Genomic DNA, 243793 nt, shown 5'->3' with positions numbered 1-243793 from the left:
TTTAATCCATTTTAGAATAAGGCTGTGACGTAACAAAATGTGGAAAAAGTGAAGGGGTCTGAATACTTTCCCGAATGCGCTGTATATTATGCCCGTGAGCCTCACAAGTAATACAACAAATGATATACTACCAGTGTGATCATATTCCTATTTTTTTGTTGTATATAATTTTAAAATAGTTTGAGTAGAACAACACTGACAGGGCAATTCAAGCATAGTCAACTGGCAGTGATAATGTACTGGGCCTATAGCACAAACCTCATTGATACAGAACTGTTTTTAATTGCATAGTTAAAATCTGAGCAGTAGATCTCAGCTTGCATTTAGACTCAGAAAGTGATCTCTACTCCGAGTTCTAGAAACCAATACAGCAGTGTTTCCCAAACTTGGTCCACGTTTCGGTTTTTGCACTAGAAACTACAAAGCTGAACCAAAATAGGGCCTACACCAAAACGTGCACCCCTTGGGGTCCCAAAGATAAGGTTTGGGAAACTCTGCATAGAGACACACCATGTCTTCAAGGTTTTTCAAATCCCCACATGAAACAATAAAAAGTTAACAGAAAGCAAGTCCACATGTTTATCTCAAATGTATTACTAAAATTGGCTGGGCTTTGGTTAATATTGAATCACAATGAGATTGTGTAATAATAAGGCACATGGTAAGTGAAGAAAATAATATTTTCACTGCCTCGAAACCTCATTTAACATCATATATTTAGAAAATGACTACACATTTTATCAAATCGATTTATATAGCCCTTCTTACGTCAGCTGATATATCAATGTGCTGTACGGCTTTATTATTTGACTAAGTAATGATTTAAGTGCTGTAAAACAAAAAAACATTTGAAACTACATGTTATATTTAGGATAATCAGATTCACATATCCAAAAGGGGTGAAAGTGCCTCTATGTTAGGATCACAACTTTGTAGGGTTACAGTTACCTTTTAGATCCTGCATTCAGAATGGCAAACATGATCCAGTTGTCAAACCACTGTCCTGAGGTACATGATTGATTCTGGTGTGGTCCATGGTGTACTCTGAGAGCAAAAAGTTTAAAGGGCAGTGTATCTAGGCTGCGCAGACAGTAAGAACTAGGTGTTGGGTGATTTTCTTTGCTAGGGCATAATGAGCGGTCAGAGTTCTCAATGAATGGTCAGAGTTGAGGGGCAGGTGTTCAGCATGAACGGTCAGTATTGGGTGGCAGGTGGATGCCCAGACTCTGCAGCAGGTTAGAGGCCGGCCCGGCCAGCCCGGGAGCTCAGAGACTCCAGGAGGTTAGTGACCATGTTAAGGTCTATGTCCAGGGGCTGGATCTCCTCATCCTCACCCAGCAGACCCTCCCCGCTGGGGGAACGAGGGCAGCCATTGGCTGCTGGGCCTGCTTTATTGGTGCCCTGCTGGAATCATAGAATACAATCATTATTTTACATATTTATATGCAATTAATGAAACTTATGTATCCCTGATCCTTCCTCTTTCCAAATAACTCTTTACAGAATTTGCACACTGCAACAAGAAGTGGTAAATATCGATCACATATCTTACCTGCTGGTTGAAGCTCTGTCCCATGCTGGTGCCCATGAGCTCATGGTCCATCTCATCCATGTACTTCCTAAGACCTTCCGAAGCCTCTGCCCCTTCATCCCCCCGCAGTCCGGTAGGACCATCCACTGCCTCATCGACATCATCTAGGTCATCTGAATCCAACTCCTCATCCTTAGCCCCTGACATGTCTACATAGCACATAGCTAAAAAGTACACTGACCACCTGTGACATGGCCTTCATATAGAACTTACTACTAGCAACTACATACCCAGTAGTCTGTCCAGTGCACTGGCCATAGAGTCTGGATCAAACCCGAAAGGCTCATTTGAATGGGACCTGTAACATAAACAAAGGCAAATTACATTGATACCCGTTACAGTCAGCAGCTAGCATACGTTAGCATTCTACACAGTATTATCTCATAGCAGTTAGCATACAGGGCTAAGTAGAACAGTGTGGACAGACAGTCCGTCAGTCTCACCAGGGTAGATGGGCCCCTTCATGTGACGACATGGCGTTGATGAAGTTCTTTATGCCTTGGGTCACAGTCACCAGGCTGTAGCTTCCCCCCTCCTCCTCACCCCTTCCTCCCCGTGCGTCTGTTCGGTGTGGATGGGCTTAAGCCACCCACCCCCACTCCTCCCCCTATGCTCCAACAGACGCTCCAGCTCCTGGGCTGAAATATCCAGCCAACTCTCACCTGGAGATGGGGGGCATTAGAAAAATCAGTGTTTCAACCAACTCATTCTAGCTCATCATTTTGGAAAACGCTTATTTAACCAGTTTACGATATGGGTATGTTTAGTAAAGGCTGAACCCTTCCTCTAAAAATCAGCAGGCCTTATACCTGTGTGGTTTTATCTGACACGAAAGCCAGCAGTCTACTTTGTGGTGTGAACATATCAGCGCGGTAAGTGTCATATAATAACAGGGATTTTACTCATTACACCTGAGCTGATACTAGACTGAGTGACTGCTGTACTGTAGTTATAGGTGTTTACCCACTGTCCTCTGGGGGTAGATGAGCCTCGCATTTCCTCAGTTCTTCCACGTTGCAGGGATCCCAGCTCTGTAGCAGCTGAAGGATCTCCTCATCTGGGGCCCTGCCACCAGAGTTAAACACACACACACACAGGATAGAGTGTATTCACACACATATATGCAGGCACACATGTAGACAAACAGACACCAGTGTTCCTGGTGTTCCTGCAGAGCCCTGCAGCTACCCCTGACACAGACAACAACCACAATAACACATCACCAAAAGGGATAACATTATGAATCACTGACAATTGCAATGCGAACAGCCCGATACCGCTATGCTCATTGAAATGTAAAATAGAGGGCTGTTATGAGTAATCTAGGAAATATTACTGTTCAGGAGAATATGGTCCTTCTGTAGCTCAGTTGGTAGAGCATGGCGCTTGTAACGCCAGGGTAGTGGGTTCAATCCCCGGGACCACCCATACGTAGAATGTATGCACACATGACTGTAAGTCGCTTTGGATAAAAGCGTCTGCTAAATGGCATATATTATTATTATATTAGAATATAAAAACACCTTACTGGTTAGCTAGCATCAGAGATTAGCGGTCTCACACACTGAACAATGATTTACTTTTGTTTGCAAGATTGCGTCATCTTTTGTTTCTGTTTCTAACCAGTAATATAACAATTATACTCCAACATGTGTAATCAGTTCTCTTGGTTAACAATCAATAGAAGCAAATGCCATGCTGTCAAGATTGAAGCGGTCTAATAACCATTAGGCTACAGATAGTGCTCCTGACGTATATTGGTACAAATCCTATGAGCTACAGTGTCTGCTCAATTTTATATCATATACAGTACCAGTCAAAAGTTGACACACCTACTCATTCAAGAGTTCTTTATTTTTTACAATTTTCTACATTGTAGAATAATAGTGAATACATTAAAAACTATTAAATAACACATATGGAATCACATATTAACCAAAAAAAAGTGTTAAACAAATAAAATATATTTTATATTCTTCCAAGTAGCCACCTTGATGACAGCTTTGCACACTCTTGGCATTCTCTCAACCAGCTTCATGAGGAATGCTTTTCCAACAGTCTTGAAGGAGTTCCCACATAGGGCTCCCGAGTGGCGCAGTGGTCTAAGACACTGCGTCGCAGTGCAAGCGGCGTCACTGCAGTACCTGGTTGGAATCCAGGCCACATCACATCCGGCCGCGATTAGCAGTCCCATAGGGCAGCGCACAATTGGCCCAGCATCCTCCGGGTTAGGCCAGGTTTAGGCCGTCATTGTAAATAAGAATTTGATCTTAACTGACTTGCCTAGTTAAATGAAAAAAAAAAAAATGCTTAGCACTTGTTGGCTGCTTTTCCTTCACTCTGCGGTCCAACTCCTCCCAAATCATCTCAATTGGATTGGGGTCGGGTGATTGTGGAGGCCAGGTCATCTGAAGCAGCACTCCATCACTCTCCTTCTTGGTCAAATAGCCCTTACACAGCCTGGAGGTGTGTTGGTTCATAGAGCTGTTGAAAAACAAATGATAAGCACTAAGCGCAAACCAGATGGGATGGCATGTCGCTGCAGAAAGCTGTGGTAGTCAAGCTGGTTAAGGGTGCCTTGAATTCAAAACAAATCACAGACAGTGTCACCAGCAAAGCACCCCCACACCATCACACCTCCTCCATGCTTCACGGTGGGAACCATACATGCGGAGATCATCAGTTCACCCACACCGTGTCATGGCGGCTGGAACCAAACATCTCCAATTTGGACTCCAAACCAAAGGACAGATTTCCACTGGTCTAATGTCCATTGCTCGTGTTTCTTGGACCAAGCAAGTCTCTTCTTCTTATTGGTGTCATTTAGTAGTGGTTTCTTTGCAGCAATTCAACCATGAAGGCCTGATTCATGCAGTCTCCTCTGAACAGTTGATGTTGAAATGTGTCTGTTACTTGAACTCTGTAAAGCATTTATTTGGGCTGCAATCTGAGGTGCAGTTAACTCTAATGAATTTATCCTCTGCATCAGAGGTAACTCTGGGTATTTATTTCCTGTGGCGGTCCTTATGAGAGCCAGTTTCATCAAAGCGCTTGATGGTTTTTACAACAGCACTTGAAGATACTTTCAAAGTTCTTGACATTTTAAGGATTGACTGACCTTCATGTCTTAAAGTAATGATGGACTGTTATTTCTATTTGCTTATTTGAGCTGTTCCTGCAAAATCAAAGCCCCGACCTAAATCCTATAGAAAATGTACAAACCTGACTCAGTTACACGAGCTCTGTCAGGAGGAATGGGCCAAGATTCACCCAACTTCTTGTGGGAAGCTTGTGAAGGCTACCCGAAACATTTGACCCAAGTTAAACAATTTAAAGGCAATGCTACCAGATACTAATTGAGTGTATGTAAACTTCTGACCCACTGGGAATGTGATGAAAGAAATAAAAGCTGAAAGAAAGAAATAATTCTCTACTATTATTCTGACATTTCACATTCTTAAAACAAAGTGGTGATCCTAACTGACCTAAGAAAAGGGAATTTTTACTAGGATTAAATGTCAGGAATTGTGAAAAACTGAGTTTAAATGTTTTTGTCTAAGGTGTACGTAAACATCCAACCGCGTGTGTGTGTGTGTGTATATATATATATATATATATATAATATTTATATGTACACAACTATGTGTGTGTGTACATACACAATATTATTTTTTTTTTTTCACACTATGAGATTAGAACAATACTATGACAATTATGATAATGACCTTTTAGTGTAAAAGCTGCTTGAACAGACAGCCTTAAATTTCAGCATGTTTTGCTGGGATGGGGGTTTGGCAGTTAATTAGTTAATAGACCAATAAGAAAGAGTTCCAAACCTCTCTGCCAATAACAGCTCATTTTCAGTTTTCCCCTCCCCACTCAATTCTTTTTTGCAGGAGAAACTGCTCTTGCTAAGAAGTTACCTGTTTATTTTTTACCATTTTGATTGAAAACTGTAAGGTACTTAATTGTTACCATGAAATTATTTGACGGCTGCATTGGGCCATTAACATATGGGAAAGATAGCCATTTTTACATCTGTTACTGCTATCTGGGTCCTTAAGAGGTCTCTACCCTAAACTTAACCCCTACCCTAACCTTAATATTTTTACATTGTAAATACACTGTAGCAGTCAGAACAACTAAACATCTTCACCCAGCTCTCCTACATGAAAAATATTGGTCTTGTGGAGTCAGTGGATTCGTCCATTATTATAGAGAGGTTTTCTATTTTGGTTGACCAGACTACAACTCCGTTTTTTACTTGTGTTAATGAAATCACACATTTTGGGATATTGGCGCTTGCATATCCTCAACATTTACATGCATTTCTATAGCGAATGAAAATGGCTACTTTGTTCAACGATAGGCTCCATTTTCATAGATAAAATGCAGATTATTCCTATATAATGTTGATAACAAACAATAAGTTAAATATTTATGTTGATTGTGTAATAATTTGGTGCATTAGTCTAAAGTGTAGGCTGCTGATGACAATTTTCAGCAAACAATTGACTTGAAGTCAATCCACATGGTTGGGAATTTATATTGGACTAATTGGATAATTACATTAGATTGTCACGGTATGCACATGTGACAATTAATTCACATGTGGTGTGAGAAGGCGCTATATCGGCCTCTTGAGGTCAGATGATCGAAATGCGGGCTAGAAAGAAAACAGCCAAAGGCCTGGCCCTAATCATAAGACTCAAATCTACCCTCAAACAGAAACCTTACAATCACTTCAACTCTTCATAGTGTTGTTTCTGCTGTGTCACTCACCCCTCCAGTCTTTTCCCTAGAGCAGTGCGGATCTTGGGGCTGGACAGACAGGCCTGAGTGTGGGACGAGAGCAGGACCAGAGTATGGTTCACGCTGGGCACTGCGTTCATGGGCAGGCCAACTCCACTAGAGCGGGAGGTCAGGGCAGGATGCACAGCTCACCCCTGTAGAGGAACACCTAGCAGACCAGAACCAGGGGAAGAGACACAGATGGACAGACTGATATAGGCCTACAGAGGCAACACACGAAGGGATAGTCAGCTATGTGAAGAGATGTATAGACAGTGATAAACAATTTGTAGTCATCACACATAGCCTAATAATGGAGCCTGAAGTTCAAGGACCTTACATGTTCTGTTTAGAGGAGAATTGGCTCTGGCAGCCCAAACATTCCATGTAAACATGAATCAATTGTCAATTGCAGTACGGTTCTGGAAACATAAAGCCATCTACTATCATATCACATAAAATTAATTCACAAATGTAAAATATACACTGTCGTACACTGTTTTAAACACAGTTGCAACCGACAGTATTTTTCAATGAAAACAAGTTTATGGCGTCCGTCTTCCATTTACGCACAGGTGTTCAGAGACGCAGATAGCTAATTAGCACAGGTAGTCGACTGTCTTCCATCTGTTTTACATAAACAACTGCTGTAATATGGAAATATGGCCATGTGGGAACTCTAACCCTATAAAGGTGTACACATTTTCATTTTGTTTCCAAAACATCAACAACAAACTAACATGGTCCAAGCACACCAAGACAGTTGTGAAGAGGGCACGACAAAACCTATTCCCCTCAGGATATTTGTCATGGCTCAGATCTTCAAAATAATTTACAGCTGTACCATCAAGAGCATCCTGATGGGTTGCATCACTGCCTGATATGGCAACTGTTCGGCCTCCGAACGCAAGGCACTACAGAGGGTAGTGCGTACGGCCCAGTACATCAATGGGGCCGAGCTTCCTGCCACCCAGAACCTCTATACCAGGCAGTGTCAGAGGAAGGCCCTAAAAATCATCAAAGACTCCAGCCACCCTAGTCATAGACTGTTCTCTAAGCTACCGCACAGTAAGCAGTACTGGAGAGCCAAGTCTAGGTCCAAGAGGCTTCTAAACAGCTTCTACCCCCAAGCCATAAGACTCCTGCTACTACTCTCTGTTATCATCTATGCATTGCCACCCTACCTGCATGTACATGAAAATAGTACCGCATGTGTGTTAACTTTTAGTGCAAGTGTCAGGGCTCTTAACACAACTCCCTGGTCAGAAAATACTATCATAAATAGGCGCTAAATGGGCTACATCAAACGTAGACAACTTACTCGGTTTCCACTGCTCTCTGGGTTCAACCACTTGGGAAGATAGTCTGCTGCTTCAATCAGAAGGAACTCCCCATCATTGTACTCTAACCTGCAAGTTAAAGTAAATATCACTGGGAAGTTGAAACTAACTGGAAGTAATAGAGCTTTGCAGACCGTGTGCTCCACTCTACCTGGCAGCAAGTTCTGGGAAGGCTTGTGTGATCTGAAGCAGGAGGTATAAGATGAACCACTCATCCCCCACTGTCCACAAACACAGCGCTGCCTCCAAAGTGTGCAGGAACTCCCCTTGCAGGTACAATCAAGACATGATCACCATTCATTCAGTCAAAGCATCAAAAAACATTTGTATCCAGGTCAGAACCAGTACTGTGCCTTTCTCAGTGTGGTACTTGAGGTTGAATGGCTGGTGTTGCCAGATATACTGCACAAGGAGAGGGGCAACCTTGGCCAAAGTCTCAGACGTAGATCATCAGACTGTGTGTCTAAGAGGTTAGGCTGAACCAAGAAGGGATAGTATTGGACCATGTCATCTAGCAAGGCTGTTCTCCTAAGTGGGTCCATAGTGGGGGTGGCTTGATGAACCTATGATATGAGCAATAACAATATAACTTATGTTCCTTTGCTTTGTTATCAGCAGAGACTGTTGTATGTCAGATCATACGACATCTCTATAATGATGTTTGAATCATAACTGAATTATAGGGTACAAGCTCTGCTTCCAAACTGTTCAGACAGGCAGCTTGTCTTTTATCGATAAACTTATTGTGTAACTATATGTAACTGCCATTGATCACATGATATTTTGATCTATAAGTCTTCAATGATAGGCTTACTATTTTACACTGAACATTACATTTGCAAACGAAGTCATGTCAATAAAATGAAGCTAGCATCCTAACTAGTCAGTGTCTTTACTAGCTAATCGCATGATCAATTAACGTTAACTTAGGTCACAGTTCTGAGAGAGGTCTTACCTTGCCTTGTTTATTATGTATATGTTTTAACGTTAATCTTCAAGAAGGAATCCCATAAAAATAAAATCAGTTGTCAAGTTCTGTCATTCTCATGCCGCTAGAGGAACTGTTTTTTCCCCTACCATTAATAGATCTCGGTTATAATACTACCGTTTTTGTAATTGGTTCCTATATGACACGCATTTATCCCAGAAATAATAATATACTTTGATGAAAATTTGCTTCAAAATTACGATACACAAAAAATATAATGAATCAATAGAAAAGTTGTACAATTTACATAAAATGTGGAATTACAATTGTTTTGAATTCTATACGTAGACAACGTTCCCAGGTGAGACGGACATAATTTTGGAGCGCAATAGGAATATCGCACAGAACACAGGGAGTTGTAGTCTTTTATATTTTTGCAAAAGGTCATTTTAGAGGAGATCAAAATACATTTCCCGTGAGGTATAGTGATAAGAAAGTTAGGTATCCATGACAGCCTTGTTATTGTTGTCGTGAGGGATGCTGTAGTTAATGGCTATATTGATTATTTTACTGGCGCTGCCTGAAACATAACCTATAATACCATAATACTTTTAGGCCGCGTTTTATTTGAAGTATTCCACTGCATTGTATATTAATAGGTCACTTCGTGCACAACTGCGCGGTTTGATTCTCCCTCTCAGTTAGCTAACGTTAGCGAATCTAGTAGCTAGATTGCTAGCTGTTTGTTAACGTTAGCAAGTTCGCTGCAATTAAGTTCCACATCAAAGACAACGAAGCTAGCTAGCTAGGTAACTTGCTAGGGTACAGGTGTTATTGAACCGCGGGCGGCTGAAAATGACAAACCTCTGCCAAAAGGGCAAGTGGGGCCATGAATCAGAGGGAAGCACGGTGAGAGAGGACACTCGGGGGGGCATGAGGCGATAAAAACGGAGAAAAGGATGATTTCGCGATACACCAGGCGGCCGGTAACGCACAGTCTTGAGATGTAAGTAATAGTTGCTAGCTAGTGGACAAGTTTGTCATTCTTTGTTAACTGTAATTTCTGTCATTCGAGATTGAAATATGGTAACCTGATTGACTAAAGTTAGATAGTTGGTTAGCTAATTATCGGGTGACAACGTAAAGGATAATGTAGTGATCATGAGAGCCCATTTGTCAAACCAAGCCAAGGTCAGTTGGCTCCATTACACAAATGGATGCAATAGGATGATGTTGTTCAATGCTGTAACTGATGACGTAAGGGTCCCACTTCTACCTCATATTTCACTCCTTGTTTGTTTGGGATCAATGTCTTTTTACAACAATAAATATCAACCCACCAAAGTATTACAATGAAAGATATATATATCAATGCTATTGCTTATTCATTTTTTATTCAGCTATATTTTCCCTTCTCTGCAGTCGTGGCTTATCCCGAAGCCACCTTGACCATCACCCTCTCCCAGAAGAGGTAGACGATGACTTCCTCCCCCAGCACCTCCTCCATGACCTTCAGGAAGCTGTCTCAACTTACAACAGGTATGACCTGTTTTTCATGAACTGGACAGGTGAAACCATGTACACTTGTAGGGAGCAGCCATATTGCTTTCACAGATCCTGTATAGATGTGTGAAGGAGACAAAATAGAGGGAGGTAGCCAGTTACATAATCTGAACAGCACAGTAATATACCTCACTGCTCTAAAATATTCCCTGGTACACTCAACAACACACAACACTGTAACGTACAGCAACATGTAAACAATGTCTGTCCTCTGTTGCAGCTCAGAGACGACGTCTGCAGCCTCTAACCGGTCAGACTCTCCAACGGTCACCACTGGAAACACAACGCGGGCCTGGTCTGGGATCCACAGCTACACAGGGACAGGCATCTCTACAGAGAGGAGCTCTGTCTTCTCCTGGGGCTATGATGTGAGTCTCACCTCACCTTCTCAGCTGGCTGCCAGAATCTTTCAGTTCAAATGCCCTATGTTCTGAGTATTTTGAAGTGCATATATAGCGAGGCATAGCCATGCTGAATGCTACAACAGTCTTGTATGCAGATTACCATTAAATTAGAGTAATGATGTTTGTATTGTAATGACTTAGTAATGAGGACAATCTGCTCTGTCTGCAGAGGTCATTTCCCTCATGGTTTCACTTCGTCGTGATGCTGAGCTTTCTAGAGCTTGTCTTCAGAAACAAAACAAGAAATATCTGATTTATTTACACAGCCATGTCCCCAGAAGGCCTCATAGAACTCATACCCCTACAGTCCTAAGTTACGAACTTAATATTGTACAGTACACACAAACACTCGCCTGTGCACGCACACAGTCTTTGAAATATACATGCAAATGGTACTACTTGCTCCAGCACAATCACTTACACAGTCACCTGGGAGCCATGTAGCGTGCTGTGAAATGAACAGCGCTCAGCGACATGCTGCTAATAATTGATAAGTAGCTTGAAAAGCAACAACCTTCTGTCAGTGTGCCTCTCGGTCGGGGCTCCTCTCACTCTCTTTTTCCCTTCCCTCTCTCCATCCCTCAGGAGTTTGACAAGGCGGCTTCGCGACAGGTGCAGCAAATGTTTGAGGAGATTGATGAGGAGCTTTACGAGGGGCGGGGTGGGGCGCATCTACTGGGGCTGCAAGATGAGTGTCATCAGTGGGCATTCAGGTTCCCTCACTTACGGTGGGTCCTCACCCTACACCCCCTCATCTCACACATTACTGCCACTCTAGCCTGGCTCCTTCCACTCCTCACCTGTAAATGTATTGCTGAAGGTCATTTGGCTGCTGTATAGTGATACTTCTTAAAAAGAGCAGTCTAACTTAAAGATACCTAAGATAAATCTGATTTAGATTTGTTTGCAAACCCGAGAAGGAACTACTTACCACATAATAATCGGCCCAAAACCATTGGGCCCCTATACACAATGAGAGAATGTGTCCTAGACCATTGGCTCAGCATTACAAAATTAAATTGTTAATCAAATAAATTAATTTTCCTGTCGGTTGGATTCATTTAAGTTCTAATCACTGTTTCACCTCCTATCCACCCTACTATGTGAACCCACAGGATTCTGGGTAGTCAGCTGGTGTGTCCCAGTGACGAGGGCTTTCAGTGGTACGCAATCTCAGGGAAGGGGACCGGGACACCCGCCAGCACCACTGCAGCTGGACAGAAGGACAGCAGTAGTAGCAAGCCCCAGGATAAGGACAAGCCCGGCCCCAGCACAGAGTGAGCACTAGCTACTGATGCTGTTAACCCATCAATTATAGATTACCGTTGGCTTTGTGGTTTTGTGACCTACATACTGTGTGGCTTGTCAAACAGCAAGTGAACTAAGTAACACAAGGCATACTGGCACTGGCTAGTCTAAAAAGTTTGGACTGATGCTGTTGAGAAACCGATGTCAGTGTGAACCATGTTGTTTGTGTGTCCAGTCTGTGTGTGCAGGGGAGAAGGGCTGTGCTGTCCAGGCCCTGTGTGGCAGTTGACCACCCCCCTGGTACTCCCAGTGGATCCAGAGGTCATGACAGGCCCAAGGTGATCGAGGCTGAAGGCCTGATGGAGGAGTACCTGGCCTTTGACAGCAGGGACCTGTGAGTCACCACCCAGCTCTCCTATTTAGGACGCTTTAAATGTAGGGGCATTTCAAATACTTTAAAGTATGGTGCACTTGATTGAGCTTGTAGCCTACTTTCAGGATTATCCCAAGGGTTCCATTGTACCAAGTAACCTAAAACAAAGCTTAGTATTTGAAAGACTTTGACATTATTTTGCAAAAGGTTTGTTGTGTTGATGGTTTAATCTGTGGTTTGACTTTTACAGGGATGATGAGTGGGAGCAGGGGTGGGTGGGGGCTGGTCGGCGGAGGTACTGCCTGCCTCCTGTGTCTCCCTATCGCTGTCGCAGACAGGCGGCCCTGGACTTGCTCTTTGACGACGTGTGGCGAGAGCTGGTTGGCTGGATGGAGGAGCTGGTCCGCAGGCATTGGGAGGGCTATGTCTCAGGTAGGACCACAGGGCTATGTCTCAGGTAGGACCATAGAGAAAAGTCTCAGGTAGGACCACAGAGAAAAATCTAATGTAGGACCACAGGGCTATGTCTTATAGGCACTTTTGACTTGTCATTGACTTTTTTAAACCAACAAATCCATCATTGTCAAATTGACAGTATTCTGCCCCCTTCTTATTGACAGATGATGAGAAGACTGCAGTGAACTTCAGCCCATCACAGTCTGATGCTGAGAATCCTTTCCTGCTTCTGTCCACACATCCCACCCTTCTCCCCAGGCTAGGCCAGATCAGGGTGCCCCAGCTAACAGGCAGCCTGCAACCCCAGGTCAGTGCCCTGAGAGGGGGTTGAAGAACCACCTTCTCAGAGAGTGGAACATCCTACTCCTAGGATGTAGGTTTTATGTCAATAAGAAATGTTAATAAGCACTGTGATTGAACTCCATAATAACCTTCAGATGTGTTTGAGAGTTTAGGAAAAATTCGGCAAACTGAAAACAGTCACACTGATGCTGAATTGTTTTCCCCTGCTGTCCGTAGTTCTTCTCACTCTTGTTTTGAAGGCTATCAATTCATTAACTTTAATCCTTTTTTCTTTCCTTCCTTCTTTTTGTCCCCTACTCTGTCTTGTTCCTTGGTCTGTTTCACACCTTTCAAACCAACAACCTTGTATCTGTCCACCTCACTCTCTCCTTTTTTCTCTCTCATTTGGTCATCCGTTTTTCCCCCAAAGACCACAAAATCAAGGGTCTCAAAGCACAAGTCCAGACGGAAATCCAAAAAGCAGAAAAAGCCATCCACTGTATGTAACTCTCACCCAGAGCCAAAATGGCGCCGATCGACGCCATCCACAGCGGCATGTTATTATTCACTCCTAGACTGAATGTGCTTGTGCCTGTTGAATAACACAAACATACCACTTTTAGTCACTTTCATACTTCTTAACCAATTGTTGAGTATTTCTTTACACACGTCTCTTATTTAGTTCAATAATGACCATTTTGGAATGCTTTTATTTACTTCCCGCTTTAATTTGCTATTTTGTCTAATCGTCTGTTTGGTCTCAAGTGGGTGGTGGTATGTTGTCTCCACTTGGTTGCATGTAGAAAATCCAAGTTGGAGCTGACTGTGGTGACGTGCAAGTGTCCGTAGGGATGATGTGGCTGTTTTTTTTTTAGGTGAATGACCACTTTTGCCTAGTCTAACTGTATCTTCTTCTGCCTCCCTCCCTCCTACAGTCCAGTCGGGTACCAGTAGGGGCAGCGGTGACGCATCACAACCTCAACGACCTCATAATGATCCACGGCATCCCCCTGCAGCAGAGGAACCTGGGTGTGATGGAGAGAGCTCAGTATGGAGACTGATCATACTCATGATGATACTATAACAATCTTTATTAGTAGAGTGTAGCATAAGGAGTTAACTGTAGCCGTGAACCACTCACCTTTTATCTCATTAAATAAGAGAGCAAGAGACTGTTATTAGCTATGGATATGTAGGTTTTTGCATATGTTACTTTAAGTTAAGGTTCACTGCTTCCTTCTCAGGGATCCTGAGGAGAGGGTGGTGGTGACCCATCGGCCAGGGTCCAGTGTGATTCCGTCCAGCAAGCCCCGTCCTCGCCGGGTGCTGGAGCAGAGCTCCTCCTCCCTGTCCCGTCCGCCCCAGTCGGCGCTACGCCGTAACCCCCCCCCACGTACCCTTCTGCCCTTGGTTCCCTGCCTGACACAGTTCAGTGCCGCCGGCTCCATGGAGGAGGTCATCCGTGGGACACGCCTGTGAGTTAACTTAAACGGGGTTACCCATTCTCCATCTGGTCCCTGTCCTCTTCCATGTACACCGCCTCCCTCCTCACTCCCGTCTTATTTATTGCTCTGAAGCTGGAGAACCGTCTGTTCAGAGAGATTACTTTGAAAGCTGTTTGCTGTTTAACTCTTGCCTTGTGGCATTCTGTTCAGCAGAAGGGAAGTGGAAGAGATGTGAGAAGTTGTGTGTGATTAAGTACCAACGGGTGAACTTTTAATGAACCCTGAGTTAAAGAAGATCTGTGTGAAGCATACAGTATAATTTACCCTCATGTGGAATGATTTCAGTTTGCTCCATGTTAAAGAGACTTGTGTAACTTTATGGAAAGTGTGGAAAGTGAACAGGGCTGTTACTCTCCAGACCCACAGCCAGTGACCGCCTGGCCTCGCCTCTGATACCTCTGGGCAGGAACACACTCCTTCCCCCCATCGGGACAGAAGAAGCTGAACCCACGCACTCTGGACAGCACTTCAGACCTACTCAGGTATTGGACGAGTAGAACTCTGCATAATAGTTGTACATCTTGCACTGACTTGACAACACTTAAATCTATCACCTGCTAATAACACAACACTATTTTATTTTGTGTGTGTAGCGGCATAGAGGCTTGTCCAGTCGTGCCCATAGTGCTGTTACAGATGAAGCTGGTTGTTTGCTTCCTCGGGATCGGCTTCATCAATTGGATGTATTCTCCCGTCCCAACACCACCCACACCTACAGGGTATGGCTATAGTCACACACGGTAAAAGTTATTATACCACTACAGAACGATTTAGGCATATTTTGTAGGTTTGTATTGTAATGGATAAATATGGAATATGTTTGCCTACGTCCCAGTCCGTGAGATTTAACTCTGGGTTCTGTTGCAGTCAGACACCCCTTACCGCCGCTCCTTCACGGTGCTGGACAACATTGGACAGGGGCGTCCTGGCAGAGAATCTTTGGGTACAGGTGGGCACCTCGTTTTACATTGAATACTGTACACAATTTCTACGCATTAATTTTTGTGGCTGACTCATTGAGTCTCTGTCTGGGACACTGGCAGACTCTTTGGGCATCGGAGTGATGGGCATCAGTCTGGGCATCAGTCTGGGTATCAGCAGTTCCTCCTTCCTGGACTCCTTCATCCACCACCCTCTGGGCCACTCCCCCATCAAGGATGAGGAGGAGCCTGACACACAAGCCCCTACCCCAGGTCAGTAGGAGCCATCTGTGGTCCTCATTTATAAAACATGTCGCTGGGTTGCGGTCTAATTATGTTTGAGAGAATTCGGTTGTAGCCTCTGGTTATCTAATGAGAAAAGTCATTATTTTCAGACAGATGATTTGAATATTAACTATCAATGCTCATTAACACTCATCTTTGTCCTGCCCTCCTCAGCTGTACTGGTGCCTGTGTCAGTCCCAGCACGCTCCTACAGCCGGGGGGGCTTCACATCCCGCAGTAGCAGACCTGGGTTGTAGTCCCTTCAACCGGTTGTCACTAGTTAACACAGCCACAAAGTCTTAATTATCATTAAACCCCACCCATTTCTATAATTTCTCTTCTTACAATATGATTTTAAACCCAACCACACTGCTAACCGTATGCCTAACTTTAAAGTGAAAAATAAAAAGCTATACATTTTTTGCTAATTTTGACTTTGGCTGTGGAATTTGGCTTTGGCACACACCTCAGCACGGCAGGATGCAAGGCCCTGCTGCCACTCCCAACGGGGCCTTCAACAACACTTTATACAACAAGGAACATTTCTACATTGTACTGTTAGGTGATTTTATTTTATGCTTTTTTTGTTTTTCTAGAGCCCTATTTTTGTATGTTGGAACTCTGCTTACCTGGCTGCCAAAGACAGTAACCCGTCTCATTAAACCTATCTGTATGTATGTTGGTATGTATATTGTTTATGTTCTCTGATCTCTATACTCTGAAATTCTTCTATGCAGGGAATGAGTCGTTCTATGAAAATGGTGGCTTTTTGACCAGCCAATAAAAAGTTTTTACAAATTAGTCATAATAGTTAATGCCGTAACAATGTTAATGAAAATAAATTACAGCATATTATTTTTTGTATATTACATTAAAATGCGTGTGTTGCCTTTGTCACCGGTGTTCCCTATATTTGAATGACAATTAAGGCTTTCCAGAATGTAATTTGAGTATTTACTTTACATATATAATCCAAGACGAAAAAGGTTAATGATAATATATAAATTATTTAAACAAAACATATTCTTCTATAACACCAGTGACAAACCTTCAGACTGTTCTAATAAAAACAGCAGGAACATTAACCAGGAAAAAAAATCTGCAGAAAATATAGAATATCTAAGATGGTGGCCACAGTAGCTCAAACCACACTTCTTAAATTGTGAATAAATTACTTAATCATGTGATTTGATCAATTATTTTAAACAAATTTCCTTTTCCCCATACTATAAACTGTAACACCAGTGACTGATCTTAAAGCGTCGCATGAAATTACCAAATTAATCATAATTGCTAACATGAAAAGACTGCAGACTAGTGGTCGACAGATTAATCGGAATGGCCGATTAATTAGAGACGATTTCAAGTTTTCATAACAATCGGAAATCGGTATTTTTGGATGGCGATTAAAAAATTTTAAAAAATAAAACTTTTTTTTTACACCTTTATTTAACTAGGCAAGTCAGTTAAGAACACATTCTTATTTTCAATGACGGCCAAGGAACGGTGGGTTAACTGCCTTGTTCAGGGGCAGAACTACAGATTTTTACCTTATCAGCTCTGGGATTCAATCTTGCAACCTTACGGTTAACTAGTCCAACGCTCTAACCACCTGCCTCTCATTGCACTCCACGAGGAGCCTGCCTGTTACGTGAATGCAGTAGAAGCCAAGGTAAGATGCTAGCTAGCATTAAACTTATCTTATAAAAAAACAATCATAATCACTAGTTATAACTACACATGGTTGATGATATTACTTGTTTATCTAGTGTGTCCTGCATTGCATATAATCGATGCAAAGCTGGGGGATGATTTAACAAAAGAGCATTTGCGAACAAAAGCAATATCTTTGCACGACTACCTGACCATAAACACCAATGCCTTTCTTAAAATCAATAAACAAAAGTATATATTTTTAAACCTGCATATTTAGCTAAAAGAAATCCAGGTTAGGCAATATTAACCAGGTGAAATGGTGTCACTTCTCTTGCGTTCATTGCACAGAGTCGGTATATGCAACAGTTTGGGTTGCCTGGCTCATTGCGAACTAAGTTGCCAGAATTGTACGTAATTATGACATAACATTGAAGGTTGTACAATGTAACAAGAATATTTAGACTTATGGATGCCACCCGTTAGATAAAATACCGAACGGTTCCGTATTTCACTGAAATAATAAACGTTTTGTTTTCGACATGATAGTTTCCGGATTCGACCATATTAATGACCAAAGGCTCGTATTTCTGTGTGTTATGTTATAATGAAGTCTATGATTTGATATTTGATAGAGCAGTCTGACTGAGCGATGGTAGGCAGCAGCAGGCTCGTAAGCATTCATTCAAACAGCATTCATTCAAACAGCACAGCGCTGTTTATGACTTCAAGTCTATCAGCCTAATGGCTGGTGTAACCGATGTGAAATGGCTAGCTAGTTAGTGGAGTGCGCGCTAATAGCGTTTCAAACGTCAATCGCTCTGAGACTTTGAGTAGTTATTCCCCTTGCTCTGCATGGGCCACGGCTTTTGTGGAGCCGAGTGTGGCTGTTGTTGATGTGCTCCTGGTTCGAGCCCAGGTAGGGGCGAGGAGAGGGACGGAAGCTATACTGTTACACTGGCAATACTAAAGTGCCTATAAGAACATCCAATAGTCAAAGGTATATGAAATACAAATGGTATAGAGAGAAATAGTCCTATAAATACCTTATGAACTACAACCTAAAACCTCTTAACCTTGGAATATTGAAGTCTCATGTTAAAAGGAACCACCAACTTTCATATGTTCTCATAGTCTGAGCAAGGAAGTAAAACGTTAGCTTTTTTACATGGCACATATTGTACTTTTACTTCTCCAACACTTTGTTTTTGCATTATTTAAACCAAATTGAACATGTTTCATTATTTATTTGAGACTAAATTGATTTTTATTGATGTATTATATTAAGTTAAAATAAGTGTTCATTCAGTATTGTTGTAATTGTCATTATTACAAATAAATAAATACAAATCGGCCAATTAATCGTTATCAGCTTTTTTTGGTCATCCAATAATCGGCGTCGGCATTGAAAAATCATAATCGGTCGACCTCTACTGCAGACTCACCATGTGCTTTTCAAAACAGCTCCAATGAACATTTGACCCAGGAAGAAGTTCACAAGGATGTTGCTTTTATAAATGTTATTTAATGGCGTAACACCATTGACATGAAATTGAGGGATAGCTATTCCCTGTAAATTAGTTATATTTAGTTGACATTAGTTTAAGTAATCCACTAAATAACTAATACTTTCTAATGTATTATGACATTTAGAGTGGGAGAAAAATATATTTTCTACGAAATATATACAGTTGAAGTCAGAAGTTTACATAGACTTAGGTTGGATTAACTCATTTTTCAACCACTCCACAAATTTCTTGTTAACAAACTTTTGGCAAGTCGGTTAGGACATCTACTTTGCATGACACAAGTCCTTTTTCCAACAATTGTTTACAAACAGATTATTTAATGTAATCACAATTCCAATGGGTCAGAGGTTTACATACACTAAATTGACTGTGCTTTTAAACAGCTTGGGAAATTCAAGAAAATTATGTCATGGCTTGAGACGCTTCCGACGCTAATTGAGACATCATTTGAGTAAATTGGAGGTGTATCTGTGGATGTATTTCAAGGCCAACCTTCAAACTCAGTGCCTCTGCTTGACATCATGGGAATAGGAAAAGAAATCAGCCAAGACCTCCAAAAAAATTTAAAAATTGACCTTCAAGTCTGGTTCATCCTTGGGAGCAATTTCTAAATGCCTGAAGGTACCACGTTCATCTGTACAAACAATAGTGAGCAAGTATAAACACCATGGGACCGCGCAGCCGTCATACTGCTAAGGAGACGCATTTGGTCTCCTAGAGATTAACGTACTTGGTGCGAAAAGTGCAAATCAATCCCAGAACAACAGCAAAGGACCTTGTGAAGATGCTGGAGGAAACAGGTACAAATGTATCTATATCCACAGTAAAACGAGTCCTATATCGACATGACCTGAAAGTCCGCTCAACAAGAAATAAGCCACTGCTCCAAAACTGCCATAAAAAAAGCCAGACTACGGTTTGCAACTGTACATGAGAACAAAGATCGTACCTTTTGGAGAAATGTCCTCTGGTCTGATGAAACAAAAATAGAACTGATTGGCCATAATGACCATCGTTATGTTTGGAGGAAAAGGGGGGAGGCTTGCAAGCCGAAGAACACCATCCCAACCTTGAAGCACGGGGGTGGCAGCATCATGTTGTGGGGGTGCTTTGCTGCAGGAGGGACTGGTGCACTCCACAAAATAGATGGCATCATGAAGGAGGAAAATTACGTGGATATATTGAAGCAACATCTCAAGACATCAGTCAGGAATTTAAAGCTTGGTCGCAAATGGGTCTTCCAAATGGACAATGACCCCAAGCATACTTCCAAAGTTGTGGAAAAATGGCTTAATGACCACAAAGTCAAGGTTTTGGAGTAGCCATCACAAAGCCCCGACCTCAATCCTATGGAAAATTTGTGGGCAGAACTGAAAAAGCATGTGCGAGCAAGGAGGCCTACAAACCTGACTCAGCTACACCAGCTCTGTCAGGAGGAATGGGCCTGAAACGTTTGACCCAAGTTAAACAATTTAAAGGCAATGCTACCAAATACTAATTGAGTGTATGTAAACGTCTGACCCACTGTGAATGTGATAAAAGAAATAAAAGCTGAAACAAATTACTCTCAACTATTATTCTGACATTTCACATTCTTAAAATAAAGTGGTGATCCTAACTGACCTAAGACAGGGAATTCTTACTAGGATTAAATGTCAGGAATTGTGAAATACTGAGTTTAAATGTATGTACGTCTGACTTCAACTGTGTATATATAGTGCATTTGGAAAGTTTTCAGACCCCTTCCCCTTTTCCACATTTTGTTACGTTATAGATGAATCTTGATGAAACCAAGATTTAACTCTTTGGCCAGAATGCCAAGCGTCACGTCTGGAAGAAACGTGGCACCATCCCTATAGTGAAGCATGGTGGTGGCAGCATCATGCTGTGGGGATATTTTCCAGTGTCAGGGACTGGGAGACTAGTCAGGATAAAGGGAAAGATGAACAGAGCAAAGTACAGCGCGATCCTTGATGAAAACCTGCTCCAGAGTGCTCAGGACCTCAGACTGGGGCAAAGTTTCACCTTCCAACAGGACAACGACCCTAAGCGCACAGCCAAGACAATGCAGGAGTGGCTTTGGGACAAGGCTATGAATGTCATTGAGTGGCCCAGCCAGAGCCCGGAATTGAACCCAATCGAACATCTCTGGAGAGACCTGAAAATAGCTGTACAGCGACGATCCCTATCCAACCTGACAGAGCTTGAGAGGATCTGCAGAGAAGAATGGGAGAAACTCCCCAAATACAGGTGTGCCAAGCTTGTAGCGTCATACCCAAGAATACTTGAGGCTGTAATCGCTGCCAAAGGTGCTTCAACAAGGCACTGAGTAAAGCGTCTGAATATTTATGTAAATATGACAGCTCATTTTAAATAAATTTGCAAAAATGTCTAAAACGGTTTTTGCTTTGTCATTATGGGGTATTGTGTCGATTGAGGAAAAACATGTTTTTTAATACATTTTAGAATAAGGCTGTAAAGTAGTACTGTGGGGGGGGGGGGAAATCAAGGGGTCTGAATACTTTCCAAAAGCACTATATACAAATAGTTTGCAATATCTGTTTTACATATGTTTTATTAACAAAACACTTAAATTAAAACAACATGTCATTATCTAACATAAGTGTTTTTCCTGGTGGTTAAGGTAGGGGACAGGAAAGACAATTTTCGTAGGATGACCCGAATGGCAAGTCCAACTATGCAGGGAGAAACAAAAGCCTTTTGAACACTGACATGCTTCGACTGGCTGCTTTGTACTTTTATAAGCACATTACCTTTATTTTCCCATGTAAAAAAGACATGCACAAAACTTTGGGGTTTCACATAGCATACCTTAATGGGAAGAGAAAAGACAAGCCTTAGAGAGACTCCAACTAAAAGGTAGGTGTTAGATGTTTTCCTAACAAACCTTAATGTGATGAGGGCTTAGTGTAAGGCACAGGAGACTTTCGAGGGAATAGAGGGGCTGTTTAAGTACTTGGACAATTCACCTCACTGCAGTAGAAGCCATATTCTACTTTCAGCAGAGGTGCTAGCGGAGCTTAGATCAGTAAGATAATTTGTAAAGAAATACGTGATAGATGTGTGACTAGGGGGCATATGCAGGTGTCAAGTTTTGATAAAAATTTGACCTTAACCTCTACCTTCAAGGGTTTGAAGTCTTCACTTTTTTCCGTTCCCTCCTGCTTTGGCTTTTCCTCCCTTGGAGTATTTGGCTTCCAGGTCAGACAGGAAAGAGTTCAAATTCTGCTCTCTGGACTTCTGCTTTTGCTGTTAACGAGACAAAAATACACACCATTAATGCTGTACCTGAACCCCTAAAACAGTCACCAGTTAAGATCTTGGTTGTGTGATTCAACTTACCTTTAACATCATTACAAGACTGTCATCAGCATCATTGAGTCCCATCTCTCTCTGCCTCTCCTCAGCTTCTTGTCTTTCTTCATCAGCCTGGAAGAACAAAGTATTCTCACAAATATGAACTAAAAAGAATTACCAACAGAGGAAGTGAGTGTGTACAAGTATTTGTATAAAGCACACTGTACCTTATGTTTGCGTGTTTTCTTCTTCCTGGTGCTCTCCTGGGTAAAAGCAGGGTAGGCCGTGAGTTCCCCTGCCTGGATGGCTGTCTGTATAAGGGCTGTGATCCTGGGCTCGTCCTCCTGAGAGCAGCAAAGGGCTGAGGCCATGATGGCGTCCATGTTCCCCTGGTGCTGCAGGTAAATCTGCATCACATCCTGCCTCTCCTCCTCCGTGCCTTTGTACTTCCTCTCAAACTCCTGGATGTCCTCCAATGTGATCTAATGAAGGAGAGATGGCTGTTAGAACAAATTCTAATTGTGACATTATACTGGGTGTTTGTTATTTGCTTCCAGGCGGATAAAGAAAGTCAAGAAGCTGGGGAGATACAGAGGAAGATGCTACTGGGTGATGCTGATGACAGTCTTGTAATGATTAAGGTACATTACTCAAAATTACACACGTCTAGTGACTATTTTATGGCTAAGGTATGAAAAAGAAAAGTTCTCTCAGGAGGGCCTAAAAAGTAAATACGGTGTATGGAGAAGATGTTAATCAGCTTTAGATAGTTATATAGTTAGGCTACCTTAGGGAACAGCAACCTCCAGTACTCCTCCCAGCATTGGTCCTGCTGCAGTGAGTCCGATTCCTCAGCCACAAGTCCCTGCTCATCATACACTGCCCTCTGCTCCTTGTCACTCAACACGGCATATAACTTCCCAAGCACCTGAAAGATAGGGGCTAGGTAAATGCAGCAAAATACAACTCTAGACAGTTAGCAAGGTGAACTAGGCTAACTGCAGATTTGAGTAGGTGTTTTAGATGACACTTTCCCACCTGAAATTTCTCTGTTGCCTGCAGGTCTTCGGGAGCACGATCTGGGTGAACCCTGAGCGACACCTTGTAGTAGCTGTGTCGGATCTCTGCGTCTGTCGCCTCCTTGGAAACGCCCAGCACCCCATAGAGGCTGGAGGTGTTGAACAGTGCTTGACACTGGTCGAGTAGCCACATCCCGATCTGTCAACTTTAGGTTAAAAGGGAAATCTGCAATTGAAACTATGAAATAACACATATCGAATCATGTCGTAACCAAAAAAAGTGTTCAACAAATCTCAATATATTTAATCTTTGAGATTCTTCAAAGTAGCCACCCTTTGCCTTCATGACAGTTTTGCACATTCTTGGCATTCTCTCAACCAACTTCATGAGATAGTCACCTAGAATGCATTTCAATCAACAGGTATGCCTTCTTAAAAGTTAATTTGTGGAATTTCTTTCCTTTGTGTTTGAGACAAATCAGTTGTGTTGTGACAAGGTAGGCAGGTATAGAGAAGACAGCCCTATTTGGTAAAAGACCAAGTCCATATTATGGCGTGAACAGCTCAAATAAGCAAAGAGAAAAGACATTCCATCATTACTTTAAGACATGAAGGTCAGCCAATGAGGAACATTTCAAGAACATTAATAATGTATTCAAGTGCAGTCGCAAAAATAATAATAATAATAATAATAAATGCCATTTAGCAGACGCTTTTATCCAAAGCGACTTACAGTCATGTGTGCATACAAAAACCATCAAGCGCTATGATGAAACTGGCTCTCATGAGGACCGCCACAGGAAAGGAATACCCAGAGTTACCTATGTTGCAGAGGATAAGTTCATTAGAGTTACCAGCTTCAGAAATGGCAGCCCACATAAATGCTTCACAGATTTCAAGTAACAGACACATCTCAACATCAGCTGTTCAGAAGAGACTGCGTGAATCAGGCCTTCATGGTCAAATTTCTGCAGAGAAATCACTACTATAGGTTACCAATAAGAAGAGACTTGCCTGGCCTCCACAGTCACCCGACCTCAAAACAATTGAGATGGTTTGAGATGAGTTGGACCTCAGAGTGAAGGAAAAGCAGCCAACAAGTGCTCAACATATGTGGGAACTCCTTCAAGACTGTTGAAAAAGCATTCCAGGTTAAGCTGGTTGAGAGAATGCCAAAATTGTGCAAAGCTGTCATCAAGGCAAATGGTGGCTACTTTGTTTAACACTTGTTTGGTTACTACCTGATTCCATCTTTAAAAATATTTGTATATATTTCACCTTTCTTTAACCAGGTAGGCCAGTTGAGGCAAGTTCTCATTTACAACTGTGACCTGGCCAAGATAAAGCAGTGTGACAAAAACAACAACACAGAGTTACACATGGGATAAACAAACATACAGTCAATAACACAATACAAAAATATATGTACAGTATGTGCAAATGTAGTAAGATTAGGGAGGTAAGGCAATAGGAGAAATAATTACAATTTAGCATTAACACTAGAGTGATATATGTGCAGATGATAATGTGCAAGTAGAGATACTGGGGTGCAAAATAGCAAAAATAAATAAAGTGTTGAAGGCTTCACTATTATACTACAATGTAGAAAATAGTACAAAATAAAGAAAAACTTGAATGAGTAGGTGTGTCCAAACTTTGAATAGTACTGTATATACAGTTGAAGTCGTAAGTTTACATACACTTGGAGTCATTAAAACTCGTTTTCAACCACTCCACAAATTTCTTGTTAACAAACTATAGTTTTGGCAAGTCGGTTAGGACATCTACTTTGTGCATGACACAAGTAATTTTTCCAATAATTGTTTACAGACAGATTGTTTCACTTATAATTAATTCACTGTATCACAATTCCAGTAGGTCAGAAGTTTACATACACTAAGTTGACTGTGCCTTTAAACAGCTTGGGAAATTCCAGAAAATGATGGCATGGCTTTAGAAGCTTCTGATAGGCTGATTGACATCATTTTAGTCAATTGGAGGTGTACCTGTGGATGTATTTCAAGGCCTACCTTCAAACTCAGTGCCTCTTTGCTTAACATCATGGGAAAATTAAAATAAATCAGCCAAGACCTCAGAAAAACAATTGTAGACTTTCACAAGTCTGGTTCATCCTTCAGAGCAATTTCCACACCCCTGAAAGTACCATGTTCATCTGTACAAACAATAGCAAGCAAGTATAAACACCATGGGACCACGCAGCCGTCATACCGCTAAGGAAGGAGACGCGTTCTGTCTCCTAGAGATGAATGTACTTTGGTGAGAAAAGTGCAAATCAATCCCAGAACAACAGCAAAGGACCTTGTGAAGATGCTGGAGGAAACGGGTACAAAAGTATCGATATCCACAGTAAAACAAGTCCTATATCGACATAACTTGAAAGGCTGCTCAGCAAAGAAGAAGCCACTGCTCCAAAACCACCATAAAAAAAGCCTGACTACGGTTTGCAACTGCACATGGGGACAAAGATTGTACTTTTTGGAGAAATGTCCCCTGGTGTAATGAAACAAAAATATAACTGTTTGGCCTTAATGATCATCATTATGTTTGGAGGAAAAAGGGGGAGGCTTGCAAGCCGAAGAACACCATCCCAACCGTGAAGCACGGGGGTGGCAGCATCATGTTGTGGGGGTGCTTTGCTGCAGGAGGGACTGGTGCACTTCACAAAATAGATGGCATCATGAGGGAGGATGTGGATGTATTGAAGCAACATCTCAAGACAATTGAAGTTAAAGCTTGGTCACAAATGGGTCTTCCAAATGGACAATGACCCCAAGCATACTTCCAAAGTTGTGGCAAAATGGCTTAAGGACAACAAAGTCATGGTGTTGGAGTAGCCATCACAAAGCCCTGACCTCAATCCTATAGAAATGTGTGGGGAAAGTGTGTGCGAGCAAGTAGGCCGTACAAACCTGTCTCAGTTACACCAGCTCTGTCAGGAGGAATTGGCCAAAATTCACCTAACTTATGGTTAAAACATTTGACCCAAGTTAAACAATTTAAAGGCAATGCTACCCAATACTAATTGAGTGTATTTAAACTTCTGACCCACTGGGAATGTGATGAAAGAAATAAAAGCTGAAATAAATCATTTTCTCTACTATTATTCTGACATTTCACATTCTTAAAATAAAGTGGTGATCCTAACTGACCTAAGAAAAGAGAATTTTTACTAGGATTAAATGTCAGGAATTGTGAAAAACTGAGTTTAAATGTTTTTGGCTAAGGTGTATGTAAACTTCCCGACTTCAAGTGTGTGTGTGTGTGTGTGTGTGTGTGTGTGTGTGTGTGTGTGTGTGTGTGTGTGTGTGTATATATATATATATATATATATATATATCACTAAGGGCTGGAGAAATGTAACCACATAACGTTATAGCCAATGATTCTTGAAGAATATAACTTATAAATCACTCATGAGCTTAGTTCAACTGCTATACCCCATCAGAACCCAAAATACAATATTGTTTAACTCCATTGTTTGTAAACAATGACATTTTAGGCTAACACTGTATAGCGTCAAAACATGATTAAAACTGCAATTGTATTCCCGTTGATGTTCAGTCCTTTTTTTCAAATCAAATTAAATTGTATTTGTCACGTACACATGGTTAGCAGATGTTAATGCGAGTGTAGCGAAATGCTTGTGCTTCTAGTTCAGACAATGCAGTAATAACCAACAAGTAATCTAACTAACAATTCCAAAACTACTGTCTTATACACAGTGTAAGGGGATAAAGAATATGTACATAAAGATATATGAATGAGTGATGGTACAGAGCAGCATAGGAAAGATACAGTAGATGTTATCGAGTACAGTATATACATATGAGATGAGTATGTAAACAAAGTGGCATAGTTAAAGTGGCTAGTGATACATGTATTACATAAGGATGCAGTAGATGATATAGAGTACAGTATATACGTATGCATATGAGATGAATAATGAATAATGTAGCTACTGTAGCTACTGTATGTATGCATGCATAGGTAGTTTTGTCCATCAATTTTGAGTGGTTCGCTTACGTACTTCGCTACATTTCTCCAGCCCTCTTGTTTACCAAAACAGTGGCAATGTCGCCATTTTTTTTCTTTTTTAAAAATGCAGTGCAGAAAGCCCCTGTAAATTATTTCAAAACAATTATTGTCTGCACACGTTATTCATAACGTTATTTGTTATAGCGTTTTAAAACCTCTACCTACCTTGAAACCTTCTTCTTTATCAAAATGGTGGATATCTGGTTGAAAGCTTCACTTGCTTTGTTTACAAAATTTGGCGCGCTGTCCTGTCAACGGAGTGTACGTAGGCGTAAACGCACTTTTTTTTGTTGCGTATGTTCCGTTTGTGTGTCTTTCACTAGTTACCACAGCCGCAAAGTCTACCGTAAAAGATAATGAAAAACGTGCTTAATATGTCTTAATTTAAGGTTAGTGTTAGGCATACAGTTAGCAGTTTGGTTTCAAATCTCATTTTTAGAAGATACATGTTTTTTACATGGGCGGGGTTTATGACTTTGTGACTGTGGTAACTATTTGTGTCAATCATTTTAGGCACAGGTTGACGAACACCCATTCTGTCTGTTGAAGCAGGTACAGTGACTTAGCGATTGGCGGGGTGGTCGGGCACAGCATCAGTAGCTGTGCCACTACAGTTTCTGGGTTCGAGTGAGTCCAGGCTCTGTCGTATGAAACGCCGTTTGGGTCTTAAAGCACGTGGTCGAAACGCCATTGGTGCGGCTGGTTTGCGGGTTAAACGGGCATTGTATCAAGAAGCAGTGCGGCTTGGTTGGGTTCTGTTTCGGAGGACGTACGTCTTTCCCGAGTCCGTACGGGGTTGCAGCGATGAGACGAGACTGTAACTGCCTATTGGATACCACGAAATTTGGGAGAAAAAGTAGTACATTTTTTTTATGAAAAAAAAAAAAATGACTTCGCCTACAAAACTTCTCGTTCTGAAAATGGCCTATGTGGAATCGATGAGTCAGAAACATTTATTCTAGTGTCAAAATTGACTACAAAGTGTAAATAGATAAATGTTGGTCATAAAGTCAGTCTTGTCCAAAACTGAGATTGATAGGAAGAAAAACATGTAACTGAATGAAGGATATCCTAACAGTTTGGTTGGTTCGGGTTAATTTAATCCTGCCCACAGCTGGCTGCTCCCAAGTAATCATCAATTCGGAGTAGCTGCAGGCGATGCCATTGTAAAGCCCATGGTCAATTTTTTTCGATATTGGTCAGTGTTATCCGGGATCTTTGGGACATACCTACCCTAAATCTTAACCATTCCTTACCATTTTAAATTTCAACTTCAATGGGACGTCCCCGTTACACCCCCCCAAAGCCCTAAAAACATCAAACCAGAAATTCATATATTATTTTAAATAATTTAATTAGACAACTAAGAGTTGTGCAACATTAAAATGTTGTCCAATTTACATTGTGTCATTTATTGACAGTCCCTAACTATCCCCAGAGATAGGCTATCCAAAGTCCAAACAACTTTGCCACTATTTCACACCGGCCAGTTGAAGCTAATTGCCAATATAATTTGGCTACCTGTTCCCACCTTCAAACACACAAGAGACACCCACATCAAACCACACCCAAAAACCAACTCAAGTTTGAATTCAGTCATGGCCGCTAGCATTTCTTAATGAGGTCAAATCAGGAAGTGCAGTGATCTCTCAATCATTATTGCCTCTATATCAATAATATTGTCATCGAAAGTATTTTAAATCATGTTCTTTAGATTTGAGATTTGTGATCTTTAGTCTTACTCTTTAGTTTTGTAGTAATCATCTAAGCAGCCTAGAGATAAATAAATGCCAGTTAGTATAGGGTAGGGGTGTGTTGATCTCTCAATTTGTTTTCTCAACTAAGTAAGCAAAGAGACAAGTCAACCAAAAGAGGATATTGATGAATGTTGATTCCAGGATACAGATACCTAATGTGTGTTTATTGGTGTATTTGAAGTATAGCACAATAATACATCAACGACAATGAAGCTAGTCGCTAACAAATTTGATCTACTTCATGCGAAAGCAGAACACAAGATACACATTAACTTTGCGCTAAGCATCAATAGATTATCCTATCTGTGTTTTAAGCCTGTAGAACAATGCAGCACTAAATATATACTGTAGGTTCTTGCCAGAAGTTCTCTCTCCCCATTGCAAAGTATAATCAAATCTCTATCTGCTTCTGTTGCATATTTTTTGGCACAGTCTTCACTAAAAATGTGTATTAATCAAAAACGTATATCCTCCTTTGTACTCAGTCACACAATTTGTACCTAGACAACTGGCACATCATCAACAACTATAAACAAAAAGACAAAAAGCACAGGTTACTGAATTGGAATGAATTTTGCTGGTGTGCAGTCGCCCCTCTGCTACTCCTACCCAATCCATGAGTACCAGTGTTCAAATGTGACCACTCTTCACAGGGTGTACCACATTTCTTAACAGTCTCCCTCGTAGTAGAATGACTTTTTCATGGTAAGTCTTTGTAAATCACCTTTTTGTTAAGTCCAATGCTGCTGCAGACTGAGACTAGGAGTGGGCAGCAGCTCAGCACTCCTTCCTGGTTCTTACTGTCTTGCTGCTGTACTTTATGGGGATCCCCCAGCGTCTCATTAGATAGACATCAAATATGTAGGCCACCCCAGGCTCCAGGCCTCCGATCACGGCTGTCGTGACAGCCCGTCGAGGGTTGAGCTCCTGGAAGTATTTACACAGGACCTTCTCAGTGTCCGACCGTGACTCAGGCCCCAGGCAGGGTGCCGTGCCTCCCTTCTTACCTCCCCCCTTACCCAGCCTCTGGCGGTACACGCAGTAAAGGCTCCTCTCCTCTGTGCCCATCCAGGCCAGGGTGACAGATGCACAGCTCCTGAGCCTGTTGAAAGACTTTATCTGCAGAGTGGAGGGGAGCGAAGGTATCCCTTGACGATGGTAAGTGGAGGACACCTGCATCTTAACTGAGGCCTTCAGCACTCCTGGAGCAGCTTGTCTGGGAGCCGCCGTCCCCTCTTTCTCCAAGTGGATGAGGTAGGAAGGGCTGCCCTGGAGCCAGATCTGAGCAAGGTTTTCTCCCACAGCCTGGGAGCTGAGCTCTTTGCCCTTGCTGGAAACAGTGATGTTGATCTTCTCACTGCTTTCGCAGCTCTGTAGAGTGAGCAGGCCACTCTGTTGCCAGCCCCGGGGGCGGAAGCTAAAGAACTCCCCAGAGGTTGAGCCTCCATCCTGGAAGGTCACCCACCGGAGCTCCCCTTCCCTAAGTGGTGTGATAGCTGGTCGGGCCTCCTCGTGTGTTTGAGCGAATGTTCCAGTATATGCGGCACTGGTTCCATTTAGCCTGTCAATCAAAAAAACGTCAAAGTAGTATTGCGTGTCAGGGACGAGCTCAGAGACCGTGCACACGCTCTCTGTTCCCTTACAAACACATTGAAGATGACCATAGTCGTCACGGAGCGCAGCGGGTGACTGGAGCTCAGTGTCAGCATCCCACTGCTGCCACCACCAGTCTTTGAGAATCGGCCACACAGTTACTTTCCTCTGTTTGTCCTTCTCCCTTTTCTTGTCTTTCTCCCGCTCCTTCCTGATGCCCTCCTGGGCGGCACAAAGATTGCGGTAGTTGTGTTTGCGATTGACGAGGACACAGTAGTCATAGCTGCGTTGGGTGTGCAGCCTTTTGAGGGGGGCACTGGGGACCCAGCTGAGGGTGACACTGGTCATTCCTACACCCAGGGTGCGGACACGGGAGTCAGAGGGAAGCTGTGGGAAGGCCCAGGAGGTCCCAGAGCCCTCATGGAGGTACACAGTAGCCCTGGTGTCCTGGTCCTTGGACCGCAGCCTGAGGATGTAGATAGATGCTGGGGCGTACGAAGGACCTGTGTAGGTGTTCATGGCGTTGCCAGTGTAGGTGTGTATCTTAGCTTCAGTTCCAGGTCCTCTCCACCACACCTCTGGCATACTCTTCTTGGTACTCCCTGTGCAGAAAACACTGTTAAGCCACAGGTCATGAATATTCTGCCTCCTACATGCACACAGTGCCACACACAGACTTACACTAACTAGACAGAACGTGCTCTCACAGTCATTGAAGATAGTAATACAGTTCTATATTCATCTTGATTACTTTTAATTCATACAGTACTCAACTATAATCAATTAAGTGCTAAAAAGAGTTTACCTTATTCATATGAACCCCTTTTCACCATAAGCATTTATAGTTTCTCCTGACATAAAGGGGAACTGCACCTGCTGAGTTGGCCTAGTTTTTTGGCTTGCGCCTCAAGAAATGCTGGTGGCATTGAGTCACTGATGTGATCATCCTATCCAGTTTTGCGTCCCCTTTGGCTCGTGCGGTGGGGAAGAACTTTGTGGGCTTTATTCCGCCTTTTCTCAGGGTACTAAGTTAGTGATATCACTTTGGTGTGGGCTGTGCTTTGGCAAAGTGGTCGGGTTGTATCCTGCCTGGTTGGCCCGAGCCGAAGGGGCCACAGTTTCCCCCGACCCCCCCGCAGTCTCCAGTATCAATGCTACAGTAGTCTATGTGCTGGGGGGCAAGGGTCAGTCTGTCCTATCTGGTGTAATTATCCTGTCTTATCTGGTGTCTTGTGTGATCTTAGGTATGCTCCCTCTAATTCTCCCATCTCTCTCACCGGATGCACTGCCTTGTCCCGGACCTGCTGTTTTGACCCCCAATCTACCGCACCTGCTGTCTCGACCTCTGAATGCTCAGCTATGAAAAGCCAACTGATATTTCCTCCCGAGGTGCTGACCTGTTGCACCCTCTATAACCACTGGGATTATTATTTGACCCTGCTGGTCATCTATGAACGTTTGAACATCTTGAAGAACGATCTGGCATTAATAGCCATGTACTCTTATAATCTCTACCCGGCACAGCCAGAAGAGGACTGTCCATCCTTCAGAGTCTGGTTCCTTTATAAATTCCTGCATTTCTTGGGAGGTTTTCTTAACCACTGTGCTTCTACATCTGCATTGCTTGCTTTTTGTGTTTTTAGGCTGGGTTTCTGTATAAGCACGTTGAGACAACTGCTGATGTAAGAAGGGCTTTATAAATAAATGGGATTGACGGCCATGATTGAAGCCAAACATGAGTTGGCTTGGAGGTGTCGTTTGATGTGGGTGTATCCTTTCCACCACCAAGACACCCATCTGACAGAACCTTTCCCCCAAACTCAATTACAAACCTCCTGCAGGTTGAGTTCAATAACTACAGGCAGATGGTCAGATGCCGGAGGAAGTTTTGAATAGGTCAGTATCCTACAGTGACATAGGAAGAATGCAATTGCTGAATTTATGTAGATATTCTAACCTAAGAGTTTTGATCATTTTCAAAAGTAGTAACAGGCCCATTTAGAATAAACAACCCTTCACATAATAAATAAAACATTGAGAGTACAGATTATTGCATGGGACAATATACAAACCTTACCGAGGAAGATCATTTGAAAAATACAATTGAGTAAATGTATACAACAGTTCTCAATTGTATTTGTTGTTGTGAAAATCTAATTTGACAGATTTTTAAGGTTGTCATTAGATATGGGGTCGGCATTGGGTGTCCCCGCTGAAAAAGTTTTAATACCACTGACATAGAAGCAGTGTTCAGCTAACATAATGTACACCTTTCATTGTCATTCCCAGGTGATACAGATACTGTGCCTATTGGTATTTTGTCTGGTGGTAATGGGGCTACCTTGGCAAACATGTCAAGTATGGTCATACCTTTCTGTGTGTTATACTGTATATAACAGGAGTTCCCTAATCACAGTGCAGAATACACAAGGTTTCTCTCTCCCCATTGACTGAAAGCATTCAAAAACAAACAAATAAGACAATACAAATAAGTTGTGTCTAGTTACATTTTAATGCTGAGTGCCAGGTCTCCATTCAAAAACATCAGTATCAAGCCTGTCTGTCAGTCTGGACTTCATCACATAATATTGCAAGTCTACATGTGCTGGCTCCATACATGTTTCTGTGAACACATGGGTAACATCTGGGTTACACAAACAGGTTTTATGTAGAAGTTTGAACAGGTCAGACTAAACCTACGTGAGTCTGGTCTTGCCATCGACGACCGTTGGTGAGCAGGCACGAGGTGAGGCGAGGTCTTTGCCAGAGTCCCATTGATGGGCATAGCAGCATAGATCAGCTCCTGGCCCCTTATCAAAGATACTGGTTGGTCACACACGATTACAATATCAATGGTGGGTATGACTAGCCTGGTGGAACCAACCTGATCACTGCGTTCACCTTTCTATTTCACTTCAGATATCCTAAAATGTGAAGTGAAGTAGAATGATGAACACAGCGATCAGGCTGGATCCACCAGGCTTGGTTATACCCTGGACACTACATGCATCGAAGAATTAGAAAATAAGCAACAAATAATATCAGTTTACATAAATTATGTTTCACAATTGGGTTATCAAATGTATCATGAAATAGGTTACCTTCTGTATTTGTACAGAAGGCGGTCTAAAGCTATACTGTTACACCAGGGCATGTCTGCATGATGCTGATGAGGGCCCCCTTGTTGGTCTTCACTATGCTGCATGTTTGGCTGTAAACTGGACAGCTCTCGAACAACTGTAGCAGGCAATCTTATGAGGTTGTGTTGACAGGGAGGGCCTGTGACAGGGTGATATAATAGACAGCCAAGTAGTAAATTGCATTTTGTTCTAAAGAAAGGACAAAGCTTTTTGCTAATGCACTTAACCAAAATGTATCTACTAATTGTATTTGCTTGGCTGGGGAATTAGCCTACTAGTTTATCCAGCCATGTATTTTTTAATACAACTTTTCACATAACACACATTCCGTTGTTGTTGATGAAGCCGACTGTGTCATCTGTGCAGTAAGGGCCACTATCAGAGGCCTCATGATGGCGTGTCCTTTTCATCGTTGAGGGAGATTGGCAACAGGTGTCACAAGAGTAATTGTGTCGCATGACAACTTTTATTCTGAGGTCTTACCTTAGAAGCTATGAAAATAACAGGTGAACTAAGGTCTCTAAACCATTGCAATCACATTGCTGGACATGTTATGATACCCACCTTTGCTCCTTTTGGTAGGTCCATTCATGACCAGGGGATCAGTCTGGCACCCAACTGTGCACTTTATCTAACAGAAAAACAGGGTCAAGGATTATCATCATCATCCCTCAATTATAAACAGAGCTCGAAAAATAACGTCATTTAATTTGGATCGTAATTCTATTTTACAGAAGTAAAACTGACTGGCTCCAGATTGGATCAGATTCAGGGCAGTGACGCAGTTACACCATGCAACCAACTATATGACATATTTTGCTATGGCCCTGGGTTGGTTTGAGTTTGTTGCTGCTACTCACTACACTGTTGTCAGACATTAGTTAGCTAGTACCACCATAACTAGCTGCATTCAGTATCTATTTGTGCCCTACATGGGTTGCATCTCGTCTCTGGGGCTAATGTGACAGTTTCGTCTAAATTACACTAATTTAGAGCTGCATGGAAATATGACGACATTGTTAAAGTACGCAAATAATTATTATGAAACAACTTTGCCATATGATGATGTCATCAAATTGACTTTAGAGAGATGCCAATGTTGTCATTACTGTTACTAGAAAAGTTCGTCAAAGATAGCTAGCAATGCTAACGTTAGCTAGCTAAAATATGGTGGTTTCCTCAATCTTAGTTGGCTGGCTATCTGGTGACATCAGAATCATGACAAAAGGTGTTGCTACTAATTATTTGCCTTCTTTTGAAATGTTATCATGTTTCCAAGCCAAATCGAGTTGTACTGAGGTAGGCTAACGTTAGCATGGTACCTAACTAGTTAGCTATGCTAGCGATCAAAGTGATAATGATGATCAAAATATACATCACCAGCAGTCTATGGACTAGCTACCGGTATACTCACCACCACTGGAGACCGCAATAAACTCCAACCACCTATTCCGCGTGATAGGGTCCATCCGCAGGGCATGCAAACCATAGTTGTTGGCTGTGCAATCCGTATTGGGCTTTTCACGCCGTGATCCTTTGAACGCGTTGAGGGCGATGAAATAATGAAGCCACATTCAAGGAAGGGAAGCGACGTGGGCGGAGGGGCGATGTGCACGTGGAGTTTGGGAAAAGGGGGCATGATATGTTGACATCCTAATCCAAACCCAACCGTCATTTACTCGTTGTGAAGTACGGAGGTTTCACTCCGTTTTTTTGACGATACTGACTTTATTACCAAATGTATCCAATGTACACTTTTTGGTCAATTTCGATACTAGAATAAATGTTTCTGACATCAATGCAGCACATACTGTTTTCAAAGGGATTCCTTGGTTTTAGGGGCAGTTACTCTTTATTAATGAAATGAAAGGGTACCAAAATGTTACACAATCAAACTGAATAATTTAGGCATAGGTTGGGAAGCCACACTGAATGATTTACACTGAGTGTACAAAACATTAGGAACGGCTTCATAGTATTGAGTTACACCCTCCTTTGCCCTCAGAAAAATACTAATGTTTTGTACACTCAGTGTCGCTGTTAACTTCATAAAGCTGTATGTCCATCTAGAATACCCACTGATTTTAACTAAGCAGGCTGGTGAGGGTCATGGAGGATGTTCATTGCTGGCCTAAATAGGCAACTTTTGTGTTTAATCGATGTACATTTTTTTTTGATGCACAACCATAGATTATTATAACATTTAAATGTAGTTATGTAGCTTAGATTTATCTCTTCTTTATTTTGTCACTCAACTCTTGAAGAGGTTTTCACCAGATATGCTCTTTTTTCGGGTTTCACTTAGCCCATAGCATCACAAATAAAAACTGCAGAGTCTGATCTTGGGCGTGAATATGATACATTTTCAATGGAATGCTAAAGGTCTAATTTAAGCTGAATTTCAGTTTATACTGTACAGGGTAGAACTTGCATGCCGTTCTGTACAACCCTATCTATTTGGCACTCAGTATATGTCTTATTTGAAATGGCAAATGTTTTAACTCTCTTATTCTCAAGTACTGGCAATACTTCAGTCTAATCTCTCTTACATTCAGGAAAAACGTGTGACATTTAGATATATTACTGTCCTTCTTGCTTTGAAATTAAAGAAAGCAAAAGGTAAAATGCTTGGAAAGATTGTCCAGTGATATACTAAACCGGTTTTATTCAGTATCCTGGGCTCAGTACTGTGTGTGTGTGAGTAAGAGAGCGAGAGAGAGGAAAACAAAGATGTGGAAAGAGAGAACAAGACCAATTGATTGATTAAGTCTCTCCTATCTTGTAGACATTTATGACCAGGGTTAGTCTTTTAATGGCCACTATGTCAAAAAGAAATGTCTCCAGTTTGAATTGGATTGTGGTGTAATGAAACCGAATTGATATGAATATAAATTACATGTGAGAGGGTGTTGTGTGTAATTGCTTTTATTGTCTATCAGTGTTTCACACTCACAGTGCAGACTCTTAGGCGGTTTGTCCTTCAGGGTTCGGGCTTCAAGGGTCCACTCGATGGGGAGGTCACAGGGACTGACGGTCACAGACATCATCGCAACCTTCTTCTTGAGTGTGAAGTACAGCCTGCACGAAGTTAGGTACCACACAAAAAAGGGATTCTACTTCAAACGTTTTCATGCCTTTTTTGTCCCACACTTAGAAAGGTACTGTAACATGTAGCCACTAAGGCATTTAAAACATGTACAGAATGTTTATCCGTTTTTTTCTCCATACACTGATAAACCCATAAAGTTAACAAGGAGAGGTCAACTAACAATCCGTGATGAACTTCCATGGACCTGCGCTGTACAGATAGAGATCTCTTTGCTCACATCTCCACATTAGACCCACCACATCTCTGTGCTTAGACATTATAGTCTCCTTCTACAAGCTTATTGTTCATCGTCACAATAGAATTAGATTCAAACTCACCAACTGAACACCAGCTGATTCTGACATCATTATTTGGTCGTCTTTGTACTGTCACCAGCATCACTCATCAAGGTGAGTCATTCAATATCGAGACGTAACGTAATTGACCTCTATGTTATCACAGCCACCAAAATATTTACTCTGCCCTTTGAAAAGCATCGTCCTTCTTTTACATGTATGTTCTGGATCAACTGCTACTGTGCTGCTGTTTCTCAACAGCTGTGCCATGCTAAAGTTGTGAAGGGTAATACTTGGATTAATTGATTCATTCATTAGAATCATCATTAGCAGATTTTTTTTCTCATTTTCTAAAATGTTTGTTTCATCATGCATAAATGCATCAATGGACAGACTGCAGCTCACACGGATGCCCAGATTCCAATTTACAGCTCCCAGTGTTAGAGCTCTACAACTGGCACTGATCAGCAGAGCCTGGGCCAAGTGGGCTGCTCTTCCTGTCCATGGGGCCACAGCACTGAACCACTGCCTTTCCAACAACTAAAGGAATGGCTATTAAGATTAAGGCCATCATTGTTGTTGCTCAAACCCATGAAGAATTACGCAGGAAATCACCATGTAACCTTGTAATTATAGCCCTTTGTAGTGACAGTATAAAGTTGGACAAAGGCAGGATATTAAACAGAGGCCTCTCTTAAGTATTTCAATCTATGTCCAGGACATGGAACATTAACATTTAGTGTGCAATACTATCCACCTCCCCTGATGGGGTCTCTGTGCTGTACCTCCGGGTGCGTCCTTTGGGCAGATGCATGGTGGTGACCTTTCCATCAGGCAGCCAGGCGGTGGGGCGGAGTGGCACCTCGTTCTCAGGAGCCAGAGCTGAGTGTCCTTGGGGCCAGGGGGTGCCACAGAGGAGAGACACGGCCAGGCAGAGATGCCAGGCCATCACTGCCATCATTCACACTATGCCGTCCCCCAGGAACTGAAAGATCAGGGGGAAAGGTAAAAAGCATCCATCAGTTCCATCACATAGTTATGCTCCTACCATTCATCAAGTACTAAAGAGGTCTAGTAGCAGATGATTCATTAATGTGAGGTAACATTTCCACTGTTCACACGGAATAATTCATGCAGGAAAGCAAACTGTCTTGCTATAATACTCTGGATCTGTATGGTGCAGCTTGACACGTGGTGTAAAATCCCTCATTGTATGACTTTCAAAGTGTTAGGTGGATTGCAAATATCACTCAGAAGTGGATTCCTTTGAATTTACTGTATACCTCTATTTATAGTAAGGTAGTTGAAATGGTTTTGTTCTCTAAATATACGGTATTTTTTCCTGGTCTTTTACATCCCTTGTTATCGGAGAAAAGCAGCCAATTTAGTATAATCCAATTGGAATACAGATTATTTTGACAACAGCAGACAAAGCTGCAAGAACTTTGAAACCGTTTTCAGATTGGGATGTTTTTTTTTCTTTCCTGTTCTTGCTGTTGTGATGATTTGTAGATATGATTACAGGTCTTGGTTCTTGTCTCCAGAGAGAAAATGCATTTGTTCAAAGTCACAGTCTTCAAAAACGTCCTCTTGTTGGTGTGTGTTTGTCAGCGTCACGGCTGTGCCCTGCAGATCAGATGACAATCGTACATAGGCAGTATGCAGAAGAATCTGAGTCTTGATCAGGCCCTGGGACCTCCAAGTTCCACACCAACAACAGCTGCATCATTACAAAGTACGGAGGATCTCATTATCTCAGTAGAGGAGTGAGCAACCCATAAAGCTTTACAGGGAGAGAGGGAGATGGGGAGAAAGATAAAGTAGAGAGGGAGGGGGAGAGAGAGAGAGACTAATGAGAGAAATGACAGGAGTGTAAGGACATGGGATCCAGAGCAATAGAGAATGAGAGTAGGGGAAGGACATGGGGTCCAGAGTAATAGAGAATGAGAGGAGGGGAAGGGAAGGACATGGGTCCAGAGGAATAGGGAATGAGAGGAGGGGAAGGACATGGGTCCAGAGTAATAGGGAATGAGAGGAGGGGAAGGACATGGGTCCAGAGTAATAGGGAATGAGAGGAGGGGAAGGGAAGGACATGGGTCCAGAGTAATAGGGAGTGAGAGGAGGGGAAGGGAAGGACATGGGTCCAGAGGAATAGGGAATGAGAGGAGGGGAAGGACATGGGTCCAGAGTAATAGGGAGTGAGAGGAGGGGAAAGACATGGGGTCCAGAGTAATAGGGAATGAGAGGAGGGGAAGGACATGGGTCCAGAGTAATAGGGAGTGAGAGGAGGGGAAGGGAAGGACATGGGTCCAGAGTAATAGGGAGTGAGAGGAGGGGAAAGACATGGGGTCCAGAGTAATAGAGAATGAGAGTAGGGGAAGGACATGGGGTCCAGAGTAATAGAGAATGAGAGGAGGAGAAGGGAAGGACATGGATCCAGAGTAATAGGGAATGAGAGGAGGGGAAGGACATGGGTCCAGAGTAATAGAGAATGAGAGGAGGGGAAGGACATGGGGTCCAGAGTAATAGGGAATGAGAGAATGGGAAGGACATGGGTCCAGAGTAATAGGGAATGAGAGGAGGGGAAGGACATGGGTCCAGAGTAATAGGGAATGAGAGGAGGGGAAGGACATGGGGTCCAGAGTAATAGGGAATGAGAGGAGGGGAAGGACATGGGGTCCAGAGTAATAGGGAATGAGAGGAGGGGAAGGACATGGGTCCAGGGAATGAGAGGAGGGGAAGGACATGGGTCCAGAGTAATAGGGAAGGAGAGGAGGGGAAGGACATGGGTCCAGAGTAATAGGGAATGAGAGGAGGGGAAGGACATGGGTCCAGAGTAATAGGGAATGAGAGGAGGGGAAGGACATGGCGTCCAGAGTAATAGGGAATGAGAGAATGGGAAGGACATGGGTCCAGAGTAATAGGGAATGAGAGGAGGGGAAGGACATGGGTCCAGAGTAATAGGGAATGAGAGAATGGGAAGGACATGGGGTCCAGAGTAATAGAGAATGAGAGGAGGGGAAGGGAAGGACATGGGTCCAGAGTAATAGGGAATGAGAGGAGGGGAAGGACATGGGGTCCAGAGTAATAGGGAATGAGAGAATAGGAAGGACATGGGGTCCAGAGTAATAGGGAATGAGAGAATGGGAAGGACATGGGGTCCAGAGTAATAGAGAATGAGAGGAGGGGAAGGACATGGATCCAGAGTAATAGAGAATGAGAGGAGGGGAAGGGAAGGACATGGGATCCAGAGTAATAGGGAATGAGAGAACGGGAAGGACATGGGGTCCAGAGTAATAGGGAATGAGAGGAGGGGAAGGACATGGATCCAGAGTAATAGAGAATGAGAGGAGGGGAAGGGAAGGACATGGGTCCAGAGTAATAGGGAATGAGAGAATGGGAAGGACATGGGGTCCAGAGTAATAGAGAATGAGAGGAGGGGAAGGGAAGGACATGGGATCCAGAGTAATAGGGAATGAGAGAACGGGAAGGACATGGGTCCAGAGTAATAGAGAATGAGAGGAGGGGAAGGACATGGGGTCCAGAGTAATAGAGAATGAGAAATGGAGAGAGACTGTGACAGGAAAATAAGAGAAAGTGTGATGGAAGAAGACACAAATTAAGCTAAGTGGTGTTGACTACAGCTCCATGTCTCATTGGCTCATAACTGGTGCCACATGCATACTATAAACCAGACCTCTGCCCCCCACCCCCTCTGTCTCTCTGTTCTCTTCTCTCTCACACACTCTCTCTCTCTGTCTCTCTGTGTCTTTCTCTCTCATTCAGACTTGTTTTTTCTCTAAATGTGCCTGCTGATAAAATATGCATACGTCCCCTCAGCAAATTACAGCCAAAAGGACAACCCTTTTTGGTTCCAGATAAATCCCCTTTTGGTCCCAGGTAGAACCCTTTTGGGGTCCAAATAGAATGTTCTGTGGAAAGAGTTAGAACCCAAAACGATTATACTTGGAACCAAAAGGGTATTTCCTGGAACGATAAAGGGTTGTTCAAAGGGTTCTCCTATGAGGATAGCCTAAGAACCCGTTTAGGTTCTATACAGCACCTTTTTCTCTGAGAGAGAGAGAGAGAGAGAGAGAGAGAGAGAGAGAGAGAGAGAGAGAGAGAGAGAGAGAGAGAGAGAGAGAGAGAGAGAGAGAGAGAGAGAGAGAGAGAGAGAGAGAGAGAGAGAGAGAGAGAGAGAGAGAGAGAGAGAGAGAGAGAGAGAGAGAGAGAGAGAGAGAGAGAGAGAGAGAGAGAGAGAGAGAGAGAGAGAGAGAGAGAGAGAGAGAGAGAGAGAGAGAGAGAGAGAGAGAGAGAGAGAGAAAAGAAAAAATAGTGAACTTAACCAAAGCTCTCTATAAATACACACATGGTCCTCACGGACATTCTCCTGCCACAGGATTGGGGCATTGAGTTTATTACCACGTCTTTCTTTCTTCCTCCATCTCTCATTTCTGTCTCTCTTACAGTAAGTCTCTCCTATCTAATTTCTTTATTTTTGCTATCTCTAATCAGCCTTCACTGTGTCTCGGTGCACACAGGCCTGGAGTCAGTTTCAGAGTGCTCAGTCCTACTGTTATCAGTATGGACACGGTGTCAGATGCCTTCTGTCCTAGACTCAGGGGTCCCATCTGCCTCCTATGAGTGGGTTGGAGGGACAGATTAAATGGCATGAGGGGGTGCATGATATGGCGAGGGGGTGGGAGGAGGAGGGTAGGGGGAGCTGGACCTTGATAAGATTTTACGGCTGTTTTTCTACCCCATTGTTAGTGTCTGAGTATGTTAGCCTTCTCTCTCTCCCTCACATCCACCACCCCTTCTTTCTCTCTCTCCTTCTCTCTCTCTCTCTCTCTCTCTCTCTCTCTCTCTCTCTCTCTCTCTCTCTCTCTCTCTCTCTCTCTCTCTCACACACACACACATGTGCACACACACACACACACACACACACACACACACACACACACACACACACACACACACACACACACACACACACACACACACACACACACACACACACACACACACACACACACACACACACACACACACACACACACACACACACATACCCTTGCTGGATCTTCATTGCATAGGTCCTCTTTCCGACTGCTATCACTTCCCACTACACATTCACACTTAGCAACTCTTATGGGGAACTAGAGGAACAGACTGAGATACAGGCTGACAGAGAGACACAGAGAACGAGGCAGTCTGACGGACAGGAAGCCAGACAAATGATTAACAAGCAAGCAGTCATAGTCAAACATACAATGGTTTAGAGGAAAGCTATGTAGAAAAGGATGTAAATAAAAACAAGAAGAACAACATAAAAGCTTCACTATCTGCGTCATCTATTTGTCCCACCGACAACAAATGCAAAGTACTCCAAACCCCCACATAGCTTTCTCCAACCTCCTGAGACTGAGAGAAAAAAAAGACTGATGTAGAAAACAAGTTTGAATAACATCCAGGCTTGTTTATCGATGTGAACATTTCAAGATGATGCACACACAGGCACTTGACAACGACAACATGCGTGTCCTTACCTCACAGTGCACTCCAGAGCAGAATACGAAGGATGAGAGGAGAGATGGACAAGAGGAGGATGAGAGACGGACGGGAGGAGGAGCTCGAGTCAACACTAAGATTTTTGTTGGACGCCCCCTTCCCTTCCTTGGGGTTCGCCTCTCTGCTTTAATAGGTGTCTGGCTACCACGGCACAACTCCCAATGTGTGTGTTCAGGTCCCAAGGCACAGTATTGGGTATCTGCAGGTCCCACTCAGTCACACGTGGAGCCTTGCTCTATACGTGTCCTACAAGATCTGTGATGGCTATGTGAATGTCAGCCAGTCCGTGAGTAAAGCTTCTCTCTCTTCTCTCTCTTCTCCTCTCTTCTCCTCTTTTTCTCTCCTATTCTCCAGTCCTGTTCCGAGCTCACTGGGAAGTGAGCAGCAAGAATCGAACAGAGGTAGACACACGTGTGTAGTGTTAATGTGTGTATGTGTGTGTGTGTGGGTGTCTGTTCAGACTGAGAGTGACTGAGTGAGTGAGTGGGTGAGAGTGAGGGGACGGATGGTGAGGTCGCAGATTGGGGGTGGTGGTGAAGGGAGTGTGCGGGGGGGTTGTCAGGAGCAATGGCAGAGGATGGGGAGAGGGTGATGATACAAAACTTGCCCACATTAACCATTCGCTGGAGGATCTGATAAGATCTGTCTTGATTATGAGCTGGGAGCTTGAGATCACATCTTGTTCTGGCCTTTGATTTGGTGCCAAGAGTTCCTCTAATTGACTATGAACACAAGAATAATGGCTTAACAGACAGAAGACATGTCAATGAAATACCACTGTGTCCACACCAGCCAGTAACAGTAGCACAACACAGTATAGAAGTGGGGCAAGCAATGTCTAAAGCCGGGAACTAGGTTGGAGTGGTGTGGTGTGAGGAGGTACGGAGTCTCGTAGGGGACAAGTACAGCTCTCAGAGCAAGCAAGAAGCACATTGATATCAGTGGCTCTCCAACCCCACCCAGCCTTCCCTCTCATCGCCACACAAAGACACACAATAGAGAGCCTCATGTAGGTACTCTCTGCTCTGGTCTTTAATCAATATCGTTTGCATTGTGTGCTACTCCCCTCTTTTTTCCTTCACCAGGGCTTTTCTGACCCATTCTTTAGCTACTTCAGCAAGGCTATTGAGGAGCTCTGAATGGCGCCAGTTCACCCAGAGGGGGTATTGTCTGTCATTATACTAACCTCAGAACCCTATGCAATTTGGGGGCTTAATGCAATACCCCCTGCAAATGTATTAATGAGAATATGAATGATCGGCGCAGTATCAAAATCTGTCACCTTTTTTAGGAAGGACCCCGCTGCTGGACTCTTTCAAAGCTATCAGCTCTCCCCCTATTTCTCCCTCCCTGGCCCACTTTAGAATCCCTCTGAAGTTTTAAAAGTTGAAAATCTGGCAGAGCACGATATAGCTGATGCTTTGAAGGCTACATTCTGATTGACCTTTGGGGGTTATAGCCCATTTACAGCTGACTGCGTGTATATTACATTTATTTCAGTGCTGCTGTTTAGTGGGGGGAAATGGATCAGCATATCCGAAAGTAATGTCAGGAAAGTATTCCTGTTCCAGAATCCACCTCTGTCGCCGTTGTATCTATAAGGTAATTCAGCTTGCCTGCGAGCCTATGACAGGTATACCAGGTCAGACACCCACAAAACGCAGAGCCTCTTTCCATCTCTCATTTTCTCTTTCTTTCTTTGGTGGGGTCTGCACCATCAGAGCTGGCCTGGATATTTCTTTTGATCTCACAGCTTTCCCTCTTATATTGCCCTTAATAATTTATCAACAAACAGTCACTGGACTAACTCTGTCCGCTGAGAGCGACAAAAACCAAGAGAGAAAATTTCATTTAAATAATTGCATGAAAGAAACTGCACAATTGCCACTTTCATTCATTATTTATGTCTGCTTACAAGTCATGCATAATGCAGGCACCGTCTTTATGACGATCATGTATTAAATGGAATATTTTTAGGGTTGGGGGCTCAGTTGTACGGGACAAACAGCATGGTGACTGTTTGTAGAGTGACTGGATGTAGCAACATAGTGCAGTGACTGTGTTGTGGAGTGTTGCCTGGCCAGTGTTTGAGATAGAGATATTTGGCAATGTTAACATGTGTTTTCCATGCCAATAAAGCCCTTTAATTGAATTGAGAAAGAGAGAGAGGTTGCTAGCTGACAACGGGTTAACAGAAATCTTTATTTTTAACAACGTATCATCACCAGCCACCCATCTGCTCCTGAGCTGGCAGAGGGTCCCTAGAGAGAGAGAGAGAGAGAGAGAGAGAGAGAGAGAGAGAGAGAGAGAGAGAGAGAGAGAGAGAGAGAGAGAGAGAGAGAGAGAGAGAGAGAGAGAGAGAGAGAGAGAGAGAGAGAGAGAGAGAGAGAGAGAGAGAGAGAGAGAGAGAGAGAGAGAGAGAGAGAGAGAGAGAGAGAGAGAGAGAGAGAGAGAGAGAGAGAGAGAGAGAGAGGGAGGGAGGGGGAAGACAGAGACATACACTATCTCACCATCTCAGATCAGATCACCACAGGGAGGGGAGAAGGTTGGGTTGGGGGATGTGAAAGATCTAGCTATACAACATCCAACATGTGACAACAGAAAGAGGAGAAGAAGATTGTAGGTGAGTGTGAGTAAGAACAGAGGGGGGAGGGACAACGGGCAGGACAGGAGGGTGGCCCTGTGGATCAGTTTTACCCTCCCCTGGGTGTGGGGGATGGGGGTGGTGGAGTTGGAGGTGGGGCAGGAGGTCTTGAGGTAATGAGTGGGAATGTATTAATGTAGGGGATGAAGACGCAAAGAGGGAGGGAGGCAGGGACCTCCAGGGGTGGCCCCAACAACACATTTCATTTTCACAGATAAAGGAGCGAGTCCCCTGGGATGGGTGAGCAATTGAAGGGGGGATGGAATTTGTATTCAGAGCTCCTTTCCACTTGCCGTGGTGACTGCGTTAACAGCTTGATGTGCAGGTCACTCATTAGTAAATACAGCCTGCTCTCAATTGGCTGATCTCCGATCACGCTCCTATATCTGATCATTTTACAGCTCCTCTCATCGTCTGTTTTTTCCTCTCTTCTTTTCTAAAACTCTGATACTGCCTCCACTGGTCTCGTCTTAATCAAAAGTGACGAGAGCGAATCTGAGACATCAGGAAAAAAAATCTTGTTTTTATTCTTTGGGGGTTTATCTGGGCACATTGCAAATCTCATTCCTCTGTTGCCCTGTGTCTGAGAAGCATCTGTATCTTATGTTGAATATTGAAATATCTCGCTCTATCTTTCCTCCTCCCGGCAAAGAAAAATGCGAGGGATAATTAATCCAGAGACACCAGTGGAACTGAGGAACCCACCCCGGGCCGCGCACATCCCCTATTGATCTTTTAGAATACACACACGCACAGATGAAACAAAACATAATGAGAGCTGTGGAAAAGCTGAGGCATCAGATCAAACATCTCAAAATGATGTACTGGACTGTGTAAGGGCTGATGATTTGGCTCTTTGACCTTACAAGAGGGCATTATTTCTTCATTTCCTGCTTCCTGTTGACAAATATCATACGCCATGGCTACTATTTCCACAACATCAAACCTCTTCTCAGTTACTCTTCTTCTCCCACTTCTCTCAGACTATTCCATCCCCCTTTTGTTCTTTCTCTAATTTCTGATCCATTTTTCATGCATTACTTTACCCACCGCCATCTCTACTCCCCATTTACAGTGCATTACCCCCCCTTCCATAAACACACTTTCTTACTTCCCTCCTTCGTTTACAGTGCATTACCACACTCCCCTTTCTTCCCTCGTCTCCCCCTATTATCCCTTGTTCCCTTCCCTGGTAACGGCTTCTCACACTAAGCTTCCTTTCCTTACATCATCTCTTTTCTATCTCTTCCCTCCATCCTCCCTCCATCACAGTATCCCATTGTCTCTGTGAAGCTTTCACCATCTATCTCTCCCTCCACAGTAATTGAATGCTTGATCCATGCAACACGTCCTCCTGGTTCTTAATGAGCCCCTCTCTCCTCCGGCCATCCCCATATAGACACTAAGATGGTAGCCAAGACTCATAGACATTTATTACAGGCCATTTCTCCACACAGACGAATCTACAGTGGACTTCTCAAAACAAATGATGTCATTAATCAAAAATAAATGCAGTACCGAGTGTGACCGTTAGAGGGAGTAGTGGAAATATGATACAGGCAGTGGGTGATTAATTGATGCAGATGATTGTAGAATGTAGATAGCATTGATAAACAGATGCACATGTAGACAAATCAAATTAAAATCAAATCAAATGTTATTTGTCACATGCTTCATAAACAACCGGTGTAGACTAACATTGAAATGCTTACTGACGGGCCCTTCCCAACAATGCAGAGAGATAAAAAGAGAAGTAACAGAACATTTAAAAAAAATGATAACACAATAATACACAATGCGAGAAGAGAGGTGTTCACATCCAGGTCAAAGGTGGTTGTCAGTCTTCATGGGACACAGTTTACCGGATCCCATTTTCATAGCTGTCAGAGAGAGAAAGAAACATTTGCTATAATCAATTGTTGCAATCAAAGCATTTGCTGTAATCAAATTTAGTTCAATTAAAGACGAAACAAATTACTCACTAGGTTTTAAGGGTAATGGTACTGGTACTCCGTGTATATAGCCAAGTTATCGTTGCTCATTGTGTATTTATTATTACGTCTTATTGGGAAGGGCCCATAAGTACTCATTCCACTGTTAGTCTACACCTGTTGTTTACAAAGAATATGACAAATACAATTTGATTTGATTTGATAATGTTGCATAGTTTGGATAGTGAAGTTAAGGGATTGCACCCACACATGAAGCTGTGGAACCAGATCTCTGAGCGATCCACCAGACAGGAGATCCATTCATGCAGGGTCACCTTAGTGTTCTTGTTATGGTCACACGACCTGTATGCAGAGAATAAACATACACAATACCACATAAAAGATTACTGTAGCTCTGTTGGAAGAACATTTATAGATAACTTTGACACCTTTTGGAAACAGAAGATGCTCTACAGGAATGACGGAGTCCATCCAAATCATCTTGACTCCTGGCCGGGCATGGGTCATGACTTATCAATGACCCAAGCCCAGCTCAGATAATCCCTACCAATGTGTCGTTGTTGTAATGCTGCAGAAAATGTACATTATCCCAGGGGTGTTGACAATCACAATGTAAGTAACCTAATTTATGTCCCTCTAACTCCCCTAAATGCCTCTGTCGATCCTACAGCTATTGTATACAGTAATTGTGTGCCTATGAACCAGAGTTATACTGTTAGCACTGAGGAGGTTTGCCCCACTGTGCAGCTCACCCTGCACTATCAGTTCAAACATAAATAACATTGTCATGTCTACTGCTGATAGGTTTCCCAGTAAAGCAATAAAAACAATCTAGCATCCCAGAAAAGTGCTAAAAATAGCCCACATTAAACATACTGTATGCAGCCTAAGAAACAATGTTCATGGCACCAATAACTTTGTTGCTAGTAACAGACAACATTCATATTCTAACTATCTCTGATACTCACTTAAATAATACATGTTTAAAATATATATATATATTTCACCTTTATTTAACCAGGTAAGCTAATTGAGAACAAGTTGTCATTTACAACTGCGACCTGGCCAAGATAAAGCAAAGCAGTGCGACACAAACAACAACACAGAGTTACACATGGAATAAACAAGTGTACAGTCAATAACACAATAGAAAAAAAATTAAGTCTATATACAGTGTGTGAAAATGGTGTGAGGATGTAAGGCAATAAATAGGCCATAGTAGCGAAGCAATTACAATTTAGCAAATTAACACTGGAATGATAGATGGTGATGTTCAAGTAGAAATACTGGTGTGCAAAAGAGCAGAAAAGTAAATAAAAACCATATGGGGATGAGGTAGGTAGATTGGGTGGGCTATTTACAGATGGGATATGTACAGCTGCAGCAAATCGGTTAGCTGATGTTTAAAGTTAGTGAAGGAAATACAAGTCTCCAGTTTCAGCTATTTTTGCAATTCATTCCAGTCATTGGCAGCAGAGAAGTGGAAGGAAAGGCGGCCAAAGTAGGTGTAGGCTTTGGGGATGACCAGTGAGATATACCTGCTGGAGCGCTTGCTACGGGTGGGTGTTGTTATGGTGACCAGTGAGCTGAGATAAGGCGGAGCTTTGCCTAGCATAGACTTATAGATGACCTGGAGCCAGGGTGTAGCGAAGGCCAGCAGACTAGAGCATACAGGTCGCAATGGTGGGTGGTATAAGGGGCTTTGGTGACAAAACAGATGGCACTGTGATAGACTGCATCCAGTTTGCTGAATAGAGTATTGGCTATTTTGTAAATGACATCGCCGAAGTCGAGGATCGGTAGGATAGTCAGTTTTACGAGGGTATGTTTGGATAGTAGGATAGTCAGTTTTCACTCACTCCGTGAGTGAAGGAGGCTTTGTTGCAAAATCGGAAGCCGATTCTAGATTTAATTTTGGATTGGAGATGTTTAAAATGAGTCTGGAAGGAGAGTTTACAGTGATGATGATACAGTTGTAGCATTACATGGTTATAAAAAATACAGAAATGCCAATAGGGGCGGTGTTGCAGTCTATATTCAGAACCACATTCCTGTAAAGCTTAGGGAGGATCTACTGTTAAATACGGTTGAAGTAATATGGCTACAGGTTCACCTGCCTCACCTAAAGCCCATTCTTGTGGGAAGATGCTATCGACCACCAAATGCTAACAGTCAGTGTCTGGACAATATTTGTGAAATGCTTGATAATGTATGTGATATCAACAGAGAGATATATTTTCTGAGTGACCTTAACATTGACTGGCTTTCATCAAACTGTCCACTCAAAAAAAAGCTTCAAACTGTAACCAGTGCCTGCAACCTGGTTCAGGTTATCAGTCAACCTACCAGGGTAGTTACAAACAGCACAGGAATGAAATCATCAACATGTATTGATCACATCTTTACTAATGCTGCAGAAATTTGCTTTAAAGGTATCCAAATCCATCATATGTAGTGATCACAATATAGTAGCCATATCTATGAAAACCAAAGTTCAAAAGGCTGGGCCTAATATAGTGTAGTGGCCATACAATATGTTTTGTGGTGATTCCTATGTTGATGAGAATATTTTCTGGTCTGTGGAGAAACCAGACGCTGCACTTGACTCATTTATGAAATTGCTTATTCCTGTCGCTAATAAGCATGCACCTATTAAGAAAATGACTGTAAAAACTGTTAAATCAACGTGGATTAATGAGGAATTGAAAAATGTTATGGTTGAGAGGGATGAGGCAAAAGGAATGGCAAATAAGTCTGGCTGCACAAACAATTGGTAAACGTACTGCAAATTGAGAAAACATGTGACTAAAATGAATAAAAAGAAGAAGAAACTATACTATGAAACAAAGATAAATTATATAAAGAATGATAGTTAAAAAGCTTTGGAGCACCTTAGATAAAATTTAAGGTGACAATGACAAGCCACCTGGGTCTGACAACTTGGATGGAAAATCCTTTTTGTCATATCTTCAATATAAGCCTACAAGAAAGCCTGTACCCTCAGGCCTGGAGGGAAGCAAAAGCCATTCCGCTACCCAAGAATAGTAAAGCCCACTTTACTGGCTTAAGTAACTGACCAATCAGCCTGTTGCCGACTCTTATTAAACTTTTGGAAAAAATTGTGTTTGATCACGTACAATGTTATCTTACAGAAAAACAAATTGACAACAGACTTTTAGCACGCTTATAGGGAAAGACATTCAACATGACCAGCACTTACACAAATTACTGATGATTTGCTGAGAGCAATTGATGATCAAAAGATTGTGGGAGCTGTTTTGTTAGACTTTTGACATTATCGATCATAGTCTGCTGCTGGAAAAATGTATGTATTATGGCTTTACACCCTCTGCTATATTGTAGATAAATAGTTACCTATCTAACAGAACACAGAGGGTGTTCTTTAATGGAAGCCTCGCCAACATAATCCAGGTAGAATCAGGAATTTCCCAGGGCAGCTGTCTAGGCTCTGTACCTTTTTCAATATTTACTAATAACATTGAGTAAAGCCAGTGTTTCTATGTATGCGGGTGACTCTATACTTTACACGTCAGCTACCACAGCGAGTGTCACGCCCTGACCGTAGATTTATTTTTTTGTTTCCATTTTTAGTTTGGTCAGGGTGTGATGTGGGTGGGTATTCTATGTTGTAGGTCTAGGTTTCTGTTTCTATGTGTTTGGCCTGGTATGGTTCTCAATCAGAGGCAGCTGTCTATCGTTGTCTCTGATTGAGAGCCATACTTAGGTAGCCTGTTTTCCCATTTTGAGGTGTGGGTGATTCTTTTCCGTTTCAGTGTTTGCACCATACGGGACTGTTTCGGTTTTCATTTATTCTCTTGTTCCTTTGTATTCTGTATTAATTCCTGATTAAAAGGTATTATGGATACGTACCACGCTGCATTTTGGTCCTCCTCTCCTTCCACCAATGAAAACCGTTACAGCGAGTGAATTTACTGCAACACTTAACAAAGAGGTGCAGTCAGTTTCAGAATGGTTGGCAATTTAAAAAATATATATTTCAAAAACTAAAAGCATTGTATTTGGAAAAACAATTGACCAAACCCTAAACCTCAACTAATACTGTGGAAATTAAGCAAGTTGAGGTGACTAAACTGCTTGGAGTAAACCTGGATTGTAAACAACCATGGTCAAAACATGTTGTGTGGTCCAGTTGTGTGGTCAGGTGCCACAAAGAGGGACTTAGGAAAATTACAATTGGCTCTGCAGTTTAGAAAATGCTGTCATAATGCTGTACTGATAAACATTGACAATACATGTTTAACTTCATTTAAGATGGCCCTTAAATATACACAGTGACCTAACATTATTAACATGCATGTCAATCTCTTTAGGCTCAAAGTAGAGGAGAGATTGACTTCACCACTGCTTGTTTTTGTAAAAAGTATTGACATGCTGAATGCACCAGGGTGTCTGTTTAAACTACTAGCACACAGCTCAGACACCCATGCATACCCCACAAGACATACCACCAGAGGTCTGTTTAATCTACTAGCACACAGCTCAGACACCCATGCATACCCCACAAGACATGCCACCAGAGGTCTGTTTAAACTACTAGCACACAGCTCAGACACCCATACATACCCCACAAGACATACTACCAGAGGTCTGTTTAATCTACGAGCACACAGCTCAGACACCCATGCATACCCCACAAGACATACCACCAGAGGTCTGTTTAAACTACTAGCACACAGCTCAGACACCCATGCATACCCCACAATATATACCACCAGAGGTCTGTTTAAACTACTAGCACACAGCTCAGACACCCATGCATACCCCACAAGTGGTTCTGTAGCTCAGTTGGTAGAGCATGGCGCTTGTAACGCCAGGGTAGTGGGTTCGATTCCCGGGACCACCCATACGTAGAATGTATGCACACATGACTGTAAGTCGCTTTGGATAAAAGCGTCTGCTAAATGGCATATATTATTATTATTACAAGACATACCACCAGAGGTATGTTTAAACTACTAGCACACAGCTCAGACACTCATGCATACCCCACAAGACATACCACCAGAGGTCTGTTTAAACTACTAGCACACAGCTCAGACACCCATACATACCCCACAAGACATACTACCAGAGGTCTGTTTAATCTACTAGCACACAGCTCAGACACCCATGCATACCCCACAAGACATACCACCAGAGGTCTGTTTAAACTACTAGCACACAGCTCAGACACCCATGCATACCCCACAATATATACCACCAGAGGTCTCTTCACAATACCAAAGTCCAGAACAGTCTATGGGAGGCACACAGTACTACATAGAGTCATGGCTGCATGGAACTCTATTCCACATCAGGTAACTGATGCAAGCAATAGAATCAGATTTCAAAAACAGATAAAAATACACAGTGAACAGCGGGGACTGTGAAGAGACGCTCACACAGGCACAGACACACGCATACACATGATAACACACGCACTCTACACACATGGACTTTGTATTGTAGATATGCGATAGTAGAGTAGTGGCCAGAGGGCACACACTTAATATGTTGTGAAAAGTGGTATGAAATGCCTTTATGTTGCTGCACCCCAGGAAGAGTAGCTGCTGCCTTAGATCCTTAATAAATACAAATACACATAAACAAACCTACTATTGCAAATACACACACACACATACATGCATGCACACACACACACAAACGCAAAGGACTTGCAAACCAACACATCTGCATACAATATGAACAGACTGACATTTGTCTTCACCCACACAGAAACATTATTTTTGAAGGGTACCGTTTCCATTTGTGCTAATTCACACACAGCGGGAAGCACAGTGGGTAATAAACATTATCATCGCTGGGAATAGGTTGACATTGAGCCAGCCAGCCACACTCCCACAAAACCTGTCGCTGCAGACTGGCAACACACACCAGCTTTACGACTGAGGGGGGGGAGAGAGAGAGAGAGAGAGAGAGAGAGAGAGAGAGAGAGAGAGAGAGAGAGTGAATAGATTTAGTAGGGAGGAAAGAGAGGGATGAGGACATGGGGTATGGAGGTGGGAGTGTTAGAGGGATGGATGAGATAGAGAGGAGAGTGTGATGAGTGGGGAGGTGGGTTGGCTGAGTAGTAGAGGGAGAGGGGGGACTCACAGGAAGGGGGTTGGCACAGATGATGTCTGCTGAGGATGGGGTGCAGAGAGAACATGAGGATGGGAGGTGCAACATGGAATGGGGGCGATTGACATTTGAATCCTTTACATTAAGGAAATCATTTGACCTTCTCTTTACAAATAGGTCATTGCCCCCAATTTCACATTTTTCCATGACGTTCTCAAATTATCAGTTGAATTTGAATTGATTTCCTGTATTAACTGAGATTAAAGTATATTGACAGTTGGCAACTGATAAAGACAGGGATAAACATAATGGGGATTTGGACATGTCGTAATTTGTATACGGAGCATAGAGGACAAGAAAGATTGTGTATTCAGAGTGGGGCTCACTGGAAGAAGGAGGTAGCACAGTGCTCTAGAGGCATTCTTTTGTAGCGTAGCTTCCTCAGGTCTTTCCGGCTCAGCTTTCCATCCTTGTTCTTGTCCAGCAGGCCAAACCTCCACTATACAATTCGGGAGAGAGAGGAGACATCGAAGCAGAGAAATATTGAATGACAACAATGAGCTATTCACCCCAGCACTCCTAATGCCAATTTACCTAAAAGGAGGATGAACAGTCTAGAGAGAGAGGGAGGAAGACAAAGCTGGGTTAAAGTGGTTAGTTGAATAGATAAAGGGAGGGCTAGAGGTCAGGAAGGCAGGAATGAGGATATAATATTACCACCCAGTTATCTTTCTTATTGAATCATTTAGTGATTATTGACTAAGTCTATTTATACTGGGGTTCCTGAATGCTCCCTCATTCTGAGTAGTGGAAGACCACACAATAAGCTACACAGGAGCTTTTCAACCTTAAATGACATCTGCTTCAGGTAACTAACAATTTCACACCACAACACAAATCAAAGTGCTCTTATGCCAAAGTGCTCTTCATGCTCTTCAAGTTAGTTCATGATAAGTGTAATCAGGTGCGGTAGATCTTGCGAACACTGCAGCCCTCCAGGACCAGAGTAGCCCAGCTCTATTCCTCTGTCTTGTCTGTTACCTGGGCTAGTTCGGAGCGCTGGGTGTGGCTCAGGCAGCTCTGAGGCGGGGCGTAGGGGGCGTAGGACTCTCCCATGCGACTCAATAGGAGGAACCAGTCCATGAGGCGGTATGGGAACTGGCCATACTCCTCCTCTGTACAGTTTGCCTTGGGAACTTGGAAACAAATATGAGCAAGCATGAAGTGGAACCTGATCTTGAAGAAGACTTATTATGTAGGTATAGTACTGCAGTACTGTGTGTGTTTGTGAGTCCTACCCAGACAAGGCCCTTTATGAGCCAGTCCAATGTGACGTCTCTTGCGGCAGGCTTCTCTATGCAGCAGACACTCGTTCCCATAGGTCCTTCCCAGAACACTGCACACGGGTGCCCCCTGCCTGCACACATAGGTCATTACAAGCACAATGATATACTGTAGTGCAAGGCACCTTTCTTTATCACTTGAATACAACTTAATTAAGTTTGTGGTGTGGCCCTACCGTGGGCAGATCTTAGGACACACACACTTTGGGAAGAGGACTCCGTTGTCCTGCACCACCTGGCACCAGGAGCCCATTGGACTGTGACACTTCAGAAGCTCACATAGTAGGACTTGCATATGGATAGATGGAGAAATGGAGAGGGAGGGAGGAAGGGAGGGAGGTGGAAGAGACTTCATGCTTTGAACATAAAATCAGTCGATACAGAACTACAATGGGGTTATTTTGCAGTCCAAACAAACAAGGTCAACGTGTATTAAACATCCCATTTCACTATACATGTGTGCAAATGTTAAAAGATATGTTCATTTGGGGGTATTAAAACCATTTACTTGGGTTACAAAAGGTTAATAACAGAGAAAGTGTTACTGCTTGACAGACAGTGCCTCTTTGCCAACATGACCAATTTGGCGCTTTTAGGGTTAATGACGGCAGACTTACAGTTGAAGTCGGAAGTTTACATACACTTAGGTTGGTGTCATTAAGACTCGATTTTCAACCACTTCATAAACTATAGTTTTGGTAAGTCGATTAGAACATGCATGACACAAGTCCTTTTTCCAACAGTTGTTTACAGACAAATTATTTTACTGTATCACAATTCCAGTGCGTCAGAAGTTTACATACAGTAAGTTGACTGTGCCTTTAGAAAACAGCTTGGAAAATTCAAACCTGACTCAGTTACACCAGTTCTGTCAGGAAGAATGAGCCAAAATTCACCCAACTTATTGTGGGAAGCTTGTGGAAGGCTACCCAAAATGTTTGACTCAAGTTAAAGAATTCAAAGGCAATGCTACCAAATCCTAATTGAGTGTATGTAAACTTCTGACCCACTGGGAATGTGATGAAAGAAATAAAAGCTGAAATAAATAATTCTCTCTACTATTATTCTGACATTTCACATTCTTAAAAGAAAGTGTTGATCCTAACTGACCTTAGACAGGGAATTTTTACTCTGATTAAATGTCAGGAATTGTGAAAAACTGAGTTTAAATGTATTTGGCTAAGGTGTATGTAGACTTCCGACTTCAACTGTATCTCACCTGGGTCCACTCTACCCAGATATGGTCTCAGACTGCTCTCAGCCTGCCATTGTTTGCGCTGGGCTCTGCCTCCCTGGAACACATAGAATTCGGGGGCAAAAAGAGACAGACTAGTCTGTTATCAGTTTGTAACATGGAATAAACCTTGAGCATGTGTTTGTCTCTTAATGCTGTGTTCTTTTGTAAATGCTGTACTAGTACAACATATTGTAGGGCCTAACCACTCAACATGAGTAGATAACCTAACTTCTCTGTTTTGAAAACAGACTTTTGTGTTGAATTATATTTTGGGTGGTTGGGTTCTCAGACAAATAGAGGCCAAGCAACAGTCAGAACCTCTCCCAAATTTTCAGATTTATCTTCAACCATGATAAATCTGTACATGCCTGACAGTCTGCCACTGATAGCAAATCATTTAAAGATAATTCAAGTCCTTTCACTGTTCGTATTGAAGCTATGTAAATCGATGACTTGTCTAGAATAGCCCCCACTGCAAGGGGGGTGCTCCTAACCCCCCAAATCCCCACTATCCTCAATCCACTACTATGGTCTTTGTAGTCTGAGCCAGACCCACATCTGCCCTGAATGCACCTGATGAGAAACAGGTGCAATCCCACTGGGCACACACCGGGCACACACTGGTTGAATCAACATTGTTTCTATGAAATGACGTTTCAATGAAATGACGTTGAAATAATGTGGAATGCACGTTGACGTCTGTGCCCAGTGGGTTGTGACCCAAAATACTGGAGCCTCAGCTCCTTTAGCTCCTTCAGCTCCCAAAACCCAATTGTTTCATTAGTCCATTGATATAGTTGATATAGTCCCCAAAATGTTTTGCATGTCAGCAATCAAGTTTTCAAGATATATCACTTTCAAAATACAGAAATACAGCTGGCATGATGTCACGCCCTGACCTTAGTTATCTATGTTTTATGTATTATTTTGGTCAGGTTAGGGTGTGACAAGGGTGGGTGTGTGTGTTTTTGTCCTGTCTAGGGTTTTTGTAATTCTATGGGGTTTTGGTATGTCTAGGTATTGGTAGGTCTATGGTGGCCTGAATTGGTTCCCAATCAGAGGCAGCTGTTTATCGTTGTCTCTGATTGGGGATCCTATTTAGGTTGCCATTTTCCATGTTGGTTTTGTGGGTTATTGTCTATGTGTAGTTACCTGTCAGCACTTGTGTTATATAGCGTCACGGTTGTTCAGTGGGTTTCTGTCATTAAAAGAGCAATGTATGCTTATCACGCTGCGCCATGGTCACATCAATATGACGACCGTGATGCATTTTGCATCATGTGATTTCTGTATTTTGAAAGTGATCTTAAACTTGATTGCTGACATGCAAAATATATTTTTACTATATTAACATTGGACTAATTACACAAATACCAAAAGCTAGTTTTGGGTGGAGTTTTCCTTTAACATTAATTTATTGCCTAACAACTCCAACTCAAATCCATCTCAATAACAAACAGAGGAATGTTGATTTATCTCCAACTCATTTCAACATGTGGGAAAATGTCTCAATGTGTATGCTACATCAAGTTGTTCTATTTCAGTAAAGACTTACTATTTTTCCTTCAGTTGTTTTGACATACCAAGTGATTTCCTCAGCTATACACTTTTACCAGGTGCCTGGCTGAATATAAAAGTATGTGTTGACGTCTATGAACATTCTTCAAGGTATAAAAGTCCCAACTTTCCGTCCTACTAGAGACGTATTTAACCAGATCAAAAATGTAGAATGTTGCAGATAGATATATAATGAATAGAGCTGACAACATTCACTATTCGACATGACAGACCATAGACTGTGACAGACAAGCAATTATATCTGTTCTACAATCTTCTGTAACATTTCTGTCTGAACCTTCTGTAACATTGCACTCTCCTGAACAGGTCCCAGCCTCCTAATGTAAGGAGGAGAAAGGTTATACTCACCATGGCCAGGTCAGGGTGAAAAGCCAGGACCAGCAGAAAGAGCAGGTTCATAGTAAGGCTGAATGCGAGAGAAGAACGTTTCTAACAGTCCTGCAGGAGAAATAAACCAAACAGAACTATTTCTTTGACATGGCCAATTTATGTATACTACTTGTATATCAAATGAATTAAATAAAACCATTTCCTTTTATATGATCCACTGTAAAATAACCCTTACGGAAGAGTGAAAGTGAAATATAACTTTGAGATATATGCTTGGACAACATACACATATGACCTTATTTGGTGTAATATACCTCCATTATTCACCAGTCATTCGAATCATCCAGAAAAAAACAATGAGGCTCAGTCAAAAGAAAGCAATAATTTCCAATTCCTGTGCTGTAGGAAGGTTAGGTTACATGGACAGGAGGACATTAGCCATCAACAGAGGAAGTCATTATATGGAACAAGTCATTTTCCCAGACAGCTTCAGAAATCTTACCAGAGTTTCACTTGCTTCTATCCTCTGTTGCTATTCCGCTTGCTGTTCTGCGTCTTGCCAGCTGCACATATTTCCCTCTCCTTTACACCTGTTCCTTAAAGGTATCTGTTTTGAAGTTCTGCTGCCTATACTTTCTCCTTCCTTTTATTTGATCTCCTATTCTTACAATCCTGCCGTATCTGCCCCTCCTCTCCCCTCATTTCTACCTCCTCCTCTTAATCTTCAGTTCACAATAGCCCCCTGTGTATAGGCCACATCAGCAGACCAAAATACTCTGAGAAAATATATGCACCTTCAGTCAGTCAATCAATCAATTAGATGAAAACAGAAAATGCAATTCAGACAGACAGTAGGTGTTGTGAGAGTGTTTATTAGGGGGTTTGATTTGACATATGATGTAAAGAGAGAGAGATGTATTGGCTGAATCCATGTGTGCCCTGGCCTGTAAATGTATGTGCCTGTGATGTACTGCCAGCCTCAATGAGAACCAGTTCCCCTTTCCTAATAGCCCCGGGAAGTAGGGGTGCTGAGAGTGCTGCAGCAACAACCTGAAAAATCAGAAGAATAAAACAATTACTAGTATTAGCAGACCGTGATACTGTAGCCATCTGATACAACAGGTATAGAGAAACAGTGAAATGCTTACCCTTCCCAACAATGCAGAGAGAAAGAAAATAGAGCAATAATAAAAAGTAATAACACGTAATAATAATAATAATACAATACACAATGAGTAACGATAACTTTGGTATATACACGGGGTACTAGTACCGAGTCCATGTGTAGGGGTACGAGGTAATTGATGTAGATATGTACAGTTGGAGTTAGAAGTTTACATACACCTTAGCCAAAAACATTTAAACTCAGTTTTTCACAATTCCTGACATTTAATCCTATACAAAAATCCCTGCCTTAGGTCAGTTAGGATCACCACTTTATTTTAAGAATGTGAAATGTCGGAATAATAATATAATAATAAATAATAATAATAATAATATAATGGTCCTTCTGTGGCTCAGTTGGTAGAGCATGGCGCTTGTAACGCCAGGGTAGTGGGTTCGATTCCCGGGACCACCCATACGTAGAATGTATGCACACATGACTGTAAGTCGCTTTGGATAAAAGCGTCAGCTAAATGGCATATATTATTAAATGTCGGAATAATAGTAGAGAGAATTATTTCTTTCAGCTTTTATTTCTTTCATCACATTCCCAGTGGGTCAGAAGTTTACATACACTCAATTAGTATTTGGTAGCATTGCCTTTGAATTGTTTAAATTGCGTCAAACATTTTGGGTGGCCTTCCACAAGCTTCCCACAATAAGTTGGGTGAATTTTGGCCCATTCCTCCTGATAGAGCTGGTGTAACTGAGTCAGGTTTGTAGGGCTCCTTGCTCGCACATGCTTTTTCAGTTTTGCCCACACATTTTGGGATTGAGGTCAGGGCTTTGTGATGGCCACTCCAATACCATGACTTTGTTGTCCTTAAGCCATTTTGCCACAAGTTTGGAAGTATGCTTGGGGTCATTGTCCATTTGGAAGACCCATTTGCGACCAAGCTTTAACTTCCTGACTGATGTCTTGAGATGTTGCTTCAATATATCCACATAATTTTCCTGCCTCATGATGCCATCTATTTTTTGAAGTGCACGTGTCCCTCCTGCAGCAAAGCACCCCCACAACATGATGCTGCAACCCCCGTGTTTCACAGTTGGGATGGTGTTCTTCGGCTTGCAAGCCTCCCCCTTTTTCCTCCAAACATAACGATGGTCATTATGGCCAAACAGTTCTATTTTTGTTTCATCAGACCAGAGGACATTTCTCCAAAAAGTACGATCTTGTCCCCATGTGCAGTTGCAAACCATAGTCTGTCTTTTTTATGGCGGTTTTGGAGCAGTGGCTTCTTCCTTGCTGAGCAGCCTTTCAGGTTATGTAGATATAGGACTCGTTTAACTGTGGATATAGATACTTTTGTACCTGTTTCCTCCAGCATTTTCACAAGGTCCTTTGCTGTTGTTCTGGGATTGATTGGCACTTTTCACATCAAAGTACATTCATCTCTAGGAGACAGAACGAGTCTCCTTCCTGAGCGGTATGATGGCTGTGTGGTCCCCATGGTGTTTAAACTTGCATACTATTGTTTGTACAGATAAACGTGGAACCTTCAGGCATTTGGAAATTGCTCCCAAGGATGAACCAGACTTGCGAGGTCTACAGCTTTTTTTCTGAGGTCTTGGCTGATTTCTTTGGATTTTCCCATGATGTCAAGCAAAGAGGCACTGAGTTCACCAGCAGCATACCAGCCTGCATACCACTGCTGGCTTGCTTCTGAAGCTAAGCAGGGTTTGTCCTGGATGGGAGACCAGATGCTGCTGGAAGTGGTGTTGGAGGGCCAGTAGGAGGCACTCTTTCCTCTGGTCTAAAAAAAATCCCAAATGCCCCAGGGCAGTGATTGGGGACACTGCCCTGTGTTGGGTGCCGTCTTTCAGATGGGATGTTAAACGGGTGTCCTGACTCTCTGAGGTCATTAAAGATACCATGGCACTTATTGTAAGAGTAGTGGGGTTAACCCTGGTGTCCTGGCTAAATTCCTGGCCTCAAACAATCATAGTCACCTAATAATCCCCTGTTTACAATTGGCTCATTCATCCCCCTCCTCTCCCCTGTAACTATTCCGCAGGTCGTTGCTGCAAATGAGAACGTGTTCTCAGTCAATTTAGCTGGTAAAATAATGGATAAATAAAGTTTGAAGGTAGGCCTTGAAATATGTCCACAGGTACATCTCAAATGATGTCAATTAGCCTATCAGAAGCTTCTAAAGCCATGACGTAATTTTCCAAGATGTTTAAAGCACAGTCAGCTGAGTGTAGGTAGACTTCTGACCCACTGGAATTATGATACAGTGAATTATAAGTGAAATAATCTGTCTGTAAACAATTATTGGAAAAATACTTGTGTCATGCACAAAGTAGATGTCCTAACCGACTTTCTAAAACTATAGTTTATTGCAAGAAATTTGTGGAGTGGTTGAAAAACGAGATTTAATGACTCCAACCTAAGTGTATGTAAACTTCTGACTTCAACAGTACATATAACTAGGAATACAGTGACTAGGCAACAGGATAGATAATAAACAGTAGCAGCAGCATATGTGAGGAGTCAAAAATGTTAGTGCAAATAGGGTCAATGCAGATACTCCAAGAAGCTATTTGGTTAACTATTTAACTAACTATTTATCAGTCTTATGGCTTGAGGGTAGAAGCTGTTTAAGGTCCTGTTGGTTCCAGGACTGGTGCATCGGTACAGCTTGCTGTGCGGCAGCAGAGAGTAGTCTATGACTTGGGTGGCTGGAGTCTTCCTCTGACAGGTACTGGTATAGAGGTCCTGGGAGTGTTGTAATCACAACGGACAAACATATGATGCCCCTAGCAACTACTTTTCTCAGTTTTCAGAGAAACTTCTAGGTATGAACATCTAATATTTCCTTCAGTTTGTTGTGGGCTGAAGATAGTGAGATGACTGACTGACTTGGGGGCGATGTCAGGAGAAGCCTAACACTGTCACCTAGTGGTCATTGTGATGCATGACCACTATACAGATTCTATTAGACATATCATTACATGAATAACTTGGTTTATTGTTCTGTACATGATCCCACAACAGAACCTCCATTTTTATGTATGTATTTTCTATTCGAATGTAAGTTATTCCCTTCGTTTATTGGTTTTAAACGTTTAGACCAGAGAGCTCTCAGGTTTCTCACTAGATTAAAATGTCATGAAGAGAAGCTTCCCTTCACATGGATGATCATCAAAGGGGATTTGAGAGGTAACTGCTAAGAGTGGAACGAAAACATGCACTTTTATCCCTCTGAAAATTGTTCAATGTACGTGTATTGATGTGAGAAGAGAAAGAGTCATATACTGTGTCTGTGTGCGCGAGTGAGAGAGAGCGAGCTAGAGAGAAAGAGTGAAGGTGGGGGGTAGGGACCATGGTAGGGATGTAACTATACAGGAACTTTTGAGATTATTTATGTGCAGAAATGATCCAACCCCCTATTTTCATTATGTTTTTTATGCAAATGTTTTACATACCGTACTCTCTGATAACACATGTGCCTGCCTTACTGTATATCCCATACGTGCGCAAAAACTCATACTAGCGAGCGTGCACATTTACACTGAGGGCAGGATGAAAATATGACAGATGACGTCAGTGTCAACACGAACGAGAATGACTGAGGTCGAAGTTTGGGAAGGCAGAAAAACATGGATCGTGACTCCTGTCGATCATGTGGACTAGTTATTCAAATTGGGAAAGATATGGAACATTTCTAACGGCCTTTACTTTTTTTTAATCGAACCGTCCAAACGGGGGTTCTACTAAAACGAAATAATTTTGCATCACTTGTTATCTCACACATTGAGATTAGAGATGTTGCCAAACCATAGAGTACCACATTATGAGTCATAATCTTTCAATCTTTTTATTTATTTAACTAGGCAAGTCAGTTAAGAACAAATTCTTAATTTGTTCTTGTAACACTGCCTTGTTCTGAGGCAAAATGACACATTTTTACCTTGGCGATTTGATCCAGAAACCTTTTGGTTACTGGCCCAACACTCTAACCACTAGGCTACCTGCCACCCAAAATAATGCTCACGAATAATATTACTCTGAGTATTTTGGTAATAATACTCAATAATACTCATAAAATCCTAGTGGTCAAACAGGGAAATGGTTCCAATCATTTTACCGTACTCATTTTTCCCATATAGGATTTTAGAAACACTTAAAATAAGGTCTGTGTTTTGTGTAGACTTACCCTGGCGTGATGTTTTGATAACCATGTGAATCTCTCTAAGACAAGGTGGCTTTTATCAATATATTCACCTGTATTTACCCCCCCAAAATGGAATGCTGATTAGCTGCTAATGAGGCTATCATAAAGAACTACAAATGCTATGATGATCGGGACGAGACCGGTGAATCAAGGCAAAGGTTAGAATCTCTGGATTAATTATCCAATGTTAGCTAAATGTAGTAATGAATAAATTGGCAACATTTCTTCAAATGGACAATTCTGTAAACTGACTTGTTCAAGTTTTATTTTCACACAATACCTGTTAGCAAAGGTGTCAGCTAGAGATGATGTGTTTTGCATGTCTACTTTGATATCAATTAGCATTTTCGAATCTGAGCGTAAATAGAGCTGAATATATTGATAAAAGTAATATTGTCCAAGAGAGAAGTACATGGTTATCAAAACGTCATGCCAAGGTAAGCCTACACGAAACACATACAGTATTTTAAGTGTTTCTGAAATATCTTATGGGAAAAATTAACGATGGAAAAACGATTGGAACCATTTCCCTGTTTGACTGCTAGGTTTTATGGGTATTATGACACCTCCGCCGTGGGACTCTATTGAGGTCCAGGTGACGTCTGAACGCTCCGCCCATCAAGTAGAGGAGGATGCTGGAATGATAAAGCATCATGCATCTAATCTCTTTTGAGAATTCCGCTGAACTGTTTTCTGATGGACGTTTGAATTATTTGACGGCACGGACACGTGGATATGTATGACTGTTGATTCCGAACATCATTCAACGTTATCATTACATTGTATCGGTGTTGACACGATAATGCTGTAGTTTGCGTTTATCATGACTAAAGTGCAACTAACCTCGTCCCCAGGCTATTGCGCATATAAAGCGGAAGTGTCTGGGGACGAGATTATAGCGAAACCTGGGGTTATTTCCAAGGTTCTTTACATTAGTCATATTACAATAATTGAATTGTAACCACATTTCAACGTCAAGACTCAAGATAATGTTTTATTGAACAACAATAATAGTTTAGAAGGCTTTAGTGAGAAAATGCGGTATAATTCTCTTTCTGCCATTTTTGTTGTTGCGTTTTCCACTTATTGTTCACATTCTAAAGAAAACTGTTCTTACATAGAGAAACAAACTTGGCGATGGTGATACCAAGAGGATAACTTCAACTTCAGGACAGCCACTGCCTTCATCTGACACTTGCCTTCGTTGGACCGTGGACCCTAGTAAACCTGACCGAATAACTTCATAATTCTGTTCTTCCAGGTAGGAGTCCATTTTACTTTAAAAAGTTTACCACTATACTAATTCAAAGTGTACCATTAGTTTACTACGCTGTAGTACTTTTCTTTATCCATGGTATTCTGAGCGCATGTCACCTGTGTGATAGGGAAAGAGGAGACACCGTGCATAAATATACAATATTTACATGATAACCACAATAATATGTCAATAACAGAAGTCATTACTCAGGGTAATCCTTTGAGTCCTGTAGAAGAGTAAGGAATAAAAAGTACAATACATGGATCACTTGTAAATTATTTTATATAATATTTTCTAGAATGGGCATATTGCAATGGCTCAAATGGTTGTTCTTTGTTTCTCATCACTGTTGTGTTTAGTCACTGGTATATTTAAGCAATAAGCATGAGGGGGTACAGGCCAATATACCATGGCTAAGGGCTGTTCTTATGCACGCAACACAAAGTGCCTGGATACAGCCCTTAGCCATGCTATATTGGCTGTACTCCGTAAACCCCCTAGGTGCCTTATTGCTCTTATAAACTGGTTGCGAATGTAATTAGAACAGTACAAATATGTTTTGTCATAGTTGTGGTATATACCACGACTTTCACTTATTATTAAGCAATAAGGCAGAGGAGGTGTGGTATATGGCCAGTATACCATTGTATAGGCTATATTAAATATATCTTTTAAAAACTTTTAAAATGTACATGTGGCTTGTAGGCTATGCGTGGAAGCCAGGAGATGCTAAACGTGTTTATGTTCATGAACGATCAATTACATTGAGACGGGTAGTTATTTGCATGACAATCACCGGCTGACAAAATGTCATGAATGCTACAGCCCTAGTGGCGGAAAAACTATTCTGGGTCCAATAGATTTTCCTGATCTGGTAACCTAACCAGGTGAAACTCCGGATCTTATATGGTATGACATGATTCATCTGTTGTTAAAAGGTTTAATATGGGCTATGATGGGATCCACGTTTTTTTAGAATCAGGTCACATGGTTTAGAAAAACTCCTCACCTTGGGGAATATAAAAACCCTGTCAAACTGCAGCAGCCTTGTACTTGTTCAAATGAATTATATTTATACACAGAGAAAGCATCAGAATTGGACAATAAAACTCACAGGGCTGAGCTTGCTTTATCCAGGTTGACATTGTGTAGTCCTGCCCTATGCAACTGTAGGCCTAATGAAACATTTACTCAATCTATGTCAGCTATTGTGTTTATTGATTAATTCCAGTTAATCATCATTTTGGATTGAAAAAGTGTGGGTTGCCTAGTCTGCCCAAGTTTGAATTTAAACCAAATGTGATCCCATTCACATTTTCTCACAATCAAATGGACTATAAATACACAGCGTTACCACTTTGTTTACCTTGGCCAGAGGTACAGGGCACATACTGTATGTAGTAGGCTAGACTATGCAGCTGCTGTTGATAGTAGCCTACAGTTGATCAGACTGAAAAATAGTCTAATTTCCATGCCATACAGCATGTCAGATCTCACATGTTAGATGTATAGAGTTTTTGCTTGTGTCTGTCGGGAGTGATGTGTTATCACGCTTGCTAAATAAATACTGGAGGAAAGTGAAGAGCACGCCTTGAGCTTTGTGCTTTGTGCCCGGTCTGCACAACCTGCGATTTCTGTGAATCTGATTGGCCACGACTTGCAAAGAGCCTGAAGCAACACTCTGATGTGAACGACAGATAAATTGTGTGTGAGTTGACAAATCACAAGGCAAATCAGTCTAAAAAAACAACCATTTTAATGTTTGCTTCAATATATTTTGTTAAACTAAATCAATAGTGGTGTGGCGCTGCCACACATAATTGAAAAATACTGTGGCAAATGCCGCTCCCCCACACGTTTTCCGACGGCTCTGCATCTGTCAACCGATCATCCTAAGGCCAATAGTACAAACGCTCTCTTTCCCTACTGCTCTCCAGCCATGCAGAAGACACACTGTTATAACCCTGGGGATGTTACTGTACCGTGAATGTTTATGCTATGCTTAGACATTTATGTAATAGTGGTAAAAAAAATAACAATGGGAATTATGTAACTGTTCATTGACATATTATTATTCATATTTTTTGTTCACATTTGTACTAGAGGGCACTTAATGTGACGCTCCAGATCTTTTGTATAATTTCAGCCAGTAGTTATGGAAGTTGTACTCACTGTCACGCCTTGGTCATTGTATCTTGTGTTTTTGTTATATATTTGGTCAGGCCAGGGTGTGACATGGGTTTATATATTGTATTTTCGTATTGGGGTTTGTAGTATTTGGGATTGCGGCTGAGTAGGGGTGTTGTATAGGCTTGGCTGCCTGAGGCGGTTCTCAATCAGAGTCAGGTGATTCTCGTTGTCTCTGATTGGGAACCGTATTTAGGTAGCCGGGGTTTCACTGTGTATTTCGTGGGTGATTGTTCCTATCTCTGTGTAGTTTCACCAGATAGGCTGTAATTAGGTTTCACGTTCCGTTTGTTGTTTTGTTTTTGTATAGTTATTTCATGTGTCACTTTTTCCATTAAAGTCATGAGTAACCACCACACTGCATTTCGGTCCGACTCTCTTTCGACAAACGAAGAACGACGTTACACTCACAAGCCAAAACGGGTCCCAGTTTTTGTGTACTATGTCATCCATTTCATATGATCTGTTACGTCCTCAAAAAAAACTATACATACAGTTCCTTTGGGGGGTATTCAGACCCTTTGACTTTTTCCACATTTTGTTTTGTTACAGCCTTATTCTAAAATTGATTAATAAAAACAATTCCTCAGCAATCTACACACAAATACCCCCATCCTCCGAGACAGGATCATTCTTAAATGGAAGAAGTTTGGAACCACCGAGACTCTTCCTAGAGCTGGCCGCCTGGCCAAACTGAGCAATCGGGGGATTGGTCAGGGAGGTGACCAAGAACCCGATGGTCACTCTGACAGAGCTCCAGAGTTCCTCTGTCGAGATGGGAGAACCTTCCAGAAGGACAAACATCTCTGCAACACTCCACCAATCAGGACTTTATGGTAGTGGCCATAAAGGTACCTAAAGACTCTCAGGCCATGAGAAACCAGATTCTCTGGTCTGATGAAACCAAGATTGAACACCTCGGCCTGAATGCCAAGTGTCACGTCTGGAGATCAGTTATTGTCAATGACATGTGATACTGTCTCCCAAGTGAACTAGATAACCCAGACAGCGCTAAGCTCTCTGTACCATCACCCCAAATGTACAGAACAAGTGGAATTCCTCTGACTGTGATTGTATTCATTGCCAGTTTTGACACTCCATAGTGTACATGAGCTGGACATTCCTTGGTTCTCTGATGGAGGCGTTCTCCTCCACTTCCACATATCTCTGTGTGTGTTCCCCTGGCACCTGTCTGTGTAGGTCCCAGCCTGCTGCGTTTTCTACTTTGTGTTTAGTACCACACTACCCCACAACAGCTGAATGTCTCCACAGAGTTTCTGCCCACGGAGGACCTCCATAACTCGTAGTATCAGGGTATACTCGGGTTGTGTGTATGTCTGTGTATATATGTGCGTGTATTTCTAATACACACAATCTGTCATGGCCGGTGTGTGAAAGCAGCACAAACCAGTCATACCCAGCAATGGTGGTGGCCTTGAAAAACTGTCTAGTTGAGCAGATAAGATGTCATTACTAGACCACACCAGCATAAAGGTTGCATGTTTAGTCACAGAACTGTGTCACTGAGAGTCAAGAGTTTACTTGTATCTCAAGGTCTTGAATTTACAACTTACCTGCTATTTTTAAGGTGAGTGAGCATTGAACAACTGAGTATTTAACAGCTTGGTTTAAACTCAACACCTTTATTGCCAGAGTGGCCTGGCAGTGTAATCTCATGTCTGTTGTTTTGAATTGTATTGTGGTTTAGCAATGTGTTATAACATCACTATAACAATTGAATGTCTGACCCCAGAGAGGATTTGGTTAGCAGTGCTCAATAGAAGACTGTGTGTGTAACAGTAGAACATGAATGTCAGAGTGGCTCGCAAACCCCACTCTGAAAAGTTTCAGTAGAGCTGGTTGTAATGTGGGGTTGATGTGACTTTGACAGTAGTCTGATCTGTTTCTCCGTCTCCACAGTCTCACTATGGGGCCTATCATTACAGCTATATTTAGCCCTGCTTATTGCTGCTATCTGACAGAGCTATGTGTTTCACGGTCCCGTGGAAGGTGTGCGTGGCACTGTTTTTCGTCTCTCATTGTCAATAATTGCAACATTTATTCCCATATCTTTTTCACCTAAATTAGTAATAAACAGACTCTCAGAATGTATGATTGGACTTGCCACTAGCCAAAAGCAACACTGTGACATGGATGTGAAGGGATTGTGTGTACACAGGTGTGTTGGGTAAGATTATGAATCTTTGTTTGATTGGGAGTGTTTTGAATCATAGGATATTTATGAGCCTCGTTGCGCTTAAGTAGATTATTAATGTGCAGGGGCTGCTAATACTGGCAGACAGGTGTGTTGTATCAATGTGTATACTAAGGCTAGACAAGGCATCAGTATGATGTGTCCCACCTCAAGAAGTCTGATTTGTGCTGACTGCCATCTTGGCTCTAATGTGTTTGGATGACAAGCAGCATATGTGCTGTTTCCAGTCTCTTAGTAATGCCCTCCAGCTCTCAACAGCAGCTGGCAGCTCCATTGAGACCTTCCTATACGAGCCCCTAGAGGCCCCCTCCATTAGGCCTTCATGTTGTTTCATTCAATAATACCCCCCCCATGTCATGTGATACTAGTTTCAGCATCGGGTCTGCTCTTTGCCCCCAGGGCTAGGGCTGGGACCAATAAGTCCTGCTTATGGACTGCTGCTGCACTCTGAACTGGTGCTTTTATAGAAAGTGCACATGGGTGTGTACATGTCTGTGTGTGTGAACAATGCCCTATATGTAAAAGCTTTAGAATGCTGGCTTTGGATTTCTGCACTCTAAACAGCTGAGTCATTCCAATTCCAAGCATCACCATGTCTAATGTAGTCTGTTGCTCTCTTAAAAAAGCTCTTATACATTTAAAATAGCCATCCAGTATGCAGGCTAATGTGATGCTTAACTGCCATGAGGGTGTTTTCCTGAACATATAACACACAAGAAAGTGAGGATGACATTCTGCGTCCTCTCTTTTGAATTGGTTTCTTCTTGTTTCAAATATTGGAGTAAATCTATTCCACTATTTTTCATGTTGTTATTCAACATTGCCATAAACATTCCACCTACTGCAAGCTCTTATTCTTCCCAAAGAGTTTGCTTAGGATATGCTAAGCACTCACTGTCGGATGGGATCTCTCTTCCCACCTACCACTACATAGCCTCTCTAACAACCTGATTGTGGTCTTGGTAACACTTTGATTTCACTTATTTATGAGATGGTGACATTTGAAACCAGTGCCCTCCTGTTCAATACACAGCCCAATAGCATGCCCCTCCTACTGGCTAAAGACATGGAAATGAGATGGAGCTAATAAAATACTATTTTAAATACATCGTGGACTAAGAAGCTATAGGGTGTGTATTGAATCCAACTGCATTAGCATTGATCTCCATCACTCTCATACCCCCATTATGATTGGCTAGCATCCATCATATGACTCATAAGCAGTCATGGTTGTCTGATCTTGTTACATATGTCAAATGAGATATGAGAGGAGTGTCGTATCACTTTACAGCAAAGGGAGGGTTGTGAGTGATGTCATTGTTGGTATCAGTGGATTGTGGCTGAGGACTGCAATTGAAGTGATTGAACTTGTGGCATGTCTGTTTTGAACATCTGTTTTGAGTCTGCCCGTCTGTCTATGTCATGTGAGGAGAACCCTAAACATGTCAATGAAATTACGCCGAGCTTTCACCTCAGGGACTGTCAGTGCAGGGTTAGTCTGTTAGTCTGACCTCTACTGAGTTAGCAGGTAGGGAAAGTAGTAAAGTAGTTGGTGCGCTTTAGTGGTTACGTATATAGATGTCACATAGGGGACTGTTGCCCATGACAACAACAATCTGACGATGGCGCCGGAGGGGAGGCTGCTGTCTTATCTGCTCTTACCAAACACGTCTTACCAACCACGCTATTAAATTAATCGTAATGGGCGATTAATTAGGGCCGATTTCAAGTTTTCATAACAATCGGAAAGAGGTATTCTTGGGCGCCGATTTTTAATTAAAATTATTTATATTTTTTACACCTTTAATCTTTATTTAACTAGGCAAGTCAGTTAAGAACACATTCTTATTTTCAATGACGGCCTAGGAACGGTGGGTTAACTACCTTGTTCAGGGGCAGAACGACAGATTTTCACATTGTCAGCTTGGGGGTTCCAATCTTGCAACCTTACAGTTAACTAGTCCAACGCAATAACGACCTGCTTCTCTCTTGTTGGACTCCACAAGGACTGCCTGTTACGCGAATGCAGTAAGCCAAGGTAAGTTGCTAGCTATCATTAAACTTATCTTATAAAAAACAATCAATCATAATCACTAGTTAACTACACATGGTTGCTGAAATTACTAGATATTATCTAGCGTGTCCTGCGTTGCATATATTCTGACTGAGCATACAAGTATCTAAGTATCTGACTGAGCGGTGGTAGGCAGAAGCAGGCGCGTAAACATTAATTCAAACAGCACTTTCGGGCATTTTTCCAGCAGCTCTTCGTTGTGCGTCAAGCCTATCAACTCCCGAGATGAGGCTGGTGTAACCGAAGTGAAATGGCTAGCTAGTTCGCACGCTAATATCGTTTCAAACGTCACTCGCTCTGAGCCTTCTAGTAGTTGTTCTCCTTGCTCTGCATGGGTAACGCTGCTTCAATGGTGGCTGTTGTCGTTGTGTTGCTGGTTCGAGCCCAGGGAGGAGTGAGGAGAGGGACGGAAGCTATACAGTTAACCTGGCAATACTAAAGTGCCTATAAGAACATCCAATAGTCAAAGGTTAATGAAATACAAATGGTATAGAGGGAAATAGTCCTATAATTCCTATAATAACTACAACCTAAAACTTCTTACCTGGGAATATTGAAGACTCATGTTAAAAGGAACCACCAGCTTTCATTTGTTCTCATGTTCTGAGCAAGGAACTGAAAGGTTAGCTTTCTTACATGGCACATATTGCACTTTTACTTTCTACTCCAACACTTTGTTTTTGCATTATTTAAACCAAATTGAACATGTTTCATTATTTACTTGAGACAAAATAGATTTGATTGATGTATTATATTAAGTTAAAATAAGTGTTCATTCAGTATTGTTGTAATTGTCATTATTACAAATAAATCAAATGTAAAAAATTGGCCGATTTAATCTGTATCGTTTTTTTGTGGCCCTCCAACAATCGGCATCGGTATCGGCCTTGAAAAATCATAATCGGTCGACCTCTAGTCAGGGTGCTCTCGATGGTGCAGCTGTAAATTCTTTTGAGGATCTGGGGACCCATGCCAAATCTTTTCAGTCTCCTGGGGGGGAATAGGTTTTATTGTGCCCTCTTCACGATTGTCTTTGTGTGCTTGGACCATGTTAGTTTGTTGGTGATGTGGACACCAAGGAACTTAGAAGCTCTCAACCTGCTCCAATGCAGCTCTGTCGATGAGAATGGGGGCGTGCTCTGTCCTATTTTTCCTGTAGTCCACAATCATCTCCTTTGTCTTGATCACATTGAGGGAGAGGTTGTTGCCCTGGCACCACACGGCCAGGTCACTGACCTCCCTATAGGCTGTCTCGTCGTTGTCGGTGATCAGGCCTACCACCTACCTATCATAGACAAACTTAATGATGGTGTTGGAGTCGTGCCTGGCAGTGCAATCGTGAGTGAACAGGGAGTACAGGAGGGGAATGAGCGCGCATCCCTGAGGGGTCCCTGTGTTGAGGATTAGCGTGGCGTATGTGTTGTTACCTACCCTTACAACCTGGGGGCGGCCCGTGAGGAAGTCCAAGATCCAGTTGCAGAGGGAGGTGTTTAGTCCCAGTGTCCTTAGTCCTTTAGTCCCAGTGTCCTAGTGAGCTTATTGATGAGATTTGAAGGCACTATGGTGTTGAACGCTGAGCTGTAGTCAATGAATATCATTCTCACATAGGTGTTCCTTTTGTCCAGGTGGGAAAGGGCAGTATGGAGTGCAATAGAAATTGCATCGTCTGTTGGGGCGGTATGCAAATTGGAGTGGGTCTAGGGTTTCTGGGATAATGGTGTTGATGTGAGCTATGACTAACCTTTCAAATCACATCATGGCTACAGATGTGAGTGCTACAGGTCGGAAGTCATTTAGGCAGGTTACATTAGTGTTCTTGGGCACAGGCACTATGGTGGTCTGCTTAACCTGTTACTCCTACCCCCTACTTTTTCGAACATTCTGTTAAAAATCGCGCAACATTTCAGCGCCCTGCTGCTCATGCCAGGAATATAGTATATGCATATGATTAGTATGTGTGGATAGAAAACACTCAGACGTTTATAAAACTGGTTAAATCACGGCTGTGACTATAACAGAACGTGCGTTTCATCGAAAAGCGCAGGAAAATCTGATCACTGAAAATTGGAAAATATATCAATGCGCCACTTGCATGAATTGTCTATGGGAAAGCAAATTACCTGGAGCCGAAATTGCAATTCCTACAGCTTCCACACGATGTCAACAGTCTTGTCATTTGCCTAGGCTTTGTTTATTGGTCAAACGAAGAAGAGACAGCCGATTTCTTCAGGTCTCGGACCGGATATTTTGGTTGAGATTTACCCGGACATTATTTCCAGACGTACCCCTATAGAATATACATCGCCTCGTGATCAATTTGATCGCTTATTAACGTTTACTAATACCTAAAGTTGCATTACAAAAGTATTTCAAAGTGTTTTGTGAAAGTTCATCGTCAACTTTTTTAATTTAAAAAAATGACGTTACGTTATAAGACGCCATTTTTTTCCGTTTATCACACAGTCTTCATAGATCGATATCTAGGCTATATATGGACCGATTTAATCGAAAAAAAGACCCAATAGTGATTATGGGACATCTAGGAGTGCCAACAAAGAAGATGGTCAAAGGTAATGAATGTTTTATATTTTATTTGTGCGGTTTGTGTAGCGCCGACTATGCTAATTATTTTGTTTACGTCCCCTGCGGGTCTTTTGGGGTGTTACATGCTATCAGATAATAGCTTCTCATGCTTTCGCCAAAAAGCATTTAAAAAATCTGACTTGTTGCCTGGATTCACAACGAGTGTAGCTTTAATTCAATACCCTGCATGTGTATTTTAATGAACGTTTGAGTTTTAACTAGTACTATTAGCATTTAGCGTAGCGCATTTGCATTTCCAGATGTCTAGATGGGACGCCTGCGTGTCAGGTAGGAGCAAGAGGTTAAAACATTTTGGTATTACAGACTCGAACAGGAAGAGGTTGGAAATGTCAGTGAAGACACTTGCCAGTTGGTCAGCGCAGGCTCGCAGTATACGTCCTGGTAAGCTGTCTTGCGCTGCGGCCTTGTGAATGTTGACCTGTTTTAAAGGTCTTACTCACATTGGTTGCGGAGAGCGTGATCATACAGTTGTCTGGAACAGTTGGTGCTCTCATGCATGTTTCAGTGCCATTTGCCTCAAAGCGAGCATAGAAGTAGTTTAGCTTATCTGGTAGGCTCGTGTTGCTGGGCAGCTCTCGGCTGTGCTTCACTTTGTAGTCTGTAATGGTTTGCAAGCCCTGACACATCCGACTAGCGTCAGTGTAGTACGATTTGATCTTAGTCCTGTATTGACGCTTTGCCTGTTTGATGGTTCGTCGGAGGGCATAGCGGGATTTCTTATAAGCTTTCGGGTTAGAGTCCCACTCCTTGAAAGCGGCATCTCTTTCCTTTAGCTCAGTGTGGATGTTGCCTGTAATCCATGGTTTCTGGTTGGGGTATGTACGTACGGTCGCTGTGGGGACGACATTGTCTTCATCTGTAAGTGCATCAATGACTGATGTGTTGTACTCCTCAATGACATCGGAGGAATCTCGGAACATATTCCAGTCTGTGCTAGCAAAACAGTCCTGTAGCTTAGTATCTGCTTCCTCTGACCACTTTTGTTATTGATCTAGTCACTGGTGCTTCCTGTTTTAATTTTGCTTGTAAGCAAGAATCAGGAGGATAGAGTTATGGTCAGATTTGCTAAAATGGAGGGCAAGGGAGAGCTTTAAATGCGTCTCTGTGTGTGAAAAGAAAGCTCTCCCTCGCCCTCCATTTGGCAAATCTGACCATAATTCTATCCTCCTGATTCTTGCTTACAAGCAAAATTAAAGCAGGAAGCACCAGTAAAGGTGGTCCAGAGTTTTTTCTCCCTGTGGTTGCATATTTAACATGCTGAAGGAATTTGGTCAAATGGATTTAAGTTTCCCTGCATCAAAGTCCCTGGCCACTAGGAGTGCCGCCTCTGGGTGAGCGTTTTCTTGTTTGCTTATGGCGTAATAAAGCTCATTCAATGTTGTGTTAGTGCCAGCCTCTGACTGTGGTGGTATGTAAACAGCTACGAAAAATACAGATGAAAACTCTCTTGGTAGATAGTGTGGTCTACATCTTATAGACTCAGGCGAGCAGCAGCTCAAGACTTCCTTAGATATCGTGCACCAGGTGTTATTTACAAGAAGTAAATAGTCCGCCGCCCCTTGTCTTACCAGACGTCTCTGTTCTATCCTGCCGGTACAGTGTGTAACCAGCCAGCTGTATGTTGATAGTGTTGTCGTTCCTCAGATTTGCTTTATTAAAGTCCCCAGCTACAATAAGACCGAGGTGAAACAGATTTGACAACAGAGAGGAGATTAGTTGAGTGTTGGTGGTTCAGCTCTCCTGTCTTGATCTTTATCTGTGATCTACTGAATGGTCTCCAATGTAATGCTGGTGTCATATTGCATGTGGATGCATTTGCTGTGTCTTCTCATGTTGTGATATTGGCAGGTTGTGTGATCATGTCCACTTTGCCATAGAACGGGCGATCAACCAGCTGTCTTCCTTTGTGCTTTTGGCAACACTTAAAATACCTTAAAAAGGTATTTTACTTCAATATATGACAGTATGGTGAACACAGTGACCAGGCTAACTCATAGTAGCTTGATGCACCATTTCTCAAGGTAAATTATTTCCATATTTTCTTTGTGCTGTTCACAACCCTCCAGTGTAATTGTGTGTGTCTAAAGTACATGAAAGCTGGGTCATATGAATGTCACATGACTTCCACACAGTGGTACAGCCACAGAAAGAAAAAGCAAGGCTTATCTTTCTCCAAACAAAATAATCGGTTGGTGGTTCCCTGGGCACATGCCCAGCGTGCCTGTTCAGCTCCTTGTAACATGTCTTTGCTCAGGCATTGCAAGGGACATTCCTCCTCCACCAGCCAGGAATAAAGACGTGATTTCCACATCAGCAAATAAAGAATATGGCTATGTGTTCTAAAACATCAGAAGTACTGAGCACAGATTTGATGCCTACTTTAGAGTTGAAGTCATTGAATTAAGAAGAGCATCTGATGACTGCGACTAAAATGTAATTACCAATGGATTCTTACCTCTACCCTTTTATCAATGGCAAAAGGCATGTGAGCATAAATATTATATTATTTTCTATGGGTGAGAGAGTAGAGTTAAGTATGTCCTCCTGTCGCTCGATAAACTCCTTTAATGACTTCACTGACAGTGATTGACACCACCAAAGCTACTGCAGGGCACTCATCAGCCTCGCTCTCCCCCGCAGCCAATCAGAGGCCAAGAAGTAAACGGGTTGTCAAACGCACTGCAGTCTTCTAACAGTGTTTGATGTTGAAGGTCATGTGAGTACTAACACGCCTGCACACTGCACAGGACACGGCTGAGTGTTAAGAAGATAAAAGATTGCTGTTGTTGGGAAATGTGATTTCAGTGATATAGCTGTTCAAACCTTTTCAAGTCACATTTCCTATATTAAAAATCTAACCTGACTCCCACTGCAGCAGTGCACAGGGCCGTTATCCGGAAGCACACATCATATTAGGGAGTCATTATAATTTTTAATGGAGAAATTAGATTCAATGTTTGTGACGGCGGTTCTGAGTTGCTACTGTATCACTATTTGTCATTTTCTCCCGATATTGATTCAGTAATCAATAGACTATTTATTTAAATTTTATTTATGCTTTATTTAACTAGGCAAGTCAGTTAAGAACAAGTTCTTATTTACAATGACGGCCTACCCCGGCCAAACCCACTGCTAACCCGGACGACACTGGGCCAATTGTGTGCCGCCTTTTGGGACTCCCGATAACAGGCGGTTGTGATATAGCCCGGGATTGAACCCGGGTCTGTAGTGATGCTTCTAGCACTGCGATGTAGTGCCTTAGACCGCAGCAACACTCTGGAGGCCTGGAGGGGAGCAGTGATTGACAAGAGACATATGGTAGATCCATATGAATTCAAGCACTTTTTAACAGCATCCCTTTTAATTCAACAAAACCTTCCATACATGTTTGTCTACTTTTTGGACCTGAATGCCAAAACATTCAAGAGATGGAGTTCCTCAAAGGTGACCCATTTTGCATACCCCACTATACCATGAGACATCCATGTATTTAAGTGCAGCAATGTGCGCATATCAATAGGCCTATGGGCGAATGTTCCAAAATGTGCAGATAAACACCGTTCTGAAATGCGCACTGCTCATGCAAGCAGTTTTATGGAAAGGGATGGAAATGAGAAATATTGAAAGAGGGGAGATTTTAAGATTCAACAACTATCATGGGTTGCTAATATGACTAGGATAATGCCTTTGGCTGCTAGACAATGAAAGAAAGTTTAAAGAAAACCAATAGAACAGGAGAATGAATATGTGCCTTCAGAAAGTATTCATACCCCTTGAATTATTCCACATTTACAGCCTGAATTAAAAATGGATTTCAAAAATAATAATTCTCACCCATCTACACACAATACTATATAAGTGAAAACCTGTTTTTAGAAATGTTAGCAAATATATTGAAAATTAAATACCCCTGAGTCAATACATGTTAGAATCACCTTTGGCAGTGATTACAGCTGTGAGTCTGGGTAAGTCTCTAAGAGCTTTGCACACCTGGATTGTACAATATTTGCACATAAATTGTATTATTCAGTCTTTGTCAACTCTGTTGTTGATCATTACTAGGCAGGTATTTTCAAGTCTTGCCATACATTTTCAAGCAGATTTTAAGTCAAAACTTTAACAAGGCCATTCAGGAAAATTCAATGTCTTCTTGGTAAGCAACTCCAGTGTAGGTTTGATCTTGTATTTTAGGTTATTGTCCTGCTGAAAGGTGAATTTGTCTCCTAGTGTCTGTTGGAAAGCAGACTGAACCGGCTTTTCCTCTAGGATTATGCCTAAACTCCCCTGTCCTTGCCAATGACAAGCATAACCATAACATGATGCAGCCACTCCCATGCTTGAAAATATGAAGAGTGGTACTCGGTGATGTGTTGTGTTGGATTTGCAACAAGCATAATTCTTTGTAGTCAGGACATTTCATTGCCACGTTTTGTTTTTGTTTTACTTTAGTGCCTTATTGCAAACAGGATATATGTTCTGGAATATTTTTATTCTGTACGTGCTTCCTTATTTTCACTCGGCCATTTATGTTAGTATTGTGCAGTAACTACAATATTGTTGATGCATCCTCAATTTTCTTGAATCAAAGCCATTTATATCTGTAATGGTCACCATTGGCCTCATGGTGAAATCCCTGAGCGGTTTCCTTCCTCTCCGGCAACTGTAGTGACCCCCCCCCCCCTTTAAGATTTAAATGCACTATTGCAAAGTGTCTATTCTACTGGATGTCATAAGGTGAATGCACCAATTTGTAAGTCGCTCTGGATAAGAGCGTCTGCTAAATGACTTAAATGTAAATGTTAAATGTGTATTGATACATCATCCAAAGTGTAAGCAATCTACCAATAGGTTCCCTTCTTTGCAAGGCATTGGAAAACCTCCCTGGTCTTTTTTTTGTCCGAATCTGTGTTTGCAATTCAGTGTTCAACTTTGGGACCTTACAGATAATTGTATGTGTGGGGTAAAAATCATGTTGAACACTATTATTGCACATAGAGAGTCTGTGCTACTTACGTGACTTGTTATGCACATTTATACTCCTGAACTTATTTAGGCTCCCCATAAAGAGGTTGAATACTTATGGACTCAAGACATTTCAGCTTTTCATTTGTAAAAATGTGTAAAAACAGAATTCCACTTTGACATTTGTATTGAACCTTTATTTGATCGGGGAGTCATACTGAGACCAAGCTCTCTTTTACAGATGAGCTCTGAATTACATACTGTACATTACAGAAAATACACACATCAAAATGCAAGCAGAAAGAAGAAAACACTGTCATAAAAACCTAACACATTCATCTCATCAGTAATAAGGTCCTCAATCAAACCTTCTGAATTGCCCTAGAGGCACCAGAACATCAAATTTAAGAACATTTTGAAGATTGTTATGCAAATGAGGTGCAAGAAAATCAAACGCTAATTTACCTAACTAGGTAAAGACCAAAGGAATTTCCAGAGTTAGCTGTCCCTGAGACCGGGTGTGGTAAGTTTAGTAATGATGTTAGGTACAGTGGGTCTTCTTGTAGAAAGGCTTTATCAATAAAAACATAGCAATGTATCAACCTACGTGGCATCAAAGAGGGCCAACCAACTTTCTGGTAGATAATGCAGTGATGAGTGCTAAAACTGTCTCCCTTAATAAAGCGCAGTGGGCTATGATAAACTGCATATAACTGCTTTAATGAAGTGGCAGCTGCGTTCATATAGATGAAGTCACCATAGTCTAGGACTGATAGGAACGTCGACTGAATGATCTCCTTTCTACTATTTAGTGATATTTCTATAGAAGAAGCCCATTTTTATGGCCCATTAACTAACTCATCAATATGCTTTTTAAAAGACAGTTTTTCATCTATCCATATGCCCAGATATTTGTAAGCAGGGAGACGATCAATATGGACACCATCGAAAGTACATGTGCTTAAATCATTAGTGTTATTTGTATGCACTCTAGAGAACAACATATACTTTATTTTTATTTTTACCTGCAATCAGCACTAATTTCAGGTCAATAAAGTTGTTCTGTAATCAAGGATGCAAACTAGTCACCTTTTGACGAAGTTTGCCGTTTTGAATCCAAAATAGGTGACCTCAGGTGACAGCTTCATTTCAATAGTAGGCCTACTATTAGCCTACTTGCAGAGTGAAGCTTGGGTTGGCTTGACTGAAAGAACAATATTGGATTTATGATTTTAGGTCATTCAGAATATATGTCACTGTTTCATAAAATGTTCACACAGGGCGCCTATTCGAAAGTAAGCATTCCACTGTAAGGTACCTGAATACCTGTTGTATTCGGCGCATGTGACTAATATGATTTGATTTGACATGTATTGGCGTGCACAATTGTGGATTGATTTAAAAAACAATAAATTCATCTTTAAATTCTTTCTAAAACTCACAGGCTGCCAGTGTAGACCTTGAAACCGGTGTATTGTGTGCTCTCCGCCTGGTCTTGGTCAGTACCCATGCTGCAACATTCTATATGTTTTGCAGGATTATTTTGGTAGACCAGACAGGAGAGCATTACAGTAGTCAAGCCTGCTAGTAAAAAAATAATGGATGAGCCTCTCTGTAGCAACCTGAGAGAGAAACGGACGCACCTTGTCAATGTTCCTCAGTTGGTGAAAAGCAATTTTGGTCACATTACTAATGTGTGATTCGAAATTGAGTTCAGGAATATAAAATAACACCTAGGCTTTTTAACTGGGGTTCTATCTTTATTGGCGTGAAATAAAATGTGTGGCCAGATTCTCTCTCTGTACTTTGGCTCCAACAATAAGTACCCCGGTCTTGTCTCGATTTAGCTGGAGGAAGTTGTGAGCCATCCAAGTATTTAAATCACTAATACAGTCTAATAATTTATCTTTGGAGCTAAAATCCTCTGGTGACACAGAAATGTAAAGTTGTGTATGGTCTGCGTAGCAGTGAAAATCAATGCTGTGATTTCTGATAACGCTGCCAAGGGGTAACATATGTTGGTTATCACTGCATTGTCGGAACTAGAAGCACAAGCATTTCGCTACACTCGCATTAACATCTGCTAACCATGTGTATGTGACAAATAAAATTGGATTTGATTTGAACAGTACCAGACCCAAAATCAAACCTTGTAGAACGCCATGTGATGTATTTTCTCTGAGTTATGTTCACCAAGGGTGACAAAAAACTCTTGACTGGTTAAATGCATCCTAAATCAATTTAGAACTGGACCGGAGAGGACAACCCATCTCTACATTCTGTCCAGAAGGACATCATGGTCAACAGTGTCAAATGCAGCACTTAAATCCAAGAATACAAGGACAGAGAGCTGTTTGGCATCTGTATTGGATCTAAGTTCATTTACCACTTTAACTAAGGGGTTCTCTATGCTGTGGAGGGCCCGGAAACCAGATGGGGATTTTCAAAAATAAAGTTATCATTTAGCCGTTTGAAAACCAATTGCTCCAGAATTTTGCTTGAGAATTTAAGGATGGAGAAAATTGCTAATACCTGAAGAATCCACCATAGCAGGTTTTTAGTGCAGTGGGTTTGAAAGCGCCTGTTAACAGGGAGGGATTAACAATAGTTTGCACTTCTTCAGATATGCAGTTAAAAACTGTTTTGAAGAAGGTGGTGGGGATAGGATCGAGAAGGCAGGTAAACGGCTCAAATTGAGAAATCCCTTTCCTGAGCAGGTTTGTGTCAACCACGGAAATGTAATCCATAGTGTCTTTGCGTGATATGCTAGGGCACATGTCATCAAACTTCAGGTCTTGCTTGACTGATACCCAGCCTAATGGGTGTCATCTTATCTCTGAAATATGCAGCAAACTCATCACATTTAGATGTGGAGGAAAGTTCACATAGGTTTTGCAGGGGGAGGATTTATCAGGCCATCAATGGTCGAGAACCATTCTGCAGCTAGAATAAATGTGATGTGAAAACAAGCCAAGGTTGAATGCGAATCAAAATGGTGTATGACATCAACAGACACTTGTAAAGAGTGGCTATTGATGAACATTCTCAATAGTTCTTATTTTTTACTGGGCATGTCTGGCTGACTGGGTAACAACTTGAAACCAGTGGAAGCTGCTGAGGGGAAGACTGCTCATAATAATGTCTGGAAAGGAGTGAATGGAATTCCATTTACTCAATTACAGCAGCATTATGAGCCGTCCTCCCCTCGGCAGGCTTCACTGATTGACACTGTGCCTTTAATAGAACGATAACAGATCCTGTTTACTGGCAGATATCCCTCTGAAATGTGTCTGTTGAGCCCTCTAAAATGGGTTCTCATAGCTATTGCCAAGTTGATATTTATTTTAGTAGTGACAGTTGTGTGCTTGTGACTAGTTTCACACTGAGAAATGCCACAGCAGCCTTTTTCTGGGTAAAGTGTGTGTGAATGATCTCTTGGTGGCAGGTACCCTTTCTTTCATTTACAGTACTCTAACTTTGCCACTGTCACTTTCATTGCTCCGAACACTGCCTTGTGTGAGAGACTTGTGTGGAGTATGCTACACATCTCTAACCTGGCTCCTAAAAGACGCCCCATCAAATACTAAAGGACCCTTGAAAGCCCCTTTCAGTTCTCCCTTAGCTCCCCACCCAATCTCACACACATGCTGTATACAGTCAGACTGAATACATAGCCAACTGAAACTGAAAAGGTTATTTCTGTGTCCTTGCGTAGCAATATCGCAACTGGGTGACAGTAAGACACGGGAGAAAATGCATGAGCTGTACTGAATGTCTAAACAGTATCTAACTGTGCTTTCAACATTGATGTCTGGGAACTTGAGTAACTAGAATACTTTGTGGTGTCAAGGCAGGTGGACTGCAAAGATAATGTATTATTCCCGCGGAAAGCAAAGTGCTGCTTGTAATGTCTACAGGGATGTCCCCTGCTGTCATTGAGTCACTGTGAGAGATGGGTGGTGGCATAGTGTAGTGTAATGTGTTGCTCTGATAGAGCACCACGTGCAGTGCAGCACGGTAATGGAATCCTATCCTGCATCACGCTTCCTCATCCATTTGATTTGCTTGTTAGAATATAGCACTAGCATAGCTTTCCATGCTCTCTCAATCATTTAGCATCACTTGGCGTAGCATCAGTATAGCTTTGCTAACGCATTCGATTTTCATTAGTTAGCATAGCCTCAGTGTAGCTTTCCTCGCTGTCTTATTCAATTAGCATCAGCTAATGGCTAGTTTGGGATCCCTTTGGGAATGGTGGAGGGCGGTTACACTACACTGAGGCAGTGTTTCTCAACCCTTTTCCAAGGACTGGCACGCAATTGTTCTTTAAGGCCCTCCGATTGTACAACTTGCATTTGAGAACTGATTAAATTAGTTTCAGCGAACCATCTGCTTCATGTATCGGGGTTTGAGAAACACCAATGGATGTCTCTTTTTTACACAGCCTTCTGTTTGCAGAGCCAGTGGAAGGAGTCCATGTCCAGATATGGATGAACTACTGCATCTGGGTTAGACTGACAGGGTTGTGTTGCTTGGGGGGCTGTGAGTTTACCTCCACTGGGAAAGCTCTAGTTCTCTATTTCTAGGCATATGTCTGAGAATGGGACCAGTTGCCCATCAAACTGATGGTGTAGAGTAAATGATCAGAGAAATTGATTCACTCTAAGAGTCCGATAACAGTTAGATTTACTGAGGCTGCAGTGCAGAGAGCAAACTGTGGAGCCTGGCTCAGCTCTGCTCAGTAAGAGGATGAAGAGAGAGGACTTGGGAGAGGCCATGGTCTACTGTAACCTCCTGGAAACTAGGAGGTTACAGTAGATACCAGTATTCTTTTCCATGACAAAAATGATAACAAGAAGCAGACCAAACTTTGGTAATTTAAAAACCTTTTATACATAAAATATTGTCTGCTAGAGCTTGGAAAATAAACACGTGACTCTGGATGACAACATAATGATGTATTTTTACAACATTAGGGCTGTTTTCCTAAAGACGTTATTTCTGCTTTGCGCTTTGTTTCCTTGCTATGATACTAACAAGTATCGTCATACTGGTATCATCCCGGCCCTACTGGAAACCAGTGCCAAGGCCCGTTAATGGAAAGAAGATACAGCATGATAACCCAGTTTCCCCCTCGCTTTTCCTATCTCTTCCCTCCTTCATTGCTTACCGCCCTTATGACCTAGCTCTTAGTATCTAGACAGAGGCTCCCTAGGTTGGCTGGTTGTGTTTGTGTTTGAGATGAAGATAGAAGAGAGATACTTCTACAGAGAGGAAGGCCTAGTAGTTATTGGTCGCTCCTGTACTCAGACCTATCGGCAGATAGTGGAGACTGAAGGGCGTGGGGAGGGTTATAGCAGGGCAGCATGGGGTTTTGGAGATGGGGGCCGGGACGGCTGCTGTATGATGCACTCATGCGTAAACCCACTTCCCAATTGATCACAGCCCAGGAGCTGTCATGTGCTATCTGTGTCCATCCTGTTGCTCTTGAAGAATGCTAGTCTGTATTTCAAGGGGACGTGGACTGATTCGAGGCTGTGTGTGTGTGTGTGTGTGTGTGTGTGTGTGTGTGTGTGTGTGTGTGTGTGTGTGTGTGTGTGTGTGTGTGTGTGTGTGTGTGTGTGTGTGTGTGTGTGTGTGTGTGTGTGTGTGTGAGAGAGAGAGATTTGCTAGAGGAGTAAGTAATAATTATTTGCTTATACAATCTCCATTCCTTGACCCTCTTCCACTGCTTGTCGGGACATCATATCACCCAATAATTTAAACTCTAAACATTACAGAAATGCCAAACAAGAAAACTCAATTATCTAACTCAACGTCTATACTGTCTGTATTTTGTCCTGCACAATTCAAACCATTTTCTAGGCTTGCTGTATCTTTGCCAAGTGCTAACTGTAGCCTCTGGGTCGGAAATGCGTTCCGGAAAGCTGCACTGCCAAATCAAAAGCTCTCCAAACGCATACGGGAGTAAGGAAAGATCCACTCTCTAAACAGATGATGATGCAGCTGCAGTGCACTCTGATTTAATGGAGGACACATTAAGACATGGCCATGTCTGAGCTGTATGTCTAATCTGTTTGATATGGATTATGTAGGTCACATTAGACACTACATTAGAGATTTCACTTACAGGTACACCCACCACGTAGTATTACTTTGGCAATTAAATCATACACATTTTATAGAGAATATATATATTCTACAGTGTAGAAAATAGTAAAAAATTAAGAAAAACCCTGGAATGAGTAGGTGTGTCCAAACTTTTGACTGTGTGTGTGTGTGTGTGTGTGTGTGTGTGTGTGTGTGTGTGTGTGTGTGTGTGTGTGTACACACAGTTGAAGTCGGAAGTTTACATACACCTTAGCCAAGTACATTTAAACTCAGTTTTTCACAATTCCTAACATTTAATCTGAGTAAAAAGTCCCTGTCTTAGGTCCGTTAGGATCACCACTTTATTTTAAGAATGTGAAATGTCAGAATAACAGTAGAGATAATGATTTATTTCAGCATTCCCTTCCACAAGCTTCCCACAATAAGTTGGGTGAATTTTGGCTCATTTCTCCTGACAGAGCTGGTGTAGCTGAGTCAGGTTTGTAGGCCTCCTTGCTCACACACACTTTTTCAGTTCTGCCCACAACTTTTCTATAGGATTGAGGTCAGGGCTTTGTGATGGTCACTCCAATACCATGACTTTGTCCTTAAGGCATTTTGCCAAAACTTTGGAAGTATGCTTGGGGCCATTGTCTATTTGGAAGACCCATTTGCGACCAAGCTTTAACTTCCTGACTGATGTCTTGAGATGTTGCTTCAATATAACCACATAATTGTCTTTCATCATGATGCCATCTATTTTGTGAAGTGCACCAGCCCTTCCTGCAGCAAAGCACCCCCACAACATGATGCTGCCACCCCCGTGCTTCACGGTTGGGATGGTGTTTTTTGGCTTGCAAGCCTCCCCCTTTTCCTCCAAACATAATTATGGTCATTATGGCAAACAGTTACATTTTTTGTTTCTTCAGACCAGAGGACATTTCTTCAAAAAGTACGATCTTTGTCCCCATGTGCAGTTGCAAACCATCGTATGGCTTTTTTATGGCAGTTTTGGAGCAGTGGCTTGTGGTCCTTCTGTGGTCCTTCTGTAGCTCAGTTGGTAGAGCATGGCGCTTGTAATGCCAGGGTAGTGGGTTCGATCCCCGCGACCACCCATACGTAGAATGTATGCACACATGACTGTAAGTCGCTTTGGATAAAAGCGTCTGCTAAATGGCATATATATATTTATATTTATTTTCCTTGCTGAGTGGCCTTTCAGGTTTTGTCGATATAGGACTTGATTTACTGTGGATATAGATACTTTTGTACCTGTTTCCTCCAGCATCTTCACAAGGTCCTTTGCTGTTCTGGGATTGATTTGCACTTTTCGTAGCAAAGTACGTTCATCTCCAGGAGGCAGAACGCGTCTCCTTCCTGAGTGGTATAATAATAATAATAATAATAATATATGCCATTTAGCGGACGCTTTTATCCAAAGCGACTTACAGTCATGTGTGCATACATTCTACGTATGGGTGGTCCCGGGAATCGAACCCACTACCCTGGCGTTACAAGCGCCATGCTCTACCAACTGAGCTACAGGACAGCTGTGTGGTCCCATGGTGTTTATACTTGCATACTATTGTTTGTACAGATGAACGTGGTACATTCAGGCATTTTGAAATTGCTCCCAAGGATGAACCAGACTTGTGGACGTCTACAATATTTTTTCTGAGGTCTTGGCTGATTTCTTTTGATTTTCCCATGATGTCAATCAAAGAGGCAGTGAGTTTGAAGGTAGGCATTGAAATACATCCACAGGTACACCTCCAATTGACTCAAATGATGTCAATTAGCCTATCAGAAGCTTCTAAAGCCATGACATCGTTTTCTGGAATTTCCCAAGCTGTTTAAAGGCACAGTCAACTTAGTGTAGGTACACTTCTGACCGACTGGAATTGTGATACAGTGAATTATAAGTGAAATAATCCGTCTGTAAACAGTTGCTGGAAAAATGACTTGTGTCATGCACAAAGTAGATGTCCTAACCGACTTGCCAAAACTATAGTTTGTTAACCTCTCTAGGGTACGTGGGACGCTAATGTCCCACCTGACCAACATCCAGTGAAAGTGCAGGACGCCAAATTCAAACAACCGAAATCTCATAATTAAAATTCCTCAAACATACATGTATTATACACCATTTTAAAGTAAAACTTGTTGTTAATCGCACCACAGTGTCCAATTTCAAAAAGGCTACGACAAAAGCATGCGATTATGTTAGGTGCAAAAATCACAGCCATTTTTCCAGCCAAAGAGAGGAGTCACAAAAAGCAGAAATAGAGATAAAATTAATCACTAACCGTTAATGATCTTCATCAGATGGCACTTATAGAACTTAATGTTATACAATAGATGTATGTTTTGTTCGATAAAGTTCATATTTATATCTAAAAATCTCTGTTTACATTGACGCGTTGTTATGTTTTGCCTCCAAAACATCCGGTGAAAGTGCAGAGAGCCACGTCAATTTACAGAAATACTCATCATAAATGTTGATGAAAATACAACTGTTATGCATGGAATTAACAATATACTTCTCCTTAATGCAACCGCCGTGTCAGATTTAAAAAAAGCTTTACGGAAAAAGCACACCATGAAATAATCTGAGTACAGCGCTCAGAGACCAAAACAAGCAATACAGATACCCGCCATGTAATGGAGTCAACAAAAAGTCAGAAATAACATTATAAATAGTCACTTACCTTTGATGATCTTCATCAGAATGCGGTCCCAGGAATCCCAGTTCTACACTACATGTTAGTTTTGTTTGATAAAGTCCATAATTTATGTCCAAATACCTCCTTTTTGTTTGCGCATTTAGTACAGTAATCCAAATGCGCAGGCACTAGGTCGAGACAAAGTCAAAAAAGTTATATTACAGTTCGTAGAAACATGTCAAACGATGTATATAATCAATCTTTAGGATGTTTTTATCATAAATCTTCAATAATGTTTCAACCGGAGAATTCCTTTGTCTTTAGAAATGAAACGGAACGGAGCTAACTCTGGTGCGCGCCTGACTGAGCACATGGCCTTCTGGCAGACCCATGACTCAATCAGCTCTCATTCTCTCTCACTTCACAGTAGAAGCCTGAAACAAGGTTCTAAAGACTGTTGAAAGGCTTAGGAAGTGCAATATGACCCCGCAGAAACTGTATATTGGAAAACCTACAAACCTCAGGATTCCCACTTTCTGGTTTGATTTTTCTCAGATTTTTGCCTGCCATATGAGTTCTGTTATACTCACAGACATCATTCAAATAGTTTAGAAACTTCAGAGGTTTTTCTATCCAAAACTACTAATAATATGCATATCCTAGCATCTGGGCCTGAGTAGCAGGTAGTTTACTCTGGGCACGCTTTTCATCCGGACGTGAAAATACTGCCCCCTACCCCAAAGAAGTTAACAAGACATTTGTGGAATGGTTGAACAACGAGTTTTAATGACTCCAACCCACGGTAAGTGTATGTAAACTTCCGACTTCAACTGTATATACATCCCTGGATTACTGGATCTCTGCGAGGTTTCATCAGACTTGATGAGTGTGGATAGAAGGGCAGGTGGTATAGTGTGTTAGTTCAGGGATGTTTATTTACCACAATGCTTTGGGGGAGGGGGTAATGTAGGAGCTTTGAGTGAGTGACAGATGGTGTGTTGGTAACCCTGACTCTATGAACTTCATATACTGGATGTGTGTCAGTTGCCCTGTTTGATTACAGTTGCTATTTGTTTCTGTTTAATGAGGCTGTGCTAACATGTTTGTACTGGTCTTAGTGCAGGCCACAAATTAAGCTGTGAGGACAATGAGTTAATGCCTTCAGTACAGCAGCAGTTGTTAGCAATTTTGTTCAGGTGAATGGGTGTATATCGTACATTACAGAGCAGAAAAATTTTGTATTTTACAGTTACTAGTCTATTGATTCTGTTTTGGTAATTCAATTATTGGTGTGAATATTCTTGAAATAAATACATTTAAGATACAGTATGGTTGTGTGTGTGTGTGTGTGTGTGTGTGTGGGGGGGGGTTATAGGATAAGTACGCACATATCTGGCAGCCTTGCTGGCCAGCTGAAGATGGTTGCCGAAGCTGCGTCAGGGTGTAGTCGTGTGTCACTCTGGATATGAATGGAACCTGGGTGAGGTTATTGAACTATGACAGCAGTGCGTCGCGTATAGGCCCGTCCTCCCCACAACCCCCCCCGTCCGGGCAAAGAGGCTTTGGCTACGTTGTCTCCAGTGACTGACCTGATTTCTAAGAGTGTGTGCGTGTGCAAGGCAGATTAGTGAGGCTGGCAGCAACTCTATTCTCTATTACATTGCAGTGTCAGTTTGGGCTGGTGATGGCACAGTGTGTGCGTGTGGGAATGTGGGTCAATGTGTAGTGTGAGGTCAGTGTTCCCAGACACACACACACACACACACACACACACAAACCAGCTTTGTGGATTAATGGCCCAATGTCATCCTTTAGTTTTACGTACACTTCTGTAGGTTTTTGGTCCAAAACACAATGATTTACTCAAGAATAGGAAGTGGCACATCAATGTAAAAGGGCAGGGATGGGCAATTTTGATAGCGTTGGCCCCCCACCTTGCGACCAACAATTTTAGCGGACCTCTTCTTGACAGCAGAGAGGAAAAAATGTATGTTAATTTCCTGCAATTGTATGTTACCATGGGGTGTAGAGAAAATGTGGCAGTTTTAAAGCAAGTTTGTTGCCATTCTAAATCTTTTGCCATGGGGCGGAGAGCAGATTTTGGAATTTTATAACACATTTCATGCAATTCTACTCATTTTGTCATGGGGTGGAGAGAAAAATGTGCAGTTTTACAGCTAACTTCCTGCAATCGTATACATTTTGCCATGGGGTAGAGACAATTAGATTTCTGAGTGAGAGTAACTAACAAAATCAATGAGGGCCCCTCGGTCAGTGATTTGACCATAATTAATACAAGTGTAGATAGCTAGCCGCTACACTAACTTGCCAAAAGTGGGGCCGCCAGTTGCCCATCACCGGTTTAGGGCGATTCCACGGGAACAGCGTGACACTGAGACTCTGAGTTTTCTAAATGTATGTCAAACAAAAACCAATTATTGCAAAGTTAAAGGTGTCACGCCCTGACCTTAGAGATCCTTTTTATTCTCTATTTTGGTTAGGTCAAGGTGTGACGAGGGTGGGCAATCTATGTGTTATATTTCTTTGTTGGCCGGGTATGGTTCCCAATCAGAGGCAGCTGTCTATCGTTGTCTCTGATTGGGGATCATACTTAGGCAGCCTGTTTTCCACCTTAGTTTGTGGGATCTTGATACTCTCTGTTATTATCTATGCATAGTCACTTTAATAACTCTACCTACCTGTACATATTACCTCAATTACCTCGACTAACCGGTGCCCTCGCACATTGATTGACTCTGTACCGGTACCCCCTTGTATATAGCTTCACTATTGTTCTTTTACTGCTGCTCTTGAATTATTTCTTACTTTTATTTCTTACTTTCTTTAGGTATTTTCTTAAAACTGCATTGTGGGTTAAGGGCTTGTAAGTAACCTGTTGTATTCTGCGCATGTAACAAATAAAATGATATTTGATTAAATCCTTTCTGGGTAACAATGAACTGATTGCTTTCAATTAAAATGGTTAAAAATAAACATAAAATAGTTTCTAATCTAAGAGCAAGACTGTCTGAGAGGGAAAAATAAAAACTAGCTGTTATTGACAGAGAGGTTTGGAACGGTCTTTCTTATTGGCCTATTGACTAATTAACCGCCTGGTGATGTCACAAGGCAGGCCAAACCTCCATCCCTCCAAAGCAGGCAGACATTTCAGGTGGCTCTTTTCAAACAGCTCGTACACTTAAAGGGCATTATCACAATTTCACAGTATTATTCTAACCTAATAGTGTGGAAATATATATAAAACACCGGGAAATCAAGTTTTTGACTGCCTTGGGCCTTTAAACAAGGACTACTTTAATAAATGTCCACTGATAATTTTATAATCACATTTACTTGAAGAACAGTACAGAATGACAGTTTGTGCTGTTACTGTCATCAGTTTTGTTACCAGACTTTGCATCTGCACTGTTCTTAAAGTAAATGTGTTTTTGTAAAAATGTCTTTGGAAATTGTTAAAATGTATTATTGTGCATAGAGTTGCATGGTTTGTTTAACTTTGCAATTATTGTTTTTTGTTTGACATAAGTTTTTATGTGAAAGATTTGAGTCTCAGTGTCCCTGTTACTGTGGAATTTCCCTTTACCAATAGAGCAGTAGATATCCCTTATGTATTAGGTTAACTAGCACCCCGTATTCTGTGGTTGTGTATGAATACTATGGAAACACATATTAGTCCTCTAGAATGATTTATTTTTGAAGTTGACTACTAGTTATTACAGGCAATGGTGTCTCTTTGACAGGCTTCTGACTGGAGTCTGTCAATATACTGCCCACACCACCCAGGCTGCATTCATTATTTGAGTTGAATGTTTATAGCTGAAGGATAATGGAGTTAGGCCTAAACTCACCAACGGCTTACGTCCATCCTCCATTCAGTATTGACTGAGCTGCCTGAGTCCCAGCCTCAGTGTCCTACTTGGGGTCCTGTCCTGTACTTGGCCAAGCCCTCTTGGCATCTTACCCCCAGGTTCTGATATCCACATCTCACATGGCTGCACTGTGGGATTGGGACTCAGGCCAACACATCCCTTTAAATTCTATTTCCTTCTATTAACACATTTCTTCTTTACCCCATTATGCTCTGATAGTCTTAAGTTGACCAACTAAAACTACCCAGGAGTTTCCTCTTAAGCCGCTATAGTTCCCATAACTATCTGGAATTTCCCCTTTGAAGGGACTTATCTGATGATGGACAATTAAAAAAACAAAAACAATGATGCCAGTCAGCATGGCCCTTGGATGATCGACACCGTGTAGCAGTTTATCCATGCTCATAAACTAAATGGACTATACTTGTCCCACTATTCCTGTGTCAGATAAGCCAGACATGCAAATTCCCCTCCTCCACAACCTTCTGACCTGGTTAAGGGGACCGGCACGTATATCAGCATCAGCAAGGTCTTTACAAAAGCCCTTATTATTGTCAATATGAAGTGACCTGCTTTGTGCCTCTGTGTGTGTGTGTGTGTGTGTGTGTGTGTGTGTGTGTGTGTGTGTGTGTGTGTGTGTGTGTGTGTGTGTGTGTGTGTGTGTGTGTGTGTGTGTGTGTGTGTGTGTGTGTGTGTGTGTGTGTGTGTGTGTGTGTGTGTGTGTGTGTGTGTGTGTGTGTGTGTGTGTGTGTGTGTGTGTGCTGCTTTAATGCAGCCTTTGTTCTGGAGCTGATCCAGATGAGTAGTAATGAGTCTGGGAATGGGGAACCGTTGGATAAGGAAGATGAAGGTTCTTTACCAGATGCTGCAAGAAAAGGAAGCTATACTACATGCAGAACCTAAAACTTCCCCTTCCCTTTGAACCAAATATGATTCACTATTATGCCCTATGGTTCTGTGATATCATAAAGCCTATGGCGCTCTGGTGTTTTTATGATAAGGTAGCTGTAACTCTTCAGCTTTGTTAAGTGTGTGGGGGGGGGACCAGAGGTCCCATTGAAGCATATCTAAAGTGGTAATGAATAGAGAAGACAATGTGGAAAGTCCGCCAAATATCTTTCAAAGTTCATTCTTCATTGTCTGTGGTTTAAAAATCAACACTATAGATTTAGAGGAAAAGGCTGATATTGAAATAGTAAAATAACAGACGATTGTTTCTGGTACTGTACAGTCCAACAAAAGATTCTGTCTATCAGGGATTGACTCCAGAATGTTTACTCTTTTCAACTTGCATATAAAAAAATACCAATGAGTTAGTGTAACGGCTAGCTAGTTAGCGGTGGTGCGCGCTAAATAGCGTTTCAATCGGTTACGTCACTTGCTCTGAGCCCTTGAAGTAGTGGTTCCCCTTGCCCTGCAAGGGCCGTGGCTTTTGTGGAGTGATGGGTAACGATGTTTCGAGGGTGACTGTTGTTAATGTGTGCAGAAGGTCCCTGGTTCGCGCCCGGGTATGGGCGAGGGGACGGTCTAAAGTTATACTGTTACATTAGCTTTGATCTTGTGCCAGACTGCCACGCTCGACACAGAACGCAGTAGGGCCGGAATCCTTGTGTCAATGCCGGTTTCCAGTCTAGTCATTGACCCAAATAAATTATTACTAATCTAGGAATCATGACATCATGTCATTGTCTGTCTCACTGCTACAACATACTGTATATATACTGAACAAAAATATAAACGCAACATGTAAAGTGTTGGTCCCATGTTTCATGAGCTGAAATAAAAATTCTCCTACATTTTCCACATGCACAAAAAGCTTATTTCTACAAAATGTTGTGCACAAATTTGTTTACATTCCTATTAGTGAGCATTTCTCATTTACCAATATAATCTACTAGAAAGGTGTGGTATATCAACTAGCTGATTAAATAACATCATCATTACACAGGTGCACCTTGTGCAAGGGACAATAAAAGGCCACTTTAAAATGTGCAGTTTTGTCATACAACACAATGCCACAGATGTCTCAAGTTTTGAGGGAGAATGAAATTGGCATGCTGACCTTAGGAATGGCCACCAGAGCTGTTACCTGGGAAGTGAATGTTAATTTCTCCACCATAATCTTCCTCCAACGTTGTTTTAGAGAATTTGTCAGTACGTCCAACCATCCTCACAACTGCAGACTACGTGTAACCACACCAGCCCAGGACCGCCACATCCACGCATGCATGAAAGTATGAATTTGCAACAGAAATTAAATTTTGATCTCTCTCTCTCAATTCAATTAAATTAAATTCAAGGGCTTTATTGGCATGGGAAACATGTGTTAACATTGCCAAAGCAAGCGAGGTAGATAATATATAAAGTGAATATATAAAGTGAAATAAACAATAAAAATTAACAGTAAACATTACACATACAGAAGTTTCAAAACAATAAAGACATTACAAATGTCATATTATATATATATATATATATATATATATATATATATATATATATATATATATATAGTGTTTTAACAATGTACAAATGGTAAAGGACACAAGATAAAATAAATAAGCATAAATATGGGTTGTATTTACAATGGTGTGTGTTCTTCACTGCTTGCCCTTTTGTCGTGGCAACAGGTCACATATCTTGCTGCTGTGATGGAACACTGGAATTTCACCCAGTAGATATGGGAGTTTTTCAAAATTGGATTTGTTTTTCGAATCCTTTGTGGATCTGTGTAATCTGAGGGAAATATGTCTCTCTAATATGGTCATACATTGGGCAGGAGGTTAGGAAGTGCAGCTGAGTTTCCACCTCATGTTGTGGGCAGTGAGCACATAACCTGTCTTCTCTTGAGAGCCATGTCTGCCTACGGCGGCCTTTCTCAATAGCAAGGCTATGCTCACTGAGTCTGTACATAGTCAAAGCTTTCCTTAATTTTGGGTCAGTCACAGTGGTCAGGTATTCTGCAACTGTGTACTCTCTGTGTAGGGCCAAATAGCATTCTAGTTTGCTCTGTGTTTTTGTTAATTCTCTCTCTCTCTCTCTCTCTCTCTCTCTCTCTCTCTCTCTCTCTCTCTCTCTCTCTCTCTCTCTCTCTCTCTCTCTCTCTCTCTCTCTCTCTCTCTCTCTCTCTCTCTCTCTCTCTCTCTCTCTCTCTCTCTCTCTCTCTCTCTCTCTCTCTCTCTCTCTCTCTCTCTCTCTCTCTCTCTCTGTGTGCTGGCAGCTGATGGAAGAGAAGACACCCATCAAGCTTGCCATGGTGTCCAGACTGCCTAAGTTCGGTGTCCGCCCCACCACGGGGGTCACCAGCCCCCTGCCCAATGGAACCACCCCTTCACCCCAAGACAGCAAGACCACCCCCCCAGCAAGACCCAATGGGGTGGTCCGTGCCTCCTCCTTCTCTCTAAAATGGAGGAAAGACGGTGGCAGTACTCCAACCACCCCCACTAGCCTTGAAGATGATGCATGCCCAAAGGAGGGAGGGGACAAGCCCAAGACTCAGCACTCCACATGGGGGAGGGAGATCAAGAAACCGTCCCCATCCACCCCTAAGAGGGTCAGGAGTTCTGGTTCGTCTGAGTCATCTACTTCAAGCCCCAGGGCCATCCCCCGCCAAGTCACAAAGACCAGCCCCAAGGCAGGGCCCAGACAGGGGCAGAGCGCCTCCTTCAGTGGAGGCCCCAAACTAGGCCAAAATGGAGCTACTGATGGCTCAGGACAGTCAGGTTTAGGGCTGGTGAGGCCACGGGCCAGCTCCAGCTCCCCGCGCAGCAGCTCTAGAGATAGCCTGTCCCAGTCCAGTGACAGCCTCAAGTCCCTCACACTGGACAACATGGTGCGCTCGCAGAGTTTCACCCACTTCAAGCAGATCCCGTCCCCGACCAACTTGCCCATGGCACGCTCCTTCTCCTTTAACCGGGCAGTGGAGCTGGCCAAGCCTCTAGCCAACACCCAGCTACAACCACCCAGGACCAACCACATCAGACCCCACCAGCTGTCGAATGGGAGGCAGGGCCTGGGGATGGGCCTCGGCCTGGGGACAGGGCAGGGGGGGCTTCAGTATCCTAGGAGCCTCTCTTCAGCCGGCTCCCCCTCCACAACCCCTAGTGCCCTGAAAAAACCTCTTCTCCCCAACTGTGTTCTGAACAAGCCTTCTGCTCTGGGCTATAGACTGACACGGCCTGGCCAGGTCAAGCAGCAGAAACCCCTGTTTACAGGGAGGGTGAAGGGGGAGGTCAGGGCTGGAGGAGTGGGGGACGGGAATAGGGCAGAGTCACCCCCCCTCACCCTCACTCCAGACCCCCTTAGTGACAGCGACAGGACCTCAGGGGGGCAGCTCAGGGGGACAGGGGAGGGGCTAGAGGACATGTCTCTCTCCTCAGCCTCATCGCTCTCTCGAGGAGACACCAGCGAGGAGTTCTTGGATGACTTTGATAACCTGGCTGATGGGGATGTCCCAGACAACAGGACGAGAGGTAGTACTGCCACTCAGACCCGCCTGCGGAGCTTCCTGATTGAGACCATGGACTGGAATGAGATGGGCCTCTCAGGTAAGCAAAACAAATTAAAAACACCTGCTGAAATCGTATCTTCTTTTGTTACTACTAGTTGCCACGATTAACCACTCTAGAGCTTTTATAACACTGCTTCAGTCCCATAATTCCTGACAGTCAGTAAAATGTACCGTATGAACTGTTTGTCCTGTTTGTGTCCCCTGTGCAGGGCGGAAGGAGGAAGTTGGGGTAAGGACAGCCCTTGACATCCTGCCCCCAGAGAGGGGAGACTTCCTTCAGGGCTCGTCTCTGGAGCTGTCCCCCTCCAACAGCTCGGGGGGCACCTACATGTGGGACGAGGAGGATCTGGAGCCCCTGGGACCCAGAACACAGCCATGTGAGAGCTATGACGACTCAGACCGCCTCAACAGCATGGTGAGTCAACGCTTGGTTTGCCCCAGGGTACCAAATTCATACACACGAAAACACCCATATCTACCTGGCTGGTCAGATACAGTCAGAACATAGAGAGCGTCAGGAGAATATTTTGTCATTGTTTAGAAAAACACTGTTTTATTGTCAGCAATTGTCTTGTCTTCTGCTTAGCATACACTTCATATAGTATCACTGACTAGTAATAACATACTGTCAATTCTGTATGATGCACAGTACAGTACAAAGTTAATTCATCAGATTGACTAGTGTTGGTATTCAGCAGAGGCCTGATAGTGTGTACCTTTGACCCTATTATGTCAGTCCAGTCCTCCCAGCAAGAGCTACCTGCTTTATTCTATCAATTGATCCCGCTGCTAAAAATTCAGTTAAATTAATCCTTAATTAGGGATTAGGAGAACAAAGACTCAAGTCAGAAAGGGAATGTGAATGCCAAGGCTGCCAGCCACCCACTCCCAACCAAGGTCTCCCTCCCGTGGGGTTCCCAGATTCTGGAATGTCTGCATAGCTCCTTACAAGCCACATATGATCTCCTGGAGATAATCGAACAGTTTCTTTCTGTTTTCCTCCCGGTGTTCCGGTGCCATTGGCTCTGGAATGTTTAACGAGCTTAATGACGGGGATTTAAAACAGTTAATCAGCTTAGTCTTTTCTTCCCTTCCTCTGGGGTTTACCATTACATGAAGACAGAATTGTTGACCGAACAGTGGTGCATAGACAACTGAGACAGTGTGTATTGGGGAGAGAGCTGTCTGGGGATGCCAACTGTTCTGAGTGGGTGTGAGTGACTCTCTCTAATATCTAATAATAATATTTAGCAGACACTTTTATCCAAACGACTTAAAGTCATGCGTGCGGCTTCGGGAATCGAACCCACAATCCAACTGAGCCATAAATCATTGCACTGATACAATGACAATGACATTCATGTATCTGGTAAGCCTTGTAGAATAGGGTCCATCTAACATACTGTGTCCTCATTGTTTGGCCTATTAGGTCAAAGCACCCTTGAGATGTGCTGCATTTGTTTGGAACACGTGATTCAGAGCAAACACAGCAAAGTAAAGCATGTATGTAGGGTGACACCATGTGGCCAAAGCCATTTGTTACACCGATAAAGAAGTATAGATTGGTGTAGAACGGGGGACTCCAATAACATATTGTATGGAACACATTTGTGCTGTAGTGAAGCTGTCTCTAGAACAATGCAAGGTGTCTTTCATGATCATGTGAAACGTCAATTGCTATGGAAATGCTGGGATGTGTTTTTCAATGATGTTAAAGTTAATTATAATGCAACTATGACGGTGACACGATATGGATTACAATTATCATCATGAATATTAAGGCTATACGCACTACATGTTACACACAGACACTCAACCATTCAAATTGGCCGAGTTATTATTTATTTGGACAGCACACATTATAGTCTTACTTTTATACAGACATCGTACACACTCTCACTAAATCACATCCTATATCATACACACCAACCTACTCAGATTTACTTTACACATAATATCTTGTCTCAATTTTCTAACATCTGTGGCATTGGCTCACAGGCAAACAGGCAAGGGAATAAAACCGATATTGCTAGAACCTATTTCTTAAATTCTAAATATCAGACATTTGATGCTCTAATTTTGACCGTCATAATACCTCTGATGGCAGTAATTTTACAAGCACTAATTATGGTCAATTTAGACTGAGAATAGTATCTAGTTATGGTAAGGGTGGAAATAAGTATAGCCAGTTATAATTGTAATGGTTTAGCAGATTACAAAAAAAAGAAGATCAGTCTTTATGCGGCTAAAAGAAAAGGAATATAACATATACTGTTTACAGGAAATTGACAAAGGAACTCCAAATGTTTGATGATATTAATTAACAAAAATGTTGATCTGAATGTGCAAATAGTCAGGAATGATTCGCAAGAAACGTGGATCTTTTTGAATATGAAAGTGGACAAAAAAGATATTTGGCTCATTCATCTATATGGTCCAAATCAGGATGATCCATACTTTTTCGAAAACATTTGTACCAACTTATTGAATGTACAGGCAACAAATGATCTAATCATTATGTTAGGAGACTATAATACAGTGTTAAGTACCTCAATGGACCGTAAAGGTAATCACTCTATGAACTATCATCACCGTGCCCTTAAGGAAATCACAAATATTATGGACACATTAGAAATAGTTAATATTTGGAGACTAAAAACCCCCAACCTAGTGAGATATACATGGAGGAGACTTAATCAAGCTATTCATTTTGACTACTTTCTTGTCTCTTTCATCAAAGGTAAAAAAAAAGTTTTAATAGGAGACAGAATGCGATCGGATCATCATTTAATTGGCATTCACATAACTCTTATAGATTTTCCACGAGGACGGGGATATTGGAAATTGTATCGAAGTGTATTGGAGGACAACATATTTTTAACTAAGAAAAAATAATTTATAACTGCATTTTTCCAGTATAATACAGGTTCAGCAAATCCCCTTATTGTTTGGTTTACCTTCAATTGTACCTTCAGACATCATTCAATTCAATATTCATCAATAATAAAAAAGCAGTTTCTGTCTAAAGAGACAAGACTAACTAATAGTACATGTAGATAGCAATAAAAATGACACTACAGAGATACAAAATATGTTAGAGGAAAAACAAAAATAACTTGAGGAACTTATTCAAGAATGATCTAATGTAATCTATTACAAAAATAAATCAAACTGGATGGAATATGGAGAAAAATGCACAACATTCTTCCTGAATCTCCAGTACAGGAACGCTAACAAAAATAATTTGGAGAAACTCATTACTGAAGACTGAGTCATCCATGATTCTCTGAATGATATTTTAAAAGAGGAAGCTAATTATTTTAGGCAGATGTTCTCTTTTCCGTCCCATTCTATCCCACTGAATGAAGATTACGGCAAGGAATTCATTCCAAATAATATAAAAAAATGGAAAATTAACAAATGTACAGAAAAATCAGTGCGAAGGCCAAATTACAGAGGAAGAACTTTTTGAGGATATTAAATCATTTCAGTCTGGAAAAATCCCAGAACCTGATGGCATACCAGTAGAGGTATGTCAAGCCTTTTTTGATATACTAAAAGCTCCATGGTTAGATTGTTTTAACTACTCCTATAGAAATGGTAGTCTGTCGGGTACTCAGCAGGAAGGTCTGATTTCTCTATTATTAAAACAAGACCCAGATGGCAAATATAAAGACCCAGTCTATCTAACACTTCAATGTTGTGATGCAAAAATACTAGCGAAATGCATAGCACTCAGAATTAAAAAGGTTTTACCAGGTATTGTTCATCCTGATCAGACAGGTTTTTTACATGGACAATCCATTGAAGATAATATACGACAACTACTAGAAATAATAGAATGTCATGAAACATCTAAGAGGCCAGGCCTTGTATTTATAGTGGATTTTGAAAAGGCATTTGATAAAGTAAGACTGGATTTTATTTATAAATGCCTGGATCTTTTCAATTTCAGTAATTCTCCTATAAAATGGCTCAAAATAATGTATAGCAACCCCAGGTGTAAACTAGTAAATAACGGCTACTTCTCAGAGAGTTTTGAATTGTCAAGAGGAGTTAAACAAGGGTGTCCACTGTCACCATATCTATTCGTTATGGCCATCAAAATGCTAGCCATTAAAATCAGATCCAATAAGCACGTTAGAGAAAAGCTCACTCAAAATAAAACATAATAAAAAGTATGTTTGAATGACACCTGAGGATCAGTGTTTTTACAGCTAATGCCAGTTTGCCTGAGGCTGATGCCATGCAGGTGTTTGTGTACATATATATACACACACTCTCATTCAAATAAATGCATACAAGAACACACACATACATGTAATAGTGCCAGACATGCACACAAACATATACAGTTGGCATTGTCCTTGATGTCCTTTGTTTTTTATAGATTTTTTCTTTGCTGTTTTCTTCTATCTTTTTCTTTTTTCTATTTACTTCATTCTCTTGGTTGTTGGTGCATTGGGGGATTCTTGGGGGTGAAGAATGAAATTAATTGTATTTAAATATATATATTTAATTAATATATATTTATATATATATTCTTAGGGGTTTGGGAGGGGTCTTGAATGGTTGAGGGACAGCTAATTGGGAACTGTGGGGGGGGATCTTGGAGTGTTAGGGTTCATGTTTTTTGGCCAGGTGGGAGATCTGTCAATGTGCCCTTGAGCAGGGCATTGACCCTGGATGCTTCTGTGTGTTGCTCTGAATGGGAGTCTATTGGATGACTGGTATGGTGTAGTTGTTGAGAGGCTTCACTGCAAGTATATCGTATGTTTCGGATATTCAATTTAAAAGAATAAATAAAAAAAGTTAAGGACCCTGGGACTAAACACCTCCCTCTGCAACTGGATCCTGGACTTCCTGACGGGTCGCACCCAGGTGGTAAGTGTAGGCAACAACACATCCACCACGCTGATCTTCAACACTGGGGCCCCTCAGGGGTACATGCTTAGTTCCTTCCTGTACTCCCTGTTCACCCATGACTGCGTGGCCAAGCACGACTCCAACACCTTCATTAAGTTTGCTGATGACACAACAGAGGTAGAGGCCTGATCACTGACAACGATGAGACAGCCTATAGGGAGGAGGTCAGAGACTGCCAGGACAACAACCTCTCCCTCAATGTGAGCAAGACAAAGGAGCTGATTGTGGACTATAGGAAAAGGAGGGCTGAACAGGCCCCATTAACATCAAGGTAATTTGCTAGTTAGCATTAAACTTATCTTATAAAATTAATCAATCAATCATAATCACTAGTTAACTACACATGGTTGATGATATTACTAGTTCATCTAGCATGTCCTGCATTGCATTTAATCGATGCAGTGTGTATCGTTGCTCCAATGTGTACCTAACCATAAACATCAATGCCTTTCTTAAAATCAATACACAGAAGTATATATTTTTAAACCTGCATATTTAGCTAAAAGAAATCTAGGTTAGCAGGCAATATTAACCAGGTGAAATTGTGTCACTTCTCTTGCGTTCATTGCACGCAGAGTCAGTGTATATGCAACAGTTTGGGGCCGCCTAATTTGCCAGAATTTTCCGTAATTATGAGATGACATTGAAAGTTGTGCAATGTAACAGGAATATTTAGACTTATGGATGCCACCACGGAACGGTTCTGTATTTCACTGAAAGAATAAACGTCTTGTTTTTCGAGATGATAGTTTCCGGATTCGGTCATATTAATGACCTACGGCTCGTATTTCTGTGTGTTATTATGTTATAACTAAGTCTATGATTTGATAGAGCAGTCTGACTGAGTGATGGTAGGTACCAGCAGACTCGTAAGCATTCATTCAAACAGCACTTTCGTGCATTTGCCAGCAGCTGTTTATGACTTCAAGCCTATCAATTCCTGAGATTAGGCTGGTGTAACTGATGTGAAATGACTAGCTAGTTAGTGGGGTGTGCGCTAATAGCGTTTCAAACTTCACTTGCTCTGAGACTTGTAGTGGTTGTTCCCCATGGGTAATGTAGTGGTTGCTCTGCATGGGTAATCCTGCTTCGAGGGTGGCTGTTGTCGTTGTGTTCCTGGTTCGAGCCCAGGTAGGAGCGAGGAGAGGGACGGAAGCTATACTGTTACACTGGCAATACTAAAGTGCCTATAAGAACATCCAATAGTCAAAGGTTAATGAAATACAAATGGTATAGAGATAAATAGTCCTATAATTCCTATAATAACTACAACCTAAAACTTCATACCTGGGAATATTGAAGACTCATGTTAAAAGCAAACACCAGCTTTCATATGTTCTCATGTTATGAGCAAGGAACTGAAACGTTAGCTTTCTTACATGGCACATATTGCACTTTTACTTTCTTCTCCAACACTTTGTTTTTGCATTATTTAAAACAAATTGAACATGTTTCATTATTTATTTGAGGCCAAATTGATTTTATTGATCTATTATATTAAGTTAAAATACGTGTTCATTCAGCATTGTTGCAATTGTCATTATTACAAATCAATTTTAAAAATCAGATTTAATCTGTATTGGCTTTTTTTGGTCCTCCAATAATCGGAATCGGTAATGGCGTTGAAAAATCATAATCGGTCGACCTCTAGTCCAAACACACCAAGACAGTTCTGAAGAGGGCACGACAACACCTTTTCCCCTTCAGAAGGCTGAAAAGATTTGGCATGTGCCCAAAGATCCTCAAAACGTATTACAGCTGCACCATCAAGAGCATCCTGACTGGTTGCATCACTGCCTGGTATGGCAACTGCTTGGCATCTGACCGTAAGGCACTACAGAGGGTAGTGCGTACGGTCCAGTACATCACTGGGGCCAAACTTCCTGACATCCAGGACCTATATACCAGGCGCTGTCGGAGGAAGGCCCAAAAAATGGTCAAGGACTCCAGTCACCCAAGTCATAGACTGTTATCTCTGATACCGCACGGCAAGCGGTACCAGCGTGCCAAGTCTAAGACCAAAAGGCTCCTTAACAGCTTCTACCCCCATAACCATAAGAATGCTGAACAATTAATCAAATGGACACCTGGACTATTTACCTTGACACCCAAACTCTATTTCATGAACTGCATTGTTGGTTAAGGGCATGTAAGTAAGCATTTCACGGTAAGGTCTACCTGTTGTATTCAATGCATTTGACAAATCAAATTTGATTTGATTTGTATGTGTGCCATTCAGAAGCTGAAAGAGTGTGCAACTCAATAGTAGGAAGGTGTTCCTAATGTTTTGTACACTCAGTGTAGACAGACAAGTCTCTTAAGAGGCAACAGCCAGCCATGATGATCTGTCATCTGGTGTAGGATGAACCTAACAAATGTCTTATGATCCTGTGTTGTAAAAGAGCTTCATAACACAGAACCCAGACAAAACAAATCACAGTCATCCTAGTTAAGCTGTGTTGCAATACCTCTGTGACTCCGCTTGATGGCAGTGTTACGTTAAATATGACATAAGTGTGTGTGTGTGGTAAGAGAAATACATCACTTGGTTTCCATGTTTTTAACTTGATGATTTCCTATAGCCTGCTGTTGAGCAGTAGACAGCCAGCTTCATAATTAGAAGTACTCCTGCCCTCATATTAGAGGTTTTAATGCATTATAATTGCATTTTTATTCATCTCTGTTTTGGATATAAATGGCATGATATTTTGTTTAACCTGAGCGATACGTTCACATTCCCATTCTTCCGCCTGCTTGCGTGTGTACAAGCATCCTGCAGATGACAGTTGACACTTGTCTGTTTTGTGGATATCGGCAAAGATATGTCCTAGATGAGCTATAATGATATGGCAACAGCTAATATTCATTTGGCTTGATTTGGTTGCTATAGAAACCATCACTATCATCACAATGGAAACAAGAATGTAAGTGCATGCATATGCATGAAGTGTAACGCTTGAGTCCAACAAAATGAAATATAACAGTCTGGATAAAGTTCGAAATGACACGGTTTCATATGTACAACATCTAAAGACCTGCCACACTATATTGGGAGCTTTGCTGTTTCTAAAATGCCGTATTTGGGTGTTTCTGTAGCCGTTGTTCATGTTTTGTGCTTGCCCTAATACTGCCCAATGAGCCCGAGGAGGTCTATCGCTGGTGGGGTAAGTTTCTCAAAACCAAGTGAAATCAAAAAGTGTAATGACACTTCTGTAGCCTCCATTTGGTTAAAAATAGCCAGTGGAAGACATATTGTAGAGTGGCTGTCTGTATTCATTCTAATGTACCTGAAATGGCTATTTCCACCGAAATGCTGTAACTGATAGACATTGGAATACACAATGCGAAGCCACTCTCTCTTCTATTCTTTTCACTTACTCTCTCCTTGGCCTGTTCATTCCTTATTCCTGCAGATACCTAGTATTTGCTGTGTTTTTATTTTAACTCGGCTTCTCTCATGTGAGACATATCCTCTCAGTAGCAGAGCAAGCTCCTGACGGCGCTCTGTCTCTAATCCTCGCCTCCTCTCTGACTTCAAAGCTGCAGAGCTGCTGCTTCTTGATTTATTTATTTGGATCTAATGTTAGGCTTTGTAGCGCTGGGTGGTGACAGCCTAATTCATTAGCAGATAAATGAGCTAGGTGCTTAAGCCTTTCTCTCTGCAGTACACTGCTGTTTATAGTACACACACTCAGCAAGCAGACTGTTGTCGTATTAGTTAGCTAATATCTAGGCTGCTTTGTTTGCCATGCAGAAATTGCCAACATGTCCCTACATTGTCTTGTCTGATCATTCATTGATTTCTTATTTCTCTCTCTTGCCTTCTGTCTTCCCTCTTAGTATATGACATACGCCTGCATGCATTTATAGCTGCTATACTGAACCAATGTGTCGTCAGCCAGAACCCGTAGAAACACATTTGATAGTGGTTACTACTGTTTTTTGAAAGTAGCTATTTACAATGATGAAGGTGATCTGTGTCAGCCCTAAGATTAGTGGGCTCAATGTAGTCATCATATTTTCCTGTTGGTTGCTGACCACAGTGGTAACTATTAGTAACTCCCTTAGTCTGTTTTAAATGTGATAGTTGAAGGTCTCCATTTAATCTCCATTTAGACTAATTTTGTTCCTCAACATAACGTTCTAAAACTGGCTAGTTTTGCCTCCTAGCATCTTTCCTTATGGAGTCTGCTTGATGTAAACCAGGCTTACTTTTACTTTGCTGCTTTTGGGTTTGTCGAATTGATTATGAAGTTGATAAAAGCAGTCAAGTGTGGGCAGTCAGGCAAGGCAAAGGCAGGCACCTGGTTGAAGGAGGCATAATGAAGGCATAGGTTTATGAAAAGAGTGGAGGACGAATCTGTCACTCACTTATCCCCATAGCTCTGTTCACATCAAATGGAGATGACAGGAGGATGAAAATGGAGTGAAGAGGGAGAGATGTATGTAGTGTAATTATGAAAGGCCTAATTCCCTCATGCCAAGTACAAAGAGACACCGTATCAGAACACACACACACCAAATACTCCACTTTAGCACTGCCCTTAAATACAAAATCCTGTAAACAGTGTCGTTTCAAGTAATTTATTATAGTCAGCTAGATGGACAACAGCTTCTTGTCTTGTCATTTAGCATAAATCCGACCGCCGCCGCTCTCAAGCCGTATTCACACACTGGCGTCAGAATCCGCTTCTGCTTCCGCAAATGAAAGCGTGCATATAATGTCCCCCGTTCCCATTTTAAATCTGGATGAATTTAAACCAATCTACACCGACCACTGTCCATCCAACACATTCTGGTGGGTTCGGGTTGGCTGAACTAAGAGGCACCTGTCACCAGAAGCAGAGAAAGAGCAGTGATCTATTTCCCCCCACTTCTGCCGCCCATATGACCAAAGCAGAAATAAAACGTTTGTTGACTCTATGGTGGTCAATGCGGATTCTGCTTTTTGGAACGTTTCTGAATGTGAGGTCACTGTAGGCAGTCAGAGGGCACATTATCCTGGCACCTGATTATTTCCTCACTGGAATAGCTGGTTCTAATGGAAAATGTGAAAATTCTGCTTGTGTTCCCAACAGTACAAACTCCAGCCTGTGAGCTCATAATTTTTGTGGACAGACACATTTAACATAAATAGTATCGTAGCGTCTGTCAACAGACTGCGGGATATGACAATGAATGAGAAATGTTGTTATGTTTTGCTGGTTTTTAGTCTCTGATTATCTGGACAAGTCACGATTTTGAAGGTCTTTCAAATGTAGCTGTTATAAAAAAATGTTTTCTTTTTAAGTGTACAGGGAAACCTTTGCCTATCACCTTTAACCATCCCAACCCTGAATGTCCCAACCTAAAGCAGCACAACTGACCTTAGATCAGTGCTATGGGGCCATCTCTCCTTAAACCTCTCTTTTGTGCCCAAGTCAGTATCATTCTAGTGTCCTTGGAAGGGAAGTTCTGCTCTCATCAATCTCTCTAACACTTTCCGTGCTCTTAGTGACCCTCTAATTGTCCCTGTAAAAGTCAATAAGCCCTTTGCAGCAACGGACGCCTAGATTACACCACATTACATCCTTTATAGAACCACAGAGAATGGTCATATGCAGTTGGATAGAGCCTGAGAATTGGGTTTGGGGGAAATGCATTAGTTCAAGAGCAGTAAATGAGTCGAATAATTGGATTACAAAGAAGTGCTATCATTGTAGAGGTAGAAGGCATATTTTATATTTAAAGGACAAGCTTAGTGCTTTCAACTCAGAACTTCAGTGTAGAATAAGGTCAACATAATGTCATTGTGGAGGCATTGCAGAGGCACACTCACACATAGCTTAGTAAAACTTGATTTGGAGATACCGTATGGGTCTTTTATCAAAGAAACAGTTTTGAGATCTTCAGTATCTCACATTGCAGTAAGCCCCACTGTGTTATATCTAGTCTGGGATTGACCTTCAATTAGACTGAAGATCTACAGAAGGAGCAGCAGTTGATCTGCAGGCAGCTCTGAAGCCTTCATTGAGAGTTATGGGAAACAGAATGGACATGTAATGAAAATGCCATGATAATTCTAATCTCAGGCAGAGGGGCTGGTGACTACGTCTGAGAATCTGCGACAGCTATTGATTTGAACAGTTTCAGACTCATTTCTTAAGCCTCTAGGATATATTAGAAGTTTGGATGTTTATATTTGTACCCATAATTCCTTATACAGTAGAACAATAATTTTTTATTTGTTCTAGTTTCATCTTGTATTGATTACGTTTCTGGGTTAGGCAGACTGAAGTTCTGTAGGGCTTGGGTTGTGGGGGCAAAGCTACATCATATATTAATCACACTAGTGGGTCATATGAGGTAATCTGTGTGGGTTTTGAGCCTCAGCTAACCTCAGATTCATATCTGAACAGAGAGTTGTGTTTGTTTGAAGTTTCAATTCAATATGGGGTTGAAATGGCCAAGGCTTTTCCTTTGGTTTATTATTCTTCATTGATCTCCCCACCGGGTGCAGATTGAGAGGGTAGTAGGGAGAAGATGGGGAATGTGAGGTTAACTGACTGAGGGACACAGAATGTTGCTGTCACGTTCTGACCTTTATTTTCTGTGTTTTGTGTTTAGTTAGTATGGTCAGGGCGTGAGTTGGGTGGGCAGTCTATGTTTGTTTGTCTAGGTTTTGGGAATTTCTATGTTTCGGCCTGGTATGGTTCTCAATCAGAGGCAGGTGTCATTAGTTGTCTCTGATTGAGAATCATACTTAGGTGGCCTGGGTTTCACTGTGTGTTTGTGGGTGATTGTTTCCTGTCTCTGTGTGTGCACCAGATAGGACTGTAATTTGAGTTTTCACATTTTTTTGTTTTGTTAGTTTGTTCATGTGTACCTGATAGCATTAAAAAGTACCATGGAAAATTACCACGCCGCGTATTGGTCCTCTGATCCGTTTCGCCTCTCCTCTTCGGAAGAAGAGGAGGAAACTCGTTACAGAATCACCCACCACAATCGGACCAAGCGGCGTGGTAAAGGACAGCGACGACAGCAGCAGCAGCAACAACAACAGCGGCCAGCATCAGAGCTGAATCTGGACTACACAACTTGGGAGGAGATAGATAGGTGGGCGGTCGACCCAGGGAGAGTGCCGGAGCCCGCCTGGGATTCGATGGAGCAATGCAAGGAAGGTTACAGGAGAATGAGGTTGGCTGGGGAAAATCGCAGCCCCAAAGCAGAGCTGGAGGCAGCGAAAGCTGATCGGCGGCAATATGAGGAGCCAGCACGGCAGTGCGACAGGTACGAGAGGCAGCCCCAAATTTTTTTGGGGGGGGGGCACACGAGGTGTGGTACTAAGCCAGGTAGCAGACCTGAGCTCACTCCTCGTGCTTATTATGAGCAGCGCATTACTGGTCAGGCACTGTGTTATGCGGTTGAGCGCACGGTGTCGCCAGTGCGTGTCCATAGCCCGGTGCGCTATAGGGCAGCCCCCGAGAGTGCCATGCGAGTGTGGGCATTGAGCCAGGGCGTATGGTGCCTGCTCAGCGGGTCTGGTCGCCGGTACGCAGTCTTGGTCCAGGTTATCCTGCGCCGGCTCTGCGTGCTGTGTCTCCGGGGCGCTGGGAGGGTGCAGTGCGTCCTCTGCCTGCGCTCCGCTCGTACCGGGCAACTGTGGGAGTGGAGCCTAGGGGAGAGGTGCGTGTAGTAAGCACTAGATCTCCCGTGCTTACCCACAGCCCGGTTCAACCTGTGCCTGTACTCTTGAGGGTCCGGGCTCGAGTAGTTGTCCAGCCTGGGGAAGTGGTGCCAAGGTTGCGCACCAGAGCTCCAGTGCTCCCCCACAGCCCGGTCTTTCAGGCTCCTCCTAACACCAAGCCTCCCGCCTGTCCGGCGCTGCTGCCGGAGCGTCCCGCCTGTCCGGCGCCGCTGCCGGAGCCTCCCGCCTGTCCGGAGCCTCCCGCCTGTCCGGCGCCGCTGCCGGAGCCTCTCGCCTGTCCGGCGCTGCTGCCGGAGCCTCCCGCCTGTCCGGCGCTGCTGCCGGAGCGTCCCGCCTGTCCGGCGCCGCTGCCGGAGCCTCCCGCCTGTCCGGAGCCTCCCGCCTGTCCGGCGCCGCTGCCGGAGCCTCGCCCTGTCCGGCGCTGCTGCCGGAGCCTCCCGCCTGTCCGGCGCTGCTGCCGGAGCGTCCCGCCTGTCCGGCGCCGCTGCCGGGCGTCCCGCCTGTCTGGCGCCGCTGCCGGAGCGTCCCGCCTGTCTGGCGCCGCTGCCGGAGCGTCCCTCCTGTCCGGCGCCGCTGCCGGAGCCTCCCGCCTGTCCGGCGCCGCTGCCGGAGCCTCCCGCCTGTCCGGCGCCGCTGCCGGAGCCTCCCGCCTGTTCGGCGCCACTGCCGGAGCCTCCCGCCTGTCCGGCGCCGCTGCCGGAGCCTCCCGCCTGTCCGGCGCCGCTGCTGGAGCGTCCCGCCTGTCCGGCGCCGCTGCCTCCTGTAGCAGCTCCACGCACCAGGCTGTCTCTCTGTCTCCTCTCTGCAGGTGCTCCCGCCTGTCCGGCGCCGCTGCCGGAGCCTCCCGCCTGTCCGGCGCTGCTGCCGGAGCCTCCCGCCTGTCCGGCGCTGCTGCCGGAGCGTCCCGCCTGTCCGGCGCCGCTGCTGGAGCGTCCCGCCTGTCCGGCGCCGCTGCCGGAGCCTCCCGCCTGTCCGGCGCCGCTGCCGGAGCGTCCCGCCTGTCTGGCGCCGCTGCCGGAGCCCCTCAGCCCAGAGGCGCCAGAGCCCCTCAGCCCAGAGGCGCCAGAGCCCCTCAGCCCAGAGGCGCCAGAGCCCCTGTCCCTCTGTCCAGAGCCCCTGTCCCTCTGTCCAGAGCCCCTGTCCCTCTGTCCAGAGCCCCTGCCCCTCTGTCCAGAGCTTCTGCCCCTCTGTCCCGAGCTGCCCCTCTGTCCAGTGGGGTCATTGAGAGGGGTTGCCATGGTTCCTGTGGGCACAGAACCAGATGGTATGAACATCTTGGGCCTGGTTCTCTTTGCCATGGTGTTCGGTGTGGCACTGAGGAAGCTGGGAGAAGAGGGGGAGGAGCTCATACGCTTCTTCAACGCTTTCAATGAAGCCACCATGGTGCTGGTGTCCTGGATCATGTGGTATGTCCCGTTCGGCATCATGTTCCTGGTGGGAAGTAAGATAGTGGAGATGGAGGATGTGGTTCTGTTAAGAAGGCGGACAAAGACAATCGTGAAGTGGGGTCCGCGTCCCGCGCCAGAACCGCCACCGCGGACAGACGCCCACCCAGACCCTCCCCTATAGGTCAAGGTTTTGCGGCCGGAGTCCGCACCTTTGGGGGGGGGTACTGTCACGTTCTGACCTTTATTTTCTGTGTTTTGTGTTTAGTTAGTATGGTCAGGGCGTGAGTTGGGTGGGCAGTCTATGTTTGTTTGTCTAGGTTTTGGGAATTTCTATGTTTCGGCCTGGTATGGTTCTCAATCAGAGGCAGGTGTCATTAGTTGTCTCTGATTGAGAATCATACTTAGGTGGCCTGGGTTTCACTGTGTGTTTGTGGGTGATTGTTTCCTGTCTCTGTGTGTGCACCAGATAGGACTGTAATTTGAGTTTTCACATTTTTTTGTTTTGTTAGTTTGTTCATGTGTACCTGATAGCATTAAAAAGTACCATGGAAAATTACCACGCCGCGTATTGGTCCTCTGATCCGTTTCGCCTCTCCTCTTCGGAAGAAGAGGAGGAAACTCGTTACAGTTGCAGGAATTTCCATAGCATGTTACAGTCCCTGTGCACAACCACAGCAAAATGCATTCTGAATTGATGTAATCATAATGTGAATAATATGTAACCTCAATCGATTAAATATTTGAACAACGTGTAAGCTCAATGAATTAATTATCTTTATATGAAAGATGTATGACGAGAGAGAGGGATAATCATGCTAATCCTGTAAATCAGTTGCCCATTAGTCTCCATCTACTGAACAGGAGGTGTAGCACCACTGAGGGGACCACCACTGGAGCTAGCTTAATTTCAACATGGGGACCTGCTGTGGTACTGTGGTTCTGTTGGACCCCCCAGTCCTCTCTGTTTGGCTGGCGGTTCCAATGTCAGAGCCCCAGGGCAGTCAGCTGGAGTGGGATTTGTGTGAAATATGACCCCAGATTCCCAGTTCATTCAACCAGCGTTTTTCTCCTCCTCCTTGGGGGAGATTATGTGGCCCGCTCCCGCATCTAAGCCGCAGCCTTACCGGTGTGAAATGCCATTTCCTCTCGAGCAGCGTGCCGTGACTAAGGCCTGCTCTGCATGAGGAACCTCTAGAGGAGAGAGGGATAGAGTGGGGGAGGGGGAGGAGATGAGGAAAATGGAAGAGAGCAAGGAGACGAGAGGAAGAGGACAGAGAAAGGGAAAAAGAGAGAGTGGGAGAAGTAAAGAGGGTGATAATAGAAGTAGTAAAAAAGCAGAGGAGGGAGCAGAGGAGAGCAGGCGTGTGGGAGAAAGACTGAGTACAGTTCAGTTGGGTGCACTGGCAGATATAAGTATGGATCAGAAGATATTTTGGATGTTATTTTTCTGTTTTCTATCAAGGTTCCCTGCTTCAATGCCAGTTTTTGATTTAGATAACCATTCTCTAACCTTTAATAACACAACATCCATTAAATACCACCAACCACCATCATGTGATGGGTACATCTTCAAGTAGAGGCCTCTCTATGTATTTTCATTTTCTGCTGAAGCACAAAATGGCCTGGGAATTGATGCTTTGGAAAGCAAAAAGGTGAGGAGTACAAATCAACACTTCATACTTTGAAGTAGTAATTTGTACTCTTGCCTTTTTTGCTTTTGGGTACGTTATGCTTTAAATTCAACAACAAGCAAAGTGCAAACTATTTTAGCTTTAATAATAAGACATACTTACCGATTTTACATTATTATACTCATTCAAGAGTGATGTTTCTTTCGAGAAATTCATCTCTGCAAATCTTTTGTTGTCTCCGACTCTGCTTCTTGTTGTTTTGAATAACCTTTGTTTGTCCGTGAGAGTCTGATTCAAAAGGAGAACTGTTAGCATAAAAATGTACTCACTACTTTTGCACTGGCAGACAAAAACAGTGAACTAATCATGCCTTTACAGATGGGAGCATTATGAGATGTTTTTGAAATAACCCGACATTCTGTACAATCTTTTTTTGAGGATCTCTTGTGAACTGACAAAACAAAACAGTTGACTTACTAGCTTGAGTATTGTCATAATATAAATTTAATCAAAATAACATAACATCAATTGAACCAACTTTTGTCTCTCCCACCATGCAGGACATTCTGAACAACCTGGACCCCCTGGAGCCAGCTGACCTGGAGGATGACGACCTCATGCTGGACGTGGACCTCCCTGAGGACGGCTCTCTACGAACACAGACAGCAGTGGCTCCAGGTACAGTCATCGCTTCCTTCATCTTTCCCCAGGCTTGGTGCTCATTAACACTAGTGATTGGTTCAGTAGAGCCCTAATCATTACAATGAAAGCCTAATCACTGTGACCAGACCCTCTCACCTTTTGAGTGTAGCTTTTGATTCCATTCTGTAAATGTAATCATGGAACACCTATGGAAATGACAATTTAATCTCTAATCATGACACATTCCTCTGGTCCTATTTCAACTGCTGATTAAGTAACGAGATAGTTTTGGTGACTAGGTCTCTATTCTCAGAGACAGCAGGATTATATGTGTGTGTGAAGGTGTGAGCACCTATGTGTGTGTCTGCGTGAGAGAAAGATTCTGGCATTTTGTGACATTATACAAACCATCACAAACTCCCTACGTCAGTGCTCATCGGTCATTGATCATGAATCTTAGGTTATGAAGTCTCTCCACTGTATTGTGAATGCCATACTGACAGTGTCATTCATGGCGAATGCAGTTCTTTCCACTGCTCTGAAAACACTCGGCCCAGTGTGAGACTGCTGACCAGTCCTGCCAAAGGATTGCTAACAAGGGTCCCTTTATGACCATAAAACTCACAGACAACCCAAAGTGCATCTCGTTCTGTCTCTATACACTCAAACACACACAGAGCCTGGTTTTTCAGTTCACAGACCACTACATTGAGTGTGTTGTGTGTGTGACGGGAAAGTTCACTCTGAAGGATTGTGAATCCAACCGGCATCCTGGAAAGAGACCGTATTTATTTATAGCTCTGTATGTCGTAGCGAGGGGTCGTAGTTAAGGGACAGAGGGTCCAGCCAAGCTCAGCCCTCCGTGGCAGGCCTAAAGAGAGGGGAGGAAAGGAAAGGACGGAGCTTCAATGTAGCATAGCCGTAGGCCCATCCTCCCTCTCCTCCCCTTCCTCCTCCTTCCCATGGGCACAGGCTCTGCCAGCCAAGCAGGAAGGGGAAAGGGAGAAGGGAAAAGGAGGCCCTGCTATTTTCTCCTGCAGGCAGGCTCCAGCTCCAATGACAGGAGAGGTCCTGGTGGCCTCTCCCCACCCTGCCTAAGCCAGTGACTCCCAGCCTGGCCACAGACACAGCCACCCCAGCCTCTCCCTCTCTGGCCACTTGGGGAGTTTCTCCGAAAACAGACAGCAGGGTGGAAGAGTTTCTCCAGCCTTTTAAAAAGCTGACTAGGACTTTAGCTTCTTTTCCCTCTTCATTTTACCACTTTGGATTTGTAATGTTTGGATTTGAGTTTTGTACATGTTGAGAAGAAGTTGACGGATGTAGCAGAGCATGTTGGAATGTAGCAGGTCACGTGTGGAATTACTGGGCTAACTATTTAGACAGGCTCGTCTTCAGTTGCGGTATGTGGAGAGGCTGCGTAAGGTATTTGTTTAGTCCTCAGCTGAAGAACTCTCATGCTACAACAGTAAGATTGAGTTATTTGAAGACTGGCACACAATTTTATTTTGTCTCAGTTCATTAATGGCTTGTTTGATTAGAGTGTCGCCAAATATTTATGATCCTTGGTTGCTCTGTTTGGAAGATAAATTGTGTGTCTGTCTGTGTCTGTAATGTACAGTAAATGTTTTGTGGGTGTGTATAAGTTTTGTTATTTTTCTCTGTTGATGTTAACCCCTGAGACTCCTACTGTCTGACTGTTGGCCTTAGCTTAAAGCCTTCTTCTTGGGTTTGATGACTTATTCAGTACAAATCAGTGAATATATATATATATATGTGTTAGGGTTAGGGTTAGGGTTAACTCTCTAACTCTACTATATATATATATATGTATGTGTGTGTGTGTGTGTGTGTGTGTGTGTGTGTATGTGTGTGTGTGTGTGTGTGTGTGTGTGTGTGTGTGTGTGAGAACAAATAAAAGTCCCCTAAGTTACCATGAGGCAATGTTTGTGTATGCTTGGCACAGTGTATACAGGACTCTGCTTACCAGAATGGAATGGTATTGAACACATCAAACAAATGGAAGCCACGTTTGACACCATTCTAGGGCTGACCACCCTTAGTCGACTGGTCGATTGTTTGGTCGATAGGCTGTTGGTCGACCGAGATTTCTTTAGTTGAGCAGTAGCAAAAAAAAAACACACAAAAAAATCACGACGCACAAGACACCTGTCTATTGTGGAGGCCGTGGGGACGCCATAGTCCATCAGTCTAAGACGTGCTACTGAAATTGTATATTGTTATATTATATAAAAACAATGGTGCAACACAAATAAAAATGTAATTATTTTAAAACAAATGTGCTTTCTCCCACGTTCGATTACAGCCCTTGCCTTAATTGTCTCAGAAAAGTGAGGCGAGAGGATACCCTGACTTAATTAGGTCCATAATCAATAGCCTAACTATTACATGTGCCTGGCTTCATAAATCATCCATATACAGTGCCTTCAGAAAGTATTCAGACCCCTTGACTTTTTCCACATTTTGGTACATTACAGCCTTATTCTAAAATTGATAAAAAATCCTCAGCAATCTACACACAATACCCCATAATGACAGGTTTTTAGAAATGTTTGTACCTTATTTACAAGTATTCAGATCCTTTGCCATGAGACTCAACATTTAGCTCAGGTGCATCCTGTTTCCATTGATCATCCTTGAGATGTTTCTACAACTTGATTGGAATCCAACCATCTCTGCAGCACTCCACCAATCAGGCCTTTATGGTAGAGTGGCCAGACAGAAGCTACTCCTCAGTAAGAGGCACATGACAGCCCACTTGGAGTTTGCCAAAAGACTCTCAGACCATGAGAAAAAATATTCTCTGGTCTGGTGAAACCAAGATTGAACACTTTGGCCTGAATGCCAAGCGTCACGTCTGGAGGAAACCTGGCCCATCCCTAAGGTGTATCACAACCGTTCGTGACTATGAGTCCCATTGGGCGCCGCACAATTGGCGCAGCGTCGTCCGGGTTTGGCCGGTGTAGGCCGTCATTGTAAAGAAGAATTTGTTCTTAACTGACTTGTCTAGTTAAATAAAGGTTAATAAAAAAATTATGTAAAAAAATAAGGTGAAGCATGGTGGTGCCAGCATCATGTTTTTCAGCGGCAGGGACTGGAAGACTAGAGCAAAGTACAAAGATTCTTGATGAAAACCTGCTACGGAGTGCTCAGGAGCACAGACTGTGGCGAAGGTTCACCTTCCAACAGGATAACAACCCTAAGCACACAGCCTAGACAATGCAGGAGTGGCTTCGGGACAAGTCTCTGAATGTCCCTTAGTGGCCCAGCCAGGACCCGGACTTGAACCCGATCGAACATCTCTTGAGACCTGAAAATAGCTGTGCAGCAACGCTCCCCATCCAACCTGACAGAGCTTGAGAAGACCTGCAGAGAAGAATGGGAGTAACTCTCCAAATACAGGTGTGCCAAGCTTGTAGCATCACACCCAGGAGGACTTGAGGCTGTAATCGCTGCCAAAGTGCTTCAATAAAGTACTGGGTGAAGGGTCTGAATACTTATGTAAAAGTGATGTTTCAGTTCCAAAAATGTTATACATTTGCAAACATGAATAAAAAACTGTTTTTGCTTTATCATTATGCAGTTATTGTGTGCAGATTATAAAAACAATTTAATCAATTTCAGAATAATGCTGTAACGTAAACAAAATGTGGAAAAAGTCAAGGGGTCTGAATACTTTCCGATCTACAGAAATAAGATTGATCCTGCTTGTGTTACCTATATGAGTGCTTAATAGCCTACTGATTCCGTGAGCAGCAAGCCTTACGCAACCACATGTCGAATACAATCAGAATTGGCTGTAATTATGTAGCACGATTAATACTGTTGATGTTCTGTGGTGGTAGCTGCAGCAGGGAGGAGATAGAGACAACGGGTGTTAGTCACACAGTCATTCGGTCTTTTTTTAACACAGCGCAGCAAGTCTGAGCCCGGCACAATCAAATCAATTGCAGTAGGACTCCCTCTAGTCATTTGTGTGTCTTAATTATTTAATCAAACAGTTTGCTTAAAGCATCAGACAAGCTCAGTGCATAAATACAGTTGATTAAAAATATTTTGACCGATTGATTCGTCGAAAGAACACTTGGTCGACAAAGATTTGTTTTTGTCGTGGACAGCCCTACTCCATTCCATTTATTCCATTTCAGCCTCCCACCAGCCTCCTCTGCTGTTTACACACACACACACACACACACACACACACACACACACACACACACACACACACACACACACACACACACACACACACACACACACACACACACTTCTAAGCTACCTTGTGGACCCATCTATCTATCCATCCATCCATCTAGACGCTGATGAGATGGCCCATTCTGACCGCTCAGAGAGGGGGGGACGAAAGGGTCACTGGAGGAGGAGGCAGCCTCGCTGGAATGGACTAGACCACTTCCATAATGACAACAGGTGAGACTCAGCAGCTGTTCTACAGCATGAAAATGGCAAAAAAAGACCAAACACAACATAGTCTACTAGGTGTGCTGTATTCATGAATATAAAGCTGCTGTGTGAAATATGATGGGCCATTATTGGATATTTTCTTGATAAAGCCAGAGTGCATTTGTTAAGTGACTTAATTTTCCCATTTAAGCCTAGTCAATGTGGCAAAGGTCCTTCTCTTACTGCCTCTCCTCTTTCTATAATATAATAATAACACATGCTTCTCTTTTTCTCTCTCCTCTCTCTCTGTTCTCTCTCTATCCATCTTCTCCCAGGGGTCCAGTGTTCCAGCAGTATGAGGGTTACACTTGTCGTGGAGGGTTCATGGTTGGCCCCCGTCCTCTTCCTCCTGTAGGGAGACACGATGGCTACTCGGGGGCGCTGGACGAGCTCACACTCAAACACATGGCCCAGGACTGCAGCTCTGTGAAAAACAAGCTGCTCAAACTCAATATTTTATTACAGGTAACACACACACACACACACCCTCAAAGTCTCGAAGGCAGTCTTTAGGAACTCAATACAATTCCAATCTAATCACTTAGTTGATTTGAGCTATTTACTGACTAAGCAAGTGGAAATCACATCTTGTCACTGGCGTCAGCTCCTTTTAGAATCAAATAGATTTAGCGTCCAATAAAATGTCACTTGATTAGGATAACTATGATGTCAGGTTAGAGTTTTTAATTTGCCAGACGGAGGCTGCACATGTTTTGTTAAGCAGTAGCTTTATAGGAGTTTATCACACATCAAAATATCCAGGTGACAGAAGGCTTCTGAAGTTTAAAGGCAGTAGAAATATGCACTGCCACATGCCAGTCACAGTGACCCTTTAGGCCTGTGTAGCAGAGATGCACTGGTTTAATCCATTTTGTGATGTAGAAAATAGCTGCTGGCTTTACTCTGAATGCCATGTATCATGCCCATGTCTTGAGAGTGAGCAACAGTTAAGCTGTGGCACAGGGTTTTATTCTGTGTGTCAGTCATCTCCTCTTACCTGTTATTACTCCTGGAGCCAATCCTCCTCCCTTGTGGTTACCTGTGGTTCCTTAATCACTTAATAGATCTGTCAGATGAAGCATTCCATTCAACAGAGACACACACACAAACACACAGAGTCAGTGATGTGATGTGTGAGACAGTTAATCAGTAGTGTACAGCTTTTGACTGTACAGCGTCTCTGTCTGGCCCTGTAGGACCCCATTATCTATGTTAGTGTCAGGCTGGGTGATATTGGCTTTGCCCTCATAGCCCTCAGCACATTACATTCCTCCAAAACAAGTCAACTGTGCCCAAAGAGGGTCTGTGACATGACAAAGCACCACACAGCCACTCTCTGTGATAGTAATTTGATTTGCTTGTCAGAGCCTAGAATATGTTAATTATCTCCAAAAAAGGAACATCTTTTATTGTGACCAAAGTGAGTATAAATGTGCGTTATTTGTACCCATGTTTGATTCATGTTAATTTGACCTCTGACTGTGCAAAATGTAGAGATCGTAGCAGGGGGGGGGGTCATAACAGGCCTGCCTAGGCAAGGTTCGTTACACAAAGTAATGCTGTTGCTGTTGATTATAGTCATCTAATTGCTAAATGACAAAAATGTCTAATTGAGAAAGTCTGAAAGTATGTCTGTCTGTTTGTTGTCTGTATTTAGCAGGGTAGTTTGGCCTTGGACACCATTAGATGTTCTCTTCTTAATTATCTTTCTTTGGAGCTGTGATGATGTGCTGTGGGCAGCAGCTGTAGAATGACGCTCTACTTTAATCGCAATTGTTCTCTCTGAGCTACGAGCAACTGGCTTTATCAGTGTACCCAGCTGGCTATAGGCTAGCTAGAGCAAGGCCTGTCTACTCCAGCCACTTTAATAATGGGAATTGTTGGGAAATGATGTAAAATATATCACTAGCCACTTTAAACAATGCTACCTAATATAATGTTACATACCCTACATTATTCATCTCATATGCATACGTATATACTGTACTCTATCATCTACTGCATCCTTACGTAATACATGTATCACTAGCCACTTTAACTATGCCACTTTGTTTACATACTCATCTCATATGTACAGTGCCTTGCGAAAGTATTCGGCCCCCTTGAACTTTGCGACCTTTTGCCACATTTCAGGCTTCAAACATAAAGATATAAAACTGTATTTTTTTGTGAAGAATCAACAACAAGTGGGACACAATCATGAAGTGGAACGACATTTATTGGATATTTCAAACTTTTTTAACAAATCAAAAACTGAAAAATTGGGCGTGCAAAATTATTCAGCCCCTTTACTTTCAGTGCAGCAAACACTCTCCAGAAGTTCAGTGAGGATCTCTGAATGATCCAATGTTGACCTAAATGACTAATGATGATAAATACAATCCACCTGTGTTTAATCAAGTCTCCGTATAAATGCACCTGCACTGTGATAGTCTCAGAGGTCCGTTAAAAGCGCAGAGAGCACCGTGAAGAACAAGGAACACACCAGGCAAGTCCGAGATACTGTTGTGAAGAAGTTTAAAGCTGGATTTAGATACAAAAAGATTTCCCAAGCTTTAAACAAGGAGCACTGTGCAAGCGATAATATTGAAATGAAAGGAGTATCAGACCACTGCAAATCTACCAAGACCTGGCCGTCCCTTAAAACTTTCAGCTCATACAAGGAGAAGACTGATCAGAGATGCAGCCAAGAGGCCCATGATCACTCTGGATGAACTGCAGAGATCTACAGCTGAGGTGGGAGACTCTGTCCATAGGACAACAATCAGTCGTATATTGCACAAATCTGGCCTTTATGGAAGAGTGGCAAGAAGAAAGCCATTTCTTAAAGATATCCATAAAAAGTGTAGTTTAAAGTTTGCCACAAGCCACCTGGGAGACACATCAAACATGTGGAAGAAGGTGCTCTGGTCAGATGAAACCAAAATTGAACTTTTTGGCAACAATGCAAAACGTTATGTTTGGCGTAAAAGCAACACAGCTCATCACCCTGAACACACCATCCCCACTGTCAAACATGGTGGTGGCAGCATCATGGTTTGGACCTGCTTTTCTTCAGCAGGGACAGGGAAGATGGTTAAAATTGATGGGAAGATGGATGGAGCCAAATACAGGACCATTCTGGAAGAAAACCTGATGGAGTCTACAAAAGACCTGAGACTGGGACAGAGATTTGTCTTCCAACAAGACAATGATCCAAAACATAAAGCAAAATCTACAATGGAATGGTTCAAAAATAAACATATCCAGGTGTTAGAATGGCCAAGTCAAAGTCCAGACCTGAATCCAATCGAGAATCTGTGGAAAGAACTGAAAACTGCTGTTCACAAATGCTCTCCATCCAACCTCACTGAGCTCGAGCTGTTTTGCAAGGAGGAATGGGAAAAAATGTCAGTCTCTCGATGTGCAAAACTGATAGAGACATACCCCAAGCGACTTACAGCTGTAATCGCAGCAAAAGGTACAAAGTATTAACGTAAGGGGGCTGAATAATTTTGCACGCCCAATTTTTCAGTTTTTGATTTGTTAAAAAAGTTTGAAATATCCAATAAATGTCGTTCCACTTCATGATTGTGTCCCACTTGTTGTTGATTCTTCACAAAAAATACAGTTTTATATCTTTATGTTTGAAGCCTGAAATGTGGCAAAAGGTCGCAATGTTCAAGGGGGCCGAATACTTTCGCAAGGCACTGTATATACTGTACTCGATACCATCTACTGTATCTTGCCTATGCTGCTCTGTACCATCACTCATTCATATATCTTTATGTACATATTCTTTATCCCCTTACACTGTGTATAAGACAGTAGTTTTGGAATTGTTAGTTAGATTACTTGTTGGTTATTACTGCATTGTCGGAACTAGAAGCACAAGCATTTCGCTACACTCGCATTAACATCTGCCAACCATGTGTATGTGACAAATAAAATTTGATTTGATTTGATTTACAGAAGACATTACAGAAGAGGCTCCAAACTTAGTAGCAATTAGTAGTGTCATTATAATCACCTGTCAATATCCATACAGCTAGTCATGCTGTCTGCCCCCATGTAGTATTGTTCAGAATACTGAAATGTGTGTGCTCCGTGTTTGAAGATGGAGGATGGAGGCTCAGAGCTTGTGAAAGAGGGCGAGGAGGTTGAGGAGGATAACAGCACAACTATGCAGGTACAGTCAGCCACATCCAGGAACCAAGACAAGTAGTATTGTTAGCCGTGTTCAGAATGAACCACTGTATATGTGTTCCAGTTGGAGGAGCTAATGAAGGAGGTGCGGGAGCTCAGGGAGGAGCTGAGGGATAAGGACAGGACAATCACGCAGCTCACACAACAGCAACAGGCGGTGAGTCTCCAGGAGGGGTCAGTGAGACAACGGCAGTCATTCTCTGCCAGTGCGTTTGCCTCCATCATAATGCAACACATTGCACGTGGGAGTTGTGTTTCTACGAATTCCATAGTCAAGACACCGACATACTAACCTCAGTTATGTTTGCTTTCACATGGATCCATCAGTGTTGTGACGTTCATTAGTGTCCAGGGCCTAGTGTGCTCGTTAGGTAAACAACCAGACTGTCCACTGACATTATTCAAATTCCCCATGTAGAGCAATAGCAAATGTCAGAGCAACGTAAGGTACAGTAATAGCAAATGTCAGAGCAACATCAGTGTTCCAAACGCTCTAGTTCTCCCAATTACGGGGAGAGGGAGAGGGGGAGAGGGAGAGGGGGAGATATAATAATAATTCATTACTATGGAGAGAAATGGTAAGGGAGTTACTGACTGAATAGTAGATGAGAGAAATAATAATAGAGAGAATGATATAATTAGCCAAATAGGGAGTAAGAAATAGTGAATGCTCTGTGGGTTGAGCTGCCAGGAGTTCATGCAGATGTTCTGTTTTACTCATTAGCAAAGGGTGGTTGGTGCTGTTTTTATTGAACTGTGAGGAGAGAGACAGACGTGGGTATGTTGAATTTGAATTTAGCTCAGCTTAATTGATTATATGAAGTTACCAATTGTATTGAATATTAACCTCCCCTCATCTGACCTTGGTGCTCCTGGAATGAATACATTATTTAACGACAAACTGTGAATTAGCAACTGATCCACTGCTATAGTCTAAAGTTGAAAACCCACTGGGAATGACCTCCATAGTATTAGAGTTAATAGGGTCTAGTAGTTTTTGAATACCAACTCACCTTAGTGGATCAGTTGTTATTGTATTTTCCTGATACATTAGTGGTAACTCTCTCTCCTGCCCCAGTCTGCTCATGCTGACCAGCCTGTGAGCTGTCACTGTCACCAGAGGGCACCGTCGCTGGAAGAGGACAGACAGACGCACCAAGACAAGGCCACACAGACCCCCTGGAGAGGACAAGGAAACAGCCCTGCCGTGAGTACACCTGTATAAAATATACCTGGAGAATGGAGTCCCACAGCCAGTCTCATCTGTCCACTGCTAGTCAGTCATCAAGTCAGTCCATCACCTATAGTCCCCTTCCTCACACCCTATCCTCCCATTCAACATACTCACTGGTACTACACCTCCAGATCCCCCACCCCATCACCATTGTCCTAAATGGTGGAACCACTTAATGGATAGTGAGACTGTCTGTGTGTTTGAGACACGCCGTCAGCCCTCAGCCATCTACACACAAGGCAGGTGTAGTGGCTACCTCTTATCTTTCTACCTCTGTATTTTTCATTCTCGCTTATTCTTTCCCTATTTAATTATTCTTGTGGTCTCCCTCTCACTCACTCACTCACTCACTCACTCACTCACTCACTCACTCACTCACTCACTCACTCACTCACACACTCTTTCTCCACAGACAGTTCAAAGGGACTGTTGGAGCAGGTGGAACATTGGCCCAATATTTGACCTCTGATTAATTATTTCATTAATAAGACGAGGTTTAAGGGCGTTCCATAGTGACATCGTGTGAGATATGTCATGCTTCAATCACTGTACCTGCTGTGTCCCACATCCGAAGATACAGCCATAATCTGTAGACGGTTCTGATTGGAGAATCGCCATTGGCATCACATTCCATGTTGTATCCTCACTTTGCGTGCACACTGGTCTGTGTTTCACACCTGTTTGTCTAGCTAATCAGTCTTGCAGTAGAGGAAATGTGTGCGTGCAAAACCAGAACAAAACATTGGCATCGATATTAGATTTTGATTTGTGGAGGGGTGTGCATCTAAAAACTGGGTTTAATAGTTTCTTGTTCACTGATTGGCGATACAAATGGCGATTCTCTAATCAGAACCGTCTACCAATTATGGATGTGTCTTCGGATGTGGGACACATGTGGCTAGCAGGTACAGTGATTGAAGCATGACTTATCTCACACGATGTCACTATGGAACGCCCTTAAACCTCATCTTATTAATGAAATAATTAATCAGAGGTCGAATATCTTCTCTGATCCTAATTACTACCGATACTGTTGTTGTGTGACATCCAGGTCCTTGCCTACCAGTCTCTTTTTGAGGTTTACCCAATACACTACTCATGATCAGGATGTTGTCAGGGCTTTCTGTTCTCTTATGGAACGAGAGTCTTCTACACACCACACTTTGATAGATTTAACGTAGTCCACGTTAACTACAGAAGATATGAATGGTACTCATGTTATGAGATATAACTCCCTATGGCTTAATTGATACACTGTTAATGCAATGCTGGGATTCGAGAGCGACAGAGAGAGATCGAGAGAGTGCGCATGTGTGCCTGGAGGTTCAGGATTGAAAGAGGACAGGAGAAGAGGTCTCTGAACAAAGGGCTTAGACAACAGGGGAATACCAAACGGCCTCATTAATAATGTAGAAAATCAAACAGGCAGGAAGAATAATAGAATGCAAAACCTTGTTTCGTCACACCAAGACAAAAGGCTAATTACTGTCTTCCTGTCTCTCCTCCTCAAACTTTTCTATTTTCTTTTCCTCCTTCTCTCTCCTTTCCCCTCCCTTTCTTTCTATCATTATCGAAGTGGTAATTAGACACTATGCTCTTGTCATCCTGTCAGCAGGAGGGAGAGAGGGAGAGAGGTAGAGAGAGAGAGAGAGAGACCCCAGAGATTCCACACTCACCGCCCTGCCCCCAGCTACCACCAGAACGCTGCTGCTTTGTAAATCAACTTCATATTATCAGACAGGTGCAAATTTAATTGCCAGAACTACTGAAGTAAACATGTGTGTACAGACCTGGGTTGTATCACTTTTCTTGGTGCTGTCCTCAGTCTAGCAAAATACTTTTCTAGTGGATGATACAAGGTACTTCAGGACACTGCTAGCAGAACTGCTAATGCCTTGATCATTTGTAAGGAGCAATGACACCATGCTCCACAAATAAGGCCTCAGACCAGTTTGTAAGATGAAAGGGGAAGTGAACACTTTACTAGTATAACTGCTTGTGCTTTGCTTCATCATGAACAAATCAACAGCAGTATGCACACCTTATTACTGCTTCACACTGACATGCTAGGCCAAGACACTGTTAGCATGCTAATGACATCATGATGAAAGACAAATCCATCTAATAACGGGTCCATCTACTTGTGTGCCTGAGGCCCAGACAAAATCAGTGGACATGTGGGGCAGAACATGGCTAATGAACTGAATGTTTTCTTCTCACAATTTGAATCAGACGAGGTGCAACTAATGAAAGTGTCATTACAAATGTGTGAGCGGGTTATTGTTAAATAGGTTGATGATTTGAAATAGTTCAGGGAATGTAATACACACGAAAGTCCAGGCCCAGACAAAATAGTGTTAAAGTTCTGTGCTGAACAATTATCTGGTGTTTTTACAATTTCCAATCCTCCCTCATCCAGCAACACCTGCCACTGTTGTGGAACAACTCAAAAAGTATACCCATTCCTAAAGAATCTAATACCTCTGTGCTGAATGACAACTGCCCTGTCGCCTTGACATCCTTAGTAATGAAATGCTTTGCGGAAATTGTGAAAAGCCATGTCCTCGATCCTTTTCATTTAGTCTATCAGCCCAACAGAGGAGTTGATTTTGCCGTTCTTACGCTCCTCAACATGATCTCTAGATATCTAGAGGCCAAATCCCATGTCAGAGTTCTGTTTGTTGACATTTCTTCTGCCTTTAACACAACCCAGACGTACATTCTGGCACAGAGACTCACTCGTAAGGGACTTCTTCTTAGATGGGGGTGGGGGGTTGTGGCTGTTGGACTTCCTGAGCCAGAGGTCAAGGTGGGTCCCTGTGTATCAGACCAACGCACCACCAAGACAGGCTCCCCACAGGGATGTGATTTGTCCCCACTCCTGTACATTTTGTACAGCAAGTATTCACTTTTTAAAAACGTTTTGTATTGTTTGTTGGTTTGGCAATGCCACTGTCAGACAGAAAATATGCTGAGAAGGATTATTACCACAGCAAGCAAGGTACTTGGAGTCAAACAGACAGGCTTGGATGAGATCTTTAAGGTCAGGGCCCTCAGCAAGGCTCACAAAAGACTTTTAGACCCAAACCACCCCCTGTACCTGGACTTTGAACTACTCCCCTCTGGGTGCAGGTATAGGACACCCCCGGCACTAAAAACAGAACTGGACAATCATTTGTGTCAGGTGTGATATACCTTCTAAACAGCTCTGGTTAATGTTCCGATCTTATCCACCCAGTAAGGTCAGCAGGCTGGTCTTCTTTCATCGGTATACACTGTATGTAACTGTTATTCATTTTTTTGTCAATTTGTAATTAAACACCACTTTAAGCGTGTACATGATACTGCAACAATATTTCACTGGGACAACAAAGTCAGTAAAGTAAAAGTGTTCCCCCTGAACTGTCAGACATGGGAAGTAGCTATGTCTTCACCCCAGAATGTTAGATGGGAAAGCTCTCCCTGATCTGCAGACAGCCCAATAAAAATGCCAGTCACTGTCAGCTCTAGGCAAGCCCAGGCCCTCTTTCCCATTTCAAACTTTCCTTTCTGCAAATGAAGCCGTGGCAGGTGGCCATGCAGAAGGGTTCTGCTGTAATTGTGTTGTACAAGAATGACAGGGAGGAGGTTGATCAGAAACCTCATTTCTTATCCACTTCCCTAACCGTGGGGGTCTTTGAAATAGCGCGGGGCCCCCCAGGGAGTCCAATCTCTTTCACCCTAGATGCATATATGTCCCTCTCGGCTTGAGGAGATTTGAGCAATTTAAGAGCCGGCCCCAAACAGTCAGGAGAACCTGTTGACTGTCATCTCTGGTTAACGTAGCGCCTGCGGCCGCCCCTCCACTCCTCTTTTCCCCAGAATGCTTTTATGTTTATGCCCAGTTTGGGACTCTTCAGGGGGGATTGGGGCGGTTATTGAGGACAGGCATTCGCCCTCACACACAGACAAACATTCTGTCTGATTATTCAGTGCTAAACGTAACTGTGAGAAGGAGCGAGTGAGAGAGACACCGATTGAAAATTAAAGGAAGTATTGGAGAGAGGTTCACATAAGTACAACATGTATTTTAACTTGTATGCCTTTCAAAAGTGTTATGTTTTTGCATTGACATCCTAGAGCAGGGAAACAGAGAGTGAGGATGTAAGAGGAGACAAATAACAGACAGAGTGAGCGATGTGGTCTTGGTGGTAGCGGTGGGAGGAACAGTGGGGTACAATTGATTCGGGCTACTTGCTGTCTGCTGACTGACATTGATGTCTGTCCCTGGCTGCAGAGTGAAATGGAGAGATTGGGTTGATAACCCTTCCTTCTTCCTCCCTGCACCCCTTCACCTGGAAATGAGAAGTCAAATTAAGCACTAGTTCTGCGACAGGGTGACTGGCTTTACAATATGTGACTACCTTTCTTACTTTTGTAGATGGTCTTTACAAAGTTGAAACGTCATGCCACTAACGTTAGGATGTTGACAGGGTGTGTGTTTTTTCATGCTCGTCGACGTCATGCTTCCTACTCACACAATCGCTCATAACATGGCTGGATGTCTTGTGGAGAAAACAGTGTGTGTCAGTCAGTGTGTGTGTCAGTTTCAGTCAGTGTGTGTGTGTGTGTGTGTCAGTTTCAGTCTGTGTGTCAGTTTTAGTCAGTGTGTGTGTCAGTTTCAGTCAGTTTGTGTGTCAGTTTCAGTCATGTCCGTGTGTGTCAGTTTCAGTCAGTGTCCGTGTGTGTCAGTTTCAGTCAGTGTCCGTGTGTGTCAGTTTCAGTCAGTGTCCGTGTGTGTCAGTTTCAGTCAGTGTCAGTGTGCGTGTCAGTTTCAGTCAGTGTCAGTGTCCATGTGTGTCAGTTTCAGTCAGTGTCAGTGTGTGTCAGTTTCAGTCAGTGTCCGTGTGTGTCAGTTTCAGTCAGTGTGTGTTTCAGTCAGTTTGTGTGTCAGTTTCAGTCATGTCCGTGTGTGTCAGTTTCAGTCAGTGTCCGTGTGTGTCAGTTTCAGTCAGTGTCCGTGTGTGTCAGTTTCAGTCAGTGTGTGTTTCAGTCAGTTTGTGTGTCAGTTTCAGTCATGTCCGTGTGTGTCAGTTTCAGTCAGTGTCTGTGTGTGTCAGTTTCAGTCAGTGTCCGTGTGTGTCAGTTTCAGTCAGTGTCTGTGTGTGTCAGTTTCAGTCAGTGTCAGTGTGTGTTAGTTTCAGTCAGTGTGTGTGTCAGTTTCAGTGAGTGTCAGTGTGTGTTAGTTTCAGTCAGTGTGTATCAGTCAATGTGTGTCAGTCAATGTGTGTCAGTGTTTGTGTTAGTGTGTGTGACTGTCAGTGTGTGTCAGTGAGTGTCAGGGTGGGTGTCAGTGTGTGTGTCAGTTTCAGTCATGTCCGTGTGTGTCAGTTTCAGTCAGTGTCAGTGTGTGTTAGTTTCAGTCAGTGTGTGTCAGTCAATGTGTTAGTGTGTGTGACTGTCAGTGTGTCTCAGTGTGTGTGTCAGTCAGTGTCCGTGTGTGTCAGTGTGAGTGTTAGTGTGATTGTCATTCAGTGTCAGTGTGAGTGTCATTCAGTGTCAGTGTGTGTGTCATTCAGTGTCAATGTCAGTCAGTGTGAGTGTCAGTGTGTGTGTCAGTTTCAGTCAGTGTCCGTGTTTGTCAGTTTCAGTCTGTGTGCGTGTCAGTTTCAGTCAGTGTCCGTGCGTGTCAGTTTCAGGCATGTCCGTGCGTGTCAGTTTCAGGCATGTCCGTGCGTGTCAGTTTCAGTCAGTGTCCGTGTTTGTCAGTTTCAGTCAGTGTCCGTGCGTATCAGTTTCAGTCAGTGTCAGTGTGCGTGTCAGTTTCAGGCATGTCCGTGTGTGTCAGTTTCAGTCAGTGTCAGTGTGCGTGTCAGTTTCAGGCATGTCCGTGTGTGTCAGTTTCAGTCAGTGTGTGTTAGTTTCAGTCAGTGTGTGTCAGTCAATGTGTGTTAGTGTGTGTGACTGTCAGTGTGTGTCAGTGTGTGTGTCAGTCAGTGTCCGTGTGTGTCAGTCAGTGTGTGTGTCAGTGTGAGTGTCATTCAGTGTCAGTGTGAGTGTCATTCAGTGTCAGTGTGTGTGTCATTCAGTGTCAATGTCAGTCAGTGTCAGTGTGAGTGTCAGTGTGTGTCAGTTTCAGTCATGTACGTGTGTCTCAGTTTCAGTCAGTGTTTGTGTGTGTCAGTTTCAGTCAGTGTCTGTGTGTGTCAGTTTCAGTCAGTGTCAGTGTGTGTCAGTTTCAGTCAGTGTCAGTGTGTGTCAGTTTCAGTCAGTGTGTCAGTTTCAGTCAGTGTCAGTGTGTGTTAGTTTCAGTCAGTGTGTGTCAGTCAATGTGTGTCTCAAATTAAATCAAATCAAATTTTATTTGTCACATACACATGGTTAGCAGATGTTAATGCGAGTGTAGCGAAATGCTTGTGCTTCTAGTTCCGACAATGCAGTAATAACCAACAAGTAATCTAGCTAACAATTCCAAAACTACTACCTTATAGACACAAGTGTAAGGGGATAAAGAATATGTACATAAAGATATATGAATGAGTGATGGTACAGAGCGGCATGGGCAAGATACAGTAGATGGTATTGAGTACAGTATATACATATGAGATGAGTATGTAAACAAAGTGGCATAGTTAAAGTGGCTAGTGATACATGTATTACATAAAGATGCAGTAGATGATATAGAGTACAGTATATACATATACATATGAGATGAATAATGTAGGGTATGTAAACATTATATTAGGTAGCATTGTTTAAAGTGGCTAGTGATATATTTTACATAATTTCCCATCAATTCCCATTATTAAAGTGGCTGGAGTTGAGTCAGTGTGTTGGCAGCAGCCACTCAATGTTAGTGGTGGCTGTTTAACAGTCTGATGGCCTTGAGATAGAAGCTATTTTTCAGTCTCTCGGTCCCAGCTTTGATGCACCTGTACTGACCTTGCCTTCTGGATGATAGCGGGGTGAACAGGCAGTGGCTCGGGTGGTTGTTGTCCTTGATGATCTTTATGGCCTTCCTGTGACATCGGGTGGTGTAGGTGTCCTGGAGGGCAGGTAGTTTGCCCTCCCCTTGTGTGTTAGTGTGTGTGACTGTCAGTGTGTGTCAGTGTGTGTGTCAGTCAGTGTCCGTGTGTGTCAGTCAGTGTGTGTGTCAGTGTGAGTGTCATTCAGTGTCAGTGTGAGTGTCATTCAGTGTGTGTGCGTTTGTGTGTGTGTCTGTCAGTCAGTGTGTGTGTCAGTGTGTGTGTGAGTCAGTGTCTGTGTGTCAGTGTCTGTCTGTCCATGTTAGTGTCTGTCTGTCAGTGTCTGTCTGTGTCAGTGTTTGTGTGTCAGTCAGTGTCTGTGTGTGTCAGTGTATGTCACGCCTCCTTTGTCTTTTCTCTGTGCAGGGTGTGCTGCCCGCCCCCTTCCTCTCCCCCTGGCAGAGCCAGTACCAGGGGCCGCCCCGCACCAGCATGCCCCAGCGCAGACAGAGTGAGTCACTAACCCAACCCCCCTCTGACCCTCTCACTTACCCTTCTGTCTCCTTCTCTGCTCCCCTCAATTATCCCATGTGTCTGCCCCCCTTGACATGTTTCTCTCTATCATTACTTTCTTCCTTTAATATGATCTACCCATTAACACTTGAATTCAGTTAGGAGGGTGAGTGGTGTTCAGTTCAGTCACCTGTGTGTTTGGGGAAATCAGTTGGTAGCAAGGTTGAGTGAGCAAACGCAACGGGTAGTTTTAGTAAATTGACTTGGATCGTTATCAGACACCCTAGTGTAAAGGAACAAGACTAGCTAATGCTTGGATGAGTTCAGTGACAGGGAGTCAAGACTCCGAAGAAGGGTGCGTTTCCACAACCTGGGGCAGTCTATTGGCTGCTCTTGTATTGGGATTGACAAACATAATGTGGCAATCCCACTGGACAATCAAAGGGGTGCATTGACAGAGTTATGAGTCCACACACGATATTATCCTGCGTTTAGATGAGGGACGCAAAAACAGTTATACCAGTCGGCATAGCGGGACAAGAAAGCAAGAAAGACTGTGACGGCAAAAGCAAACGAGCACGATGGAATGCGTTGCTATGGTGATTTCAGTAACCTCAATGGCATTGACCGTCATGCTCTTATTGAAAACAACGACATCCAGTTTGCCGTCTACCTCGTACCGTGTAAACACAGAATGTGAGTGAGAAAGAGGGAGAGAGATGAAAGAGGGAGCTGTTTTAATGTGTTGTAGCCAAATGCACTGGATTGAACTTGTTTGCAATTAACCATTTAACCCTTGAATTCAGGTGTGATGTGAGTATGTCTGTCTTTTTCTGTGCCTGAATGGGACACTGAGTCATCATGATGGAGTGGTTATTGGTCAAGGTATTTGTCTGCGAAAATGTGGATGCCAGTGAAGATGTCATCACTCAAGTGCTCCTTTTCAGCTACCTTACTATCTTAACCCTGTTTTAATCATCCTGTGTGTGTGTCTCTCTCCTCTCAGTCTGCCTTCTGCTCGTCTTTCTCATCTGTCTATCGATCTCTCTCTCATCCCATCTTTCTCTCTCTCCCTCTCTCTCTCTCTCTCTGGGAATACCTTGTCAATGTTCTTTCTCTGCCTCTCTCTCTCTCTCTCTCTCTCTCTCTCTCTCTCTGGGAATACCTTGTCAATGTTCTTTCTCTGCCTCTCTCTCTCTCTCTCTCTCTCTGGGAATACCTTGTCAATGTTCTTTCTCTGCCTCTGCCTCTCTCTCTGGGAATACCTTGTCAATGTTCTTTCTCTCCCTCTGCCTCTCTCTCTCTCTCTGGGAATACCTTGTCAATGTTCTTTCTCTCCCTCTGCCTCTCTCTCTCTCTGGGAATACCTTGTCAATGTTCTTTCTCTCCCTCTGCCTCTCTCTCTCTCTCTGGGAATACATTGTCAATGTTCTTTCTCTCCCTCTGCCTCTCTCTCTCTCTCTGGGAATACCATGTCAATGTTCTTTCTCTCCCTCTGCCTCTCCCATAATGCCTTTGGCAAGGAATGGAGCACGTTGTGCATTACATCACTGACAAAGCGTGGTACAGTAACCATCTAACCATCACCCTGGGCCCTGCACGCTGGCGTAGCATGACGTGGCACAATGAAAGCATGCAGTGTTGATGTGCATTTGCATGCCTTGGGTTGAGTTTGGAGTCTACCTTGTCTTCCTGCTGGGCCTGCATTGCTCTGTTAAATGATAATGCATGCATCAATAAACATCTACTGTATTTTTAAATTGGCTTTCAAAAAAAAAGTACAACTCCTGAACACGGCCACATGTATTTGAAGCCCCATTATCGCTGTTGTCAGCTTTCGCTGTCCCACTATGTAATCACAAACAGTTTAGCTAAGCCAGCAGTCAACAAATGAAAGCAATCAGGCTTCTCTCCCCCTGTAATCATTGAAAATCCAAAATTGAAATTGCCACTATTTTCGCAGCAACCAATATACGATTGTGCACTAAACTAGAGCTGAAATAGATAATGATCATCATTGGCAATATTCAGAGGGTTATAATAGGGGGATTTCCAGGGAGCTAAATTAGTATCATTTTTCAATTCCACAATATCTAGGTCCTTCTGCACTCATTATGCTTAAATCACTGTAGTTTTATTGACACAGTGGGATGGGTTGTTGAGATTGGTTTGATAGCCCGGGCAGATACTTGTAAATGGTGTTATAAAGGGATGTCCTATTGTACTTCATAGACATTCCACTCAAAATCACAGACGTAGAACCTCTTATTTATACACTGGCCACTCCTGTGGGATAGAAAACTGTTCACTCGATTTCTCATTTAATTACACATTTCTGCTTTAGATTTCAATATGGTGTGCTGTTTTTTCATACATACAATACATCAGCAAAAGTATGTGGACACCCCTTCAAATGAGTGGATTTGGCTATTTCAGCCACACCCGTTGCTGACAGGTGTATAAGATTTGAGCACACAGCCATGCAATCTCCATAAACAAACATTGGCAGTAGAATGGCCTTACGAAAGAGCTCAGTGACTTTCAACGTGGCACCATCATAGGATGCCACCATTCCAACAAGTCAGTCGGTTAATTTTTTGCCTCAGGAAGCAACGTCAGCACAGGAACTGTTTCGTCGGGAGCTTCATGAAATGGGTTTCCATGGCCGAGCAGCCACCCACAAGCCTAAGATCACCACACGCAATGCCAAGCGTCAGCTGGAGTGGTGTTGAGCCATTGGACTCTGGAGCAATGGAAACATGCTTTCTAGAGTGATGAATCACACCTCACCATCTGGCAGTCGGACGAATCTGGGTTTGGTGATGCCAGGAGAACGCTACATTCACCAATGCATAGTGCCAACTGTAAAGATTAGTGGAGGAGGAATAATGGTCTGGGGCTTATTTTTTATTGTTCGGGCTTGGCCCCTTAGTTCCAGTGAAGGGAAATCTTAATGCTACAGCATACAATGGCATTCTAGATGATTCTGTTCTTCCAACTTTGTGGAAACAGTTTGGGGAAGGCCCTTTCCTGTTTCAGCATGACAATGCCCCCTTGCACAAAGCGAGGTCCATACATTAATGATTTGTCGACAGTTGGTGTGGAAGAACTTGACTGGTCTGCACAGAGCCCTGACCTCAACCCCATCGAACACATTTGGAACACTGACTGCGAGCCAGGCCTAATTGCCCAACATAAGTGCCCAACCTCACTAATGCTCTTGCAACTCCATATTTTAATGCCCAAGATTTTGGAATGAGATGTTTGACAAGAGTCAGTCAGTTCGACCATACTTTTGGTGATGTAATGTATTTAGTTACATTTGTTCTTTTTGGTGGTTGTGCTTGTCAATGTCTAGAATGTTATCAAAAATTAATTGCAGGCAGGAGGTACTCATGGTAATCTAATAAAAAGCATAATCACCAAAGACAATCATGATGTTTACCATATCTGATTGATGTAGTACGGGAGATGATCACCAGGTGGAGCTGTGGGCCTAGTCATCCCATTGCCTCTGTCAGGTTACTGCTGGAACAGACTCCTCCCTGGTCTCCTGTTGGATGTTTGAGGCGGACTGCCTTGGCCAGACCAGGGCCATCATAAGTATGTTCCCTTTGGCTTAGGAGGGATTCACACAGAGCAGGGTTGGGCTCAATTCAGTTTGTAGGCAGTCAATTCAGGAAGTAAACCAACAATACAATTCAATAATCAAAATAGGATACTTATTTTTAATGACTTCTCAATAAACTGAAAGGTAGAAGCACATTTTTTTCTTCTGATTTTAAATTCAAATCACTTCCTGAATTGACTGCCCAACCCAGCCCCACCCTGACACAGGGCCCTGGAGCACAACTAGAGTACTGACTCATGCTAGATCATAAAGATTGCAGCCTCCTAAGGATTTGTAGGATTTAGGAGGATGGTCATCACAAGATAGTCCCTATTTATTGACTGCAGGTTCACAGACAATAAAGGACTTGAAAGCATGAACTTGTTAAGGACTAGGAGCAGAGGAGGCTGGTGGAAGGAGCTATGGGAGGACTGGCTCAATGTAATGGCTGGAATGGAATACATGGAACGGTATCAAACATATGGAAACCGCTTGTTTGGCTCTGTTCCATGTATTCCATTCCAGTCACTACAATGAGCCAGTCCTCCTATAGCTCCTCCCAACAGCCACCTTTTACTAGGATGTATATAAGCCCACAGACCAGTTAGTATACCAGTCTGTTTTATGTCTACAAACATCTGGTTGATGTATGACCCTCAGGCTGTCTGAGAGACACAACCCCGACCACCACAACATCAAGCCTTCATTCCCCTCTCCCTGGATATCACCACAGGGTAAAGAAGAGTGGAGTATGGTTGCCCTCAAAACCCTGCTCTAACCATGGCCTTTCCTTGCTCCAGCCTGGTTCTCTCCTGACAGGAGAATAATCTCGTACCACATACTAACTGATAGGTCACCCTGAACTCAGGACCCACAGCTAGCAGCCAGCTGTGCTCTTCCCCGACTCTACCCAGTGTTAGATCTGCTGTTTGTCTGATGCACTGGCCTGTGCGAGGTGGGTGGGAGGACCACTGTTTGACTACTGCTACTACTACTCTCACTGATTGTTAGAGAGTACAAACAAGTCCTCAGGGCAAAGAATCTTGGCTCGCTGTCCACAGTCTACAGTTTTCACCCATTTTTAAGGGAAAGTTTTTGTTCCAAGAATGAATTGAAAAAGTGAATGGGGAAACCTCACCTGTAATTGTAGATAGAATACATTTACATTGTAAATGAACATCTTCATCAATTATAGACCTTTAAGAAGGATAACTCACTACTGGTGAATTGTTAATAATGTGTATGTTTTTTGTTTTTCTTCCATAGCTTCAAATACTACAGCCTTCCAGCCCCAGCCACCACGAGCACCTCACCCAGGAAAGACTAGTAAAAACAGCCCTCACCGAGGGCCACAGTGACCCCCAGAGAAGGAGGAGCAGGGGAGATGGGTCCCCTTGCACAGACTCTAACCGCCCTGCTAGAAGCCCGGCCAGGGGTGTCGACACTCCCCCAGTGCCCAACCCAGACGAGTTGAGTGTGCTACTCAGCACCCAGCTCAACATCAATGACAGAGAAGGGCCTGGGACCACCCCCAGCCCTACCCAGGGGCTCCCTGCAGCCAGCAGCCCAGCAACAGGAGCGCTGTCCAGGCCAGACGGGGGGCAGCGAGCCTCTCCAGAGGGCCCTGGCTGCCCTCGCATCCTGCAGCGGCCTCGCCTCCACATGGGTGTGTCTGTCCCAGCTCTGCCTCAAAGGTACACTAATGGCTCTCTTCTCCGATCAAGCTCTGTAGGACTGCTGGCCAACCACAGGACCAAGCAGCTGCCGCCTCCCTCCAGGGGTCTACCCTGCTTCAATTCTGGTCCCCAGGCAGTGGGCCCCTCCCTGGGCCACGGTGTGCTTGCTCAGCCCCGTACGCTGGGGGTCAGGAGGGACCTCGAGAGCACCAGCCCTCCTAGTCTGGAAATGCTAGACCTGGGACTTCTCAGAGCTAGAGTCCTGGTTCCCCCCATCCTGTCACGCCTCCCCAAGCCAAAGATCCATTGAAGAGTTCACATCATCAAACATATTGTACACTATACTGTATAACATCTCTCCTCTTCCACAGCCTCATGGTTATGACTGAGATACGTGGAGGGACTGTTTCTAACTGACAAATCTCCTTCATAAATTGTCCAGTTACTTACTTAGCAGCCTTTCATTGCACATAGTCATTATTTCTATATATATGACAAACATTCATATTTTTTATTTGGTAATCTCACTTGTGTGTTTTCTTTAAGAACGCCAAGACTGTACAGAATGCTCCGGTCAACTCTACTCACGCTCACTTGGGTCCTTTCTCTGTAACAGCAGAACATGGTTTGACCATGGTCTTCCATGACATCAGCAATGTTACATTTCCCCCAGAGGGTAAACATAGAATGACAGAAAAAAAGCGGGGGGGATAAGGAGTGGAGCTTTCTGCTCAAACAGGGAAGTGGATTGAATGAAGAATCATTCAAAGAAAGAGGCTCAAACATAAACATAATTCTCCTGAATAAACCACAGTTCATCTTGACGTCCTATTCCACCTCTATGAGTATGTAAGGTGATGTGTGTCTGTGTGGGTGCTCTCCCTTTCCTCTGAGATCAACATCAGTGTTTATTGTATTTTGAGTTTAGGGCGAAGGTCAGTTTGAGGATTTGAGGGTTATGTTTATCTCCTCTTCAGAATAGTGGTTAACGTTTGGATGCATCCAGACATGGAGAGTGTGTTTAACAGTTTCTGACAGACTATGGCAGCTTCCATGAATGTGGGCTATGGCTGTAAGTTAATGCCTCTGGCACTCTCTGTTTTACAGTACCGATTAATACCATGCACACATGAAACACACACACATAACACACATCACACACACCAAATACTCTCACCACTTTGGCGCTGTCCATAAATTCAAATCACTGTACACAGTAGTGTTGTTTCAAGTAATTTATTACAGTTAGCTAGATGGTCAACAGTGTCTTGTTTTTTCATTTAGTATAAATCTGACTGACTGAGAGACACACACACACTTCTGGAAAGTTCTCATAGGGACATTGATCCATCTGTCCCCTACAGCAAGACAAGATGGGTGCCAGTGTGGTCCTTGGGGACTGAGCTGAGCCCAGGTGATGACAGGACTGTGTGTGAGTGTGTGTGTGTGTGTCTGTCTGTTTTGTGGGAGAGAGAATATTTGTGTTTGCCATGGTGAGATGTCCCATGCCATCCGGACCTGTCAGTCAATACTGCTTGGTAATTCCAAACAGAGAAATCAATAGGACCTTGGTTTTTAGTGAGAAGGGAGGATGTGTGTGAGTCTCTAGATACACCAATCTGGCAGTGTTTTCACTGGGTGTGTGTGTGTGTGTCAGGTGTACAGTATGTGCCCACAGGCCACATAAATAAAGCCAGGGAGAAAGGGTAATGCTGTTCTCTCCATCAGCCAATCAATAGCTTTCATCAATTATTCTAAAGCAGGAGTATAACTATCTCGGGGGTCCAACAGGTCGATCTCGCATCCCGTACTCTGCCATGATGTGCACTAGGCCTAAACAGATAAATCGCTAGCCAAACACATTCGTCTCTTGCTAGGTGTGCACTTGAATTAAAGGGGAATCACACTCAAATGTATACTTTTTTTTTTTCAAGACCTTAACATTTTTATTTTGATGTGATTTATGCATTGACATGGACTCTGAACATCCAATGTAGTTGTTTTTCAATAAGTAATTGTAATTGTCTGAGTGAAACAACAGAAAAAAGTAAGCAAATAAATGAGTAACTCGCAGCATTTTTAAAAGTAGATCTCCTGTTATAAATTGCCGGAGACCCCTGAGCTAGCTAAACCAGAACAAAGAGCCCACACTGCAACAGTGTAACTTTAGTCCATCCCCTAGCCCCGACCCGGGTTCGAACCAGGGACCCTCTGCACACATCAACCACAGTCACTCACGAAGCATCGGTACCCATCGCGCCACAAAAGTCACAGTCCTTGTAGAGCAAGGCGAACCACTACTTCAACATCTCAGAGCAAGTGAAGTCACCCGATTGAAACGCTATTAGCGCGCACCACTGCAAACTAGCTAGCCATTTCACATCGGTTACACAACAAAACAAGAGGAATGAATTAATTAGCCATTTCTAATACGTTCTCTTTAGTGGCAAAACTAGCAAGCCTTGTTCATCGTGTTAGTTAATGGAACATAGCTGCCTGCCTATCATCATTAGGATATTATACTTTACTTGTTTGTAGCTGTTGTTAAAGATGACATATTTGATGCAATTGTGCAGGTTCAGTTTAGGATAGGGTTGTCCACTGCTGTTTGGTTGTCTGTCAAGGCTTTGGGCTTACTCTGATCACATTTCTAACAAAATGGGGGTTAAGTAATGTTTGTAAATCTATCTACACTGTTAATGCAACAGGACTAGAGTTCCCTCCTGTTTCTCCACTACTTACACATAAACCACTAGACGTTTACACACCAGTTAACTCATTTGCTGATTACTTACTTAGTTACTAAAGTGTACATCCGTGTACATCCGTTACAACCGTTGTGAGAGGTATTTGTCTATCTTCAATGCGTAACATTTCTTGTTTCTGTATTTCATGTCAAATCACCTATCCACCCATCCTGCTGTAATACATTATCCCATTGCATAACGTGCAATATTGTAAGAAACAACAGCTATATTAACCAATAGAGATACTGATATTGAAGCAACGCTATATGCCTAACAACTGTTGTTTACCTATATGCAAGTGGATTTTTTTTTTTGTAAGCTAATCAGCGATGCACTTTAAATGACAGTTGAGACTGAAGGAACACTAAACTGGAGATTTATTAAAGATTTGACTGGATTTTTTCATGTTTTCCTTTCTCTGTTTGTCTCCCCTGGAGGTTATGTGAGACAGCAATAAAGACTGTATCAAACTTGCCAAGTCTGTTTTGGAGTCATTTACCTCAGGTCAAGCTGTGAAATATGTCAAGTTGTTGTTGTGCAGGATTGAACTTATTCTTGCTTTAAAGCAGGCAGCTTCAAACCCTGTTATTGTGGGCCATTGTTGTCTGTTGCTTGTTTTCATCCAGGCCTTTTCATCAACTGATTCAGACCTGATATGACAGATATATGGATGTCAAGTGGTATTTATTAATGTAATACTAGGAGGAAGAATGATTCTGGAGCCAACTTCGTCTAGGGTGACGGCAACCATAGAGAAATATAGGCCATATTAGCATGGGTACTGTAGCTCCATTTTAATGTAGTCAATTGGGTGGGACTTACAACTTCATTGGTTGATCCCACCCGGTGACCCTGTTGTAGTCCATGTCTACCTGGGTCATCAGGAGGGATCAGCCAATCGTGAAGAAAATTGACTACAATAAAATGGAGACGGCCTCAATGGTGCTGCTCATGTAACAGATGCTAGTGCTCCCGAGTAGTGCAGAGGTCTAAGGCACTGTGCTAGTGGTATCACTACATACCCTGCTTTGATTCCAGGCATCACAACCAGCCGTGATTGGGAGTTCCATAGGGCGGCACACAGTTGTCCCGGGTTAAAGTTTGGCTGGGGTAGGCTGTCATTGTAAATATGAATTTGTTGTCTAGTTAAATGAAGGTTAAATAAAAATATAAAGATGCTAAAATGGCACGGATGCAAAGATGAGTCCTCTGTCTATATGATGGCAACAGATCTATGGTTTTCCTGATGTGTTGTGCCCCTACTGTATGAGTTTTGTGGATGGAATAAATGGAGATTGTGCTGAAACTACTGTGTCTTGTTTTCTGAATTGTTCAAGTCCTAACTAAGTTGCTCTGGATAAGATTTAGGATTTTTTACAATTATTTTATTCAGATCCCCTTTAGCTGTAGAAGAAGCAGCAGCTATTCTTCCTGGGGTCCACACAAAACAGCGCATGACAAAATTAGCTCTCTAATGGACCGCAACATAAATTTTAACTAAGAACACTATGACTAAAGAACAACACGACCAATGATACATTTTAGGTCTTGTGAGGGAAACTTGACATTTGTGCAACTTCCGGTGCGCGTTTACAGTGAACACTGAGCCTGTACCCTTACAGTTTTCGACAGTAGCCAATAGGCTATTGTGACTGTTTGAGCATAGTGTAGGCCTACCAACCAAACCAGTGTAACAAATCCTATAACATTTTCACATGGAAATAGCTTTGATTTCTATGATAAAGCCTATAGGTGGTGTTCAATGCAGGCCTACATTGCAAGGAGACTTAAAAACATTTTTACATTATGAAGGGCTTGACATTAATTTATGTTTATTTACTTGGTCTATGACACCATGGGTCAAATAGGTTACTGTAAATTGCATTGTATTGTGTTGTATGATGCAAGAAACCACTTAATAATTAATTATTTTTACCATACAGAAAATTTGACAATACCCATCTGCTTATTGGCTTATATTTGCATATTCAAAACTGTCTCAAAATACAACAATGCCCCTTTAATTAAGACTGGCTTTTCAAAGACAGTTTTAAATGTAGCCTCGGATCACACACCCACTCCACTAATGCTTGCAGTAAGCCACTGATTCCTTCAAAACGCATTGTTGAATTTGCGATTTACAACTTGTTGTATAATGTTTATGTCCAATGGCCAATGAGCCCTGATACGTTTTATCTATAATTTCTCTTCATTTCTTTTCATATTGAAAAGGCTTTGCCAGTAGATTGTCAACTTGATTCATGATGATGACTGCTAGCTTGCTAGCTAAGATTTTGAAAGTATGATGTTGACATGATCAGTCCAATCAAAACTACAGTAGATATAATGTGATTTGATTTTATCTGTGGCCAATGACCTTGAGCCTTTTTGGATGGGCACTTCTAATATAACTATGGCAGCACCAAAGGGACTTGAATTTTCGAGCTCTCCCCATAGATTTTGCCGTGACGTAGTGTCACCACGAGTGACAGAACACGGAGCCAATCACAGCTAGAGAACATTACCAACCCCGACACCCTGTATTTTCCACTGGCTGCCCTACAACCCCAGAAAGCACTGAGCTAGGCTGAAACACCTGCATTTTGGAGCTGCTTTACTCAAGAAAGCAAAAAAGAGACCATGTTTGCATGCGCCTTTATTTTTTTTTTATACATTGTTTGCAAACTGATATGTGACATGTATTAATTCCTAAATAAATGCAAAACAGGCACCATTTTTATATAAATAAATTTAAATAAAGTATTTCTTGTGTATATATCTTTTTTTAGCTTAACAGGTGGGGCTCAAATGAATGCCGTGTCGCCACTGAATTTCACTAAAAATACTACGACTAAAGAACACTAGTACTATTTTAAGATGAAAGAGAACATAAAGAAAAATGAATAATAATAATAATAATAATGTATGTGGGTGTGTGTCTCTAAAGTCTGTGTTGTTTCTTGAGGTTTTGTTTTATCTGTTTTTTTAAACAGATTTTATTGCTTGCCTGAGTTACCTGGAAGAGAATTCCATGTAGTCATTGCTCAATATATCAGGGGCATTCAACTCTTACCGTTTGAGGTTTGGAGTCTGCTGGTTTTCTGTCCTACCTGATAATTAATTGCACACACCTGGTGTCCCGTGTCTAAACCAGTCCCTGGTTAGATGGGAAAAATGGAGAAAAATACTGTGAAAGTGGTTTTGATGTCCATAGTTGAGTTTGAGGTCTCTATACAGTGCTGTGCTTCTTCCAGCCTCTCTTCTGGTCTTGGGTACTGTGAAGAGACCCCTGATTGCATGTCTTGTGGGGTATGTATGTTTTTTTTTAGCTGTGTGTTAACTGTTTGAACAGACAATTAGATACTTTCAGCATGTCACTACTTCTTACAAAGACCAGACGCAGTTCATCTCTCCTCAACTCCCAACCAGGAGACCGACATGCAAGTTATTGACATTGGCCCTCCATGTACATTTGAGGACCAGACGTGCTGCTAAGAGCATCTGCTAAATGTCTAAAATGTCAAAATGTTGTAATATTTCACTAACAAACTACAGAATCTTTCCGCAGCTGAAAGCTGAATCCTTATGAGCAGAATGCTGACTTCAACATCCCATGTCAGAAGTTGTAGTGATATTCCCTGTAGGTTTGATAGACGAATGAGAAACCCCACATACTGTAGATAACAGCACAGTTTGTAGAGGTCTTTGGGGTGTCATGGGCCTGTATTGCAGCTAGTTGCCTAGCTTTGAAGCTTTGGGAGAGTTATCAGTCAAAGGGGAGTCTGGAGGATCCAGTCATCTCAGGTGCAATAGGGGGAAGGGAGCGAACCAGAGTCTTTGAAGACACTATCCTTTTGAAGAATCTCAAATATACCATTTATTTTGATTTGTTTAACACTTTTATGTTATTTCATAGTTTGTCTTTACTATTATTCTATAATGTAGAAAATACAAAACATTTAGAAAAACCCTGGAATGAGTAGGTGCCCAATCTTTTGACTGGTACTGTAAATAAAGTTGCACAATGAGCACATGTCCCTCAAATACATCGTTACAGTTGTTGGTTTGCTAACTAGCCAATGTTATCCATATTAGCATAGACGTGACCTCAAACAAGACATGGTATCAAGAACAAGATCAAACAAGCTTTAACAAGCCACTTACAAATCACCAAATGGCCGTTTCTTGTAATTGTTGCTAGCTACAGTATCTGGCCATCCAGAACCATAACAACACACAGCCTTCTTCCCCCTTGAAGCTCAAGCATCGTTTTCGTGACATTGTCATCTAACCCATAAATAAAGCAAGATGTGTGTGTGTGAACTTGTTGATCACATAACTCTCTGAGGAAGTGCGTACTTGAAGTTCAGTGTCAATATAGACAGTGACAAAACAACACTAGTCATGGTTGTCATGAAGTGTCCCTGTGTGATTTTAATGAAGAAATGAGCCACTCTGTCACTCACAACGTCAAACACAAAATCTATGTTACCCGCTGTGTTTGTTTCTAGAGACACCAATATCCCAATGTGTTGTTATTGAATGTGTGTAGTGCGTGTGCCTACAGGGCAGAGGCAAACCATGCCAGATAGAAAGGGAGTTGAAGGGAGTCACTTCAATGTCCTTCCAGTCTAGTATTCTCTACAGTGCCCCATATTCTCGACCATCGATCTCTGCATAGGACGCCCTTTAAGAGTGTGCTCACTTTAACCTCTTTCCATGTGACAGCTTTTAAGAATATGGGAATATCAATCTAATTCTGCTGAAGCATTCAAGAAACTGTGTACTTGAACTTACTTACAGATTAGACTGGTAGGAGGTTGATTAGCTGAGAAGTGAATGAAAACTGGTGGGAAGCACTTTGACTCTTGGTGACTGATTGACAAGAAATCTGACAGGTGGTCAAGGTTCTCCCATCCCCACTTATTCTGGATTTCTGGCTATTCTGTACAATACTATCAGATTTGATTGATTATCTCTACTTTGAGGCCATGGTAAAGAAAAAATATCCATGCACAGATATAGATTCCAATGTTTAATTAGAGCGACCACACAACTTCAGCGGATTAATAAAATGCAAGGAGAGATATGAGTAAAGAGCTGGAACCTTGGTTGTAATCAGTAGGCCAAACGGGAGTTTCTAGTTCCGTTTGTTTCCGTTTAAGAAACATTTTGCAACAGAATAGGCATAATGAATATGCCCATGCCGTGGCACGCAAACCCTAAACTGAAGAGCTAACTCAGCAACCCCTGCTCTTTATGCCCTAGAGCTTCAGCTTCAGCTTCCGCTATCAAAATCAAAGTCACATAATTACGGTCCCACACTAGCTTTACCAGCTAGAGCTAATTAACATCTAGTGAGTTTTGGAGTTGTGGGTAAGGAAAGTGTTGGCCTTGATTCCGACTCTTCAGAAAATCTCACTAGACCCTGGAGAGTAATGATAATTCTATCTATAGTGCTTGTTTGATCAACTACAAATACATTTCTCTGTCTTTATTATGCATTAAGTACATGTCAAGTAAGATCTTACCTTAATGAAACATTTACAGTATGAATAATGTGCATGGCAAGTCTGTGATTTGTCCATTAATGAGTTATCAGTTTTAATCTAAAGGAAATGTATTGAAATATTTTATATTTTTCTGTTTTTATTCCTCTCATATTTGCTCCATGAAGCAACATGTGTTAATTCATAAAAGGGCTTCTAAATACCCAAGCTGTGACACAGCACAAAGGCACAGAGGAACTTTTTACATTTGACTTGCGCTGTTTGAGGGGTTTCCTGCCTCACTTCCACAATGTAGGCTGCTGTGCCTCTCGTAAAGGGAGATGCCAACTCTCCTCTCTTCCTCAAGGCCAAACTTTCAAATATTCACAAACGCTGCAGGCGTGACGGCGTGTTTTGAAAGGGAAAGAAAAAGCGACATGAGAGAGACGATGGCAGCAGAACACGGTCATAATCAGATCCCCAGACGCTAACCTTCATTCTAAAAATCTCTTATTTTGGACTCCATTTTGCTGATTTATTCAAACACCGCTCATGTGGTTTCATACACATTTCAATGAGTCAGTGCAAAGGATAGATGTTACCATTCCTTTGCTGCAGGACATGCTGATTGTACTTGCTGTGGACTGGCTGGGCACTGAGAAACATGTGCTACTCTATAGACAAATCTGTATGATTCATGTTCAAAGTGAATGTATAATGCAAACTGATGAACACTATAATTGCAATGTGACATCTTCAAAGAGATGTAAATGGCCTGCATCGGCGCACAATTATCAATTATCAGATAGCATATTGAGCAATAAGACTGGTAGGCTAAGCAGTGGTGTCAATAATGGGATTTTACAGAGGGGTTGGGTTAAATGAGGAAGACACATTTCAGTTGAATGCATTCAGTTGTCGAACTGACTTGGTATGGTCCTTTCCCTTTATATTCTAAAAGCTGATTCAGTGAATGAATGCAATCCAACATTCATTTGTAACAGTGCTGCATTGTTTATAAAAATGTACATTTACTCGATCATTGCTGTGGGAAAAACACGTTTGACAGTATTACAATGTAAAACACAGAAGGGACATGAACCTACATTTACAATGTAAAATACACAAGGGACATGAACCTGGATTTACAATGTAAAACACGGAAGGGATATGAACCTGGATTTACAATGTAAAACACGGAAGGGATAGGAACCTGGATTTACAATGTAAAACACCGAAGGGACGTGAACCTGGATTTACAATGTAAAACACAGAAGGGACATGAACCTGGTATTACAATGTAAAACACGGAAGGGACATGAACCTGGATTTACAATGTAAAACACCGAAGGGACATGAACCTGGATTTACAATGTAAAACACAGAAGGGACATGAACCTGGATTTACAATGTAAAACACAGAAGGGACATGAACCTGGATTTACAATGTAAAACACAGAAGGGACATGAACCTGGATTTACAATGTAAAACACAGAAGGGACGTGAACCTGGATTTACAATGTAAAACACAGAAGGGACATGAACCTGGTATTACAATGTAAAACACGGAAGGGACATGAACCTGGATTTACAATGTAAAACACCGAAGGGACATGAACCTGGATTTACAATGTAAAACACCGAAGGGACATGAACCTGGATTTACAATGTAAAACACAGAAGGGACATGAACCTGGATTTACAATGTAAAACACAGAAGGGACATGAACCTGGATTTACAATGTAAAACACAGAAGGGACGTGAACCTGGATTTACAATGTAAAACACAGAAGGGACATGAACCTGGATTTACAATGTAAAACACAGAAGGGACGTGAACCTGGATTTACAATGTAAAACACAGAAGGGACATGAACCTGGATTTACAATGTAAAACACAGAAGGGACATGAACCTGGATTTACAATGTAAAACACAGAAGGGACATGAACCTGGATTTACAATGTAAAACACAGAAGGGACGTGAACCTGGATTTACAATGTAAAACACAGAAGGGACGTGAACCTGGATTTACAATGTAAAACACAGAAGGGACATGAACCTGGATTTACAATGTAAAACACAGAAGGGACATGAACCTGGATTTACAATGTAAAACACAGAAGGGACATGAACCTGGATTTACAATATACAACACAGAAGGGACATGAACCTGGATTTACAATGTAAAACACCGAAGGGACGTGAACCTGGATTTACAATGTAAAACACCGAAGGGACATGAACCTGGATTTACAATGTAAAACACAGAAGGGACATGAACCTGGATTTACAATGTAAAACACAGAAGGGACATGAACCTGGATTTACAATGTAAAACACAGAAGGGACGTGAACCTGGATTTACAATGTAAAACACAGAAGGGACATGAACCTGGATTTACAATGTAAAACACAGAAGGGACATGAACCTGGATTTACAATGTAAAACACAGAAGGGACATGAACCTGGATTTACAATGTAAAACACAGAAGGGACATGAACCTGGATTTACAATGTAAAACACAGAAGGGACATGAACCTGGATTTACAATGTAAAACACAGAAGGGACGTGAACCTGGATTTACAATGTAAAACACAGAAGGGACGTGAACCTGGATTTACAATGTAAAACACAGAAGGGACATGAACCTGGATTTACAATGTAAAACACAGAAGGGACATGAACCTGGATTTACAATATACAACACAGAAGGGACATGAACCTGGATTTACAATGTAAAACACAGAAGGGATATGAACCTGGATTTACAATGTAAAAAACAGAAGGGACATGAACCTGGTATTACAATGTAAAACACGGAAGGGACATGAACCTGGATTTACAATGTAAAACACGGAACGGACATGAACCTGGATTTACAATGTAAAACACCGAAGGGACGTGAACCTGGATTTACAATGTAAAACACAGAAGGGACATGAACCTGGTATTACAATGTAAAACACAGAAGTGACATGAACCTGGATTTACAATGTAAAACACGGAAGGGATATGAACCTGGATTTACAATGTAAAACACGGAAGGGATATGAACCTGGATTTACAATGTAAAACACCGAAGGGACATGAACCTGGATTTACAATGTAAAACACAGAAGGGACATGAACCTGGATTTACAATGTAAAACACAGAAGGGACATGAACCTGGATTTACAATGTAAAACACAGAAGGGACATGAACCTGGATTTACAACGTAAAACACAGAAGGGACATGAACCTGGATTTACAATGTAAAACACAGAAGGGACATGAACCTGGATTTACAATGTAAAACACAGAAGGGACATGAACCTGGATTTACAATGTAAAACACAGAAGGGACATGAACCTGGATTTACAATATACAACACAGAAGGGACATGAACCTGGATTTACAATGTAAAACACCGAAGGGACATGAACCTGGATTTACAATGTAAAACACAGAAGGGACATGAACCTGGATTTACAATGTAAAACACAGAAGGGACATGAACCTGGATTTACAATGTAAAACACAGAAGGGACATGAACCTGGATTTACAATGTAAAACACAGAAGGGACATGAACCTGGATTTACAATGTAAAACACAGAAGGGACATGAACCTGGATTTCCAATGTAAAACACAGAAGGGACATGAACCTGGATTTACAATGTAAAACACGGAAGGGACATGAACCTGTTATTACAATGTTACATTATATAACTGCATGCTGTTACTGTACATCAATATGTTGTTACAATAGTTTCTCAGAAAGACTACCAATTTTGATTCAGTGTTGATTTGCAGAGAAAAAAGTGTTTGCTAGGTGAGAAAAGAATATAGAGTCATTATTTCACAGGTGCCTCCAAGGCAACATAATTGAATTTCCTACTCCCAGCAAGCTATTCACTCTAATCAGGAGTTCACACAGGTCTGAGAGAGGTGAGAAAATCTGTGTGTAATCATAACCTTGACCTAGCCTCTGACTGAAGATTGTAAACACACAAGCCTGAGGGATATAATGCTTTTGGAAATATAAAGAGAGCTCCTTAACCTCTTTTTTAAGTTTGAGTTTGTTATTATTAATTAATAAACACAATCCATGTTTGAGATGTTATTGTTTGATATAATTCACCCTTTTCTGGCTAATCTTTTATCTCAAATTTTAATATTCATTATTCGAGAGACTTTGACTTGAGTGGAATAATTCATCCAAGTACAGAATTCAGACATGAAATGAAATCAATTGGAGCTGCTTCACTACTGTGTGTGTGTGTGTGTGTGTGTGTGTGTGTGTGTGTGTGTGTGTGTGTGTGTGTGTGTGTGTGTGTGTGTGTGTGTGTGTGTGTGTGTGTGTGTGTGTGTGTGTCTGTCTGTCTGTCTGTCTGTGTGTGTCTGTCTGCCTGTCTGTGTGTGTGTCTGTGTTTCAGACAGCAATAAAGGGAGAGACAGGTACATACAGAAAATGCCACCATGCTTTGAAGATATTTCGTATGTGTCCTTTCTCTCCTTCCCACCTAGTGACTACTATATCTTCAGACAGAGAGATCACTCGATATTGATGAAATCCTGCTGGCATATAACAAATACATTACAAGAACCAGCCTTTGAGGACAGGCTTATTAGTATGATTTTACTACTTGCATCTTTATGGATGAAAATAGATAAGAGTCTGTCATTAGTTTGTCTTAGCTGGTCTGCTTGATGAATTCTACACATACAGTGGGGCAAAAAAGTATTTAGTCAGCCACCAATTGTGCAAGTTCTCCCACTTAATAAGATGAGAGGCCTGTAATTTTCATCATAGGTACACATCAACTATGACAGACAAAACAAGATTTTCTCCCCCCAGAGAATCACATTGTAGGATTTTTTATGAATTTATTTGCAAATTATGGTGGAAAATAAGTATTTGGTCAACAAGCAAGATTTCTGGCTCTCACAGACCTGTAACTTCTTCTTTAATGGTTAACCAGTTGCGACGAGCAAACCCGTATCCGGGAGCGTAATCATAGCCTCAAGCGCATTAGCATAACGCAACTTTTCCTATTCATGAAAATCGCAAATGAAATGAAATAAATATATTCAAACACAAGCTTAGGCTTTTGTTAACAACACTGTCATCTCCGATTTTCAAAATATGCGTTACAGCCAACATTAGACAAGCATTTGTGTAAGTTTATCATGGCATAATGCTATGCTTAGGCTCTGCTGGCAGCAGGCAAGATTTTCACGAAAATAAGAAAAGCAACCAAATTAAATAATTTAACTTTGAAGAACTTTGGATGTTTTCACTCAGGAGACTCCCAGTTAGATAGCAAATGTTCCTTTTTTCCAAAAATATTATTTTTGTAGGCGAAAAAGTTCCGGTTTCTTCACCATGCTTGGCTGAGAAATCGACCGAAAAATGCTAAAACTATAACGCCAAACCTTTTTCAAAATTAGCTACATAAATATTGACAGAAACACGGCAAACGTTGTTTAGGATCCATCCTCAAGGTGTTTTTAACAAATATATTCGTATTTTACGCAAGGTTTTCTGCGGGAGACACCATGTGACCACATGCCATATATGGTCCCTTACAGCCATTCTTCAAGGGAAATGCCTAAAAAGACGTCACAATGCTGTAGATACCTTGGGGAAAACGTGGAAAACATAAGCTCATTCTTAGCTCATTCACAGCCATATAAGGAGTCATTGGCATGAGGCGGTTTCAAAAAATGCGGCACTTCCTTGTTGGATTTTTATCTGGGTTTCACTCACAGACAATATCTTTGCAGTTTTGGAAACGTCAGAGTGTCTTCTTTCCAAAGTTTTCAATTATATGCATAGTCGAGCATCTTTTCGTGACAAAATATCTTGTTTAAAACGGGAACGTTTTTCATCCAAAAATTAAAATAGCTGGTTAACCTCTTAGAACTCTTGCTCTATACTGCCCCTGTTGGAGAAAGTGCGTGCCCATAGTAAACTGAAAATATTTTTCCCCAAAATTGCTAATATATGCATATAAAAAATATTATCGAATAGAAAACACTCTAAAGCTTCTAAAACCGTTTAAATTTTGTCTCTATGTAAAGCAGAACTCTCAGGGAGTGCATTCTCCCAAATGCTCTCGTCATGGAAAAAGTTGGCCCAACTTTGACGTCATCTCACACGCACTTCCCAAACAGCTACCGCTCTGGGAACAGTCTGTACGTGTTCAGCGCGAAGCCTGCTTTCAATGGGGATTCTCATTGTGAGAATTGCGCGCTCACGGGAGTTTGAGCGAGCCGAAACCTCTCGGCCAAGCGAAAAAAAAGGTGACTGTTACGCGCGCTCTGGCCGGGTGATGCATTTTCTTCAGGATCGATTAAACGACGTGTGTGTTTCTGTTCGTCCTCACGATTTCTGTGCACCTTTATAACATGTTAAAGCTTAATTATGAACATAGTTTGACAAGTTTACTCGACATATAATATGTCATTTCAACGTTTTGGTGCGCATCCACTTGAATTTTGCCTACATTTCGACCGAAATGTGGCTATTTTGAGAACCGAAAGACACAGACTTGAAAACTAAACGCTGGTTTGGTAAGTATAATCCCTTCCAGGTCTTTTGATGGAAGAACAGCAAAGGTAAGGGAATATTTATGTGGTAAATTTGGGTTTCTGTCGACTCCAAGATAGAGGAGCGATAATGCTAATTTTGGAACGCCGACTCCTAGTATAGCCTAGTGAACGCAACCTGTAACGTTAAAAATAAATGTAACACAGCGATTGCATTTAGAAGAAGTGTATCTTCCTATACATATGTAAAACATGCATATTTAGTCAAAGTTTATGATGTGTATTCCTTGTTAGCTGATGTTATCTGCCGGAGCTATCGGCATTTCTCCTGACATTTTAGTAGCATTTTTGAACGATGCATCATTGTAAACAGAGATTTATGGATATATATTGCAGATTATTGGAAAAAAATGAATGTACTGTGTAACATGTTATATTACTGTCATCTGATGAAGATTTCAAAAGGTTAGTGAAATGATTTTTCTTTTAATCCTGCGTTTGTTGATTGCATATTTTTTCCTACTTGGCTATGCAAATGAGCTATGTCTGTGGTGGTGGTTTGACATAAATATGTGCTATGTTTTCGCCGTAAAACATTTTAGAAATCTGACTTGCTGGGTAGATAAACAACTTGTTTATCTTTCATTTGAGCTATTTTACTTGTTAATGTGTGGAGGTTAAATATTTTTAGGAATATTTTTTCGCATTGTGCGTTATGCTAATGAGCTTGAGCCGTAGTCACGAACCCGGATCCGGTATTGGTAGACTATGAGGTTAAATTAAATCCAACTGGTTAAGAGGCTCCTCTGTCCTCCACTCGTTACCTGTATTAATGGCATCTGTTTGAACTTGTTATCAGTATAAAAGACACCTGTCCACAACCTCAAACAGTCACACTCCAAACTCCACTATGGCCAAGACCAAAGAGCTGTCAAAAGACACCAGAAACAAAATTGTAGACCTGCACCAGGCTGAGAAGACTGAATCTGCAATAAGTAAGCAGCTTGGTTTGAAGAAATCAACTGTGGGAGCAATTATTAGGAAATGGATGACATACAAGACCACTGATAATCTCCCTCGATCTGGGGCTCCACGCACGATCTCACCCCGTGGGGTCAAAATGATCACAGGAATGGTGAGCAAAAATCACAGAACCACACGCGGGGGGGACCTAGTGAATGACCTGCAGAGAGCTTGGACCAAAGTAACAAAGCCTACCATCAGTAACACACTACGCCGCCAGGGACTCAAATCCTGCAGTGCCAGACGTGTCCCCCTGCTTATAAGCCAGTACATGTCCAGGCCTGTCTGAAGTTTGCTACAGAGCATTTGGATGATCCAGAAGAAGATTGGGAGAATGTCATATGGTCAGATGAAACCAAAATATAACTTTTTGGTAAAAACTCAACTCGTCGTGTTTGGAGGACAAAGAATGCTGAGTTGCATCCAAAGAACACCATACCTACTGTGAAGCATGGGGGTGGAAACATAATGCTTTGGGGCTGTTTTTCTGCATAGGGACCAGGACGACTGATCCGTGTAAAGGAAAGAATGAATGGGGCCATGTATCGTGAGATTTTGAGTGCAAACCTCCTTCCATCAGCAAGGGCATTGAAGATGAAACGTGGCTGGATCTTTCAGCACGACAATGATCCCAAACACACCGCCCGGGCAACGAAGGAGTGGCTTCTTAAGAAGCATTTCAAGGTCCTGGAGTGGCCTAGCCAGTCTCCAGATCTCAAACCCATAGAACATCTTTGGAGGGAGTTGAAATTCCGTATTGCCCAGCAACAGCCCCAAAACATTACTGCTCTAGAGGAGATCTGCATGGAGAAATGGGCCAAAATACCAGCAACAATGTGTGAAAACCTTGTGAAGACTTACAGAAAACGTTTGAAAACTTTTGTTATTGACCAAATACTTATTTTACACCATAATTTGCAAATAAATTCATTAAAAATCCTACAATGTGATTTTCTGGATTGTTTTTCTCATTTTGTCTGTCATAGTTGAAGTGTACCTATGATGAAAATTACAGGCCTCTCTCATCTTTTTAAGTGGGAGAACTTGCACAATTGGTGGCTGACTAAATACTTTTTTTGCCCGACTGTATACTCTGTATCCAAATAGACCCATTAAAGAGTTGGGAAAGAAAGTCTTTGCAAGCAGTATTTCTGACAATGTATTCTGCGATTAAACTACCTTCATCAGGGTATCCATTGGGCCTTGTCAATGATGATTAAATAGTTTGTATTGGGTAGACTGACACCATCAATGCAATTAGTTGAACTCCTCTCTGCTTTATTACTCAGTATCAATGCATTGATCATTTGTTGCCTTAGCTTTGAAGTTGTCCATATCACTTGTAAGCACAATTTTCTTCCTAAACTGTACGTTTCTCTGTATCTTGCAAATTTCAAGGGATGTTTTGTCGTGTTTTTATTCACCTCAGGCTTATTGGTCTGTTAAAATGCAACTTCCAGAACAAATTCCAGATTAAACACCACCTCACTTGGCCTGTATGTAAGGCTCATGAAGAAGAACTTGCCACAATTACCGGGTGAATCTCAACACTGTCAAACGCCGACCGGTGCCGGCCGGTGCATCAAATGATCTCTTCCGTCAGACTAAAGACAACAAATAGAGAGAGAGACACAAAACACTGAACACAGGATCACGGCCTAAACTATCAGTCATTTCTCAGTTGGCCTCAAATTAGGAGGACTGTGTCAGTACTTGAGAGATCAAACAACCTCACGGATGGTTTGAAGTGTGACTGAGATAGCGAAACATCATTTCAGGAGCAAAACGAAGAACGCAACATAACCGTGATAGGAGCAAGAGAACGTGTTGCTCCCTACACGTTTATGGAGATCAATAGCACTTCACTATAAAGCCGCCTTAGGATGCATCCTGGTTGCTAATGATGGTAGTGGAGGTGATCCTAAGGGGGCCTGTTGCCACTGATTTATCAACACCTACCGCGTCAAAGATTTATCACTCGCTCACCACAGGCCAGACTGTACAGCAGGGAACACCGGCTAATTGCCCAAAGTATACACACGGTGACTAGAGGACCTATGAAAGATTAATGAGAGGTGCTCCAAGAACAAGGGGCTGTTGAGATGACTGGGAATAAAAATCACAAACACTCCTAAACATACAGTACACTCACCCACACATAGGGCATACTATGCTATCAGACCCACGAATACAACACACACACACACACTCATCTTTGAGTAATAGCTCATATCCATGAGAAGCTTCACCCATACACGAGATAATCATGTCAGGAGTATTATGATATTAAAATAACATTACGGCAGTGAGAATCGATGATGTATAAACCCTGGATTGCTGATGCTATGTATTGGCCATCAAGAGGCTTTAAAGTCAACTGTGTGCCATATTGGCACTCCCTAGTAGGAGCAGTCCTCTAAAGGAATTAATGGAATTCTACAGTAATTCAATTCAATTTCAAGGACAAAGTTTCATGTATTTAAGCATGTTTTTGTTATATTGAGGACAGTAACATAAGTTAAAAAAAATATATATACTTTAAAGCCAACTGTGTGCCATATTGGCACTCCCTAGTTGGAGCAGTCCTCCATAGGAATTAATGAAATTCTACAGTAATTAAATTAAATTTCAAGGACAACGTTTCATGTATTTAAGCATGTTTTTGTAATTTTGGGGACAGTAACATAAATAATAAAAAATATATATACTTTAAGGAATAAATACCCGTCAGAAGTTTGGACATACCTACTCATTCAAGGGTTTTTCTTTATTTTGACTATTTTCTACATTTGTAGAATAGTAGTGAAGACTTCAAAACTATGAAATAACACACATGGAATCATGTAGTAATCAAAACAGTGCTAAACAAATCAAAATATATTTGAGATTCTTCAAAGTAGCCATCCTTTCCTCGACGACAGCTTTGCACACTCTTGGCATTCTCTCAACCAGCTTCACATGGAATGCTTTTCCAACAGTCTTGAAGGAGTTCCCACATATGCTGAGCACTTGGCTGTTTTTCCTTCACTCTGCAGTCCAACTCATCCCAAACCATCTCAATTGGGTTGAAGTCGGGTGATTGTGGATGCCAGGCAAGTCTCTTCTTCTTATTGGTGTCCTTTAGTAGTGGTTTCTCTGCAGCAATTCGACCATGAAGGCCTGATTCACGCAGTCTCCTCTGAACAGTTGACGTTGAGATGTGTCTGTTACTTGAACTCTGAAGCATTTATTTGGGCTGCAATTTCTGAGTCTGGTAACTCTAATGAACTTATCCCCTGCAGCAGAGGTAACTCTGGGTCTTCCATTCCTGTGGCGATCCTCATGAGAGCCAGTTTCATCATTGCACTTGATGGTTTTTGCGACTGCACTACATTTTCAAAGTTCTTGAAATTTTCCGCATTGGCTGATCTTCATGTCTTAAAGTAATGATGGTGATGGTCTGTTGTTTGTCTTTGCTTATTTGAGCTGTTCTTACCATACTATGGACTTGGGCTTTTACCAAATAGGGCTATCTTCTGTATACCACCCCTACCTTGTCACAAGACAATTGATTGGCCCAAACGCATTAAGAAGGAAAGAAATTCCACAAATGTACTTTTACAAGGCACACCTGTTAATGGAAATGCATTCCAGGTGAATACCTCATAAAGCTGGATGAGAGAATTCCAAGAGTGTGTAAAGCTGTCATCAAGGCAAAGGGTGTCATGTGTGCTCCCTCTCCAGCCTCAAGGTCAACAGGCTGCTCGTTAAGGCGCACAGCTATCACCATTGTTACGCCCATTAGCGCATAATGAAACTCACCTGGACTCCATCACCTCCTTGATTACCTGCCCTTTATTAATATCACACTCCTTTTGTTTTTTCCCCCAGTAGTCATTGTTTCTGTTTCAGCTTCAGGTCTGTGCGTTGTTCGTGTTTCGTGGTGTCAGGTCCGGGGGTCAGGACCGAAGCAACCGGGGAGGTCTCAGCCGGCTCATCAGGCTCTCACACCTCAGCCGGTTCATCAGAATTCTGCGCCTCAGAGGAGGTGACCGGTCCGCTCCTGTTTCCCGGGATCGTCATTTTGGTCGGCTTCCTGCGGCCGAAGCCGCACGTCGGGTAGGGGGTACTGTCAAGTTTGCTCCTTCTCCGGCCTCTAGGTCACCAGGCTGCTCGTTAAGGCGCACACCTGTCACCATCGTTACTCGCAAAATGAAACTCTCCTGTACTTCATCACCTCCTTGATTACCTTCCCTTTATATGTCACTCCCTTTGGTTTCTTCCCCAGTTGTCATTGTTTCTGTTTCAGGTCTGTGCATTGTTTGTCTCTTGTTTTGGATTATGTTGCATTTTTTCATTAAAACACTCACTTCTTGAACTTACTTGCTGACTCTCAGAGCACATCATTACCAATGTATTTTGATTTGTTTTAATACTTTTTTGGTTACTATATGATTCCATATGTGTTATTTCATAGTTTTGGTGTCAACACTATTATTCTACAATGTAGAAAATAGTAAAATATAAAAACCCTTGAATGAGTAGGTGTCCCAACTCTTGACTGGTATTGTATATATATTGTATATATATTTGTTTATGTTTAGCTCACATAATATACTTTAAAACTATGCATTAAAGTGTCTTAAATTAAAGTAATTTTTAAAACTATGGAAAGGCATTAAAGTAATTGAATACAATGTGGCAAAAATGAATGAAGACATTAATAAATGCCTTTCCATAGTTGTAAAAATATTTTCACAAAGGTGGGGCATTACCAAGATGGATGCAAGGTGGTTTCACCTAGATTGTTTTTGAAATTATAAATCCTCACCTCAGAGATTTCCAACCAATTTAAATCTTAAGTAGGGAACCTGTTTAATGTGTAGCACCTCAAGATTTTAATAATTAGGCTGAGTAGTAGAGGCAAAGCAAGGCAAGGGCCCTCTACTAGAAGGAATGGCTCAGCACATTTGGGGAGTTCATTGCCAGCTATTCTGCCACGACATTGATTTTGCTGACATGGAAATGATTCGCCATGTTAGAGAAATCTTCTAGTCTGTTAAGTGGGTCATACTTTACCTGTGCCTGACAGAGGCTACCGGTATGTCTTCCTGTTTATTCTGACTGCCACACAACATTTTTCAAAAGCCTATCTGTTCTCTGTAGAGAGAGATGAAAGGAATAGGGGAATGGCATACTCAGAGATGATTTGAACTGTTTCATTTCTGCAACTTCCTTTGTGCTTTCTCGTCCTTGACTTGTGATTAGATCACAGACAACATATATTTCCGATATTTGCTCAAACTGTTTTATTTCAAATAGAACACCACTGCCTTGAAGTCATATTACTGTTTGCCTGTTTGGTTCCTATTTGTTACCTCATGATTGAGACTCCAAAGCCCATATTTTCCCAGCTGGCAGTGTTATTGCTGTCATTACAGACTAATGTTTGTTGGTGTAGAGTTGGAGCACTCTCAGTAGGCAGCCCTGCGGGGCAGAGGGGGCCAGGTGGGTGTTGAACAAAAAGTGAGGGATGGGTGCATGAAATATACTTTCAACTTATGTCTGTAGCTCTCTTGAGCGGCCAATCATAAAGACTTATACCTCCACTTCAATAGAGGTATTGTGGCTCCAACAACATAATTGCAACCTTTAGAGAATGAAAAGGATTAAAGTGGTGTGAAATCAATCTTCATAATAGACTTGAATGACTAACAAAGAAAAATACGGCCAAAAACGAAAAGTAAGGCGAAGGGAAAACGGCAACACATGGAACCTCATTCACTTCAATGGGAAGGTCCTTCATCATGGTCAGAGCAACACAGTTCAATGACTGAGAACCTTCCGTTTAAAGTTCTGCCTCTCATCAAAAAATTGTTCCTTTACTTTAGTGAGTTTTTTTAAGTGCCACATATTAATATTGTATTGTCCAATTTATCAATGAGTAACAAAATATTGTGTTGACATCAATGATCTTGAGTGTGTCACACAAGATCCTCCACTTATCTCCTGCCTCACCTAGATGCTTTTCCTCTTCTTTATATGACACGACAGAGGGAGGTCACGGGCACCCTTCTGATCGCTATCCCACCTGTCCCTCAGTTGGTGGGATTAGGCTAGATTGATGTTGCCGGTAGCGTATTTGTCAGAAATTGATAAACGTGGCCAGCCCCACTGACGGCTGCTTTATCATCTCAATGGTGGATTGATTGAATTCCACTTCCTCCCAACAGGAGAACATAGAAGCACAGCTGCAGAAGGTGTGGCATTCTGGGCTCCACTGAGCTCCATACTTAGAGAGCTTTGCCTACACTTAGTGCCCTATAAAAATCCATGATGCAGAGAACGCGGATGGAATCACGGAATCAACAATAACAATATTAAAAAATGTAGGAAATCAAACTGAATCTATTGAATTTATTAGAAAAATAATTCATATGCCCAAGATCATCATAAGACATGAACACAATTCATCAGTGAATCATATTTTCCTTCAACTTTCTGAAGAGGCAAACCCTGACTGAGACATTTGAGATAAAAATGGCCGCATTGGACCTTTAACTACAAAGTAGTAGAATGATATCATGATTATTTGCATCAATTCAGTGACAATTTGTTAAGCAAACTCTGCAATAACATGTGTGCTATAGAAACACCATGACCAAACAGGTCTCTTGCTGGTGTGCATTTGAATTAAAGGGTATCTACAATAAAATGTGGTTCTGTAGCTCAGTTGGTAGAGCATGGCGCTTGTAACGCCAGGGTAGTGGGTTCGATTCCCGGGACCACCCATACGTAGAATGTATGCACACATGACTGTAAGTCGCTTTGGATAAAAGTGTCTGTGAAATGGCATATATATATAATATAAAAAATAAAAATTAGATTTTTCCCAGACATCCAAAGTGGTGTCCTGATAAAAAGTGTGATTTTGAAAGCGGAAAAACAAAAAAGACTGAGACAAATCTGATACCTGGAAAAACAAAACTGAGAAAATGCAAAAAAAAACTACAGAAATAGGCAAAAAAATAAAACATTTTGTATGGCCCTATACTGTACACTCCAGCACAGAAATTATTCCTTTTACTCTTGCGACTTTTCCACACCATTGGTGGTGCCATTCGTTTTTTACTGTTAATGTTACAACTGTGGAAAAGTTTGTAATGACCTGTCAGTCAAACACACGCCGGTTGAGTCTGAAGTGGGCTCAATGGAATACAATGGTTTTTCGTTGCATCTATAAGAATGGCAACTCTTGGTATTGGATTTAATGCATCGTCTCAACACTTGCATCACAAAAAAATGAAGAAAAATAACTTTATTTTGGTGGATGTTCATTGTTCATCTAACTTAAGGTTCATTAGAGGAAGATGATTTTGTGTATTAGCGTTACAAATGCAAAAAATGAGTTGTTAATATTTTTCTTGTTTTTTTAAATACCAACACCAAATTCAGTGTGGTTCATCTTAGGGGTGCCCATGATATGTTAATACACCACTGTGGAATGGATTTATAGTGGTTTAAATGGATTTATAGTGGTTTAAATGGATTTATAGTGGTTTAAATGGATTTATAGTGGTTTAAATGGATTTATATTGGTTTAAATGGACACCCTTTTTTACCATTCCCTTAACTTTTCTCAAACTAAGCTAAGACATGCACTATGGGTCTACATTCCAAATTTGGTGTCATTTGGTATGGAATATGGTTCATGACAAGAAGATTTCTGAAGTATTGTATATTAGCATATCTGATAATATGCAACTTCTGGTATAGTGGGGCCATCTTTGAATGGATCAATGTTACTCCCTAAAAGAGTTTGAGAGTTTTATGTGCTATAATTCAGTCGATATCTAATGGATCTTAACTTCAAGTTTGGAGTATCTTCATCCATTGTCACACTGTTGCATCTATCAGAATTGTATTTTGAACCTTTTAACAATTTTGACAACCATTGCTAGGATGGGATGCTGGCTGCTTCAGTGAATGGCCTAGCAATTGGTAATGCCTCTCAAGCACAGCAGAGACGGACGGCTCAGCTTAGTTTTAAGAGGAACATCTGCCTTAAAAGTGTGTGTATTCTTAAAACTGGGTAGGGAGAAATTAGTGCAGTACACACCAATCACTGTCTACCTGCCCGCAAAATCTTAGATGTCATATAAGGTGCCTTCAGAAAGTATTCATACCACATTATTTATTCCACATTTGTTATGTTACAGCCTCAATAAAAACATGATTAGATCTATTTTGTCTGACCTATATACACACGATACCCCATAATGACAAATGGAAAACATGTGCTTAGAAATTTTACCAAATGTATTAAATTAATTACAGAAATATGTCATTTACATAATTATTCAGTCTCCTTTTCAATGACACTCTAAAATGAGCTCTGTTGCATCCAATTTCCTTTGATCATCATTGAGATTGTTTAGATTTAGAAAGAAACACACCTGTCTATATACTATACACAGTTGACAGTGCATGCAGAAACTATACCATGAAGTCCAAGGAACTGTAAGTAGATCTCAGAGAGAGAGTTGTGATGTTAAACATTTCCAAGAGCACAGTGGTCTCCATCATTGGGAAATGGAAAAAATATGGATCTACCCAGATTGCGCCTAGAGCTGGCCGTCCAATCAAACTGAGCAACCAGACCAGAAGGGCCTTCGTCATGGAGGTGACCAAGAACCCAATGACCATTCTGACATAACTACAGAGTTCCTTGGTTAAGATGGGAGATCCTGCCAGAAGAACAACAAAAATGTAACTCTATGGCCTGAATGCAAAGTATTTTATCTGGAGAAAACCAGGCACAGCTCATTTCCCGTCTAACACCATCCCTAACATAAAACATGGTGGCGGCAGCATCATGCTGTGGGGATGCTTTTCAATGGCAGGGACTGGGAGACGGTAAGGATAGCAGGAACAATGAATGGAACCAAATAGAGGCAAATACTTGATGAGAACGACGGACTGGGGGCGAAGATTTACATTCCAACAGGACAATGACCCCATGCATACAATCAAAGCAACGCTGCAGTGGCTTGATAGAGGAATTCTAAATTCCTTTATGTTTTATTGCCAAAACCAATTCGCACTCATTTCTAATTCATTAATGAATTGTAAGTTCATTAATTATGCATGCAGTAGATTGAGACCAGTCTTAAAAGCCAAAAGTAACAGCGTTTATTACAAGAGAGTACTAAATGCTTACACACATTTCCACAGGTTATAAACTGAAAATGACGTCAGCGTTTTCCAAACGTTCCATTTCACAAACAGAGGGCCCCTCTAGCTCTTGAGCCCTCGCGTTAACAGCACGAAGTCAAGGCCAGTCAGCATAAATCAACATTCCCGACAATCTGGAGATGGCCCGTTCCCACCACCTGGAGATTTGTACAACTGAATGAACTAAGGAACAGACCTTCATTGTTACTAACTCCTGACTACATTATATACAATTGGGAAAGGGAGCAAGAGAGAAAATTCACATGTACAGTACATTATAGCATTTGGACTAGTCAGTTCTGATTGGAATGTATACATAATTAGTCATTTCAACCATAATTTCCTCTATCATGGCTTCAAAACAAAAATGTGGAAGACCTTGAGTGTCCTAGCCAAAGCCCAGACTTGAATCCCATTGAAAATCTGTGGAAAGACTTGAAGATTGCTGTTCACCGCCGCTCACCATCTAACTTAACAGAGCTTGAGAAAATCTGCAAAGAAGAATGGGAGAAAATCCCCAAATCCATATGTGCAAAGCTGATGCAGACATGCCAAAGACAAATCAATGCTCTAATCGCTGCCAAAGGTGGTTCTACAAAGTATTGATTCAGGGGTGTGAATACTTTAAATTAGATATTTCTGTATTTCATTTTCAATAAATTCTAAAACATATGTTTTCACTTTGTCATTATTGGGTGCTGTGTGTAGATGAGTAAGAACAAAATCCATTTAACCCATTTTGAATTCAGGCTATAACACAACAAAATGTGGAATTAGTCAAGGGGTATGAATACTTTCTGAAGGCACTATATCACTACTCTCCTCCTCCAAAACCTAATAGTCCTTTATTCAGAGACACCCTCCTGGTCACCTCTCTTTCAGAGCACTTAAACAGACAGGCACACACAAAGCTCCCCTCTCTCCCATTCTGTGGTGCTCCACTGAAATGGTTTCTGTTGATAGACAGGCACAATCTTAGAACGTGTTCTTCCCTCTCCATATCTGTCATTGACCTTCAAATTGGACACGTGAACCATACAATTCACAGCGATGAATGGGAAGTGATGAAACAGAAATTATGGAGCACTGTTAGGTTGTGTAACACAACAACACCTTTTTTTAAGGTATCTTCATCCATTGTCCAACTGTTGCATTTATCAGATTTTTTATTTATTTTTAACCTTTTAACAATTTCTGATTGTTGCTACAGGAATAGGGATGGGAGGTTAGCTGCTTTAATGAATGACCTAGCTATTGATAATGCCGCTCAGGCACGATGGAGAAGGAAGGCACAGTTTAGCTTCAAGAGGAACAGCTGCCTTAAAAGTGTGTGTACTCCTAAAACTAGGAAGGGAGAGATTAACTTGGTACACACCAATCACTCAATACCTGCCCAGAAAATCATATACTGTAGCACTGCTCTCCTCCTCCAAAACCTAAAAGAGTTGTCCTTTATTCAAAGACATGCTCCTGCTACACTCTTTCAGAGCACTTAAACAGACACGAACGTACAGGGGCGCACACACACACACACACACACACACACACACACACACACACACACACACACACACACACACACACACACACACACACACACACACACACACACACACACACACACACACACACACACACACACACACACACACACACACACACACACAGCTCCACTCTCTCATTTTCTGTGGTGCTCCACTGAAAATGGATTCTGTTGATAGACAGGCACAATCTTAGAATGTGTTCTTTCCCCTTCTTATTGGACATTTCATAGCGATGAATGAGAGGCGTTGAAAGAGATATGATGGTGCACTGTTGGGGAATAACTGTGATATTCTACATACAGAATCATTATGATGTAACATTATTAGTCATGCAGAGACCTCCCTCAACTCTGGGATGATAACTGGATTCTGGACTTCCTGACGGGCTGCTCCCAGGTGGTGAAGGTTGGAATAACATCTCCACTCCGCTGATCCTCAACACTGGGGCCCCACAAGGGTGTGTTCTCAGCCCTCTCCTGTACTGCCTGTTTGCCCTTGACTCTGTGGCCATGCACGCCTCCAACTTAATCATCAAGTTTGGAGACCATTACCAACAACGACGAGACCGCCTACAGGAAGGAGGTGAGGGCACTCGGAGTGTGGTGTCAGAAAAATAACCTCTCACTCAATGTCAGAAAAACAAAAGAGATGATCATGGACTTCAGGAAACAGCAAAGGGAGCACACCTGTATCCATATCGACAGGACAGCAGTGGAGATTTGATTTGATTTGGATCTCTTTTAGTCCCCATTTGGACTAATCTTTCAAGAGTTCTTAAACGTTAAAATACAATTTATAATACAAACACATTTTCACATATAACACTCCATTACAAACATACATAACATACTAACATAATGACCCAATAAATACTCAATCTAAAAAATATTGATTCTTCATCTTCTATAGTCCCACAGCATTTCTATGTATTATATTTAAATCATTAAAAGATAAAGTTTACATTTTTATTTCACCTTTATTTAACCAGGTAGGCTAGTTGAGAACCAGTTCTCATTTACATTTGCGACCTGCCCAAGATAAAGCATAGCAGTGTGAACAGACAACAACGCAGAGTTACACACTGAGTAAGCAATAAACAAGTCAATAACACAGTAGAAAAAAAATGCATACATGCATACATTGTGTGCAAAAGGCATGAGGAGGTAGGCGAATAATTACAATTTTGCAGATTAACACTGGAGTGATAAATGATCAGATGGTCATGTGCAGGTAGAGATACTGGTGTGCAAAAGAGCAGAAAAGTAAATAAATATAAACAGTATGGGGATGAGGTAGGTAAATTGGGTGGGCTATTTACCAATGGACTATGTACAACTGCAGCGATCGGTTCGCTTCTCAGATAGGAGATGTTTAAAGTTGGTGAGGGAGATAAAAGTCTCCAACTTCAGAAATGTTTGCAATTCGTTCCAGTCACAGGCAGCAGAGAACTGGAAGGAAAGGCGGCTAAATGAGGTGTTGGCTTTAGGGATGATCAGTGAGATACACCTGCTGGAGCCATCGTGACCAGTGAACTGAGATAAGGCGGAGCTTTACCTAGCATGGACTTGTAGATGATCTGGAGCCAGTGGGTCTGGCGACGAATACGTAGCGAGGGCCAGCCGACTAGAGCATACAGATCGCAGTGGTGGGTGGTATAAGGTGCTTTAGTAACAAAACGGATGGCACTGTGATAAACTGCATCCAGTTTGCTGAGTAGAGTATTGGAAGCTATTTTGTAGATGACATTGCCGAAGTCGAGGATCGGTAGGATAGTCAGTTTTACTAGGGTAAGTTTGGCGGCGTGAGTGAAGGAGGCTTTGTTGCGGAATAGAAAGCCGACTCTAGATTTGATTTTGGATTGGAGATGTTTGATATGAGTCTGGAAGGAGAGTTTACAGTCTAGCCAGACATATAGGTACTTATAGATGTCCACATATTCTAGGTCGGAACCATCCAGAGTCGTGATGCTAGTCGGGCGTGCGGGTGCAGGCAGCGAACGGTTGACAAGCATGCATTTGGTTTTACTAGCGTTTAAGAGCAGTTGGAGGCCACGGAAGGAGTGTTGTATGGCGTTGATGCTCGTTTGGAGGTGAGATAGCACAGTGTCCAAAGAACGGCCAGAAGTATACAGAATGGTGTCGTCTGCGTAGAGGCGGATCAGGGAATCGCTCGCAGCAAGAGCAACATCATTGATATATACAGAGAAAAGAGTCGGCCCGAGAATTGAACCCTGTGGCACCCCCATAGAGACTGCCAGAGGACCGGACAACATGCCCTCCGATTTGACACACTGAACTCTGTCTGCAAAGTAGTTGGTGAACCAGGCGAGGCAGTCGTTAGAAAAACCGAGGCTACTGAGTCTGCCGATAAGAATATGGTGATTGACAGAGTCGAAAGCCTTGGCCAGGTAGATGAAGACGGCTGCACAGTACTGTCTTTATCGATGGCGGTTATGATATCATTCAGTACCTTGAGCGTGACTGAAGTGCACCCGTGACCGGCTCGGAAACCCGATTGCACAGCGGAGAAGGTACGTTGGGATTCGAGATGGTCAGTGATCTGTTTGTTGACTTGGCTTTCAAAGACCTTAGATAGGCAGGGCAGGATGGATATAGGTCTGTAACAGTTTGGGTCCAGGGTGTCTCCCCCTTCGAAGAGGGGGATGACTGCGGCAGCTTTCCAATCCTTGGGGATCTCAGACGATATGAAAGAGAGGTTGAACAGGCTGGTAATAAGTGTTGCGACAATGGCGGCGGATAGTTTCAGAAATAGAGGGTCCAGATTGTCAAGCCCAGCTGATTTGTACGGGTCCAGGGTTTGCAGGTCTTTCAGAACATCTGCTATCTGGATTTGGGTAAAGGAGAAGCTGGGGAGGCTTGGGCGAGTAGCTGCGGGGGGGATGCTTGTTGAAGTTTTCGATTTATTTATCGGTGGTGATCGTGTTACCTAGCCTCAGTGCAGTGGGCAGCTGGGAGGAGGTGCTCTTGTTCTCCATGGACTTTACAGTGTCCCGGAACTTTTTCGAGTTTGAGCTACAGGATGCAAATTTCTGCTTGAAGAAGCTGGCCTTTGCTTTCCTGACTGACTGCGTGTATTGGTTCCTGACTTCCCTGAACAGTTGCATATCGCTGGGACTATTCGATGCTATTGCAGTCGGCCACAGGATGCTTTTGTGCTGGTCGAGGGCAGTCAGGTCTGGCTGGAGTGAACCAAGGGCTATATCTGTTCTTAGTTGTGCATTTTATGAACGGAGCATGCTTATCTAAGATGGTGAGGAAGTTACTTTTAAAGAATGACTAGGCACTCTCAACTGACGGGATGAGGTCAATATCCTTCCAGGATACCCGGGCCAGGTCGATAAGAAAGGCCTGCTCACAGAAGTGTTTTAGGGAGCGTTTGACAGTGAAGAGGGGTGGTCGTTTGACTGCGGACCCGTAGCGGATACAGGCAATGAGGCAGTGATCGCTGAGATCCTGTTTGAATACAGCGGAGGTGTATTTGGAGGGCCAGTTGTTCAGGATTATGTCTATGAGGGTGCCCTTGTTTACAGATATAGGTTTGTACCTGTTGGGTTCCTTGATGATTTGTGTGAGATTGAGGGCATCTATCTTAGATTGTAGGACTGCCGGGGTGTTAAGCATATCCCAGTTTACGTCACCTAACAGAACAAACTCTGAAGCTAGATGGGGGGCGATCAATTCACAAAATGTTTCCAGGGCACAGCTGGGAGCTGAGGGGGGTCGGTAGCAGGCGGCAACAGTGAGAGACTTATTTCTGGAGAGAGTAATTTTTAAAATTACTAGTTCGAACTGTTTGGGTATGGACCTGGAAAGTATGACATTACTTTGCAGGCTATCACTGCAGTAGACTGCAACTCCTCCCCCTTTGGCAGTTCTATCTTGACGGAAAATGTTATAGTTGGGTATGGAAATCTCAGTATTTTTGGTGGCCTTCCGAAGCCAGGATTCAGACACGGCAAGGACATCAGGGTTGGCAGAGTGTGCTAAAGCAGTGAGTAAAACAAACTTAGGGAGGAGGCTTCTGATGTTGACATGCATGAAACCAAGGCTTTTTCGACCACAGAAGTCAACAAATGAGGGTACCGGGGGACATGCAGGGATTGGGTTTACCTCCACATCACCCGCGGAACAGAGGAGGAGTAGTATGAGGGTGCGCAGGTGTTGATTGGGAGAGCTAGCTAAAACAACAGGTGAGACAACAACAGCTAATCAACTAGCACAACAACAGCAGGTAAAATGGCGATGACTAGGCAGAGATGGTCCGATTAACTACATACAGAGCCTGAGTTCGCGCCGACAGATAAAATATAAACAAACAGAATGGAGTACCGTGATTAATGGACAGTCCAGCAGGCATCAGCTATGTAGCCAAGTGATCACAGTGTCCAGCAGGCATCAGCTATGTAGCCAAGTGATCACAGTGTCCAGGAATCCGGCGTTGTTGTGGAGAGACAGTTCGATACTGGTAGACTGGCAAGTAATATCCAGGCTAAAAATTCAATCAAATTAAAAATCGAAAAGAGATTGAAAATAAATATGGGTCCAGTGAGTGGTTGGGCTGGCTGGGGACACGGCGATTCAGACAGTTAGCAGGCCTGTGCTAACAAGCTAACAGTTAGTAGACCGGGGTGGGTTAGCAGTTAGCAGGTAAGCAGGTAAGTTAGCCTTTGGGGGACGTCGCGATGGGGTTGAGTCTGTATTTTGCCTCTTCATGCGGTGACGTCGATAGACCGGTCGTGGAATTAGTAGCGTTCCAAGTAGCTCTAGGTAGCTAAGCAGGCCTTGCTGGTTAGCACAATGGGCCTTCAGCGGGCATCGCGCCTGAGTCCTCGGGCAGATTATGTCGGTATTCCAGTCGTAGGGGATCTGCGGGGTTCCATGCCCCGTACCGGCTGTAGAAGGGGTCTGGATATTGTCGCCCAGGAGTATGCTTCGGTGGTAGCACAGGAGCTCTGGCCGGGCTAGCTTCAAGCTCAGTGGATGGAAACGCTAGCCAGGAGTAGTCATCCGGGTTGTGGTTAGCTAGTTGTGAAGATCCAGATGAAAATGTTCAGTTTGCGGTGGGAATCCGGGATTAAAAAAATAGTTCCGTTATGCTCTGCTCTGGTTTGAGTCGCGTTGTTCGAACTGGTGAGAGCTTTCCGAGCTAAAGGTTAGCTGATGACCGCTAGCAACTGTTTGCTGGCAATGGTTTTCTGACTGATAGCTGGTAGTTAGCTGGCTAGCTTCGGTTGAGGGATTCCAGATCCGAAGTCAATATAGATACTTTAGAAGAAAAGAAAAGAAAAGAAAAGAAAAGGAGATCCACGCTACATTGGGTGAGGCGGGTTGCAGGAGAGTGGCAGGAGCCACTTCTTCAATTTGTACTCCTCCCATACTTAATTGTATCCCATGCTGTTTTGGCCTTTTCCTAGTTGAACAGACCAAAATAACTTTGGTTTTCTTGGTGTTTAAAACAAGTTTGTTTTGGCAAACCCACTCCCTGATATTCTCCAAATCTCCTTGTAAAGCTTGCTGTACCTGTTGAACTGATTGTGTTGCAGCATAAATTGTAGTATCATCTGCAAATATAGTAGCTTGAGTTTCAGCTAAGGCATAGGGAAGATCGTTGGTATATATTAAATAAAGAAGTGGCCCAAGGCAGCTGCCCTGCGGTATTCCACAGTTTAACACATGAGGGGAGGAAAATGAACCATTGATTTAGGTGGACTTTTTCCTGTCAGTAGCATTGAGCCACTGGTCAGTCATGTCAACCAATGCATTGGTAGTGGAATGTTTTTTTGCGATAAGCATGCTGATTGGCTGTAATCAGATCATTCTTTCCCATGTACTCCCACATTTGTCTACTCACAATACCCTCCAATATCTTACTGAGTGTAGGGAGTAGACTAATTAGTTGACTATTGGCAGGAGTAATGGGTTCTTTGCAGTCTTTCGGAATAGGACAAAGTTTTGCATGCTTCCATACATTTTAAGTTCCTCGGTGTACACATCACGGACAAACTGAAATGGTCCACGCACACAGACAGTGTGGTGACAGCGCCTCTTCAATCTCAGGAACAGCTCCTCTTCAACCCCAAAAACCCTCACCGCCTGGTACGGCAACTGCACCGCCCACATCCGCAAGCTCTCCAGAGGGTGGTGAGGTCTGCACAACGCATCACCGGGGGCAAACTACCGGCCCTCCAGGACACCTACAACACCCGATGTCACAGGAAGGCAAAAAAGATTAACAAGGACAATAACCACCTGAGCCACTGCCTGTTCACCCCGCTTCCATCCAGAAGGCGAGGTCAGTACAGGTGCGGCTGCCTCTCTGTAGTCTTGATATAGTCTTGATATCATTGGCCACTTTAATAAATGGAACACTAGTTACTAGTTATCTCTTATACTGTATACTGTATCCTTCACAATCTATTCTTTACGATCTATAGCCGCTCTGTCACTGCTCATCCATATACGTATATGTTCTCATCCCATTCCTTTACTAGATTATGCGTATCAGGTTTTGTTGTGGAATTTGTTACATATTAGGTTTTGTTATGGAATTGTTAGATATTACCTGTTAGATACTGCTGCACTGTCGTATCTAGAAGCATCAGCAATTCGCTACACTCGCAATAACATCTGCTAACCATGTGTATGTGACCAATACAATTTGATTTGATCTGATAACCAGATATAATAGAAATATAACTTATTTTACAATATAGAGATGTGTGTATTCCACAGTAGAGGACAGAAGGGGGGACAGACAGGGAGCGACGGAAGATAGAGAATTATGAGGGAGAGGGGAGAGAGTGTTTAGCAGAGCTGCAGTAAAGAAGTTCAAGAGGGGAGAGGGGTGGTCGGAGGAGGAGAGATGAAGATGGGTGAGATGAGCCTTGTTAAATCTGCCCTTATTACTGTGCGTGTGCTAACACTTCCCCCTAGGCTCTCCCTAATGAGAGTGCTATGGGATAGGTCTGGAGAGCCAAACAGATCGATGGGAACTGCTCCGTACATGCTAAACTGGGCCATGTCTATAATGAAGGACTGTCTCCCTTGAGGCTGAGAGAGAGCGGGGAGGGAGAGATGGATACAGGGAGCGAGAGCAAAGCTATGGAAATGTGCAGTCCAGAAAATAGTATTTAATATCATATTGTCTTGTATAACTGACGCATTGTTTAGACATGAAATATGTCATTGTTACATTTTCTCAGACGCCAAGAACATCTCCTTTGAAAGACGTCAGGCCTTGCAGGGCTCCATGGCCACAATGCTCCCCAACCACTCAGTGCAGCATAGCAACTAACCCACAAACAACACTGTTCTATTCCCCCCAAAATACCTTGTTCATCATTATGTGGTGGCTAACAATACACAAACAAAACATCTAAACACGGATTATCTGAGAATTCCAAGCTAAGAGTAAAGTATTGTACATTCATGTCTAGGGAGCTTGGCTGCCAAAATGCTTAATGTAATGAGCATATTGAATATCAACAATTTCCCTGACAAAGCAAGAGGGCAGCCCTATCAGCCTACCAAAGCCACGAAAATCTCACAATTGGGGAGGCCAATATTGGGGAGACGATAATTTGATACAGTAAAACACCAACATTTTATTTTCTGTGGGAGAATATACTATTCTAAATTCATTCAACCATGTTGATTAGCTTTAGAAAGAACCCCTATCAGTTTCAGACCTCGGTTATGAAACAGCAGCAAACAGATTTGCTTTCACTCTCATTGCTGCAAATGCCAAGTCTGAAATTATGTTGATTTGCAGCAGCCAGGACAGCTGGGTCTTTCTCTTCTCTGTGCCTTTGCTGGACTCACCCAGGGAATCTCTGGAAATTGATTGGGCTCTAGTTGCAATTCAATTGGATTCTGACAAATGCAAAACAAACATTGCACCTGGCAGTGTAGTTGCAGTAACCTCAATTTACCTATTCCTTACTTAACTATAAGAAGGTAAAATGGTAATTGTGCTGTATAAATTCATTCATTTCCTGTTGGTGGTCTGGTGGGGGGTGAATTAATGCCTATTCTATTTTTCTTTTTGGTTTTCACTTGGGAACATGGTCTTTATCATTTACTACAAAGCAGAATTACTCTGTTACCACAAGCCCAAGACCAAATCTGACACTAATCATACCTCAGTGTGTAGGCACTGATCTAGACTGCCATAAAGTGCCCACAAAGAAAAGGCAAGGAAGGAGAAAAGTGCCAACACCATCAGACAGCAGGGGAAATACCTATCAGTTCTATTTAAGTGGTCTCTAACCTGCATCTTTAGTGACAGAGCGCTCACTCAACCTCACGGCTTCTGTCCTGATCGCTGATAGTCAGGATTAAAATGACTAAGCAACTTTGCTCTCTCTCTCCCTGGTTGAAAACATTGACTGCTGCACTATACATTTCTCAAGGGACACTATACTGCTCTCTTGCCCTCTGGTCTTCCTCTTTCTAATGCCTGTCTGATCCATTTAAAACACTAAACATCCCGGACACACAGCTCAGCAAAGAATTGCTAAGCCATTTGGCCGTGCTGCTGTAACCGGAGTGGACAGTAGTGGAAGGTTACCTGTCGACCGCGGCCCTCTAATGCAGCCTGTCTGGGCGTTCGTGCACTGGAGGAACAAGGACACAGCGGAGAACGGTGACGGTGTGTTCCAGAGGCACAGCAGAGCTGCGTCAGGTGTGAACTGATGTAGAGAGACAAGGCGGAGGGCCGACTGTGAAATATTCATCAACCCAGCCTGAGCAACTATACTCCCCACCCCCACCTCACCCTCCCCTAAAGAAAGGGGCATCAGGATCAGTGACCAAGTGTGTATTAAACAATGTTTCCACACTCAACATCTTACTGCTCTGTCCTCTAAAAGTTTATGATGAGATGGAACTCCTAAGAAAAGTAAGCCAGCCAGAAAAAATACTATTCTTAAATACTACCAAGTAATACTCTACGGTCTACCAACTGTCTTGTCAAGTTATCAATGTTGACATTTAATTTGCATTGGATCACTGTGTTTTAACTGGGAATTACAGCTGTGAACAGACTTTGCCAAAAGTGTTTGACTGGTCAGTTCATATAATGTACTCTCTATGGCAGACCTTCCTTTCAGGTACTGAAAGGAACTCTGGCAGACCAGAGTCACCTCATATGACAGGTACTCTGCCAGACCAGTCACCTCATCAAGTAGTGTGATTGAGTGATTGGCCATCACTATAGCGGCCCTCTACCCTGTCCTTACTCTATCCTGTCCCAGCCAGAGCACTAATCAAATTTTAAACTTCAAATGGCAGACACCACTTTCAATTACCACACCGTGAAAGGCAGCTAATTCACATTTGTATGGCTCACCCCGTTCATTTAACGCTTTGTCAGTTATCACTGCTTGTGTCGTGTTTTTCCCCCTTTGTTCTTATGAGCAGCAGGATGCAGAGCTATTGTGATTATATTCCCTGTGGTTAATGAGCTCTCTCCTTCCTTGGTGATCTGCCTGCTTCACTGAACCCCTTGGAGCCTCTCTGGATAAGGAGCTAGTGGGCCCGGCTCTCACTTCATCCTTAGGGATATCAGGCAGCAGTGTCATGCACATCTGAGGGGGCAGAGTTGCAAAGAAAAAGCCATATCTCAGATTGGCCAACAAAAAGAAAAGATTAAAATGGGCAAAAGAATACAGACATTGGACAGAGGAACTCTGCCGAGAAGGCCAGCATCCCGCAGGCGCCTCTTCACTGTTGACATTGAGACTGGTGTTTTGAGGGTACTATTTAATGAAGCTGCCTGTTGAAGACTTGTGAGGCGTCTGTTTCTCAAACTTGACACTTTAATGTACTTGTCCTCTTGCTCAATTGTGCACCGGGGCCACCCACTCCTCTTTCTATTCTAGTTAGACCCCTTTTGGCTGTTCTTTGAAGGGAGTAGTTCACAGCGTTGTACGAGATCTTTAGTGTCTTGGCAATTTCTTACATGGAATAGCCTTCATTTCTCAGAACAAGAATAGACTGATGAGTTTCAGAAGAAAGTTATTTGTTTCTGGCCATTTTGAGCTTGTAATCGAACCCACAAATGCTGATGCTCCAGATACTCAACGAGTCTAAAGAAGGACAGATTTATTGCTTCTGTAATCAGGGACAACAGTTTTCAGCTGTGCTAACATAATTGCAAAAGGGTTTTCTAATGATCAATTAGTCTTCTAAAATTATAAACTCGGATTAGCTAACACAACGTGCCATTGGAATACAGGAGTGATGATTGCTGATAATGGGCCTCTGTACTGTAGACATTCCATAAAGAATCTGCCATTTCCAGCTACAATAGTCATTTACAACATTAACAATGTCTTCTATGTACACTGTATTTCTGATAAATATTATGATATTTAATGGATCAAATCACCTCCACCTTATCTGTCACCCTAGACCCACTTCAATTTGCTTACCACCCCAATTTGGCCACAGACGATGCAATCGCCATCACACTGCAAACTGCCCTATCCTATGTAAGAATGCACTTCATTGACAAGAGCTCAGGATTCAACACCATAGCACCCTCCAAGCTTATCATTTAGCTTGAGGCCCTGGGTCTCAACCCCACCCTGGTCAATTGTGTGTTGGACTTCCTGACAGGCCGCGCCAGGTGGTGAAGGTAGAAAACAACATCTCCACTTCGCTGATCCTCAACACTGGGGCCCCACAAGGGTGCGTGCTCAGCCCCCTACTGTACTCCCTATTCACCCATGACTGCATGGCCACGCACGCCTCCAACTCAATCATCAAGTTTGCAGACGACACAACAGTAGTAGGCTTGATTACAAACAACAACAAGACAGCCTACAGAGAGGAGTGTGGTGTCAGGCAAACAACCTCTCACTCAACGTCAACAAAAGGAGATGACCGTGGACTTCAGGAAACAGCACAGGGAGCACCCCCCCCCCCTATCCACATTGACGGAACAGCAGTGGAGAAGTTGGAAAGTTTTAAATTCCTCGGCGTACACATCATGGGAAAACTGAAATGGTCCACCCACACAGACAGTGTTGTGAAGAAGGTGCAACAGCGCCTCTTCAACCTCAGGAGGCTGAAGAAATTTGTCTTGTCACCAAAAACCCTCACAAACTTTTACAGATGCACAAATGAGAGCATCCTGCTGGGCTGTATCATCGTCTGTTACGGCAACTGCACCGCCCACAACCGCAAGGCTCTCCAGAGGGTGGTGCGGTCTGCACAATGCATCACCGGGGTCAAACTACCTGCCCTCCAGGACACTTACAGCACCCGATGTCACAGGACGGCCAAAAGCATCATCAAGGACAACAACCACGCGAGCTACTGCCTGTTCACCTTGCTACCATCCAGAAGGCGAGGTCAGTACAGGTGCATCAAAGCTGGGACCGAGAGACTGAAAAACAGATTCTATCTTAAGGCCATCAGAATGTTAAACAGCCATTACTAACACAGAGAGGCTGCTGCCTACATACAGACTTGACATCATTGGCCAATTTAATAAATGGATCACTAGTAACTTTAACAATGCCACTTTAATAATGTTTACATATCCTGCATTACTCATCTCATATGTATATACTGCATTTTATACCATCTATTGCATCTTGCCTATGCCACTCTGTCATTGCTCATCCATATATTTATATGTATATATTCTTATTCCATTCCTTTACTTAGATTTGTGTATATTACGTAGTTGTTGTGGAATTGTTAGATTACATGTTAGATATTGCTGCACTGTCGGAACTAGAAGCACAAGCATTTCGTTACACTCACAATAACTTCTGCTAACCATGTGCATGTGACCAATAAAATTTGATTTGATTTAATATTTGCACTGTATTGTGGGAGTATTGGTTGATAAAAGTGAAAACATTCATTAAGTGAAAACAACCATAATTGAAGCTGCAGACTGTACCGCAATATCAGCAGATGTCAGTAAGTTGTAGCTGAATGCCAGCTGGAGTGCACTCATTGTGACAATGTTACTGACAGCACTGTTCTTTGGAAGTATGCTTGGGGTCATTGTCCATTTGGAAGACCCATTTGTGACCAAGCTTGAACTTCCTGACGGATGTCTTGAGATGTTGGTTCAATACATCGACATAATTATCCTGCCTCATGATGCCATCTGTTTTGTAAAATGCACCAGTCCCTCCTGCAGCAAAGCACCACCACAACATGATGCTGCCAACCCCGTGCTTCACGGTTGGTATGGTGTTCTTCGGCTTGCAAGCCTCCCCCTTTTTCCTCCAAATATAACTATGGTCCTTATGGCCAAACAGTTCTATTTTTGTTTCATCAGACCAGAGAACATTTCTCCAAAAAGTTTGATCTTTGTCCCCATGTGCAGTTGCAAACCGTAGTCTGTTTTTTTATGGCGGTTTTGGAGCAGTGGCTTCTTCTTTGCTGAGCGGCCTTTCAGGTTATGTCGATAACAGCCCTTAAATGCGCTTAACATTTAAAGGTAATTTCCAATTGAGCCGACCGCAGCGTTTATGAAGCGTTTACCGTGAATGTGGTTTCCATGAACGTGGGGAAATTATCTATAAAAGGCCTAAAGTACAGAGGTGTTAGACCATTTATCTTCCAAACCATTTCTCATTGTGAATTCTCTGATTTTAGGAGCTAATAACGTTCTCAAATTGGGGAATACACAAAGTAATTACTCTGACGTCAAATAGGATCTTATTTTTGTGAGCCTGTCAAATCATGCAGTGTTGTAATTACTCTCGCATTTCTGTAAATCAACACTATTTCTAAACCAAAAACAACTTGAGTCCCAATGATGAGTTGATGTCCTCTTTGCTTGTCACCGCATATTCAGCTGTAAAACTAGTAGACTTGTTATATAGTTTTCCTGATTTGATACCTGTGGATATGTGCCTGCCCTCATTTAGCAGGACAAGGGGGTATAATTGAATCAATAAAGCTAGTATTTGTTGTTCTGTTTTACTTCTTACAATGCCAGGCAGGAATTGAAACCAAAGTCATTTGAAACTACAGTATAATTAAACAATATAACTTGTTCTGGTTGCTGTGATATGAGTGCTGGTGTCCAGTTTCTTGAGCCCTAACCCTAGCCATCCTAATCTTGTTCGATATACTTCCTGTAGAAGTATTTTTTTCTATGAAAAAATCATACATTTTATGGCAAAAAATGGACTCTGTGGGGCACTTTGATTCATCAAATTGTGATTGAAAAGCTTTTATCATATCTCAGCTAGATAGGTTCCCCCGAGTTAGCCAAGTTCCCTATTATCACATTTTCTGAGCAACATATTTCTCTAGAAAGTGCTGCCATGGACATGGAACGATGTTTACCAGAATGTTACATTAAGGAGTAACATCCAAGCCAAATATAATCTGTGTGAGTCAAATAATCCAGAATGAAATAATGGTAAACTCTCTGTAGGAAGAACAGACATATTTGCATCAGAGCTTTTACGTCAAAGCAAAAGTCTGCGATTTTGGGAAAGCAACACTGACAAGAGCCAGAACATATACAATCAGGTCGATAATTATTGGCTTCCTTGATAAAGATGAGCAAAAAATACTACAAAAGAAATAGAACAAGCACCAAGCTATGTTGTATGCTAAAAGAAAATGGTGAAATTATATAAAATTGTGAATGTGAATTATATGTTAAAATTGTGAAATGAATAGCCCCATGTTATACTAATACAATTTCTCAGAGAAAGAGATGTTGTTAAGCAAGTAAAAAAGTCATCTAAAATAATGTAAAAGATTAAAGTTAACAGTTTTGGCAGCCCGTTTTCAATACTCTAGCACCCTCCCCTTGCGAGGATAACGACACTGAGCCTTTTTCTTAAATGTTTTATGAATTGTAGAACACATTGGGAGGGATCTTAGACCATTACTCCACACAGAATCTTTCCAGATCCTTGATATCCTTTGTCTTGTTCTCTGGACTGCCCTCTTCAATTCAAACCACAGGCTTTCAACGGGGTTCAAGTACATGTTCTGGTACTTGGTAAGGTTCATGATGCCGTTGACCTTAACACGGGCCGTGGGACTAGAAGAAGCAAAATAGCCCCATAACAAAGATCCACCACCATATGTTACTGTAGGTATGAGGTACCTTTCTGCATATGCTTCTGTTTTTCGATGCGAAACCCAACACTGGTTCTTGGCCAAAGCGCTCTATTTTCAAGTCATCTATCCGTAGCACCGGTTCCAATCCAAGTGCCAATGGCATTGATCAAACTCCAGGCGGTGCTATAGTCAGATTACATGAAAATAGAGCTCTTTGGCCATGCACACCAGTGGTGGGTTTGGCGTTGAAAAACAAAACATTCATAGTGTTGTATGGGTATTACGACACCTCCAGTGCTGGGTTTCGTATTCCCACAGTGGAGGTGTCATAATACCCATACAACCTAGCCGTCAAACAGGGAAATGGTTACAATCGTTTTTCCAACAATCATTTTTCCCATGGGGAATTTTAGAGACATTTAAAATATGGGCTGTGTTTCCTGTAGGCTTACCCTGGCGTTTTGATAAAAATGTAACTTTCTCTCGAATAAGGTGACTATCAATATATTCGGCTCTATTTACTCTCAGATTCTAAAATGCTAAGTAGACATCATGCAAGACTACAAATCCCTGTAACTTATTGTACGTCATATCTAACTGACACCTTTGCTAACAGGTATTGTGTCAAGAGTTCACATAATTGTACATTTTAAAAAATATATAGCCAATTTATTCATTACAAAATGTAATGCTAACTTTACATATTTAATCCAGAGATGCTTACCTTTGTCTAATCAAGGTCATCATGTCATTTGCAGTTATTTATGATAGCCACATCAGCAGCTAATTAGCATTTCATTTTGGGGGGGTACAATGCATTCGGAAAGTATTCAGACCCTTTAACATTCTACATTTTGTTAGGTTACAGCCTTATTCTAAAATTGATTAAACTGTTTTGTTCACTCATCTGTTAAGCGGAGCGACACAGGGGAACCCAAGACCAGACTCAGATGAGGAAACAGGAACGAACCAAAATATTTATTGTTGCACAGAGAGATATGGAGGGCAGATCCGGGGTAGCTCGGATGGGGTTGCAGAAAAACCATATGTGGAGACAGAGGTTGGAGTTGGCTGTGTAGAACAGGGTAAACAGGTCCTGGGGGGAATCCAAGGTAGTGGTGGTGAGTAAAATCCAGAGCAAGGTAGTTGGGTGGTGAGATGTGGAACAGGAGCCAGAGACAGAGCAGTAACTGCAATGAGAGGATAAACGGTGTTAGGCAGGGAAACAGGCACAGCAGAGTAACAGGATCTTGAGTAATAATACATGGCTAGAATCATGAACTGACTGAGCAGAGATTACGATCTGGCAGAGTGGAAGTGGCAGGACTGAGTATTTGTAGAGGTCTTGATTATGGAATGAGTTGCAGCTGGTAGGGATCTGCTCTGACTCAGCATACCTGTCTCCAACCACACAATCACAGAGAGAGTGAGAGAGAGAGAGTGTACAGGGGGAGGAACTGCAGGTCAAGAAGACACCGGATTAACACCAGAGGGCGTAGCAGGAGCAGATGTGACATCTTCAATCTCCACACAATAGCTGCATAATGACAAAGCAAAAACAGTTTTTTTGACATTTTTGCTAATGTATAAAAAATGCAAACTGAAATATCACATTTACATAAGCATTCAGAGCTTTTGTTGAAGCACTTTTGGCAGCAATTACAGCCTCAAGTCTTCTTGGGTATGACGCTACAAGCTTGGCACACCTGTATTTGGGGAGTTTCTCCCATTCTTCTCTGCAGATCCTCTCAACCTCTGTCAGGTTGGATGGGGAGCATCCCTGCACGGCTATTTTAAGTCTCTCCAGAGATGTTCGACTGGGTTCAAGTCCGGGCTCCAGCTGGGCCACTCAAGGAAATTCAGAGACTTGTCCCGAAGCCACTCTTGTGGTGTCTTGGGTGTGTGCTTAGGGTCGTTGTCCTGTTGGAAGGTGAACCTTTGCCCCAGTCTGAAGTCCTGAGCACTCTGGAACAGGATTTCATCAAGGAGCTCTCTGTACTTTGCTCCGTTCATCTTTCCCTCGATCCTGACTAGTTTCCCAGTCCCTGCCGCTGAAAAATATCTCCACAGCATAATGCTTCCACCACCGTGCATCACCGTAGGGATGGGCCAGGTTTCCTCCAGACGTGAAGCTTGGCATCCAGGCCGAAATGTTACATCTTGGTTTCATAAGACCAGAGAATCTTGTTTCTCCATGGTCTTAGAGTCATTTAGTTGCCCTTTGGCAAACTCCAAGTGGGCTGTCATGTACCTCTTACTGAGGAGTGGCTTCCATATGGCCACTCTACCATAAAAGCCTGATTGGTGGAGTGCTGCAGATATGGTTGTCCTTCTGGAAGGTTATCACATCTCCACAGAGGAACTCTGGAGCTCTGACAGAGTGACCATTGGGTTCTTGGTCACCTCCCTGACCAAGGCCCTTCTCCCCAGATTTCTCAGTTTGGCCCAGGCTGCCAGCTCTAGGAAGAGTCTATGTGGTTGCAAACTTCTTCAGTTTAAGAATGAGGCCACTGTGTGTGTTCTTGGGGACCTTCAATGCTGCAGAAATTGTTTGGTACCCTTCCCCAAATCTGTGCCTCGACACAATCCTTTCTCTGAGCTCTATGGACAATTCCTTTGTTTTTGCTTTGTCATTACGGGGTATTGTGTGTAGATTTTTTAATTTAATTTAATTCATTTTAGAATAAGGGTGTAACATAACAAAATGTGGAAAAAGTCAAGGGGTCTGAATACTTTCTGAATGAACTGTAAATACAGGTGACTATATTGATAAAAGCCACCTTGTCATAGGGAGATTTACATGGTTATCAAAACGTCATGCCAGGGTAAACCTACAGGAAACGCAGCCCTTATTCTAAGCGTTTCTAAAAATCTCCTATGGGAAAAACGAATGGTGAAAAAAACGATTGGAACTATTTTCTTGTTTGACCTGTAGAAATGTTCATGTAAAATGTTTCATTAAAATGTGTTTTGTTATAAATTACATGGTAATTTACTCCACGTTGTGCACTGATTAGATCAATACACCTGGTGCTTTAGGAGAAAGTGTCTCACCTGTAATTTGGTGTATCAATAGCAATGAATTATAGATGGTTTACATCAGTGTTTGTTTACATTTAGTTTACAGTGTTTGTTTACATTTACAGTGTACAACCTTATGGGTTCTGATGGGGTACGACAGTTGAACTAAGCTCATGAGGCATTTATAAGTAATATTCTTCAAGAATCATAAGGTTATTTATAAGTCCAATATGTAGCAACTGCAGATTGCCCATTTAAGCATGAGGCTGACTTCCCCTGTGTGTGATAACTGTAGATTATGTCTAAATTTAGATTTTACACTTCTACATCAGCCTTCACAAATGATTTCCAAACATGTTTACTCTTGAACATGTTTTTAAGAACTTCAAAGTTCCTCATCCACATCAATAAGGCCGGCTATAACAAAAATAACCACAGTCAAATGAACACTGTGTTGTGGTTGGACAAAATCTTCTCTTCCTCTTTATGCATATTTAATGAACTCTGTTCTCGCAAATAACATCAACAAAGAGCCAGGGAACCTTTCCTTAAGTCTTCTGTCCACCTTTGTTAACTGGGTAACAGTCTATTGTGAGTGACTGTGTAAGTGCTGCCACTGAGATAAGAGATCAGAGAAGAAGGGTTGAAGAATGGCCCTAAACCACATCATTTCATAACGAAAGTTTCAAATGTTTACTGCATTCAATATTACTTGGGAATCCTGTACCTACAGGACCAAGTCACTGAGGTCAGAGACAAAATAGTTTTGTTTCTCAATAAATTGTATTCACACACAGGTCTGTGTAGATATCCCTTGAATATTTTATTTTTTGAAATGGCACTAACTCAAAGTAAAAACTAAGGGGTTAAGTAGTAGTTCACTCAATTTACTTGATAAACGAGCAGTTTAATATCGAAGTGACTACAGCCGTTTCTTCCCACATTTCTATAATTCAGCTTATTTGGTTTCATCACAGAGCCATACCAAACCATCTATTGCTCTCGTGCCCAAAAGGAAGAACAAATAAAGCAGAAATCAATCCTTTAGAGGTCACCTGCACAACAAGTCTGTGACACTTAACTCATGTGAATTCAAGGATGACAGACTGCACATGCAAAGGTTGTGGCCCTCTTTAAGAATGACAGCTCCTGCTCATCCATGCATCAACCTGTCACTTATGGATATAACAAGGTCATTTACAGTGCCTTCAGTAAGTATTCCTACCCCTTGACGTATTACACATTTTGTTGTGTTACAGTCTGAATTTGATATGGTTACCAAGCATATTTTTCTCACCCAACTACACCCAATACACCATAACATACATAATACACCATAATACACCCCTTTTTGATCTGGGTTCAGCTCTGCAACTCCCCAACATGCTTGGGGGACGAAATTCGAGTCATGCGTCCCCCGAAACATGACCCGCGTGCTCCATCACGTCCAAACACGATCAGGACACGCAGGTTTGAAATATCAAAACAAACTCAGAACAAGGTGAAAATCATTGAACATTTATGTAAGTTTAGCTAGCTAGCTTGCTGTTGCTAGCTCATTTGTTCTGGCATATAAACATTGGGTTGCTATTTTACCTGAAATGTACAAGGTCAGCTACTCCGACAATTCATCCACAGATAAAACGGTAAACCAAATGTGTTTCTAGTCATCTCTCCTTCTTCCTTCAGGCTTCTTATTTTTATTTTGGACTTCATATGGCAGTTGGCAACCAACTTTAGGTGCATTACTGCAACCGAGTATGTTCCTAAAAACCAATGAGGAGATGGGAGAGGCCGGACTTGCAACGTGTTGATCATCACAAATAGAACCAATTTCTATTTAAGCATCTGGACACGCAGACGCTCGCTGACGCACGTGAGAAGTTTGGGTTCAATGATTGAATAACGTGTATTCGTACATTTATTTTACAGCTCGACATGTCCGATCTGGTCAGCATGTAAGAGCTTTCCATACCTGGATTGTGCAACATTTGCCCATTATTCTTTTCTAAATTCTTCAGGATCTGTCAAATTGGTTGTTGGTCATTGCTAGACAACCATTTTCAAGTCATGCCATAGATTTTCAAGTAGATTTAAGTCAAAACTGTAACTCAGCCGCTCAGGAATGTTCACTGACTTCTTGTTAAGCAGTTCCAGTGTAGATTTGGGCTTGTGTTTTCGGTTATTGTCCTGCTGAAAGGTAAATTAATCTCCCAATATGTTGTGGAAAGGAGACTGAATTAGGAGTTTCCTGTGCTTAGCTCCATTATGTTTCTTTTTTATCCTGAAAAACTTCCCAGTCCTTAATGACTACAAGCATAATCATAACATGTTGCAGCCACCACTATTCTTGAAAAAAGTGGTACTCAGTAAATTGTTTTATTGGATTTGGCCCAAACACCTTCTATTCAGGACAAAAAGTGTATTGCTTTGCCACATTTTTTGCACTATTACTTTATTTTCCATGTTTTGGAATATTTTTATTCTGTACAGGCTTCATTCTTTTCACTCTGTCAATTAGGTTAGTATTGAGGAGTAACTACAATGTTTTTCATCCATCCTCCATTTTCTCCAATCACAGTCATTAAACTCTGTAACTGTTTTAAAGTCACCATTGTCCTCATGAAATCCCGGAGTTGTTTCCTTCCTCTCCGGCAACTGTGTTAGGAATGACACCTGTATCTTTGTAGCGACTGGGTGAATTGATACACCATCCACATGTAATTAATAAGCTCAAAGGGATATTGTATTTTATGTCATTTTTAATATATATATTTTTTACATCTACCAATAGGTGCCCTTTTTGCGAGGCATTGGAAAACCTGAGGGACTTTACAGATAACTGAATGTGTGGGGTACAGTGATGTGGTAGTCATTCAAAAATCATTTTTAACATTATTATTGCACACAGAGGGAGTCTATGCAACTTATTATGTGACTTGTTAAGCAATGTTTTAATCTTGGGCTTATTTAGGTTTGCTATAACAAATGGGTTGAATACTTATTTATTCAAGACATTTCAGCTTTTCATAGTTTAATGAATTAGTTTTAAAAAAAACTTTGGGGTGGAACATCTCAAACATCTCAATTTAATATATTTTAAATGAATTCTGTATAACAACATTTTTGGGGAAAAAGTCAAGAGGTGTGAATACATTCTGAAGGCACGGTACCTGGATCCAGTAGTGGTTTAATGTATGCACTATTATGGAACTTTAAAATCCAGCCGTCACTTTCAGTATTACCCCTCCAGAAAGCTAAATCATTATTATTTAATCCTAGGGTTACATAATGGCGAGCCTTTTTACCTCATCATCAGTGCTGAATTCATATTCTACAGCATAGAAATCATGTCCCGCTGCCGCTACAGCCACTTCTATTCCTTCGGACATATGTGTGTACTGTGTACCATGGCCCAGGGGGGTAATAGACATGAATGCATAAAGCGAGGGTGACTTTGACAGTGCTGACAGGATATCCAATCCCCAAGGAGGCTTGATTATCATGTATTCAGACAGTCACTGTAGCCAATCAGTTTTCTTTTTATTATGATGTGTACTGTAGAATTCTTCCCCTTATCCTAGGGAGAATTGGCTTGTCTAATTGAATATGCTGCAAATAGGAGGCATCCCCTCGGGACATTGTCTAACACTTTTGAGTAGGGATTGTGACTGTGTGGGTGTTTCATATAAAATGTTGCTTCAAGGCTGTACTAACGTGGCTCTTGGGGAGAGGAGGCACATCTGGGAGATAATGCAAGCTGTCACCCATGTCAGATGGAGACCATTCTCATATAATCTCCTGCCATTTAGCTGCTGGTGAGAGTCTGCATGACCAATGTTGATGAAGGTTAGCCAAACACCTCACAGATAGGGGGCATGAATGCTTGCCATGTGAAATTACAGCACTGTTTCAGAGGCCGACAGAGAGAGCTCCACTGTTGCTTAAGTAGGTTATTTTTCCTGTGATTCAGTCGTGATTGAAGCTTTCAGACAAATGACTCTATTTTTTGCTTTTGTAATAGATTTTGCATGCCACCCTCTCTATGGAACTCATTTCCCTTTTATATGTCCAATAGTGTGACAGAGCCATTTGTGAGTCAAGCCACAGGAGAAACTAAACTGTATGCAGTAACATGTTGTACTGTACATATTGTACTGTACAACAGACTTTCACTGATAAAACAGGGAATATTGAATTTATCCTGTACATCAAATCACAGTGCTTATTTGTAGATTAGGGGTGCAGTCTTTATACACCTTCAGACAATTAGACTAACAACTAGAACTATGGAACATGAAATTCTGTTCTGTACACGTTTCACTCAAGAGGTTAGAGAGTGAGAAGCATGGCACGATAGCTCACCCATAACTATGCTAGCTACTAATCATTTCTTACCATGCATGCTGTCTAATGGCCAATTTGTTGTCCCCTTTCAGAAGACGGCAGCACAAGAGGTGATGTGATGGTCCAGTTCAAAATTGATTGTAGGTTACTTCATTTCAGAACAAACATCAAACCGCTCTCATATGCCCTATGGCCTACTCAGTGCTGTTATTTATAGTTTTTTTGTGACAGGATTATAAGGTGTAGTACAGTGATGTTAAGTATATGTTGCTGATCTTCAACAGATGTGACGTGCGTTTCATCACACTCGACTACTGATCTGTCAACAGGAAATAGACCTGAGACTAGAGTCTGAGCACTGGGGTTTTCGGTATTGTTCATACCCATATTTACATCCTTGCTTAATATTTGAAATGGTACAACTGTTCTAAAGGCAGGGGGAATTATGTCAACATGGAAACCAATATCAGTTTCTCCCATGTTCAGTATGTACATCCATATCGAACTAAGTTGCATTCATCAAATGCCTCCTGGTTGTAGGCCTACCATTCAGTATTTCCATACAGTATTAAAACAGAGAATGTCATTAACTTAACCTGCATCTTTTCATGTTGTGTTGCAATCCGCAGTGTCTTATGGTTTACATACACAATGTCATTACTCTTATCTTAAAAAATTCTAAATGCACTCGCACATCTGATCAATCTAATTTGCAGGTGCATGGCAACAATTGAACAAGATGAAGGAAAAAGGAAACCGCACACTGCTCTTGATAGTAGCACTGATCTTTAATAAGCTTATGTATCGGCCACACGGCCTTCGTTAGAGCTTTTGGGATTTTTTGAAAGTTTTACCCTTATGTGGACCTGGCCCCACCCACGTCCGTTCTACACATCGAAGGGGGTTGGAGGCAAAGGAAAAATAAATAAGTGCTACCAAATATAACAATATGCGTTTCATAAATATTACAAAAGTGTATAAATAAGGCGTATTAAACACGTCTGTAAAATCTCAATGAGGACATAGCAAGTTTTCATTAGTCATAGGGTACATCATACGAGAAACGTCAGAATAATCTACAAGAGACACATATTTCATGTGCAAATTCACAACATAACATACAAAGGCATTTCATCATTAAGTCCTTTAGGAAATAATGTCTGGAGGGTGAAAATCCAAAAACATTCTCTTTTACTCAGAGTATTAGTAATATCACCTCCCCTGTCTGATATCTTAACTTTCTCTGTGCCACAAAATCTAAAGGTGGAAATGTCATGCTTCAGGTCATTGAAATGTACAGCAACTGGATAATCCCTGTCATTTCTCCCGATTGAACTTTTATGTTCACTAATTCTCTGTTTGAGAGAGCGGGTGGTTTTACCGACATAGCAGAGCCCACATGGACATTTAATAATGTAAATAACATGGGTGGTGGAACACATAATAATGTCATTTATTTGGAACCGTTGTCCTGTGTGTGGGTGGCAGAAATATTCACACTGTATCATATTGTTGCACTGTGCGCATCCTCTGCATTTATAGCTACCATTTGGTAGACGGAATGAAAGATCTTGGCTAATTTTATTCTGTGGCTGGCAGTTGGCATGAACCAATTTTTTCGTGTAAATTGCGACCTCTCCTATACACAATATGTGATGGTTATTTAAATTCAGCCGGCAAAGCTGGGTCCGATGATAAAATATGCCAATGTTTCTTGACCACACCTCCCACTTTTCGCAAATTCAAAGTATATGTAGTTGTGAACATTACAGTGTTCTTTGGCTTTAGCGGGTCCTTTTTGTAGTAGTTCATCTCATGTTTTTTCCAATGCCAAATGATGAGCTTCATCCACACATTGTGAGGGATAGCCTCTTCTTAGAAACCTCATGCGCATCTCCGCTGCTTTGTCTAGATAATCCCCTGTGGACTGGCATATACGGCGCAGTCTGAAAAACGGGCTTCTTGGAAGTCCTCTTTTTAATGGCTCAGGGTGGAAGCTGTCACGTGGTTTAATAGGGCTCCAGATTCGAGCAAATATCCCTTTGGAACACCTGTGTGGGATCAACACTCAGTTTTCAAATAGAAACGTTCATTGCTGAGTTGTCTTTGAATTTCTTCTTTATATTTTTCAGTCTAAAACAACCACAGCACCGCCCTTGTCTGCAGGTTTTATAACCAAAGATTAATCTTTCATTAATTAATTGAGTGCCAGTTCTTCTGTTCTAGTGAGATTCTTCTTAATGTGGTTTGTTTGTCTCGTATACACTGACATGGCTTCTTGTTCGACTAACCTACAATAGGTATTAATCGAGGAGTTGTTAAAACCATGGGACAGAATTTGCTTTTGGGCTTAAAATGGTTTCCAGTTCATTGATCTGCTTCTTGGCCCAAATCAGTGTTTTGCGAAAACACATGCTTAAGTTTAATCTTGCGAAAGAATTTAAACAGATGTACTTTCGTATCAAAGGGTTTATCTGTACATGTAGGTACAAAAGTGAGGCCCTTAGATAAGACTGAGTCTTGTAGTAGGTGAGTTGGAGAACTACGATGGGCAGGCTGTTTTCAGTCTTGTAGTAGGTTATCAAAGGCCAGGAGTTCATCCAGTTCATCCTCTTCAACAAAGTCGTTGAAGAGGTTTAACTGGAAGAACTCCTGGCCTTTGATAACTGTCGTTCTATCCTTTCTAGTTTGTCCTTTTTCCTCTTCTTAATAGGAATTGCTCTTCAGCCAACGTCATCCATCATCTAAGATCTTCCAGTTGAAAGACTTGAATACAAACACTGCATCAACAAAGTTTCTTCTTCTGCTGTGATTCCTCCACTACATTGATATTACAGTAGCCTGGCAGTTTTTTCAGAGCGTTCCGGCAATGAAACATCATATTTTCAGTTATTTACCCATCAATCATTTTCGACAGAAGCTTGTGCAGCTCTGTTTTCAGGGTGGACCTAGTGAGACTCAGAATGAAACTGTTTCCACTCCTATACACAACCGCATGTTAACACTAAGTCACACAACATGCTTGCATTGAAAGGTCAAACTAAGTACACAGGGCTCACATGTTGCTTGCTTTAGTGTCATATACAGTTTGTCACAAACTACTGAGATTTGCACTTTACCAGGATGGAATGGGTTCAATACAAATCCCTGTAACACCAAGACATGTTCTGATAGTGGATCCTTGTTAACTTGAACCTGGCCAACTGTTTCATCACAATAACACATACACAATCAGAATCCATTTAGAGAGACAGGACTGTTGGTTGTGTTTAATTAAACAAGACATGCTTCATTGCAGAGACTAATGTAAAGTTAGCTTATGCTTTCACCCATAATACACTATACAAATTAAAGCATTATCATGTAGTCACAGCCTAACTGTTCAATGGATGTTCCACATTGAATCACAGATAATACCAGACTTGGGGGGAAATGATGACTACGATAAGATATATATTTACCACTGGAAAATATATTTATCGTGATCGCTCAATCACTTACAGTATAATACCAAATAGGTAATGCATGATACTTATATGTTGAACAGAATGTGACTTGCATGACTTATGACCATGTTGGGATTCATGAGTCACTGTTCACTCATCCCTATGCCCATAGGGAAAACTCAACGACATGTGACTTAAATAACCAATAGAAACAATCCAACCTGTTAGCACATGTATTTTCTTACCATCTGACCAATTATTTACCCCATACAAACATTCACATTGTAATTTTAGCAGACACTCTTATCCAGAGCAATTAGGGTTAAGTGCCTTGCTCAAGGATACATCAACAGGTTTTTCACCTAGGCAGCTCTGGGATTTGAACCAGCAACCTTTGGGTTACTGGCCCAATGCTCTTAACTGCTATGCTACTGTACCTGCCACCAAACAAATGTAATACATAATGCATCTGACAGTTTCCGTACATTTTTTTTTTAACCCACACATTCACTGTCCAACATTTCTGGTTTTTAATCTACTCAATTATTAATTCCATTTTCCCATGGATGATTGGGAGTAAATAAACTGTTTGCAATAATATTGTGTTCAAACATGTCATTAGCCTCATCTAACACAATCTGTCTGTCAGTCATTCGAGATGTGGATGAAATTACTCATACATTTTGAGAAAGTAAGACCTGTTGTAGAAAGAATGAAGAACATTGTAATTTAAACACAACTGCAAGGGCTAGCTGAAGCCTTACATTGTGTAATTTAAAGAAAAGGTTTAAATCTGCTGAAAGTCATCTGAGGCTCTCAATGTCTTAAATACAATTCAAAAACGATAGAGAACGTCAGTCCATTTGAACTAATAAGCTTCTTATTTCAAAGCTTCTACTTTAAAACATTTTGTTAATCAAAAAGACAAATCTAACCAAATGAATAGTACTTCTTTAAAATGAGCAAGAATGTCATTATTACTAAAGTGGTAGCATTGGCCAGCTAAAGTGGTAGCATTGGCCAGCTAAATCCTGAAATATTTGCTGCTCGATCTGCCAGACACAATTTCCTGTTGAGGGTGTATCTCCCACTCCCTGTCCAGGAAAAGCTGCTGTGTGGTCCTTAATGTACATAGACAGACCAGCCAACTTCTATTGGAGGTCTCATTCGATTTTGAAAGGACCAGAGAAAAAAATTATGATATTTTACTGTAGATGCTTCCCATAGTTCCAATTGTAAAGGAAAGGCCCATCAGCAATTGGCCTATTGTCTTTGTATGTGCCTGCCTAAAAACGTCTCACAAAATGTTGTCTTGAAGCTTGTTAGAATACATGGAGGGGACAGTTAGATGTTATCATACTGAGATGTCTGCTCCAGTCCTTAACATATTTGAAGGGGTGGGGGTTAAGGCTAGGAGTGAGTCTTCATATTTTGACATAACTCATGAGTTATTAGCTGATAGTTGACTAGTGTTGTCACGATACCAACATTTTACTAACAATACCATACCAGACCAAGTATCACGACACCGAGTATTATCACGACACCACAGGGAAAAACATTCTGAGTTACCTAGCATCCTCTTCATCCATTCTCTCTGACGCTTTTTCTTTTCTAAACATTATGAGAATGTGCTACACAGAAAACATGTCCCTTATATTCACACTTCTACTCAATACAACACATATAGAATTTAACTTCACACTGTATAATACAATGCTGCATAGAATGACTGATTTGCTCAAATTTTCAAAGGCCTATCTGTGATTTGGCTGGAGAAATGGGGGAAAGGAATATACATGCATAATGATCTGCATTACATTGTTTGCAGTAAGCAGAAAACACTGCATGAAACCTCCTTTACTCTTCAGTAAAGAGACCCACACAGAGCTCCCTCCCTCTCCCTCTCTCTCTTACACACACACACACACACACACACACACACACACACACACACACACACACACACACACACACACACACACACACACACACACACACACACACACACACACACACACACACACACACACACACACACACACACACACACACACACACACACACACACACACACACACACACACACAACTCTCTCTCCCACAAACACATACACACACACAACCCTCTCTCCCACAAACACATACACACACACACACACACACACAACTCTCTCTCCAACAAACACATACACACACAGTTCCCAACTTGAAAACGTTAAGCACCAAACAGAATATCAGGACCATCAGAAAGAGATTTTTTATTTTTTATTACCGTTTGAGCTGGAGACAATACATTGTCTTTGATGTAAAGCTGCAAGCCTACTTGTCGTGAAGCTGTGCTCTATTTTTCCTCTCTGGCACCTAGAGACTGCGTGACAGCAAACTTGCAAAGCCTACTCAGACTGGCCTGTGCTTTATGAAATTATACAATGTATCAACTTTGCTCACACTGCACTCTGCAGACTGAGCGAAGCAGATGAGTGATGGCTGGAAGGGAATGTGGCTGCCGGCTGGCTGATTACAGCTCCCACAAGTGATATGTGCATGAAAGTGAAGTGGATAGTATTGGACTGTCGCATACAAGAGACTAGTGTTGCTTAAAACTTTATAGGGATAGGCCCCTTTTTTCTCAATTTCCTGCCTGAATGACGTGCCCAAAGTAAACTGCCTGTATCTCAGGCTCTGAAGCCAGGATATGCATATACAGTGGGGTAAAAAGGGATTTAGTCAGCCACCAATTGTGCAAGTTCTCCCACTTAAAAAGAAGAGAGAGGCCTGTCATTTTCATCATAGGTACACTTCAACTATGACGGACAAAATGAGAAAAGAAAATCCAGAAAATCACATTGTAGGATTTTTAATGAATTTATTTGCAAATTATGGTGGAAAATAAGAATTTGGTCACCTACAAACAAGCAAGATTTCTGGCTCTCACAGACCTGTAACTTCTTCTTTAAGAGGCTCCTTTGTCCTCCACTTGTTACCTGCATTAATGGCACCTGTTGGAACTTGTTATCAGTATAAAAGACACCTGTCCACAACCTCAAACAGTCACACTCCAAACTCCACTATGGCCAAGACCAAAGAGCTGTCAAAGGACACCAGAAACAAAATTGTAGACCTGCACCAGGCTGGGAAGACTTAATCTCCAATAGGTAAACAGCTTGGTTTGAAGAAATCAACTGTGGGAGCAATTATTAGGAAATAGAAGACATACAAGACCACTGATAATCTCCCTCGATCTGGGGCTCTACGCATGATCTCACCCCGTGGGGTCAAAATGATCACAAGAACGGTGAGCAAAAATCCCAGAACTACACAGGGGGACCTAGTGAATGACCTGCAGAGAGCTGGGACCAAAGTAACAAAGCCTACCATCAGTAACACACTACGCCGCCTGGGACTCAAATCCTGCAGTGCCAGACCTGTCCACCTGCTTAAGCCAGTACATGTCCAGGCCCGTCTGAAGTTTGCTAGAAAGCATTTGGATGATCTAGAAGAAGATTGGGAGAATCTCATATGGTCAGATGAATCCAAAATATAACTTTTTGGTAGAAACTCAACTCGTCGTGTTTGGAGGACAAATAATGCTGAGTTGCAGCCAAAGAACACCATACCTACTGTGAAGCATGGGGGTGGAAACATCATGCTTTGGGGCTGTTTTTCTGCAAAGGTACCAGGAAGACTGATCCGTGTAAAGGAAAGAATGAATGGGGCCATGTATCGTGAGATTTTGAGTGAAAACCTCCTTCCATCAGCAAGGGCATTAAAGATGAAACGTGGCTGGGTCTTTCAGCATGACAATGATCCCAAACACACCACCTGGGCAACGAAGGACTGGCTTCGTAAGAAGCATTTCAAGGTCCTGGAGTGGCCTAGCCAGTCTCCAGATCTGAACCCCATAGAAAATCTTTGGAGGGAGTTGAATGTCCGTGTTGCCCAGCAACAGCCCCAAAACATCACTGCTCTAGAGGAGATCTGCATGGAGGAATGGGCCAAAATACCAGCATCAGTGTGTGAAAACCTTGTGAAGACTTACAGAAAATGTTTGACCTCTGTCATTGCCAACAAAGGGTATATAACAAAGTATTGAGATAAACTTTTGTTATTGACCAAATACTTATTTTCCACCATAATTTGCAAATAAATTCATTAAAAATCCTACAATGTGATTGTCTGGATTTTTTTTCTCATTTTGTCTGTCATAGTTGAAGTGTACCTATGATGAAAATTACAGGCCTCTCTCATCTTTTTAAGTGGGAGAACTTGCACAATTGGTGGCTGACTAAATAATGTTTTGCCCCACTGTAATTGATACCATTGGAAAGAAAACACTTTGCTTTTTGTAGAGAGACCATCCTCTTAGAAATGCAAGAGAAAGGTCACATTGTAAATTCCTATGGCTTCCACTGTTAGCAGTCTATTTTCAATGTTTCAGGCGTGTAACTTCAAAATCAAATAAGAAATAACAGTTTTAGTAGAAGGACACAGTCTTGGAAATTCGTGTTTGAGCTCGCAATGAAGGAATTACGCACCTGCTAAAATCAGTTTCCTATTGAACATACTTCTTTCCGAAATAAATATTATAGTTTGATTACATTTTAGCATATCTGAGGAGTAAATAGAAACATATTTTGACTTGTTGAAACAAAGTTTAGGGGTAGATTTTCGGATTCCTTTCTCTGCAAGTTGTTTGAGTAGATTACTCAAATCGATGGCGCCAATTGGGATATAAAGAAGGATTTTATCTAACAAAACAACACTACATGTTATAGCTGGGACCCTTTGGATGACAAATCAGGGGAAGATTTTCAAAAAGTAAGTGAATATTTAATCGTTAAATGTGAATGTATGAAACCTGTGCTGGTGGAAAAATATTTTGATGTGGGGCGCCGTCCTCAAACAATCGCATGGCATGTTTTCGCTGTAATAGTTACTGTAAATCGGACAGTGCAGTTAGATTAACAAGAATGTAAGATTTCAGCAGATATTAGACACTTATATGTACCTAAATGTTTAAAATCCATAATGTTTATGATTATTTATTTGAATTACGCGCCCTCCAGTTTCACCGGAAGTTGTTCCGCCAGCAGGACGCCTAAATTCTGAATTTAGAAACAAAAGTGAAATAGTCATATGAAGTCGTACTATGGTAATTCTAAAATGTTGGTATCATAAGTATTATGATGTTTCGGTACTGTGATATTACTGTGGTACTGATATACCATTCAACACTAGAGCTGACAATAACAACATTAATTATTCAGCAGTTTAGACATCTGTAAGAACCGCCTGATGGACTATGAAGCTATTTAGGATGATAATGTGGCAGGTGACACTTTTCTTCTTAAGGCCAATATTTTGAAAACTTGACTGCTGACATGCAAAACATTTTGTGACTGTATCAAGGAATATTTATATATATATATATATATATATATATATATATATATATATATATATATATATATATATATATATATTACTAAATAAAAACTATATATAGTTTTTGAGTGGAGTTCACCTTTAACATGAAACTTGGGCATGGGGGAATTTCATTTTGAATTAAGGTCTGACACAGTAGGGGTTTAATAATTGATTCATCATACACCACAGGTAATAAAAACCACACATGTTGTGTGATAGCCTACTGGACTACGACACATTTCATACACAGAAAATGAAAATGTCCTCTCATCTACACGTGAACATCTGGCTGGCAAAAACAGGAGTTTCATCTATTGTCGTCTCTCTCTGAGGAATGAAATTGCTGCCCTACCCCCAAATTAGTTAATTAGTTATTAAGGCTTCATTTGAATCACTTAAGGTGAACCAAACCCTATTTGTCTGGCCAAGTCTACAAGCTTAGGTGGACCCCCAGAGCCTACTATACTGTATGTGCTTAAACGCTGTAGTTGCCATGGCAACATAGCCAGGTAGAAGAAAGTGGATGAAAGGAGGTGTAGACGGGGGTGACAGGTGTTGTTGCCCATTCTACGACTTATTGACTGTATTTCCCCAGCTAGTGTATCTTTTTCACACACACCAGCACAAATGCTAATTTAAGCAGTTCTGTGTTGACTCTGTCAAAAAGTGGAGATGTTGTGTTGGAGCAACGTTATTGAATTACTTGGTTTCCGCAATGGTGTGCACGGTTGGTTTTCTGCAGAAATTGGCAGCATTGGGTTTCTTATCCTCTCTATGTCATTGCCTGCCCATTTCACCAGGCTGAGCAAAAGATGATAATCTGCCAGGTAGAGGCACTACTCCACAATGGCCTCAGGTTTTCAAAGAATAAACAAAATATCTATTTACTTATCACATAGCTGACACATGTTGAGTTTGTTTGGCTGTAGAGTATAATGAGGGGCTGTTAGTTTGGAAGAAACTTGTAATATCCACAATACAATTGCATGTTACACTTTCCTAAATGAAATGGTGTTAAATGAATATCCTGAGGCAAAAATAAGCATTGAGACTTTAAGGAACACGCAAATTAACATGAGTTACATTTGTACTTGTATTTGTATTTATTAAGGATCCCTGTTAGCTGCTGCCAAGGCACCAGCTACTCTTCCTGGAAGTCCAGCAACATGAAGGCAGTTATATACAATTTCAAATATTACACGACTTTACATTTCACAACACTTTGTCTAATACATTTAGAACATGTGTTCCCTCAGGCCACTACTCCACTATCACATATTTACAATACAACATCTATGTGTATGTGTGTGTAGAACACGTGTCTTATCATGTGTATGTGTGTCTGTGCCTACGTGTGTGTGTGTCTCTTCACAGTCCCCGCTGTTCCATAAGGTGTATTTTTTACTGTTTTTTAAATCTGATTCTACTGCTTACATCAGTTACCTGATGTGGAATAGAGTTCAATGTAGTCATGGCTCTATGTAGTACTGTGCACCTCCCATAGTCTGTTCTGGACTTGGGGACTGTAAAGAGACCTCTGGTTACATGTCTTGTGGGGTATGCATGGGTGTCTGAGCTGTGTGCTAGTAGTTTAAATAGACACCACGGTGCATTCAGCATGTCAACACCTTTCTTCCACTTTGAGCCATGAGAGATGTACATGCATATGTTTAATGTTAGCTCTCCATGTACTTTTTAAAGGGCCAGCCATGTTGTGCTGAGCCAATTGTATTTTTCAGAGTCTCTCTTTGAGGCACCTGACCACAAGACTAAACAGTAGTCCAGGTGCGACAAAAGAGCCTGTAGGACCTGCCTTGTTCATAGTGTAGTTAAAAAGGCAGAGCAGTGCTTTATTATGGACAGACTTCTCCACATCTCAAATCAAATCAAATTGTATTTGTCACATGCGCCGAATACAATAGCGAAATTCTTACTTACAAGCCCTTAACCAACAAAGCAGTTGTAAGACAAATAAGTGTTAAGTAAAAAATAAAAGTAACAAATAATTAAAAAGCAGCTGTAAAATAACAGAAGTGAGGCTACATACAGGGGGAACCGGTACAGAGTCAATCAATGTGCGGGGGGCAACGGTTAGTCGAGGTAATTGAGGTAATATGTACAGTTGAAGTCGGAAGTTTACATACACCTTTGCCAAATGCATTTAAACTCAGTTTTTCACAATTCCTGGCATAAAAATTCCCTGTTTTACGTCCGTTAGGATCACCACTTTATTTTAAGAATGTGAAATGTCAGAATAATAGTAGAGAGAATGATTTATTTCAGATTTTATTTGTTGAATCACATTCCCAGTGGGTCAGAAGTTTACATACACTCCATTAGTATTTGGTAGCATTGTATTTAAATAGTTTAACTTGGGTCAAACGTTTCGACTAGCCTTCCACAAGCTTCCCACAATAAGAATGTTGGCCCATTCCTCCTGACAGAGCTCGTGTAACTGAGTCAGGTTTGTAGGCCTCCTTGCTCGCACACGCTTTTTCAGTTCTGCCCACAAATGTTCAATGAGATTAAGGTCAGGGCTTTGTGATGGTCACTCCAAAACCTTGACTTTGTTGTCCTTAAGCCAATTTGCCACAACTTTGTAAGTATGCTTGGGGTCATTGTCTATTTGGAAGACCATTTGCGACCAAGCTTTAACCTCTTCAACCTATGGGGGCGCTGTGTCATTATTGGATAAAAAGACGTGCCCGTTTTAAGCGCAATATTTTGTCACGGAAAGATGCTCGACTATGCACGGAATTGACAGCCTTGGTAAGACAAAACTCTGACGTCTCCAAAACTGCAAAGATAATGCAACAGGCGAAACTAAGATGAAGTTTCATACAGGAAATGCCCCAGATTCTGAAGGCGCTGTGTTCCAATGTCTCCTTATATGGCTGTGAATGCGCCAGGAATGAGCCCGCGCTTTCTGTCTATTCCCCGAGGTGTCTGCAGCATTGTGACGTGTTTGTAGGCATATCATTGGAAGATTGACCATAAGAGACTACATTTACCTGGTGTCCCGCCCGGTGTACTGTGTGCGTAATCTGTAGGTCCATGCGCGTTCCATTTCTTCAGAAGAGAAAGTAAAAATCCATCGTGGCAGTTATCGTCGATAGATATGTGAAAATCACCTTAAGGATTGATTCTAAACATCGGTTTGCCATGTTTCTGTCGATATTATGGAGTTAATTTGGAAAAAAGTTCGCATTTTAATGACTTATTTTTTATTTTTTTCCTTACCCAAACGTGATGAACAAAACGGAGCGATTAGTCGACACAAATAATATTTTTTGTAAAAACGGAACATTTGCTATCTAACAGAGTCTCCTCATTGAAAACATCTGAAGTTCTTAAATGATTTTATTTGAATGCTTTTATGTTTTTTTTGTGGAAAATGTTGCATGCTGAAATAGAGGCATAATCCAATGCTAGGCTAATACTAATACTAATACTGTTACACAAATGCTTGTTCAGCTATGGTTCAAAAGCATATTTTGAAAATCTGAGATGACAGTGTTGTTAACAAAAGGCTAAGCTTGAGAGCAAATAGATTAATTTCATTTCATTTGCGATTTTCATGAATAGTTAACGTTGTGTTATGCTAATGAGCTTGAGGATAGATTTACACAATCCTGGATACAGGTTTTTTTCCGTAGCTAAACGTGACGCAGAAAACGGAGCGATTTGTCCAAAACAGATCATCTTTCAGGAAAAACTGAACATTTGCTATCTGAGAGTCTCCTCATTGAAAACATCCAAAGTTCTTCAAAGGTAAATGATTTTATTTGAATGCTTTTTATGGTTTTTGTGAAAATGTTGCCTTCTGAATGCTAACGCTAAATGCTACGCTAAATGCTACGTTAGCTATCAATACTGTTACACAAATGCTTGTTTTGCAATGGTTGAGAAGCATATTTTGAAAATCTGAGATGACAGTGTTGTTAACAAAAGGCTAAGCTTGAGAGCAAATAGATTAATTTCATTTCAGTTGCGATTTTCATGAATAGTTAACGTTGCGTTATGGTAATGAGTTTGAGGCTGTAGTCACGATTCCGGATCCGGGATGGCTCGACGCAAGAAGTTAACTTCCTGACTGAGGTCTTGAGATGTTGCTTCAATATATCCACATAATTTCCCTTCCTCATATATATATATATTCACTTACATTTGATGATCTTCATCAGAATGCACTCCCAGTTCCACAATAAATGTTTGTTTTGTTCGATAAAGTCCATAATTTATGTCCAAATACCTCCTTTTTTTCGCACCTTGAGTTCATAAATCCAAATTTACAACGCGATGAAAAGTTTTAAAAAATCCATTACAGTTTGTAGAAACATGTCAAACGATGTATAGAATCAATCCTTAGGATGTTTTTAACATAAATCTTCAATAATGTTTCAACCGGAGAATTCCTTTGTCTTTAGAATTGCAGGTCGCTCTCACAGCAGCGCGCGTAATTAGCTCATGCCAGACACCTGATTGAAAGTGCTCTCATTCCCCCCTCCTTCATAGTAGAAGCCTGAAACAAGGCTGTTGACATCTAGCGGAAGCCTTAGGAAGTCCAATATGACCCCATAGACACTGTATATTCGATAGTCTGTTTCCTCATTTACATGTTTGCTTGTAAACAATGAATCCATTTACAAGATAATCAACAGCTTTCTATACATACATTAGCCATTGGTGTCAAATTGTGACCGACCGCCTTGATTCAGTCTTACAGTATGTAGCAAAATTTGAAATTGTGTTTTTTTACATTGGATAAAAGCAGAGATACAGAGCTTCAAAATGGTAGGTCATACAATGGTAGGTCATAAAATGGAAAAACTACAAACCTCAGATTTCCCACTTCCTGGTTGGATTTTTTCTCAGGTTTTTGCCTGCCATATGAGTTCTGTTATACTCACAGACATCACTCAAACAGTTTTAGAAACTTCCAAATATACTAATAATATGCATATCTTAGCTTCTGGGCCTCAGTAGCAGGCAGTTTACTCTGGGCATTTTATTCATCCAAGCTACTCAATACTGCCCCCAGCCATAAGACGTTTTAAAGAGATGGGTCGAGCTAAAGCTTAACTCCTTTGGGGTACCCCCCTTTGTCTCAATTTCCGTCTAAAGACATACCCTAATCTAACTGCCAGTAGCTCAGGCCTAGAAGCAATGATATGCATATTCTTGGTATCATTTGAAAGGAAACACTCTACATTTTGTGTAAATGTGAATTGAATGTAGGAGAATATAACACAATAGATCTGGTAGAAAAAATACAAGGAAATAAACATACGTTTTCTGTTTTTTATTGTTGCTGCATCATCTTTCAAATTACCAAGAACAGCCAAACATACAGATAGGATGCTGGGGATGAGTTTAATGAAGAACATAATATGGCAACAATAGCTGAGCAAAGTGTTTGAAAGTTTTTGAAAATGAGCGAGCTACACTACATTGAGCATTTAGTAACCCAGGTGTCCCACACAAATGTAACCAAATGTACCCAAGTGGCCGAATTGGAACAGTGATACATTTTGAAGGAAAGAACTATATACAAAATACATAAATGCTATTCTAACACACACCTAAAAAATATTTATATATATATAAAAAAGGGGGGACTATTTACTTGGTCTCGCTTTCTATATCAATTTCCTATACCTAGACTTTTTTTTAGCTTTTCCTGATTTATTCGCCATATTTAAATATATAAACTTGCTGAAAATGCTATTGACTATATATTGCTATGCGTAACACTTAACGTAACGCTCCGTCAAGTAGGATTTGCAATGGTGAATGAACCTCTGTTATGCCAGAGTTTACGACAAAGGCTGGTCTTCGAACGTATAACCATTACATATTGCCATTTACCTCAGCTCATTGGCTATCTTCCAAGCTAGATTTCAAGATGATCAGTGGTCATTGGGCCAAAATACAGACAATCAACGATAGACCGGTCCTACCACTGGTGCACAATGAGGTCATTGATTGGTGTCTTCAAATCGGTTTGTTTCGGTCAATACGTCCCGGGAAAAGAACCATCACGTGTAGTTGTGTTTGTAACAACCAGAGGATTGCAATGAAACCAATCATGACTGGATAAACGTTTGTTTAGTGTGTGTAATTACCACGAATGCTTTGTCCAAAGTTGAACTGAGGCGGAAATCACGAAATGTTTCGTGTTAGGCTATAAAAATGGATGTTATCAAACAAAACAAACATTCACTGTGTAGTTAGGACACTTGGCATTGCCACCAGAGGAAGCTCTTCAAAGGTAAGCATTTTTTTTTATTGTTATTTCTGACTTTCGTGACGCTAATGCTTGGTTGGAAAATGCTAGTAATACTTGTGTGTGCGGGGAGCTGTCCTCAGAAAATCGCATGGTTTGCTTTCACAGTAAAGTATTTTTGAAATCTGACACAGCGGATGAATTAATAAGATGTTCATCTTTTAAATGATGTAAAATACATGTATTTACAAGAATGTTTATTATAACAAATGGTTAATTTAGAATGTTAGCGCTCTGCAGTTTCACCGGATGTTGGCCTGGTGGGACGTTACCGTCTCACCTACCCTAGAGAGGTTTAAGAGGGTGTGAACGATGCTGAATGAGTGTAGACTAAGAAGAGCTCTCCAGTTGCTACCAAAATATTCAAAGGCCATTTTCTCAAAAGTGAGGTTACACATTTATCAACTTTCAAAGCAGAATTACTTTTCCTCAAATGCAGTGTATGACCTAACATTGTATGACCTACCATTCATTGTATGACCTACCATTTTGAAGCTCTATATCTCTGCTTTTATCCAATGTAAAAAACACCATTTCAAATGTTGCTACATACTGTAAGACTGAATCAAGGCGGTCGGTCACAATTTGACACCAATGGCTAATGTATGTATGGAAAGCTGTTGATTATCTTGTAAACGGATTCATTGTTTACAAGCAAACATGCAAATGAAATCATATTTGGAGGTAATCATCGCTCTGCTGTGTGCACACTGCTGCAGTGTATGTGCTGGGGGGCTTGGGCCAGTCTGTTATATCTGTTGTAATTATCCTGTTTTATCTGGTGTCTTGTGTGAATTTTATTTAGTGTGCTCCCTCTAATTCTCTCTCCCTCTCCTCCTGGAGGACCTGAGCCCAAGGACCATACCTCAGGACCACCTGGCCTGATGACTCCTGGCTGTCCCTAGTCCACGCGGTTGTACTGCTGCTCCAGTCTCCTCCTGTTTTTTCACTCTCTCTCTTTCTCTCCCCTCCCCCTCGCACTTGCTGTCTTGACCTCTGAATGCTCGGCTATGAAAAGCCAACTGACATTTACTTCTGAGGTGCTGAACTGTTGCACCCTCTACAACAGGGGTGTCAAAGTCAAATGGACGGAGGGCCAAATAAAAAATTTAGCTACAAGCCGAGGGCCGGACTGTTCGAATGTTCATTGAAAAATTTTTAAATGACGCATATAGTCTAGTGAACCTAATTGAACCTACTGAAAACCTAACAAATATATTCCAATATGATCAGATAAATAAAGCAATATTTTCTTATGGCTCTGTCAGTAATCTTTAATTTTCAACAGACACAAAAGACAAATTTCCTTTATATAAAAATCCCCATAACATGAACATTAAAATGAAAGAAACCGGTATTCAAGGCACCATCAGTAGCCTATGTTTTCTATTTTAGCAAAAGTGGGCTAAATTTACTTCAAAGAAAAAAAACAATAATAGCAATTTTCTATCATCCACTCAACTGAAATATTTTTAAAATATAATTGGATTGAAATACAATAAAATAAAGTGCAAAAATCTATTAATCAAAAACAACACTTTGTTTAAGGAGAAGTAACATGCAGTGAAAACAAATATTAAACTTTAACTTTTAAACTTGAACTGAGTAAAAACTCTAAATATGTGATTGCACAGTAATGTTCACTTGTTTGAGGTTGAGGGTGATACTTGGTGGTGTCCCATCTTTTCCACAAGTTCATCAATGTTCGGGGTAAGGCTCTGAGCTGAGGAAATCCTCAGAATTGAGTGGAGGTGTTCAGCAGTAAGTCGACTTCTGTGTGATGTTTTGTTCAAGTTCATCAAAGAAAACAGTTGTTCACACAGGTATGTGCTGCCAAACATAGACAACGTTTGAGCAGCCTGGATGCGCAGCTGGGGCATTGTGTCGGGAGGAAACGGGCGAACTCCGCAGCACCCACTGCCGCATATTTTGCCCTCAGTGCATCATTGCATTGGAGGTCAATCAACTCCATTTGGAGGTTTGGTGGTGAGCTTTCCACGTCAACAGCAAATGGGTTACCGAGCAGTTCCAACCTGCTTTTTTGTGCTTCAAAGTCAGCAAATCGGCGTCGAAAGTCAGCGGCAAGCATACCTATTTTATCAGCCAACTGTGCGCTCGGGAACGCACTGGTAGAGAGCTTCTCTTTCATGGTCTGGCAGCTGGGAAAGTGGCTCAAATTTTCTTTCCGCATCTGCGTCTCCCACAGAGTCAGTTTGGTTTTAAATGCCTTCACTGTACTGTACATATCAGAGATGACACGATCCCGACCCTGCAGCTGCAAGTTCATTGCATTCAGATGACTGTAATGTCACACAGAAAAGCCATTTCACACAGAAACATTTCGTCTCGGAGTTGTGTTGTGTCTTTCCCTTTGCTGTCCAAGAACAGACAAATCTCCTCACGAAGCTCGAAACATCTTTGAAGCACCTTTCCCTGGCTTAGCCATCGCACCTCTGTGTGATAAGGCAAATCACCATGCTCCGTTTCTAACTCCGTCAGAAATGCCTTGAACTGGCGGTGATTCAAACCTTTGGCTCTGATAAAGTTAACTGTGCGCGTGATGATGCTCATTACATGCTCCATTTTCAAGGCTTTACCGCACAACGCTTCCTGGTGTATGATACAATGATAAGCTGTCAGCTCACCTGTCGCGTTTTCCTCTTGCATCTTTTCCCGTATCTTCGCCACCAGTCCGCTCCTGTGTCCACACATCGCAGGTGCTCCGTCGGTTGTCAAACCCACAAGTTTTTCCTAAGGCAGCTCCATCTCATTTACACATCTTGACACCTCTTCATACAAATCATGCCCCGTAGTTGTGCCATGCATAGGACGTAAAGCCAAAACTCCTCTGTCACGCTTAGGCTGGAGTCCACTCCGGGATGAAAATTGACAACTGGGCAATGTCAGAAATGTCGGTGCTCTCATCCACAGCCAAGGAATATGCAATGAAATCTTTTCCCTTTTTCACAAGCTGCTCTTTTAGATTGATGGACAACTGGTCTACTCTCTCGGCAATGGTGTTTCTGCTCAGACTCACATTTAAAAAGAGTTGCCTTTTTTCTGGGCAAACTTCGTCACAAACTTTAATCATGCAAGTTTTTGATGAAATCCCCCTCCGTAAATGGCCGGGCTGATTTAGCGATCTCTTCTGCCAAAATAAAACTGGCCTTGACAGCAGCCTGGCCTTGTGATTTGGCTTTTTTGAACAGAGCCTGTCGAGATTTGTCCGCGTGTTTCGTTTCATAATGTCGTCTCAGATTATACTCTTTCAGTACCGCCACACTTTCTCCACACAGAAGACACACAGGTTTTCCAGCTACCTCCGTGAACAAATACTCCGACTCCCACCTTGTTTGAAACCCCCGGTTCTCAGTGTCCACCTTCCGTTTTGCCATTTTTGATGGGTATCTGAAAGTTAATTTTACTGTGATGCTGACAACTGCTGTGCCAATAAATATTGAAATGAAGCAGCCTACTGCTCGGTGCGTCACCGTTGCATTGTGGGAAATGTAGTATTGGTGCGTGTAAAAGATCTGCGGGCTGCCGGCTTGCTGCGGTCTGCGGGCCGGTTCTAATAATAAATCAAGATCATCCCAGGGGCCGTAAAAAACCTTCTCGCGGGCCGGATGTGGCCCGCGGGCCTTGACTCTGACATATGTGCTCTACAACCACTGGGATTATTATTATTTGACCCTGCTGGTAATCTATGAGTGTTTGAACATCTTGAGGAACAATTTGGCCTTAATGGCCGTGTAATCTTAACTCCACCTGGCACAGCCAGAAGAGGTCTGGCCACCCCTCAGAGCATGGTTCTTCTCTAGGTTTTTTCCTAGGTTCCTGGCTTTCTAGGGAGTTTTTCCTATAAATCTATATTGCTTGCTGTTTGGGGTATTAGGCTGGGTTTCTGTACAAGCACTATGTGACATCTGCTGATGTAAAAGGGGATTAATAAGTACATTTGGTTGATTGATTGATTGCAAATTGTCAGAAAAAAACAATGAAATAAAAGTTTATATGTCACGTGCGCCGAATACAACAGGTGTAGACTTACAGTGAAATGCTTACTTACAGGCTCTAACCAATAGTGCAAAAAATATATTGAGGCTATAAAAAGTAGCGAGGCTACATACAGACACTGGTTAGTCGGGTTGATTGAGGTAGTATGTACATGTAGATATGGTTAAAGTGTCTATGCCTATATGATGAACAGAGAGTAGCAGTAGCGTAAAAGAGTGGTTGGCAGGTGGTGGGTGGCGGGACACAATGCAGATAGCCGTTTAGCCAATGTGCGGGAGCACTGGTCGGGACAATTGAGGTAGTATGTACATGAATGTATAGTTAACGTGACTATGCACAGAGAGTAGCAGCAGCATAAAAGAGGAGGGGCGCACAATGAAGATAGTCCGGGTAGCCATTTGATGACCTGTTCAGGAGTCTTATGGCTTGGGGGTAAAAACTGTTGAGAAGCCTTTTTGTCCTAGACTTGGCACTCTGGTACCGCTTGCCATGTGGTAGTAGAGAGAACAGTCTATGACTTGGGTGTCTGGGGTCGTGAACATTTTTATGGCCTTCCTCTGACACTGGCCTTCCTCTGGCCTGGTGTAGAGGTCCTGGATGCCAGGCAGCTTAGCTTCAGTGATGTACTGGGCCATACACATTACCCTCTGTAGTGCCTTGTTGTCGGAGGTCTGAGCAATTGTCGTGCCAGGCAGTGATGCAACCAGTCAGGATGCTCTCGATGTTGCAACTGTAGAACCTTTTGAGGATCTCAGGACAGGTGTCAGATGTGCTGCTACCTACCCTCACCACCTGAGGGCGGCCCGTCAGGAAGTCCAGGATCCAGTTGCAGAGGGAGGTGTTTAGTCCCAATATCCTTAGCTTAGTGATGAGCTTTGAGGATATTATGGGGTTGAACGATGAGCTGTAGTCAATGAATAGCATTCTCACATAGGTGTTTCTTTTGTCCAGGTGGGAAAGGGCAGTGTGGAGTGTAATATAGATTGCATCATCTGTGGATCTGCTTGGGCGGTATGCAAATTGGAGTGGGTCTCGGGTTTCTGGGATAATGGTGTTGATGTGAGCCATTACCAGCCTTTCAAAGCACTTCATGGCTACAGACATGAGTGCTAAGTGTCTGTAGTCATTTAGGCAGATTGCCTTAGTGTTCTTGTGCACAGGGACTATGGTGGTCTGCTTGGAACATGTTGGTATTGCAGACTCAATCAGGGACATGTTGAAAATGTCAGTGAAGACACCTGCCAGATGGTCAGCACATGCCCAGAGCACACGTCCTGGTAATCCGTCTGGCCCCGCAGCCTTGTGAATGTTGACCTGTTTAAAGGTCTTACTCACATCGGCTACGGAGAGCTTGATCACACAGTCGTCCGGAACAGCTGATGCTCTCATGCGTGCCTCAGTGTTGCTTGCCTCGAAGCAAGCATAGAAGTAATTTAGCTTGTCTGGTAGGCTCATGTCACTGGACAGATCTCAGATGTGCTTCCCTTTGTAGTCTGTAATAGTTTGCAAACCCTGCCACATATTAGACGAGTGTCGGAGCCGGTGTAGTATGATTCAATCTTAGCCCTGTATTGACGCTTTGCCTGTTTGATAGTTCGTCGCAGGGCATAGAAGGATTTCTTATAAGCTTCCGGGTTAGAGTCCCGCACCTTGATAGCGGCAGCTCTACCCCTTAGCTCAGTGCGAATGTTGCCTGTAATCCATGGCTTCTGGTTGGGGTATGTATGTACAGTCACTGTGGGGACGACATCCTAGATGCTCTTTATGATAAAGCCAGTGACTGATGTGGTGTTCTCCTCAATGCAATCGGAAGAATCCTGGGACATGTTCCAGTCTGTGATAGCAAAACAGTGCTGTAGATTAGCATCTGCTTCATCTGACCACTTTTTTATAGACCGAGTCACTGGTGCTTCCTGCTTTAATTTTTGCTTGTAAGAAGGAATCAGGAGGATAGAGTTGTGGTTGGATTTACCAAATGGAGGGTGAGGGAGAGCTTTGTTCGCGTCTCTGTGTGTGGAGAAGAGGTGTTCTAGAATATTTTTCCCTCTGGTTGCACATTTAACATGTTGATAGGATTGAAAAACATTTACGTTATCTAAGGATAATTACTGAATGTTCCATCTGATTCTAAACATTTCACCATTACATAACAACAAATCGTACAGTAAGGCTTAAGAAAATTGTGCATCTTAATTTAAATACCACTGTACCCATGCTAATTATTCCAATAAAATTAGCACATAGCAACAACAGATGAAAATCCTAGGATTCATTATTGTATGGAATGAGAAAATACACTTGGACTGACTAAAATATGAAAGGCATGCACTTTAAAGTTACATTTACATTTTTTTTAAATTATTTTTTTATTTTATTTACATTTTTACATTTTATTTTATTTATCTGTTATTTTACCAGGTATGTTGACTGAGAACACGTTCTCATTTGCAGCAACTACCTGGGGAATAGTTACAGGGGAGAGGAGGGGGATGAATGAGCCAATTGTAAACTGTGGATTATTAGGTGACTGTGATGGTTTGAGGGTCAAATTGGGAATTTAGCCAGGACACCAGGGTTAACACCCCTACTCTTACGATAAGTGCCATGGGAACTTTAATGGCCTCAGAGAGTCAGGACACCCGTTTAACGTACCATCCGAAAGACGGTACCTTACACAGGGCAATGTCCCCAATCACTGCCCTGGGGCATTGAGATATATCTTTAGACCAGAGGAAAGAGTGCCTCCTACTGGCCCTCCAACACCACTTCCAGCAGCATTTGGTCTCCCATCCAGGACCAACCCTGCTTAGTTTCAGAAGCAAGCCAGCAGTGGTATGGAGGGTGGTATACTGCTGGCAAATGGTAATGGTAATGGTATAATTCAATAATATTCTGGTTATACAAATAACGTGATGTGCCTGAAATAACTTAAAATGGAAAACTACAGACAGCAATTGACAATTGTATAGGTTGATTGATCACATTAACACAGTGGTTCTTAACCTGGGTTCGATCGAACCCCAGGGGTTCAGTGAGTCAGTCTCAGGGGTTCGACACGCCCCGCTTGGCCATCATTTGCTGTAGGTGATCACGCTACATCGCTTGGCCTATCTGTGCTGCAGGGAATTTGGTGCGCTCAGTAGTCGACTTGTGACTGTCGTGATGGCACGTCTTGTGATTTCTTTCTTAATATTTTAATCCCTTCATACTTACTATTTCGAGGAAAAATAGAAAGTGGTCGGACGAATATGTACAATATGGATTCACATGTATAACGGAACGTGATGGGAGTCAGCATCCTAACTGCATGATTTGCAATGTCAAGTTGAGCAATTCTATTCTTGCACTGGCAAAACTAAGAGAACATTTCCTTAAGCTGCATGGAGATACAACAACACAACGCTCGCTGAATTCAAGGTGAAGAAAGCCAGATTAGATGAAAAGGCTACTCTGCCTGTTCTCCGCTTTGTACCCATCAACAAACCGGTCCTCACAGCACCGTACAAAGTTGCTTACCTGATCGCAAAGCAGGGCAAACCACACACCATTGGTGAAACACTCATAAAACCAGCTGTGTTGAAGATGGCGAATACCATGCTGGGAAAAGAGGCTGAAGTTAAGTTATCCCAAATTCCTCTTTCAAATGACACCATCAGCGACAGAATAGAGGACATGAGCAAAGACATCTTGGCTCAAGTAGTTGCAGATCTGATTTCAAGCCCGGCAAAATTCAGCCTTCAACTCGACGAGACCACAGACGTTTCCAATCTAAGCCAGTTTACTGTATTCGTGCGCTATGTGAAAGACGACGTGATAAAGGAAGATTTTTTTATTTTGTAAGCCTCTTACAACAACAACTAAGGCATCCGATGTGAAGAAACTTGTGGATGACTTCTTCACTGAAGGGTTCAGTGAATGCGCATATGAAACTGGTGGGGTTCAGTACTTCCAACAAGGTTAAGAACCACTAGATTAACATGATTAACCACCTGTCTGCTCAGAAGCAAAACTATGCTTAACATTATAACTCTACTCAATCTTCGAAATCTAAGACATCATGCAAATACATAAAAAACTATTAGTTGAAAAGAACCCTTTACAAACCAATGTAGGGAAGAAGGTTGCAATTACTGTGTCGTGTCTCTCAAGTGAGACCACATGCACATTTGTTTACATATATGTATTCCTCCTTCCTCCTTTTCAGACCAATGTCGTCCTCTCTATGGAGATGCGATGATGGAGCAACACCTCATGTACCCCAACAACACTTATCGTCTCGTCTCAGATATGCACCGTACCAGCTTCAGCCCCTACTTGGGGAAATTTATGTGGAATATGTAGACATTCATATTGCATAGATAATTGTAATTTATCATTCACTAAATAATCTGCTCAGAGGCAAAAATCAGAGATGATTCAAAGATACACTCAGTGAATATTCTCTTCATCTTTGAAATGTACAACAAATTAGGAAGTCCAGCTCTTTTCATGACAGACTGACCAGGTGAATCCAGCTGAAAGCTATGATCCCTTATTGATGTCACCGGTTGACTCCACTCAATCATTGTAGATGAAGGGGAAGAAATGGGTTAAAGAAGAATGTTTAAGCCTTGAGACAATAGAGAGATGGATTGTGCATGTGTGTCATTCAGAGGGTAAATGGACAAGTACAATTATTTAAGTGCCTTTGAAAGGGGTATGGTAGTAGATACCAAGTGCACCAGTTTGAGGGAGTCAAGAACTGCAACACTGCTGGGTATTTCACACACAACACTTTCCCATCGGTATCAAGAAATATCCAACACCCAAAGGGCATCCAGCCAACTGTGGGAAGCATTGGAGTCAGCATGCGCCAGCATCCCTGTGGAAGGCTTTCGACACCAAATTGAGACTGTTCTGAGGGCAAAAGAGGGTGTAACTCAACATTCTGAAGGTGTTCCTAATGTTTTGTACACTCAGTGCACAATAGTTGAGTGCACCAGACATAGCCGCAAGAACTAGGGGTGCTGAGGGTGCTACAGCACCCCCTGAAAAATCATAATAAAAAAATTATATATATATACAGTACCAGTCAAAAGTTTGGACACACCTACTTTTTCATAAGTTTTTCTTATTTGTACTATTTTCTAAGTTTATTAAAGTTACAAGCCTTACACAGAATTTCAAATACAAAATATATTTTGATTTGTTTAACACTTTTTTGTTTACTACATGATAACATATGTGTTATTTCATAGTTTTGATGTCTTCACTACTATTCTACGATGTAGAAAATAGTAAAAATAAGAGAATGCCTTTTGACCGGTAGTGTATTTATATACGGTACTCTATCCTATTCTACTGTATCTTAATTTATGCTGCTCTGACATTGCTTGTCCAAATATTAATATATTCTAAGAAGAACTATGATGAGACTGGCTCTCATGAGGACCGCCATGAGAGCCTCATGAGAGCCAGTTTCATCATAGTCTTTGATGGTTTTTGCGACTGCACTTGAAGAAACGCTCAAAGTTCTTGAAATTTCCATATTGACTGACCTTCATGTCTTAAAGTAATGATGGACCGTTGTTTCTATTTGCTTATTTGAGCTGTTCTTGATATAATAATATATAAGATTTCTAAAGGACCTTCTTGCAGTTCCTACCGCATCCAATGGATGTCACCAGTCTTTAGAAATTGGTTGAGGTTTTTCCTTTGTGTAATGAAGAAGTAGCCCTGTTCAAAACGAGGGTCACTTCAAGTGTACTGTTAGAGGCGCGTGATCAGAAAGGTAGCGTCAGTTTGTTTTCTTCCTGTATTGAACACAGATCATTCCGTCTTCAAATTTATTGATTCTTTACTTTAAAAAATACCTAAAGTTGTATTACAAAAGTAGTTTGAAATGTTTTGGCAAGGTTTACAGGTAACTTGAGATATTTTGTAGTCACGTTGCTCAAGTTGGAACCGGTGTTTTTCTGGATCAAACGCGCCAAATAAATGGACCTTTTGGATATATATCGACGGAATGAATTGAACAAAAGGACCATTTGTGATGTTTATGGGACATATGAGTGCCAAAAAAAGAAGCTTGTCAAAGGTAAGGCATGACTTATATTTTTATTTCTGCGTTGTGTCGCGCCTGCAGGGTTGAAATATGTTCTCTCTTTGTTTACGGAGGTGCTACCCTCAGATAATAGCATCGTTTGCTTTCGCCAAAAAGCCTTTTTGAAATCTGACATGTTGGCTGGATTCACAACGTGTTGCTATAATTTGGTATCTTACATGTGTGATTTCATGAAAGTTGATTTTTATAGTAATTTATTTGAATTTGGCGCTCTGCATTTTCACTGGCTATTGGCCAGGTGGGAAACTATTCATACCACATTACTTATTCCATATTTTGTTGAGTTAGTCAGGTTTCAAATGGATTAAATAGATTGTTCTCTCACCCATCCACACACACACACACACACCACCCCATGAGACAGGGAAAACATGTTTTTAGAAATGTTGGCAAATTTATTGAAAATGAAAGACATCTTATGTAGGTAAGTGTTCACACCCCTTTGATATGACAAATTGAGCTCGGGTGCATCCAATTTCCTTCGATAATAATAATATATGCCATTTAGCAGACGCTTTTATCCAAAGCGACTTACAGTCATGTGTGCATACATTCTACGTATGGGTGGTCCCGGGAATCGAACCCACTACCCTGGCGTTACAAGCGCCATGCTCTACCAACTGAGCTCATCCTACAACTTGATTGGAGTCCACCTGTGGACATTTTCATTGTTGAATGTTAGTTGAATGTGCATGTCAGAGCAGAAACTAAACCATGAAGTCCAAGGAACTGTCCATAGATAGAATTGTGATAAGGGAAGGGTATATGGGGAAGGGTATAAAACAATGTATAGTGTTGAAAGTTTCCAAGAACACAGTAGTCTCCATCATTGGGAAATTGAATATGGAACTACCCATACTCTGCCTAGAGTAGGCCATCCAACTAAACTGAATAACCAGGCAAGACAGACCTTGGTTAGGGAGGTGACCGAGAACCCAATTACCCCTCTGACAGAAGTATAGAGTTTGTTGACTGACATTGGAGAACCTGCCAGAAAGACAAGTCTATAGCACTGGGCTTTATGGGAGAGTGGCCAGATGGAAGCCATTCCTGGGAAAAAAGGCACATGACAGCACACCTGGAATTTGCAACAAAAGGCAGGTGGAAAGAGTGAGTGTAACGGCTCTCGTTGGTGGTAGAAAGAGTAGACCAAGGCGCAGCGTGGAAAGTGTTCATGATTTTAATTTAAAAAACACTCAAAATAGAAAATGAAAACACACAGTTCTGTCATGCCACAGTAACTAAACAGAAAATAAGATCCCAAATCAAATCAAATCAAATCTAATTTTATTTGTCACATACACATGGTTAGCAGATGTTAATGCGAGTGTAGCGAAATGCTTGTGCTTCTAGTTCCGACAATGCAGTGATAACCAACTAGTAATCTAACTAACAATTCCAAAACTACTGTCTTATACACAGTGTAAGGGGATAAAGAATATGTACATAAGGATATATGAATGAGTGATGGTACAGGGCAGCATACAGTAGATGGTATCGAGTACAGTATATACATATGAGATGAGTATGTAGACAAAGTAAACAAAGTGGCATAGTTAAAGTGGCTAGTGATACATGTATTACATAAGGATGCCATCGATGATATAGAGTACAGTATATACGTATGCATATGAGATGAATAATGTAGGGTAAGTAATATTATATAAGGTAGCATTGTTTAAAGTGGCTAGTGATATATTTACATCATTTCCCATCAATTCCCATTATTAAAGTGGCTGGAGTTGGGCCAGTGTCAATGACAGTGTGTTGGCAGCAGCCACTCAATGTTAGTGGTGGCTGTTTAACAGTCTGATGGCCTTGAGATAGAATCTGTTTTTCAGTCTCTCGGTCCCAGCTTTGATGCACCTGTACTGACCTCGCCTTCTGGATGATATCGGGGTGAACAGGCAGTGGCTCGGGTGGTTGATGTCCTTGATGATCTTTATGGCCTTCCTGTAACATCGGGGGGTGTAGGTGTCCTGGAGGCCAGGTAGTTTGCCCCCGGTGATGCGTTGTGCAGACCTCACTACCCTCTGGAGAGCCTTACGGTTGAGGGCGGAGCAGTTGCCGTACCAGGCGGTGATACAGCCCGCCAGGATGCTCTCGATTGTGCATCTGTAGAAGTTTGTGAGTGCTTTTGGTGACAAGCCAAATTTCTTCAGCCTCCTGAGGTTGAAGAGGCGCTGCTGCGCCTTCTTCACGACGCTGTCAGTGTGAGTGGACCAATTCAGTTTGTCTGTGATGTGTATGCCGAGGAACTTAAAACTTGCTACCCTCTCCACTACTGTTCCATCGATGTGGATAGGGGGTGTTCCCTCTGCTGTTTCCTGAAGTCCACAATCATCTCCTTAGTTTTGTTGACGTTGAGTGTGAGGTTATTTTCCTGACACCACACTCCGAGGGCCCTCACCTCCTCTCTGTAGGCCGTCTCGTCGCTGTTGGTAATCAAGCCTACCACTGTTGTGTCGTCCGCAAACTTGATGATTGAGTTGGAGGCGTGCGTGGCCACACAGTCGTGGGTGAACAGGGAGTACAGGAGAGGGCTCAGAACGCACCCTTGTGGGGCCCCCGTGTTGAGGATCAGCGGGGAGGAGAGGTTGTTGCCTACCCTCACCACCTGGGGGCGGCCCATCAAGAAGTCCAGTACCCAGTTGCACAGGGCGGGGTCCCACAACCTAATGGTGGGAAAAGGGACTGCCTAAGTATGATCCCCAATCAGAGACAACGATAGACAGCTGCCTCTGATTGGGAGCCACACTCGGCCAAAAACAAAACAGAAAACATAGATTTTCCCACCCTGACCTAACCAAACATAGAGAATAATAAGGTTCTAAGGTCAGGGCGTGACAGAGCAAAAGGCCAAAGATTGTGGTCTGATGAGAAAAATGTTACTCTTTGGCCTAAATGCAAATCGCTATGTCTGGAGAAAACCAGGCACAGATCATCACCCGTCTAACACCATCTCTACCATGAAGCATGGTGGTGGCAGCATCATGCTATGGGGATGCTTTTCTTCGGCAGGGACTGGGAGGCTGATAAGAGTAAAGGGAACAATGCATGGAGCAAAATACAGACAAATCCTTGATGAGAACCTGCTACAGAGTGCAATCTTAGAATGGGGCGAAGATTTATATTCCAACAGGACAATGACCAAGCATACAGCCAAAGCAACACTGGAATGGCTTCAGAACAAGTCCTTCAGTAACCCAGCCAAAGCCCAGACAATTGAAAATCTGTGGAAAACTTGAAGATTGCTGTTCACCGCCAGTCCCCATCGAACTCAGAGCTTGAAAAATTCTGCAAGGAAGAATGGGGGGTGAAATCCACAAATCCATATGCGTAAAGCTGATACAGACATACCCAAGACAAAGGTTTAATCACCGCCATTGGTACAAAGTATTGATTCTAAAAACATGTTTTCACTTTATCACTAGATGCAAAATATATATTTTTTGTTTGTCTCTCTGTAATACTACTAGCCACCTAGCAATTTTATGATGTTGGCTTTATCAAGCCCAGATTGGTTCCTAATCTCCCATCCTCATAACTAGCTACCAAAAAGCAAGCTATCCATCAAGTTAGAGTAGCTAACTTGCCTAGCTAGCTTAGCTGTCATGCCTACAGGCAAGGTTGGTAGAGTTTAGAAAAGCAATAAATAACTACATGTACAAAATACATCTCAGATTCCTTCAAAGCTTTTACCCAGATTTAAGCAGAGATGCAGAGAAGCATATTTAGTTTCTTTAAAAAAAACTACCTGCCAGGAGGATAGAAACAGCTCAAGAGATGTGCTTAGATATGCATCCTCATGTACTTTGTGCCCCCTCAGATTTGAGATGCATGACTCACCTGGGAATTACTGCTTACAAGCAAAAACTCAAAACAGGAAGTACCACACAACAAAACAGAAGTTGTCCAATGAAACTGATGCTAAACTACATGACTGCTTTGCTAGCACAGACTGGAATATGTTCTGGGATTCATCTGATAACATTGAGGAGTGACCAGTCACCGGCTTCAATAATAAGTGCGTCGACAACGTCCCCCCCACAGTGACCATATGTACATATCCCAACAAAAAGCAATCCCAACAAATAGCCACAGGCAACATCCTCACTGAGCTAAAGGCTAGAACTGTCTCTTTCAAGGAGCAGGACACTGATCAGAACGCTTATAAGAAATCCCGCTAATACCTCCTATGAGCCATCAAACAGGTAAAGTGTCAACATAGGTCTATGATCAAATCCTACTACACCAGCTCTGACTCTCTTTGGATGTGGCATGACTTGCAAACTATTACAGATTATAAAGGGAAGCCAGCCGCAAGTTTCCCAGTGATGCAAGCCTATCTGTCACGGGCATTGTATGGAGGAGACCAAGGTGCGGCGTGGTAAGCGTACATACTTCTTTAATAAAGAAAGAACACTGAACAAACTATACAAAACAAACCGTTTATATGAGAAGGGCAGAACAGGCAACTAAACGTAGAAGAAGAACCAACAAACTATCCAAGGAATATGCCTACCTAAATATGGTCCCCAATCAGAGACAACGATAAACAGCTGCCTCTGAGAACCAATCTAGGCAACCATAGACATATAAACACCTAGACTTACAAAAACACCTAGACTTACAAAAACACCTAGACTTACAAAAACACCTAGACTTACAAAATAAAACAAACCACCCTCGTCACACGCTGACCTAACCAAAATAATAAAGAAAACAAAGATAACTAAGGTCAGGTCAGGGCGTGACACTATCAGACGAGCTAATATGCCTTCTATGCTCGCTTCGAGGCAAGCAACACACAGGCAATACACACTCCGGCATACTTTAATCCTTAAGAGTCGATTGATGCACCCGTATGTAGAGTTGAAGTCGGAAGTTTACATACACTTAGGTTGGAGTCATTAACCAGTTATGCATTAGGGGGCGCTATTACATTTTTTGGATGAAAAACGTTCCCGTTTTAAACAAGATATTTTGTCACGAAAAGATGCTTGTCTATGCATATAATTGACAGCTTTGGAAAGAAAACACTCTGACGTTTCCAAATCTGCAAAGATATTATCTGTGAGTGCCACAAAACTGATGCTACAGGCAAAACCAAGATTACATTTCAAACAGGAAATGCCCCAGATTTTGGAGGCCATAAGAGATTGACCATAAGAGACTACATTTACCAGGTGTCCGCTCGGTGTCCTCCGTCGAAACTATTGCGTAATCTCCAGGCGCGTGCATGTTTCCATTTTGAAGAGAGGAGAAACTAAACTACCACGAGTGACTTATCATCGAATAGATATGTGAAAAACACCTTGAGGATTGATTCTAAACAACGTTTGCCATGTTTCTGTCGATATTATGGAGTTAAAACCTCTTATGGCAAGGTGAGACGTCTGCATCTCACTTAGCCAACAGGAAATGCAAATGCGCAACGCCAAATGCTAATAGTACTCGCTAAAACTCAAACTTTCATTAAAACACACATGCAGGGTACTGAATTAAAGCTACACTCATTGTGAATCTAGCCAACAAGTCAGATTTTTAAAATGCTTTTCGGCGAAAGCATGAGAAGCTATTATCTGATAGCATGCAACACCCCGAAATACCTGAAGGGGACGTAAACAAAATAATTAGCATAGCCGGCGCTACACAAAATGCAGAAATAAAATATAAAACATTCATTACCTTTGATGAGCTTCTTTGTTGGCACTCCTGTATGTCCCATAAACATCACAATTGGGTCCTTTTTTCCGATTAAATCCATCCATGTATACCCAAAATGTCCATTTATGAAGCCCGTCTGATCCAGGAAAAAACTGCTTTACAAAATGCAACGTCATTTTTTTAAATTAACAAAGTTGCCTATAAACTTTGACAAAACACTTCAAACTACTTTTGTAATCCAACTTTAGGTATTAGTAAACGGTAATAATCGATCAAATTGATCACGGGGCGATGTGTATTCAATAGCTCCACGTCTTGAAATGATGGTCGATATTCTCTCTTCCAAAACATCCTGTCGTGTACCGGATGACATGAAGTGCCTCTTCTTCATTTGACCAAGGATCAACCTCAAGCCAATTGCCAAGACTGGCGACATCGTGTGGAAGCTGTAGGACTTGTAAACTGGGAGCCATCTATTTTCCCTTGCCATAGACAATACAGCCAACTGGCGGATTGATATTATTTTTTGGGGGGGTGAACAGTTTTCCTTGGGCTTTTGCCTGCTCCACACGTTCTGTTATAGTCACAGACATGATTTAACTAGTTGTATAAACTTCAGAGTGTTTGCTATCCACACATACTAATCATATGCATGTACTATATTGCTGGCATGAGTAGCAGGACGTTGAAATTTTGCCAGATTTTTAACAAAATGTTGAAAAAAAAGTCCCGAGCCCTAAGGGGTTTTAATTTGGAAAAAAGTTTGCTTTTAATGACTGAATTTTCGTTTTTTTTTCTCAGCCAAACGTGATGAACAAAACGGAGTGATTTCTCCTACACAAATAATATTTTTGGAAAAACTGAACATTTGCTATCTAACTGAGAGTCTGCTCATTGAAAACATCTGAAGTTCTTCAAAGGTAAATTATTTTATTTGAATGCTTTTCTTGTTTTTGTGAAAATGTTGCCTGCTGAATGCTAGGCTTAATGCTATACTAGCTATCAATACTCTTACACAAATGCTTGTTTTGCTATGGTTGAAAAGCATATTTTGAAAATCTGAGATGACAGTGTTGTTAACAAAAGGCTACGCTTGAGAGCCAATATTTATTTCATTTCATTTGCAATTTTCATGAATAGTTAACGTTGCGTTATGCTAATGAGCTTGAGGCTATACTTAAGATCCCGGATACGGGATTGCTCGTCGCAACAGGTTAAAACTCGTTTTCAACCACTCCACAAATTTCATGTTTATAAGCTATAGTTTTGGCAAGTCGGTTAGGACATCTACATTGTGCATTTTTCCAACAATTGTTTACAGACAGATTATTTCACTTATAATGTGTCACAATTCCAGTCGGTCAGAAGTTTACATACACTAAGTTGACTGTGCCTTTAAACAGCTTGGAAAATTCCAGAAAGATTATGTCATGGCTTTCGAAGCCTCTGACATCATTTGAGTCAATTGGAGGTGTACCTGTGGATGTATTTCGAGGCCTACCTTCAAACTCAGTGCCTATTTGCTTGACATCATGGGAAAATCAAAAGAAAAATAGTAGACCTTGATAAGTCTGGTTAATCCTTGGGAGCAATTTCCAAATGCCTGAAGGTACCATGTTCATCTGTACAAACAATAGTATGCAAGTATAAGCACCATGGGACCATGCAGCCGTTATACCTCTCAGGTCTGTCTCTTAGAGATGAACGTACTTTGCTGCGAAAAGTGCAAATCAATCCCAGAACAACAGCAAAGGACTCTGTGAAGATGCTGGAGGAAACAGGTACAAAAGTATCTATATCCACAGTAAAATGAGTCCCATATTGCCATAAAAAAGCCAGACTACGGTTTGCAACTGCACATGGGGACAAAGATCATACTTTTTGGAGAAATGTCCTCTGGTCTGAAGAAACAAAAATAGATCTGTTTGGCCATAATGACCATCGTTATGTTTGGAGGAAAATGGGGGAGGCTTGCAAGCAGAAGAACACCCTCCAATCATGCTTTGCTGCAGGATGGACTGGTGCACTTCACAAAATATATGGCATCATGAGATTGGAAAATTATCTGGATATATTGAAGCAAAAACTCAAGACCTCAGTCAGGAAGTTGAATTTTGGTCGCAAATAGCTCTTCCAAATAGACAATGACCCCAAGCATACTTCCAAAGTTGTGACAAAATGGCTTAAGGACAACAAATCCTATATCCTATAGAAAATTTGTGGACAGAACTGAAAAAGCGTGTGCGAGCAAGGAGGACTACACACCTGACTCAGTTACACGAGCTCTGTCAGGAGGAATGGGCCAAAATTAACTTATTGTGGAAGGCTACCTGAAACGTTTGACCCAAGTTAAACAATTTAAATGCAATGCTACCAAATACTAATTGAGTGTATGTAAACTTCTGACCCACTGGGAATGTGATTCAAGAAATAAAATCTGAAATAAATAATTATCTCTATTATTCTGACATTTCACATTCTTAAAATAAAGTGGTGATCTTAACTGTCCTAAAACAGGGAATTTTTACTAAGATTAAATGTCAGGATTTGTGAAAAACGGAGTTTAAACGTATTTGGCTAAGGTGTATGTAAACTTTCGACTTCAACTGTACATAATAAATAAATCCCCATCAAGATCAGTCTGTTTAAGTGAGAGAGAACTGTTTTTTTTTTTTACATGGGCTGCATCTCAATCCACAGCATCAGATTGTCAGCCTTCCGCATTTGCGGTGTGTCGTGGCAGAGCTACAGCTCTGTTTGTCAGACCAGGAGACATCCCAATAATCACTTTACTCACCGGTACCGTTTAAACAATGAATGGATGTATAGAACTAGTTTTGTTAGGGTTAAATATGTGTAAAGAAATACATATGTTTTCTTATTTTCTCACCCAAAATGTATAACTTTAGGGATTAACAGTAAGTAAGCCTTCAATATAAGAAGATCATGGAATGGCCCTTGCTCATGGAAGGTTTTAAAGTTTCTCTTAGTGATAAGGCATGGTTTAGTTTTAGACAAGTTTGTGTTTCTTACAGACTATGGGACAGTGATCACTGAGGTCCATAGAAAAAACACCACTAATTGAGGATTTATTAGGGTTATTTGTAAGTATGAGACTAATTATAGTGGATTTGGCCGGATTCTTTACATTCAAACGCGTGGGCGTGTGTTCAGATCAATACATGCTGATTAAGGCCTTCAGACAAGGGAGTAAGTCAATTGAGATTCAGATGCACAATATCACTATTTCAGAGGCTATGAATGGGGATAGTGGCTCAGACACAGTATTTATTGCGCCCGCTGTGGCGGAGGGATGGCGATAGATCCCTGCGTCATAGAAATTAACATTCTGGGCCTCCCGAGTGGCGAAGCAGTCTAATGCACTGCATTAAATCGGTCCATAGCGCGGCACACCATTAGCTTAGGGTTATTCAGTTTAGGGGAGGGTTTTGGCCAGGAGAGGGGTGGCTTTATTTGGCTCATCGCGGTCTAGCGACTCTTTGTGGTGGGCCGGGAGCTTGCAGGCTGACCCAGGTCATCAGTTGAACAGTGTTTCCTCCGACACATTGGTGTGTCTGGCTTCCGGGCTGGTGTTAAAGAGGCGCGATTTGGCTGATCATGTTTCGGAGGATGCATGACTCAACCTTCGTTGGGAAGTTGCAGCAATGAAACAAGATCGTAGCTACCAATTGGATATCAAGTAATTGGGGAGAAAAGGGGGGTATAGATTATTATATGTATTATCAATCACTTAAACATATTTTACCGAACAAAAATATAAATGAGGCATGCAACAATTTCAACGATTTTACTGAGTTACAGTTCCTATAAGGGAATCAGTTAATTGAAATTTGATAATTAGGCCCTAAGCTATGGATTTCACATGGCTGAGCAGGGACACAGCCATAGGTGGGCCTGGGAGGGCATAGTTCCACCAACTTGGGAGCCAGGTCAACTCACTGGGGAGTCATTACCAGGCAATCAGAATGAGTTTTTCCTCAGAAAATGGCTTTATTAAGGACAAAACTACTCCTCAGTTTCATCAGCTGTCTGGGTGGCTGGTCTCAGAGAACCCACTGTTAGAGAAGCCAGAATCGGGGGTCCTGGGCTGGCATGCTTACATGTAGTCTGTGGTTGTGAGGCTTGTTGGACATACTGCCAAAATCTCTAAAATTACATTGGAGGCGGCATGGTAGAGAAATGAACATTAAATTCTCTGGCAACAGCTCTAGTGGACATTCCTCCAGTCAGCATGCCAATTGCATGCTCCTTCAAAACTTAAGACATCTGTAGCATTGTGTTGTGTGACAAAACTGCACATTTTAGAATGGTATTTTATTGTCCCCAGGACAAGATGCACCAGTGTAATGATCGTGCTGTTGAATATGCTTCTTGATATGCCACACCTGTCAGGTGGTTGGATTATTTTGGCCAAGGATACATGCTTACTAACAGGGGTGTAAACAAATTTCTGCACAACATTTTAAAGAAAAAAGATTTTTGAGCATTTTTCGGGGATCTTTTATTTCAGCTCATGAAACATGGGACGAACACTTTACATGTTGTGTTTATATTTTTTGTTCAGTGTACATATCAGCCATGATCAGAATTATGCTTAGCATTCAAAGTGTACCTCTGTGTTGTTGTATGTGTCGAACTGCGATGCTTTATCTTGGCCAGGTCGCGGTTGCAAATGAGAAATTGTTCTCAACTAACCTACCTGGTTAAATAAAGGTGAAATAAAAAAATAAAATTTCAGCACGTCTCTGTGTGTGTGAGGTGCATAATCTGCTTGTGCGAGTGGGCTGTTTCCCGAGGGGAGAGAGAGAGACTGTTCAGCAGCAGGTAGCCTATAAAATAATGATAGACTAACTATGTACAGTGGCAAGAAAAAGTACTGTGGCAAGAAAAAGTTTGTGACCCTTTGGAATTACCTGGAATTCTGCATAAATTAGTCATCAAATTTGATCTGATCTTCGTCTAAGTCACAACAATAGACACACATAGTGTGCTTAAACTAATAACACACACATGGTATTTTTCTTGTCTATATTGAATACATACATTAAACATTCACAGTGTATGTTGGAAAATGTATGTGAACCCCAGGCTAATGACTTCTCCATAAGCTAATTGGAGTCAGGAGTCAGCTAACCTGGAATCCAATCAACGTGACAACATTGGAGATGTTGGTTAGAGCTGCCTTGCCCTTTAAAGAACACTCACTAAATTTTTGTTTGCTATTCACAAGAAGCATTGCCTGATGTGAACCATGACTCGAACAAAAGAGATCTCAGACGACTTAAGATTAAGAATTGTTGACTTGCATAAAGCTGGAAAGGGTTACAAAAGTATCTCTAAAAGCCTTGATGTTCATCAGTAAGATAAATTGTCTATCTATTAAATTTCAGCACTGTTGTTACTCTGCCTAGGAGTGGCCGTCCTGCAAAGATGACTGCAAGAGCGCAGCACAGAATGCTCAATGAGGTTAAGAAGAATCCTAGAGTGTCAGCTAAAGAATTACAGAAATCTCTGGAAGATGCTAACATCTCTGTTGGTGAGTCTACAATACGTAAAACACTAAGCATGAATGGTGTTCATGGGAGGACACCACGGAAAAAGCCACTGCTGTCCAAAAAAACCCATTGCTGCACATCTGAAGTTTGCAAAAGTGCACCTGGATGTTCCACAGCACTACTGGCAAATTATTCTGTGGAAAGTTGAGTTGTTTGGAAGGAACACAAAACACTAAGAGAAAAAAAGCCACAGCACACCAACATCAAAATCTCATCCCAACTGTAAAGTATGATGGAGGGAGCATCATGATTTAGAGCTGTTTTGCTATAATCGACAGAAAAATGAATTCCTAAGTTTATCAAAGCATTTTGCAGGAGAATGTTCGGCTATCTGTCTGCCAATTGAAGCTCAACAGAAGTTGGGTGATGGAACAGGACAACAACCCAAAACACAGAAGCAAATCAACAACAGAATGGCTTCAACAGAAGAAAATACACCTTCTGGAGTGGCCCAGTCAGTGTCCTGACCTCAACCCAATTGAGATGCTGTGGCATGACCTCAAGAGATGAGTTCACAAAAGACATCCCAAGAATATTGCTGATCTGAAACAGTTTTGTAAAGAGGAATGGTCCAAAATTCCTCCTGACCATTGTGCAGGTCTGATCCGCAACTACAGAAAACGTTTGGTTGAGGTTATTGCTGCCAAAGGAGGGTCAATCAAATCAAATCAAATCAAATATTTGTCACATACACATGGTTAGCAGATGTTAGCAGATGTTAGTGTGAGTGTAGCGAAATGCTTGTGCTTCTAGTTCTGACAATGCAGTAATAACCAACAAGTAATCTAACTAACAATTCCAAAACTACTACCTTATAGACACAAGTGTAAGGGGATAAAGAATATGTACATAAAGATATATGAATGAGTGATGGTACAGAGATAGGTAAGATACATAGATGGTGTTGGTATAGATACAAAGTAGATGGTGTTGACCCCTCCTGTCTCAGCCTCCAGTATATACATATTTGAGATGAGTATGTAAACAAACCATGTGGCATAGTTAAACTGGCCTGGGCCCTAGGACCATGTCCCAGGACTACCTGACATGGCTAGTGATACATGATTTGATTTGATTTATTACATAAGGATGCAGTAGATGATATAGAGTACAGTATATACGTATACATATGAGATGAATAATGTAGGGTATGTAAACATTATATTAGGTAGCATTGTTTAAAGTGGCTAGTGATATATTTTACATCAATTCCCATTATTAAAGTGGCTGGATTTGAGTCAGTGTGTTGGCAGCAGCCACTCAATGTTAGTGGTGGCTGTTTAACAGTCTGATGGCCTTGAGATAGAAGCTGTTTTTCAGTCTCTCGGTCCCAGCTTTGATGCACCTGTACTGACCTCGCCTTCTGGATGATAGCGGGGTGAACAGGCAGTGGCTCGGGTGGTTGTTGTCCTTGATGATCTTTATGGCCTTCCTGTGACATCGGGTGGTTTGCCCCCGGTGATGCAGACGGAACGGAACGGTGAGTGCAGACCTCACTACCCTCTGGAGAGCCTTACGGTTGTGGGCGGAGCAGGTGCCGTACCAGGCGGTGATACATCCCGACAGGATGCTCTCGATTGTGCATCTGTAGACGTTTGTGAGTGCTTTTGGTGACAAGCCAAATTTCTTCAGCCTCCTGAGGTTGAAGAGGCGCTTCTTCACGATGCTGTCTGTGTGGGTGGACCAATTCAGTTTGTCTGTGATGTGTACGCCGAGGAACTTAAAACTTACTACCCTCTCCACTACTGTTCCATCGATGTGGATAGGGGGGTGTTCCATCTGCTGTTTCCTGAAGTCCACAATCATCTCCTTAGTTTTGTTGACGTTGAGTGTGAGGTTATTTTCCTGACACCACACTCCGAGGGCCCTCACCTCCTCCCTGTAGGCCGTCTCGTCGTTGTTGGTAATCAAGCCTACCACTGTTGTGTCGTCCGCAAACTTGATGATTGAGTTGGAGGCGTGCGTGGCCACGCAGTCGTGGGTGAACAGGGAGTACAGGAGAGGGCTCAGAACGCACCCTTGTGGGGCCCCAGTGTTGAGGATCAGCAGGGGTGGAGATGTTGTTGCCTACCCTCACCACCTGGGGGCGGCCCGTCACGAAGTCCAGTACCCAGTTGCACAGGTCAGGGTTGAGACCCAGGGTCTCGGGCTTAATGACGAGCTTGGAGGGCACTATGGTGTTAAATGCCGAGCTGTAGTCGATGAACAGCATTCTCACATAGGTATTCCTCTTGTCCAGATGGGTTAGGGAAGTGTGCAGTGTGGTTGAGATTGCATCGTCTGTGGACCTATTTGGGCGGTAAGCAAATATGAGTGGGTCTAGGGTGTCAGGTAGTGTGGAGGTGATATGGTCCTTGACTAGTCTCTCAAAGCACTTCATGATGACGGAAGTGAGTGCTACGGGGCGGTAGTCGTTTAGCTCAGTTACCTTAGCTTTCTTGGGAACAGGAACAATGGTGGCCCTCTTGAAGCATGTGGGAACAACAGACTGGGAAAGGGATTGATTGAATATGTCCTTAAACACACCAGCCAGCTGGTCTGCGCATGCTCTGAGGGCGCGGCCGGGGATGCCGTCTGGGCCTGCAGCCTTGCGAGGGTTGACACATTTAAATGTTTTCCTCACGTCGGCTGCAGTGAAGGAGAGTCCGCATGTTTTAGTTGCGGGCAGTGTCAGTGGCACTGTATTGTCCTCAAAGCGGGCAAAAAGGTTATTTAGTCTGCCTGGGAGCAAGACATCCTGGTCTGCTGGTTTTCTTTTTGTAATTGGTGATTGACTGTAGACCCTGCCACATACCTCTTGTGTCTGAGCCGTTGAATTGAGATTCTACTTTGTTTCCATACTGACGCTTAGCATGTTTGATTGCCTTGCGGAGGGAATAGTTACACTGTTTGTATTCGGTCATGTTTCCAGTCACCTTGCCCTGATTAAAAGCAGTGGTTCGTGCTTTCAGTTTCACGTGAATGCTGCCATCAATCCACGGTTTCTGGTTTGGGAATGTTGTAGTCGTTGCTATGGGAACGACATCTTCAACGCACGTTCTAATGAACTCGCACACCGAATCAGCGTATTCGTCAATGTTGTCGTCTGACGCAATACGGAACATATCCCAGTCCACGTGATGGAAGCAGTCTTGGAGTGTGGAATCAGATTGGTCGGACCAGCGTTGGACAGACCTCAGCGTGGGAGCTTCTTGTTTTAGTTTCTGTCTGTAGGCAGGGATCAACAAATTGGAGTTGTGGTCAGCTTTTCCGAAAGGAGGGCGGGGCAGGGCCTTATATGCGTCGCGGACGTTGGAATAGCAATGATCCAAGGTTTTTCCAGCCCTGGTTGCGCAATCGATATGCTGATAAAATTGAGGGAGTCTTGTTTTCAGATTAGCCTTGTTAAAATCCCCAGCTACAATGAATGCAGCCTCCGGATATATGGATTCCAGTTTGCAAAGAGTCAAATAAATTTCATTCAGAGCCATCGATGTGTCTGCTTGGGGGGGAATATATACGGCTGTGATTATAATCGAAGAGAATTCCCTTGGTAGATAATGCGGTCTACATTTGATTGTGAGGAATTCTAAATCAGGTGAACAGAAGGACTTGAGTTCCTGTATGTTGTTTTGGCCACACCACGTCACGTTAACCATAAAGCATACGCCCCCGCCCCTCTTCTTACCAGAAAGATGTTTGTTTCTGTCGGCGCGATGCGTGGAGAAACCAGCTGGCTGTACTGTCTCCGATAGCGTCTCTCCAGTGCGCCATGTTTCCGTGAAGCAAAGAACGTTAGTCTCTGATGTCCCTCTGGAATGCTACCCTTGCTCGGATTTCATCAACCTTGTTGTCAAGAGACTGGACATTGGCGAGGAGAATGCTAGGGAGTGGTGCACGATGTGCCCGTCTCCAGAGTCTGACCAGAAGACCGCTTTGTTTTCCCCTTTTTCGAAGTAGTTTTTTGGGGTCGCCGGCTGGGATCCATTCCGTTGTCCTGGGTGAAAGGCAGAACACAGGATCCGCTTCGCGAAAATCATATTCTTGGTCGTACTGATGGTGAGTTGACGCTGCTCTTATGTTCAGTAGTTCTTCTCGACTGTATGTAATGAAACCTAAGATGACCTGGGGTACCAATGTAAGAAATAACACGTAAAAAAAACAAAAAACTGCATACTTTCCTAGGAACGCGAAGCGAGGCGGCCATCTCTGTCGGCGCCACAGGGGTGAATTTTATTTAATCCAAGGGTTCACATACTTTTCCCACCTTGCATTGTGAATGTTTACACGGTGTGTTCAATAAAGACATGAAAATGTATAATTGTTTGTGTGTTATTAGTTTGCTTCAAATAATATTCATAACTCCCCAACGTGGTTCTGGGAGCACTGGTATTCAGCTAACAATAAGCTAACACCCTCATGTCAATCCATCTAAAGTAATGTTGTAGCCACGATGGATTACAACAGCTCTCCAATGTAATTGCTTGCTCTCACTGTTTCACACTGCGTAGGCGCAATCCCATAACAGCTTGCACACATTATTTACTGATCTCTTAAAGGGACAGTGCCATCTAGTGGATGTAAATAAATACAGCTTTGTGCTTTGACCATCTGGCAACATACGAATGGACAGAGAAAGGCCTATGCATTCATCTTATCATAGAGGATTTCTAAAATGCCAAAACAGGGTGTCTTGTTGGCGTAGTTATCTGAGCCTGGTACTTTCAAGGGGTCAGTCTATGCTTTTTGCCATTTTCTTTAACCTGTTCAGGATACCACGGTTTACTGCCCCTTCTGGAGGATTTGGGTACCCATATAAAACATGATACATTTTTGTCAAAAGTTGCTAATATATGCAAATAAAAAATATTATCGAATAGAAAACACTCTAAAGCTTTTAAAACCGTTTAAATTATGTCTCTATGTATAGCAGAACTCTCAAAATCTGCATTTTCCCAAAATATCTCTTCTCATCTGAAAAGTTGGGTCACCTTTGACCTCATCGCAAACACCCTTCACAAACAGTCACAGCACCCGGAACAGTCTCCACGTGTTCAGCGTGATCTCAGCTTGAGAGTTTGAGCAAGCGGTAAGCTCTCAGTCACTCAAAAAAACCTGTGCGCAATGGTCAAGTCCTCTCTCTTTTCCAAGATCGATTGAACAGTGCTTGTGTTTCTGTTTGTTCTCAAAATTGCTGTACACCTTTATAACATGTTAAAGCTTGATTATGAAGTTAGTTTGACAAGTTTACTGGACATATTATATATACTTTCGAAGTTTTGGTGCGCAACCACTTCAATTTTGACTACATTTTTACCAAAATCAGGCTATTTTGAGAACCGAAAGACGCAGACTTGAAAACTGAACGCTAATTTGGTGAATATAATCCCTTACAGGTCGTTTGATGGAAGAATAACAAAGGTAAGGGAATATTTAATGTATTCATTTTGGGTTTCTGTCGACTCCAAGATAGAGGAGTCATTATGCTACTGTGGGAGCGCCGACTCCATATTATAGTCTAGTGAACGCAAAATGTAACGTTAAAATTAAATGTAACAATGCAATTGCATTTAGAAGAAGTGTATCTTGCTATACATATGTAAAACATGCATATTTAGTCAAAGTTTATGATGTGTATTCCTTGTTAGCTGACGTTATCTGCCGGGGCTATCGTCATTTCTCAGGACATTTGGGTAGCATTTAAAATAGTAGCATGAAAAAAAAATGAATGTACTGTGTAACATGTTATATTACTGTCATCTGATGAAGATTTCAAAAGGTTAGTGAAATGATTTTTCTTTTAATCCTGCGTTTGTTGATTGCATATTTTTTCCTACTTGGCTATGCTAATGAGCTATGTCTGCGGTGGTGGTTTGACATAAATATGTGCTATGTTTTCGCCGTAAAACATTTTAGAAATCTGACTTGCTGGCTAGATAAACAACTTGTTTATCTTTCATTTGAGCTATTTTACTTGTTAATGTGTGGAGGTTAAATATTTTTAGGAATATTTTTGCGCATTGTGCGTTATGGTAATGAGCTTGAGCTGTAGTCACGCTACCAGCAGAGGAATTAAACTCCCGAGCTGGTTAAAGGTCCAATGCTCATTTCTGAGTAACAATTAAGTACCTTACGTACATTTTCTACTAAATGGTGACAAAAACAAACAAAAAAATTCTTACCAAAGAGCAATTTCTCAAGCAAGATTTATACTATGACTGTCTGGGAGTGTCACACACTGATCTGTTTCACCTGTCCTTGTGATTGTCTCCACCCCCCTCCAGGTGTCTCCCATATTCTCTATTACCCTCAGTGTTTATACCTCTGCTCTCTGTTTGTCTATATACAATGTGTCTTGTCTTGCCAAGTCAACCAGTGTTTTTCCAAGCTCCAGTTTTTCCAGTTTTTCCTAGTATCTCTTCTCTAGTCCTCCTGGTTCTGACCTTTTGCCTGCCCTGACACTGACTCCCCCTGCCTGACCATTCTGCCTGCCCGTGACCTTGATCTTGCCTGCTTCCTGAACTCTGACCTAGTTATGAACTGTTGCCTGTCCTCGATCTGCCTCTTGCCTGACCCTCGTTGTTCAATAAATATCAGACTCAAACTATCTGCCTCCTGTGTCTGCATCTGGGTCTCGACTTTTGTCGTTATAGGGAGTGGGGAGGGGAAAAGTGAAAATGAGCTGTTATTGGGTTGGAACTATTAACTAGTAAAAGTCCATCCTACTAAAACAGGCTGAATTTTCAGGTGGACTTTTCAAACAGCTCCTACACTGAAATGGCATTTTCATAGTTTTCACAATTTCACAGTATTATTCCAACCTCATAGTGTGGAAATATATACAGTGCATTCGGAAAGTATTCAGAGCCCTTTACTTTTTCCACATTTTGTTAGGTTACATCCTTATTCTAAAATGGATTAAATTGTTTTTTTTCCCCCTCATCAATCTACACACAATAACCCATAATGACAAATAAAAAAAGGAAAAACCTTATTTACATAAGTATTCAGACCGTTTGCTATGAGACTTGAAATTAAGGTACATCTTGTTTTCATTGATCATCCTGTAGTCCTCCTGTGGTAAATTCAATTGATTGGACATGATTTGGAAAGGCACACACCTGTCCATATATGGTCCCACAGTAGACAGTGCATGTCAGAGCAAAAACCAAGCCATGAAGTAGAGGGAATTGTCCATGGAACTCCGAGACAGGATTGTGTCGAGGCACAGATCTGGGGAAGGGTACAAAAAATGTCCGTAGCATTGAAGGTCCCCAAGAACACAGTGGCCTCCATCATTCTTAAAACTTCTTTGGGATAGGGGGCAGTATTTTCACGTCCGGATGAAAAGCGTGCCCAAAGTAAACTGCCTGTTTCTCAGGCCCAGAAGCTAGGATATGCATACAATTGGTTTAGATAGAAAACACTCTAAAGTTTCTAAAACTGTTAAAATTATGTCTGTGAGTATAACATAACTGAAAAAGCAGGCGAAACCCTGAGGACAAACCATCCCCCAAAAAACAAATTCAGCTTACCACTGTTTTCAAAGGCTTGAACTTTAATTATAAGCCCAAGTCCTCCCATATTGCAGTTCTTAGGGCTTCCACTAGATGTCTACAGTCTTTAGAAAGAGTTTCAGGCTGGTTTTTAGAAAAATTACCCAGAAATTGTAGTTTTTCTAGGTGGCTCCCATTTTAGCTTTAGTGATTCCAAGCGCGTGGAGGAAAGCACGTTCTTTGTTGTTTATCTCCGGTAAAGACAATAACGATTCTCCGTCTTACATTTTATTGTTTATTTGCATATTAGGATACCTACGGATTGATTATAAACGTTGTTTGACTTGTTTGGAAAAGTGTATTAGTAATGTTTGGGATTCATTTGTATGCATTTTGACGGAGGGAAACTGAGTGGATTATTGAATGATGCACGCCAGCTAAACTGAATTTTTATGGATATGAAAATGATATTATCGAACAAAAGGACCATTTGTGATGTTTATGGGTCATTTTGGAGTGCCAACAGAAGAAGATCTTCAAAGGTAAGGCATTAATTATATCGTTATTTCTGAGTTTTTTCTGAGTTCAACCCTGGCGGGTTGAAATATGATTGTCATGTGTTTGTTTGATGGGGTGCTGTCCTCAGATAATTGCATGGTATGCTTTCTCCGTAAAACCTTTTTGAAATCTGGCTAGATTAACAAGAAGTTAAGCTTTATTTTGACATACTGCATGTGTATTTTCAAGAATGTTAAATATTTACAATTCTGTAGTTTGAATTTGGCGCCCTGCACTTTCACTGGATGTTGGTCAGGTGGGACGGTAGTGGCCCATCTAGCCTAGAGAGGTTTTAAATGGAAGAAGTTTGGAAATACCAAGACTCTTCCTAGAGCTGCCCGCCTGGCCAAACTAAGCAATCGGGGGAGAAGGGCCTTGGTCAGAGAGGTGACCAAGAATCCGATGGTCACTGACAGAGCTCCAAAGTTCCTCTGTTGAGATGAGAGAACCTTCCAGAAGGACAACCCATCTCTGCAGCACTCCACCAATCAGGCATATTCGAACATCTCGAACACCTCTGGAGAGACCTGAAAATAGCTGTGCAGCGACACTCCCATCCAACCTGACAGAGCTTGAGTGGATCTGCAGAGAGGAATGGGAGAAAGTCCCCAAATACAGGTGTGCTAAGCTTGTAGCGTCATATCCAAGAAGACTCAAGGCTGTAATCGCTGCCAAAGGTGCATCAACAAAGTACTGAGTAATTTGTCTGAATACTGTAACTGTGATATTTTCAGGATTAAAAATAAATAAATGTGCTAAAAGGGGTATTGTGAGTAGGTTGATGAGGGGAAAAAAACATTAAAATCCATTTAGAATATGGCTGTAATGTAGCAAAATGTGGAAAAAGCCAAGGGGAAATAGGAAGAAATAGGCTCCAACACAAATCCTTCTTGTTAGTAAAGACAAATTAAAATCAAGACGGTTTATATGATTTATGCTTACTCGAATTTGCCTACTTTCAGCACAATGAGCTGTTCAATTCCGATTGATTGTGTCGAGGCTGCCGCTTCAACTTTCAGCACCACAATGTAAGTTACTCGGATCTGGCTTTTTGTGAGGTCAATAACTCTGAAAAATTCGTCATGAGCAAGAAACATTGTTTTCACAAAATCAATTATAGTATTAGAACACTAAAGTTGACCTTCTCATCTTTTCTCTCCTTCACAAACTGAAGAGAACATATAGGCTAGTCCGCATGCTCGATATAGAGTTTTCTGGACTAGGCCTAATCAAAAATAACTTTTGGAAGAAATCAAATCAAATTGTATTGGTCACATACACATATGTAACAGATGTTATTGCGGGTGTAGCGAAGTGCTTGTGTTCCTAGCTCCAACAGTGCACTAATATCTAACACTTCAAAACAATATAAACAAATCTAAAGTTAAAACATTTTTTGTTAAGAAATAAATACAGTTGAAGTCAGAAGTTTACATACACCTTGGTTGGAGTCATTAAAACTTGTTTTCAACCACTCCACAAATTTCTTGTTAACAAACTACAGTTTTGGCAAGTCGGTTATAACATTTACTTTGTGCATGACGCAATACATTTTTCCAAAAATTGTTTACAGACAGATTATTTCACTTATCACAATTCCAGTTCGTCAGAAGTTTACATACACTAAGTTGACTGTGCCTTTAAACAGCTCCAGAAAAATTATGTCATGGCTTAAGAAGCCTCTGACATCATTTGAGTCAATTGGAGGTGTACCTGTGGATATATTTCGAGGCCTACCTTCAAACTCAGTGCCTATTTGCTTGACATCATGGGAAAATCAAAAGAAATCAGCCAAGTACTCAGAAAAAAATGGTAGACCTCCACAAGTTTGGTTTGACTTTGGGAGCAATTTCCAAATGCCTGAAGGTACTACATTCATCTGTACAAACAATACTACACAAGTATAAACACCATGGGCCCATGCAGCCGCTATACCTCTCAGGTCTATCTCCTAGAGATGAACATGCTTTGGTGCGAAAAGTGCAAATCAATCCCAGAACAACAGATAAGGACCCTGTGAAGATGCTGGAGGAAACAGGTACAAAAGTATCTATATCCACAGTAAAACTAATCCTGTATCGACAGAACCTGAAAGGCCGCTCAGCAAGGAAGAGGCCACTGTTGCAAAACCATAAAAAGCCAGACTACGGTTTGCAACTGCACATGGGGACAAAGATCGTACTTTTTGGAGAAATGTCCTCAGGTCTGATGAAACAAACATAGAACTGTTTGGCCATAATGATATTCGTTATGGTTGGAGGAAAAAGGGGGAGGCTGGTGCACTTCACAAAATAGATAGCATCATGAGGTAGGAAAGGTATGTTGATATAATGAAGCAACATCTCAAGACATCAATCGGGAAGTTAAAGCTTGGTCACAAATGGGTCTTCCAAATAGACAATGACCCCAAGCATACTTCCAAAGTTGTGGCAAAATAGCTTAAAGACAACAAAGTCAGGTATTGGAGTGGCCATCACAAAGCCCTGACCTCAATCCCATAGATAATTTGTGGGCAGAACTGAAAAAGCGTGTGCGAGCAAGGAGGCCTACAAAGCTGACTCAGTTACACGAGCTCTGTCAGGAGGAACGGGCTAAAATTCACCCAAATTATTGTGAGAAGCTTGTGGAAGGCTACCTGAAATGTTAGACTGAAGTTAAACAATTTAAAGGCAATGTTACCAAATACCAATTGAGTGTATATAAACTTCTGACCCACTGGGAATGTGATTCAAGAAATAAAATCTGAAATAAATCATTCTCTCTACTATTATTGTGACATTTCACATTCTGACATTTGACATTAAAATATAGTTAACTGACCTAAGACAGGGAATTTTTACTCTGATTAAATGTCAGGAATTGTGAAAAACCGAGTTAAATTTCTTTGGCAAAGGTGTATGTAAACTTTGAACTTCAACTGTACGTATTAGGATGAGCAATGTCAGTGGCATTGACTAAAATACAGTATAATAGAATACAGTATATACATATGAAATGAGTAAAGCAGTATGTATACATTATTAAAGTGACCCATTATTAAAGTGACCATATATATTAGGGCAGGGTGCAGGGTTGTGTCAGGGTTGTGTCAATGTGTTGCCCTGTTAGGTGAGGTTTATGACACCCCCATAAATACCTTTCCCCCTTTTCTCTCCACTCTCCATTGACTCTTGGAAAGCCCTGTTACCACAGAGAAATTATGATAACATCAAAAGGTTTGGGAATGGAACACTATTTCCCTTTCTCAATCAGTTGAACGTGTCCTTTAGTACTTAAAGAATATGATGTCAGATCAGTTGTTGTCTGGGACATTATATCTGATGATATCTTGGAAAGTCTACACATTCTAGTTATCAGATTCACATGGAATTGTTGTGCAATTTAAATGTTTAAATATGAGAAGATTAAATGTGATTTTATCTTCTAAATGAGAGAATTGTTTTCATAAGTACACTTATGCTCACTCAGTAGCCACACCCAAGTGAATAGTCATTGGTTGAGAACTATGAAACACACCCTTCTCTCCCCCAGTACCAAAGCCTGTTGACGGAAGTCAGCCTCAAGTTCAGGATGACTTGAGGACTGAAGTCCGTACTTTTAAAAGGGCTAATTTCAACTACAACCTAACGAAATTAACATTTAGTTCCAGAAATGTGAGGACTACTGTCCTGACGTTTAGAAGGGCGAATTTCAACGTGGAGGTGACGATCACCACGCTGGAAAGGTACATTTCAACTAGACCAGCTAGAATACAGCACGAGCTGATTATGGCAATTTAGTATGAACTTTGAACTATTATTCACTAAAGTTGAAGTGATACATCCTTAATGTCAAGTTATCAGCTGCAGCTGTAAATGTACGTGGCCTAGGGAAGGACAGACAATCTCCTAAGAACAATAGGGTAGTTTAACGTATCTGCTCTACAACACTACGACCAGAAAGATTCTTCAAAGGACAATGACGATCTCTGCTGGGCAAACCAGTCTTCCATCTTCGACCCATCTATCAAAGCGCAGCTCAGATTAAATATATATCTTGCATTTTCCTTTTCCGAATGGACGGTTATTAGAATGCATAAGATTCTGTATTTACGGTAGCATAGCTCCTCAAGGTCCGATAGAGACCCAATCTTTTGTGTAACCCAATCTGGTTACACAAAAGAAAAGGGGCTGGGTTTGAGTGAAAGAGCGGGAAGACTGAGGAACAAAGGGCGAAGCTGTGCTATCGGAAATACAGTATCTTATGCATTCTAAATGACCGCCCATTTGGAAAAGGAAAATGCAATAAATATTTACTCTGAGCTGCGCTTCGGTAGGTTGGTGGTAGATGGAAGGCCGTGCCCATCCGAGTCCTTTGTCCTTTGAAGAATGTCTCTGCTGGTAAATTGAATACGTTGTAGTAATGTCGTTGTGTGGTAGACGGGATACTCTGTCTGTTCCTTCCTAAACCACGTTTGCAGCGTCTGTTGCTAACTCAACGGCTAGGAGGTATCACTTCTGTAGTGAATAAGAGTTCAAAGTTCATACCATTCGATACCAAAGCTCACGCTGATGTTGGCTTCGTTCTGTAGTAATTATCTGAACCATTCTGACATTGGACCGTCATCCTCATGTCCTCGGAACAGGAGGTTATATTGTCGTCAAGAGCTTATATAGGAAGGGAGAGGAGGGCGTGTTTGAAAAGTTTTATAGCCCATGTCACTTCACAGGGGTGGTTCACTGATTGAGCAGAGCCCTATCTTATGAAAACCCAAATCTCACATTTTAGAAGCTAAAATCACATTTCATCCCATCACGAATAATTTCATAATCAAACATTTATATTGAACAACAATTCCAGGTGAATCCGATAACTCTGATGTGTAGTATTTGCACTGTAGATTTTATGTCATCTTATCATTGATGAGAATGTCTCAGATGATAATCGAACTGACATCATATTCATTAAGTACCACCGCATATGTTCAATTGGTTGGATTAGCAGAAAATAGTTAATTTCCCCCCACCTTCTGATATTCCCAGAATCTCTATGTTAACCAAGGATTTTGCAAATGTAACATCAGTAGGGTAGAGAGAGGAAAAGGGGGGAAAGAGGTATTTATGACTGTCATAAACCAACATCATGACAACGGATAAGAAAAGACAAGATTATTTTGATGTTGTCGTGGTGAAAATCTAAAGACTCGATGCTCACATTGTGTTTTGTTGCCAAACATTGTGATGAAGGTTTTCCTGGAATCTGTGTCTCTCCGAGAACAGCAGAGGTGGGGAGAAGAAAGACCTTCACACACCTACTCCTGTTGCTTGGATTCGACCTGGCGAATCTGTCCTGGCCTGTCTCCCCTTGCCTGGTACAGGTACCCCCCCTCTCCTGAACTTTCGCTTGCTTCCAGCACACACGTTGTTGGGGCAAGTGACTCTGAACTTACAATGGCTAGCCTAAGTCATTATATACTTAAAAAATGTCTTGTGCATTTAGCTATTTTGCTATTTGCCTCATGACACCTGCATGCTTTGTTGACTACGAACTTTCTTTACCCAACCGTGGGTCAGACTGTTTGTTCCCACACTCGGGATTCTGGCTCTCTATTGGTTACACAGATTTCTGGCCTCCCATCCTATTCTAACCACCTTTGTATTCATATTAGCTGATGAAATTGCTGTATAATACGATTTTGTTGCCATCTAATGCACTTTCAGATGTCATAAATCCGCACTGCAGAGCACTCCCTGTCCTATACTGTGCCTTGATTGTATTGTTGTTGATGATATCTGGATATGTGCATGTACACCCAGGCCCATCTACTGTTGCTAGCACCAATTCTGATTTGTTCTCTTATATCTGCTTCACTGATTTCTGCTCTCATAAAAGACTAGGTTATCTGCACGTTAACACCAGAAGCTTATAACCTAAAATGGATCAATTGAAAGTGTGGGTTCACAGCTCCAATCCAGATGTGTTGGTCATTACTGAGGAAGAGTGTTTTGAACTCTGATGTTAACCTTTCTGGTTATAACCTTTTCCTGTAAGACAGATCTTTCAAATGTGGGGGAGTGGCTATCTTTACCAAGGATCACCTTCAGTGCTTAGTTGTCTCTACTAAGTCTATCCACAAACAATTGGATTTGCTGGTTATAAGGATTAAACTTTCAAATAGCTCTTTGTTGACACTGTTGCTGGGTGCTATCGTCCTCCATCAGCACCGGCCTGTACCCTACCTGCCATAAGCTCTCTCCTGGCCCCTTACACTAAGTCTGAATTTGTCCTGCAAGGTGACCTAAACTGGGACCTGTTTAAACCACCTGACCAAGTCCTAACGCAATGGGACTCCCTAAATCTTTCTCAGATTATTACCAATCCCACAAGGTATAACTCCAAACAACCAGAAGGCTCCTCTCCTTGATGTTATCCTCACAAATAATCCTGATAGGTATCAGGCTGGTGTTTACTGTAATGACCTTAGTGATCACTGTTTTACAGCCTGGGTTCATAATGGCTGCTCAGTGAAACGACCTGTCCTGATTTGTCATAGACTCTTGCTAAAAAACTTTATTGAGCAAGCCTTCCTTCATGAACTGGCCTCTGTAAAATGGTATAGAATCAGCTTGACCCCTCTGTCGATGACGCTTCTTTTTTAATATTTTCAGTGGTATTGTTAACAAACACGCCCCCATAAAGAAAATGAGAATTACAAACAGGCTCTTGTTCAGGCAAATGAGAAATAAGGGCACTCAGGCTCTCCGGCAGGCCAAAGTAAGTTACTTTAAGGAGCAGTTCTCTCTCTGTAGGTCTAACCCCAAGAAGTTCTGGAAAATGGTTAAAGACCTGGAGAATAAACCCTCCTCCTCACAGCTGCCCATGTCCCTTAATGTTGATGATGTGGTTGTTACTGACAAGAAACACATGGCTGGGTGTAACAGGGTTCTTCCGTCGAAGGAGAGGCGGACCAATACGCAGCGTGGTTGAAGTTCATGGTTTTTTAATCAGAAAAACTATACATGAACAAACTACAAAACAATAAATGTGAAACCCCGACACCAGTCCCGTGTGGTACAAACACGGACACAGGAGACAATCACCCACCAAAACCCAACACCAAACAGGCTACCTAAATATGGTTCCGAATCAGAGACAATGACTAACACCTGCCTCTGATTGAGAAACATATCAGGCCAAACACAGAAACAGACAAACTAGACACACAACATAGAATGCCCACTCAGATCACACCCTGACCAAACAAAACATAAAACATACAAAGCAAACTATGGTCAGGGTGTGACACTGAGCTGTTTAATCACCACTTCATTAACCTCTTACAGCCCCCCCCCCCTACTTTGAGCAATTTCCGCCTGAAGACATACCCAAATCTAACAGCCTGCAGCTCAGGCATATTCTTGGTACCATTTGAAAGAAAACACTCTGAAGTTTATGTGCATGTGAATTGAATATAGGAGAATAACACAATAGATCTGGTTTAGATAAAACAATTTTTAAAAAACATGTTTTTATTTTTTTATTTTTGTATCATCATCTTTAAAATTAACAAGATAAAACAAACATTCAGATAGGATGATGGGGATAATTTCAGTGAAAAATATAAGAGGGCAACAGTACTTGTGTAAAGTTTCAGAATGATAACTTCCAAAATGAGTGTGCTATACATGACATGTATCATGAAGTCACCCAGGTGTCCCACACAAGTAGCCCAAATGTACCCAAGTGGCCAAATTGGTGAAGGTATACATTTTGAAACAAATAACTATATACAAAATACCAAAATGGTATTCTAACACATGAAATGGAGAAAAAACATGAACATTTTTTATTTTATTTTAATTATTGATTAAAACATATATGAAGAAATATATATATATATACATTTACAAAATAACATGGGTAACTATTTACACACTTTCAATATTTGGAAGACCCTCAGTCCTCTATCAAATCAAATCTATTTATATAGCCCCAGCCTAAAACCCCAAACAGCAAGCAATGCAGGTGTAGAAGCACAGTGGCTAGGAAAAACTCCCTAGAAAGGCAAAAACTTAGGAAGAAACCTAAATAGGAACCAGGCTATGAGGGGTGGCAGGCCTCTTCTGGCTGTGCCGGGTGGAGATCACAGTGGTTGCAGAGGGTGCAACAGGACAGCACCTCAAGAGTAAAAATGAACAGTTTAGGGTTCCATAGCCGCAGGCAGAACAGTTGAAACTGGATCAGCGGCAAGGCCAGGTGAACTGGGGACAGCAAGGAGTCATCATGCCAGGTAGTCCTGACGCATGGTCCTAGGGCTCAGGTCCTCCGAGAGAGAGAAAGAGAGAATTAGAGAGAGAGAGAGCATAATTAAATTCACACAGGACACCGGATAAGACTCCCATTCGGAGTCAGTGTCACTGTGAAAGAAAATGTTCAGTTAGAATAGTTTCACATATGAGCCCTGTATCAACAGGTATATTAAACAGATATATATAGAGAGTTGAAGGTTGAATATATTAGGTTGAATACATTATTATATTATTATTACCTGCTAGATCTACTGTCTCTTCTATATTATGACATTTCAGCTAGATCTACTGTCTCTATTATATTATGACAGACCAGCTAGATCTACTGTCTTTATTATATTATGACAGACCAGCTAGATCTACAGTCTTTATTATATTACAACAGACCCGCTGTATCTACTGTCTCCATTTCACTTTGGCCATTGGTGTGGTCCTGCCCTCTCCTCAACAGCCACAAATAGGCTATTTCATGTGGGTTGGGGTGGGGTGGAAGACACACGTATCTCACATTTCATGACATTACATGTTTATATATTGCTTCTAAAATTTAAAAGAAATCTCAAATAATATTTTATATTATTAATTTCAAACAAGGGCATTAGCATGATAAGAACTTACCAGTCCAAGATGATGTCCTCTCCCATTCAAAATATATTCCTCCACAATCGCTAAATGAAGCGTCCTACAACAATCTCTGTGTCACCTTCCCAATCAATTTCATTCATTGTGTGACAATGAGCATTGGAATTCCAAACAGACGAAGATCGTCAAAGGTAAACAATTTATTTTAATGCAGTTTGTGATTATGTTACGCCTGTGCTGGTTGAAATAGTTGTTTTTATGGGGCTCTATGATCAGATAATCGCATCGTATTCTTTCGCAGTAAATCCTTTTTTCAAATCTGACAACGCAGTTGGATTAGCAAGATTCTAGGCTTTTGATACATGTGAGACACTTGTATTTTCATGAATGTTTAATATGACTATTTATGTAGTGATCACCGTATGTTGTGGAATTTCAGCCCGCTAGCGGGTTCCGTGCGCAGAGAGGTTAAGTAAGGATTCCTATTTGACTCGGCTATGCCTCCTTGCCCGTCCAACATTTCCTCATCTCCTACCTGTTCTAATGCGACTATCCCCTATGCTTCTACCTCTTTTTTTACCCTGCCAGCTACAAAGTTTCTCCAGGCAGGCAGTCACTGAGTCTAAGGTGCTAAAGGAGCTCCTGAAACTTGACCCTAAAAAACATCTGTGTCTATTATTGCCAAGACTATCTCCAACCTTTTGAACCCATCTCTCCTTTCTGGGGAGGTTCTGATTTCCACTCAGGTTATGGATGTGTCACTGCAACCTTAAAGGTCCTCAATGATAACACCTTTGACGTTGATTTGAAGCAATGTTGTGCTGCTATTTTTATTGACTGGTAAACCCTTCCATTATTGTGTGCCGGCTAAGGAGTTTTGGTGTCTGAGGGGCCTGGTTTGCTAACTACCTCTCTCAAAAAGCGAAGTGTATAAAGTCAGAACATCCGCTGTCTCAGCCACTGCCTGTCATAAAGGGAGTACCCCAAGGCACAATCCTAGGCCTCACTCTCCCTTTAAATTTACCTCAACAACATAAATTCAGCAAAAAAAGAAACTTCCCTTTTTCGGGACCCTGTCTTTCAAAGATAATTCGTAAAAATCCAAATAACTTCACAGATCTTCATTGTAAAGGGTTTAGACACTGTTTCCCATGCTTGTTCAATGAACCATAAAAATGAATGAACATGCACATGTGGAGCGGTCGTTAAGACACTAACAGCGTTCAGACGGTAGACAATTAAGGTGACATTTCTGAAAACTTAGGACACTAAAGAGGCCTTTCTACTGACTCTGAAAAACACCTAAATAAAGATGCCCAGGGTCCCTGCTCATCTGCATTAACATGCTTTAGGCATGCTGCAAGAAAGCATAAGGACTGTTAAGATGTGGCCAGGGCAATAAATTGCAATGGCCGTACTGTGAGACGCCTAAGACAGCGCTACAGGGAGACAGGACGGACAGCTGATCGTCCTCGCAGTGGCAGACCACGTGTAATAACACCTGCACAGGATCGGTACATCCGAACATCACACCTACATCACAGGTACAGGATGGCAACAACAACTGCCCAAGTTACACCAGGAACACACAATCCCTCCAACAGTGCTCAGACTGTCCGCAATAGGCTGAGAGAGGCTGGATTGAGGGCTTGTAATCCTGTTGTAAGGCAGGTCCTCACCAGACATCACCATCAACAACGTCGCCTATGGGCACAAACCCACCGTCGCTGTACCAGACACGACTGGCAAAAAGTACTCTTCACTGACTAGTCGAGGTTTTGTGTCACCAGGGGTGATGGTTGGATTCGCATTTATTGTCGAAGGAATGAGCATTACACCAAGGCCTGTGCTCTGGAGCAGGATCGATTTGGAGGTATAGGGTCTGTCTACCGGTCTGGGGCATCATCGGATTGAGCTTGTTGTCATTGCAGGCAATCTCAACGCTGTGAGTTACAGGGAAGACATCCTCCTCCCTCATGTGGTACCCTTCCTGCAGGCTCATGACAATGCCCTACTGCTAATTCTGTGCGTGATTTCTTGCAAGGAAGGAATGTCAGTGTTCTGCCATGGCCAGCGAAGAGACCGGATCTCAATTCCATTGAGCAGGTCTCGGACCTGTTGTATCGGAGGCTGAGGACTAGGACCATTCCCCCCCAGAAATGTCTGGGAACTTGCAGGTGCCGTGGTGGAAGAGTGGGATAACATCTCATAGCAAGGACTGGCAAATCTGGTGCAGTGCATGGGGAGGAGATGCACTGCAGTACTTAATGCAGCTGGTGGCCACACCAGATACAAACTTTTACTTCTCATTTTGACCCCCCAATTTGTTCAGAGACACATTATTCCATTTCTGTTAGTCACATGTCTGAAGAACTTGTTCAGTTTATGTCTCAGCTGTTGAATCGTGTTATCTTCATACAAATATTTACACATGTTAAGTTTGCTGAAAGTAAATGCAGTTGACAGTGAGAGGGTGTTTCTTTTTTGTGCTGAGTTTAGCTCAGGCAGTAGGAAGTTCTCTCATATATTTATATGCAGATGATAGTCTTATACTCAGCTGGCCCCTCCCCGGATGCTGTGTTATATGACCTACAACAAAGCTTTCTTAGTGTCCAACAAGTTTTCTCTACCCTTAACCTTGTTCTAAACACCTCAAAAACAAAGGTCATGTGGTTTGGTAAGAAGAATGCCCCTCTCCCCACAGGTGTGATTACTACCTATGAGGGTTTAGAGCTTGAGGTAGTCACCGCATACAAGTACTTTGGAGTATGGCTAGATGGTACACTGTCCTTCTCTCAGCATATAACAAAGCTGCAGGCTAAACTTAAATCTAGACTTGGTTTCCTCTATCGTAATCGCTCCTCTTTCCCCCCAGCTGCCAAGCTAACCCTGATTCAGATGACCATCCTACCCATGCTAGATTACAGAGACATAATTTATACATCGCAGGTAAGGGTGCTCTCGAACGGCTAGATGTCCTTTACCATTCCACCATCAGATTTGCCACCAATGCTCCTTATAGGACACATCACTGCACTCTATACTCCTCTGTGAACTGGTCATCTATGTATACCCGTCACAAGACCCACTGGTTGATGCCTATTTATAAAACCCACTTAGGCCTGACTCCTCACTATCTGAGATATCTACTACAGTCCTCATCCTCCACGTACAACACTCGTTCTGCCAGTCACATTCTGTTAAAGGTCCCCAAAGCACATACATCCATGGGCCACTCGTCTTTTCAGTTCGCAGCAGCTAGCGACTGGAACGAGCTGCAACAAACACTCAAACTGGAATGTTTTATCTCTTCAGTCAAAGACTCATTCATGGACACTCTTACTGACAGTTGTGGCTGCTTTGCGTGATGTATTGTTGTCTCTACCTTCTTGCCCATTGTGCTGTTGTCTGTGCCCAATAATGTTTGTAACATGTTTTGTGCTGCTACCATGTTGTTGTCATGTTGTGTTGCTATCATGCTATGTTGTCATGTCTTGCTGCCTTGTTATGTTGTCTTAGGTCTCTTTATATAGTGTTTTCTCTCTTGTTGTGATGTGTGTTTTGTCCTATATTTATATTTGATTTATTTAATATTTTTAATCCCAGCCCCCTTCCCCGCAGGAGGCCTTTTGCCTTTTCGTAGGCCGTCATTGTAAATAAGAATTTGTTCTTAATTAACTGACTTGCCTAGTTAAATAACGGTTAAATAAAAATAAATAGAATAAATTCTTAGCGGCGACCTGGAACATATCCCAGTCTGCGTGATCAAAACAATCTTGAAGCATGAATTCTGATTGGTCAGACCAGCATTGAATGGACCTTAGAAAGGGTACTTTGTGTTTTAGTTTCTGCCTATACATGATCTGATTTGCTGAAGGGGGGGGTGGGGGAGGGCCTTTTATCAGGTATCAAGGTAAGACCCAAGAGCAGACAATGTGAAGTAACAATATTAACTGTAACAACAGGGGCAGGCAACCAACAGGTCAAGGCAGGCAGGGGTCGATAATCCAAAGTAGGAGCAAAGGTACAAGACGGCAGGCTCAGGGACAGACAGAGTGGTCAGGCGGGCGGGTACAGGGTCAGGACATGCAAGGGTCAAAAACCAGGAGGACGAGGAAAGAGAGGCTAGAAAAAGACAGGAGCTGACAGGACAAACGCTGGTAAGCTTGACAAACAAGACGAGCTGGCACAGACAGAAAACACTGATATAAATACCCAGAGGATAAGTGGGGAAGATGGGCGACAGCTGGAGGGGGTGGAGACGAGCACAAGGACAGGTGAAACAGATCAGGGCGTGACAGTAACCCCCCTCTCTAGGTACGCCACCTGGCGTTCCACCTGGGCGGATACCTGGTTGACTGGGGTGCCGGCGGTGAAAATCGCCGATGAAGGCCGGGTCCAAGATTTCTTTAGCGAGAACCCAGCAACTCTTCCCTGGGCTATAACCCTCCCAGTCACCCAGGCACTGGAAACCCCTGCCACATGGTAAAACCATCAGGAGGTGTCTCCCTGTATACGTTGGCTGGCCATCAATGACACGGGGGGAGGGATGGGCTTAGAAACAGAAGACAAGGGGCAGACAGACATGGTTTTGACTCTAGACACAGAAAAGATAGGAAAAATACAGAGGGTACAGGGCAGCAGAGGACGAACAGCAGAGGGGCTAATGATCTTGGATCGGGGGTAAATTTGCGGAAGCGAATTGGCACGGGCCTTACTGAACCCCTCCCGGAGGTCCTGATACTCTGCGGAGTTGGCGCAGAGGTTCGGGGCAATTTCCTAGACCCCAGGAAGACATCCGGAGGCAGGCAGAGCTGACTTCAGGCAATGAGGGTGGCAGGACGGGTTCCAGCCCACGATGGCACCAGTAGCCCAGTCAGTGGAGGGATTGTGTCGCTGGAGCCAAGAGAATCCCAATACCAATGGGAACCTGCGGGGACTCAGCCAGCAGGAATTGGATAGTCTCGCTGTGGTTCCCCGACACTCATACGTTCACAGGGGAGGTCTGGTGGGTGACCCAGCCTATAGAGATCCTGTCCAGCGCTCTAACACCCATGGGAATGGAGAGGGGTTGAGTGGGGATTCCCAACTCGGACGCCAGGGAAACGGCCATGAGACTCACATCGGCCCTGAGTCGATGAGTACCTGGATAGACTTGGACTGGTTGCCCCACAGCAGGGGTGGGATGGAGAGGGGGGTGACTAAGGGGAGAAGAACAATTATCTTTAAGACCCACCAGTGTACTCACTCCAACGAATGAGCTAGATCTCTTGAAGGGACAGGTAGACACAAAACGACCGGCAGTACCACAATACAGACAACTCTGGGTCTTAGGTCTGCGTTCTCGTTTGGCTGGGGACAGCCTAGCCCGGTTGAGCTGCATCGGCTCAGGGAGAGGTGAATCAGCAGTCTCCAGAGGCTCTTGGAGGGACTCACTCGGGTCCTCTCGGGGCGGAAGACGCTGGGGACTTCGGAGTTGAACAACTGCAAGGTGGAATCCCTAAGTGAGAGATTGGGACTGCAATCGGACCTCCTTCTCTCTCCTACGTTCGACCATCAATCTGGATGGTTAAAGCGATGAGGGAGTCGAGATCCGTCGGTAGTTCTCAGGCTGCTAGCTCATCCTTTACCTCCTCCGGTAATCTGTGCAGGAAGGTGTCGAACAGTGCTTCCAGGTTCCCTCTGCTGATAGCTTGCGGAACTCCACCGCTTAGTCTGCCACACTGAGTGTGTCCTACTGAAGCTGGAGTAACTTCCAGACAGCCTCTCTCCCGGACACCGGAGCCTCAAACTTTTCTCACCTCTGCCAAAAAATACAGGCAGATTGTGGATACTTGCTCCAACACCAACGTGGCCCAGGTGAGTGCCCTCCCAGACGTCAATGTAATATTGTACGCCATCTTCGAGTGGTCCGAGGGGAACGAAGAAGGCTGCAGCTCGAAAACGAGGGAGCACTGGAAGATAAAGCCCCGGCAGCTTCTGGAATCGCCATCGTAGCGCTCTGGTAGAGGTAAGTTGGGTTCTCAGGAAACCGGGGTGATGGTACTGCCACCAGCCAGGTCACAGAGGGGCTGGGAGGTTACTTTTGTGGTAGGCTGCCTAGCACAAAACACACAGAATTGCTTCCACAATGCGTCCAAGGCTAGGTCGTGACGTTCAGCCATGGCCTTGAACCCTTCCATCAGACCGCGAAGCAACTCCTCCTAGGGAGGAGATGGCGTTGAGGAGCTAGTCCAAGTCTGCTGGGTCAGTCATGGCCAGTTGGTACTATCAGGTATCAAGGTAAGACCCAAGTGTAGACTGTGTGAAGTAACAATATTCATTGTAACAACAGGGGCAGGTACCTGACAGGTCAAGGCAGGCAGGGGTCAATAATCCATAGGAGCAAAGGTACAGGACAGAAGGCAAGCTTACGGTCAGGGACAGGCAGAGTTCAGTAATCCAGAGGTGGAGCAAAGGTACAAGGATGGCAGGCAGGCTCAGGGCCAGACATCGCAGAGTGGTCAGTGGGGCGGGTACAGGGTCAGGACAGGCAAGGTACAAAAACCAGGAGGATGAGAAAAGAGAGACTGGGAAAAGGCAGGAGCTGACAGGACAAACTTTACAAACAAGACGAACTGGCACAGACAGACAGAAAACACAGGTATAAATACCAAGAGGATAAGTGGGGAAGATTGGCGACACCTGGAGGGGGTGGAGACAAGCACAAGGACAGGTGAAACAGAACAGGGCGTGACACCTGTAGGCATCCTGGAAGTTGGAGTAGCAGTGGTCGAGTGTTTTAGCAGCGTGAATATTACAACCGATAGAACTCGGTTGTGTTTTCCTCAAATTTGCTTTGTTAAAATTCTCAGCTACAATAAATTTTATTTACACCTTCCCAGCAGTGCAAAAGATTTGAAATAGAAAAACATTTTCTTCTAAATTGTACTTTGCTCTGTGCTTCTCCAAGCATGCACTTCATATAACTATAGGTTATGTATCATTAGATTGAGACCACACTAAATAGCCTATAGGTTCAATTGATATTGAGCACCCAGTGGAGAATCACAGATATAGCCTAATAAACTTTATACTCGTCGCCAAACCCACTGGCTCCAGGTCATCTACAAGTCTGCTAGGTAAAGCCTCACCTTATCTCAGCTCACTGGTCACCATAGCAGCACCCACCCATAGCCCGAGCTCCAGCAGGTATATCTCACTGGTCACCCCCAAAGCCAATTCTTCCTTTGGCCGCCTTAACTTCCAGTTCCCTGCTGCCAATGACTGGAACAAACTGAAATCACTGAAGCTGGAGACTCATATCTCCCTCACTAGCTTTAAGCCCCAGCTGTCAGAGCAGCTCACAGATCACTGCACCTGTACATAGCCCATCTGTAAATAGCCCATCCGACTACCTCATCCCCATACTGTATTTATTTATTTCTCTTGCTCCTTTGCACCCCACTATCTCTACTTGCACATTCATCTTCTGCACATCTTCCATTCCAGTGTTTAATTGCTATACTGTAATTACTTCGGCACCATGGCCTATTTATTGCCTTACCTCCCTTATCCTACCTCATCATATATATACTTTTTCTCCTGTATTATTGACTGTATGTTTGTTATTTCCTTGTGTAACTCTGTGTTGATATATGTGTCGAACTGCTTTGCTTAATCTTGGCCAGGTCGCAGTTGCAAATGAGAACTTGTTCTCAACTAGCCTATCTGGTTAAATAAAGGTGAAATAAAAAATAAAATAAAAAGTAACTCAT

General features: G+C 42.2%; 6 protein-coding genes and 1 long non-coding RNA gene across 31 annotated transcripts; 3 read left to right on the top strand and 4 right to left on the bottom strand.

Moving 5' to 3' along the window:
- Window positions 1-258: 258 nt before the first annotated feature.
- Window positions 259-8953, bottom strand: LOC118369772 (protein ecdysoneless homolog). Of its 7 annotated transcripts, none has more exons than XM_035754460.2 (9): window positions 8678-8953; window positions 7874-8285; window positions 7704-7791; window positions 6374-6551; window positions 2555-2656; window positions 2035-2253; window positions 1822-1889; window positions 1553-1740; window positions 259-1404 (listed from the first exon to the last, which is right to left on the bottom strand). In XM_035754460.2, the coding sequence occupies exons 6-9, from the start codon at window positions 2064-2066 to the stop codon at window positions 1237-1239; spliced, it is 456 nt and encodes a 151-aa protein (XP_035610353.1). In that variant the 5' UTR covers window positions 2067-2253; window positions 2555-2656; window positions 6374-6551; window positions 7704-7791; window positions 7874-8285; window positions 8678-8953; the 3' UTR covers window positions 259-1236. The 7 variants fall into 7 exon arrangements, with proteins under 7 accessions (XP_035610353.1, XP_035610352.1, XP_035610356.1 ...); XM_035754459.2 differs by having other exon boundaries at window positions 7874-7988; XM_035754463.2 differs by having other exon boundaries at window positions 259-1401; window positions 7874-7988.
- Window positions 8954-9163: 210 nt separating this feature from the next.
- LOC118369771 (protein FAM149B1-like) lies at window positions 9164-16363 on the top strand. Of its 4 annotated transcripts, none has more exons than XM_052498634.1 (16): window positions 9164-9656; window positions 10073-10189; window positions 10434-10581; window positions 11203-11345; window positions 11733-11894; window positions 12101-12259; window positions 12489-12670; window positions 12859-13001; window positions 13407-13529; window positions 13912-14024; window positions 14221-14451; window positions 14840-14963; window positions 15075-15200; window positions 15349-15430; window positions 15525-15674; window positions 16283-16363. In XM_052498634.1, the coding sequence occupies exons 1-16, from the start codon at window positions 9610-9612 to the stop codon at window positions 16333-16335; spliced, it is 2103 nt and encodes a 700-aa protein (XP_052354594.1). In that variant the 5' UTR covers window positions 9164-9609; the 3' UTR covers window positions 16336-16363. The 4 variants fall into 4 exon arrangements, with proteins under 4 accessions (XP_052354594.1, XP_035610348.1, XP_035610350.1 ...); XM_035754455.2 differs by having other exon boundaries at window positions 9166-9656; window positions 15861-16363; XM_035754457.2 differs by having other exon boundaries at window positions 9167-9656; window positions 13407-13475; window positions 15861-16363.
- Window positions 16364-18844: 2481 nt separating this feature from the next.
- LOC118369768 (dnaJ homolog subfamily C member 9-like) lies at window positions 18845-23398 on the bottom strand. 3 transcript variants are annotated; one of them, XM_035754452.2, is made up of 6 exons: window positions 23225-23398; window positions 22974-23114; window positions 22414-22668; window positions 22232-22318; window positions 22012-22138; window positions 18845-21700 (listed from the first exon to the last, which is right to left on the bottom strand). In XM_035754452.2, the coding sequence occupies exons 1-5, from the start codon at window positions 23396-23398 to the stop codon at window positions 22031-22033; spliced, it is 765 nt and encodes a 254-aa protein (XP_035610345.1). In that variant the 3' UTR covers window positions 18845-21700; window positions 22012-22030. The 3 variants fall into 3 exon arrangements, with proteins under 3 accessions (XP_035610345.1, XP_035610347.1, XP_052354595.1); XM_035754454.2 differs by having other exon boundaries at window positions 18845-21564; XM_052498635.1 differs by having other exon boundaries at window positions 18845-22138.
- LOC118369770 (uncharacterized) lies at window positions 22447-26775 on the top strand. The gene is made up of 3 exons (XR_004822672.2): window positions 22447-22587; window positions 22744-22827; window positions 23249-26775. It is a non-coding gene; the product is annotated as an uncharacterized LOC118369770 (long non-coding RNA).
- Window positions 26776-29161: 2386 nt separating this feature from the next.
- On the bottom strand, window positions 29162-43158 carry LOC118369767 (protein NDNF-like). 6 transcript variants are annotated; one of them, XM_035754447.2, is made up of 5 exons: window positions 35166-35469; window positions 34316-34382; window positions 33713-33890; window positions 33312-33421; window positions 29162-31213 (listed from the first exon to the last, which is right to left on the bottom strand). In XM_035754447.2, exons 1-5 carry the CDS (start codon window positions 35424-35426, stop codon window positions 29796-29798), a joined length of 2034 nt encoding a protein of 677 aa, XP_035610340.1. In that variant the 5' UTR covers window positions 35427-35469; the 3' UTR covers window positions 29162-29795. The 6 variants fall into 6 exon arrangements, 5 of the variants coding, with proteins under 5 accessions (XP_035610340.1, XP_035610341.1, XP_035610342.1 ...); XM_035754448.2 differs by lacking the exon at window positions 35166-35469 and adding an exon at window positions 35001-35158; XM_035754449.2 differs by lacking the exons at window positions 33312-33421; window positions 33713-33890; window positions 34316-34382; window positions 35166-35469 and adding exons at window positions 36705-36829; window positions 37921-38120; window positions 42685-43158.
- Window positions 43159-46763: 3605 nt separating this feature from the next.
- On the bottom strand, window positions 46764-58546 carry LOC118369923 (SPARC-like). 2 transcript variants are annotated; one of them, XM_035754699.2, is made up of 9 exons: window positions 58395-58546; window positions 57911-58000; window positions 55967-56039; window positions 54924-55035; window positions 54703-54821; window positions 54446-54600; window positions 53791-53903; window positions 47550-47644; window positions 46764-47230 (listed from the first exon to the last, which is right to left on the bottom strand). In XM_035754699.2, exons 2-9 carry the CDS (start codon window positions 57959-57961, stop codon window positions 47175-47177), a joined length of 774 nt encoding a protein of 257 aa, XP_035610592.1. In that variant the 5' UTR covers window positions 57962-58000; window positions 58395-58546; the 3' UTR covers window positions 46764-47174. The 2 variants fall into 2 exon arrangements, with proteins under 2 accessions (XP_035610592.1, XP_035610591.1); XM_035754698.2 differs by lacking the exon at window positions 46764-47230 and having other exon boundaries at window positions 47238-47644.
- Window positions 58547-63842: 5296 nt separating this feature from the next.
- ccser2a (coiled-coil serine-rich protein 2a) lies at window positions 63843-137826 on the top strand. Of its 8 annotated transcripts, none has more exons than XM_035754445.2 (13): window positions 63843-63974; window positions 64359-64498; window positions 94401-95727; window positions 95900-96105; window positions 111883-112000; window positions 116299-116410; window positions 116719-116908; window positions 120540-120611; window positions 120693-120785; window positions 121707-121835; window positions 123478-123576; window positions 129233-129317; window positions 134196-134432. In XM_035754445.2, the coding sequence occupies exons 3-13, from the start codon at window positions 94404-94406 to the stop codon at window positions 134285-134287; spliced, it is 2520 nt and encodes an 839-aa protein (XP_035610338.1). In that variant the 5' UTR covers window positions 63843-63974; window positions 64359-64498; window positions 94401-94403; the 3' UTR covers window positions 134288-134432. The 8 variants fall into 8 exon arrangements, with proteins under 8 accessions (XP_035610338.1, XP_035610335.1, XP_035610337.1 ...); XM_035754442.2 differs by having other exon boundaries at window positions 123478-123603; XM_035754444.2 differs by having other exon boundaries at window positions 123475-123576.
- Window positions 137827-243793: the final 105967 nt, after the last annotated feature.

The sequence above is a fragment of the Oncorhynchus keta genome, chromosome 36, assembly GCF_023373465.1.
Source record: "Oncorhynchus keta strain PuntledgeMale-10-30-2019 chromosome 36, Oket_V2, whole genome shotgun sequence".
Classification (NCBI taxonomy): Eukaryota; Metazoa; Chordata; class Actinopteri; order Salmoniformes; family Salmonidae; genus Oncorhynchus; species Oncorhynchus keta.
Note: the sequence above shows the minus strand (reverse complement) of the source record. Positions and strands in the feature narration are given on the sequence as shown.

What these genes read in the sequence shown, in the direction of transcription:
- LOC118369772 (XM_035754460.2), bottom strand. Translation starts at nt 2,066, where the DNA reads ATGTCGTCACATGAAGGGGCCCATCTACCCTG. An exon ending in GAAGGGGCCCATCTACCCTG is followed by an intron (nt 1,890 to 2,034) that starts GTGAGACTGACG and finishes TTTATGTTACAG; the next exon opens with GTCCCATTCAAATGAGCCTT. An exon ending in TGCACTGGACAGACTACTGG is followed by an intron (nt 1,741 to 1,821) that starts GTATGTAGTTGC and finishes TGTGCTATGTAG; the next exon opens with ACATGTCAGGGGCTAAGGAT.
- LOC118369768 (XM_052498635.1), bottom strand. Translation starts at nt 23,398, where the DNA reads ATGTGGCTACTCGACCAGTGTCAAGCACTGTTCAACACCTCCAGCCTC. An exon ending in AGGCAACAGAGAAATTTCAG is followed by an intron (nt 23,115 to 23,224) that starts GTGGGAAAGTGT and finishes CCTATCTTTCAG; the next exon opens with GTGCTTGGGAAGTTATATGC. An exon ending in GGAGGTTGCTGTTCCCTAAG is followed by an intron (nt 22,669 to 22,973) that starts GTAGCCTAACTA and finishes CTCCTTCATTAG; the next exon opens with ATCACATTGGAGGACATCCA.
- ccser2a (XM_035754437.2), top strand. Translation starts at nt 94,404, where the DNA reads ATGGAAGAGAAGACACCCATCAAGCTTGCCATGGTGTCCAGACTGCCT. An exon ending in CAGACCGCCTCAACAGCATG is followed by an intron (nt 96,106 to 111,882) that starts GTGAGTCAACGC and finishes CCCACCATGCAG; the next exon opens with GACATTCTGAACAACCTGGA. An exon ending in CACTTCCATAATGACAACAG is followed by an intron (nt 116,411 to 116,718) that starts GTGAGACTCAGC and finishes ATCTTCTCCCAG; the next exon opens with GGGTCCAGTGTTCCAGCAGT.
- LOC118369771 (XM_035754455.2), top strand. Translation starts at nt 9,610, where the DNA reads ATGATTTCGCGATACACCAGGCGGCCGGTAACGCACAGTCTTGAGAT. An exon ending in GGTGTGATGGAGAGAGCTCA is followed by an intron (nt 14,025 to 14,220) that starts GTATGGAGACTG and finishes CTTCCTTCTCAG; the next exon opens with GGATCCTGAGGAGAGGGTGG. An exon ending in GTCATCCGTGGGACACGCCT is followed by an intron (nt 14,452 to 14,839) that starts GTGAGTTAACTT and finishes GTTACTCTCCAG; the next exon opens with ACCCACAGCCAGTGACCGCC.
- LOC118369767 (XM_035754447.2), bottom strand. Translation starts at nt 35,426, where the DNA reads ATGACGGTTGGGTTTGGATTAGGATGTCAACATATCATGCCCCCTTTT. An exon ending in CTTCTGTACAAATACAGAAG is followed by an intron (nt 33,422 to 33,712) that starts GTAACCTATTTC and finishes ATCTTTGATAAG; the next exon opens with GGGCCAGGAGCTGATCTATG. An exon ending in GATGGCAAGACCAGACTCAC is followed by an intron (nt 31,214 to 33,311) that starts GTAGGTTTAGTC and finishes TTTTCTGCACAG; the next exon opens with GGAGTACCAAGAAGAGTATG.
- LOC118369923 (XM_035754698.2), bottom strand. Translation starts at nt 57,961, where the DNA reads ATGAACCTGCTCTTTCTGCTGGTCCTGGCTTTTCACCCTGACCTGGCC. An exon ending in TCATAAAGGGCCTTGTCTGG is followed by an intron (nt 54,601 to 54,702) that starts GTAGGACTCACA and finishes TTTGTTTCCAAG; the next exon opens with TTCCCAAGGCAAACTGTACA. An exon ending in AGCGCTCCGAACTAGCCCAG is followed by an intron (nt 53,904 to 54,445) that starts GTAACAGACAAG and finishes CGAATTGTATAG; the next exon opens with TGGAGGTTTGGCCTGCTGGA.